Source organism: Aquarana catesbeiana, linkage group LG08, assembly GCF_042186555.1.
Source record: "Aquarana catesbeiana isolate 2022-GZ linkage group LG08, ASM4218655v1, whole genome shotgun sequence".
NCBI lineage: Eukaryota > Metazoa > Chordata > Amphibia > Anura > Ranidae > Aquarana > Aquarana catesbeiana.
In genome coordinates this window covers 70,229,376-70,517,733 of record NC_133331.1, presented here as the reverse complement: position 1 = coordinate 70,517,733, position 288,358 = coordinate 70,229,376, and the positions used below count along the sequence as shown (strand labels likewise).

At 45.8% G+C, this 288,358-nt stretch overlaps 1 protein-coding gene and 1 long non-coding RNA gene across 2 annotated transcripts; both read left to right on the top strand.

The window, feature by feature from the left end:
• The first annotated feature begins 75,431 nt into the window (after positions 1 to 75,431).
• On the top strand, positions 75,432 to 241,318 carry LOC141106673 (rap1 GTPase-activating protein 1-like). Its single transcript, XM_073597613.1, has 14 exons — positions 75,432 to 75,757; positions 79,014 to 79,101; positions 95,106 to 95,141; positions 95,678 to 95,725; positions 97,743 to 97,781; positions 101,813 to 101,995; positions 109,285 to 109,382; positions 178,629 to 178,707; positions 184,050 to 184,103; positions 187,772 to 187,855; positions 190,143 to 190,243; positions 231,695 to 231,824; positions 235,819 to 235,974; positions 241,151 to 241,318. Exons 1-14 carry the CDS (start codon positions 75,699 to 75,701, stop codon positions 241,316 to 241,318), a joined length of 1,323 nt encoding a protein of 440 aa, XP_073453714.1. The 5' UTR covers positions 75,432 to 75,698.
• A 1,534-nt stretch (positions 241,319 to 242,852) lies between these two features.
• LOC141105809 (uncharacterized) lies at positions 242,853 to 287,751 on the top strand. The gene is made up of 4 exons (XR_012235655.1): positions 242,853 to 242,941; positions 265,463 to 265,600; positions 281,934 to 282,054; positions 287,456 to 287,751. It is a non-coding gene; the product is annotated as an uncharacterized lncRNA (long non-coding RNA).
• The last annotated feature ends 607 nt before the right edge of the window (positions 287,752 to 288,358 follow it).

Below are 288,358 nucleotides of genomic sequence, written 5' to 3'. Positions count from 1 at the left end.
GATCTTAGGTGGTTAAATCGTTTATCTTGGCCAAGCTGGCTCAGCACAAGTTTTCCTTAATGATTACCCGATTTGCAGTATATCAGCCGCCAATTTCATTGCGAAAAAGTTACCGTTGTTTATTAACTTCCGGATTTCTTCATTCAGCTATGCAAATTCCAAGTCACCGAATTTATAACACAACACATACTATTTAAATTACACATGATGTCAGCAAACATAGATTCTTTCCTGACAAATATATGAGGATAGGAGAGGAACGGGAAGGGGGAGGAGAGAAGAGGGGATGGAGATGATGATGAGAGTAAGAGGAGAGGAGAAGAGAGCAGAGGAGTACAGAGGAAGGGAAAAGGAGAGGAGGACAGAAGGGAGGAAAGTAGTACAGAGGAGGATAAGAGGAGCGGAGGACAGAAGGGAGGAGAGGGGTAGAGAAGAGGAGAGCAGAAGGGAGGAGAGGAGCACAGAGGAGAGGAAGAGGAGAACAGAAGGAGGAGAGGTGTACAGATGAGGGGAAGAGAGGAGGCGGGCAGAAGGGAGAAAAGTAGTACAGAGGAGGGCAGAAGGGAGGAAGGGAGTACAGGGGAGGAGAGGAGTACAGAGGAAGGGGAGAGGAGGGCAGAATGGAGTACAGAGGAGGATAGGAGGAGAGGAGGGCAGAAGAAGGAAAGAGGTACAGAGGAGGAGATGAGGACAGAAGGGTGGAGAGGAGTAGAGAAGAGGAGAGCGGATGCAAGGAGAGGAGTACAGGAGGAGGGGAAGAGGAAAGGAGGACAGAGGGGAGGAGAGGAGGACAGAGGAGAGGAAGAGAAGGGGAGAGCAGAAGGACGAGATGTATACAGAGTAGAGGAGGGCAGAAAGGGGGAGAGGAGTAAAGGGGAGAGGGAAAGGAGAAGAGAGGAAGAGGAGAGCAGAAGAGAGGAAGAGGAGAGCAGAAGAGAGGAAGAGGAGAGCAGAAGGGAGGAGAGGAGGACAGTGGAGGGGAAGAGGAGGGGAGGGCAGAAAGGAGGAGAGGAAAAAGTGAAGAGAAGAGGAGAGAAGAAGGATATGATTAGATGAGGAAAGTAAAAAGGAGAGGAGTACACAGGAGGGGAAGAGGAGAGGAGTACAGAGGAGGGGAAGAGGAAAGTAGGGCAGAAGGGAGGAGAGGAGCACAGGGAAGGGGAAGAGGAGGGCAGAAGGGAGGAGGGGAGTAGAGAGGAGGGGAAGAGGAGAGGAGAGCAAAATGGAGAAGAGGTGTTCAAAGAAGGGAAAGAGGAGAGGAGGGCAGAGGAGAGGAGAGCAGAAGGGAGGAAAGGAAAAGGAGATCAGTGAGGAAAAAAGGGAAATGGGAGATGAGGAGAGGATATGGATGGGGAGGAGAGAAAGAGAAGGGGAGTAGAGAGAAGCGGTGAGGAGGAGAGAGAAGGGGATAGGAGATGTTAAGAGTAAGAGGAAAGGAGAGGAGTAGAGAGTATAGAAAGTGGAGAGGAGATGAAATGTGAGGAGACAAGATGAACGGGGAGGAGAAAAAAAGGAGAGGAGGAAGATGGGGAGGAGAGAAAATGGGATGGGAGATGTGGAGAGTAAGAGAAAAGGACAGCAGAAGGAGGAGGGAAAGTGGAGAGGAGATGAAAGGAGAGGAGTGAAGGGGAGAAGAAGAAAAGAGAAAAGGAAAGCAGGAAAGAGGAGAGAAAATGAATGGAGAAGAACAAGAAAATGGAAGGGAGGAAACGGGATGGAATATGAGGAGATTAAAAGGAGATGTAAGCACAAATGAAGAGAAGGGTAGAGAGGAGGAGAAGAGAAGAGGTGAAAAAACAGCAGAAGGGAAAGAAGAGAGGAGAGCGCAGGAGAGGAAAATGAAAGCAGAGAAGAGGAAAGGAGAGGAAGAGGAGAAAAGTATAGAGAAGGGGAAGATGAGAGGAGCAAAGGAGAGGAAAGCAGAGAGGAACTATAGTAGCAACTATATTTAATTTGTATTAGCACAATCAATCTGTACATAAAGTCAGGTAGATCCCGCCTAACTTTCTGGCTTGAGGACATCCAGCATCATCCAGCCCTTCCCCAATACTTATTTTTTCTGCCCCCCACCTTTTATTCATTGGATAACAGTTCTTTTACTCAAGGAGTGTTATCTAGGGCAGTCTGAATGCAAATACAGCTTAGGAACACCCACTTCTCCAGCATTTTGATATTTGCATAACTCCTCCCAAGAGCCAGCCCACTGCTTGCATCAGGGCTACAGGCTCTTGCTAGGAGTACTGAGTCAGGGGGCCGTGATGTTTTCAGGATGCTATGTAGAGCACCCTGGTGGCCCCTCACACCAGCCATGATCTGCCTGCATTGCATTGAGAAGTAGAGAGACCCAGTGATGACATCGACACGCTCCCAGTACAGAGACTGAGGTCTAACCCAGAGCTCTCCCGATTCTGGGTGACCTGATTGCTGTGACAGCCTATTGGTGGTCTAATGCCGTGTACACACGGTCGGACTTTTCGTCTACAAAAGTCCAACGGACGCTGACGGACTAAAGCTGGCTGGTAATCCAATCGTGTGTGGGCTTCTCCGGACTTTCAACGTACTTTTTTAGCCTCAAATCCGACGGACTTTAGATTTGAAACATGCATCAAATCTTTACGTCGTAACTACGACGGACCCCGAAGTCCGCTCGTCTGTATGCTAGTCCGACGGACAAAAAAACGACGCATGCTCATAAGCAAAAACTAAACGGAAGCACTCGGTCTAGTAAAACTAGTGTTCGTATTGTAGGTAGCACATTCATCACGCAGCAAAATCTGTGATCGTTGAATGCAGCGCATTTTATTTCTTCTTTACGAATGCTCTAAAGAACGAAGGTGTTTTGCTGTTCATAATCAGAGTTCTCCCAAACTGATTTCTGGATTCTTTTTCTCTTTGATCTCATGAATGATATAGTATGCATTTTAAAAACAATGTTTCCATACTAATAATACTTTTTCCCCTTTTTTTTTTTTTTTTTTTAGGTTTGTAAAGTTACCACAAAGAACCCATTATTCTTTTTTTTTTATAGTGATTATTTTTTAGTTTTTAGATAAAGTTAACCCAAAGCACCGTTTTTGGTTATGTAAATTTTTTTATTTTCAAGACTTACCACTTGAACATTATTAACATTAGTAATGTATTTTTGGTGTGTTTTTTCCAAACTCAATGAGATTGTTGTCCCTTGTTAATTTAACATTGTGTGTAAAATCAATGATTTAAAAGAAAACACATAAAGTCTTTTGCTAAACTCAAAAAAGATCCATTTATTCATGGTCAAAATAAAATAAAGAGGAAGTCAACGCTGGAAAAAGTCGGTGTACCAGAAAATTGGGATCTTGCGGAGTCCATATAAGAGGGAGCACAATCTGGTCCAAGAATCCCAGAGATCAACAGCACCAGCAGATGATCTAGATGTCCCCAGACTGTGGTCCTACAACAGCCTGCGTCTTCTGTCAGACCAGACTGAACCCAGGTCATCACTTTCTTCTCTTCCCTGCAGCCTTTCCTCCACGCTGCCCTGCAGCCTTCCCTGTAGCCTTCTTTTGAGGCTGTGGCTCTGGTGTTTCAGTTGTGGCAGGAGGAGGAGGAGGAGGAGGAGGAGGAGGAGGGGGGGGCTGCCTCATGTAGTTGGGTGTTTTGCGTTAGCGTGCCCTGCAGCCCCTTATGGATTGTTTCCCCAAATAGGCGCTCACAAATGAGGCGCTGCTCCCAATCCATCTGAAGAAGCCTGCTGGCTAAGTAGCAGCCATAGGATTCTTCCGCTTCGGGGGGGCTCCTTAAAAAACGGGTGGCCTCTTGCATGAGGCGCAGGGATGCGTCCTGTGTGACCATCCCCTTCCTGGCCCTTTTTTTGGGAAGGTGGAGGGGAGGCACTTGGGATTCGGTCAGGCTCCTACTGGGCCCAGCCACCTCACTTGGCCCAGCCACCTCACTGGGAGCAGCCACCTCACTGGGAGCAGCCACCTCCTGCCTGACACTGGGCCCAGCCTCCTCCAGGATGATGGTGAATCCGGCCTCCTCCAGGCTGTCCATGGGCCCGGTCTCCTCCTGCCTGCCACTTTCCCCACATTCCTCCTGGATGGACTCATCCTGTGTATAAAAAAAGGACAATAGTTTGAGTATATTTTTTTGGGTTCATCAATGACACACAGTTTGCTTCTCATGAATAGCAAATTCAATGTGAATACATCTCTTTAATAAAAGAGTCTAATCAGACACCCTAATTATTTCAAGCAGGTGCCAAACATATTTAGCCACTACTGTCAATTGATATGTATACACAATTTTGAGTGCAAAATTATTTTAGACAATTATAACATCCAGTTAACATCATTAATATTAGTACAGTAAATATTTGTTAAAATAATTTACCTGACTCCAGATGGTCATATCTGGTTCATCCAGGATGGAAGACCCAGCTTGCTCCTCATCAGCCTCTGCTGGGGTGGAGGGAAGGGTGGAGGGAAGGGTGGAGGGAAGGGTTGAAAGTGATGGCCTGGCTTCATTCTGGTCATCAAGAAAACGGAGTTGATTGTAGTACCACAGCCTGGGTACATAAACATCATCTGCTGATGCTCCTGATCTCCTTGATTCCTGGATCTTCTTATGCTCCCTCTTATACATGTTCCTCAAGACCCCAATTTTCTTGAGCAATGTCTCCATTGTTGCTTCCGGGATGGTCGCCTGGACAAAGGCCAGAAGTCTCTCCAGCGTTGACTTCCTCACATGCTTTGCATAATACTGAGGGTGTTTCACCTCCCACAAATTCCTCATCTCTCGATATTTCGAAATAAAAGCTGTAAGGAACTCTGGATCCTTAAATAGGGGATTCATTATATCTGGAAAAGATGAAGTCACAAGACAAAAAACACTTTTATTATAGGTTTCTGCTAACCCCTCATCATCTTCTCCCTATGTAGGCCACATCAATCTATCAAGCCATATAGGCCGCTTGCTACAAAGTCATGACCATAAAACCCAAATAATATATATCTAAAATTACCTTCGTTTTGTAACGTCCTGGTCCACTATCACCTACCACAGAACGTACGTACGACACGTGCGCAAGGGCCCTCTTTACACACTACGCATGTGTGAAACTCCGCCTGCGTCGCCCGCCCCTGACGTTCGAAATTAACTCATGTTCTCCGCCCCCTAATTCGACGCACAGAACGTACGTACGACACGTGCGCAAGGCCCCTCTTTATACACTACGCATGTGTGAAACTCCGCCTGCGTCGCCCGCCCCTGACGTTCGATTTTAACTCATGTTCTCCGCCCATTTTTTGTTACGGCGCGTAGTGGAGTTAAATAATGGCGGAGACACCTGAAATGTTGACGACCTCAGGTAGTGGAGACAGCCCGGAGGCTGGAACGTCAACTAAATCTATGAGGCCTAGATTTAAGGCCTCTAATATGAGTTTTAAAGAGATGGTGGAGATGGTGGCCATTCTTCACAAAGACGACTATGATGGGAATTATGGGCCGTACGCACGGCCAAATTTGCGCAAGGCCAAAATAATGGCGAAGGTCGTGGACACTTTGCAGGCATCTTTTGGGGTCCAGCGCTCAAAAGATCAACTGAGAAAAAGATGGTCTGACCTGAAACTCAGGGAGCCGGATCAATACCGACGTATCCGGAAAGTTCTTAAAAAAAGTAAGTACTTGTCGTGTTTTTCTCTTGTGTTTATTACCTTGTATACTGCTCCATGTGCTTTTCCTTCCTATACGATTTTTTGTTCATCGTTTTAAACGATCTTTTAATAAACCTCGTTACATATCTATAGATAGATCTATATATATAGATATATATATCTATATAGATCTATATATATCTATATATCTATATATCTATATATCTATATATCTATATAGATATATAGATATATAGATATATAGATATATATCTATATATCTAGATATATATCGATAGAGATAGAGATAGAGATAGAGATAGAGATAGAGATAGAGATAGAGATAGAGATAGAGATAGAGATAGAGATAGAGATAGATATAGAGAGAGAGAGAGAAATATATAGAGAGAGAGAAATATAGAGATAGGTAGATAGATAGATATAGAAATGTAAAACATTCTTTTTGAATATTTTAAGTTATCTTAATTTTTTTTCTTTACATTTAGTTAGATATTTAGAGATTTTGTTCCAGATATAGAGAGAGATCAAAAGATTATTAACTATATTTTGAGATATTGATATCTATCTATCCGATATGTCTTTATAATTTTAAATATTGAGGTAAAATAGGAACTCTACACAAACCACTTCACTACAAATGTTGGAAAATTACTATGTACTAAAATATCTGTGTGCTAAGTAGATTAATAATTTTTTGTTTCACATAGGGGAAAAATCACTCAGCCAACAAGAAGACAGTCCACCCCAAGCAAAACATGATTGGGAAATCAGCCCAAGTCCCAATGAGGATGTGGAGGAAGGAGAGGTGGGCGACATGGGCACCCCACCAGGTGAGTGTCTGACACACCAGCTTACGTTAATCTATGCATGGCTGCCTTTTGTTTAATGTAATTTGTCTACTCTATTTTAGGGGATCTGGTTGTGCTTCATTCAAGCAACAGTGCCACCCCCGAGGATGTGGAGGAATTAGGCTACATGGGCACCCCACCAGGTCAGTGTCTGAGACAACAGCTTTATTTATGGTAAGGTAAACTATGTATGTGTGCATATTTCTAAAGACATTTTTTGGTTTCATTCCACTTTAGGTACAACAAGAAGTGACTATTTCACCTCTGAAAGTGCCCAACGGCTAATTGGTCAAATAATGGCCTGGAATAAAGACATCGATGAAATGCGTAATCGGCTGGTTCGTATGCAGCAGGAAATGAAGGACATGATTGATGTTTTGGGTCGAATCTAAATGCCCTTTTTTAAACCCCAAAACATCAATCATGTCCTTCATTTCCTGTTTTGCTGACCCCATTCTGGGCCTTCTCTTTCTTTTTTTGGCAGAACATAAATGGCTGTTTAACCTAATTTAAAAAAGGAGGGCTGTTTCTCGTAAATACCTAAAAAATCCACAAAAAAATAAAACTTGATTTTCTCAAAAACCCAAAAAAAAACAAAAAACTTGATTTTAAAAAAACCAAAAAAATAACAAAACTTGATTTTCCAAAAAACAAAAAAAAAAAAAAAAAATTTGATTTTAAAAAACCAAAAAAAATAACAAAACTTGATTTTAAAAAAAAAAACAAAAAAAAAAAAATTGATTTTAAAAAACCAAAAAAAAAAAAAAAAAAAAAACTTGATTTTAAAAAAACCAAAAAAATAACAAAACTTGATTTTCCAAAAAACAAAAAAAAAAAAAAAAAAAACTTGATTTTAAAAAACCAAAAAATATAAAACTTGATTTTAAAAAAACAAAAAAAAAAAAAAACTTGATTTTCAAAAAAAAAAAAAAAAAGCCTGTTTGCGAAAATCAAAAAGCCAAAATATTTTTTTGTGGATTAGGTAGAAATATTTAAATATAATTATATTTTTCTACATTATTAAGATATCATTATATTTTTGTCTATGAACATTTTATACTAAATGCAGAACTGAATGCATAACAACCATTAATAAAAACATCTCCTTATAGGAATTAAATAAATGTGTGGTTTGTTATTTCAAGGCTCAGTATCAGTTTGGTTATAATTGTAAAAAAGTTGTTTACAGTGGCAATGGAGCTTATTTAGACATTTAAAATTAAAATACAGTTGGCACTACAACTGCTCGACCATAACCTAGGAGACAGCCCAAAAGAAAGGCAAGCAATAAATATAATGCAAGATTTCCTCAATATTTTTTTTATTGTAAAAAATTATATATCCTGGCCCATTGCAATGGCCCCCCTACCCATAAAATAATTAACATATTGCTGTCTAACTTGACGGGCACTTTGGGGGGCCAAGCCAGTACGGACAGTATCCAGGCCCGTAAGGTTGGCTTCTATTTGTCCGGCCTCAGGCCCAACTGTGCCTATATAATTGGGAGAATGTTTGTTTAAAAAGTTGTGCAGAATGCAGCACGATAAAATGATAAAATTAAGTTTGTATTCCGCCAAATTAATGGCTGTTTGAAACAGGCGGAACCGGCTGGCCAGAATTCCAAACGCATTCTCAACCACTCTTCTAGCTCTGGCCAGCCGGTAATTAAAAACCCTCCTCTCCGGGGTGAGGGTTCTTTGGGGGAATGGCCTCATGAGGTGCTTGCTGAGAGCGAAGGCTTCATCGGCAATGAAGACAAAGGGGAGTCCTTCCACGTTATCCTCATCAGGTGGCAATCCCAGGCCACCACTCTGGAGACGCTGGCAGAACTCCGTCTGGGCAAATACTCCTCCATCCGACATCCGGCCATTCTTCCCCACGTCCACATATAAAAAATCATAGTGTGCCGACACCACCGCCATTAAAACAATACTGTGGAACCCCTTATAATTAAAATAGTATGACCCCGAATGGGGTGGTGGCACAATGTGGACATGTTTCCCATCTATAGCCCCTCCACAATTGGGAAAGTCCCAACGGCTGGCAAAATGGGATGCCACAGTCTGCCATTCCTGTGGCGTTGAAGGAAACTGGGGAATCAAACAAGAAAACCAAAATCAATTAATTTGGAAGCTAACATTGCAAGAAAATTAGACAATTAAAAACATTATTCCCCAGCATCAGTATAACATTAAATAATTTAATTCTTCTGGAATAACTAATATGGAAAGGCACACTTATCAGATTGCTCACCCCCTCTGATGGAACATTGATTACATTTTAGGGGGTTGTGAAATCCCTAAAAAAGATTACTTTTAGGACACGCAGGAATTTAGGGACTAAAAATGCTACAAGACTGCAGTTGTCGCACTCTGCAGGTGCAGTTGCTAACCAGCTTACAGTAAATGAGGTAATGTAAAAAGGCATTCATGTTGCAAGGAGTACACAATCACAGGCAAGGGCAATTAATGAAAACACTTTGAGGCTTGCATATGATTTGATGATGGAAATCAGCAGAGCTTCTGCTCATTTACTAAAGCACTGGAACAAATGCACTTGTAGAGTGCACATGCATTTTGCAAAGTGCAACATATATTTGCTTTAGACAAATCAACACCACAGAACATTCAAGCAAATTTTAACGAGGGTGGGGGGGGGGTTGTGAAATCTAGATAATTGCTAATTAGCAGCACACTATTTGGAGTGAGTTTAGGTGGGGGTGGGTGGGGGAGTTGTGAAATCTAGATAATTGCTAATTAGCAGCACACTATTTGGAGTGAGTTTAGGTGGGGGTGGGTGGGGGAGTTGTGAAATCTAGATAATTGCTAATTAGCAGCACACTATTTGGAGTGAGTTTAGGTGGGGGTGGGTGGGGGAGTTGTGAAATCTAGATAATTGCTAATTAGCAGCACACTATTTGGAGTGAGTTTAGGTGGGGGTGGGTGGGGGAGTTGTGAAATCTAGATAATTGCTAATTAGCAGCACACTATTTGGAGTGAGTTTAGGTGGGGGTGGGTGGGGGAGTTGTGAAATCTAGATAATTGCTAATTAGCAGCACACTATTTGGAGTGAGTTTAGGTGGGGGTGGGTGGGGGAGTTGTGAAATCTAGATAATTGCTAATTAGCAGCACACTATTTGGAGTGAGTTTAGGTGGGGGTGGGTGGGGGAGTTGTGAAATCTAGATAATTGCTAATTAGCAGCACACTATTTGGAGTGAGTTTAGGTGGGGGTGGGTGGGGGAGTTGTGAAATCTAGATAATTGCTAATTATAAGCACACTAAATACACTCAAACAAAATACATTCAAAATGAGTAGACTAGGTGGATATGTTCCCATCACTTCATGCTGGGAAGGTTATTGAAGGAAAATATACATGCATGACAAAAAATAACAGGAAAAAATTCCAGCATGTGTGAGGATAAAAAGGGGACATTCACACTATATTGCAATGATGGTAAGTAGTGTTTGAAGCAAGAAATACATTACATTATCAAAGATTACATAAAAGAACATGTGATGCTAATAAAAGAAAAATATCTTACCTTAATATAGTCCTTCTGCAGGACCTGGATGATGGCAGAACAGGTCTCTGGGATAATGATCCCCAGAGCCTGGGGGGAGATGCCTGTCGAGAACTTAAGGTCCTGCAGGCTTCTCCCTGTGGCCAAATACCGCAAGGTAGCGACCAGCCTCTGCTCCGGAGTGATGGCTTGCCTCATGCAGGTATCCTGTCTGCTGATATAGGGGGTCAGCAAAGCCAACAAACGGTCAAAAACGGGGTCCGTCATCCGGAGAAAGTTCCTGAAATCCTCAGGATTATTCTCACGGATCTCACGGAGCAAAGGCATGTGACAGAACTGGTCACGCTGAAGCAACCAATTCTTGGTCCATGAACTCCTCCTCGCCCTGTTCATGGACTGGTCTTGGGCTGAAGAATAAACTACAGCACCAAGCACATACAATGCACGAGCTCTACGACGAGTACGTACAGGTAACATGGTTTCAAAACGGTCGGCTGGTCAGAACGCACTAAACAGAACGCACTGAAGAACAGCAAGGCCTGTGAAGAACGACCTGAAAATCAGGAACGAGCGGCCAATAAAACAAAGATTTCTCAATGCCAACTGACCAAACGCACTGAAAAGCAGATACAAACCTCACAAGCACAGACTGAACAACAGTTAAAACGAACTGAAAAATACGAGTCTCACAAGCGCGAATCGTCTCTCACCAAACTTCTACTAACACGAGATAAACACGAGATTAGCAGGAGCCCAAAGGGTGTCGTACGGGCTATTGAACTTCCGTTTTATAGTCTCGTCGGACTTGGTGTACGTCACCGCGTACTAGGCTGTCGTACTTTTGTGTGGTCGTGTGTAGGCAAGTCCGTTCGTAAGAAAGTCTGCCGCAAGTCCGCCGAAGGTACGTCGGAAGTATGTCGGACAGGCTGTCGGACTTTTGTAGACGAAAAGTCCGACCGTGTGTACGCGGCATAAGGGTTTTACCCTTAGGCGCAAAGGGGTTAAAGAAGACCAGGGGTAGGCAACCTTAAAGAGGTGGAGATCTGCCTGAACAACATGGGAGGAGTCAAAGATCACTGGGCACAGTGTCACCTCCTCACACCTGATTTAAACCTCTAATTGTCATACTACCGCGCATTGCACGACACTCATGGGTTTAAATCAGGTGGTATACAGCAGCCAATAGTGTACACATGCTGCAGCAGGAATTAAACCCCCGGTTGCTTTTGATGGGGGCTACCACCTGCCAATCACGACTCATTCAAGTAAATGGGGCCACTCTGCAAGTGCCCTGCAACTGCATGCTTCTACGGGGTCCAAGGGGTTAAAGCAGGTGGTGAGAAAGCAACTCAAGGCTGCCTGATTTAACCCCTTGTTTGCTGTACTGCACTAGGTTGCAGGGCACTTGCAGAGCAGCCTCTTTTACATGGGTCATGCTTGAGAGGTACTACACCCACCAACCATGGAACAGCTAAACGGGGTGTGGTTGGGGCAGGGGAGATAAAAACACATTTTAACTATGGGGTTTTACCACCCCCCAAACTGCAGATGTAAATGAACCCTTACTGTTCTGAGCCCTCTATAAGGCTGCTTTCACACTGATGTGCTGCGGCTTACCTGCACTACGGGTGCAGCGCAGTGCATCTGTGACTTTCCTGAGTTAGCTGCACTTTGCCATAGACTTCTATTATATCCTGCAGGTGTGGTGTACTTTCTAAAAGCACACCACAACTTCTGCATTGAGAAAGTGCACCAAACCCGCAGGATATAATAGAAGTCTATGGATCAGTGCAGCAAACCCGCAGAAAAGCTGCAGGTACACTGCACTGCACCCGCGGTGGGTAAACCGCAGCACATCAGTGTGAAATCAGTCCTATACTATTATGCCCGGTGTATTGCATCACACTGACCGGAAGATCTCGTCTTTCCTGCTGCTGGCACCGCTACCTGGGAGTGCAGTTGGTATCACTCCGCATGGGGCAGGAGTCGGCACTACAGAGGAGACATCGGCTTATGTGGCTCTTGCTCCCTACTACAGATCCAACTTTACAAGTAGTCCCTCTGCATTGCATTGCACTCTGTTAGATGCTCTGGAATGGCGGGTCAACAAACCCAGACTGCGATCCACCAGTCACCTGTCAGCAATCTACTGGTTGCTGACCCCTGAAGTAGACCTATCATTATACACCAAAGTAAACACACTTAACACCATAGCGCTAAGGGGTTATTGAGGGCTCAAACGGCTGTGAGAGATGACCATTCTAGTGTTGGCTCCCCATCTAGAACTGGTAAGCTGCACCAATGCCACCCTCTTCAGCCTGGGGAGTCTTAAAACAACAGAAAACGAAGGGCACAAAAGGCTTTAGTGCATTACCAACAACTTTTTGTTATGAAATGAAAACCAAACAAATGCATACTTACCATAGCCATAGGCTAAAATAGCATTGTACATAAACCCAAGTGGCAAGATGGTCCTTAACCATTTGCCGCCCGCCATATAGCAAAATGACAGCCGCAAAGTGGTTTCAATATCCTGACTGGGCATCATATGACGTTCTCATGATATTAAGCCGCTGCACGCTCCTGGGGGCGCGCATCGCGGCGATCGTTGTTGAGGTGTGTCAGTCTGACACACCGCAACTCCGATCTACGTAAAGAGTCTCTGACGGAGACTCTTTACCACGTGATCAGCCGTGTCCAATCACGGCTGATCACGATGTAAATAGGAAGAGCCTGTGATCGGCTTTTCCTCACTTGTGTCTGACAGATGCGAGTAGAGGAGAGCCGATCAACTGCTCTCCTGACAGTGGGGGTCTGTGCTGATTGATTATCAGCACAGCCTCCCACTCGGATCCCACCCAGGACCACCAGGGAAGCCGCCCAGGACCACCAGGATGGCCATCCACACTGGACCACCAGGTATGCCCCCTAGACCCCAGGCAGCTGCCAATCAGTGCCCACTTACAATGCCTACCACTGCCAGTGCCACCAGGGATGCCTATCAGTGCCACCCAGCAGTGCCACCTATCAGTGCCCATCAGTGCCGCATATCAGTGCCCATTGTCAGTGCCCCCTCATTGGTGCCGTCTTATCAGTGCCTGTCAGTGCCACCTTATCAGTGCCCATCAGTGGAAGGGAAAACTTACTTATTTACAAAATTTTTTAACAGAAACAAAAGCAAAACTTTTATTTTTTTTCAAAATTTTTTTTTATTTGTTTAGCAAAAAATAAAAACCGCAGAGGTGATCAAATACCACCAAAAGAAAGCTCTATTTGTGGGAACAAAATGATAAAAATTTAGTTTGGGTACAGTGTTGTATGACTGCGGAATTGTCATTCAAACTGCGACAGCACTGAAAGCTGAAAACTGGTCTGGGCAGGAAGGTGTATAAGTGCCCTGTATTGAAGTGGTTAATTAGAAATGGAATGCCTATGACCCTGACATCCAGTTGACACATTTCAAGGGACAATAGCAAAACCTTTGTATCCATCAGGATTGCCAGCTGATGCATTTCAAGGGACAAGCTTTACTCTGAAGAAGAGAGCTTGTCCCTTGAAACGCGTCAGATAGCAAGTCTGATGGATGTCAGATTCATACAAGTTTAATCTTTAATTAACCACTTGTCCACCGAGCACTTATACCCCGTCCTAACCAGTCCAATTTGCAGATTTCAGCGCTCACACGTCTCCCTGTATAGCTACGGATGTCATTGCACACCCTCATGGATAACACTGGCAACTAATATACACAGGTATGCATTGGTCTGCTATGTCTCTGCACATATTAGGATGGTTATACTGCTGCATTAGGTCACATCATTTATGATAGAGACTTAATGTTTTTGTTTTTATGTTCCTAGATGACAATCATCCTGTTGCCCTGCAGTGCTAGGATTACTCGGCAACTATATCAACCATATTAGATACTGGAAGGTTTAGAGGTGTGTGGCCTCCTGATTTCCTATTAATATACAGTTGTGCTCATAAGAGGCTTCTGGGTAATTACGGATGTCCCTTCCTATTCACGAACCAAACCGAAGCTTGGGACGCACGCCGGGTTAGAGAGACAGCTCGGTGTGACGGATCCCCACAAAACAAATAGCTGGACAAACTTGGTGCCGGTTCTACGGGACCCCAAAGTGTGAGTTTGCATTTTACTTATTGTCAACACTTTTTTAGCTATAATAAACAAATATTTTATGCATACAAGTTGCACTATGATGGCCTTTTAATTTTTATGGGACACCATTATTACTATGGAGAAATGAGGAATACCTAGCAGTAAACTAGCTGGAGCTTAGCCAGAACAGTGGAGTGGTTATCCCAGATGAACCAAAGGCAAATCTATGTATAGTCTCTGGTGAGTGCCCATTTTATAAGGTGGTGATGGCACATTAATTGGTGAAAAGATTCAGCACAAAGCACGCAGGAAAATTTCAGAACACATATGACAAATGGAAATGAACTTTGGAAAGATTATGTATTTATGTTGATAGAGGGTACAATATTGGCACGTTGCACTTTACAGTGGTCCTGAAATAATATTGGTGTTTAAATAATTTGCACATTTATTGACACATTTGCACTTTAAAGTAAAATTGGTGTATAAGGTACAGTGGGGACGGAAAGTATTCAGACCCCCTTAAATTTTTCACTCTTTGTTATATTGCAGCCATTTGCTAAAATCATTTAAGTTCGTTTTTTTTCCTCATTAATATACACACAGCACCCCATATTGACAGAAAAACACAGAATTGTTGACATTTCTTCTTTACCTCTCTCACCAAGGCTCTTCTCCCCGGATAGCTCAGTTTCGCCGGACGGCCATTTCTTGGAAGGGTTCTGGTCGTCCCAAACATCTTCCATTTTTTTTTTTTTTATTTCTTTTTATTGAACATTTTTATCAAGCATACAAGTCAACTATAACCTAGCACATATATCCCAACTCCCCCCCCCCCCACCTTGTCACAGCTCAAGGATGACAACCTGCCAAAATAAGCAAGTAAGCCTGATCAGCACTAAATACTTTGTTGTATTAATGTACTGATTTACTTAGTGCCCTCAATAACATCAGTCTGAGTGTCACCTTAATAGTAAAGATAGCGGATTCATCTTAAGGCATTCCCATCTGTTATTCAACCCCCGAGATCAGGAGTTATAAGGAATTCATCCCCTATCCAACCGTAAATGTCAGATTCACACCAGACCTTCCATATTTTATCAAACTTTTTCCCACACCCCCTCGCTCTATATGTGGATTTATAAAAAGGTAGCATAGTATTGACCAGCTTCATCCAAAAACTAATCTCTGGAGCATACTTATTCTTCCATTTAAGTAATATTGCTTTTTTGCCATAAAACAAAAGGATGGTGAGTAACGTTCTCAGAGCCCTCGTTGGAACCACCTCCTCCACCAGTCCCAACAAGCAAACCTTTATTGTCATTGGAATGGGCACTGACACAAGATCTGAAATACACTGTGTGATTTCCTTCCAAAAATCCTGAATGAGTGGGCACGACCAGAATATGTGCTCAGCGTTAGCTGGAGAGAACGAACATCTCCAGCATTTTGCCGAATCACTTCTATATATTTTTGCAAGCCTGGCCAGCGTGTAATAACTTCTATGCAAGAATTTAAATTGTATTATTCTATCCCTTGCTGATACTAGGTGACTAAAAGGTTGTGTCCATAGGTCATACCAATCTTCCCCCTGTATTTCTGGAACTTCAGTCCCCCATTTTATTCTACAGTTAGTTACTGCCTTAGGTGGTGTTTTGAAGAATTCTTTATATGTTACTGAGAGAGTTTTGGCCAATTCCTCCTCAGAGAGCATGGATTCAAGGGTTGAGGGCAGGGATTCCACTCTCAACTGTTTGAATTGCTTCTGGTAGGCGTGTCTGAGTTGGAGATACCGGAATAGGTAGGAATTAGGTAAGTCGTGTCTGGAAAACGTCATCCATTTAAGGATTATGGAGGCCACTATGCTCTTAGGAACCTTAAGTGCAGCAGAATTTTTTTTGTAACCTTGGCCAGATCTGTGCCTTGTCACAATTCTGTCTCTGAGCTTTTCAGGCAGCTCCTTTGACCTCATGATTCTCATTTTCTCTGACATGCACTGTGAGCTGTAAGGTCTTGTATAGACAGGTGTGTGGCTTTCCTAATCAAGTCCAATCAGTATAATCAAACACAGCTGGACTCAAATGAAGGTGTAGAACCATCTCAAGGATGATCAGAAGAAATGGACAGCACCTGAGCTAAATATATGAGTGTCACAGCAAAGGGTCTGAATACTTAGGACCATGTGAGATTTCAGTTTTTCTTTTTTAATAAATCTGCAAAAATGTCAACAATTCTGTGTTTTTCTGTCAATATGGGGTGCTGTGTGTACATTAATGAGGAAAAAAATGAAGCAAATGGCTGCAATATAACAAAGAGTGAAAAATTTAGGGGGTCTGAATACTTTCCATCCCCACTGTATATATATTGTGAAAGGGTGGTATAGGGTTTATATATTGTGGTAAGATATTATTGGTAAAGGTTTGAATCAGCGCAGTTACTTTCTCTTTTTTAAACAGATCTTTATCAGCTGCCTTTCTATTTTGGGCTTATTTACCTCTGGCCCTCTTTGGTCATCTTTTGCCTGCTTTTTCTGTGTCTCCTGGCCGCTGTCCATTGTTGGTGTCTGGGCAATGTAAGTACTGGGACTGTAAATGTATGCTTCCCCCTTTGTCAATTTTGCCACCATTTTATGTTTAATAGATGCATAATATGTGTTTCTATATTTTTTAGACCATAATCTTTACTTAATTGCATGACAGATTATCCCTGAAGGAGTAAAAGTCACTCCGAAACGTGTAGGAATAGTGTATGCTATCAGCATCACCTGCTGACATTGATTACGTACTTGTTGTTTACATAATCTGCTGCTGCTTATCCATATATGCTGGTTCAGTATTTTCGATGATATAGATATATATATATATATATATATCTCTGTATGTTTAAATTACTTTTTTTGATACCATTAAAAATCTCTTTTTTAACTAAATTGCTTCACAGTCTATGCCGTTAAAGTCCCACCCTAAGGGGAAATCTGTATTTTTGCGCTCTCACACTTTGAATGACAATTACTCAGTCTTGCAACACTGTACCCATATAAAATGTTTGTCCTTTTTTTTCACACAAATAGAGCTTTCTTTTGGTAGTATTTATTCACCACTAGGGTTTTGAATTTTATCTAAAATAAAAAAGACAGACAAATTTTGCAAATTAGTAATTTTCCTTCATAGATTTTGATCAAAATTTATACTGTTACATATCTTTGGTAAAAATAACCCAAATCAGTGTATATTATTTGGTCTGTGTGAAAGTTATAGAGTCTACAATCTATGGTGCCACTCAGTGAAAATTGATCACACCTGATGTACTGACGATCTCATTTCTTGAGACACTAATGCTGGCCATAAACTATATGAAAAATCGTCCAAAATTTGGTAATTTACACCATATTTTATGGTTTTGGTAAATCTAAAGAAAATTGTATAGTGTGCATCCAGTTCAAGGGTCCTTTCCCACGGGCGATCGGCGCCGCAGACTCCACTTGCTCAGCAGGGAATTGATCCCCTGATCCCCACTGAGCAGGCAGATGGCAGGTTTGTCTCCACTCACTGTGCAGAGACAAACCTTTCAGAGTCCAGCTCTCTTCTATGGGGAGATCGGATGAAAACAGACCGCTTGTCCGTTTTCATCCGATCCCATCCGATCCGCAAGACAGATGGAAAATAGAGTCACCATCCTTCTGGATTTCGCGGACAGGATCGGATCGGATAGCAGCGGGTGTCAGCGGACATGTCACTACTAGAGTTGCCAGCTCATCCCTTTAAACCCGAACACATATTAATTGCACAGGTTCTGTGGCTGATTAAGGTGTTAATTAAACTCATATGTTGCCTTATCAGCATTAAGACCCCATTCACACAGGGACGACTTGTCAGGCGACCTAGTCGCCTGACAAGTCGCCTCCCGTTCTGTACTATGGAGCCGTTCTAAGGGGAGCGACGCAAGTCGCTCCGACTTAGAAAAAGGTTCCTGTACGACTTCGGGGGCGACTTGGGGCGACTTGCATAGACTTCTATGCAGAAGTCGTTTTGCAAGTCGCCCGGCCATTCGTTTGCAGGTCGCCTCGCTGAGGCGACCGGCAAGTCGTGTTGCCCCTGTGTGAATGGGGTCTTAATTAGCCTCAGAACCTGTGTAATTCATATGTGTTTGGGTTTAAAGGGATGAGGAGGTAACCCTGGTCACCACTGACATCCGCCGCTTCATAAGACTTTCTGATCGGAACGCTCGTTTGAAAGGGGCCTTACAATTTGAAGTCCCTGGAGCACCAGTATTTGGAAAAATGTGGCAAGGAAATGAAAACACTTTTTTTTTTACGCATTTTTTACACATTTTTATGGCACTGACAGATGCTGATGAGGATCCACTGATAGGGTGGCACTGATCACTCACTGATGGTACTGATGTGCACTGTGGGGGCACTGATGGCACTGTGATGGCACAGTAGGTCACTGATGAGCACTTATAATCACTCACTGATGGCACTGATTAGCACTGTAGTGGTACTCGGGATCGTGCCAACTCACTCTGCTGTGGTGTTTCTCTCTCTCCTCTCCTCACACAATAAGTGATCGCTTTGTCATTGGATGGAGCGATCACATGGTAAAGGGCCGCTGTGATTTACCCCGATCTGTGATGTGCTGGGTCCTGAGGACCCAGCGGTCATGGACACTTCCGGGTGCGCGTCCAAGGGATCATGCAAGAAGCGCAAGCACGGAAGGCCGTCATATGACCATCAGCTACTTGGGTATATATACAACGCCATTTTAGCCTAGGGCTACTGTGTCTATGCATTTCTACGGTTTAATTTCATATTAAAAAGCTGTTGGTAATGCACTAGGCCTCTGCACTCTTTTATTTATTTTCTTTTTGTTTATAGACCTATCATCAGATATAATTTTCATAAGTGCATTCATGGTAGGTAATGTGTCAGTATAACACGTCCGGGTATTTATTACCTCTCACAGAGATCACAGTATCCCCCCCCAGTGCCTTCTTTTACGTTTCTCCCCAGAAGCAAGGTACCGTCTTTGTTCAGGCATCATCCATCATCTACTTCCTGGAATGATCTGCGGACACAGACATGTAACTGCTGCTTCAAGGAGTATGAGGCACTATCTCCTGAAATTAAATAGGTCGTGCCTGATTGGTTTGTTTAATGACTCCAGGTACAAGGCTCCTGAGGTACTGAACTTAAAAGAGAGGAAAAAAATCCAATTATAGGACAATAATGTTGCTGTAAACATTCTCATTAACTTTTGTATTGCTTTTTATAACGTCTTGCTGGCAATAAACTGTTGGCAATATTGTAAGTTAATTAATAATTTATCAGCATTGTGTACAAGTTAATTGATGGGTGGTGCACACGGGGTCACTGGTGAATAAGTGTCATTGGCTGTGAATCTGACATATTGATTAATGTTTTGCAAGTCATCATGCAGTGACAGAATATGTGATATATAGCCAATTCCAGTAAAAAAATATCGTCAGCTTGGGTGGGCTTCATTGGGTTGAATTACATCTATGTATCTATCTATCTATACTAATAAAACCAACTATCGAGCCTTTTCCCACAAAATCAAGTGTTTATGAAATAGGTGAAATCGCTAAAAAGAATATCTAAATGAGTTAAATGCGACCAATTAGGTCTGAAGCAGCTACCATACACACCTACCGATGGCAAGTTTAGAAGCATAAAAAAAAAAAACATACATACATACAGTACAGGCAGTGCTACAAAGAAACAGACAGTCCAATTATTTCAGGTGTGCAATCGTAAAATAGTGCAAACACATATAAAGTTCAAATAATCTGCAATCATGTGCTGTGTGTCAGCACCGTAATGAATATATGAAAAGTCCAAATGGTGTTTGATTCCCACACTGGGATAAAAAGCTGTCACCAACACCTCCACATGTGAAAAAGGACAGGGGGATATGTATGTCCCCCTCTAAATCAGACTCTTACCAGAAAAAACTGGATTAAAATAGTAAACACCAGATCTTTGCTTGGACACTCTCTTTGGATAATCTCTCCCCAGATCCTGTTGCAGCTGAGAGGGTGGATCAGATGCTAATGAGCTTCAAGTTTAGCACGACCCCCTTGGGGAATGCTTAGATTTACCTGCTCACAGTGGTGGCTGGAGCTCAAAATTTTTGGGGGGTGCAAATAAACTGAAAAAAAAAAACCCCATCAATTGCAGCCACTGTGCCATCAAACTCAGCCACTGTGCCCATCAATTGCCGCCACTGTGCCATGAAACACAGCCACTGTGCCATCAAACGCAGCCACTGTGCCATTAAACGCAGCCACTGTGCTCATCAATTGCCGCCACTGTGCCATGAAACACAGCCACTGTGCTCATCAAACGCAACCACTGTACCCATCAATTGCCACCACTGTACCATTAAATACAGCCACTGTGCGATCAATTGCCGCCACTGTGCCCATCAAACGCAGCCACTGTGCCCATCAAATGCAGCCACTGTGCCATATCAAACGCTCCCACTGTGCCATCAAATGCAGCCACTGTGCCATATCAAACGCTCCCACTGTGCCATCAAACGCAGCCACTGTGCCATATCAAACGCTCCCACTGTGCCATCAAATGCTGCCACTGTGCCCCATGAAATGCAGCCTCACTGTGCCCCGTCAAATGCTCCCACTGTGCCCCATTTACAGTAAAACGCAGCCACTGTGCCATATCAAATGCTGCCAGTGTGCCCCCCGCCCGCTGTCTGTACTTACCTTGTCTCGGTGGAGGTGGGACAGCTCCTCGATGTCTTCTCCCGTCCCCACTTCTCGTCCACAGTGCCTGTCGTTTCAGCCAATCAGGTGACAGGTAACAAATCCCAGCACCTGATTGGCGGGAAGGTGGTTTAGTGTTGGGAAAGCGAATATTCATTTGCTTTTCTAACACAACTGAGTGACCTTTTTTGACGCCTATTAGAGCGCCGCTGTAATTCAGGCGTTCGTCACCGAAAAAGGGCCAGGTGCCTAAATTGGGGATGGCAGCGGCTGCCATAGATAGATTCATGCATTGCATGAATCTATCTGTTAGTGCTAGAGGGGTGGTTAAGGCCCCTTTCACACTTATGCAACTTCAAAGTTGCGCGATTTTACCACGATTTTACCGTGGTTTTTCCGCGATTTGGGAGCAGTACTACTTTGTACGACTTTGCCACAACTTTGGCATTAACCATTCTCAGCTTGCGCTTACAAAGTCGTACTGAAATTGTGTTTATATTATTCAGGTACGATTCGCATGCTACTTGAGGATTTAACATTGAGGTCTATGGACATCAACTCGCATGGAAGTTGGACCAAAGTAGTGCAGGAACTACTTTGAAGTCGGTACGACTTAAAGTCGTGCCAATATGAATGGTAGTCATTGAAAATCATTGAGAATGACTTGTCATGATTTTGTAGTGCAAGGGCCCCTTTCACACTTTTTCATACGATTTTGTACTTAAGGCCCCTTTCACACTTATACGACTTGTCCCATGATTTTGCACTGCAAAATCGTATGACAAGTCATTCTCCATGATTTTCAATGACTACCATTCATATTGGCACGACTTTAAGTCGTACCGACTTCAAAGTAGTTCCTGCACTACTTTGGTCCAACTTCCATGCGAGTTGATGTCCATAGACCTCAATGTTAAATCCTCAAGTAGCATGCAAATCGTACCTAAATAATATAGACACAATTTCAGTACGACTTTGTAAGCACAAGCTGAGAATGGTTAATGCCAAAGTTGTGGCAAAGTCGTACAAAGTAATACTGCTCCCAAATCGCGGCAAAATCGTGGTAAAATCGCGCGACTTTGAAGTCGCACAAGTGTGAAAGGGGCCTAAAGTAATAAGTCAAAGTTTATATTCTATTGACGTATACTGGACAACTCAAGGGAGATCTTTGTTACACAGAGGAGGTAATAGATCAACTGAACTTTGGATAACAGTCCCTCAGTAGAGGAATTCCTCCACAATAATACAAGTTAAGACAATTAAGAGAACGAGAAAATATTGGAATTGAGTGGTGTGCTAGCCTGCCAACATCATACATTACATCATAGCAAGAACATGCAGCAAAGTGCATTTAGGCTCGATTCACACCTATGCATGTTGCTTTTGAGCGTTATTGGAGGTTTTTTTTTCATGCTTGCCACGTTTTTGAGCAGCGTTTTTGCCGCAATTTGCGTTTTGCGTTTTTTTTTTTTTGTTTCTTTTTTACAGTCTTAAAAAAAATAAAAAAAAACAAAAACCAAAAAAAAAAATGGCAAAAACGCATCAAAAACGCACCAAAAACGGTGCACTTGCGTTTTTGATGCTTGTCCATTGAATTCTATTACATGCAAAACGCTGCATTTTGCATGAAAAAAAGTCCCTGACCCTTTCCAAAAATGCAGAGAAACAAAAAGGCATTGATGTGAACATGTTCCATAGGAACCCATGTTAAAAAATTCCCGTGCATTTCTGCAAAATGCAAAATGCATCAAAAAACGCGCTAGTGTGAATGGAGCCTTAAGGGACGCCCCCTTGGACTTTGAAGGGCAGAGAAGAGTAATAAAAAGTAGAATATGTAAGAAAAAGGCACAGTAGTGCCAAATTTATTGATATACAAAAGTAGAAAATATATTGTGTGTGAACACAGTTTATTTAAAAAGTATAGACAATACACCAATGAATCATCATCAACAAGACATATATATATATATATATATATATATATATATATAAAAGCTAATAATCCAGGATACTGCTCAAAATAAATTGAGATCAGTCAAATAGATTTGTAGCATACATCCCGACATGTTTCGGAAATTCGCATTGGTACATGTTTTTTCATATCTGTAACATAGATATATATATAAAATAATATTTGCACAGTGATAGTGGTATAAAACTTTGGGCACCTTCTCCTGTGGGGGGGTGTCCATACTGCCAGTATATGGACAGACGCAAAGACATAGATTTACCTAATGGACATCATTTCCATGCTAAACACTATGTCAACTGCAAAACCCCCGGCATAGTATACTTACTCACATGCGAATATGGTTGCTATTATGTCAGGAAGACTATTAACGAGTTTTGGAAAAGATTATACCAACATATCACCACAATTCAAAAACGTGACCCCGATGTACCTATTGGCCGTCATATGGCTTTGGTGCACCCAGAGTCAATTCCCAAGGTTCATTTCTTGGGACTTGACCGTATATATTTCCATTCAAGAGGAGGTAATTTTAACAAACGCCTCCTCCAATGTGCCTCCGTGTCAGAGAGACGTCCTGAGTTCTGCAGCCAGCTGTTTGCCATACAGACAACAGACAATCTGATTGGCCCACACCACTCAGATTGGGTATGTAAGTGCTGACACTCGGTTGGCGTTTGTCAGTTCACTGGCTGCCACCCCGATGTCAGCAACGTCCATAGTCTCAATTTAAGGTAAATACAATAGTTACAACAGGCATATCAAGCCTTTGTTTCTTCGCCTGTTAATACCTCCATACTCTTTTATCTTTTTTTTAAAACCATGTACCCTGACAAGAGGAGGATTGATTTAATCGCCTTCCTGTCACAATTGCCCTCACAGTGCAAACTCTGCCGCTGTTGGTAAACCAGGCGTCTCTAGTGAATGCGCCCCTGCGACCGACTTTTGGATACACGAATAATTCATCTTGTCGTGTGTGTGTGGATTGATGCAGCCAGCATGTATCCCCCTCTGCTGTTTTTATTTTTATAATTTTGGGTAAATCTAATATATGTAAGTACTTTTGGCCTTGTTATTTTATTATGGAAAAAAATTTCAAAGAGAATATAATATTTTGATGCTTTTCATATACCACTGTGCAAATATTATTATACATATATATCTATGTTACAGATTTGAAAATCATTTACCCAACCATAAACCCTCCCTGATGAAGGAAAAAACATGTACCAATACGAATTTCCGAAACATGTCGGGATGTATGCTACAAATCTATATGACTGATCTCAATTTATTTTGAGCAGTATCCTGGATTATTAGCTTTGGGTATTCTCTCTCTCTCTCTCTATAGATAGATAGATAGATAGATAGATAGATAGATAGATAGATAGATAGATAGATAGATAGATAGATAGATAGATAGATAGATATCTTGTTGATGATGATTCATTGGTGTATTGTCTATACTTTTAAAATTAACTGTGTTCACACACAATATATTTTCTACTTTTGTATATCAATAAAGTTGGCACTCCCGTGCCTTTTTCTTATATATTTTACTTTTTATTACTCTTCTCTGCACTTTAAAGTCCAAGGGGGCGTCCCCCAAATGCACCTTGCTACATGTTCTTGCTATGAAGTTAAGACAATTTGGAAATAACAGTATATTATATACACATATGTACAATGAAGTACCCCTTGCACATGACCTTAAAGGATAAGTGAGAGTTAAGCATTAATCCTGGCAAGACTTCTAAAGGGGAAACCCAGGCCGGCCTATTCTATCTTAATGAGAGATCAATTAAACAAGAACGGTACAGGGGCCCTTTAAGTAGTAGTGACATTAATGTCCCAGTTGCAGGCCTGATGGTCTTCACCGACAGTTGGAGCTCGTTAACTATATCCAATAAGGTGCAGCAACAAGGCAATGGTATTACTTGGAAAAAGTTGAAGCAACAGGTGTATATGTACAATGTTCAAATAAAGATGCAGTAAAGTGTTTCCCCCAGGTAAAGCTGTCTGTACACAATGTCCCAGTGAAGCGACAAAGAAAGGTTTGCAAAGGTGGGCAATTGCCCTCTCACCAACGACCAGGCCGATTCAATGCCTTCTGAACAGGAGACGCGCCCTTGTAGCGGATCCGCTCTCGACGATCATCTGCTGTGAAGCCCAAAGCGCAGGTTGTCATACTAAAAGGGGGGGTGCTGGATAGATGTCTGCTGAACAGCAAGCAGTGAGGGGCCGGGTTGGAATGTCGTACACTGAGTGGTAGGCCGCGACCTCACCCTCTCTGAACAGAGAGGTTCATCACACACCAGGCCCAGGAGGAAGAGAGCATGGGGCGAGTCTCTGGCTTCTTTTGTAGCTCCTCCCAGCATTCTCTCTGACGGTAGCAAAGATCCCTGGGATATGTAGTCCGGGTGCATAGTCATACGAAGCAATTGCCATTCTGAGGAACTACTAATCCCATAACCCTTACGGGATCAGTTAGTGACATCATAGCACAGATGGGGTGGCAGGCGCGTGCCCCCTACCCAGAAATGCCGGAACACGTACATGTATGTGATCCGGTATACAAAGCGGCCCCCCCGTTGCTGTATATGTACGTGCGGCAGTCCGCAGGAGGTTAATAAGGAGTGGGGAAATTTCACATTACAGATGCAGGAAGCAGATCCATCAACCCAACATGTGAGGGGCACTGTAACACCTGGTTGTGGTGCTTTACAACAACCTAAATTAGCATGAACTGAGAGAAGTTTCTGTTGGTACAACACTTGCAGTATGTGCTGGACAGCACTAGCTGTTCATTGACTGCTTCTCTTGTTGCCTGAAACGTCCCTCTAACTAAAATTCCCCCGTCCGATCAAGTCAAATAAATACAAATTTTTACAATGTTTGGCTTGTTTTATTAGCTTTTATTACAAGTATATTGGGTTGTTGTACCTGACATATCTATTTTATGTCTTATCCTTAAATAACCTCAGTGTCCTAACTCCAGCACACAGGGCAGGGAACTCGTGTCCCACGGAATCTCTCAATTCTCAGCGACAGCAAGACTTTCAGTGTGCCTGTTATTCCTGATACTGTCTGACAATATATTGATCCGGACAGTGTGAACAAGATATCCCCGAGGTTCAGGTAAAGAAAGCTTCTTAAAGAGAATGCATAGTGCTGTACACATATTTTCCTGCTTTCCTGAATTTGACCTGCCATTAGCCTATCCCTGTACAGAAATGCTCAGACTGGAAGATGGAGAAGAAGCACAAGGACCAAGTCAGTTATGCTGCAGTGTAAGGAACATACTGATAGGAGGAGAGAGCAGAGTGACAGAAAGCAGACTTAAGGCTCGTACACACGATCGGATTGTTGGCCAACAAAAACGTGGATTTTTGTCGAAGGGCATTGGCCCAAACTTGTCTTGCATACACACGGCACACAATTGTTGGCCAACAATCATGAACGTAGTGACATACTACATGGTTTTTCAGCTCTTTAGCGCCACCCTTTGAGCTCCTTCTGCTAATTTCGTGTTAGTAGAAGTTTGGTGAGTGTTGATTCGCGCTTTTCATTTTGCACTTTTCAGTTCGTTTCTGAACGGCCTTTCGTCAACCAGCCATGTTGCGGAATCAGAGGAGATAACGCGTTATCTATTATTGGCCTTGGAGTTGTTGCTTTGACATTTTTTTTTGGTTGAATAATGATTTGATTTGGTATATTTTCTATATTTTTGGATGCATAGAATGTACTTTTTGGTAAAGTTCTATTGGCAGATAGCATATCTAATTGTATTTGTTTTCTTTTATTAATGCACAATAAAAAAATTCTGTAGAATAATACTTGGCTATGTGTTTTACTTCTAATGACAGTTTGGGAGTAGGCAGTTACATTTAAAAAAATACAATGTAAAATTGACAAGGGACACCAACATAGTTGTATCTTTGATCTTAAAAACTACGGGATAATGGTGTTGTGGTAACTTGCCCAAAAAAAGAAAAAAAAAAAAGCATAATAATATTATTCTTGATATCAGTAGAAAAAAAAGCCTTTGAAAATTAGTTTGCAATAACTCCAGGCAACTCTAGGCAAAGCAGCTTCATTATTATCCCATTAAAGAAGAAGAGAATTGTGCGCTGCATATCGAGATTTCATAATTTGCCGCGTCACAAATGTTAATTCTCCATTACAAACGCTAGTTTACAAGACCGGCGGCTTCTGACTCATCCTTGCTTCCGAGCATGCGTGTTTGTACTTTGGTACAGACATTTGTCCACAGGAAATATTAAAACCTGCGATCCAACATTTGTCTGCGGAAAATCCGACAACAATTGTCCAAAGGAGTGAACACACGGTCGGATTTTCCGCCAACAGCCTGTCATCACACTATTCCTGTCGGAAAATCCGATCGTGTGTACGGGGCTTTAGTGTTACTGAACCATAGAAGAGTAAAGTCAGGTCTCCAGCCCTGCCAGACAGGGCTGTGCTGTATAGCAGAGCTATGTAAATCTCAGGATGGGCTGGACAGAAAAACAAATCCTTTGGCAGGTAAAAAAAGCTTTTACTGACTGGAGTTCAGCTTGAAAAAATAAAATAAAATGGACCCAAAGCCCTCTATATTAAAGTGCATGTTTCATCCTATCACTCTGTTGCTCCTTTTAAAGCTATAGGCACATGTTTTAAAGAAATCTGATTGGCCAAAGTGACAGAATCTCTGGTAAGAACCAAACCCCACCCACTGATAATCACCTCTTCACCACGCCATTCCCATGTTGGAACTGGGAGTCCTAAACTTATGTAAGCTCTTGTGGGTTGTCAGAGCTCTTACAAAGTTACAAAATTAACTTTAAGCAAATATAAAAGACACACCATAATCCTGATCTCATAAACACTAAATATACACTCACCGACCACTTTATTAGATATACCTTGCTAGTACCGGGTTTGATACCCTTTTGCCTTCAGAAATGCCTTCATTCTTCGTGGCATAGATTCAACAAGGTGCTGGAAACATTCCTCAGAGATTTTGGTCCATTATGACATGATAGCATCATACAGTTGCTGCAGATTTGTCAGCTGCACATCCATGATGCCAATTTCCCTTTCCACCACATTCCAAAAGTCCTTTATTAGATTGAAATCTGGTGAGTGTAGATGACATTGGAGTCCAGTGACCTCATTGTCATGTTCAAGAAACCAGTGGTGAGATGATTGGAGCTGGAAGGAGCCATCAGAAGATGGGTACACTGTAGTCATAAAGGGATGGACATGGTCAGCAACAATACTCAGGTAGGTCATGGTGTTTAAACGATGCTCATTTGGTACTAAGGGGCCCAAAGTGTGCCAAGAAAATATTCCCTCACACCATTACACCACCACCAGCCTGAACCGTTGATACAAGGCAGGATGGATCCATGCTTTCATGTTGTTTACGCCAAATTCTGACCCTACCATCTGAATGTCGCAGCTGAAATCGAGACTCATCAGATCAGGCAACATTTTTCCAATCTTCTATTATCCAATTTTGATGATCCTGTGTGAATTGTAGCCTCAGTTTCCTGTTCTTAGCTGACAGGAGTGGCACCCGGTGTGGTCTTCTGCTTCAAGGTTGGATGTGTTGTGTATTCAGAGATGGTATTCTGCATACCTTGGTTGTAATGAGTGTTTATTTGAGCTACTGTTGCCTTTCTATCATCTGGAACCAGTCTGCCCATTATCCTCTGACCTCTGACATGAACAAGGCATTTTCCTCCACACAACTGCCACTCACTGGATATTTTCTCTTTTTCAGACCATTCTCTGTAAACCCGAGAGATGGTTGTGTGTGAAAATCCCAGTAGATCAGCAGTTTTTGAAATACTCAGAGCAGTCGGCTGGCACCAACAACCATGCCACGTTCAAAGTCACTTAAATACCCTTTATTCCCCATTCTGATGCTCGATTTCAGCAAATCTGATTCACAAAGTCTAGATGCCTAAATGCATTGAGTTGCTGCCATGTGATTGGCAATTTGTGTTTCCAAGAAAGTGAACAGGTGTACCTAATAAAGCGGCCATTGAGCATATAACTTTTTGAATACAAGCATTGTAAGCTCCTGAATGTTACCTGGTATCGGCCTCTTGCAGTTCTTGTACAGCAGGGCTGGAATGTCAGAGGAAGAAGCAGCACAAGGAGCCAATCAATTTTTTGTGCTGACAAGAAGCATGCTGATAGGAGGAAAGAGCTGAGTGACAGAGAAATTAGCTTTTCATTGTGCTGCTTCTCCTTTCACTGTCTAGTCACAAGCCTGGGGCAGGTCCAGGAAGACCTGTGCTCAGAGGAAGTGGGTTGAATGATACTGGCCATCAGACTGAGGACATCTAATGGTTGAAAAAAGTAATGCAGAGGAAGGGAAATCTCAGAATTAAACTGAATATTGCAGTGGGTTTTGTGATTTTATCTTTTAATGGGCTATTCATTTTTGTCTTGCTATTTTTTCAGTAGTTCTGCCTTAAATTCTTCCTTCTCCTCCTCAAATGACAGTGTTAATGTCTGGTAAATGGCCCTAGCATTGCATCCTTGGAGAGGGTCATGCACGACTACTCCATATCAGAAGGACCAGTTATTTTCCAAGTGACAGAGTGGCCGGGGAGCACAGCAAAGGTGAGAATCTGCGGGTGGAAAGTTGCTATTACAGGAGGGAAAAAAACTGCTTTAGATGTAATACTTACCTCTGCCACAAGATGTCATCAATCTTGCAGGTTGAATGATGCCCAGCCTTATTCATCCTAGAAAAATGAGGACTTACTGTGAGTGCAGGGTGTCATGGATTCACCCCCTGAGGTGGTAGCACCATGATGCCCTACACTCACAATACAATGATTAATGATCAATTCAGTGCCGCTGTCTGTATCATTGAGGACCTCCCACCACTGGTGAGATTACAAAAAAGGGGTCCCTGCATGTCATGCGACTGGCTTGAAGATATCTGTAAAACTAAAAGAAAGCTTAAAAAATAAAGGCGTCTAGTTATAAAAATAAACCTGTGGTGCAAATACCTAATTTTAATCCCTGAAATGTGTCTGATATGTGTATTTCCTATAAAATAGTTTGGGGGGTCTAAATGCCTCAGCATTTGCAAAACCATAGTGAATAATGTGTTTTCCTAGGATTGTCAGCTCCATCTAGGGGCCATCATGCAGTATCTTCCTGAAATACGGCAATCAGGAAAATACTACATGATGGCCACTAGATGGAGCTGACAATAATAAGAAAGCACAGGGGGGATTATTCACTATGGTTGTGCAAATGTTGAGGCATTTAGACCCCATTAAATAGACCCCAAACTGTAAGGGACACTGGAGTGGGACCAGAGCCTGGAGTTGGGCAGTAAGACTCATGGTCCTGGAAGTTCATTCTTATGGTCACTCATTTTTTCAGGCCAGTGACTTAGAAAATACTTCCAATAAAGGGTTATTCTTTATGACGTATTATTGATTTGATAACAGGTTTCTCTGCTTAACCTTTCAAATAGTTGGGTGTGGTGAAATAATTTCACAATTTACACAAAACATAATAATAACCAAAAATTAACATATAAATACAGCATCATTCCAGCCCCAGGAAGTTCAGGTTTCCATCATTACTTCCTGGAACAAGATCCTTGCCTTCCAGGAACTTCTGATCATACATTGAGGACTCCTCCTGGAAAATAAGAATCTACTAGGGAATGTATACTTTTTTATTATTATATTTTTGTGTGATTTGTTGGATTAAGCAGACTAACCTCTCATTAAACAAATAAGTAATACAGATTAACCCTTTATTAGGTCCGATCACACTTGGCAACTTGAAATCTCCAGCAGAAACGCAGTGATTCTGCCACGATTCCAAATTTTGGTAAAATTGTGGTAAAACGCGTGACACACATTTGGATGCCATTGATTCTTAATAGCACCCCAACACGGTGTGATTTTGCCGTGACTGTTGCTCAAAAAGTCCAAACGCAATATGACGCAAAAAAAACCCCACGAAAATTGTTGTGAAACGTCGGTTAAAAAAGGTACCTGGCCCAGTGCCAAAATTTGGTACATGAGCTTCTTGGACATGTTTTTGGAGCTGCCCCAATAATGCACTCCAAAAACATGCAAAAAAAAAGCATGAAATACACGACACGGCATTGTCGCTTATAGTATTGAAGCCACACCATCCTTTAGCATCTTCACCTCTTCCCATCCACGCTATAGCCAAATGACGGCTACAGCACGGACCTACATTGCCGGGAGGCCGTCAATAGATGACCTCCCCTTTACATGCTCCCCGCTCGCCCCCTGCGGGACACGCGTGACGCGCTCTGTGATCACCGATCACGGCCCTTTACCATGTGATCAGCTGTGAACCAATGACAGCTGATCACGTGATGTAAACAGAAGCTCGGTAATCTTTTTTTTTTTTTTCTCCTCACGTTAACAGCGTGAGGAGAAAAAAAAGCCGATCACCAGCTTCTGTTGATGGGACATTGGCCCCCGAAGAGGAAAGAAGAAGAGGCACAGCCGCCTCATCTCTGCCAACCAGTACCGCCTGCCAGTGCCACCTGCCAGGGACCACAATCGGTGCCCACCAGTGAATATCAGTGCCACCTATCAATGTCCAAGAGTGCCACCTATCAATGCCCACCAGTGATGCCAATCAATGCCTTCTAGCAGTGCTGCCTATCAGTGTCACCTACCAGTGCTCATTACTACCACCCATCAGTGCCCATTACTGCCGCCCATCAGTGCCACCTATCAATGCCCTTCAGTGCCGCCCATCAGTGCTCACCAGTGCCACCTCATCAGTTCCCACCAGTGCCGTCTTATCAGTGCCGCCTTATCAGTACCCATCAGTGTCGCTTATCAGCGTACATCAATGAAGGAGAAAAAAATTACCTGATTGCAAAATTTTATAACAAAATATAAAACCGTTTTGTTTTTGTTTTCAAAAAACCCGGAGGTGATCAAACACCACCAAAAGAAAGCTCTATTTGTGGGGGGGAAATGATAAAAATGTAATTTGGGTACAGTGTTAGATGATCGCGCAATTGTCATTCAATTGGTCTGGGCAGGAGGGCAGTTTAAGTGCCCAGTAAGCAAGTGGTTAAGAAGGAGGTCATCAATCCATCCTTATCCACCTAGATTCACCAAGGTGCTGGAAACATTCCTCAGAGATTTTGGTCCATATTGACTTGATAGCATCACGTAGTTGCTGCAGATTTGTCATCGAATCAAGAGGTATACCGAGCTAAAGTAAAACATTATGAAATACCATTGCTGAAATACCAGCAGCAACTATCTATGTGATATCATCATAATAAACTATATAATACTTTAAAAAAGTCATGCTGTATATTATAAATCGAAAAAAAATTAAATAAAAATTATGAGTGTGAGTCAATATTTATGAAAGTGCATGCCAATAAATAAACACAGCAGAAAACTATATTGTATTCAAGTGTCCATAAGCAAGAATAAAATTCTGAAAGAAGTGAAAATTCTTCTATGTAATAAGTGAGCAAGAAGAAGTATTTCACTAATGGTCAAAGTAGATTTTTTGTGATGCCCTTCACCTTATAAATGGGGACGCTTACCAGAAAGAATGGACCACATATCTCTAGAATGTTCAAGCGCTTGCAGATAACCTTTGCCGGGTACAGTATATTGAGTGATGGAACCTTCTCTGGGTCACTGGAGTTGGCTGTTGATAGAGGAATAGGTCCAGTAATATCAGACCCCCAAAGGGATATCCAAACTGGTATCATTCACATATGATGGATTAGTAGAAAAACAAAGCTCAAATAGTGTAGTACAGTACAAACTATTTATTATAAAAAAGCCAAGAAACTACTTACAAAGGTAAAATCAATATGAGCCTGTGTTAAAAATATTTTTGCCGGCAAACAATACCACCCGCACTTCCAAGATCATGTAGGACACGATAGCCTCAGTGTGTAGCTCCGCCCGACATGTTTTGTCATACGTGACATTTTCCTGGGGCACGGGTAACACGCTGAGCCATCGCACTATATAGTGTTTCAACTAAACCAAGCATCGTCTTCAAACGGCAGGGATATTAGGCAAAATCCAAGCATCTTTGTCATTCAGTATTCAAGAACCAAGCCTCGTTTACAATCCACAGCCATCTTAGATGTTTACCAGCCGCATATGGTAATACCATGGTATAAGTAAACTGTATAATATTTAAATATTTCAATTAATATAGAGGACCAAACCTCAATCCATTACGGATTAAAGGATCTATCAACGTTGCCAAATGTTGCCAAACCGCATGTAGTACAATAAAATTGGTACAATACAACATTCTATATTGTAAAAGGAAAGATTATAAAAAATAATTCTGTTACTAATCCTATAATACTTGTTTATCAGCTGCAGATTTGTCGGCTGTACATTCATGATGCGAATCTCCCATTCCACCACATCCCAAAGGTGCTCTATTGGATTGAGATCTGGTGACTGTGGAGGCCATTGGAGTACAGTGACCTCATAGTCATGTTCAAGAAACCAGTGGTGAGATGATTTGAGCTTTGTGACATGGTGCATTATCCTGCTGGAAGGAGCCATCAGAAGTGAGAGTTGTCGTAGATTGCTCTTGGTTTCTCGTTATGATCAGGAGCTGGCAGGACTAGCTACCGATCATGTGACCGCTCTTCCAGCCAAATATAATGGTCACTTGATCAAGACGTCTGTCCACTTAAACGAATGCCAGTGCTGGCTGGGAAGGGTTAAACTGTGTAGCCCAGTCCGCAGCTCTGGGGGAGGAAGACAACTGTGTCTGTGCTGCAGAGGGGTCTTTTGCACAGGCATGGTTGCAGGAGAGACTCCTATTGCAGAACATAGAACAGCCAGTGTTAAGCCACCCTCTATTCAGGGAGTAAGTGCAGTGAGGATGTGAACTGCTAAAGAGACTCTGAGGACTGAGAAGTATGGTGGTCGATGTCCTTTCCAGAAAACAGCCCTGAAAGAAAATAGATACTGTGTGGGACTACAAGTCCCAGGAGGAAGGGCTGCTGCAAGAGCAGAAGCCCAGGCTATAAATATAGAGTCTTACGTGGAAACAGACAGAGGGAAGCTGCTGGTGTACTGAGGCTGATAACACTGCTAAGTGCCAGTGCTCCCTGTGTCCCTAGATAGGGACTGAACTGTTCTACCTGACAGAGACAACTGTGTCAGAAGAGTGGCATTTTGCAAGGAGGTTGAGGCTGGGAGCAGACCTTCTGCACCTGGGTGAGAGAGAGAGAGAGAAGGCGTAAGCCATCCCAGATTATTGGAGGACACCCTGAACACTAACAATTCCAGAGTATCAGAGGACGCCTGGAATGCTGGTTGAGCCAGCTGCCTGATACAGATGCTGACTAGAGACAATGTGCCAGTGAGCAGAATAAGAGCCCTGCTAACACAGAGTGGTGAGAGGCCGCTGGCTAACCCTGCATTACACTTTTCTAGAGTGGGAGAGAGTTGTTTGCAGGAACTACAGTGACAGTGTTTGCATCAGTTCGTAAAGGGGACACTAGCATGAGCGCTCCACCATAAAAGTTAGGACCCAACAAGCTGGCCAGCAGAAGACAAAGGATAGCATACATATTATTGACTGCTGCACTCCTACTGTGATACATTTACATACCCAACCCCCCCCCCTTGTTAGGGCTGCCCAGGGCAGGTCTCAGATGGGGTGGGGTTGTGTTCTATGACAATTATTGTTTCTGCAGCATATTACTCCTTTTGGTTCAGCTTAGTACATTTCCTTGTGTATGTGCATCTTGAGTTTTTAGGGTGTATGTACTGTACATACTGTATAAATATTTGTTATTATTATTGAAAAATAAAAATAGGAGGAAGACAGTGCTTCCTCTAAAAGAATGGGATCTTAAATGGAGACATCAACGTCTGTTACCAAGGTAAACACGCAATTAATGAAATTTTGTTTAAGAAAGTATTACATTTATTAACGCATATTAGCATAAAAAAATCACATAATCAACATTAAACATAAACCGTAGGTGATACCGGATACAAGAAATAGCAAGATGCTTGGATATGCAGAAGGGCCGACATGTTTCGCAGATTCCTGCTTCTTCAAAGGCACCGCATGCATCTACAATTTCATCTGGATTACATAAAACATATCATTAATAACTTAGTTTAAGAATCATAGATAATGATCACTCGGTTGCTTAAATGTGCGTGCTTACCCAATTTGAGACTACAGATGCTTGTACGGACAATCGCGGTACAATACCATGGTCAGGACCCTGCCGCAAAAGGCCAGCCAACTACAGCAGCTACCCGGTTGAAGCCAGATCCGCCAGGGTTGGATAGTGGGGGTATCGAATCGCGTAATTGCCAGGATATCGGATAATACCAATAATCTGAGGATTTAAGTTTATAGGATATTGCCTTTAAATGATTTACATAAACTAGTAAGTAGTTAACATAAGCAAAAAGATAAGGGAACAACATATGATAAGATATGTGCTCCACGCTCAGATACTTATGAAATGGAACATGTTGATCAATATTTAAAAAGAATTCCATAAATAGTCCACAACTAGCGAAACTAGTTAGAAAGACCTGGCAAGTCTATACATAATATAATATGGAAGAAAGAAAGAAAAGGGACTGAGAGGTCTGTTTTAGTTGGGTGTGTCTTACATATACATACCATAATAGTCGTCAACATAGTAATTAGGTAGGAGCTGCAGCCGGGATAATTAGGAAAGGAAGAAGGGGTAGATAGTGTTGCATAACTGCAGTCACATGTGAAACAGCAAAGATGTCAGGTATTCAATGCAAATATTGCCCATATTAATCAATTAACTGCAAATATACAGCTCCCTCATGCCCAATAACTAAGGTACTATAGTCTTAGCCAGGGGGGAGGGAGGAAGGAGGGGAAAACGGAGACAAGCTGAACAATGTGTTCACTATGGTTTGTTCGCTATGACTGCAAGTCATATCAAGCTGACAACAAACAGTATAAAAAGATGAAAGGGGGGAGGGTTTTAATAACCTGTTAAACGCCATCAAAATTCACGAGTCCCGGTGGGAGTGTGATTATCCACCATGCAGTACACTAGGTAACAACCTATGGCATGTGACGGCAGGAACGCGGTCACCGTCATCTTAAATATGCGTGACCCGACCGGAAGCAAAGAGTCAAAACATGACCCCTGACTTCACTTCTGGTACGGGGGCCCCTGAGTATACACCTGCACCGCGTAGGACCGAGGGTACGGCCACTAATGCGTAGGCGCCCATGATTGCATGCAATAAGCGTGCGAGGGGAGTGAGGGAGGGAGAAAGCGGATGTCCCTACCCTCCACCAGGGGCACCCGAATACTGCCACTAAATACCAACAGTCATAGGAGGCTGATAAACCGGAGCACGGAACGCCGCACCGTCCAGCACAGCATCCAATGTCCCAAATATAGATGGGCAATTAATATGCTGTAAACATTAATTTTGTCATATAAAGATATACAAAAAGCGTCTTAAAAGCACAAGAACATACATGTATAAGTAAACACGTGCTTCTTTGTGTGCAAAATACAAAGTGTCAAACCAGAAAGACAGCAATTAACACAGAGGGGGAAGAGGCGGGGGGGGGTAGAGTCTGGGGAAGGTAGGGGAGGATAATAGGGGAATTGGTAAACAATAATGAAATAATTAAAGGATGATAATAGTCAAAATTAACTAATCAGATACAGTACATATAACAATGAGCTATAAGAGAAGTGGAAACATCAATAATCAAATTAGATCAGGATCAGAGTACAGGTATTGGTTATGTATCAGTTGTTATGTGGTACAGTGTGTGTTTCCCATACTTGGTCTCATGTTATATTTAATTCATATTGTTGAAACCTTTAATACCAGGGGAAACATGACCATACAGGGTAATAATATATTTTGATTGATTAGCGAAGCCATATATATCCTATTTACAGGTCTAAAGCTACAAAAAGGGTTTAAACTAAGGTTGTATTAAGCCCAGGTGGATAGGTGGCTCTCTGGTTAAAGATCCATCTAGCTTCTAGCTGGAGGATCTTTTTGTCAAAGTCTCCTCCCCTCTCCGATTCTTTTTTTTTAAATTGTATTTTTATTGAAAGATTTTTCAGAGAAAACAGGTACATATCCAACAGTATGAATACGCTATATCATTAAAATTGTACAAGTAGAGGTAGTAGTAAGTAAAAACAGAGGAATCCAAAATTATAAGGCCCCTTTCACACGATCGGACCGTTCAGGTCCGCCTGTCAGTTTTGACGGCGGACCTGAACGGGTGATCCATGTTAGCCTATGGAGCGTCGGATGTCAGCGGAGACATGTCCGCTGACATCCGACCCCGTTCGATCCGCTAAAAGCAGACGTATGGCTCTACGTCCAGATCCGTCGCTGGCGGATCGGATCGGGTGAGATCTGACGAAAACGGACACGCTGTCCGTTTTCGTCCGATCCCTCCATAGGCGGCAGCAGCGCCTGACAAGCCCCTCCCCGCTCAGTGAGCAGAGAGGGACCTGTCATCCGCCGGCTCAGCGGAGATCAACGGACAGATCTCCCGCTGAGCCGGCGGACAGAGGCGGGCTCCGTAGAAACGGAGTCCGCCTCATGTGAAAGGGGCCTAACAAATAATAATCAAAATAAAATAAATAAATAAATAAAAAATAAACAGAAAACAAGGCAGTATCAAATAAATCATGTGGATATACATAGCAGATATTTAGAGTGTGTCCTTAATGGAATGGGAGCAATATATCATATGAGGGCAGATCTGTATGGGGAGCTTGGTGTTAATCGACATCCGGCCCTTAGGACCTTGTAAAAAATGAATGAGGTGAGTCAAAGGTCGAACCATCCCAAGGGGCCCATATCTTATCAAACCTATCTATCGTATCCTCTGCCATAGCCGTCAGATGCTCCATTCTGCGTATATCCTTAATACCTTGCAATAGCTGTTCTTGAGTTGGGGGAAGTGTAGACAACCAGTAAGCAGGTATGGCTCTTTTGGCTGCTAATAAGATAAAGGAGGTGAGCTTGTTCGGGACCTTCCCCAGGGCTGAAAATGGGAGGCCCAAAAGGAAGTGTACTGGGTCCATAGGGAGTTGGACATCAAATATCTGCTGGAGCACTGATAGCACCATGGACCAAAAAGGAGCAATCAGTTCACATTGCCAGAAGATGTGGTATTGATTCTCCCTAACTTTCCCACATCTCCAGCAGAGAGGGGAGAGAGAGGAATCATAACGGTGGATAACTTCCGGGGTTCTATACCAAAAATATAAGACTTTATATGCTGTCTCTTTCTGTGCCACACATCGAAAAACCTTAGAGGTTGAGGACCAGTTTTTAGCCCACTGTATATCAGAAATTTGTTGTTGGGTGTATTGCACCCATTTGTTCATGTAGGAGTGGGGGACTTTCGAGAGTGGGGCATTTTCTTGGAGAATTTGGTATATACTGGAAATGAGTTGTGTTTGGTATGGTCCCTCAGAGCACAAAAGTTCAAAGGATGTTGGCTTGGCGAGGGTGAGTGAGGGGGAAAGTTTCTAAAGAAAGTGAGTAATTTGGATGTATGAATATAACAAGTGGTTTGGGATTTGGCTATTAGATTGAAGGTCTTTAAAAGTTCAGAGTTTGTGGGTGACCGGATTAACAAAGTGTCGGAGTTGAAACATACCCACTCTGGCCCAGGGGAACATTCGGGGATGGGAAAGGCTATCGGGGATTAAGGGGTTAAACAGTACATTAGAGAGGGGGGGACACCTGGAAGAGAGAGAAAATTTGGGGAGGCAAGAGCGCCAAATCTTGAGTGAAAATAGCATGGGACCCAGACAGAGATTCCGTAGCCTGAGGTCCGAGACTAACTCAGGGGACCAGGCAAGGGAGCATGGATGGGTCGGAAACAGAGATCCCATTTCAATCTCCGTCCAATGGGGGTCTCAGACTAGACCAGGCCACAACTGCCCGGAGATGGGAGGCTAAGTAATACTTATAAACGTCCGGGGCCCCCATACCTCCCTGACTTCTAGGGGAGAAGACCACTGAGCTGGCCAATCTATGGGCTCCTCCTTTCCATATAAAGTTAAGAAACCACCTTTTAAGTACCTTCAACTGTGCCATTGGCATCAGGAGTGTTTCGAAGAAATATAGCAATTTTGGCATAATGGACATCTTCAGCACGTTAATTCTACCTATCCATGATATCAGAAGAAGGTTCCAGCAAGTCAGCATTGCATTTATATTTCTGAATGGATATAAAAAATACTGCGCTAAAGAGTAAGAATAAGGTGAGCTGCAACTAAAAAGTGTTATACGACACTGTACAAATATACAAAGATAAAAAGTCGCGCTAAATGGTGGGAAAATCAATAATATATGTTGCCCAAATTAAGTGCAAAAAATTAATATGTGAGTGACACAATTATCAAGATGAAAATGCAAAATTAAATGCATCAACTAAAAAATTACATATTGAAGTGCATAAAAATCAATACAATCGAGTGTTATCAAAAAAAGAAAAAAGAAAAAAAAAATTTTTTTTTTTTGCAAAATAAAACTAAAAATATCCACTGACAGAGGTGAAAATACAAAAAAAGAGATTGAAAAAAAACCCAAAGTTAATCAATAATAATAATAAAGAATTAATCCATATAGTGAAAACAAAAAAAGTCCAGTAAACATGTTGATTCAAAAAGTGATGTTTTGGTGAAATTCCACACTCAAGTAACTAAGTGAATAGGTATATCCTCTACCACAGAAACAGCTGCCGCTTACCAGAAGGCGGTGGTCCCTTATTATAGGGGACCACACTGAGCGAGTGGCTGTAACCCCAGCTCAGGATCCCAATGGCAGGCACCAAACTCCTCAGCATCAGCAGGGATGGTCAGCGGAGGTCAGTGGAGGGGTCAGTGGAAGAATCGATGGATAGGCAGTATTGTCACCAAAAAAATATAAGGCTTCACATAGTGTAAATCCTTTACATTTATTGTAATATAAAAAGACAAATGAACACTTACAGCATTCGAGATGTAAATAGGCAGATAAAGACTAAGCCGGCCGGCTTCCAAACAGCCTGTAGCTTCCGGGACTGGACATGCAGCGGTGACGTCAGGACGTGGCTCCTCCTCCCTTCTTTAGTTGATTTAATTTTAATTTTGCATTTTCATTGATTATTGTGTCACTCACATATTAATTTTTTGCACTTAATTTGGGCAACATATATTATTGATTTTCCCACCATTTAGCGCGACTTTTTATCTTTGTATATTTATATTCCTGAACAGGGGGAGATAGTTGGTCGAATAAAGGGAGGAGTAAGCAGCTGTGAGATATTTAAGAGACGCTGTGCACCAGCGACATGGGTATGAATTTTTAAGCAAAAGGAGATCGTCAGGAGGTATGTGAAGAGGTAGGGCTTCAGTTTTAGATGTATTAACCTTGCAGCCAGAGAGGGAGCTAAATTGGGAAAGTAAGGCCTGGAGTGATGGTAGGGAGATATGAGGGTTAGTTAGGGTAAGGAGTACATCATCGGCAAATAAAGATAGTTTGTACTACCTCTGACGCATGGGAACCCCTCTTGTATCAGGATGAGATCTGATAGGATCCGTCAAAGGTTCTAGACACATGATGAAGAGAAGGGGGGATAGGGGACAGCCGTGTCTAGTTCCATTGGACATGGGGAATGAACGTGAAGTGAAAGAAGCCAGCTGGACCAGAGAAGTGGGGTTGGAATAGAGGGCTTTTAGGGCTTGGAGAAAGGGGCCTCAGATGCCAAATCTAGTGAGAGCAGTGGCGGAATTATAGGGGTCGCTGAGGTTGCCATGGTGACCGGGCCCCTTGCTGCAGGGGGCCCTTGAGGGCCCCCTGTATACACTACTTTGATAGGGGAGCGGAGACAAGCTCCCCGATTCTAAGCCGAACTGTATTCGGCACTGTGCAGGGAGCTGCTCACATTGATTACAAAGTGAAAGCAGTGTGTGCTGTGCTCTTTGTCTCCCCCTACAGTGCAGTACCCGACAGGAAGAGCTAAGGTAAAGTTCTGCCGTTTTTTATCTACTGTATGTGTGTGTGTATGTGCATGTGTGTGTGTGTGTGTATGTGCATGTGTGTGTGTGTGTGTATGTGCATGTGTGTGTGTATGTGCATGTGTGTGTGCATGTATGTGTGTGAGTGTGTGTGCATCTATGTATATGTGCATGTGTGTGTGTATGTGCATGTGTGTGTGTATGTGCATGTGTGTGTGTATGTGCATGTGTGTGTGTATGTGCATGTGTGTGTGCATCTATGTATATGTGCATGTGTGTGTATGTATGTAGTAGCGGTGTGTCCATAGGGGCGCATGGGCGCCGCCCCCTCCCTCCAGGCACCCCTCTATCACAAATAGATAGATTCATGCATAGTGTGAATCTATCTATGGCTGCCACTGCCCCCCCTATTCAGACGCCTGGCCCCTTTTTGGACGCCGGGCACCTGAATTACACCGGCAGGGGTGTTTTTAAAGCACTAATAGGCTTCAAAATAGGTGAACTGTGAGTGCCATGCTTGGCACTCACAGTCCACCCAGGTGTGTTAGAAAAGCGAATAAATATTCGCTTTCCTAACACTGAACCGCCTCTCCACCAATCAGGTGCTCAGGTCTGTTACACGTCACCTGATTGGCTGAAACGACAGGCGCCGCTATTGGATGCCTATCAGGAGGAGAGGATGGGAGGAGACGCATGGAGGACCCCGCTCGTCGACGTCACCCGCTGCCCCACCGAGACAGGGTAAGTGCCGGGCAGACTGCGAACGGGCAGGGGGGTCACAGTGGCTGCGTTTGATGGGCACAGTGGCTGCGTTTCATAGGCACAGTGGTGGCAATTGATAGGCACAGTGGCTGCGTTTGATGGGCACAGTGACTGCGTTTGATGGGCACAGTGACTGCGTTTGATGGGCACAGTGACTGCGTTTGATGGGCACAGTGGCTGCATATGAGGGGCACAGTGGCTGCATATGAGGGGCACAGTGGCTGCATATGAGGGGCACAGTGGTGGCAATTGATGTGCACAGTGGCTGCGTTTGATAGGCACAGTGACTGCGTTTCATGGGCACAGTGGCTGCATATGAGGGGCACAGTGGCTGCATATGATGGGCACAGTGGTGGCAATTGATGTGCACAGTGGCTGCGTTTGATGAGCACAGTGTGGCTACAATTGATGCGTTTTTTAAAGAATTTTTCAGTTTGCTTGCGCCCCCAAAAAATTTTGAGCACCATCTGCCACTGGTTTATATGTGTGTGTATTTATGTATGTGTGTATGTATGTGTGTTTACATGTATATATGCACATTTTATGTATGCGCTTTTAATCCTGACCCCCTATATGTGTCCCATTGGAACCAATTTTTTTTTTTTTGCCTGTTCATAGTACCAGCAAAAAAAAAAATGCTGTTCCTCTGAAAAGTGATCCATGCTCAGATCGCTTTTCAGAGGCATTTGACAGCCGGTAAAGAGGCAATATGTTGCCTCCTGACCGCCTGTTTTAACCCCTTAAATGCATCATCACTATGCTGCAACTGCATGCAATGCACACAGTTGCAGGGTGGTTGCAGTGCAGCCACTTCAAGGGTGCCCTGACTGGAAAAAGATTGAGAAACACCGATGGGTTCCTCATAGAGGAACCCATCTCTCCATTTTCCTTGCAGCCGCTGAATGCATGTGGGAGGGAGAGGAGGAGAAGCGGGGGGGGGGGGGGGGGAGAAATCTATTCCTTTACATGCAGCCACCCACTTGCGACCGGACCCTGGTGTTCCGCCATCGGGCTCGGAGAAAAGAGCCCTGTCCGGGGGTCAGGGGGGCCCTCCATGGTTTCTTGCATCGGGGCCCTGAAGATTCTAGTTACGCCTCTGGGGTCCCCTCTTATCACCCCCCTGCAGTCCTCCTAGCTGGGGGTCTTCTTTATCTGGAGGGGGGGGAGGGGAATTCCTGGGTGGAGGTTCCCTTCTGATCACCCCCCTGCAGTCATATTATCCAGGGATCCATTTAATAAGAGGGAGGGGGGTTCCTGTATACCTGGATTGGAAACCCATTTCATCACCACCCTGGGGGACTGACCTGGGGGGATTACACTGGGGGACGGACTGACCTGGGGGGATTACACTGGGGGACAGACTGACCTTTTGGCCATACCCACTGTTCATCACAGCTCTTATAGCTCTTCTTGGGGCACCCAAAGGTGTCCCAATTATTTTACAAACCTATAGGATATACTGCAAAAAAAATAATTGCAGTGTGCCACTAAAGTGTTCAGCTTAATGAAAAGGTGGCGACCCTAAGCTCAGGGAACAGACCACCCCCATCACCGGGACCTTCATACCCCCCAATATCATCACCGGAGACCCCTCCCCCCATATCTCTACCGACATCACCGAAACCCGGATAATACACCAAATACCCCCCTTCCCCCATCACCACCAAATACCTCCCCTCCCCCCATCACCACCAAATACCCCCCCTCCCCCCATCACCACCAAATACCCCCTCCCCCCATCACCACCAAATACCCCCCTCCCCCCATCACCACCAAATACCCCCCTCCCCCCATCTCCTCCAAATACCCCCCTCCCCCCATCACCACCAAATACCCCCCTCCCCCCATCACCTCCAAATACCCCCCTCCCCCATCTCCTCCAAATACCCCCCTCCCCCATCACCTCCAAATACCCCCCATCACCACCAAATACCTCCCCTCCCCCCATCACCTCCAAATACCCCCCTCCCCCCATTACCTCCAATCACCTCCAAATACCCCCCTCCCCCCATCACCACCAAATACCACCCTCCCCCCCATCACCTCCAAATACCCCCATCACCATCAAATACCTCCCCTACCCCCCATCACCTCCAAATACCCCCCTCCCCCATCACCACCAAATACCCCCCTCCCCCATCACCACCAAATACCCCCCCTCCCCCATCACCACCAAATACCCCCCCCATCACCACCAAATACCCCCCTCCCCCCATCACCTCCAAATACCCCCCTTCCCCCATCACCACCAAATACCACCCTCCCCCCCATCACCTCCAAATACCCCCATCACCATCAAATACCTCCCCTACCCCCCATCACCTCCAAATACCCCCCTCCCCCATCACCACCAAATACCCCCCCTCCCCCATCACCACCAAATACCCCCCTCCCCCCATCACCTCCAAATACCCCCCTCCCCCATCACCACCCAATATTCCGCTCCCCCCATCACCACCAAATACCCCCCTCCCCCATATCACTGACACCTGTATGAATAGGATGATCCATTATATGGGGGAGGGGAATCAATAACCAATCTATATCACATCATCCCACCACTAATCGGTTCCTCGATCAATAACCGGCCCATACTGTATGTTTTTATATTCACCAATTGATCGTTCCCCTTTACTGATTTGTAACCAATCAATATCATGAATAATAATCAATCAATATCTCATCATTCCCAATACTTGGTCATCACTGTCTGATTATTCATTATTATTGATCTATGATATACTGATATCCAATCACTCCCAGCACTTATCACTGATCAATAACCAGCCTGTATCTCATGATTTTCACCTCCCCCTCCCCCCCGATCAATGATCAATAACCAGCCTGTATGTATCTCATGATTTTCACCTCCCCCTCCCCCCCCCCCCGATCAGTGATCAATAACCAGCCTGTATGTATCTCATGATTTTCACCTCCCCCTCCCCCCGATCAGTGATCAATACGCAGCAATTTCCTCTGCTTTCTACAATACTTCTTTGTCTTCCATTATAACCTCCTCATTTACTTATCAATACTCTGTATTGCTGATTATCAGTAATCAGCAATTTTCATTCTTTTATCAATAACCACCCATTGATATTCATTCATTTCTTATAGATCTCATCTATCACCGATCAATATATTTACCTATAAACTGAATAATCTTTTCCTGTCTGTCAGTAATCATCCACCTATCAGTGATCAGTATGTGGTCACCTGATCACGTGCCACCCAACGATCAACAATCAATCATTTCTCTAATCATACCTCTGTTAGGCCGATCAATAATTATTATCCACAATCACTACCCGTATACTGTATACTCATTGTTCACTCACTGTATAGAGGGAGGAGAGATACAATCTATATGTGTAAACATTGTTTATAAACATTGATCAGACAGAGATACAAAGTAACGTTGTTTATAAACATTGATCAGACAGAGATACAAAGTAACATTGTTTATAAACATTGATCAGACACGAGATAGAGAGATTATCACCCTCATGCTGTACTGTGGGAATGGTGTTATTTCCATAGAGCCGTGGATCTCTGCCCCTCCTCCAGAGTTACCATGGACCTCTTGGCTCTTCTCTGATGAATGCTCTCCTTGCCGGGCCGGTCAGTTTAGATGGACGGCCATGTCTTGGTAGATTTGCAGTCAGGGGAGGGCTGGCAGCCTTAGGCCTGGGGGGCAAGTCCAGTCAAGTGGCCCACTGAACCACCGAATCAGCTCATCATCACCAGTGCAGGGGCGGATCCAGGGGGGGGGGGGGGCAACGGGGCAATTGCCCCCTCCAAGAAATTAGTGCAATGAACAGGCCAGTCAGGGCCCAGGGACCAGTCAGCAGGAGTTGGCAGGTGAGTGAGCTCCTAGCGTGGGGGGGGCCGTGGCCCCGGGCGTGACATTTAGGGGGCGCCAGTATTCCTCCTCCTCCTCCTCCTCCTCCTCCTCCTCCTCCTCCTGACATCTTTGCTGTTTCACATATTATATTATATTCCTAATTATCCCAGTTGCAGCTCCTACCTAATTACTATGTTGACGACTATTATGGTATGTATATGTAAGACACACCCAACTAAAAGAGACCTCTCAGTCCCTTTTCTTTCTTTCTTCTATATTTACACGCCTTATTTTATATATAGACTTGCCAGGTCTTTCTAACTAGTTGTGGACTATTTATGGAATTCTTTTTAAATATTGACCAACATGTTCCATTTCATAAGTATCTGAGCGTGGAGCACATATCTTATCGTATGTTGTTCCCTTATCTTTTTGCTTATGTTAACTACTTACTAGTTTTATGTGAATCGTTTAAAAGGCAATATCCTATAAACTTAAATTCTCAGATTATTGGTATTATCCGATATCCTGGCAATTACGCAATTCGATACCCCCACTATCCAACCCTGGCAGATCTGGCTTCCACCGGGTAGCTGCTGTAGTTGGCTGGCCTTTTGCGGCAGGGTCCTGGCCATGATATTATACCGCGATTATCCGTACAAGCATCTGTAGTCTCAAATTGGGTAAGCACGCACATTTAAGCAACCAAGTGATCATTATCTATGATTCTTAAACTAAGTTATTAATGATATGTTTTATGTAATCCAGATGAAATTGTAGATGCATGCGGTGCCTTTGAAGAAGCAGGAATCTGCGAAACATGTCGGCCCTTCTGCATATCCAAGCATCTTGCTATTTCTTGTATCCGGTATCACCTATGGTTTATGTTTAATGTTGATTATGTGATTTTTTTATGCTAATATGTGATAATAAATGTAATACTTTCTTAAACAAAATTTCATCAATTGCGTGTTTACCTTGGTAACAGGCGTTGATGTCTCCATTTAAGATCCCATTCTTTTAGAGGAAGCACTGTCTTCCTCCTATTTTTATTTTTATTTATCACCAGGGATTTGGAGACATTCATCTGTTTCTGGAAACGGTCCAATAAAACTTTCTCCCATATATTGTTATTATTATTGCTAGTAGGATGTGAAGGAAGGTGTAGGGTGTGAGTGTGGGAACGTGCAATTATTGGACGGGGATCAGTTGGTATGAGGAAATAGAAAGAGAAGAATGTGGAACTTTGGAGCTTGTATCTTTTAATTATAACTCTACAGGTAGATAAAGAAGGTACTTATAGATGTGAGATGATAGAGTTGCCTGGGATGAGAGCTGAATAGGCAGCAGCCTTTCAAATTATATTATATAATGATATAATATTACAAAATGGCTACATCATAATAAATTACAGTAATTGGATCGCAAAAGGTTATCAGATGATATATAGTGACCTATTTACTGTGCTGAAAGAGGAATTGCACTTCATATCAACAATGCAACACCAACCAGCCAAAAAAAATAAATAAAAATCAGCTCAGGCTGTGGTACTCACTTTCAGTCCAGATTTCTGTCCTGCAGTACTTCTTTTCTGCCACATGAGGTCCTCAGTATTCAGCCCAACTTCACTCAGCTTGGAAGACTAGGGACATACTACCCTGTTTCCCCGAAAATAAGACCTCGCATGATTGACTGCAATATAAACCCTACCCCCCAAATAAGCCCTACCCTGTTTCAGCGAAAATAAGCCCTACCCTGAAAATAAGACCTACAAGGACTTTAACTAGGGCTTATTTGGGGGATAGGGCTTATATTGCAGCCATCACCGACAATCACGTTAGGTCTTATTTTCGGGTAAACATCGTATGAGTGCAGGGTGTCATGGGCACCACGGCACCCTGCACTCACAGTGTAATGTTGCACATTAGAACTGTCCCCTACATCTAGAACTGTCCCCTACATCAGGGAGGGCCACCCAATGCTGGAAAAGAGGCAACATGGAAAAAGATAATTGTGTGTCACAGGAAGACAGGTGAGTATATTACAAAAAGGATAATATACTGCTGGGGGCCCTTGGGGGCGTTCAATCCACTCTTTGCTTTGCTGCTTTCTGTACCTCCAGACACTCTCCTGTGTTCCCAGCACTCCTGTGCCCCCCATGCCTCTCAACTGTCTTCTTGTGACCCCTGCACCCCTGTGCTCCCAGACACTCTCCAATGTTCTTGTGATCCCAGCACCTCAGTGCTCCCAGAGACTCTCCTGTGTTTCTTTGATCCCAGCACCCCAGTGCTCCCAGAGACATACCTCCCAACTTTTTGAGATGGGAATGAGGGACACCTATCAGTAAAAGTATACAGACATATGACACACCTCTTGCCACGCCCCCTTATAGGGGAATTGTACAAAAAACAAGATTGGTTAAACCCACAAGTGTTTTTTTTACCACTATTATTCATTTATATTGGCTTTTGGAATTTACAAATGCAGCAATTTAGAAATCAGATGAAAGGTTTAGCGCCGGAAAACCCTTTTTGATAGATAAAAAGTACATTTTATATACATCTATATAGATCAGACTAAAATGAGGGACAAATGAGGAGGAATGAGGGACAGAGGGACATTGCTCCAAATCAGGGACATTCCCTCGAAATCAGGGACAGTTGGGAGCTATGCCAGAGATTCTCCTGTGTTTCTTTGATCCCAGCACCCCAGTACTTCTGAAGGCTCATCTGAGTTCCTGTGATGCTTGTACTATAGTGCTTCTCAAGACTCTGTTCCTGTGAACCCAGCACCCCAGTGCTCCCAGAGACTCTCCTGTGTTTCTTTGGTCCCAGTACTTCTGGAGACTCTCCTGTGTTCCTGTGATCCTTGCATTATAGTGCTTCTCAAGACTTTTCCATGTTGCTGTGATCCCACCACCCCAGTGCTCCTAGAGACTCTCCTGTATTCCTGTGATCTTTGCACTATAGCACTTCTCAAGACTCTTCCATTTTCCTGTGATCCCAGCAACCCAGTACTTCTGGAGACTCTCCTGTGTTCCTGTGATCCCAGTGCCCCCCCCCCCCCCCCCCCCCCGAGATTCCTTTGTGTTCCAGTGATTCCAGCACCCCAGTGCCCCCAGAGACTCTAGGGCTTTAAACTGATCTTAGCATATTACTAGCTCTCTAACTGTCAATTACCTGGCTGACATTCTGATTTAATTACTTCAGTACTTTGTGAGTCGTTGACCCAAAACAAGCACACAGATTAGAAAAGTCAAAGTTAAGTTAGAACTTCTGATACGTATACTGGTTTGGGGTAATTGGTTAATCAAGTGCAAAAGCCATGAGAGGGAGGGAACTTGCATATTCAGAAGAGGAGGATGCCAATGGATGCCATGTGCTTCCCCATTGCGAAACTCCTACTGCATACTGTACATACTACAGATCTAATTCCTATTATCATCTGTAGATTGGCGCGATGCCCAGTTTGGTATGATACTCTTTAGCACTGGGATTGGCACTGTTCTCCATGTGCTGTATTTAGCTCCAAAATCAAATGAAAATAAAATTAGTCTCCAATTTCCTTTTTTTATGTGTTTATATTTTCAACATTTCACAAAGTTCCTTGCAAAGCCCTACCTGGTCTGGTTTTATTCTATAGTATACAGCAGTACTAGTGCACACCTCTGTACATACACATCAGCCGTCCATAGCCCCACCAATTCCCTATGTAGCTCCCATGCCGAGTGGCAATGAGACCTCATCATGGCACGGTGGAATATAGGCTGGAAATCAGTTTTATGAAAGCAGATCTGGACCCAAATTCTAAAAGCTTCAAAATGTAAATGCCATTCCAAAATTGTTATTTTTTTAAATCTGCAATTTTATTAAAATATTTAGTGTTTAGATCTACTTTAAAGCAGTTTAAGTTATTGGTGATCGGGCAGACCTTCTGGAGGCATGGTATAGTATCTCACAAAAGTGAGTACACCCCTCACCCCATTTTTGTAAATATTTTATTATATCTTTTCATGTGACAACACGTAATGGAATCACATAAAGAAGGGTAGAATGAAATGATAGGTGGAGAGGTATAAAAATTAAATAGTAGAGTGAGTAGAGTGAGATTATATTGAATTAAAACACTAAATAGGACACAAAAATAGTAATTCGAAATTATACACTTTTTTTTTTATTGTATTGTTGGTTGTTTGACGCACATAATAGGGCGCTTTAAAGCCCCCTTCTTAATTATACTTTGAATAATGTTTTGCACAAATTGAGTTTTGGTTATTGGTAGGTAAGAGGGTGTTTTTTTTTCTCTCTTTCTTTCTCTCTTTTGAAGAGGACATCGGTGTGTTTTCTTGAGTAGGGGGGTTAGTGTGGTGTATGTTAATGAAAAGATTTATATAGATATTGTGCAATGTGTATTTTTATGTATTTTTATGTTGTATGTTGGAATTTGTCCTAATAAAGAAAAAGTGATTATAAAAAAAAACCCTGAAGAAATGACACTTTGCTACAATGTACAGTAGTGAGTGTACAGCTTGTATAACATTATAAATTTGCTGTCCCCTCAAAATAACTCAACACACAGCCATTAATGTCTAAACCGCTGGCAAAAAAATCGAGTACACTCCTAAGTGAAAATGTCCAAATTGGGCCCAAAGTGTCAATATTTTGTGTGGCCACCATTATTTTCCAGCACTGCCTTAACCCTCTTGGGCATGGAGTTCACCAGAGCTTCACAGGTTGCCACTGGAGTCCTCTTCCACTCCTCCATGACGGCATCACGGAGCTAGTGGATGTTAGAGACCTTGCGCTCCTCCACCTTCCATTTGAGGATGCCCCACAGATGTTCAATATGGTTTAGTAGGAATGAGCCCGCGGTTCGAGTCGAACGTAAGTTCGAGTCGAACACCAGGTGTTAGTTTGTTCTAGAACGAACCAAACATATGGGGCGTTTGCGGAAAATTTGAGGGGCGCGGAACGCCCCATAATGCATTGTGAGATCGCAGTGCATTGCTGTATAATGATTGGCCAAAGTATGCACCTGACCTGCATGCTTTGGCCAATCACAGCGCGCTCTGCTGAGAGAGCCATAAATGGCCAAAGTCAGGGTGCCTTTGGCCAATCATGGCTCAGGGGGACTAAGAACACGCACCACACTATATAAGGCTGCTTACAGAGTGGCCGTGTGTGTAGTGTTGTTGGCGTGCACAGAGAGATAGCTTGAGTTAGATTAAGCAGGCAGGTTATTCAGTTAGTGGCAGTGTATTTGAGATATATACAGTATCTCACAAAGGTGAGTACACCCCTCACATTTTTGTGAATATTTTATTATATCTTTTCATGTGACAACACTGAAGAAATTACACTTTGCTACAATGTAAAGTAGTGAGTGTACAGCTTGTATTACAGTGTAAATTTGCTGTCCCCCTCAAAATAACTCAACACACAGCCATTAATGTCTAAACCGCTGGCAACAAAAGTGAGTACACCCCTAAGTGAAAATGTCCAAATTGGGCCCAAAGTGTCAATATTTTGTGTGGCCACCGTTATTTTCCAGCATACTACCTTAACCCTCCTGGGCGTGGAATTCACCAGAGCTTCACAGATTGCCACTGGAGTTTTCTTCCACTCCTCCATGATGACATCACGGAGCTGGTGGATGTTAAAGACCTTGCAGTCCTCCACCTTCCGTTTGAGGATGCCCCACAGTTGCTCAATAGTGTTTAGGTTTGGAGACATGCTTGGCCAATCCACCACCGTTACCCTTAGCTTTTTTAGCAAGGCAGTGGTCGTCTTGAGAGGTGTGTTTGGAGTCGTTACATGTTGGAATATTACCCTGCCCAGTCTCTGAAGGGAGGGGATCATGCTCTGCTTCAGTATGTCACAGTACATGTTGGCATTCATGGTTCCCTCAATGAACTGTAGCTCCCCAGTGCTGGCAGCACTCATGCAGCCCCAGACCATGACACTCCCACCACCATGCTTGACTGTAGGCAAGAAACACTTGTTTTTGTACTCCCTACCTGGTTGCCACCACTCAAGCTTGACACCATCTGAACCAAATAAGTTTATCTTGGTCTCATCAGACCACAGGTTCTAGTAATCCATCTCCTTAGTCTGCTTGTCTTCAGCAAACTGTTTGTAGGCTTTTTTGTGCATCATCTTTAGAAGAGACTTGCAGACCAATTTGATGCAGTGTGCAGTGTGGTTTAGACATTAATGGCTGTGTGTTGAGTTATTTTGAGGGGACAGCTAATGTATACTGTTATACAAGCTGTAAGCTGACTACTTTACATTGTAGCAAAGTGTAATTTCTTCAGTGTTGTCACATGAAAAGATATAATAAAATATTTACAAAAATGGGAGGGGTGTACTCACTTTTGTGAGATACTGTGTATATATATATATATATATATATATATATATATATATATATATATCCTGCATTCAGTGTAGCCTATATCTACAGTGCATTCCGTGGTGTACAGTTGCTAATACAGTGCAGGCGGTGTACACAGTATCTAATTCAGTGTATACAGTTTCTAATACACTTCTGGTGGTGTACACAGTATGTAATACAGTGCAGCCATTGTACAGTTGCTAATACAGTGCAGGCGGTGTACACAGTATCTAATACAATGTGTACAGTTTCTACTACACCTCTGGTGGTGTACACAGTATACAATACAGTGCAGCCATTGCCAATGCTGTATCCTGGCCTAGGCCGACAAGGCCCAGGCCTAGGGCAGCACTTTGCAGGGGGACAGCACGGAAAGAGTCCCCGCCAGATTGCGCTAGAGGCAAATTAGTCTAGAGCCCCCATAAAGCGGCTGCACTGCTTCCGGTATGCGGGCGGCCGGCATTCCGCAATTGTGTGTGGGGGGGGGGGGGAATCCCACTTCTAATTTTGACTGTCCTCTCATCCTGGACCACAAACCTTCCTCACTGTGCTATATGTTTTCTGCTGCACCATTGGCATAGTTATATCTTCTTGGTCCTCTCCATAAAATGACCAGAAATTAGTGCTTAAAGTAGAACTATAGGCAACACTTTTTTTTTTCATTTTGGATAGAATAAGGGAGGGTTATAGCCCCTGTCAGTTTATTTTTTACCATCCCCATCCCATTGCAGAGATTTCCCTTCACTTTCTGCCCCATAGCCAAACAGGAAGTGAGAGGAAATCTATGCGAATTAAGGGAATCCATTGCTTCCCCCCCCCCCCCCAGGCCCTCAGAAATAGTGTCCCCACTCAAAAATTTCAGGGTGGGTCTTAAACAGCAAGGGGTGTGGCCTTGACAAGAAGGGGTGGGTCATATTTAAATTAGTAGGTGCACGAGTTTAGTCAGGCCTAGGGCAGCACAAAACCTAAATACACTACTGGCCATTGCACACAGTATATAATTCAGTGTGTACAGTTTCTAATAGACGTCAGGCAGTGTATTAATAAATATACAGTGGGGACAGAAAGTATTCAGACCCCCTTACATTTTTCACTCTTTGTTATATTGCAGTCATTTGCTAAAATCATTTAAGTTTTTTTTTCCTCATTAATGTACACACAGCACCCCACATTGACAGAAAAACACAGAATTGTTGACATTTTTTCAGATTTATTAAAAAAGAAAAACTGAAATATCACATGGTCCTAAGTATTCAGACCCTTTGCTGTGACACTCTTATATTTAACTCAGGTGCTGTCCATTTCTTCTGATCATCCTTGAGATGGTTCTACACCTTCATTTGAGTCCAGCTGTGTTTGATTATACTGATTGGACTTGATTAGGAAAGCCACACACCTGTCTATATAAGACCTTACAGCTCACAGTGCATGTCAGAGCAAATGAGAATCATGAGGTCAAAGGACCTGCCTAAAGAGCTCAGAGACAGAATTGTGGTAAGGCACAGCTCTGGCCAAGGTTATAAAAAAATTCTGCTGCACTTAAGGTTCCTAAGAGCAGAGTGGCCTCCATAATCCTTAAATGGAAGACATTTGGGATGACCAGAACCCTTCCTAGAGCTGGCCGTCTGGCCAAACTGAGCTAGAGCTAGAGAAGAGCCTTGGTGAGAGAGGTAAAAAAGAACCCAAAGATCACTGTGGCTGAGCTCCAGAGATGCAGTCGGGAGATGGGAGAAAGTTGTAGAAAGTCAACCATCACTGCAGCCCTCTACCAGTTGGGGCTTTATGGCAGAGTGGCCCAATAGAAGCCTCTCCTCAGTGCAAGACACATGAAAGCCCGCATGGAGTTTGCTAAAAAAACACCTGAAGGACTCCACAATGGTGAGAAATAAGATTCTCTGGTCTGATGAGACCAAGATAGAACTTTTTGGCCTTAATTCTAAGCGGTATGTGTGGAGAAAACCAGGCACTACTCATCACCTGTCCAATACAGTCCCAACAGTGAAGCATGGTGGTGACAGCATCATGTTGTGGGGGTGTTTTTCAGCTGCAGGGACAGGACGACTGGTTGCAATCGAGGGAAAAATGAATGCGGCCAAGTACAGGGATATCCTGCACGAAAACCTTCTCCAGAGTGCTCAGGACCTCAGACTGGGCCAAAGGTTTACCTTCCAACAAGACAATGACCCTAAGCACACAGCTAAAATAATGAAGGAGTGGTTTTACAACAACTCTGTGACTGTTCTTGAATGGCCCAGCCAGAGCCCTGACTTAAACCCAATTGAGCATCTCTGGAGAGACCTAAAAATGGCCGTCCACCAACGTTTACCATCCAACCTGACAGAGCTGGAGAGGATCTGCAAGGAGGAATGGCAGAGGATCCCCAAATCCAAGTGTGAAAAACTTGTTGCATCTTTCCCAAAAAGGCTGTATTAGATCAAAAGGGTGCTTCTACTAAATACTGAGCAAAGGGTCTGAATACTTAGGACCATGTGATATTTCAGTTTTTCTTTTTTAATAAATCTGCAAAAATGTCAACAATTCTGTGTTTTTCTGTCAATATGGGGTGCTGTGTGTACATTAATGAGGAAAAAAAATTAACTTAAATGATTTTAGCAAATGGCTGCAATATAACAAAGAGTGAAAAATGTAAGGGGCTCTGAATACTTTCCGTCCCCACTATATTAGCTCGTGGGGATCACCTTTTCTCAGAATGAAGGTCAGCGTACAGGCAGTTTCTTTAAAATCTGGCTGGTTGCCAGCTTTATTTACAGGTGGTTTGCAAAGTCATAAAAATAAACAAAACAGTAAAACAAATCCTTGCCGTCTGGCGCTAAAGAGTACACTGCTCTCTATTCGGTGTGGGGCTGGTCCCCGACACCCACAAAACATGAGGTAAAGCAAACCTTCGTTTTCAGGCCAAACAAACAGGGCACCTCTCTTAGATTCGCTTCTGAGTCTCAGGCCAGAGCACTGCTGTGGTCTCTTCCTGGTCATTTAAAGTCCACCTGAGCATGGACTCAAGTGGACCACAAAACTCGGACCAGAACCAAGCCTGCCACAGAGGCTGGAAAAATCCGGGCTGGACTCCGGTCCAGTCTCTGACAATAGAAAAAAGGTGCGAGGTGAAATATATGGATTATCGATTACCTCACCTCGCATACCGTCACAATATATATACTCTGCATTCAGTGTAGCCTATATCTACAGCGTATTCCGTGGTGTACTGTTTCTAATATACTTCAGGCAGTGTACACAGTATCTAATTCAGTGTGTACAGTTTCTACTACACTTCTGGTGGTCTACACAGTATACAATACAGTGCAGCCATTGTACACTTTCTAATATACTTCAGGCGGTGTACACAGTATCTAATACAGTGTAGTGAGGTGTTGCAAAACAAAAAATATATCATGTCCGGAAGGCCACCAAAGAGAGGCAGATGCTCACAGGCCACTAAAATAGGGCAAACAGCCTCTGTATCTACAGTCAACAGTGCTGGTCATGGACATGGTACTTCCTCTGCAGGTGGCAGTGGGGCATCCTTGTCCTTTTTTGCTGCTGCTGGCCGTGTTATTGATCCTCAACATGCAGAAGAGTTGGCGGAGTGGATAATGAAGCCGTCCTCATCCTCTGTCACCCAGGCTCAGAGTAGTCTGTCTTTCAACGCAGCTGCCAAAGCGGCCTATTCCACCGGCTCCTTGTTCACAGTCACTCCCTCCATAGCCCCACCATCACGCACATAGGAGTCCCCAGAATTATTTGACCACAGTGTCAGTTATATGCTGCTGGAGGATGCGCAGCGATTTGAAGGCTCCAATTTTGGTTCCCAGGTTGAGGAAGGGAGTAACGTGAGCCTAGAGAGAGGGGGTGCCACAGAAGGACAAGAAACTGGCAGTCATGTTTCACAGCAGGGCCCATTCCTGCACCCAAAAAGAGTATCTGTGAGGGGTTACAGTGTTATGGTACCACCACCACCCAAGACCCAATTTTTCTGCCCCTGTTTAACAGGGGTATGTAATTACAACTTTTGATATAATATTTCACAGCAGGGCCCGTTCCTGCGCCCAACACGAGAATCTGTGAGGGGTTACAGTGTTGTGGCGGCACCACCATCACCACCCAAGGCCCAATTTTTCTACCCCTGTTTAACAGGGGCATGTAATTACAATTCTTGATATAATATTTCACAGCAGGGTCCGTTCCTGCACCCAACAAGAGTAACTATGAGGGCTTACAGTGTTCTGAAGGGGGGAGATCCACACCATTTTTTTTTGGTATTTTTGGTATTTTTATCTATATTTTATCTATATTGTTGGTATCCGACAATACATTACAGCCGCAAGCAGTTTTGAAATACATTTTTTCCATTTTTTAGAAATGTCATTTTGTTATGGCACTGTTATAAACATGGGAAAGATGCTCTACTTTACAGGCAAACTAAGGACACCCCCAGGCACGATATTTAAAGGAATATTTCATTTTTATTGTTTCAAGCATTATTAAAATTACTGCTCCCCAAAAAAACTTTTTTTTTTACTTTTTTTGCATTGATACATGTCCCCTGGGGCAGGACCCGGGTCCCCGAACACTTTTTATGGCAGTAACTTGCATATAAGCCCTTAAAATTAGCACTTTTGATTTTTCATGTTTGCGTGGCCCAGTCTCCGAAGGGAGGGGATCATGCTCTGCTCCAGGGAAACACCTGGGGCAGCATCTCAAAGTAAATTCAACCTGGTTGAGAAACCCTTTGCATTGAACTGAATTGCCCCCAAATCGCTGGGGAAGCGGAGCGGAACCAGATATACCTCTTTTAGAGGTAATACTCGAGGCAGGTGCCTGCACAGAGACTGGCGCAGCAGCAGGGATGGCCTACAACTCAGGTTATACCGGAGCAGCCACAGTGGGGGACTCCAGGTGAGCCGTGCGACACAGGAGCGTTTGTAACGCTATGGCAAACTGATCCATGCGGTGATCTTGCTCATCCAATCTGGAGAAAATATTACTAACAAGTAGATTGACTGTATCTTCTGAACTCATGGCCTTCGCCTACTATCAGGGACCATGAATCAGACTGAGACAGAAGTATAGTTAAATCACACTTGTTTATTAATAATAATAATAATAATAATAATAAGGTAAACAGAGTAAGCGTAGTCAAAACAAGCCAGAGTTCAGTAACCGGATCAGGTAGTCAGCCAAGCAAATGTCAGAGAGCCAGAGATAAACGTAGTAGTACAGCAAGCAGGATCTGGAGCCAGAAGGAACGTCAGCCAAGCAAGTCTTTAACAGTTACGCAGGAGAAAGTCTCTGTGATGTTGACAAAGGCGAAGGCAGAGATCAAGTGAGCTGGACGACTTTAAGTAGGCAGGACTGACGAGCCAGAATCAACAACAGCTGGGTAACTGTGAAGAGAGATGGGAGCTGGCAATTAGTCAACAGCTGAGCGGCCAGCTCAGAGATGGAAGGGCTGAGCCCAGCCCTGACACATCTGAACCAAATAAATGTATCTTGGTCTCATCAGACCACAAGACTTGGTTCCAGTAATCCATGTCCTTAGTCTGCTTGACTTCAGCAAACTGTTTGCGGGCTTTCTTGTGCATCATCTTTAGAAGAGGCTTCCTTCTAGGACAACAGCCATATGGACCAATTTGATGCAGCGTGCAGCGTATGGTCTGAGCACTGACAGGCTAACCCGTTCAACCTCTGCAGCAATGCTGGCAGCACTCATACGTCTATTTTCCAAACACAACCTCTGGATATGACACTGAGCATGAGCACTCAACTTCTTTGGTCGACCATGGAGAAGCCTGTTCTGAGTGGAACCTGTCCTGGTAAACCACTGTATGGTCTTGGCCACCGTGCTGCAGCTCAGTTTCGGGGTCTTGGCAATCTTCTTAAAGCCTAGGCCATCTTTATGTAGAGCAACAATTCTTTTTTCAGATCCTCAGGGAGTTCTTTGTCATGAGGTGCCATGTTGAACTTCCAGTGACCAGTATGAGAGAGTGAGAGCAATAACACCAAATTTAATACACCTGCACCCCATTCACACCTGAGACCTTGTAACACTAACAAGTCACATGACATCAAGGAGGGAAAATGGCTAATTTGGCCCAATTTGGCTTATTTTCACTTAGGGGTGTACTCACTTTTGTTGCCAGCGGTTTAGACATTAATGGCTGTGTGTTGAGTTATTTTTAGGGGACAGCAAATTGACACTGTTATACAAGCTGTACAGTCACTACTTAATCACTACTTTACATTGTAGCAAAGTGTCATTTCTTAAGTGTTGTCACATGAAAGGATATAATAAAATATGTACAAAAATGTAAAGGGTGTACTCACTTTTGTGAGATTCTGTACGCACCAGGAAAGGTTTGTACTGACCTGTGTTCTATACTTTACCAATATCTTTTTTTTTGCCACCTCATAGTACTGTTCATGCTTTGATATATCTGGGCTTTTCATTATAAATCAAATTTAGAGATAACACTGGAATCCATCAATATGTTGGTTTTCTGAAGACTCAAAGTTTAGGAAAGTATTATTGATGTATCTCCCCTATAACTAGCAGAGAATCTGCATGCAATGCAACACATCAGCCAATCAAACAGTAACAAGGGTCACACAGGCAGTGTTGCCAACCTCCAGCAGCATTTTCAGCATTTGGCTCCTGCTGCTGTGTTGATCCAATGAGGAGTGAAAGACTCGGGACAGCGGCTGTTCTCATACACATTGCTAAATCGAGATGGGGCTCAGGTAAGTATACGAGTTTAGGGGGGCTTGAGGGGGAGGAGGAGCTGCACCCAGAAGGTTTTTTACCTTAAAAGAGAAGTATGCTTTTTTTCTCAGAATCATACTTACCTAGGTGGATGGATCTGTCCCCCGTCAGCTCTAAGACTGAGAACGGAGCAATCAAACACCGCCGATCACTCAGCTTTTAGGGCTTCCTGAGCAGAGAGCTTTGCCCCCCCCTCCCCTCGCTCACTGGAGTGCTGGTCTGTGGAGGGGGCAGGAGCAGCCAGCTCAGGCTCTCGGTAGAACGCTGAGAGCCTGAGGCGGGTGCCAGTACAGGCATGTGGGTGGATCCTGACTTCATTGTCAGGATGTTGCCTGAGCCTGGACTGTCTGTCTGCTGAAAACAGCCCGTTGTCTGCTGAAAACAGGTCACAGGAGTGCAGAACGAACTGCACTTCTGTGTTTCACAAAAGTACAGCCAAATGAGCTTTGGCTCTACTTCTCCTTTAATGCATAGAATGCATTAAGGTTAAATACATTGAGCCTCTAGAACCACTTTAACCACTCCAGGAACGTTTATCCCCCTTCATGACCAGGCCATTTTTTGCAATACAGCACTGCATTACTTTAACTGACAATGGCGCGTGTACCCAAATAAAATTGATGTATTTTTTTTCCAACAACAAGAGTTTTCTTTTGGTGGTATTTGATCACCTCCGCGGTTTTTCTTTTTTGCGCTATAAACAAAAAAAGATGTACAATTTTGAAAAAAAAACTATTTTTTACTTTCTGCTATAAATTTCTTCATTAATTTAGGCCAATATGTATTCTGCCACATCTTTTTGGTAAAAAAAAAATCTCAATAAGCGTATATTGATTGGTTTGCGTAAAAGTAATGGCCCGGAGCAGAAAGTGCAACTGGGAGGAGGGCCAGCATGACTGGGGTGGGCAATGAGGCGGAGTAAGAGTTGGGGGTAGGGGGAAGTATCATGCATTTACCAGGATTGGTGGGTCCCGAGGTGGGGGACGTTGTTAAGGAAATAGAGGGGCGTTCATCTTGTCAGTGGTCAGTCGGAGCTTGGTGGCCACAGAAGAAGTAGGTTTTTTCTTTCCCGGCATCTGAAAAGACATTGGAGCATAGTTTAGCATGGGGGATCTTGAGGCCTTGCCGTCCCAGCTCCGAGAGGAGGCGGTGGCCAGAGGCGCTGGCTGGCTACAGGCCACAGTTTCTGGTTTGATCCAGGGGCCCAGCCAGGTCTCCTCTGTTGCACCTGCAGGCCCCCCTCCTCATGGTCGCCCACGTGCTAGGAGGTCCAGACCTCCTGAGCGTTTCAGCCCGGAGGTGACAAATGGCTTCCGAGACCATTTTGGGAGCCCTGCGCAGGACCCTTCGACGCCACTGGCCAAGCGGAAGCCTGCTTCGCCCAGCTTGGTGGTCGGGAGGAATCCCAGCCCACAGCAGACCGGGGGTGGGGGCGATGTATCTAGGCCTGCTCTCACCCCCCCAGGCCCGGATTTACTCCCTTTGCCGCCCCAAGGCCGGGTCCTTCAATACCGCCCCCCCACACACACACACACACACACACCACCACCATTCTTGTCCTTTATCGATGACTGCTACAATAGATCAATTAAAAACATATCTCCACACACGAGAATACTGAAAATAACTAGCTTTAATTGTACAGACTAAAAATACTTCAGGGTAAGCGCGCGAGGGGTAAGGATTTTTTACGGGCAATTTTTCAGGGCAATGGCTGGTGTTAGTGCTTCAATCATCCCCGACACCATGGTTGTTATGGTGTCAGGATGATTGAAACACATTACTTCTATCATTACATTGTAATGTAAAATGAAATAGTTCAACTCACCATAATGCAGAATCATTGGGAGCCCTGAGCATGTCACTTGCCACTATGCCTGCCACCAGATGGAGATGTCACTTGCCACACTGCCTGCCTGCCACCAGATGGAGATGTCACTTGCCACACTGCCTGGCTGCCCCCAGATGGAGATGTCACTTGCCACGCTGCCACCAGATGGAGATGTCACTTGCCACGCTGCCACCAGATGGAGATGTCACTTGCCACGCTGCCACCAGATGGAGATGTCACGGCGCAGCACAATCACGCTACTGCGCATGCGCCGCCCAGCCGAGCATGTACGAGCTTTCCCGAGCCCGGCCGGCTTCGGAACGGCGCATGCGCAGTAGTGGGCGGCTCGTGGCCATCTTTTCTAAGGGCACCGGTGCCCTTAATCGACTTTAACGGGCAGCCTGCAAGGGGGGGTGGCCGCGAAGTCACTGCAGGAGTGGCGCCGCCCCTGCACCGCTGCCACCCCGAGGCCTGGCCTCGGTGGCCTTGTGGCAAATCTGGCCCTGACCCCCCCTCTACTCACCATGTATCCGTCGCGGCCACCTCTGTGGGCTTCCCGCCCACTCGGAGGGCGGCCCGGCGGGGGAGAGATGAGTGGTGAGTGGCTCCTGATGCCTGGAGTGGCTGGGACCCCTAGTTTTGGAAGGTGTGGGTGGAGAGGAGCGTCGCTGGCGGCCTATCAGCTTGGTGGGGGCCTTGTGGAGGAGCACACCCTGTCGGCGGCTAGGCAGGCTTCCCCGGTCCGGCCCAGAGCCCAGCATGGAGGCCACGGTGCGGTGATGACGTTACCGGAGGGCACCTGGAAATTCCTAGGAACACATCGTTGCGGCCTACTCGACCAGAGCGCAGGGAGACTGAGGAGAGTTTTTTTAGACTGACTGTCTGATACAGATATCTTCATTTAATTATATACATGTTTACTTTTCTTAGATATCCATTCGGGTCTGCGCTTAAGTGCAGTATCCCTTTGGATGGGCTCTGCTATCTGGTGTCTTTTTTTGGGGTGGATCAGTGTGGACAGAGCGGGGCCAGCCACACACCCCGACTCCTTTCACTTTTCTGGATCCGTGGGTGGTTTTTGACATTGTCGCCGCCGTGATTCTGGCGATGGGTATTCCAACACTGATATGCTTGGGTAGGCTGTTTCTTCTGTTTGTGATTACAGGACTTGATGTTCTTTATGTAATACTAAGCAAATGTCATTTTGTATAAAATTTTGTACTTATATTCTTTCCTAATTTGTATTCTACTACACAGTAGGATTTTGTCCCATGAGTTTTCCCTGATGAAGGGACAGTCTGTTCAGTCCCGAAACGCGTAAGGCCTTCGTGGAAGACTATACAACACAGCTCCATCTCCATCTCTCCATCAGTACAGCTTTTTTAGCTTTTCATTTGTGATTTTCTTGTTATGTATATGTGATAATGCTTATGTTTTGTATATTTTTTTCTACTTAATAAAATTATTTTTATACTACGTGGTTGCCGGTAAAGTCCCACAAATCCTTCTTTGGGGTAATTTTTATCTATTTGATCTTGGGATGTTGGAAAAATACATGATCTAGCTGGATGGTAATCTCTTTTAGAGGAGAGTTCGAAGGATGGCATGTCAGAAGGGGAGATTGCTGATTTGGAGGAGGGCGAGACCCAGGAGGCTGCAGGTGGAGCGGGATTTGTGGCTGGACGTCCTGAGGGGCAGCGTCAGCCAGGTAAGAACCTGTCTTCTGTCCTTTCCTTGTCTTCTCCTGTCCTTAGCTTGGGGGGCTCAGTGAGCAGTGTGGGGGGTTCTGGGGGCCTGTGGTACAGAGGGGCTTTCCGGATGGTTTGGATAGTGGTATAGGTTCCCCTCCCATGGTTTTAGCAGCGGCGCAGGAGGTGGGGGTGGTGCGCACCTTGTTGGCTGGCCTGCGGGAGGTGCTGGCGCGTTGCGAGGACGGTGCACGGCTGTGGCGGACGCTTCCCCGGCGGTGGCGTGGGTGGCGGCCCACACTTCCACTGCTCAGGGCACAACTCAGTCAGTGCCCGTCCAGGTCCCGCCTGCTGGGGTTTCGGGGCGGTGGGCGGCCCGAGTACCGGTGGGCCAGGGGCGAGCGATTCCCTTGTTCCTCTTACGACAATGGTGGTGGTGGCCAGCACAGCGGCGGCGGTATCGGATACCGCTGTGGCTGGAAAAAGTACACTTGGGACAGACAGGGTGCGTTTGGTGGATGCTGCAAAACGCAAAGTCTATGTCTGAGGGTCCTTTGGGCGCTAATTTAAAGTCGGAAGTGAAGGAGCGCATCTGGAAGGGGGAATACATTGAAATTTTCTCTTTGTTGCCCTTGGAGAAGTTTAACAAAGTTAAGCCAGACGAGAGCAAGAAAGAAGAGGAAGAAAAGCACCGCTACCGGCTGATTCCCTGCATGTTTGCAGGCGTTTGCGATTTTGGCGAGCGTTATTGGGGAAAAGGGCCCGTAAATATGTCACCTCTTTTTTGCTATCTAGATTCCATTGGCGAGGCGCAGCGTGTGTACAGGGGGATTGCTTGGCTGCACTATGATGAGCAATTCCGCCAACGGAAGGCGATCCGACCTTCTTTGCGGTGGGACCATAAGGACATCAGCCTCTGGATGAAGCTGATGTCCTCTCCAAGAAGTACGTTGGCTCCCTTTCAGGATGAGCCTCCGCTGCGCAAACAGCCAGTAGTCGCATGGGTTTCTGCTGGCATTTTAATGCCGGTACTTGCAAATTCGGGGCCAAGTGTCGTTTCTGGCACGAGTGTTCCATCTGTGGGGGATTTCACCCACAGTCTCTGTGTTTTAAACAGGGACACGGAAAAGGGGGCAGTTCTGGAAAAAGGGAAGACGCCGGTGAGGGTAAGAAGGATGGATCCCTTTCTAAGGTGTTATCCTAATCGGGAAGCGGCTGAGTTACTGGAGTTGGGTTTTTACAGAGGGTTTCAAGTTAAACAGTCATTTACAGGTGGTCCCGCCTATGGCCGACAACTTGAGGTCGGCTAGAGCGCATCCGGAGGTCGTTACAGAAATTTTTAAAATTTCGTTGGGTCGTATGGCTGGCCCCTTTGAGTTGCTGCCAGTGCCCAATCTGGTTGTCTCTCCGTTAGGTGTTATCGCCAAAAAGGAGCCAAACAAGTTTCGGCTCATTCATCATTTGTCCCATCCACGAGGGGGGGTCCGTCAACGATTCCATTGACCTGGATCTTTGTACGGTGTCATACACATCTTTTGATACGGCGGTGGCTTGGGTGCAACGGTATGGTTAGGGGGCGCTGTTGGCTAAGACTGACATCGAGGCTGCTTTTCGTCTTTACGCCGGTGCATCCAGGTTTGTTGGGCTGTCAATGAGACATCTATCCAGCACCACCCTGATAGTCCGACAACCCGCACTTTGTGCTTTGCATCGGATGATCGTCACGAGTGGAACCACTGAAAGGACACCTCTTCAGGAACCACTGTTCAGAAGGCATTGAATCGGTCTGGTCATTGGTGAGAGGGTAATTGCCTACCTTTGCAAACTTTTCTTTGTTACTTCACTGGGACACTGTGCACAGACAGCTTTACACTGGGGAAATACTTTACTGCATCTCGATTTGAACATTGTACATAAACACCTGTCGCTTCAACCTTTTCAAGTAATATCATTGTCTTGTTGCTGCACCTTATTGGATATACCGTATATACTCAAGTATTTTACCTTAGTTTTTCAGCACTTTTTTGTGCTGAAAGTGCCCCCCTTGGCTTATACTCGAGTTACTGCCATCTGCCTACCTGATCAGCCCGTGTGTAATGCTCAGACCAGTGTACAAAAGCCGCGCCTCTTCCTCGTCCTCGTCCGTGATAGGGGAACACTCAGTTTCCCAGCAGTGAGTCAGTGTTCCGCCTATCATGGACGTCCTCTCGTCCTCATCCCACAGACGAGGATGAGAGGATAGGCGGAACACTGAACAATGACTGCTGGGAAATTGAATGTTCAGCCTATCATGGACGAGGACGAGGAGGAGGCGCGGCTTTTGTACACTGGAATGGCTACTGTCTGACTGCATGACACAGGCTGATCAGGTAGGCAGATCAGCACACTGAGGCTGCAATGGACACAGGGAGGCTGCAATTGACACGGGGAAGGTATGCAATGGACGTAGGGAAGGTATGCATTGGACACAGGGAAGGTATGCAATGGGCACAGGGAGGCTGCAATGGACACAGGAAAGGTATGCAATGGACACAGGGAGGTATGCAATGGACACAGGGAGGTATGCAGCTGCAGATGGGCATTGTTGACCCTCTTTTACATTTACAGTAGCTGCTGCATTTCTCACCCTCGGCTTATACTCGAGTCAATAAGTTTTCCCAGTTTTTTGTGGTAAATTAGGTGCCTCGGCTTATATTTGGGACGGCTTATACTCGAGTATATACGGTAGTTAATGAGCTCCAACTGCCGGCGAAGACCATCAGGCCTGCAACTGGGACATTACTGTTATTACTACTTAAAGGGCCCTCATATCGTTCTTGTTTAATCTCTCATTAGGATTAAAAGTTGAATAGGCCGGCCTGGGATTCCCCTTTAGAAGTCTTGCCAGAATTAATGCTTAACTTTCACTTATCCTTTCAGGTCATGTGCAAGTGGTACTCTGTTGTACATACGTGTGTATATAATATACTGTTATTCCCAGATTGTCTTAACTAGTATCATCATGGCGGAATTATTCTGCTGAACCAGGACTGTTATCCGAAGTTCAGTTGATCTATTACCTCCTTTGTGCAACAAAATCTTCTTTGAGTCCTCCAGTAAAGGTTAATAGAATATAAACTCATTGAGTTTGACTTATTACTTTAACCACTTGCCGCCCGCCATATAGCAAAATGACGGCGGCAAAGTGGTTTTTATAACCTGACGGGATGTCATATGACGTCTTCAGGATATTAAGCCGCTTCGCGCCCCCGGGGGCACACATCGCGACGATCGTTGCTGCAGTGTGTCAGTCTGACACACCGCAACTCCGATCTAGGTAAAGAGTCTTTGACGGAGACTCTTTACCACGTGATCAGCTATGTCCAATCATGGCTGATCAGGATATAAACAGGAAGAGCTTGTGATCGGCTTTTCCTCATTAGTGTCTGTCAGACGTAAGTAGAGGAGAGCCGATTGGCTGCTCCTCTGACAGGGGGGGTCTGCCCACACTTGATTGGCCCACACTGGACCACCAGGGATGCCACCAGACCACCAGGGATGCCCACCACCAGGTATGCCACCCTAGACCACCAGGGATGCCAATCAGTACCCACAATGGATGCCAATCAGTGCCCACAATGGATGCCAATCAGTGTCCACAATGGGTATCACTGATTGGCAGGCATTATTGTTTGGCACTGATTGGCATCCATCAGTACCATATGTTACAGTACATCAGTGCCACCTATCAGTGCCAATCCATGCCACCTATCAGTGCCCATCCATGCCACCTATCAGTGCCCATCCATGCCCATCCATGCTGCCCATCAGTGCCCATCCGTGCTGCCTATCAGTGCTGCATATCAGTGCCACCTATCAGTGCCGCCCATCAGTGCCCCATCAGTGCCGCATATTAGTGCCCATCATAAGTGCCCACCAATGCCACCTCATCAGTGGCACCTCATTGGTGCCCATCAGTTCCGCCTTATCAGTGCCCGTCGGTGCAGCCCCATCAGTGCTCATCAGTGAAGGAAAAAACATACTTATTTACAAAGTTTTGTAACTGAAACAGAAAAAAACATTTTTTTTCAAAATTTTCGGTCTTTTTTTTTATTTGTTTAGCAGAAAATAAAAATACCAGAGGTGTTCAAATACCACCAAAAGAAATCTCTATTTGTGGGAACAAAATGATAAAAATGTAGTTTGGGTACAGTGTAGCATGACCGGGCAATTGTCATTCAAAGTGCGACAGCGCTGAAAGCTGAAAATTGGTCTGGGCAGGAAGGTGTATAAGTGCCCAGTATTGAAGTGGTTAAGGTGGTGCAAAGATGTCTGAACCCAGAGTGTCAGGTGAATTGGAATGTTCCAATGGTCATGGTGGTGCAGATGAGCAGGTAAATCCAAGCAGTCCCCAAGGGGGCAGTGCTACAGAGTTAATGGTGGACAGTGCAGTCTCCAATCAGTCTTTTAGCTTGGAGAAGGCATGGGGAGGAAGAAGGGGGAGCAAAGGGGTGCGTTGCCATCCTAGGCTATGGGCTGTGTGTTTCTTTTGATGCACACAGTTTAGGGAGACAGCCCTTACATATAAGGGTTGCTCCAATGGATGCTGCAAGAGAAAGGGACCATCCTGAAACTTAAGGCAGTGGTCATGGCACCAGCTTAAACTGGGCAAGCAAGAAAGATAAAGAAGCTGCATATTTAGTAAGTGAATAAGATTCAGTGAAAGTGCTTAAAAAACTGGGGGTACAATATCACTTTAAGCCCGAAAAATGTAAAATAAGGTATGTAAAAAAAATGCACAGTTTTTGTTAAAAATTTAATTAACATGTTGATGAGAGGGACAGGGAGACAGGGAGAAACCAGGGTAGGCAAAAATAAAAGTAGATTACAGCCAGCAAATAAGCATGAGAGCCAGGCAGCTGGAATTTTCACAAAGAATGCAGCCTTTATATTCCCCTCATGGCGGGCTTCTTATTTTAAAAAAGAGTACAGATGACTCATAAAATTGTAAATTAAAAAAAAAATGTCCATGGATAGCTTATTTAATTGTCAACCCGGTATATTCCATTTTTTGTAATTAACCGTAATTAAACTCAGCTCCTTGCACAGATGGAAAGGGCTGCAAGGGCTGGGACAGTTGTTAATAATGGGGGATTTTAACTACTTGAAAATTAACTGGAGTAATGGCACTGCTGGGACCGTTAAAGGGCAAAAATGTATAAACCTATTACACCTACACCTAAACATATTACAAGACAATTTTATGGTCCAGTTTATTGAGGCCCTGACTAGGAATGAAGCTCTGCTGGACCTGGTAATCGCAAACCATGCAGAGCTTATTACCAATATTCGTATAAAAGAACATCTTGGTAGCAGTGATCATAACATGATTTCATTTAATGTTAGCTGTATGCAACAAACACATACGGGAAAGATAAAAACACAACTTTAATAGAGCAAATTTTCCAAGGATGAGGGCTGCTCTCCAAGACTTATGCCCCGTACACACGGTCGGACTTTGTTCGGACATTCCGACAACAAAATCCTAGGATTTTTTCCGACAGATGTTGGCTCAAACTTGTCTTGCATACACACGGTCACACAAAGTTGTCGGAAAATCCGATCGTTCTAAACGCGGTGACGTAAAACACGTACGTCGGGACTATAAACGGGGCAGTGGCCAATAGCTTTCATCTCTTTATTTATTCTGAGCATGCGTGGCACTTTGTGCGTCGGATTTGTGTACACACGATCGGAATTTCCGACAACGGATTTTGTTGTCGGAAAATTTTATCTCCTGCTCTCCAACTTTGTGTGTCGGAAAATCCGATGGAAAATGTCCGATGGAGCCCACACACGGTCGGAATTTCCGACAACACGCTCCGATCGGACATTTTCCATCGGAAAATCCGACCGTGTGTACGGGGCATTAGACTGGGAGGGATTATTGGCATCAATGGACACAGAACAGAAATGGGAATTCTTCAAAAAGACTGTATGTGAACTCACTGCAAAGTATATTTCCATGGGCAATAAGTTTAAAAGGCTAAAAAAAAAAACAAAAAAAACCTATGTGGCTCACGGCCACATAGAATGGCTATAAATAATAAGAAAATAACTTTTTAAAAAGTATTAAAATGAAGGAACACTATCATCGTTTAAATGCTACAAAGAATATAACAGAATATGAAAAAAAGGAAATCATGGATGCAAAAATTCCAAACGAACGACAAAAGATAGTAGGACAAACCTCAAAAACATTAAAATATATTAATAGTAAAAAGGTCAGGTCTTAGATAGGCCCTTTACAAAATAATCTAGAGTGGGTGACTGGGAACAAAGAGAAGGCAAATTTATTATTATTTACTTTCTTCAGCTCTGTGTATACAAAGGAGCATGGGGGAGCTCATGTCCATAATGGGGATGGTATTGACACAGCCCCAAATGATCCACAATAGCTCAAAAGTGATATGATACAGAAATATTTAGGCAAAATAAAGATGAATAAAGCACCTGGACCAGATGCCATCCACCCACAGATCCTAAAGAATTGAGCTCTGTCATTTCAAAGCCATTGTTTCTATTTTTGTGGGACTCATTAATGACTGGAATGGTGAGTCCAGGTGACAGATACACTCCGTAGGAGTCAAGAGTGCACCGCTAAGGATAGTGGACCCTAGGACTGACTGCTGCGGATTGAACTCTGGGAGGTTCAGGAAGCAGGTCTACTGAAGCATCAACACAGATCCCACTGGGAGCTAGAGCATAGATTCCCCAGGGCACGGAGTCTAAGAGACAGCAGGTGTTCACCAGAGCCACTAGTGGTGAGGATGGACTGCGCTGCAGTCTGGCTCCAGGTTGCGGCCCCCAGGGTCTCACAGCTCACGCTCACGGTAGACTACAGGAGAAAGAGGAAGGAAGCAGCAGGCTGGAAAAACAAGGATAGTAAAGGGATAAGCCAAGGTCGGGGCGACTAACAGACAAGGATAAACATAGAACACGCCAAAGGTCAGGGTCACAAGCAGACAGGGATAGTCGAGAACAGGCCAAGATCGGTAACTGGAATCAGACGTAGGAGACACAGCAAGTAGCACACGAAAGCTAAACACACAATGGTTGATCAGCAAGGTTGGCTTGCAATGCACAGGTTAATATAGTGTTCCTAATTAGACGCTGAGGTGGAGCTACGCGGAGGGAAGATTATATAAGCAGTCAGGTGAGGGTGGCTGGCTTCTAAAGGTGAACACATGGAGGAGAGGTAAACTGACAGAGAAAGATTACTGTATAACCATGACAAATGGTACCACTGGATTGGCGAAGGGCAAATGTGGTGCCCATATTTAAAAAGAGATCTAAGTCTTTAACAAGTAACTATAGACCTGTTAGTTTAACTTCTATAGTCAGGAAGATACTGGAGAGTTTAATAAAAGACCACATAGAGGAGTTCTTGCTGGAAAAAAATATTTTAAGCAACAGACAGCATGGATTCATGAAAGACAGAAGTTGTCAAACAAACCTGATTTCTTTTTATGTGGCTGTGGATGTGGTATACTTGCATTTTGCAAAAGCATTTTACACAGTTCCTCACACACGGCTAATGTGTAAGGTAAAGTCTACAGGCTTGGAAATATCAATTTGTAAATAGATAGAAAACTGGCTAATAAACTGAATTCAGAGAGTAATGGTTAATGATTTTTACTCTGAATGGTCTTAGGTTATCAGTAGTGTACCCCAAGGTTCGGTGTTGGGACCCTTACTTTTTAACATCTTTATTAATGATATAAGGTCTTAAATTAAAAGTACCATTTCTGTCTTTGCAGATGACACCAAGCTATGCAGTGAAATGACGTCCTTACAGGATGACTCCAATTTACAAGCCGACCTCAATGTACTGTCTAATTGGGCAACTAAGTGGCAAATGAGGTTTAATGTTGATAAATGTAAAGTTATGCACTTGGGGGCTAAGAAGATGCATAACTAGGGGGAGTACAACTGGCAGAATCCATAGTAGAGAAGAATCTGCGGGTTTTGGTAGATCATAAGCTTAATAATAGCATGCAATTCCAATTGCGGTTTCCAAAGCGAGCAAAGTTCTTTCTTGTATTAAGAGAGGTGTGGAAGAGAGAGAGAGAGAGAGAGAGAGAGAGAGAGAGAGAGAGAGAGAGAGAGAGAGAGAGAGAGAGAGAGAGAGAGAGAGAGAGAGAGAGAGAGAGAGAGAGAGAGAGAGAGAGAGAGAGAGAGAGAGAGAGAGAGAGAGAGAGAGAGAGAGAGAGAGAGAGAGAGAGAGAGAGAGAGAGAGAGAGAGAGAGAGAGAGAGAGAGATCATTTTGCCCCTGTACAAATCATTAGTAAGACCTCATGTGGAATATGCAGATCAGTTTTGGGCACCAGTTCTCAAAAAGAATATCGGGGAATTGGAGAAAGTGCAGAGAAGGGCAACCAAACAGATAAGAGGCATGGAAGAGTTCAGTTATGAGGAAAGATTAGAGGAACTGAATTGTTTCTCTCTTGAGAAGAGGAGATTAAGAGGGGATATGATCAACATGTACACATACATAAGTGGTCCATATAGTGAACTTGGTGTTGAGTTATTCACTTCAAGGTCATCACAGAGGACAAGGGGACACTCTTTACATCTAGAGGAAAAAAGATTTCATCTCCAAATAAGGAAAGTTTTCTTCACAGTAAGAACTGTGAAAACGTGGAACAGACTCCCTCCAGAGGTGGTTCTGGCAAGTAAATTGCTTTAAAAAGGGCCTGAATTCTTTCCTAAATGTACATAATATACCTGGGTACTGACATTTATAGATAAAGTTGATCCAGGGAAAATCCGATTGCTTCTCTGGGGATCAGGAAGGAATCTTTTCCCCTGCTGTAGCAAATTGGATCATGCTTTACTGGAGTTTTTCACATTCCTCTGGATCAACTGTGGGTATAGAATTGTGTATATGGAATTATATGGTTTTTTTTTTTGAACTAGATGGACTTGTGTCTTTTTTCAACCTGACTGTAGCAAATTGGATCATGATTTGCTGGGGTTTTTCGCCTTCCTCTTGATCAACTGTGGGTATAGGATTGTGTATATGGGATTGTATGTTTTTTTGTTTTTCTTTGGTTGAACTAGATGGACTTGTGTCTTTTTTGAACCTGACTATGTAAACTTCTGCTGCTGTCATAGGATTGCTATGTAAAGATTTAATAGCTTATTGCATACACGATAAACATTTATAATTTTCTACGGAATGTGAATTATATTAATTCTATTTTTGTCTCGTTTATTACTGACAACACTTTTATCCTGTGCTTTGTTTGGCCGTGTTGTACACAGACTGGTGAATGGACAGTCAGGGGGATTCCCCTCCAGGCTTTCTGATATAATTCAATGTAAACGGATCACTGATTTGGCAGAGTTCAGAGATACACCCAGTATAATTGATTAAAAACATTCACTCACCATGACAGATTAAACCATTGGAACCAGATGGAATGTTCTTTGTTTGGCCTCAAACTGCTCTGATAATATTTTGCATAATTACTGTCTTCTTTTGTCACTACGTATGTCAATCCAGATTTTTTTTTTTAACATGGTGTCTAATATTTTTTTCTTTAACTTTAGGTATTTATATAGTGCCAACAATTTACACAGTACATTACATACAGTATGTTGTACTGTACATTCACATCAGTCTCCAGTAGTGTGAACTATACCTGTTTTCTAATGACCAGGAGTCTCCAAACTTTGGCCTGTGACCACATTCTGCTCCATACAAAATCGTATCCAGTCGATGACTAGGGTCAGTTGCATATCCTCAGACTCAGTGCACAAAGTAGATTCAGAGATGTTTCACATCCTGCTTCTGATGGGGGCCCTGATGAGGACACTGATGTAAGGGAGGACATTGATAGGGACCCTAATGTAAGGGGGATTGTTGGTATGCAAGGGGGTGCTAAAGTTAAGAGGGACTCTAATATGAAGGCAGGTCTTTTTGATGAGATGAGGGGGACTTCTGATGTGAAGGGAGGGCTTCTGATGTGATGGAGAGGCTTCTGATGTGTAGGGAGGCCCTTTGGATGTGATGGGGGGCTTCTCATGTGAAAGGAGGGCTTCTGATGTGATGGAGAGGCTTCTGATGTGACATGAGGACTTCTGATGATATGGGGGGCTTCTCATTTAAAGGGAGCACTTCTGATGTAATGAGGGGCTTCTAATGTGATGGGGAACTTCTGATGTGAAGGGAAGACTTCTGATGTGAAGGAAGAACATCTGATATGATGGGGGTCTTCTGATGTGAAGGGAAGCCTTCTGATGAGCTAGGGGGCGTCTCAAGTGAAGGGAGTGCTTCTGATGTGATGGGGGGCTTATGGTGTGAATGGAGGACTTCTGATGTAATGGGGGATGTTTATTGTAATGGGGAACATCTGATGTGATGGAAGACTTCTGATGTGATGGGAGGACATCTGATATGACGGAGGGCTTCTGATGTGAAGGGAACACTTCTGAAGTGAAGGGAATACTTCTGAAGTGAAGGGAGATTTTCTGATGTGATGGAGGCTTCTGATAGGGGCGGGCTTCTAATGTGAATGGAGGACTTCTGTTGGGATGGGGAACTTCTGATGTGATGGGGAGCATCTGATATAATGGGGGACATCTGATGTTATGGGAGGACTTCTGATGTAATGAGAGGTTTCTGATGTAATGGGGGACTCCTGATGTAATGGGGGACTTCTGATGTAATGGAGGACTTCTGATATGATGGGATGCTCCTGATGTAATGGGGGACTTCTGTTGTGAAGGAAGGACTTGTGATGGGGGTTTCTGATGTGAAGGGAAGACTTCTGATATGATGTGAGGACTTCTGGTGTGATAGGGGAACATCTGATGTGAAGGGAGGACTTCTGATATGATGGGAGGACTTCTGATGTGAAGGGAGGGACTTCTGATATGATGGGGGGACTTCTGATGTGAAGGGAGGACTTTTGATATGACGGGGGGACTTCTGATATGAAGTTATTTCTTGGATGTGTTTATAATCTTTTTTTTTAATTTCATTCATTAATGTTTTTTGGCCCACAAATATTTGTAAAATATACAATGAGACCCTCATAGTGAAACGTTTGGAGATTCCTGATTATAGATCCCTGGCTTGACACACAAGGCTGCTCTGCAAGCATCACCTCCGCTGGTTGGGTCCCTGACTTGATCACCGCCTGAAGTTTCCAGCTTCTCCACTGTGCCCGTTCGTGAGAATACTGCTCCGGTACTTGCTTCAGTTATTCACTGTGATCCCTGGTAAAGGTGGTTGGTCCTTTAGTGGTGACTACCTCTGACCACGACAGGTTCTCCGACTGGCAGAACCATCACTTTTGGTTGGATTGCAAGCCGCATTCCCAACCCTGCCCTCTTACTTCTGGATAGGCTCTTACACAGCCTGGCAGCCAGATGCCCCGGGATAGGCCCAATCTTCAGACTAGCAGCCCGGGGCGTATGACACACGTCCACCCAGACAGTTGTCCACGTAGCACAGAACACAGATCACCTGACCCCACCTAAATATATAGGTGCTCCCAGCAGGCCAAAGGATTCAAGAAAACCCCTGCCCATTGGCTGAGATACCCCATATACCCATAACCTTGCCTTGTGTTGTCCTTCTCATATTTAGTACCACCAAGTACCCAGTCACCTAGTGATAGAAGAGAAGAGTGCAACAAGGGCAAACTTAGGGAGGAATCAATAGATCTCTATCAATCAACCAGGATAACTACTCCTGGCATGTAAATTTGTGAGGAGCTCCCTGCCTAAGCTACAGGGTGCTACACCTGTTTTAATTTAAACATTTTGTATTTGTGAAATAGAAGAAGACAGAACCCTAACTGAATGTGAGCATTTTTGCAGGCAGAAGAACATTGAAAAAGTATATTAACCGCTTCCGACTGCCTCACGCAGATATACTGTGGCAGAAGGGCACGTACAGGCAAATTAACGTACCTGTGCGTTGCCCTTTAAGAGGCGGCTTGTGGGTGCGCCCGCCGGGAGCTCCGTGAGCATGATCGCGGGTCCCGCGGACTCGATGTCCGTGGGTATATCCACAATCGTCTCACGGAGAGGAAGAACGGGGAAACACTAATGTAAACAAGCATTTCCCCGTTCTGCCTAATGACACTGACACTGATCACCGCTCCCTGTAATCGGGAGCGGTGATCAGTGTCATGTCACACACAGCCCCTCCCCCCACAGTTAGAATCACTCCCTAGGACACACTAAACCACTACAGCGCCACCTAGTGGTTAACCCCTTCACTGCCAGTCACATTTACACAGTAATCAATGCATTTTTAATTGCAGTGATCGCTGTATAAATGTGAATGGTCCCAAAATAGCACCAAAAGTGTCCGATCTGTCCGCCATAATGTCGCAGTCACGATAAAGATCGCCGCCATTACTAGTAAAAAAAAAAATTATTAATAAAAATGCCATAAAACTATCCCCTATTTTGTAGACGCTATAACTTTTGCGCAAACCAATCAAAAGACGCTTATTGCGATTTTTTTTAATCAAAAATATGTAGAAGAATATGTATCAGCCTAAACTGAGGAAAAACAATTTTTTTTTTATATATTTTTGGGGGATATTTATTATAGCAAAAAGTAAAAAAATATATCTTTTTTTTCAAAATTGTCGCTCTTTTTTTGTTTATAGCGCAAAAAAATAAAAAATGCAGAGGTGATCAAATACCACCAAAAGAAAGCTCTATTTGTGGGAAAAAAAGGACAACAATTTTGTTTGGGAGCCACGTCGCACGACCACGCAATTGTCAGTTAAAGCGACGCAGTCCAGAATCGCAAAAAGTGCTCTGGTCTTTGGCCAGTCAAATGGTCCGGGGCTTAAGTGGTTAAACACTCAAAATAATGTAAACTGTTATTTTCTTCATTTTTATATTATTTTATGCAGCATTTTAGTGTAACATTTACTGGAAGGTTCAATTAGACTTTAAATATAACATAAGTGGTAAAAAAATTATTTGATAGCAAATTGTAGAAAAATAACCCCCTCAGCGAGTATAATACCTGCTTGTCTGTATTGACGTGTTTAAATAAGCAAACCCATTCCCACGTCTACTGCCAGAGCTCCATGCTGTTCTCACTAGTTAATGTCACCGTCCCCACAGGAGGAATCGGCAGCGGGGGTCCCATAACGTTTGACAGTTTAGAGGACAGAAAGAGACAATGAAGAGGAGAGAGATGAAGAGATTGACAGGAGCGCAGAGGAGAAGGCCCATAAGACAGAACCTTGTCTGTCTCTGTGAGGGGGGCCTGCACTCTCCATAGGGGACACTCACTGATTGTCTCGATGACATTTTAATGTCCCTTTCATGTGTTGTCTTTGACATTCATTAGACTGGCTGAGAATCTCACAGCCTCTGCCATGCTGGTGGCCTCTCGATCACTCCATTTCCCCCTTCCTGCTCAGATCCTTGAGAACTTCAGAGCTTCCAGGACAGGGGATAGACGGTCCATATGGAACGATTCCAGAAGTTCTCTCGCAAGCGAAGCTTCACATTCGGTGCGTATGGAGGGTGAGTACCTACCAGTCATTGTACACAAATGTCTAGGGATTTTGTTCTCAACCACAATGCTGATTTTGATTTTTTTGTAATCATCCTGGCCCATCTACTGGACCTTGGAGGAGACATAAACCCCCTGTTGACAAATTTGGTATTAATGAGTATTAATTTCCATAAAGCCTATTTTGGTATTTGATATCATTCTGTTTGGGCATTTGGTTGCATGAACAGCACTGTCATGATATGGTTTGGAAAAAGTGCTGTGCTACAAGAAAACCTTAATGCTCTGTACACACAACAAAACCCTGGATTTTTTTCCGAAGGTTGTTGGCTCAAACTTGTCTTGCATACACATGGTCACACAAATGTCGGAAATTCTGAACGTCAAGAACGCGGTGACATACAACACGTACGACGAGCCGAGAAAAATGAAGTTCAATAGCCAGTGCAGCTCTTCTGCTTGATTCCAAGTATGCGTGGACTTTTGTGCATCGGAATTGTGTACACACGCTCAGAATTTCCGACAAGTTTTGTTGACGGAAAATTTGAGAACCTGGTCTCAAAAATTTGTTGGCGGAAATTCCGACAACAAATGTTCTATGGAGCATACACATGGACGGACTTTCCGACAACAAGCTCACATCCAACATTTGTTAACGGAAAATCCCATTATGTGTACAGAGCATAACGGTCCAAGAGATGTTTCTTAAATTTTAGCTACTCCTTTTCTAAACCACATCTTTTTTTCAAAGTTCCTTTATCTTTTGAAAAATTTGTTAACTGACCAAATCAAACTAGTTATATCCTTCTTTCTCCTCACTATTTCATACCTTCCACTTTCCATTTCCTTTTGCCTCTCCTCTTTTTTTCCCTTGTTCTTCATTACTTTTATCCTTCTCCATCTCTTTTTACATTTTCTTCTCCTCTCTTGCCTTTTTTTCTTTTCTTTGTGAACTCTTCTCTCTCTCCTCTCTTTTCCTCATCTCACCCTTCTTGTTCGCTTCCTTCCTTCTTCTCTCTACTCCTACCTTCCCCCAGGGCTGGACTGGGACAAAAATTTGGCCCTGGACTTCATCATGACCGGTCCACTTTAATTTTGAGTGTCCCCAACAGCGTCCCCCTTACATCAGAGTCCCCATCAGAAGCCCCCTTCACATCAGAGAGTCCCTATCAGAAGCCCCATTCACATCAGAGAGTCCCCATCAGAAGCCCCCTTCACATCAGAGAGTCCCCATCAGAAGCCCCCTTCACATCAGAGAGTTCCCATCAGTAGCCCCCTTCACATCAGAGTCCCCACCAGCAGTCCCCTTCACATCAGAGTCCCCATCAGAAGCCCCCTTCACATCAGAGAGTCCCCATCAGAAGCCCCCTTCACATCAGAGAGTCCCCATCAGAAGCCCCCTTCACATCAGAGAGTCCCCATCAGAAGCCCCCTTCACATCAGAGAGTCCCCATCAGAAGCCCCCTTCACATCAGAGAGTCCACATCAGAAGCCCCCTTCACATCAGAGTCCCCATCAGAAGCCCCCTTCACATCAGAGAGTCCCCATCAGAAGCCCCCTTCACATCAGAGAGTCCCCATCAGTAGCCCCCTTCACATCAGAGTCCCCACCAGCAGTCCCCTTCACATCAGTGTGTCCTCCCTCTCCTCTCCATCCCACATGTACTCACAGTTTTGAAGGTAGCTTCTCATTCCTCTCTCCAGTCATGTGATAACAAGTGATAGGGGAGAGAGGAAGGAAAGTCTTCCGGCTGTCTATCTCCCCCTGCAGGCTGGAGGGAGAAGAAAGCCTAATGCTCTCTCCAGCAAGTGACGGAAGCTGCTCCTCCTGACAGGAGTAAAATTGCGATCAATCACTGTCAGAGAGGAGCGGCTCCAGGACTGCACCTGACCGGCCCACTGAGCCAGTAGTCCCGATGGCCAGTACATGCTTGCCTTCCCCTGTCCTCTTCTCTTCCGCTTTTCTCTCTGCCTTTCCTCTTCTCCCCTCCCTCTTCTTTCCATCCTCCATTCTTCTTCTCTCCTTTTTCCCCTTTCTCCTCTCTTCCCCTTTACACTCCTTTTTTCCCCCTCCCTCTTACCCATTTCTCATTGTATCTACTACTATCTCCTCTTCCTTTCCCTCCCCTTTTCTTCTCTTCTATCCCTTCTCACTTATCTTCCCATTGCCTCCCCTTCCCCCCTCCATTACTCTTCTTCTCATATCCCCTCCCCACCTCTATCTTCATCTACTCTCCTCTCCACTACCATTCTCTCCTTTCCTTTTTTCGATTCCTGTGTTTTTCTCCTCTTCTCCATGGCAACCTGTCCCCCTTCTCTCCTTTTCTTTCCCTTGTTTGCCATCTTTTTGCCCTTTCCCCTCTCCTCCTCTCTTCCCATTTGCTCTCCTTTCCTCCTCCCCACTCTTCTTTTCCCTACCCCCTTTTTTATCCTCTTTCCCCTTTTCCCACCTTTTCCCTCCCCTCCTCCTCTCCATTCAATATTTCTCTTTTCCTACACCCCCCCCCCCCCCCTTTTGCACTAACCTTCTCTTCTTTGCTTTTTTTTTGCTTTTCTTTCCTTCCTCTTCTCTCCCTTTTTTTTTGCCTATCCCCTCCCCTCATCTCTTCCCCTTTACTCTCCTCTCCACCTTCTTCCCTGTTTTTCCTTCTATCTCCTACTTTATTCCCTTCCTTCCTCTTCCCTAACTTTTTCTCTTAACCCCTCCTCTTCTCCCCCTCCCAACTCTTCTTTTCCCTGTTTTGCCCTGCCCCCTTTTCTCATCTTATTTTCCCTTTTTCATATTGTTATCACCTCTTCCCTCCCCCCCTCCTCTCCATTCACGTTTTCTCTTCTCCTACCCCCCCCCCCTCTCTTTTTTCTTTTCTTTCCTTCATCCTCTCTCTCTTCTTTTTCCCTTTCCCCTCTCCACTTGCCTTCCCTTTCACTCTCCTCCCCTCTCCCCCCCCCCTCCTTCTGTCCCTCGGTCTTCTCTTCTTCATAGACCATTCAATAAATATACAGTATCTCACAAAAGTGAGTACACCCCTCACATTTTTGTAAATATTTTCTTCTATCTTTTCATGTGACAACACTGAAGAAATGACACTTTGCTACAATGTAAAGTAGTGAGTGTACAGCTTGTATAACAGTGTAAATTTGCTGTCCCCTCAAAATAACTCAACACACAGCCATTAATGTCTAAATCACTGGCAACAAAAGTGAGTACACCCCTAAGATACTGAGATTCTGTAAGCTTTAATTTCTTGCACTTTTTTCCTGCTTGCAGAAAACCAGAAGAGACAGAGCCGTATATTGTGGACCCACCTATCAAACCAGCAGAGGACATGTCTAATCCTCCAGCCTCACACAGCAAGGTCAGAGAATTTCCTATCACAGTTACACAGTTATTCTCTAAACCAGGGGTGTCCAACCTGCAGCTCAAGTCCCTGAGTATGTCCAGCATAATGATCTGAAGGTATAGATTTGTAAAGTCCTACAACCGTCCTTCATCAGGGTCCTGGGTTAATGCAAAGGAAAGCCTTGTTGGTGATATGTCCTGCTTATCCAATGATTTCAATACTTTCTGAGTCCCTGGCTTGGAACAAGTGTTGATATAAGAAACTTTGACTTTTCTCCAAATTTTCTACAAGCTTCTATTGGAAATAAATTCACATGTACTGAAACCAGACACAGTATCAGTGTTGCCAACCTACCAGATTGAAATTTACTGACACAACACCCAAAATTTACTGGCACAGACAAGTTTTTACTGGCATTTCTAAAAGTTACAAAATTACATTTTTAAGTGCAAATTTCAATTTTTAACCACTTCAGCCCCCTTCATGACCAGGCCATTTTTTGCGATATGGCACTGTGTTACTTTAAGTGATTGCACGCTGTACCTAAATACAGTTTCTGTTGTTTTTTTCCCACAAATAGAGCATTTCTTTGGTGATATTTGATCACTGTGTTTTTTGGGGGTTTTTTTGCGCTATAAACAAAATAAGACCGACAATATTTTTTTACTTCCTGCTATAAAACATATCCAATAATAAAAATGTAAAAAATCTAATGTATTCATCAATTTAGGCCAATATGTATTCTGCTACATATTTTTGGTAAAAAAAATTCCAATAAGCATATATTGATTGGTTTGCGCAGAAGTTATAGCGTCTACAAACTATGGGATAGATTTTTTTCTTTTAGTAGAAATGGCGGCGATCAGCGATTTTTATCAGGACTGCGACATTGTGGCAGACAAATCGGACACCTAACTGACACTTTTTGGGGACCAGTGACACTAATACAGTTATCAGTGCTTAAAAATGCACTCTTACTGTGCTAACGGCAGGGAAGGGGTTCACATCAGGGGCGATCAAAGGGTTAAGTGTGCCTAGGGAGTGGTTTCTAACTGTGTGGAGGATGACTTAACTGAACAAAGACAGAGATCTGTGTTTTTGCTTAGCAGAAACACAAGCTCTCCATTTTCCTCTCTGACAGAACGGCGATCTGCCTTGTTTACATAGGCAGACCGCCATTCTGCCTCACCTGCAACGATCGGTGGGTCCCGGCAGACATCGAGTACGCCGGATCTGCTGATTGGCTTCCGCTGTGTCCAATCACAGCGGAAGTGGGTCACCGGCGGCTCACGCGTGCTCCCCAGACCCTGTGCACGAAATCACGTAGTATATCTGCGTGGGGCGGCCTTTAGTGGTTAAGCTATAAACAAGTACAATATGCAATCAGCAATGTGATCTAAGGTTTATATTAAGGCAAAAAACATATTTCTTATTTTATTTTCGAATTAGTAAGTAAATAGTTTAGGGACATGACTCAGAAGGGAAAGAAATTAGAATGGATGGGACACACACATGAAATTGACTCTCACAGTGACACTGACAGCAGTGTACAGCAGTACAGATAATGATGACACCTCACCGACATGCCACATCCCCTCCTGGGTCACAGTGACAGTCTCTTTCCATGCCAGGTGGTCCCTCCAGTCCACTCCAGTCCAAACAGCACTGACAGCTCCTCTCCCAGCTTGCCTTGCTCCCATCTCCGCTTGGCTCCCTTGCACCATGACATCACGCGACACGCTCAGGCACCGCCTCTACCAGACCCGCCCCCTGCCGGCACCACCCGAACACACAGTAGCAGGCTCTCGGATGGTCTCGGCTGGCTCCAGACCGGAACTGTGCATGTGCAATTCTGAGCCAAGCGTCACAGTCATATTTTTTACTGGCAACCTTTTCTTGTCACTGGCATTTACTGTCAGGGGAAAGTGCCCTTTTTTTACTGGCTGCCAGTAAAAATACTGACGATTGGCCCCCTTTTGCCCTATGATTACTTAAATCAATCTAAATTACAAATAGCCCAGTCATTTAGATACCTAGGCATTCAAATTCACAATGACATCTCTAAATATGAGGCCTTAAATGTCACTCCTATAGTTAAGCAGATGGTTGCTAAGCTCCATACTTGGTCAATCTTACCATTGAACTTAAGTGGCTGCATTAATATTTTTAAGATTATTTTTTTACCAAAATGTTTGTATTTTTTTTAGAGCAGCCCCAGTCTTTATACCCAAAAAGGTATTTCAATCTATTAAGTCCACCTTGTCCTCTTTCCTCTCGAATTGGGCTCATCTGCGAATTGCTAGGTCCTCCCTACAGGCTCCTAAATCGGATGGAGGCCTTGCCTATCCATATTTGAGGAACTATTTTATTGCATCTCAGCTCACTTATGTGTATGACTGGTTACATTCAGTTCCCCTGACTCCCTCCACCTCTCTCCTATCTGCATTTTTTGACCTTTCCATTTCTTTAAAGGTGAGTTGCATAGGTCTGTGAGATCTAGATGTTCTCGCTCTTCCCCTGTCGAAGTAGGCTTTCTGGCCTGACGAGAAGGGGGGAAGATACTTATAGTATAGTCTACTGGCATCGTCTACCGTATACAGGCACAAGATAGATGTATTAAAGGTTTGATATACTGTGGATGTAGGAATAATTTGGAATAAGTGTGGTGTAGACTGCAGTATTGATTGGTACACTTGGTGTCCTGCTGTTACATACCTGGTCAGAGGGCTGACAGGGCTCCCCTTGCAGCTGAGTGCAGAGCACCCTTGAAAGTGATACAGGAGATGCAGTGCCCAAAGAAGCACGGGTTGCCAGCAGTGTTGCCAACCGCCCGTAGGTTTACGGGCAGCCCGTAAAAACAACCCGTTTTTCGGGGCGCCCGTGAATGCCCGTTACGGGCACCGGTGCCCGTAAAAATGATGGCCGCGAGCCGGCCACGCAACTGCGCATGCGCCGTTCCGAAGCCGGCCGGGCTCGGGAAAGCTCGTACGCGCTCGGCCGGGCGGCGCATGCGCAGTAACGTAATACCGCCGCCCGGCGCCATTTTCGAATCGATCGAGCGCGGCGGCAAGGCAAGCTGACAGCTGAGCTGAGCCAGGCCCAGGCGACGAGGCGACTCTGTCCTGTCATGCAGTGCATGACTTGGCTGGCTGCACAGTGCACACACAGGAGGTACGGAGAGTAAAGCTGTGGGGGGATGGGATTGGGATCTAAAGGAGGACATTACTGGGACTCACTGGAGCCGGGAGAAGTAATATGATGGTGAATAGAGCACATCAGTCTCTGTCCCTGGGCCCTGGCTGCATGGCATATGCAGGGGACAGAGACTGATGTGCTCTATTCACCATCATATTACTTCTCCAGTCCACATCAGATTCATCAGTGTGCTGTGTCCTCCTCCTGTACCCCTTTCACCTCTCCACAGGTCAAGGCAGAGGTGAAAGGGGTACAGGAGAAGGACACAGCACACTGATGAATCTGATGTGGACTGGAGAAGTAATATGATGGTGGACAGGGGAGGAGGCTGCTGTGAGGATGTGTCCTGACCGCAGTCTTTGTCCACCTCCTGTAGTATGTCGGCAGCCTCTGTCCCCCTCCTGTAGTATGTCCGCAGCCTCTGTCCCCCTCCTGTAGTATGTCCGCAGCCTCTGTCCCCCTCCTGCAGTATGTCCGCAGCCTCTGTCCCCCTCCTGTAGTATGTCCGCAACCTCTGTCCCCCTCCTGTAGTATGTCCGCAACCTCTGTCCCCCTCCTGTAGTATGTCCGCAGCCTCTGTCCCCCTCCTGTAGTATGTCCGCAACCTCTGTCCCCCTCCTGTAGTATGTCCGCAGCCTCTGTCCCCCTCCTGCAGTATGTCCGCAGCCTCTGTCCCCCTCCTGTAGTATGTCCGCAACCTCTGTCCCCCTCCTGTAGTATGTCCGCAGCCTCTGTCCCCCTCCTGTAGTATGTCCGCAACCTCTGTCCCCCTCCTGTAGTATGTCCGCAGCCTCTGTCCCCCTCCTGCAGTATGTCCGCAGCCTCTGTCCCCCTCCTGTAGTATGTCCGCAACCTCTGTCCCCCTCCTGTAGTATGTCCGCAGCCTCTGTCCCCCTCCTGTAGTATGTCCGCAGCCTCTGTCCCCCTCCTGCAGTATGTCCGCAGCCTCTGTCCCCCTCCTGTAGTATGTCCGCAGTCTTTGTCCACCTCCTGTAGTATGTCCGCAACCTCTGTCCCCCTCCTGTAGTATGTCCGCAACCTCTGTCCCCCTCCTGCAGTATGTCCGCAGCCTCTGTCCCCCTCCTGTAGTATGTCCGCAACCTCTGTCCCCCTCCTGTAGTATGTCCGCAACCTCTGTCCCCCTCCTGCAGTATGTCCGCAGCCTCTGTCCCCCTCCTGTAGTATGTCCGCAACCTCTGTCCCCCTCCTGTAGTATGTCCGCAGCCTCTGTCCCCCTCCTGTAGTATGTCCGCAGCCTCTGTCCCCCTCCTGTAGTATGTCCGCAACCTCTGTCCCCCTCCTGTAGTATGTCCCCAGCCTCTGTCCCCCTCCTGTAGTATGTCCGCAACCTCTGTCCCCCTCCTGTAGTATGTCCGCAGCCTCTGTCCCCCTCCTGTAGTATGTCCGCAACCTCTGTCCCCCTCCTGTAGTATGTCCGCAGCCTCTGTCCCCCTCCTGTAGCATGTCCGCAGCCTCTGTCCCCCTCCTGTAGCATGTCCGCAGCCTCTGTCCCCCTCCTGCAGTATGTCCGCAGCCTCTGTCCCCCTCCTGTAGTATGTCTGCAGTCTTTGTCCACCTCCTGTAGTATGTCCGCAACCTCTGTCCCAATCCTGTAGTATGTCCGCAGCCTCTGTCCACCTCTTGTAGTATGCCCGCAGCCTCTGTCCCCCTCCTGTAGTATGTCCGCAGCCTCTGTCCCCCTCCTGCAGTATGTCCGCAGCCTCTGTCCCCCTCCTGTAGTATGTCCGCAGCCTCTGTCCCCCTCCTGTAGTATGTCCGCAGCCTCTGTCCCCCTCCTGTAGTATGTCCGCAGCCTCTGTCCACCTCTTGTAGTATGTCCGCAGCCTCTGTCCACCTCCTGTAGTATGTCCGCAGCCTCTGTCCACCTCCTGTAGTATGTCTGCAGCCTCTGTCCACCTCCTGTAGTATGTCCGCAGCCTCTGTCCACCTCCTGTAGTATGTCCGCAGCCTCTGTCCACCTCCTGTAGTATGTCCGCAGCCTCTGTCCACCTCCTGTAGTATGTCCGCAGCCTCTGTCCTTCTCCTGTAGTATGTCCGCAGTCTCTGACCATCTCTTGTCTCTTATCATGTCTGCAGTCTTTGAGGGGATCCTAGAAAGGATTCAAGAGTGGGAGTGCTGCCAGGATGGAGGGTTACGGGAAGAGACAGACACGTGTGGACTGTGGAGAGGAGACTATAGAATAGCCACCAAGCTGAGCCATCTGACTGAGCCCTGCTGGGTGCACCTGAGAGGAGGTCAGTGACAGTGCCGCCAGGCCAGTCTGGGGGGGGTCACTGATGTAAGGCGGGAGTGAATACAATAATGTAAGGGGGCACTGATATAAAGGTTTCCCCCCCTATATTAGTAATCCCCCCTTACCTTAGTGTATTCACACTGCGGAAGGTGGTCTCTGGTCACCATCCTGCAGACTCTGATGTAAGGGAGAACTCTCTGCTGGCCGGGTTATAGTAACCTGACCTTCATGTAAATTGAGAAATATATTTTTTTGACTTTTGTTTAACTTAAACACATTGCTAATAGCACTAGCTATGTGTTTATAGTTCAAATATTAATATTTGCAATGTTTAGCACTAAAAACAGTAATTTTAGGTACTTTTTTTGCAGTGTCAGTAAAAAATGTGGATCTGCCAGTAAATTTCATGGGTTTTTTTTTGCCAGTAAAAAATGGGCACTGTTTGTAAATTTTGACGTTCTGCCAGTAAATTTCACTTCGGAGGGTTGGCAACACTGGTTGCCAGCTGTGGTAACCTGAAGAGCTGAGGAGCTGATCACCGGATAATAGCAGGAACAAGCAGGATGCACTGCAGGGCAGGTGTCCCTCAGAAGTACCAGGCGTACTTTGCAGCAGCATGAGACAGGAAACAGGATCAGGAGCCAGGCCAGGGGTCATGCATGGTTAATCAGTCAGGAGCAGAGGCAGATAGCAGGAACAGGAACAAGCCAGGGTCATACACACGTAATCATTTAGCTCACCCCCCTGCAGGTCAGAGGAGAATGGTGCAGCATAACATCAGTAGCTCAGTAGAGAGAGAAAAAAATTAAAGGTAATGTCTACTTTTCTCTATTGCTGTATCCCAGCACCTGGCTACAAAACATTATTGTGCTTGTGCAAATGGTAAAGACATCCACAAGGTTAATGTTTTATACATGGACTCCTTAATCTGTCAGGGTGTCAGGAAACATAAAGCTGCTAATTTGCATATTACCAGTTCTCCTGGGACAGGAAAAAAGAATTGCTACATATTAACATATTGAAATCTTACAGGAAACACCCTTGCAGTTTAAATGCCACTTATGGTTTAGATGGGGATATCTAATGAAAGATCTATAGGACGATGTTGTATCTAGGTATGTTCCTCAAAGGTAAATTTCCCTCCTCTGGTATGTGTTTACTCACTTTCCTCATCTTTTTAAAATTCCCCTTTTGTATTTGCGTGTAAATTATCCCTCAAGCTGTAGATAACAAAGGTGTGTGATATATATTACCCAAGCGTCTTCCTTGTTTCAGAATTGGCACGCAATGCCGTATTGTCTCTGGATTTACAATGATACTGAGAGGAATGTGAGAGAGCCTGGAAATAACTGCAAAAAATGATAAAAAATACCTTTAGGGCTGGTTCACATGAATCCTGTGCGATTCCCATGTGATCCAGGTGCAGTGCAATTTCAGTCAATTCATTTCAATAGGCTGAAATGGCACCGGAACATAGACAAAGTAGTGTATGCACCACTTAATAAAACACACAGCAACCGGATCACAAGGTGACCTGGTGACACTGAAGGGCAGACCTGATTGTACTAGACTAGAGGGTGGACCTGGCAGTGCTGGAGGGCAGGCCTGGCAGCATTGGATGGCAGACCTGATTATATTAGACTAAAGGGTGGACCTGGCAGTGCTGGGGGGCAGGCCTGGCGGCATTGGATGGCAGACCTGATTGTACTAGACTAAAGGGTGGACCTGGCAGTGCTGGAGGGCAGGCCTGGAGGCCTTGGAGGGTAGACCTGATTGTACTAGACTAAAGGGTGGACCTGGCAGTGCTGGAGGGTAGACCTGGCGGCATTGGATGGCAGACCTGATTGTACTAGACTAAAGGGTGGACCTGGCAGTGCTGGAGGGCAGGCCTGGCGGCCTTGGAGGGCAGACCTGATTGTACTAGAGGGTGGACCTGGTGGCACTGAAGGGCAGACCTGGCAGCCTTGGAAGGCAGACCTGATTGTAATAGAGAGTGGACTTGGCATTGCTGGAGGGCAGGCCTGGCAGCATTTGAGAGCAGACCTGATTGTACTAGAGGGTGGACCTGGTGGCACTGGAGGGTGGACCTGGAGGTGCTGGAGGGCAGACATGACGGAATTGGAGGGCGGACCCAGCAGTTCTGGAAGGCAGAAATTATGGCACTGGAGGGTGGACTTGGTGGCACATCATCGTGGGGTCAACTGCTTAAACTAGGAAGAGACAGCCAGAAGGCATCACAGAGAAAGATGGTGGCATGAGACCCAGGGTGCAGCATCTGATACCTAAAACTGAACAAGATAAGGACCGTCGCACTGATTCGGATGTTGCAATAGTCAGCGATTTGACATGTCAAATCGCATTTCAAAACGGCCTGATGTGAACGTGGGGTGTTTGTCCAATCTTAATTGAACAGTCTGAAGTTAGAAGCTGATTGGTCACTATGCACAGCTGCACCAGATTCTGAGTGCACCAGGTTTAGTAAATCTCCCCCAAAGTATTAAAAAAAAGGGGGGTCAGTATGACAGCCAGGTAACTAGCAATGTCAGAAGAGGACCGCCATGGCAGTTTTCCATGTTTCTCAATTGACATGTTTGCTTTAAGAGCAAAAGTGCAGCATAAGATCTGATTTACCTTTATCTAATACAGACTGCAGATTATTTTGTGAATTGCCCCATCTTGTGGCCAGAGGTAGCATTGCAACAGTTTTAAACAATTCCCAGTAAGATCTAAAGCTGTTCTGTTCCAGAGAAAAAAAAATCCACCTTGAGTTGATAGTTCATCAAGACAATGAACAAACTTGAAATGTTTGTTTGATCTTGCATCAGAGAAACAAACTTTTAGTGAGATAACATAGAAGTCTATCGGGCCAAGTCCAACTGGATTCCCAGAAATACTGTATAGTGCAGCAACAGGTTTTTTTTTTTTTTTTTTTTTTAGCAGAGATCCAAGTTGCTGCAATTAAGATGGAACCCATTAAATCAATGTGTTTTCACCTGTCTTGCAACTTTCTGTATCACCCAAAAGTCGCAAGTTGCAGCGAAATCGCTGTAGTGTGAACCAGGACTTACGTGACCATGTGACAATCATAAGACAATCAAAAGATTGTTTAACCCTTACGCTGTCACATATGTTTTTTTTGCACATGTGTATAAAAATTCATTTTAGGCCTGAAGATTAGTTTAGATCATTTTGGGCCTGGTCTTCTATGTCTATATGGGCTATGTCACTCTAACGATCCTGTCACTGGTCTTGCGATTAGGTCATGTTGAGGCCTGGTTTTCTATGTCTGTATGGACCACGTCACATCAGCAGTCCTGTCACCGGTCTTGTGATCAGGTCATAAAAGGACTTGATCTACTATATCTGTAAGGGCCATGTAATTCTAGCGATCCTGTCACTGGTCTTTCATTTGGGTAATGTTGGGGCCTGGTCTTCTATGTCTATATGGGCCATGTCACATCAGTGGTCCGGTCACTGGTCTTGTGATTAGGTAATGTTGGGCCCTGCTCTTCTATGTCTGTATGGACCATGTCACATCGGCAGTCATGTCACTGCTTTTCCAATCAGGTCACTTAGAGGTCTGTCAAAGAGTAAGGCTATGTGCCATGCCAGCGCATAGTGTGCCCCCGTCTCTGTAGTCTGTAGGAGCGTAGCACACACAGACCGGGAACTTACCTCCCTGCTGTGTGATTTAATGCTCTCCCCACTCCCTTGCTATAGCCCCTCCTGCCAAATATGGCTTTAAAACTATGTAAGTCAGGGGTCCTCAAACTTTTTAGACAGGGGGCCAGTTCACGGTCCCTCAGACTGTTGGGGGGCCGCACTATAGTTTAAAAAAAATATGAACTAATTCCTATGCACACATCTTATTTGTAGTGCAAAAAAAAATAAAGAACAATTGTAATCAATATAAACTTATCAGTATTTCACAGACTCCCCTCATTACAGAACCACTCCCAATCACATACTTCCCCCATCACAGATCCCCCCATATCAGTCCCCCACCATAGCACAGAGTCCCCCACATCAGTCCCCCACCATAGCACAGAGTCCCCCACATCACAGAGTCCCCCACATCACAGAGTCCCCCACCATAGCACAGAGTCCCCCACCATAGCACAGAGTCCCCCACATCACAGATCCCCACCATAGCACAGAGTCCCCCACATCACAGATCCCCACCATAGCACAGAGTCCCCCACATCAGTCCCCCACCATAGCACAGAGTCCCCCACCATAGCACAGAGTCCCCCACATCAGTCCCCCACCATAGCACAGAGTCCCCCACATCAGTCCCCCACCATAGCACAGAGTCCCCCACATCAGTCCCCCACCATAGCACAGAGTCCCCCACATCAGTCCCCCACCATAGCACAGAGTCCCCCACATCACAGATCCCCACCATAGCACAGAGTCCCCCACAGAGTCCCCCACATCACAGATCCCCACCATAGCATAGAGTCCCCCACCATAGCACAGAGTCCCCCACATCACAGATCCCCACCATAGCACAGAGTCCCCCACATCAGTCCCCCACCATAGCACAGAGTCCCCCACATCAGTCCCCCACCATAGCACAGAGTCCCCTACCATAGCACAGAGTCCCCCACATCAGTCCCCCACCATAGCACAGAGTCCCCCACCATAGCACAGAGTCCCCCACATCAGTCCCCCACATCACAGATCCCCACCATAGCACAGAGTCCCCCACATCAGTCCCCCACCATAGCACAGAGTCCCCCACATCACAGATCCCCACCATAGCACAGAGTCCCCCACATCACAGATCCCCACCATAGCACAGAGTCCCCCACATCACAGATCCCCACCATAGCACAGAGTCCCCCCCGTGTGTCACAGATCCCCACCATAGCACAGATCCCCACCATAGCACAGACTCCCCCCTGTGTGTCACAGATCCCCACCATAGCACAGATCCCCACCATAGCACAGACTCCCCCCTGTGTGTCACAGATCCCCACCATAGCACAGATCCCCACCATAGCACAGACTCCCCCCTGTGTGTCACAGATCCCCACCATAGCACAGATCCCCACCATAGCACAGACTCCCCCCGCCGCCCTTACACTTACCTGTATCACGCAGGACACGAGGCATGGTAGGTCCGGACGGAGGGCGGGACTTTGGAAGTGAGGGGCAGGTGATTGGTTCCTGGGACCGCTCTGATGCCTAGTAACCAATCACCTGCTTCTTAGCACAGAAGGTCCTTTGCCCGGCCTGTCATGTTCCCCGTCCTGTGTGATGGAGGGAGCAGAGGGCAGGGGCAGTGCTGCAATTTTAAAGGGGCAGTCCGCGGGCCGGATCAAAAACGCTGGAGGGCCGGATTCGGCCCGCGGGCCGTAGTTTGAGGACCCCTGGTTTAAACCGTCGAACTATATATTTTTTGAATGCAGAGACCCTGGAGAATAAAATAGTGGCAGTACCAATTGTTTTATGTTGCACAATATTTGCATGGCTGATCAAGTGCAAATTTTCAGTAAAAAATACACAAATGTTCATTTTAGGGCACACAAATGCAATATATTACCCAGTTTTTAGTAAATTGTAAAAGATGATGTTGTGTTGCGTAAATAGATACTCAACATGTCAAGCTTTAAAATTGTGTGTGCCCGTAAAATGATGATGTACTACAGTACCCTATGTTTACCAGTGTGAAAAGCCCCTTAAGGTTATCAGTTTAGGGTTAACCATGAATAATGACCCTCAAATTATTGATCTCACTCTGGAGTTTTTAAAATATACTGTAAATAAAGACTCTACCATTTGTAGCACTGTCCCCGTTGCTGAGTGTTGACTTCTTAAGTCTCTCTCTGATTACCTGCAGCAGGTTCCTAAGGGTTTCCACTTGGTTGCTAGGGGTTTCCACTTTGTCCCACCCGTACCCCCGCTTGCTCGTTACTCAATGACCAGTCCAGGGTATTTGGGTTTTTGTATTTTTTTTTAGAACTTGGATGGGAGAAGGGATTTGTGGGATACTCAAACTGGAACTATTCACAATGGATAAGAACAACTCTTACTTGGCCTCACCAAATTATTTGTGGAAGCAGACTCACTGCTTTAACCACACAGCCACATGTATGGAGGAATTAAGTCTTCTTGCTCTCACTGGCAGCAGACTTGATGCAATACCTGTCCACTGACTCTTCTAGCTGAAGAGGTGGCCCTCGCTCGACAGGCCCCAAAGACACAGATCTCCCTTCCAGTCAGCTTTGCAGGACCTCTGGGTTCAGCTTCTCTCTCTCTCTCTCTCTAAGCCCCTGGGTCGACCCCCCAGGGCCGCACAACCGCATCCGCGGAGGAGAGGGAAGCCACCCCTCTCCCTCCTGGACTCTGCTCCCCAACTCAACTAACTCTGAGCACATATGCGGAGGGCTTTAATACAGTATCCCAGCATGCAATGCAGCACTTCACCTCTGCCAATTGTCAGGACTGTAACAAAGCCTGTGCACTCACTTGTCAGGCCCCCTCCCACTGTCCAATATGCCTCCCTATTAGACCAGTGGGGGACAGTCAAACAAGCTTAGCTGCACCTGAGCACAATGAGCAGACGTAACCAATAGATCCTGCTCCCTGGTAGGCAGAGAGCACTCTAAGTATTACCTGACCATCTTCCTTGTAAGCAGAACGATCAAAAAACAATACTATCTTCTAGCACCTACCTAGGAGGGTGCTACAAATTAAAATACAAATGTAGCACGGCCCCCTAGGGGACTGCTGAGAATTACCTGCTCATCTGCACGGCCATGACCAAGTGAACTTTTCAACCCACCTGACATTCTAGGTTCAGACATCCTTGTAGCCTTGGGTGGCAATAATCAAACAACTCAGTATAATTAGGTTCTGAAATATTTTACTTGAACCAAATAAGGGAAAGTTATTTCAAAGAGAGAGGTAATAAATCTGCTGAGCCGAGATAACAGCGCCATCTCAGCAAACAAATTCCTCCCAAAGACACAAGACAATGGTTCAGCAACAACAATATTATGTACATATATGTGCACTCCCTTTTTTATCAGAGATCACCTCCTAGTGTATGTTTCAGTTAACTACTTATGCTGCCACACTAATAAAGCTGTAATCTGGCCAGCCTATGCTATCCTAATGGAGGGAGTGGGTCTACATAAAGTAATATGTAAGTAATATAAATATAAAGTATTTAATATAATTTACTTTATATAATATAAAGTAATATAAGTAATGGCAAAAGAGTTCCACGTTGCAGATCTGATGTTCTTCTCTGGCTAGTTGGAGTTTGTTAACTGTAATCCGTTTGGGTATAATGAAAGCAATGGATTCCTAGTGTGAAGATCTAAAGGTGTCTGAGCACAGTGTTCAAGCGATGCAGTAAAGTGTTCTTGGGGTAAAGATGTCTGTGAAATATGTCTCTGTAAAAGAGGCAATGAATAAATAAAGGTCGAGAAGTTTGCCCTCTCACCAATGACTAAATCGCTCTGACGTCTTCTGGACAGGAACTCGTGTAGCAGCACTCGTGCAGCGGATCTCAGTCTTCCGAAGTGAAGCTTGCCACACGCACCCACACTGACAGGCAGGCAATCTGAGTGATGTTGGTGACAGGATGTCCGACAGCGAATGCCAGAGCTAGGCCCCTTGGGCCTCGGGTTAGAAGTCAGACTCCGTGTGGTAGGCCAAGACCTCTCTCCCTGTTGCACAGAGAGGTCTTGCGTCAGGCCCAGAAGGAAGAGAACTCTGCGCGGGCTTCTTGCTCCTTTTATAGCTACTCCCAGCAATCCTTATATTACAGCAAAGATCCCTGGGATGTGTAGTCTTAAGGTACATGGGTGCAAAGCAACTCCATGAAGGAGAACTATACGTCTAATAATTCACCTTGTTGGGCACACAAATATGAGGTCACTGGTTACACTGATTATCAAAAGGCCAAGCGATGTCTAGGAACACTGAAAGGGATGGTGCTTTCTGCTGGTAGTCCATATCGCTACACCAAGAAGAAAGTAAATTATAATGAAAGCAAATGGCACAATATATTCAAGCTTTTCTGCTCCTCCCCTAATATAAGCTCAATTTGTGGGTGTTACTAATGTTAAGCTTAGTTGCTACTGCCCCCTGTTCCTTTGGTGCACCTGAGGGAAGGTGTGTGTGAGCAAGAGGGCTCCCACCCAGTACCGCTGTCCCACCCCCTATGTAGGGCTAGGCTGCACAGGATTATTGGTTCCTAGGATGCAGACAGCTGGGCCACCTGCATCCTAGAGACCAAGGATTCTGTGCATCTCCACTGTAAATGACAATATGCTTTGTAGGATTGGGACACACAGTGTCATTGGTTGCTACAGTGCAGATAGCCTGCCAGGGGCGGACTGATAACTCATGGGGCCCCCGGGCAATAGGAGATTATGGGGCCCCCAGGCAATCAGAGATTATGGGGCCACACAGTATACACACACACAGTATACAATCACACAGTATACACATACATGTACACACAGTATACACAGACAGATGTAAAAAAAAACACAGATTTATACATACTGTCCCTGATTTTACTGAGGCTGGCAACCCTGATGGGGCCCCCTAGTGGCCCAGAGCCCTCGGGCAGTGCCCGAGTGGCTCAATGGTCAGTCCACCCCTGTAGCCTGCCTACCTTCTAGCAACCAAAGTCACTGTGCAGCTTCGTAAGTAGGTACAGTAGTCATTTATTTCAACCTGCAGCTATCACACTCACCTGTGCCTTTTCCCAGCACCACTCCCTAGTCTTTGTGTGAAGGCACTGGCATGCAGCCAATCAAAAGTAAGTACACCCCTAAGTGAAAATTTCAAATTGGACCCAAAGTGTCAATATTTTGTGTGGCCACCATTATTTTCCAGCACTGCCTTAACCCTCTTGGGTGTGGAGTTCACCAGAGCTTCACAGGTTGCCACTGGAGTCCTCTTCCACTCCTCCATGATGACATCACATAGCTGGTGGATGTTAGAGACCTTGCGCAACTCCACCTTCCGTTTGAGGATGCCCCACAGATGCTCAATAGGGTTTAGATCTGGAGACATGCTTGGCCAGTCCATCACCTTTACCCTCAGCTTCTTTAGCAAGGCATTGGTTGTCTTGGAAGTATGTTTGGGGTCCTTATCATGTTGGAATACTGCCCTGTGGCCCAGTCTCCGAAGGGAGGGGATCATGCTCTGCTTCAGTATGTCACAGTACATGTTGGCATTCATGGTTCCCTCAATGAACTGTAGCTCCCCAGTGCCGGCAGCACTCATGCAGCCCCAGACCATGACACTCCCACCACCATGCTTGACTGTAGGCAGGACACACTTGTCTTTGTACTCCTCACCTGGTTGCTGCCACACACGCTTGACACCATCTGAACCAAATACATTTATCTTGGTCTCATCAGACCACAGGACATGGTTCCAGAAATCCATGTCCTTAGTCTGCTTGTCTTCAGCAAACTGTTTGCAGGCTTTCTTGTGCATCATCTTCAGAAGAGGCTTCCTTCTGGGACGACAGCTATGCAGACCAATTTCATGCAGTGTGCGGCGTATGGTCTGAGCACTGACAGGCTGACCCCCCACCTCTTCAACCTCTGCAGCAATGCTGGCAGCACTCATATGTGTATTTTCCAAAGACAACCTCTGGATATGATGCACGTGCACTCAACTTCTTTGGTCGACCATGGCGAGGCCTGTTCTGAGTGGAACCTGTCTTGTTAAACCGCTGTATGGTCTTGGCCACCGTGCTGCAGCTCAGTTTCAGGGTCTTGGCAATCTTATAGCCTAGGCCATCTTTATGTAGAGCAACCATTATTTTTTTTTCACTTTTACTTAGAGGCGCTCCTCTCTCTCTCTTTTTTTCCCTTGATGATTCCAAGCCGGCTTCATTCCTGAGATGAGCTGCCCTTTGCTGACGGTGCTACAATTATTTCTTCTACTAGCAAATCACTCATCACCAGTATTTATTGGTTTTATATTTGAGGACCTACTTATGGACCTAATTGTTCTTTACATAGTTCTAGATTTTTGTATAGTTTTTATTGCCTGTTTGTTGTTTTCCTATCAGCAATTCTGAGCGCCAGTTCTACATGTTTAATTCTTTTTTTTCAGATCCTCAGAGAGTTCTTTGTTATGAGGTGCCATGTTGAACTTCCAGTGAACAGTATAAGAGAGTGAGAGCGATAACAACAAATTTAACACACCTGCTCCCCATTCACACCTAAAACTTTGTAACACTGATGAGTCACATGACATTGAGGAGGAAAAATGGCTAATTGGGCCCAATTTGGACATTTTCACATAGGGGTGTACTCACTTTTGTTGCTAGCGGTTTAGACATTAATGACTGCATGTTGAGTTATTTTGAGGGGTCAGCAAATTTACACTGTTATACAAGCTGTACACTCACTACTTTACACTGTAGCAAAGTATCATTTCTTCAGTGTTGTCACATGAAAATATATAATAAAATATTTACAAAAATGTGAGGGGTGTACTCACTTTTGTGAGATACTGTATGTTCTTATAAATTTACCCAGCTGTACATCTGTCCATACTCACCCCTTCTCTGCTCTCTTCCAGCCTGCTGACCTGTTTGAAATGATCGAGAAAATGCAAGTAAGTGACTATATTATACATATTAATAGGAAGAAGCACAGATTAGTTCCAGCCAGGTTTATGAGATCACTGTTCGGTGGATTACTTATCCCATGTGTGTGGGGAGGGTGGAGGCAGATGACCCTTCCATTGGTGGTCAGTGGGAAGAATGCTTCTTACATTGGTAGTCAGTGGGAATAATGACCTTACATTAGTGGTCAGTGGGAACCACGCTCCTTATATTGATGGTCATTGCGAAGAATGCCCCTACATTGGTTGTCAGTAGGAAGAATTCCCCTTATATTAGCGATCAGTGAGAAAAATGCTCCTTAACATTGGTGGTCAGTGGGAGGAATGCCTCCTTACAGATAGTTGAAAACATCACTGGGATCCATGGTTACTTATCTGAGAGGCAGAAATGACTAATTGTTCAAAGAACCCCTAGCAACCACTGGAACCCTAGTTGGGAAAGGCTGGTGTAAACCTTAAATAGATTTTCTTTGGTATGTTGCTATCTGCTTTGCATGTTAACATTATTATGTGTTGCTTTGTTTCAGTGCACCCGCTTAGAAGACCAGCGCTGTGTCCTTCCCTCCCCTATGAAGGTTGGTTACAACTACTTACACCATTCCTGTTAGCTACTTTGACATATAAAGTGTATCTAAAGCCACATTTTTTAAATTGTGTTTTGGGTAGGGTGTGGCAGGTATAGAAGTCCTGTTAGGTCTTATTACTCTCTGTGTCCCTGCAAGGGAGATTCACTCTCTATACTTGTCCTGAAGACCATTATTACCATGACTTAATGTGAGTGAAAATTTAAAATGTTGAGGCACTGGAACAGAAATAGAGGAATATCTTCCAATCGAGGCCCTTATTCCAGTGACATCTTCACTTTGGAGAGATTTCTTCTCACATTCTTTATCTGGAGACAGGTAGTGAAGAAGAATCTCCCCAATGAGATACAGAAAAAAACTTGACAGGGGATTAAACCCTTTCCTATTCTATCAAAAACTAAGAAAATACTATTAAACCACTTGAATCTTCATGTACTTCTTTAAACAGTACAGGGATATCATGAATATTCATCCCAGAGCTGTCCCAGTGCTGCTTTAAATTTCTGGTGGTCTCAGTGGTTCCTGTGGGTCCAGGCAGCTTTAGCATTGGAACCGCTGGTTGTGTGTCAAATACATAAGTGAATGCAATCTCAATTGTGCATACGTTCATTTTGAGCTTTACCGTTTTGCTACAATATTTAAATGTCACACTAATGTGACATTATTTTAATCAGCAGATTGTGCTGATTATATTTTGGGGTAAATAAAAATATGTCTATGTGTGTTACATTGGGAAAAATTACAGGATAATGCATTTTTTTAAAAATACATTTTCCTGAATATGTCCAAAAAAAACCAAGGACATAAAATATATGGATCTAGATTTGCTACCAAATTAAAACCCTATCTCTCCCGAAAAAGCAATGTATAATACCTTAGGATAGGGTACAAAGGCTAAAATGTATAATGTGCAGAACCAAGACATTGCCAAAACTCTGGAAGGATCTGGTGGTTTCTCCAGGAGGCAGGGGGGTTTACAGGGGCAATGTGGGAGGCTGGGGGGCACTGTGGGGGCTGAGGGGTACTGTGGGGCATTGTTGGAGGTTCTATAGGGGGCTGAAGCAAGCTAGACCACACTGTGGGAGGTTGAAGGGCATTGTGGTGACTGAGGTCTCTTTGGGGGCCAAGGGCTTGGGGGCACTGTGAGAAGTTGAGGGGCCCTGTGGACCTCTATGGGACATTGGATGTCAGTGATTTGGGAGGCACAGTGAGATGTCAGGGGATCTCTAGCTAGCTGGAGGGCTGGGAGAATGGAGGCTGCAGCCCAGCAATGGAACATGGCCAGATCTTTGAAAACCACTGGTCTCCAGTATGTGCTGAACAAAGATGATTTCTAGTGGCCCCCGAAATAAAATATTCTCAATACTGAAGCACACAGCCTCTAGCAGATGACTGACATTACTGACATCATGGCCCCAATTCATCGAGCTGCATATTAATACAGGCTCTTAAGCAATACTGTCACACATGTACATGTCAAGTGTCCTGGATTTGCCGGGACAGTCCAACATTTTGGTCCCCTATCCCACCAATGCTGTGTCCCGCGCCATCTCCCATAGAATCAATCTTATTTAAGTTACTGCACATGCACAGTAACTCAAAAAAGATGTTAATTGCATAGATCAGGTGCTGCAGGTGCCACGGATGGGCATTCCCCATATTTAGACATGGGGTCTGGGCAGGACTAACTTGTATTGTTGGTGTGATGGGTGGTTCAGTATTAAGAACATTTTATTTCAGGGGCCACAGTAACATCAGCATTGTATTGAAACAAAATAACAATTGTTTATGGTACACAGGTTATTAGCAAACTAAATGACGATATGTAAGGGTTCATATATATATTATATATACGGTATATTCATATTTATTTGTAAAACAAAGATATATTATAAAGATATATAAAAAGCTGAAAAAAATGGATATAGAACATGTTTTTAAAGATTTAAACCAAAAACAAAAAAAATTCATGTTTTTTTTTTTTTTCTTTACATTTTTGTTTTTCCAGAGAAAGGGAGGAGAAAAGCTGCACCCCGGCCTCCAGGAAGTGAGTAGTAAGCAGTTTTACTGAGGTTTTACTGTCCCTCAACTGCCCACTTAAAAGATAACATACAGCTTGGGGTTGGGGGCTCTGTACACATGCCTGCGCTGCAGGGAATTTAACTTTGCTTGCCAAGATTAACAGGCATCAGTGCCTGTCAAACTCATTCATTAAAGTGAATGGGATCTCACCGCAACCAACAATCAAATGCTCGGCTTGTGATTGTGGTGCAGTAATCCCATTGAAAAATCGCCATTGTCAATTAAAAATATTTTAAAAAAGGCATTCTTGTGGGCAGCATCATCACCTCTTGAACATATCCAAGACACTCTTCTACCAACCTTTGAAAAGCAATCCAATGTGGATGGATCATTTTTCAGAGGGCTGTAGATGGAAAATTTAACTCAGTTTGACAGACTGATGCCATTGAATCAATGAGATCGGTCCATTACTGCAAGGCAAACTCTTGGCTCCTGGTTGCTGCTTAGTAATCCCATTGAAAACCACTGATTGCCCCAAAAAATAGCCAAAAAAACAGGCATTAAGGGGGCAGTAGAATTGCATCCTTAATGCCTGCAGGCTGCTTCTCTACTGTCCAAAGCAGATTGCTTTTCAGAGGGCAGTAGAAACTTAGCTGTAGGGCTCATTCCAATTGGTATACTGTGCATCAAGAGAAATCTGACCCAAAATAGTAAAAAAAACAAAAAACACTTTTAAAATATGTGCGGTAATCTTTTATGCCATTACTATGACCCACCACCAAAAATAAAATAAAATAAATTCTATTACCCTGATGTGCATGAGGATACCACATACATATGTGTGCGATATTTTTTTTTTCACCCATAGTAAGACCCAGAAACAGTAGGGCACATTTTGCATTTTTTTTTTATCCTACCTAAACACGGTGACACTTAGGCTTCGTATACAGGGGACGTTTCTAGCAGCGTTTGCGTTCAGAAGCTTTTACTAAAGATAACCACAGGAAACCCTCAAAAATGATTAGAAAGCACTAAAAACAAGTATTTATTACCTATTTCAGCCATTCTGTGAGAGAACAGTGTGAGTAGCAGCTGAGAAAGCAGTGTGCTTGTAGCTAGCTGTTATTTTTTGGTTGGTTTGTTAATATGGATCCCATGATGAGCATGTGTGAGGAAATGCTCCTGATGTTGCTTTTGCTGGGGCTCCAAAGATGTAGAAAATTGCGTGAGAGGACCAGAGTTCATCGTACTGGACACATCCATTGATGGCTCAACGCATGTCCACAGGATACTTTCTAATATCTATGTTCAGATGCGTAATTACCCAGAGATTTTTTTTTTAATTTTACACGCATGTCAATTGCCACCCTTGACGTTCTATTGGAAAAGGTTAGACCAGAAGAACATCTGTTGGTGACTCTCAACTTCAGCGTCAAGTAATGCAAGTCGTGTATTGTACAGCATAATTGGCTGATGAGTGGAATATCACATGGTATATCAAGCTTGCAGGCAGTGATAATTGACTTTTTGGTGTGTTTTTAGCATTTTCCAGGCTCAAAAGTAATAAATAAAATGTTTCCCTTTAAAAATGTTTCTAGACGAAAACGCGCCTAACGCGGGTAGCCGCATTTAGCTGTGTTTAGCCGTGTTTGGAGCTTGAAATGCCTCTAAACACAGAGCTTCTGAATGCATTTTTTTTGGGTTCCAAAAAAAGACTCTAAACTCAACTGCCTAGAAACGACTATAAACGACCCTGTGTACATGTACTGATAAGATACCATAGAGCAGAGTTCAGAAGCAGCTGAAAGAAACACCAAACTGCTCCTAAACGTCCATTTACCAGAGGCAGTCCACATGAGGCCTAAGGGATCCAATTATAAAAAAAAATTAGTTGGACAGATGTGACAAGCATTCGCCCATCCTTGATGAATTCTAATGCCCTGTACACACGACCAGTTTTCCCGTCGGAATAAACTCTGGAGATTTTTCCGACGGAGTTCCAACGGAATTCCGCTCAAGCTGTCTTGCATACACACGATCAAAATAAATTCCGACCGTCCAGAACGCGGTGACGTACAACACTTACGACGGGACTAGAAAACGGAAGTTCGATAGCCAGTAGCCAATAGCTTCCGTCTCGTACTTTGTTTCAGAGCATGCGTCGTTCTTGGTACGTTGGAACAGCATACAGACGAGCGGTTTTGGTTCCGTCGTAAAAATTTAGAACATGTTCTCTTTCTAGGTCCGTCAGAATTTTCGACGTAAAAAGTCTGATGGGGCATACACACGATCGGAATATACGATGAAAAGCTTCCGTCGGACTTTTCTGTCGGACATTCCGCTCGTTTGTACACGGCATAACAGTATATTTTCTTAATAGGCTCATCAGTGCCATCTAATGGCCATAATGTGGTATTTTTCTTCTGAAATCTCTCAATCAGAAAAAAATGCTGCATCATGGCCACTAGATAGAGTGGAGGATCATTGGAAATCACTGTACAGTACTAGGAAAAATATGATCAAAATCCATCAAGGATGGGCAAATGGAAAATTACATTTACACACAGACCCAGATATATATATATATATATATATATATATATATATATATATATACAGTACCTGCATTTACAGTATATTTAATAGATGATTAATGTAGAGCAGGGCCCTCCAGTTCTTTAAATGTTTTTAGGAATGGTGTATTTAAGGAATAAAAAAGCTTTGTATGTTTTTGCTACAATGTTCAGTATATTTATTGAACGTGGATGAGAGATGTGTTTTATTGGTGGAGGCCTTATAATACTTTGATTGTTTCATTATGTGGTACACATCCCACAGGAAGGATCTACTGATATTTAGGTTTGTACAAGTTATCTGTAGACACTCTGAGTACCAGTGATTGGTCTGCAATAATGAATTACATCAATTGATGTTGACTATGAAAGGAAACTAGTTTTTTTTTAATTTTTTTTAGAAGGTCATTTACCATGTTCTATAGTCACCCTTCTTAACCTAAAATGATTACTTGGAGTAAATCTCTACTCAGACTATGCATACTAAAATATTTAGAGATACTGAACAAGCCCTGACTTACCTCTGTGGCTATAGGTATAGTGGAGAAATTCATCTTCAACATTTACATCAGAAGCATCATAATCTTAGCTTTTTCCCTATTGCCAATCATCTGCACTCCTGCCTACTAAACAGAGGAGCTTGGCAGCGCAGCACAGGCACCATTCAGAGAATGTTTTGTATTTTCTGAATGAATGCAAAGCATTCTCTGGCTGGATGGGGTGGAAAAATGGAGCATTGACATCATGCTCTCCACCTCGTCCAAGCAGAGATAGCTTTGTATTCAATGCAGAAAATACAAAGCATTCTCTGAATGGCACCTATGCTGGCCTCCTGTATTTAGAATGCAGCAGGGCAGCCTCTCAATGTGGGACCTGAAAGCTAGTGGAGATAAATAAATAAGGGGTGTCTACTATGGTGATTTCCAGATTATAGGAGCATTGGACATGTATGGTATATACATAGTTACATTGGTCCAAACTATGTATAATACAATATAATATAGCCATACCTTGAATTCTTCTTTAATGTTCAAGATGTTTGATGATGTTTGAGGTTGAATCACTTCACAGTACAAGCAGTTAGAGAGGTGAATGAGGGTTTGTGCTCTTTTCTTACTTGTTAGGAATATGTAATTACTTTAAGCTCTTACTGACCACGTAAAGCATATGCGTGGTGGTAAGGAGGGTGCCGCACATATGTATCCATGACAGCTGAGGTCTGTGCTGAGAGTGTGCTCACTGCTCACTTCCAGCACAGTGACCGAGCTGTCACCAACAGTTATAATCGGAAGCTGGCGGGATCGGCTTCCAGTCATGTGACCATTGTGACGGCCCCCTTCCTTAAAACCTAAAGGGCCACAATGGGTGGCAAGGAGTTAATGTTCATAATCTGTTGACAGGTGCGCTCTGATTTTTCAAAGTTAGTGATTCTCTTTTTATCATTTATTATTTCTTATTAAACTTATGCAAATGTTTTCTGCAGGTGCTAAGAAAAGGTCGTCCTTTCCCACTTCTTATAGTGCCCCCCAGTGGTGGATACTGGATAGAGGGCACCAACCACTCCTTGTCTTCTCCTGAGTCTGACCTCACTCCTCCATATGACAGACTGCGAATCCTTCAATCCGATCCTATGGCTCGATTCTACAGAAAGCACTTCATGGGGAAGGTACAATCATTTCATCCTTTGACTTTATTTATTGCAAAACAAATATATACTGTATATTGTGCTGAGTTCAAGATGTGATCAGATGAACCATTCCAGTCTTATTTAGTAATAATCCACCAAATATAAAAGTCATCCTAAAGAGATTGTCAGTGGGAAAAAAAATCAGTCTCAGATATAAAGTTTCGGAATCTAGAGATACCTCCACATACCTCCCAAACAGGACTGGATTTATATCTGTAGACAGTGGCGGCTGGTGCTCAAATTTTTTTTTGGGGGGGGGGGCGCAAACAAAAATTCAGAAAAATACTGAAAAAACATCAATTGCAGCCACTGTGCTCATCAAATGCAGTCACTGTGCCCTTTAAATGCAGCCTCTGTGCCCATAAAATGCGGCCCCTGCATCTTCCATGGTTCCCATGCGTCAACTCTTCCGTTCCGCTAGGCGTCCAATAGGGATGCCTATGCCTTCAGCCAATTAGGTAACCGGTATTAGATCCACGCTTCCTGATTGGCGCAGAGGCGGTTCAGTGTTAGAAAAGCAAATGTTCTCTCTCCCATTAGGGTTCTAGAAACCTCTAGAGGAAAGGTGGAAGTAACAGAGCAGCAGCCTGTGAGACACTGAACAGCCCTAAATAATAAACCCCCTGCTTCTCTGATTACATTGGCACCAGCTAAGTTTACCCAGAAGCCTCCTCTACACTGGGAGGGTGCTACACCGCATAGGAGACCATAGGCACAGAACATCTGGCACATTTAGCCCCACCCTTAGGGGAAATGGCGGTGCCAGCACTCGATAGCCGATGGGGGAACGTGGGGGAATGCAATTCTGGCACTGAATATATGCAATGGCAAGGGGTGCTTGGGTGTGCTGGAGGGTCTATTGTTGCTGGGGGATCCAATATCTCTTGAGGGGACTATTGTTGCTGGGAGGGATCTACTATTGAGGGAGCAGTCTATTGATGCTGGCTGCTGGGAGATCTATTGTTGCTGGGGTGGGTCTTTTGTTGCTGGTGGGAGGTATTATTTTTTGGGGGGTCTTTTGTTGCTGGGAGATTTATTGTTGCTTGCTGGGGTGGGTCTATTATTGCTGGTGGAAGGTATTATTTTTGGGGGGTCTATTGTTGCTGGAAGATATATTGTTGCTTGCTGGGGTGGGTCTGTTGTTGCTGGTGGGAGGTATTTTTTTGGGGGGGGAGGGGGGTCTATTGTTGCTAAAAGAGAGCTATTGTTGCTGGGGGGGGGGGGGGGCATTGTTTGTGGGGGTCTATTGCTGCTGGCTGTAGGGTATTTTACTGCTTTCTTTGTTATAATTAATAAATTCCATACAAATTATATAGCACCACAAAATGGTACTTGGTTCTGTATTTTCCACAAGGGGTGATAATGAGAGGTGGGTAGGGGGTGGACTAAGGGATGGTGCTCAGAGGTGGGTAGGGGGCGGAGAAAAGGGATGACTCAGAAGGGGGGGGGGGGTACCTGCACCTACCTGAAAAAAAGCCTTGCATATAGGGATAGTGTTTTATAGCACACGTTTTACCAAATAAGACTAACCCCCTTCATCCAGGACTAACAAGAGGACTGCCTGCACAATTTGCTGAATGAGAGATTAAGACCCCTTTAACACAAGAGGTTCAATTGGGTCCATCTTTCAGGCGGTCCAGATGGGACCCTCCATTCTCCTCTATGGGTAGTTGAATATAAATGGACTTGTGTCTGTTGCTCCCTCCAGGTCCGATCCAAACTGGTAAAAAAAAATGGAAGAGAATCCGTTCCCCTCCGTCTGGCCAGATTGGATCGGAGGGCAGTCCATTTACATCCAGCTGCCCATAGAGGAGATCGGGCTGTTTCTTTGTCCACTCTGTATAACAGAGCAGGCACGGACCTGTCATATGGACAGATACCCTAAGAAAAAAAATGGATCCTGCCCGTGTGAGAGGGGCCTGAGAGAGAAGGTTGAGAGCAGGAGTTCTCTTTCTGAAATTAAGTATATTTAAAGAGTAACTCCACTTTTGTTGAAAAAAAAACATTTCCCCTTGGGTGATCTATGTACATTGTGGGGATTTTAACAAACTATGTTACAGATTCCTACCTTTTGTTATTCTGAAGAAATCACTGTGTTTGTCTGTGCCTCTGTGTGTGAATCGAATGGGAGTGGTTTCATAATTATCAACCTGCTGCTGCACTTGAAGGGCTCTAATCAGAAAAGTGGCAGGGTCTGCATCCCTTTAGATGTGATTTCCTATTGGAAGTATCTCACCAAAAATTACATTTTTGTTACAGGGGATGCCTGAAATCTGACTTGTATCTTAGTGCAGACTTCTGGGAAAATCAGTGAGCCAATCACAGAAGAAGGAAATTACATTTCTGGGGGGAGTTCTGTACACAGTCTGTGTAAAGAACTCCTCCAGGTAGCCATATTGCATTTTAGAGAAAATTACAGCTGCTGCAGATTGAAAAAGAAAGGTAATTTTTAATGACATTGAGTCACAATTGTATTCCTTTTTTTTAATTTTATTTTTTTGCTATTTTTTTTCCCCACGAAAGTGGAGTTACCCTTTAAAGCCAAAACTTTTTTCAATTTGGATAGAGAAAGGAAATAAAAGTTTAGGTATGGCAGTTTTTTACATAGTTACACTGTAGCTTTGTATATATACTATACAATACCTGTTGGATCCTCTCTAGAACAGTGATGGCGAAGTGCTCTCTGAATGGTGCCTGTGCCGATCGGGTGACCTCCTGTGTTCAGTAAGCAGCAGGGCAGCCATCAGTACTGAAATCCTTGCTTTGCATAGAACTTACCCAGCAAAGTTAGGCCTTATGCTCACTGGACATTTTTACAGCTGCTGTTTTTGGCTTCAGGCATTTTTTTTTTGCAGCCAGTAAACTCCCCAGCATGTTATCCTATGTGCCAATGCACACAAGACTTTTATCAGCATTTTTTGGCAGGGGCGTTTTCTAGCTGGAAAAAAAACAGAACTAGTGGGTTTTAACTACTTCAGCCCCAGAAGATTTGGCTGCTCAATGACCAGACCACTTTTCGTGATACCGCACTGCGTTGGTTTAACTGACAATTGCGCAGTCGTGCAACACTATACCCAAACAAAATTGACGTCCTTTTTGTCCCACAAATAGAGCTTTCTTTTGGTGGTATATGATCATCTCTGCGGTTTTTATTTTTTGCGCTATAAACAAAAAAAGAGCGACAATTTTGAAAAAAACACAATATTTTGTACTTTTTGCTATAATAAATATCCCTAATTTTTTTTTTCTCAGTTTAGGCCAATATGTATTCTTCTACATATTTTTGGTAAAAAAATCACAATAAGCGTTTATTGATTGGTTTGTGAAAAAGTAGGGGATAGATTTATGGAATTGGTATTATTATTTATTTTTTTACTAGTAATGGCGCGATCTGCGATTTTTATCGTGACTGCAACATTATGGCAGACACATTTTTGGGATGATTGACAATTATACAGCGATCGGTGCTATAAAAATGCACTGATTACTGTATAAATGTCACTGGCAGGGAAGGGGTTAACACTAGGGGGCGATCAAGGGGTTAACTGTGTTCTCTGACTGTGTGTTCTAACTGTAGGGGGAGGGGACTGACTATAGGAGATGACAGATCGTGGTTCCTAGCTATTAGGAACTCACGATCTGCATCTCCTCTCCTCACAGAACAGGGATTTGTGTGTTTACACACACACGTCCCTGTTCTGCATCTCATGCCTGCGATAGCTAGTGGCCGTCGTAGCTATACATCGGTTCCTTTAAGCGGAATAGCAGGCGCGCACGCGCCCGCTGCACTCAGAGGGTGCCGATGCTCGTGACCGGCGGTCACAATGACCGCCGGTCACGAGCATCGGCACCCTCTGAGTGCAGCGGGCGCGTGCGCGCCTGCTATCCCGCTTAAAGGAGCCAATGTATAGCTACGACGGCTCGCGGGATCGTGCCAACCTGCCGCAGTATAATGATGGCGGCTGGTCGGCAAGTGGTTAAGAGGAGTTTTTTTATCTGTAAATACGCTCTAACGCTAATAAAAGCTGAAAAACGCAGCTATTCTGCATGTATCAGCGTTTGAGCCATAGGCTTTTGTGGGAGTATAATTTTGCTAAAAAACGCTGATAAACGCTACTGCAAAACTAATTTTACAGCTACAGCTTTCTACAGCTAACGCTACTGGCGTTTTTATAACGTTCAATGTGCATGAGGCCTATACCATGAACTGTGTTCATCTCTGGAATTCTAAAACTGCCCAATTGTTATAAAATCTGCATCTGGCGCGAGCAAAACCTATTAATATTGACTTTGTATGAGAACGACATGTACCTGTGCTGGAGTATCTATCTGGGGTGAATAAGCCCTAAACCTCATTCAGACAAGAACAATTAGATAAGATGATGTACAATAAAAGTCATGAGACATTTAAACTTTTTCTAACACTTTAATAAAAACAGAGGTCTCAGTTGCATACATTTGCAAATATATCAGCATACAGAATCAGAACTCCGTGGAGTCCGTTCTCTAATCTCTGAGAGTTCTGGTATTGATGTATATAACAAACTTTCCTCCTGTTTCCCAATTTTGCACCAAACTCAGCAAAAAAAAAAGAAAATGTTGAACATCTAATGCCGCGTACACACGATCGGAATTTCGGCCCGCAAAAGACCGATGAGAGTTTCTCGTCGGAAAATGCGACCGTGTGTATGCTCCATCGGTCTTTTGCTGGCCGAATTCCAGCTAGCAAAAGATTGAGAGCATACTCTTAATTTTTGGGTTGGGAAAAGTTTCTATCCAAAAATGCGATCGTCTGTGGCAACTCTGACGCACAAAATCCCTACGCATGCTTGGAAACAGTTCGACGCATGCTCGGAAGCATTAAATTTCATTTTCTCGGCTCGTCGTAGTGTTGTACGTCACCGTGTTCTTGACGGTTGTAATTTCAGTGAACTTTTGCGTGACCGTGTGTAGGCAAGGCAAACTTGAGCGGAATCCCATCGGAAAAGCCATCACATATTTTTTCGACGAGAAAACCGATCGTGTGTATGCGACATTAGTCTGTAATTGGCTAGTAAGGTGGATGTGGTAGCAATTTGGCCTTACTAGCCAGAAAGTGGGGACTAACACGCCTCGTCTCCAAAGCTTGAATAAAACCAGAGCTCTCAGATGCACACATTTGCAAATATATGTGGAAGCCACACGCCACGCCAAGGCGCCTCTGTATTGTGCGGTCCTACTCTTATATAGAAAATCATTGCAAGGCAAATAAAACAAAAAAATTGAGGATTACAAGCTTACCTGAGGATTGTTGTATGATAATTATAGTTGTTTCGTAAGAAACAGTCTCTGTATAACCCCCTAAATTGGTGATGGAGGTGATTGAAGGTTTACATTGGGTGCTGAATGTCCAGATTGAATGTATTTAAAGCCAATCCTTTAAATAGGAACTAAACCTTCCTATCCTTTTCAGCCAAGGAAGCTGCCACCTTAGCTTCTGTTTGATCTAAAACTGCCATGGTGCTGCTCATGTGAACATTTATGGCACTAACCATTTCATGGTTTGACAGTTCAGGTTCAGCGCACAAGCACCTGTGACAGTTAGCATTCCCAGGATACCAGTTCAAGTGCTCCGGCCGTCTAATTGGCCAGACTGCAATGGCGTCACTCCCTCGCATGTGTGGGGGAATCACAGCCGTGGCAAGGAGCTCTGAAGAGATGACGTGGGTATGCTGGCCCTTCAGAGCGCATGTGCTGGTAACGTCACCAGCTGCATGTGGTGTGAATATCTCCTAAACGGTTCATGTTTAGGAGATATTCACTGTACCTACAATCAAGCCTTATTATAGACTTACCTGTAGGTACAAGTAAAAAAAAAAAAAAAAAGACTTTACTACCACTTTAAGAGGTTCTTTACACCCTGGGGTGGCAAGAACTGAGAAATCATGCGACCACTGTGATTGGTGCTCGCCGTGGTCACATAATTGTTAGCTGGTTCCGATGGCTCCCAATCATTACTAGAGCGTCACTGAGCTGAATTGAACGCACTTTCAGCACAGAAATCTCTGCCACCCATAGACACATATGTGTGGTGTATGGGCATAAAAGCCCAAACTCTTTGCTACTGCACATATGCGTTACATGGACAGCAAGTGGTTAACCAAATACATGAATAACCAGCAATGGGGTTGATTTACTAAACCTGGAACACTCAGAATCTGGTTCAGCTGTGCATGGTAGCCAATCTGCTTCCAACTTCAGCTTGTTCTAATAAAGTTTTGCAATAAAACCTGGAATCTGGAACCTGGAACAAACACCAATATGTACTGTTAGGGATGTGCAATCTCAAGTTTAATATGATTTGAAAGCTTTTATTTATTTATTTTTTTATTTAATAAATGTTATACTTACTTGCTCTGTGCAGTGGTTTTGCGCAGAGCAGCCCGATCCTCCTCTTCTGAGGTCCCCTGTCCTGGCTCCTCCTCCTTGGTCGAGTGCCCCCATAGGAAGCCGGTTCTTATGGGGGCACTTGTACCAGCTTGCTTCTGAGCATCCATAGACACAGACAGTGGGGCTCAGCCCCGCCCACTGCTCCCTCATTATATGATTTGATTGACAGCAGAAGGAGCCAATGGCTAGCAATGCTGCCTCTCTGTCCTGTGAGGATAGAGAGAGCAGAGAGTCGCTGCTCTTGCGCACAGCGCTGGATTGATATCAGGCTCAGGTAAGTATTGGGGGGGGGGATCCTGGACACAGAAGGTTTGTTACCTTAATGCAGAGAATGCATTAAGGTAAAAAAACTTGAGGCTTTTGAACCAGGGATACATTTGTATCCTTTAATCCCACACCCCAGTACCCCCCAAAAAGTCTTATACTCACCTGTCCACCCTCCTGGGAGATCCAGGCTATCCCACATGGCTCCCCTGGCTGGCCCTTTACTTCTTTTGTCCCATACATTCCAATCAACAGGCTGTTTATCGAGTGGACAAATGACAGACAGATTGTAAAGCTACAAAAGGGGGACAAAAGTAAAAATTGTTCATAGGTTAGACTGCACAATCACAATAAATAAAACAATTTGATTGAGATATATCAAGAACTTACTGCATTATAGCCACTAGATGGAGCAGATGATCATAGGAAATACATATTAGACACAATACGGTAGTTATTCGTGATGACTGTGTGAATGTATTAGGCATTTGCATAGCAATTTTTTTTTTTATAAATAGACCCCTAAGGGTAATGTCAGAAATATAACTGGTGTCTAATTTCTGACCGTTCTCTAGGAACACTACAACTTCTGCGCCCAGGACCCCCGACTCGGAGCCATCATCCTGTCTGCAAAACTGGAGCAGAAAGCGGAGAGGCTGCGACTAATACTGAGGTGAGAGGTTCAGAATAGGAAATGTCTTAAGGTGTCAATGTACCCATCTCTGATATTTCAGTCATGTTGGATCCTCGCATCCTGAATCATCCTCTAGCTGAATAAAATTTAATTTTTTTATGTTTTTTGTTTAACATTTGGGTACCGAGATAGTCCATTGTTTCTCTACTAGGGTTTCAGCAGGGGTTGTCCCTAGTTTCTCTCCATTTACCATTATCAGGATGATGGTTTATCCATATTTTCTAAGCTATCTATATAGATAGAGGCTTACACTTCACTCTAGTTCACGAGTCGGCAATTAAAATAGAAAATAAAAAAAAAACAGTCAATTTAAAAGCATTAGACAACTGACATGCAAGCGAACAATATTGTGCCATTGTTGTGTAGTTTATTTTCAGTTTTGCAGTTATAGTTGTATTGCTAATGGGAAAGGTAAACTCATTAATTATAAGGGCACGATTGTCACAGCAATGCTTGCATCTCAGCAGTTTTTGCATCGCAGCAGCCTTTGCTTTTGTGCAAGCGCCATTGACCTGGTAGTAGACAGGTGCGATTTGTTATGAATCGAAATGCGGATGACATTTTTGTGACTCGGAGATTCGGATGTATCTCAATCCGAATCACAAATTTCAAGGAATCTGAGATTATGTTCATTCGGATGACACGATGCAATAATTTGGGCTTTTTGTTAATGTCTGAAGCATCTGAAATAAAACGACATAAAGAATGATCCAAATTGATTATTATTCTGGTGAGCGTAGTGTAAATATTCTAAATATACAGCTGATTTTTTTTACATGAAAAGAGAAGTATGGGAATTTTAATTTTTTTATCATACTTACCTACGGCGGATGCAGCATCGGTCCCCCACCAGCTCTAAGCCTGAGAACCAAGAGATCAAACACTGCCGATTTCTCGGTTCTCAGAGAGCTGGAGACTGTCAGTCATCACTGTCTGCTCTGCCCCCCCCCCCCCCCCACTCACTAAAGCACTGGGCTGTGGCAGGGGTGGGAGCAGCCGGATCAGTCTCTTAGCGGCTCGCTGAGAGGCTGAGCCGGGTGCTGGTCCAGGCATGTGGGCAAATCCCAACCATATGGCGCGATCTTTCTCAAGCCTGGACCGGCTCTGTGACGTCAGCCGACAGCGGGCTTCATCCTGCTGTCTGCTGAAAATGTGTCACGGGAGTGTAGAACGAACGACACCCCTGTGATCCACAGGAGAAGTACAGCCAGATGAGCTTTGTCTGTACATCTCCATTATTATTTTTCATTATTATAACAAATACACCACATATGAAGTGGAAAGATATTGCTATAAATAGAGTAAAGTAAAAAAGTGAAATAAGATTCCTACTTATTGGGGTTGATTTACTAAAGGCAAATAGACTGTGCACTTTGCAAAGTGCAGTTGCTCCAGAGATTAGTAAATGAGGTAAGGCTTCACTTTGCAAAGAGTACCCAATCACATGCAAGGAAAATAAAAAAAAATGCAAGTGCATTTGCAGAGTGCAACTACACTTTGCAAAGTGCACAGTCTTTTTGCCTTTAGTAAATCAACCCCATTGTGTTTGGGTTGGAAGGAGGTGGATCCATCAAAATCTCTGGAACATAACGTGACAAATGAATCCAAAATGTATTTAATTCCATTCGTTACTTTCGTATGCGCGCCACTCCAGTTGATATCATCCAATCAGGTTGTTCCATTTCTCTTTGTGGGTTGGACTAGCAGGAATAATCCCCTAACAATAACAAATGTTTTGACAAATATAGATAATCTTCTGAAATAACGAAAGAATAACAGAACTTCTGAAAATAGGAATCAATTTGAAACAACGAAGATATACTCTCCCGAAATAGCGAAAACATTCCGAAAACAAATCATTCTAACATTATGGTGTCCGTTTATGAAGCAGTGAAATCTATTCACTGCTTCGTTCTCCGGCATTCACAGTGAAGATCTTGACTATTGGATAACAGATGTCAATTCCCTATACTCCAAACCCTTATACTTTTATTCAAATAATACAACCACACCAGCTCTTTTTGGAGTATAAAAAAGGCCGTAGCAGCCTACTTTATTTTAACATATCTATAAAAATATATAAAATTCTGTCATCATAAAAAACCATAACCAAAAACATCTGTTATACAACTTATTAATTCCAAAGAGCGTTGGTCTGAGCAACCGGTTTAGCAAAAACAAAACTGATGGCCATACCAAATATAGCACTGCAGCCCTCGTCCAAAAAACTCCAATAGGCCTCAAGCCGACAAGCTGGCTCAGAGACTGCCGTGACCGCAGTGCCCCATTATCACTTCCCGGCTAACCTCCGTTAACCGGGAACCAAAAACCTCCGGACCCATATCAACGTTGGATCCCCACTCTTACTTTTTCCGCCATCTTCCTTCCCTTGCCCAGACCAACGCCCGCCGCTGCCACGACATCTTCTCTTCTTCACCTGTTAACAGAAGAAAACACCATACCATTCTACAATCCCCTTTACCTAGCTATTAGGGAGGGTGGGCGGGAACTTTCCTGCTCCTTCTGTTGTCCCTCCCAGAGCGGGAACCCCTTTTAAATAGCCCCTCCCCTGATCCTCCCTCCCCCTCGGCTCCACATTATAACTTTCTTTAACCCTTTCACTGCTACCACTGTCATGGGCGCCCTTTGCATACATCATTGCATTCTGTTGCTCCAGGCTTTTCTTGACTATTGGATAACAGATGTCAATTCCCTATACTCCAAACCCTTATACTTTTATTCAAATAATACAACCACACCAGCTCTTTTTGGAGTATAAAAAAGGCCGTAGCAGCCTACTTTATTTTAACATATCTATAAAAATATATAAAATTCTGTCATCATAAAAAACCATAACCAAAAACATCTGTTATACAACTTATTAATTCCAAAGAGCGTTGGTCTGAGCAACCGGTTTAGCAAAAACAAAACTGATGGCCATACCAAATATAGCACTGCAGCCCTCGTCCAAAAAACTCCAATAGGCCTCAAGCCGACAAGCTGGCTCAGAGACTGCCGTGACCGCAGTGCCCCATTATCACTTCCCGGCTAACCTCCGTTAACCGGGAACCAAAAACCTCCGGACCCATATCAACGTTGGATCCCCACTCTTACTTTTTCCGCCATCTTCCTTCCCTTGCCCAGACCAACGCCCGCCACAGCAACCCAATAGTAACACCTTACTCTTGGGTGCCCCTCCACACCCGAAGCGCTCGCTGTATACCATCTTGTAGGCCTAGAGCCCATAAATCTGTACCTACATCATTGAGATGTACCCCATCACGTCTCAAATACCTCCATGTCTCAAATTCTAATTCTGTATGCCGAATTGCCAATCCCCCAATACTGCCCACAAATTTACTAATTTCCCTGTTGATCTTCTTCCTTGCTCTGTTCACACCCTCCACAGACCTGGCCATTCTCCAAGACAGCCTGGCAACCATGTCCGACCAGATAATGATCATCTGCGGAAATTCCGTCGACAGACGCCAAATGTCAAATTTAATATCTCGTATGATGTCTACCATCGAGCGAATGCCCAAATCGTTTCCGCCTACATGTATCACCAGGACGTCCGGAGGTCCCTCCCTATTGGCATACCTCTGTACCTCCTGAACCAGCCTACCCCACAACATCCCTGGTATACCGAACCACTTTATGCATACCTCCCTCGTATTAAAACTTAGCTGCCTACCCTCAGGCCGAGCGTCTCCCCTCCGAGCCCCCCAACATACATAAGAATGGCCCATAATCCAAACCATTCTTGTCTCTGCACCTGAAAATAGAAGAAAACAAAACACTATCCTCAACATTGACTATGCAAAAAATCGTACTTGCCGTAACATCCACCTCTAACACCTCCCCTATAGCAACCCCGTAATCCCCCCGTCATCTACAACTTTAAAGCCAATTGAGGCCGCACATAAGACTGGAACCTGTTAGATTCCCATCTCCCAATCCTTTTTATTACTTCAACATCCATCCCTAACCTGGCCGCCTCAGTCGCAGCTCCAATCCTAAATGAGTGGGATGAAAATTCTTTCTCCACCAGTCCCAGCCCCTGTAAACATTTTCTAAACACAGCCCCAAACTGAAAACGTGACAACATACTACCATTCAAATGTATTAGAAATGGGCCCTGAACATTTGGTCTAACCTTCAAGAATTCCTTAACCGTGCTCACTGGGCACTGGGGGGAACCGTGAATTGGATAAACCCGCACCATCCTGCCTCTTCCCCCTTGATCCGTCTTAGATTTCCTCAAAAAGATCGCTACCCCTTCCTCTTCCCATTGTACCTCCTGAAACCCAATTCCCCCTTGCACCTTTTTGGAAGGGCTAACAAGCTCACTTATCCGAAATGCGCCAAAAAATGCTAACACGAAAGCTACCTTAAACAAGGTGACTTCGTACGCAGACACACAAACCTCCCCTAGTTGCTCCACAATCCCCCTCAATATTTCAAAAGTTACCGGTCTCCTTGAATCACGCTTGACTACTGCCCTCCTATAACCCTTTAAAGCTTGTTTTACCCAAAAATCCTTGGTGACGTCAGGCTGCCCTTGTAGCTTGAACAGGAAAGCCAAACCAGCCAACTGTGCATTCATCACTGACACCGACACCCCCTCGTCCAATTTTTTTGCCACATAGTACAGCAACAAAGAACGTAGCCCATGTCCTATGGGCTCCTCCCCTAAAGCTTGTCCAAACGCCAGCCACTCCTGCCATACCTTGCTGTATGCTGCCCATGTATGCCCACTTACCGACCGCTTAATCCATCCCTCGATTATGCCAGCGCAATCTCCCACAGCCAGTCTGGACAAGGTATCCCCTGTTGTTCCGCTTCCGGCGCCAACACTCGGAACCTGTCCCACTGGAAGCGAGATAGTGCATCAGCAATGACGTTTTCTACCCCCGATAAGTGCACAGCATGGATGAAAACATTGAGTTGTAGACATCGCAAGACTAAGTGCTGCAGCAGCCTGATCACTGGCGGGGACGACGCCGTGACCCTATTTATCACTTGCACCACCCCCATGTTGTCCCCATGAAAACGCACCTTCAGATCCCTGAATGATGCACCCCATAGTTCCACAGCCAGAACTACTGGAAACAATTCCAGCAGAACCAAATTCTTCGTGAAGCCCTCTTTTACCCAAGATTGTGGCCATGGACCCGCGCTCCATTGTCCTTGGAAAAAAGCGCCAAAACCTGTTGATCCTGCGGCATCAGTAAACAATTCCAAATCAAAATTGCTGACTGGACCCGACATCCACATTGCCCTACCATTAAAGGATTCCAAGAAGGTGTGCCATACTTTCAGGTCCTCCCTATGTGTTTTCCCCAAGCGCACGAAATGTTTTGGCGACTTTATTCCGCTCGTGCTGGCCGCCAGCCGGCGACTAAACACTCTCCCCATTGGCAGTATGCGACAAGCAAAATTCAGCTTGCCCAACACCGATTGTAGCTTACGCAGCTGCACCTTTTTTAGACCTATCAACCCTGCCACCTCTTTTTTCAAGTCCTCCAATTTTTCATCAGGTAGTCTACATTCCATCGCCTCCGAATCTAGCACGATGCCCAAAAACGTGATGACCGCACAGGGTCCCTCCGTCTTTTCATCCGCCAATGGAATGCCAAACCTTCCTGCTATATGTTGCAAAGAAGCCAGCAACACAGCGCAGACTCTAGAAGCAGCCGGGCCTATGCATAAGAAATCATCCAGGTAGTGAATTATCGAATTCACCCCGGATATATCCCTTACCACCCATTCCACAAAGGAGCTGAATTGTTCGAATATCGCACATGACACTGAACAACCCATGGGTAGGCATTGATCGACATAAAAACCACCATTCCAATGGCACCCGAGCAACCGGAAACTATCCGGGTGTACTGGCAACAATCGAAAAGCTGATTCTATATCTGCCTTAGCCATCAAAGCACCTTTTCCATAATGTCTCACCCACCGCACCGCAGCATCAAATGACGTATAAGTCACCGAGCATGCTTCCTGTTCTATGGCATCGTTCACTGACCCCCCTTTGGGGAAGGATAAGTGGTGAATGAGCCTGAATTTGTTGGGCTCCTTTTTGGGCACCACCCCCAGCGGAGATACTACCAACTCCGCTATTGGTGCTGCTGGGAAAGGACCACTCATTCTCCCCAAGGCCACTTCCTTCTGTAGTTTCTCAGAAACCACTTCCGGATGTTGCAGGGCCGACTTTAAATTTTTGGGCACTGGGGGAGTCGCCGATAAATTACATGGAATCCGAAAACCCATTGCAAAGCCTTCTTCCAATAGTAACGCCGCCTTCCTGTCCGGGTACTTACCGAGGAACGGCCGCATCCTTTCCACTATCACCGGCGTCCTCCCTTTTGTTCCCAGCCTCTCCTTGTCGACCCTTTCCTTGTTTAAAACATCTGGATGAGGGATGTGTACCCCCACAGCCTGAGCACTCATGTTTATATTTACATGTTCCTCCGAACTTACAGGACCCCGAGTTGTACTGCCAACACACCCCTTTTTTGTTTCCTGCCGAATGTCCCTGGGCTGACGGTCCACCGGCTCCCCCCTGAAAAAACTGGTTCGTTGTCCGCGCCGTCGTCATCAAACGCATCCACAGGCTAATGTCCTTGTGGTCCCAACGTAACTCCTGGCGAACTGCTCTCCTTTGCCTAAACTGTTCATCGTAACGCAACCATGCATTACCTCCATACACTCTATACGCTTCTCCTATCGCATCTTGATAGCAGAAAAGCGCCGAACAGTGTTCCGGGTGCTTCTCCCCTATCACGCTTGCCATGATCGCAAATGCTTGCAACCAATTCGTGAATGTCCTGGGTATCAGCCTATATCTCCTCTTTTCCTCATCTTCTTTTTTGGAATCGTCCGGCTTGACTCTGTCAAGATTGAACTTTTCCAAGGGCAACAATGAAAATATTTCCACATACTCACCCTTCCATAATTTTTCCCGCACTTCCTGTTTCAAGTGTGCCCCTAACGGTCCTTCGTAGCACACATACACCTCACAGCGAGCCGCGTCCGCCAGCCTAATGATGTCCTTCCTCGGAACCGCCTCCCCTGACGGCGCTGCCTTATCCTTCCCCTGCGCAGCTCCATTCTCTGTGGTTCCTTGCGTCTGCAAAGCTACCCCCGCTGTAACTTCCCCTGCAACCACCGGTGGCAGGGCCCCCCCTGCACTTCCCACCTCTGTCCTTGACTGCTGAACCCAAGCTGCTCCCGGGTCCCCCACCGTCCTCGCTTCCGCCTCTAACCTCTGCACCAGTTCTTTGATTCCTATTAGAAAACCCAAGAAACCTGGAGACCCCACCATGCTGTGTACTGACCCCCCAGACCCCGTAGCTACACTTGCTGCAGTATTTACATCAGACCTTGCAATACCATGTGCTGGCTCACCTGGCTGCATAGGTGTTGTCCCATCAGCCGACCTTCTGCTCTCTTCTGGCCCCATCCTCTTGGACAGGGGGGCCGCATCCTCCTCCGATCCGGACTCCTCATCTCGTCCGCTCCGACCCGATTCTTCTTCTCCTTCCGCTGCAGGCCCGCCCGGGCTGAGGGCCGCGGCTGCCGTCTTGTTCACCATCCTCCCCCTCCTCCGAGCAGCGAAGCCACCCGTGGACTTCCGGACAGCCTTCCCAGGACCGGTGTGGGCTACCGCAGTCCTGTAGGCCTCCGTTCCTGTAGTTGCTAGGCCAGCTCTGCAGCTCTCTCCATCTTGCCTGTCCCCTGCCGAGGAAGCAGAAGGCCCAGGGATCCCTAAAGGCATTGCTGTGCTGGCGATGGCGGAGCGCACCGCCGCCATCCTGGGGGCGGGGCTTGCGCTCTCCGCGTGTCTCCGTCCCGTAGGCCGCACTCGCGCCGGTTCACTTGCCTGCCTCTGTTCTTGTCCCGCCGGGGCCGTCCTCCCGCTGATCCGCTCTCCTCCCGCCGCTCGTTTTGCCGGTGGGCCCCCCGGGAGTCTGTAAGACAGACCACCCGGGTGCCGCTGTGCTGACGTCACGCGGTCCGGCGAGAACCGCTCGGGCGGACGAGAACGGCGCGCTCTGTTGCCGCTTCTCTCTCCCCCACTTGCTGGTACCGTGGATGCTTGTAGCGCGGCTGCGATAGTCTCTTGCAGCCACTCAGCACCCCGAACCGCCGCTTCCGCCCGCAACTGGGCCATAAGCCCTTCAAGTTCAGCCATGGTGCAGCACTAACCTCTTGGTGACCTTCCTAACAACTTTCCTGCTCCTTCTGTTGTCCCTCCCAGAGCGGGAACCCCTTTTAAATAGCCCCTCCCCTGATCCTCCCTCCCCCTCGGCTCCACATTATAACTTTCTTTAACCCTTTCACTGCTACCACTGTCATGGGCGCCCTTTGCATACATCATTGCATTCTGTTGCTCCAGGCTTTTCTTTCTCCTCTGAGTGCCAGTTTATGAAGCTTTGTAGATCGCTTCACCTTTGGAGGAGTGAAGAGATCTACAAATGCTTCAAACAGTGGAGAACGGCTCCTGATACTGGAATCTCGTGAGACTTTACGAGCTTACAGTACCAGAATACCGAGATGTCAGTTTATTAAGCAGTGATAAATTATCACCGCTCAATACACGGACAAGACAGCGTGGATTAATGTTAATAAAATAATGAGTCCCCCCTAAATTATATACATATGTATACACACACACACATTATATATACATGTATATACACACACATTATATATATATATATACACATTATATGTATATATGTATATATATGTATACACATAAATATGACAGGGGGACATGCTTACAGTGTTGGGGGGTCTGAACGAGGCATAAGGAAGTTAAAAATCTTCCTCCTTCCCCCTCAGATCCCCCGAGATTCTCTCTTCACTCCCCGATTCACCACCTCTGAGCTGGTGAATCGGGGAGTGTGAATTCTGACTCAGATCGCCAGTGAAGCGGTGAGATCACCGCTTCATAAACTGGCCATTACTGTGTCATTCAATGAGGATTCTCCGTGTGTAGAGATAATCGGCGGGAGAACAAGTTCAAACATGTTCTCCCCCGATTATCGCTGTTTCATAAACTGTTCATAAACCTCGGGATCACTGTTGATCACTGCTTCATAAACGGACACCTATGAATATGATGAAACAAAAAGAAACTGAAACTAAACCAAAACATGTTTCCATTGTGCACATCTCTTCCTGGCAGCCCTCGTTGATGTGTGGGCACCAGTGTTACAGCAGTTTCTTTGTCCCCACAGTCCTTGCCGCTGTGCTGGCATCAAGGTAGCCCTTTCTGCTGTGGACATAGCTCCCAACTGTCCCTGATTTTCGAGGGACTGTCCCTGATTTGGAGCAATATCCCTCTGTCCCTCATTCCTCCTCATTTGTCCCTCATTTTGCTCTGATCTATATAAATGTATATAAAATGGACTATTTATCTATCAAAAAGTGTTTTCCAGCTCTAAACCTTTCATCTGGTTTCTAAATCACGGTGTTTGTAAATTCCAAAAGCCAATATAAAGGAATAGTAGTGGTAAAAAAAGCACTTGTGGGTTTAACCAATCTTGTTTTTTTGTACAATTCTCCTTTAAGGGGGTGTGGCAAGGGGTGTGTCCTATGCCTGCATACTTTTGTTGATAGGTGTCCCTCATTCCCAGTTGGGAGGTATGCTGTGCACCTCCACAGCCCATGCCACTGTGCTGGTGTTGAATCTCAGCAGCCCCTGCCAATGCACAGATGCCAACTTCCCTGTGGCCCTTGCCGCTCTGCAGACGATGGCAAAAGAATGGACCATTCAGGCCTGCAAAGTTAAAATTCCTAAATGGATATGATTACATTCTATGCTCTTGTATGCACTTTTGTACACTAGATGTTCAGAAGAGTGCACCAGCATAAAGTTTAGATATGTTTACAAAATTAGGAAAAAATTGCATTCACAGTACGTTCAGTATTGGTTTTGTGGACATGAATATAGGAGTGCCAGCATGCATGCCTCCCAACTTTTTGAAATGGGAATGAGGGACACCTATCAGTAAAAGTATGCAGGCATAGGACACACCCCTAGCAACGCCCCCTTAAAGGAGAATTGTACAAAAAACAAGACTGGTTAAACCCACAAGTGCTTTCTTTTACTACTATTATTCCTTTATGCTGATTTTATAAGTTCCGAAAGCCAGTAATTTAGAAATCAGATGAAAGGTTTGGCGCTGGAAAACACTTTTTGATAGACAAAAAGTGCATTTTATATACAACTCTATAGATCAGACCAAAATGAGGGACAAATGAGGAGGAATGAGGGACAGAGGGACATTGCTCCAAATCAGGGACAGTCCCTCGAAATCAGGGACAGTTGGGAACTATGCAGCATGCATGAGGTCTTCCCAACAGCAATTGCTCCTCCGTGGGTACCAGCATTCCCACAGTCCTTGGCACTGTGTGGGCATCAGCATCATGAGAGCCCTTGACTGTGGAGGAAGCACGCATTGGTATCCCCGCAGCCCTTACCCCTGTGCAGGTGATGGCGTCACAGCAGGCCTTGCAGCTCTATGGGCGCTGGCGTCACTCTACTTGGCTTTTTAAATCTTTGCAGTCTCTACTGTTCCTGTCTGCCTTGTCAGACTCTTAGTAATACATGGCATCAGGAGGCAACCCTATGTATAGACCAAAGAGCGTTGGCACTTACTTGTTATTGGTGTCCTCCTTGCAATCTGTGCACAACATTGAAATTACAATTGTAGTCAAGTTGCTGGTTGCTACCACTTCGGCTCAGTTCACATCTATGCAGGTGCAACAGTATGGTCACGTTTTTACATGCTTTGGTGCATCAAGTTTAGGGCCTCTTTATTTGTTTCAATGGGCTTCCCGACCTACAAAAATTGCAAAAAGAAGTGCAAGCACATTTGTGGTAAATCACACTGCAACAAAAAGCATGCCACTTGGTTACTACGTGTTTTGACGCACAATATTGTGCGGACGTTAGCGAGGTGTGTTTAGTGTCATTAGGAATTATTGGCACGGGTGTGCGCAAGGGAAAAGGATGCAGGTTTTTGTGTATGTGTTGAAACATGTGCAAAAAAAATTAAGCCTTTGTACGAAAGACAAGCAACTAACACTTTTAACTATTTGTATTCTCATTATAGACTTCCTATAAAACAGGACGGTGACAACCAATTATTCTAAGTATTTGTTTTAGGAGATCTGTTCTTTTATACATTACCACTCCACACTATGAAAGTGAGGCCCGGAACAATGAAAAGAAATGAAATGAGTGGAGGGCCGGGCATGACAGTGTGTCTAGTGGACACATAGGGTTAAGTTTTTTTGAAAGTTAGGGGGAGGAGAGAGAAGGAAAGTTGGGGGGAGTGGACAGATAAAAGGAGGGGGCGGTGACAGAACGGGCAGTGTGTAAGGGAAAAGACAAGAGGAGGCAGAATCTCTCTGCTCCTCAGCGATGGCTGGTATAGAGACCTTGTTAGCCCGTTTGAAACAGGCGGCGGAAGTTAGGGGGTCGGAGTGGCTCCAGAGACAGGTGGCAGAGATGCTCGGCGGGGAGCCCATTGGAGCGGTGAGAGCGGAGGAGCCGGCGGCGCGTGCGCGGAGATCGAGGCCTCCGGCGCGGTACTCACCAGGGCCTGCACGTAGGCTGGAAAGAGCCGTGAGGAGTCCGGGGGAAGAGAGATCGCTCCCGCCGGCAAAACGTGGATACAAGGAGGCAGCGGCGAGGTCTGGGCGCGGTCCACAGCGTGTGCAGAGCTCACCGGGCGGGGCCACGGGCCGCAATGGCGCCGCTTCCCTGCGCCCGGTTATCAGAGGGAGAAGACAGACTGTCACCCCAGCAGCTCTGAACGAGCGTGGGGGGAATGATGGCGGGAGCGTAGCGGCGGATGGAGATGGTGGAGTGGTGAGCAGAGGGTCGAGATACGCTGCGAGGGGGCGGAGCTCCCTCGGCAGCGCAGAGGTGTCGCAGGATGGTGAATGGATTAGTGCGCAGGCTGGCCCGGTGGCAGGGACGTCAGGGCAGCGTTCTCTATCAGCTCGCAACAGGGGACAAACTCCACAGCAGGAAGATAGCAGGGGCTCAAGACGGGACTCGCCTGTGGCGTCATTTCCAGCGCACAGGGCACAATCGGAGGAGGAAATGTCGGATGTCGCAGAGGAGCCAAGGCAGGAAGCACCGTTGAGGGAAGGCGGTACAGCGGCTGTTGGGAGGTCTCCTGGTCAGCCCGGTAAGACCAGTGACAACTTATCGTTCACAAATGCATTGCAGGGTTTGTTGGGGGTGGTGTAAACAAGTACAGCGGGGGTGGCGGCACTGTCAGCATGGGCAATTAGGCAGGCTCCGGACCGCCAAGTGGCGGGTACTGTATCCGCCAATTCGGGGTCCACAGGACAGCTACAAGAGTTATTGGAAGGCTTACGGGTGCTGGTGGGTCGTTTTGGCACTGCACAAGGAGACATGCAAGGGGGTGCCCAGGGTGTGGTACAGGCGGCGGGGAGTGTGCTTTCAGGGGGTGGGCCTGGACCTGTGGAACGGGCGGCCACAGTGGGACACGGAGAACAGACGCTGGAGTTGGTGACAGGTAAAGACACGACGAGTGAGAAGGGGATCCCAGAAACTAGTTGTAGGACAGATGTGGTTAGGTTAGCCGATGCAGCGAAATGTGAGATATATGTCTGTTTTGAGGGCCCGCTGGGAGCTCATTTGAAACAGGAAGTGAGGGAAAAAATCTATAAGGGAATACGTCGAAATATTCTCCTTGTTGCCATTGGAAAAGTTTAACCTGGATAGGGTTAAGCCCAACGATTCCAAGAAGGAGGATGAGGAGAAGAGGAGATATAGATTGATACCGCGGACGTTTGTAAATTGGTTACAGGCGTTTGCTATCATGGCCAGCGTCATTGGCGAAAAGAATCCGGAACATTGTTCCGGGTTGTTTTGTTATATGGATGCTATAGGAGAAGCGCACAGAGTTTATGGTGGTACGGCTTGGTTGAGGTATGACGAACAGTTTCGTCAACGCAGAGCGATGCGTCCAGAGCTGCGTTGGGACCATAAGGACATTAGCTTATGGATGAGACTGATGGCGTCAGCTAGGGCCCCGCCTCAGTTATTTCAGGGGGGGGCCGGGGGTACCCAATCCTCAGTACTACCGGCCGGCAGAAAATGGGGAGTGTGCTGGCAGTATAACGAGGGATCATGTAGGTTTGGAGGATCTTGCAAGTTTAAGCACGAGTGTTCATGGTGTGGGGGAACCCATGCCCTGGCTCGGTGTTTCAAAAAAGGAAAGCGTGCCGGGGACGTTGTTAACAAGAGGGACGACGCCGGTGATGGTGGAAAGGATGCGGCCTTTCCTAAGTAAGTATCCAGATGGGGAGGCAGCGCGGTTGTTGTTTAAGGGGTTTACTGAGGGGTTTAAGATACCGTGTTCATTGGAGGTGGTGCCTCCGGTGGCTCGGAATCTGCGATCCGCATTGCAACACCCGGGTGTGGTAGGGAAAAAATTGGCAAAAGAGGTAAATTTGGGACGAATGGGTGGACCTTTTGGGGACCAGCCGTTCAAGGCATTTGTGGTGTCTCCATTGGGCGTGGTACCAAAGAAGGAACCGAATAAGTTTCGGTTGATTCACCACCTATCATTCCCAAAAGGAGGTTCGGTTAACGATTTCATTGACCCTGAGGCATGTACGGTGTCGTACACTTCGTTTGACGCAGCAGTCCGATGGGTCTGGCGATATGGAAAAGGAGCATTGATGGCAAAATCAGATATAGAGGCGGCTTTTAGGCTACTTCCGGTTCACCCGGATAGTTTTTGGCTGCTGGGTTGCCACTGGCAAGAGCAATTTTACGTGGACAAGTGCCCATGAGTTGTTCGATTTCCTGCGCCATGTTTGAGGTCTTCAGTTCCTTCTTGGAGTGGGTGGTAAGGGACGTGTCGGGGCTGGAATCCGTGATCCATTATTTGGATGACTTCCTATGCATAGGCCCCCCTTCATCCAATGTGTGTGCGATATTATTGGCAACGTTGCAACACATTGCGGAATGATTTGGGGTGCCCCTGTCTGCTGAAAAAACGGAAGGCCCCAAGTCAGAGATTAGCTTCTTGGGGATTGTGATTGATTCCGAGGCAATGGAATGCAGGTTACCGCAGGATAAATTAGAGGATCTGCAAAAAGTAATCAGAGAAATACATGGGATGAAGAAAGTACAGCTGAGGGTACTGCAATCATAGCTAGGAAAATTGAATTTTGCTTGTAGGATAATACCAATGGGCAGAGTTTTTTTCCGCCGGCTGTCAGCGGCTACAGCGGGGGTAAAAGCACCGGCCCATTTCGTCAGGTTTAAAAAAGAGCATCGTGAGGACCTAAAGGTATGGTACCATTTTCTGATGGCGTACAATGGGAAATCGGTGTGGATGGAGGGCCCGGTAAGTAATTTCGACATGGAGTTGGTTACAGACGCGGCGGGCTCAACTGGCTATGGGGCATATTTTCAAGGGCAATGGAGTGCAAAGCCTTGGCCAAAATCCTGGGTGGAAGCAGGATTCATTCGCAACCTGGTATTACTGGAATTGTTTCCGGTAGTATTGGCTATAGAGTTGTGGGGACAGTCTTGTCAGAACCTAAAGTTGCGATTGAATTGCGATAATTTGGGAGTGGTGCAGGTAGTCAATCGCATGTCAGAGTCTTCCCAACCGGTCATAAGGCTCTTACGGCAGTTGGTGTTGCGATGCTTGCAATTGAATATTTTCATATATGCTGTCCACATACCGGGGATTGATAACACACTAGCTGATTTACTGTCTCGGTTTCAGTGGGACAAGTTCAGGGCTTTAGCTCCGGCTGCAGAGTTCGAAGGAATTCCTTGCCCGGATTGGATCTGGGAGCTGGCATTGGAGTCGTCGCGGGATGGATACAACGGTCTGTGAGTGAGTCCACTTGGGTGGCATATGTAAAGGTATGGAAAGAATGGTCTGAACTTATCCGGGATGCTGGGGTTGGTGAGACTGGCGGGGAGGTGAGATTCATGGTATTATATTTTGTTGCAAGGAATATGGAGAATGGGGTGGGTGTATCGTCTATTGGGAAAAAGTTGGCAGCATTGTCATTCCTATTTAAGCTACAAGGACAGGAGGATTGGACAAAAGATTTTTGGGTGAGGCAGGCCTTAAAAGGATACAGAAAGGGTCGCAATAGCAGGGATAACCGCAGGCCTGTCACTTTTCAAAACTTGGTATCAATCTGTGCGCAACTAAGGTTGGTGTGTGAATCACGTTATGAGTGTTTACTGTTTACGGCGGCTTTTTCGTTAGCCTTTTTTGGGGCTTTTCGGGTAGGGGAGTTGGTTAGTCCGTCCAGACGGGAAGCGGGAGGCATCTTGGTTCAGGATGTAAGCACTCTCGCTGATAGGGTGGGCTTACGGCTGAGGAGATCTAAAACCGATCAATCGGGAAGGGGCATAGATGTGTGGTTGTTCGCCCTGCCGGGATCAGCAGTATGTCCTGTAAAAACTGTTAGTGCTTTTCAAAAAGTTAGACCGTTGGGTGCGGGGCCATTTTTATGTCATGCAGACGGGTCGCATTTATCAAGATTTCAATTTGTGGCCGTTTTTAGGAAATGCTTGTATAAGGTAGGTTTGGAAGGAAAAGCTTATGCCTCACACTTCTTCCGCATTGGGGCGGCTACAGAAGTTGCCAGATGTGGGTTGGATGAGGCGGCGGTGAAAACAATAGGGAGATGGGAATCGAAGAGATTCCGTTCTTACATTCGTCCTAAACTGGCGGTAGAATTAAAAAAAAAAAAAAAAAAAAAAAAAAAATTAAAAAGGTTCTGATGTTGCACGCAGAAGGCGTGGTAGTATTAGGGTATTGGCGTCAATTTTCCTTGTTGTTTTTCGTTTCAGATGGAGTGTCTCCACGCCTCGTCTGGATACTGGGACACTCGTATGTCTGCTGGGGGGCAAGGAGAGGGGACGTGAGACCCGATGGGAGGCAGTTGGGCATATCCAGGAAGGTGGCTTTTATCAGGTGGCTGGGAAAACCAGGTATGATGTGGGGTAGAGTAGTGCCAGAGGTGGAGCGACATGCATGGCTCGATAGGCCTCCGGATGTGTTGGTTATTCACGCCAGGGGTAACGATTTTGGAGTAAGTACAGTCAGGGAACTGATAGCGGATGTGAAGGCAGATCTGTTACGCATCCGTTCTAGGTTTCCGCATACAATGCTGTTGTGGCGCGTACGGTGTGGCGCAATGCCAGGTCGGTTGAGCGAATAAACAAGGCACGTATAAGAGTGAATAAGGTAGTTGGAAGATTTTTAGTGCAACAAGGGGGCATGGTGATTCGGCACAGAGAGTTGGAGATAAACGTAGGCCTCTATTTGAAAAAAGATGGGGTTCACCTCACGGATGTGGGGACTGATCTTTGGTCCATGGGATTGCAGGAAAGAATTCAAAGGGCTTTGCGGGTGTGGAGGGGCCCTTAAGGATAAGGTTTCATCCTTTCGATCTGTGGCTGGTTTTTGAGGTTGGTCGGTGACGGTAGCGGTGAATAAAAGGTTAAAAAGGGGTGGGGGGTCATCAATAGTATGGCCCCTCCTGTGTATTCAGAAACGGAATACCGGTATGTTGCACTGCGGGCAGGGGTTGTCTCCGAGCGGTACAGCTGGAGGCCTTATCAGTTTAAATCATGGTGCTCGCAGTGTACTGTTGTTGATGGGTGGTAAAAAAAGGGGTGTAGCTCCGTCACTGACCAACAGATTGGTTTAAAATATGTTGAACTTTATCTAAGGTTATATATATATGTTATATATATATGTTATTTATATATATGTTATTTATATATTTAAATTTTGATATTGGAGTAATTTTATACGGTTGTTTTAATAAAGAGGCTGTCGTGGCCATTTTATACTCCAGAAATATGGTGTGGTCTCATTATTTAGGAAGGAAAGGGGTGGAGTATAGGTGGCTTTTAATAAGTTAAAATGGGGGGGTAAATCTGGACTACACTGGTCATGAATAAATCAAGAAAAAATAATGATCTGCTCATTATTTATTTTGCTGGAAATGTGAAAGCAGATCGAGGTTATGTAGGGAAAGCAAGCAAATGTGAAATCCAGCCTGTGCAGCCCTTGCCGCTGTAAGGGTACCGCCATCCCGAGAGTTAGCAGCTATCCGATCGACTCTCGTTGTCAGCCTCCACGCTGCTTCATCACTGCAAAGGAACAGCTATCTGATCAACTCTCGTTGTTGTGCTTGTCAGCATCCAGCGCCGCTTCGTCACTGCAAAAGAACAGCTATGCGATCGACTCTCGTTGTCGTGCTCGCCAGCCTCCACGCCGCTTCGTCACTGCAAAGGAACAGCTATGCGATCGACTCTCGTTGTCGTGCTCGCCAGCATCCACGCCGCTTCGTCACTGCAAAGGAACAGCTATGCGATCGACTCTCGTTGTCGCGCTCGTCAGCCTCCACGCTGCTTCATCACTGCGAAGGAGCAGCTATGCGATCGACTCTTGTTGTCGTGCTCACCAGCCTCCAAGGCGCTTCGTCACTGCGAGGGAGCAGCTATCCGATCGGCTCTCGTTGTCGTGCTCGTCAGCCTCCATGCCACTTCATCACTGCAAAGGAACAGCTATGCGATCGACTCTCGTTGTTGTGCTCGTCAGCCTCCATGCTGCTTCATCACTGTGAGGGAGCAGCTATCCGATCGACTCTTGTTGTTGTGCTCGTCAGCCTCCACGCCGCTTCGTCACTGCAAAGGAACAGCTATCCGATCGACTCTCCTTGTTGTGCTCATCAGCCTCCACGCCGCTTCGTCACTGCGAAGGAACAGCTATCTGATCAACTCTCGTTGTTGTGCTCGCCAGCCTCCAAGGCGCTTCATCACTGCGAAGAAGCAGCTATGCAATCGACTCTCGTTGTCGTGCTCGCTAGCCTCCAAGGCGCTTCGTCACTGCGAGGGAGCAGCTATCCGATCGGCTCTCGATGTCGTGCTCGTCAGCCTCCACGCCACTTCATCACTGCAAAGGAACAGCTATGCGATCGGCTCTCGTTGTTGTGCTCGTCAGCCTCCACGCTGCTTCATCACTGCGAGGGAGCAGCTATCCGATCGACTCTCGTTGTCGTGCTCGCCAGCCTCCAAGGCACTTCATCACTGCAAAGAAGCAGCTATGCGATCGACTCTCGTTGTCGTGCTCGTCAGCATCCACGTCACTTCGTCAGCTCATCAGCCTCCGTGCCTCTTCGTCACTGCAAGGGAGCAGCTATCCGATCGACTCTCGTTGTTGTGCTCGTCAGCCTCCACGCCGCTTCGTCACTGCGAAGGAGCAGCTATGCGATCGACTCTCGTTGTCGTGCTCGTCAGCCTCCACGCTGCTTCATCACTGCAAAGGAACAGCTATCTGATCAACTCTCGTTGTTGTGCTCGCCAGCCTCCAAGGCGCTTCATCACTGCGAAGAAGCAGCTATGCAATCGACTCTCGTTGTCGTGCTCGCTAGCCTCCAAGGCGCTTCGTCACTGCGAGGGAGCAGCTATCCGATCGGCTCTCGATGTCGTGCTCGTCAGCCTCCACGCCACTTCATCACTGCAAAGGAACAGCTATGCGATCGGCTCTCGTTGTTGTGCTCGTCAGCCTCCACGCTGCTTCATCACTGCGAGGGAGCAGCTATCCGATCGACTCTCGTTGTCGTGCTCGCCAGCCTCCAAGGCACTTCATCACTGCGAAGAAGCAGCTATGCGATCGACTCTCGTTGTCGTGCTCGTCAGCATCCACGTCACTTCGTCAGCTCATCAACCTCCGTGCCTCTTCGTCACTGCAAGGGAGCAGCTATCCGATCGACTCTCGTTGTTGTGCTCGTCAGCCTCCACGCCGCTTCGTCACTGCGAAGGAGCAGCTATGCGATCGACTCTCGTTGTCGTGCTCGTCAGCCTCCACGCTGCTTCATCACTGCAAAGGAACAGCTATCTGATCAACTCTCGTTGTTGTGCTCGCCAGCCTCCAAGGCGCTTCATCACTGCGAAGAAGCAGCTATGCAATCGACTCTCGTTGTCGTGCTCGCTAGCCTCCAAGGCGCTTCGTCACTGCGAGGGAGCAGCTATCCGATCGGCTCTCGTTGTCGTGCTCGTCGGCCTCCATGCCGCTTCGTCAGTGCGAAGGAGCAGCTATGCGATCGACTCTCGTTGTTGTGCTCGTCAGCCTCCACGCCACTTCATCACTGCAAAGGAACAGCTATGCGATCGACTCTCGTTGTTGTGCTCGTCAGCCTCCACGCCACTTCATCACTGCAAAGGAACAGCTATGCGATCGGCTCTCGTTGTTGTGCTCGTCAGCCTCCACGCTGCTTCATCACTGCGAGGGAGCAGCTATCCGATCGACTCTCGTTGTGCTCGCCAGCCTCCAAGGCGCTTCATCACTGCGAAGAAGCAGCTATGCGATCGACTCTCGTTGTTGTGCTCGTCAGCCTCCACGCCACTTCATCACTACAAAGGAACAGCTATGCGATCGACTCTTGTTGTTGTGCTCGTCAGCCTCCACGCTAGTTCATCACTGCGAGGGAGCAGCTATCTGATCGACTCTCGTTGTCGTGCTCGTCAGCATCCACGTCACTTCGTCAGCTCATCAGCCTCCATGCCTCTTCGTCACTGCAAGGGAGCAGCTATCCGATCGACTCTCGTTGTCGTGCTTGCCAGCCTCCAAGGCGCTTCGTCACTGCGAGGGAGCAGCTATCCGATCGGCTCTCGATGTCGTGCTCGTCAGCCTCCACGCCACTTCATCACTGCAAAGGAACAGCTATGCGATTGACTCTCGTTGTTGTGCTCGTCAGCCTCCACGCTGCTTCATCACTGCGAGGGAGCAGCTATCCGATCGACTCTCGTTGTTGTGCTCATCAACCTCCAAGTGGCTTCGTCACTGCAAAGGAGCAGCTATCCGATCGACTCTCGTTGTCGTGCTCATCAGCCTCCACGCCGCTTCGTCACTGCGAGGGAGCAGAAAAGTCCAGGACTGGAGGACACAGGAGAGGTAAGCTTGGGGGGGGGGGGGGGGGGTGTTAAGCAGCTGCTGAAACATTTTTACTACAGTGCGCTTTTAAAATTTAGAGTGGCTCAATTCGATTTCTTACAATCCAATGCCATAACTGTCTAATCCAAACTTGGATAGGTATTCTTATGGGAAGACAGATTTCTATTTTATGTATAGACCATAGAGCGTTGGCACTTACTTGTTATTGGTGTCCTCCTTGCAATCTGTGCACAACATTGAAATTACAATTGTAGTCAAGTTGCTGATTGCTACCACTTCGGCTCAGTTCATATCTATGCAGGTGCAACAGTATGGTCACGTTTTTACATGCTTTGGTGCATCAAGTTTAGGGCCTCTCGATTTCTTTCAATGGGCTTCCCGACCTACAAAAATTGCAAAAAGAAGTGCAAGCACATTTGTGGTAAATCACACTGCAACAAAACGCATGCCACTTGGTTACTACGTGTTTTGACGCACAATATTGTGCGGACGTTAGCGAGGTGTGTTTAGTGTCATTAGAAATTATTGGCACGGGTGTGCGCAAGGGAAAAGGATGCAGGTTTTTGTGTGTGTGTTGAAACATGTGCAAAAAAAATGAAGCCTTTGTACGAAAGACAGGCAACTAACACTTTTAACTATTTGTATTCTCATTATAGATTTCCTATAAAACAGGACGGTGACAACCAATTATTCTAAGTATTTGTTTTAGGAGATCTGTTCATTCATACATTACCACTCCACACTATGAATGAATAAATCAAGAAAAAATAATGATTTGCTCATTATTTATTTTGCTGGAAATGTGAAAGCAGATCGAGGTTATGTAGGGAAAGCAAGCAAATGTTAAATGCGGCCTGTGCAGGCCTTGCCGCTGTAAGGGCACCGCCATCCCGAGAGTTAGCAGCTATCCGATCGCTCGCGTTGTCGTGCGTGTGAGCCTCCGAGGCGCTTCGTCACTGTGAGGGAGCAGCTATGCGATCGACTCACGTTGTCGTGCTTGTCAGCCTTCGAGGCGCTTTGTCGCTGTGCGGGAGCAGCTATGCGATCGGCTCTTGTTGTCGTGCGCGTCAGCCTCCGAGGCGCTTTGTCGCTGTGAGGGAGCAGCTATGCGATCGGCTCGCGTTGTTGTGCGCGTCAGCCTCCACACCGCTTTGTCACTGCGAGGGAGCAGCTATCCGATCGGCTCGCGTTGTCGTGCGCGTCAGCCTCCAAGCCGCTGCCTCACTGCGAGGGTGCATCTATCCGATCGGCTCGCGTTGTGCGCGTCAGCCTCCGAGGCGCTCCGTCACTGCGAGGGAGCAGCTATCTGATCGGCTCGCGTTGTCGTGCACGTCAGCCTCTGAGTCGCTTCGTCACAGCGAGGGAGCAGCTATGCGATCGGCTCGCGTCGTCGTGCGCGTCAGCCTCCGAGGTAATTCGTCACTGCGAGGGAGCAGCTATGCGATCGACTCTCGTTGTCGTGCTCATCAGCCTCCAAGTCACTTCGTCACTGCGAGGGAGCAGAAAAGTCCAGGACTGGAGGACACAGGAGAGGTAAGCTTGGGGGGGGGGGCGGGGGTGTGTGTGTGTGTGTGTGGGGGGGAGTGTTAAGCAGCTGCTGAAACATTTTTACTACAGTGCCCTTTTAAAATTTAGAGTGGCTCAATTCGATTTCTTACAATCCAATGCCATAACCGTCTAATCCAAACTTGGATAGGTATTCTTATGGGAAGACAGATTTCTATTCTATGTATAGACCATAGAGCGTTGGCACTTACTTGTTATTGGTGTCCTTCTTGCAATCTGTGCACAACATTGAAATTACAGTTGTAGTCAAGTTGCTGATTGCTACCACTTCGGCTCAGTTCACATCTATGCAGGTGCAACAGTATGGTCACGTTTTTACATGCTTTGGTGCATCAAGTTTAGGGCCTCTCGATTTCTTTCAATGGGCTTCCCGACCTACAAAAATTGCAAAATGAAGTGCAAGCACATTTTTGGTAAATACACTGCAACAAAACGCATGCCACTTGGTTACTACGTGTTTTGACGCACAATATTGTGCGGACGTTAGCGAGGTGTGTTTAGTGTCATTAGGAATTATTGGCATGGGTGTGCGCAAGGGAAAAGGATGCAGGTTTTTGTGTGTGTGTTGAAACATGTGCAAAAAAAATGAAGCCTTTGTACGAAAGACAAGCAACTAACACTTTTAACTATTTGTATTCTCATTATAGACTTCCTATAAAACAGGACGGTGACAACCAATTATTCTAAGTATTTGTTTTAGGAGATCTGTTCATTCATACATTACCACTCCACACTATGAATGAATAAATCAAGAAAAAATAATGATTTGCTCATTATTTATTTTGCTGGAAATGTGAAAGCAGATCGAGGTTAGGTAGGGAAAGCAAGCAAATGTGAAATCCGGCCTGTGCAGGCCTTGCCGCTGTAAGGGCACCGCCATCCCGAGAGTTTGCAGCTATCGCTTGCGTTGTCGTCCGCGTCAGCCTCCAAGCCGCTGCCTCACTGCGAGGGTGCAGCTATCCGATCGGCTCGCGTTGTCGTGCGCGTCAGCCTCCGAGGCGCTTCGTCACTGCGAGGGAGCAGCTATCCAATCGGCTCGCATTGTCGTGCGCGTCAGCCTCCGAGGCGCTTCGTCACTGCGAGGGAGCAGCTATGCGATCGGCTCGCGTTGTCGTGCGCGTCAGCCTCCGAGGCGCTTCGTCATTGCGAGTGAGCAGCTATCCGATCGGCTCGCGTTGTCGTGCGCGTCAGCCTCCGAGGCGCTTCGTCACTGCGAGGGAGCAGCTATGCGATCGGCTCGTGTTGTCGTGCGCGCCAGCCTCCGAGTCGCTTCATCACTGCGAGGGAGCAGCTATGTGATAGGCTCGCGTCGTTGTGCGCGTCAGCCTCCGAGGTGATTTGTCACTGCGAGGAAGCAGCTATGTGTTCGGCTCGCGTCGTCGTGCGCGTCAGCCTCCAAGGCGCTTCGTCGCTGCGAGGGAGCAGCTATGCGATCGGCTCGCGTTCTCGTGCGCGTCAGCCTTCGAGGTGATTCGTCCCTGCGAGGGAGCAGCTATGCGATTGGCTCGCGTCGTCGTGCGCGTCAGCCTCCGAGGCACTTCGTCGCTGCGAGGGAGCAGCTATCCGACCGTTCGCGTTGTCGTGCGCGTCAGCCTCCAAGCCGCTGCCTCACTGCGAGGGTGCAGCTATCCGATCGGCTCGCGTTGTCGTGCGCGTCAGCCTCCGAGGTGATTCGTCCCTGCGAGGGAGCAGCTATGCGATCGGCTTGCGTCGTCGTGCGCGTCAGCCTCCGAGGCACTTCGTCGCTGCGAGGGAGCAGCTATGCGATCGGCTCTCGTTGTGCTCGTAAGCCTCCACGCCGCTTCATCACTGCGAAGGAGCAGCTATGCGATCGACTCTCGTTGTCGTGCTCGTCAGCCTCCAAGACGCTTTGTCACTGCGAGGGAGCAGAAAAGTCCAGGACCGGAGGACACAGGAGAGGTAAGCTGGGGGTGGTTGGGGGGGTGGGGGGGTGTTAAGCAGCTGCTGAAACATTTTTACTACAGTGCCCTTTTAAAATTTAGAGTATCTCAATTCGATTTCTTACAATCCAATGCCATAACCGTCTAATCCAAACTTGGATAGGTATTCTTATGGGAAGACAGATTTCTAATTTAAAAATGGGAATTCCCATAAATTTTACCAGGACACCAGAAGGCTCCGGACTAATAGAAAAGTAATTGCGTGTGAAATTGTATATACCTTCCATCCTAGAAAAAGAAAAAAAAGAGAGAGATAAGTATTACACAATGGGCTCAATTCATGAAGAGTTATTTTACCGCTTTAAAATCTGAGATAAGATATCTCAATATGTGTTCTAATACATCCTCATTTTATACAAAACTAAAAAAAAACCTTAAGTTATACTTTGAGACACACTGGTTGCAGAATTGGCATTGGTATGAACTAAAATGCCTGGGACCAAGGAATATATGTACTTTTTTTAGGGTTTTGAATTCTGTTCTCATCAATCAGTCACCAATTTTGATGGAATGCTTGCAGAGGAACATATTGGAGTTCTGAAATCCCAGGAAAACAACTGAACAAAAATTGTGCCAATAATTTTTAATCACTTGTCTTCTGGTTAAGCCCAGCTTCACACTGACAGCGGGATTGAAATCGTGTGAGTTCAGCTGAAATCGCACGATTTCATTCCCGCATATCAGTCCCGACTTCGGGGGCGATTTCAGAGACATCTATGCGGGTTTCTGCACAGATGACAATGGAAATCGCACCCCAAAATCGCCAAAAGTAATACAGAAACACTTCTGGGAATTAGTACGGCGCCGCAAATGCGGTGTCACACCGATCCAGACACTGTCATTGCCGGCAATTGCCGCCAGGCTTAATCTTATTTCTGTGCTCAGAATCCTGCTTAACCTGAAAAACTGGCTCCTAACAACAGAAATACGTATTAAGGTAAAAAAAACTTCAAAGTGCAGCTCCCTCCCCCCCTATACTTACTTAACTGAGCCCTATCTCCAGCCAACGATGTGCATGAGAGCAGAGGCTCTATCGTTTATCATTATCATTTTACTTTCAATGATAATGATAAACAGGACAAATATAGAGGTTGAATCTCCCTAAAGGAGGCACAGACAGCAATAAAAACTGACAGGTGTTCTAACCCCTCTCCACTCTTATCTAAAAAAAAAAAAAAAAGTTTTGCCTTTAGTTATCCTTTAAAGTGGTTGTAAACTGCTGGTGCTGCACATCATCAACGGCTACTGCGACATCGGTGCCGTACGACCAGACTAGAATAAGGAAATTCATAGCCAGTAGCCAATAGCTGCCCTAGTGTCGGCTTTTGTCTGTCGGACTAGCATACAGACAAACGGATTTTTCGATCAGGCTTGAGTTCGTCAGAAAGATTTGAAACATGTTCTATTTCTAAAGTCCGTCAGATTTTTCGGCACAAAAGGTCAGATGAAGCTGTCGGACATTTGCTGTTGAAAAATCCGGTCGTGTGTACACGGCATGAAGACATTCATTTATCACTAATCACCATAACATCAGAAACTGAGACAATATTTTTAGAGAAATACAACTCTCAAAGTTTGTACCAGCTAAACATATAGACAAATGATAATAATTATAATACCGGTAATTCAAATTGTCACAACAACCCTCTCTTAATACATCTCCAATATTTACAATTGTGCATCTACAGTTTGATTTTACAATGTTTCTGTTTCAACTCTAATTCTATCCTAGAACTATATGGTTAGGATTTGAATGCTTCTCTTACCTTGCTTCTCTTACCTTGCTTCTGCCTCGACTACAACCTCACACCTGTGATTGCTTTATTATACCAAACCCAACCACCAATCAGAGAGGAGAACGTGTCCCATGAACTGATAATTGCATAATCTGGTGGTGGATTTCCAAGGGTTCTCGAATCTTCTCTGGGCACCTGTCCAGTAACCACCCTGAAAGGGGAGGAGGGAGAAGGGTCTTTTTAATTTTCTCGGAAATGTAAAAGAATGGTTTCATTTCTTGATTGTTTCGTCTTGTGTGTGCGTGTTTTTTTTTTTTTTCGTACAGTGTTTAACCACTTCAGCCCCGGAAGGATTTACCCCCTTCCTGACCAGAGCACTTTTCACAATCTGGCACTGCATCGCTTTAACTGCTAATTGCGCGGTCATGCAATGCTGTACCCAAACTAAATTTGCGTCCTTTTCTTCCCACAAATAGAGCTTTCTTTTGATGGTATTTGATCACCTCTGCGGTTTTTATTTTTTGCGCTATAAACGGAAAAAGACTGAAAATTTTGAAAAAAAATGATATTTCTATTTTTTGTTATAAAAAAAATCCAATAAACTCAATTTTAGTCATACATTTAGGCCAAAATGTATTTGGCCACATGTCTTTGGTAAAAAAGATGTCAATAAGTGTATATTTATTGGTTTGCGCAAAAGTTAAAGCGCCTACAAACTAGGGTACATTTTCTGGAATTTACACAGCCTTTAATTTATGACTGCCTATGTCATTTCTTGAGGTGCTAAAATGGCAGGGCAGTACAAAACCCCCCCAAATGACCCCATTTTGGAAAGTAGACACCCCAAGGAAATTGCTGAGAGGCATGTTGAGCCCATTGAATATTAATTTTTTTTGTCCCAAGTGATTGAATAATGACAAAAAAAAAAAAAAAACAATTTACTAAAAGTTGTCACTAAATGATATATTGTTCACACAGTCCATGGGCATATGTGGAATTGCACCCCAAAATACATTCAGCTGCTTTTCCTGAGTATGGGGATACCACATGTGTGTGACTTTTTGGGAGCCTAGCCGCGTACGGGGCTCCGAAAACCAATCACCGCCTTCAGGATTTCTAAAGGAGTAAATTTTTTATTTCACTCTTCACTGCCTATCACAGTTTCGGAGGCCATGGAATGCCCAGATGGCACAAACCCCCCCAAAATGACCCCATTCTGGAAAGTAGACACCCCAAGCTATTTGCTGAGAAGCATGGTGAGTATTTTGCAGCTCTTGTTTGTTTTTGAAAATGAAGAAAGACAAGAACATTTTTTTTTTTTTTTTTTCAATTTTCAAAACTTTGTGACAAAAAGTGAGGTCTGCAAAATACTCACTATACCTCTCAGCAAATAGCTTAGGGTGTCTACTTTCCAAAATGGGGTCATTTGGGGGGGTTTTGTGCCACCTGGGCATTCCATGGCCTCTGAAACTGTGATAGGCAGTGAAGAGTGAAATAAAAAATTTACGCCCTTAGAAAGCCTGAAGGCGGTGCTTGGTTTTCGGGGTCCCGTACGCGGCTAGGCTCCCAAAAAGTCTCACACATGTGGTATCCCCGTACTCAGGAGAAGCAACAGAATGTATTTTGGGGTGCAATTTCATATATTCCCATGGCATGTTTGAGCAATATATCATTTAGTGACAACTTTGTGCAAAAAAAATAAATAAAAAAAAATGTGTCTTTTTCCCGCAACTTGTGTCACAATATAAAATATTCCATGGACTCGACATGCCTCTCAGCAAATAGCTTGGGGTGTCTACTTTCCAAAATGAGGTCATTTGGGGGGGTTTTGAACTGTCCTGGCATTTTATGCACAACATTTAGAAGCTTATGTCACACATCACCCACTCTTCTAACCACTTGAAGACAAAGCCCTTTCTGACACTTTTTGTTTACATGAAAAAATTATTTTTTTTTTTTGCAAGAAAATTACTTTGAACTCCCAAACATTATATATTTTTTTAAAGCAAATGCCCTACAGAATAAAATGGTGGGTGTTTAATTTTTTTTTTTCACACAGTATTGGCGCAGCGATTTTTCAAACGCATTTTTTTGGGAAAAAACACACTTTTTAAAATTTTAATGCACTAAAACACACTATATTGCCCAAATGTTTGATGAAATAAAAAAGATGATCTTAGGCCGAGTACATGGATACCAAACATGACATGCTTTAAAATTGCGCACAAACGCGCAGTGGCGACAAACTAAATAAATTTTTAAAAGCCTTTAAAAGCCTTTACAGATTACCACTTTAGATTTACAGAGGAGGTCTACTGATAAAATTACTGCCCTCGATCTGACCTTTGCGGTGATACTTCACATGCATGGTGCAATTGCTGTTTACATTTGACGCCAGACCGACGCTTGCGTTCGCCTTTGCGCGAGAGCAGGGGGGTACAGGGGTGCTTTTTTTTTTTTCTTTTTTATCTTATTTTTAAACTGTTCCTTTCATTGTTTTTTTTTATCATTTTTATTGTTATCTCAGGGAATGTAAATATCCCCTATGATAGCAATAGGTAGTGACAGGTACTCTTTTTTGAAAAAATTGGGGTCTATTAGACCCTAGATCTCTCCTCTGCCCTCAAAGCATCTGACCACACCAAGATAGGTGTGATAAAATGCCTTCCCAATTTCCCAATAGCGCTGTTTACATCCGGCGAAATCTAAGTCATGAAATGCTCGTAGCTTCCGGTTTCTTAGGCCATAGAGATGTTTGGAGCCACTCTGGTCTCTGATCAGCTCTATGGTCAGCTGGTCGAATCACCGGCTGCATTCTCAGGTTCCCTGTTGGGACAGGAGAGCCAGAGAAAAACATGGAAGACGGTGGGGGGGGGGCATTCCCTCCCACTGCTTGTAAAAGCAGTCTAGAGGCTAATTAGCCGCTAGGATTGCTTTTACATGAAAGCCGACCACTGGCTGAAAAGAAAGATACCAAGATGATACCTAAACCTGCAGGCATCATTCTGGTATAATCACTCAAAGTCCTTGTTGGGCATATATTGTAATCTTTTTTTTTCATGCAGCCTGTGGGCTGAACGAAAAAAAAGAGATTGATTGGTGGGTATGCCCACCATTAGAATACCTCCCTTCATCCACCCACTTCTAATGATGGGCATACATGCACCATTTATATAGGGCATCTTTCCGCAAAAGGTAGGAGCAAATCGCTCCTCTGCCCCTGCTGCCCCCATGCTTCGGCATATATCACCTCCGCTGGAGTCACGGCTTTATATATCGTGGGAGCAAACGCTGTTGCTGTCAAGATAAATAAATCCACGCTGCAGCTGAATGGCGTACCTGAAGACAAAAAAATGGTTAACAATAAAACACAGTAAACGGTAAAGTATAAAAAATTGCATACCTGAAAAGCAAACGTGATAAAACATAATAACAATAAAACATTGCAGAATAGAATACAGTAAAAAAGAGCAGAACAATAGAGAGAGAATAGAGAGAGAGAGAACAATAAAACGACAACTATTTTTGTTTTTATTTTATATTTTTTTTGTGTTTTTTTTTTTTTTTTTTTACACTTTTTTTTGTAACTGTAACTTTTATAACTGTAACCGGTTCCAGGTTCGGGTCTCTCAAAATGCGATGGCATCTTGGGAGACCCTGTGAAAGTGTGCCTAGTCTGTGCAATGCTGTACCCTACGCTAATACTCAACTAGTGTATGGTAGCGTTCAAAACAAATGCAAAGACCAGGATTGTCAGGACAGGAGGGACAATAATAGTGGGTGTCACGCCTATATCCGCGCTTGCTGCAGACACAACATCTTTTTTGGGGGGTTAGTTGGGTAGGGGTACTCGGGAGGACATAAAGAAAATGCCTCTCATGCAGCCGACTGCATTTGGTTGGGGATGTGAATGGGGGAAGTACGGGCGCTGCAGAAGTGGTGGGTTCCCAATTAGGATTGGCGAATGCAGCAGGAAGGGCACTATGGGCACGACGGGCCTGTGTTTGTCTTCTTCTTGGTGGCAGCGGAACACTACTTGTGCTTGCCACCTCACCAGCTTGAACTGCACTTATGGGACTCGCCACGTCACCAAGTGTTACTGCAGTGCTGGTTTGACTACAACCGGGGTGTACTAGGCCGCTGGTGCTTGCCAGTTCACCAAAACGCTACCAAAAAAACTGTTAGCGATCTCAGGGATCAGGCCTGACTCTGCGAACCCTGCAGTTATGCGTTTAGTGTTTTGTAAGTGACAGTGATCGATCGATACTGCACTTGGGTGGGCTGGGCAGAGGGTCAAAACGCAGGTGCTAGCAGGTATCTGTGCTGATCCCGCTAACACTGCGTTTTTGGGAACCCTAAACTGCTGGGGACGCTAGTATAGATCTGATCGGATCAGATATTGATCCGTTCAGATACTATACCACTAAGGGAGGTGTATGGTGCGTGCGTGGGTGTTAGCAGTACTGGCGCTAACCTGACGCTGCCTGGGGCGACGCAGACCCTATCTGACCCTAAAACCTAACTTATATCACTGACGGGTGATCGGGGGGGGCTAAACCTTTATTCGGTAATAAACGGCGGGTGCCCTGACACTATAAAAAATAAACGAACTAACCAGCGTCACCCGTAACAGTTATACGGTGATCACTGGTGAAAGGGTTAACTAGGGGGCAATCAAGGGGTTAAAACCTTTATTAGGTAGTATATGGGGGTCCCTGATACAGCGATCAGAAAAATGATCGCTTAGTGACACTGGCGACGGGGGGGTGATCAAGGGGTTAAAACTTTATTAGGGGGGTTAGGGGGGTACCCTAGACCTAAAGGGGGCTACCACTAACTTCCCTACCACACTAACTGACACAAACTGACACCAATGCAGTAATCAGAAAAAAAAAAAAAAAACTGCTTGGTGTCAGTGTGACGGTGGGGGGGGGGGGGTGATCAGGGGGTGATGGGGGGTGTAATGTGTGCCTGGCGTGTTCTACTGTGTGTGTTGTGTTGTGCAACTCACTCAGATGTCTTCTCTCCTCAGGGCCGGAACGGAAAATACCGAGCCGAGGAGAGATGACATCACTTCCTCTGCTGCTGTTTACTATACAGCAGCAGAGGAAGGATTTCATTGGCTGGGAGCGATCGCGAGGGGGGGGGGCCAGGAATGGATGGCCTCTCCCTCACCTCTCATCGCTCCCGGACAGAAGCCGACCGCCTCGGGCACCGGGGGGGTCCGATCGGACCCCCCGCCCGCGGGAGGCAGATCACGTACAGGTATGTGATTTTGCCTGCTCGTGCCATTCTGCCGACGTATATCGTCGTGAGGCGGTCTGCGACTGGTTAAAGGTCTCATGCACTGCCGAGCATAGATGAAAAACAATAAGATATAACAGTAGCTGTTGCCAACACCTCCAATGTGTCTCCACACCAAAAGGTTAAGTGAAAAAATAGTGTAGCGCTGCTACCATCCAAAGATGGATTCTTATAAAGACACCTCTAAATAACTCATTTAGTCCATCAATTTAATAGTGTCATCCATACTCAGAATCCTGCTTAACCACTTGCCGACCACCTGCCCCATTTGTACTGCGGCAAAATGACACAGCTGGGCAAAACAACGTTATGTTACATCGCTTCGCCCTGTGGCCACTAGGTGCGTGTGCACGCCCGCTGCTCGCCCCCCAAGCCGATGCGATTGCCCAGTGGTCGTGATGTCTGCCGGGCTCCTGTGATCGCTCATGACACAGCGAGAACCGGAAACTGTAAACACACAGATCCCGGTTCTCTGAGGGGAGAAGAGACAGAATGTCTGTTCATACAAAGTGAACCAGGGCTTAATCTTATTTCTGCACTCAGAATCCTGTTTAACCACTCGCCGACCAGCCGCCGCAGTTGTACTGCGACAGAATGGCACCAACCCCAACCACCAATCACAGAGCAGAACGTGTCTCATGAACTGATAATTGCATAATCTGGGGGTGGATTTCCAAGGGTTCTCGAATCTTCTCTGGGCACCTGTCCAGTAACCACCCTGAAAGGGGAGGAGGGTCTTTTTGGTTTTCTCGGAAATGTAAAAGAAGGGTTTCATTTCTTGATTGTTTCGTCTTGTGTGTGCGTGTTTTTTGTTTTCGTACAGTGTTTAAAGTTCTCATGCACTGCGGAGCATAGATGAAAAACAATGAGATATAACAGTAGCTGCTGCCAACACCAAAATCTGACGCACTTTAGATTTGAAACATGTTTCAAATCTTTCCGACGTACTCAAATCCGGTCGAAAAATCCGCTCGTCTGTATGCTAGTGCGACTGACAAAAGCCGACACTAGGGCAGCTATTGGCTACTGGCTATGAACTTCCTTATTCTAGTCCGGTCGTATGTCATCATGTTCTAATCCGTCGGACTTTGGTGTGATCGTGTGTAGGCAAGTCCGATTCGTCGGAACTCCGTCGAAAGTCAGTCGGAAAGTCCTTCAGGGTTCAGTCCGTCGAAAGTCCGGCCGTGTGTACACGGCATAAGGCCCCTTTAACACGTGGCGGATCTGCTCAGCGGGCTCCGCTAGCTCAGCAGAGGATCGCTCCGTTGATCTCCGCTGAGCCGGCGGATGACAGGTCCATCTCCGCTCCCTGTGCAGGGACGGACCTGTCAGAGCCCCGCTGTTCTCTATGGGGAGATCGGATGAAAATGGACAGCATGTCCATTTTCATCCAATCCCATCCGATCTGCTGGATAGATGGCGAACGGATCGCCATCCATCTGTTTTTAGCGGATCTTGTCGGATCAGATGGCAGGCAGATGTCAGCTGACACATCTCCACTGATATCCGCCTGTCCATACAAGTCAATAAGTGGCCTGCTCAGATCCGCCTGAAAAACATACAGGCGGATCTTTGCGGGACGATCGCTTGAAAGTGGCCTAAGACGCTGCATACAGGGATGAGCTGTGGATGCCACGTACAGGGGAGAGCTGTGGACACGGCGTACAGGGGGAGTCTGTGGATGCAGCACACAGGGGCGAGCTGTGGATGCGGCGTACAGGGGCAAGCTGTCAATGTGGTGTACAGGGGCGATGTGTGGACACCGCATACAGAGGCAAGCTATGGACACAGCGTACAGGGGCGGGCGTACAGGGGCGAGATGTGGATACGGCGTACAGGGGCAAGCCTACAGGAGCGAACTGGGGACATAGCATACAGGGGCGAGCTGTGGACGCAGCCTACAGGGGCGATCTGTGGAAGCGGCGCACAGGGGCAAGCTGTGGACACGGCATACAGGCGCGAGCGTACAGGGGCGATCTGTGGACGCGGGGTACAGGGACGAGCCGTGGACATGGCGTACAGGGGCGATATGTGGACACCACATACAGGGGCGATCTGTGGACGCGGCGTACAGGGGCGATCTGTGGACGCGGCGTACAGGGGCGATCTGTGGACGCGGCGTACAGGGGTGATCTGTGGACGCGGCGCACAGGGGCGAGCTATGGACGCGGCGTACAGGGGCGAGCGTAGAGGGGTGAGCTGTGGACGCAGCATATTAGAGCGATCTGTGGACGCGGCGTACAGGGGCAATCTGTGGATGCAGCGTAAATGGGCGAGCTGTGGACACGGCATACAAGGGGGATCTGTGGATGCAGCGTACAGGGGCGAGCTGTGGATGTGGCGCACAGGGGCAAGCGTACAGGGGCGATCTGTGGACGCGGTGTACAGGGGCAATCTGTGGACGCGGCGTACAGGGGCGATATGTGGACGCAGCGTACAGGGGCGATCTGTGGACGTAGCATACAGGGGCGAGCTGTGGACGCGGCATACAGGGGCGAGCGTACAAAGGCGATCTGTGGACGCGGTGTACAGGGGCGATCTGTGGATGCCACTTACAGGGGCGAGCTGTGGACGCGGCGTACAGGGGCGAGCTATGGACGCGGCGTACAGGGGCGATCTGTGGACGCCATGTACAGGGGCGAGCGTACAGGGGCGAGCTGTGGAAGCGGCATACAGGGGCAATCTGTGGACACCGCGTACATGGGTGAGTTGTGGACGTGGCATACAGGGGCGAGCTGTGGACGCGGCGTACAAAGGCGAGCTGTGGACGCCGCGTACAGGGGCTGTACAGGAAATGTAGATTGTCTAGTGATGGGCTGTAGGGATGTTCTAAAAGCAAGTGAACCCTCGTATGATATCCTGCCTAGAGTGTTCCTTCAAACCCATTCAGATCTGGAGACCATTCTGATGAAAGTTACGACACGCATACAAGTCATGCAGTTCTCAGAATGATCTGCCCAATTTATTTCCGTGTTTCCACTTATATAACCAAAATGACATCACAACAAAAGTCCAACCCTTTCATTAATATATGGTAAAGATACAGACATACAGAATGTTTTAAAACAAGCAAAAATAGAATATTAATAACATATAGAAACTAACAACAGGAAAAGGCTAACAGGAAAGGACTTCGTACATCATTTCGGGGAGATCAAACCATTTATAAGAAATTGAAACTTAACTTCTCATAGACGTCACATATACATATTATTCTAAAATGGATACAGTCTTTTAAAATGGTGGACAGCAAGCTAAAATATCCTTACAATAATCCCCTCTTAGATCATATTTGTATGATCTCACTTCCTTGTCACGATGGTTCAATCAGTCTGTTTCTGATAATACATACTACAAGTGTGAGCATTTCTAGTGGAATTTCCTAAGTTAAAACACCAAGTAGGATTATGGCTTCTACTAATAATGTGAAAGGTAATGGTATTATTTGTTCTTCTACTGATATTTATGAGATCAAAGGGAGTCTTTCCTTTGAAAAGTGGGGTGATATTCATAGCTATGGCCATTAATGGTATCCTAACAGTGCTAGGGTGCAATTTGCTACAAATCCAACATTTCTGAAATCCTGATTTCTGAGCATAAGCATATTTAAATTTTAGCAAAAGCATTTTATCAGCAAAATTATCCTCAATGTCTCTCTTGTTTCTAACTTGTATCACTGTAATGTTCTCCTGTGTATGTGTGTTCCCACAAATACTTTTAATGGCACCCAAATCTTCAGGGTGGTAAATATAGTTAGTGATGATCCAAGTGGGCGGGAACACTATCAGGGTGATCAGGAACAGGAGGCAAAATGCTTTGCCTGTGGTGAAATAAGCGAGGTCATCTTCTCTGGCCGGACCTGCTTTTCCAGGAACTCCTCCTTCATCTGCTTGGACTTCTGCTTGAGGGCCTCCTGTGTTTAGGATCTCCTTCCTGCTCTTGGGGCTTTGGGCAACCTTTTTCACTCGGCTGACATGGATCCAGGACTGGCAGGTTTCCACCAAAATAGCTGTTCTGGTCACTGCAACCGCTGTGGTAGGAGGTCCAAAGGGATACTCTCGCTTCTTATTTCTGTTCGGCTGTTGGACCACCACGGTGTCTCCCTCCTTGAAGAGGTGAGTAGCTTTCTGTGAAGAAAAAGGAGAGGTGCGAGCAACATTTCTTTAACTGCATCCAATATTTCAACCAGTTTTCTTACATATTCTTCCTGTATTAAGCCTAAATCTCCCTTTTCTACCATTAAAGGTGCTCTGGCCTATGGGGTGGGGAAAGGTCTACCCATAAAAACTTAAAAAAACGTATTTCTGCCAGGACTGCTGGGAGGACCTTTCTCCAGTTGACAAAGGTTCTTCCTTTGGCCTTTCTTATCTTGTCTTTTATTGTTATATTCATTCTTTCTACTATTCCTGAACTTGGAGGGTGGTAGGGAATGTGAAACTTTTATTCTATCTTGAGAGTTTTTACCAAGTCCTGGCAGACCCTGGCTATAAAAGCAGGACCATTTGAGAACATGTCCACAATTATCAAAAGATATTCCTGTCTTTTGCCTAGTTTGGGCATGTGTGTGAGATCAGCCGTGACTTGTATACCTGCGTGGCCTATTCCGTGGTACTGTGAATGCACTTGCCGTTGGTATACATGGTTTCCCTCTTTGCAGAGAAGTCCAACCCTTGGATCTCTCCGCACACCCTTTCCATTCCAGTCCCTTAACTCATAATTTGATGCATAATCCTGGAGATCTGCAAGGGACTGTTCAAATGGTGATAGGTCAGGTATCAGCATAGCAATTTGGATGTCTGCTGTCTGTGAGATAGCAGCTTATTTAGCAGCAAGGTCAGCCAGACCTGCTTATTTCCCCTGGCTATCTCTGTCTGCTGGCCTGTGCGTGTTCTGCAGTGTACTATAGCCTAGAGCAAGAACCATCCACAAAAACATTCTGTGTGTCTGGTAGTGCTGTGGAAGATAAATCAGACCTGGGTGATGTGTCTTGGTGAATGAGGTTTATGCAGTCATGTTGTGGCACAACCTCATCCTGTTCTCCTTTTAATCCTAAAAGGGCGTTTAAAATTGGTGCTGGGCCTGCAGTGGGAGAAGCATATTTGATGTGCAATTTTGGATTGGACAGCAAAATCACCTCATATCCGCTCAACATCTGAGCAGACATGTGCTGTGCATGTACATTTTTCAACAAGATTGACACATTGTTGGTGGTGTGAAGTGTGGCGTCGTGTCCCAGAGTGAAAGAAGTGGCCACCAACCACCACAGGACGCTAGAGCTCTGAGTCACGCGGGCATGCCCTGAACCTGCACCGGGACCATCTTTGAGAAAAAAACTACAGGGGGCAGTCTCCCACCATGTTCCTGGGCCAGTACTCCCGCCATGGTTCTGCAATTTTCCCTGGCAAACAAGTGAAACATTTTGCCATAGTCAAGGAGGCCGAGGCTCGGGCTGGTAACCATTGCACATTTCAACATGGCAAAAGCATTTAACATTTCGTCAGGCCATTTTACAGTATCAGACATTTCAGAGAGGGTTGCTTGTCTCAATATATTGTCATTGAAAGAGCAGTCAGGTATCCATTGGAGGCAGTAACCAATCATACCTAGAAAGTTGAGCATGTCCTTCCTGTTAAGTGGGCGGGGCAGACCCATCAGAGCCGCAGCTCTTTTGTGACTGACTCTTCTTTCTCCTTTTGTGAGCACAAAACCCTAAATATTAAACTGTTTTCTGACCCCATTGTAACTTTTTCTTAGACATTTTGTGACCACTTACATGCAACCATTTCAATAAAGATAGGCTATCAGCTCGACAGTCCTCCTCTGAAGAACTACAAATCAAAAAATCATCAACATACTGCAACAGTACAGAACCATGAGGAGCAGTCCAGGGCCCAAGGGTGGCTTGGAGTACAGTGGCCGTGTCTCCTCGTCTACAGGGACAGGAAAAAAAACATTCTTTAAATCAATCACAGTAAAATACTCTGCATCGTATGGTATGGCAGTAAGTATTGATGGCACATCAGGCACTATTGGGACAATCGGTACCACTAGGCTATTGATGGCCCTTAGGTCTTGTACAAACCTATAGTCACCATTTGCCTTCTTTACCGGGTTAATGGCAGTATTGTAAGGCGAGACAATTTCCCTTAAGATTCCTTTCTTTAAGAAATCCTCTTTTTCTCTGTATGTAACTCCCTCTTTGTCCTTGCCCCCTCCCTCTTTTTTATAAAAGTTTCCCCTTTAATTTCCTGAGAAATCATTTTGATAATGTGTTGGTACTGGTGTTTGTTTTGGGATGTCAAAACATCCCGCTGCGTCTTTTTCAGTCAACTTTTTTTTTTTTGTTTGTTTTTTTTTGCTTTTTTTTTTTAAAGTCAGTCATATTCTTTGTAGCCCAGTCTGATATCTGCTGTCTCACAGTGAATGCACATTTAGGGACAAGGTTACTGAGATAAGTCAGTATTAAAAGACTGTGCATTTCTCATCTTGAGTGTTAAGTCCGGCGTCTTGTGTCCAGACTTCTTGGAATCTCTTCCAAAATTCCAACACTGACTCTGATGATTTTTGTTTGCAAGCTACTGCAGTGGGGAGTGATGATTTGTTAGTGAAAGCTCTTTTCATTTCCTTCTCTAACTCTTCTCACATAGTATTCCTTCCATCAACAGTGTTTAGTGAATAAGCCTCTGCCCTGATGGTGGGTACCTCCAAGACATTTATGGCAGGCACTTTAGTCCAATCCCAAGGGGAGGTAGTTCCCACCCAACTATCTGTAATGAGCCTTATGTCTTCTTGCGTGTAATTTCTACCCTTACAAGCTTTCTTTAACTAAGCTATAGCTCCCAAAGCTGACGTTGTGGGTTTGGGGCAGTGTTTAATTATACGATTTATGTCATCAATATCAATAGGTTTCATTACCATGGCGTCACCCACAGTCATGAAAGGAAAACTTTGCATAACTAACTGCGTAGTCACTTCCTCTTTTTCCTCTGTGTATGCTGCCTGTTTTAAAACTGCGTGTTTTGTACTCTGACCCTCTACAGCGTGTGCAGCCTCTAGGCACATGGTACAGGCATAGAGAAGGTTGATTTAACCCTTAATTTACCATCCCATGACTCTGCTAAACTCATCATGAACAATGTATGGGCTAGGATACTATAGGGAGCCTCGGTCCAGCCGATCTCCACAACATACATATTTTTTTTTCTTTCTAAACATTCTAAATAGATACTGAGTCTCTTTTTTTTCTGTTTATGTCTTTCTTGGCAAAATGCAAATAAACACTCCTTATGGCCAGAGGTTCCCCTAATCATAAGCAAGCTTTGTTCATTATTACTTTTCTTATATTTATAACCCAAAAATTTTTTTTTCCATTTCAAAATTTTCTTTCTTTCTTTTTTGCCGTGTGCCAACAGGTTCAAACAGTGCCTTCAATTGCGGTAGTACTAATGCCACAAACAATTTCCCACTATCTATTACGGTCAGTGAGATATTAGTACTTGAACCCTGTTGGCAAAAAGCCAAATGTCCAAATTTTGCACCTGACTTCCCCTTCGCAAGAGATGTCAGTAGCAAAAAGAAATATTCAAATAGCATGTTTTAATCAAAAGTTAGCACCAATTTATGTATTACCTTAAGAAAGTGTTATTAACGCTCTACCCATATTTTAATTGGTAAAAACGTCCCTTAATGTCACAATACTTGTACCTGGGACAGACTTGATAAGTCTCCCCTGCTCTTCGAATAAGTGATATTGCTTCCTGCACTGTCAATCCTTCTTGAAACACAAATTTGTTATATAAATTAAACCTTAAAACTTAAACCCATGGTTTGCCTTCTCTAAATAACGGTCCCTTTCCTAGTTTAAAATGATAACCTCCGGGAAAACTGGCTACAAGATATGTCTGAGGACCAGTATAACAGAATAACAAACCAGTAATACAATCAAGACACTTTTGAGACATTTATTTTAGTACTTTCCCTAAGATGACACTGAACGTCTGATTACAGCAAGGAAAAGAAAATATTTTTACTCACTGCATCAATGCCAGAATCATCCTGCCGACTACAATACGATACAGGTTATATCTTATACTTTAGAGTCAAAGCATTCATATGTAAGCATCAATACATTCAAAGTAAGCATCAATACATCACCAAATATTGTAGCATCACTCTACGTTTCATTATAATACAATGCAATGGAAAGGTGTCATCTTACCTTATGACACCTTACAAATTCCACACAGACAAACAGATTACCTTATTTTATCTCCTTATTTACTTCTAAGTGACAGAAAGGCAAGAAAAGAGTTTTGGGTTTTTCTGGCACACTCTATCAGATATCTTTATTAAACTTCTTACAGTATTGTATTATATTACTTTGGGCTTCTCAGAACCCCTTGGAACTATCTCAGAGTTCCTTTGGAACTATCTCAGAGTTCCTTACACTGCCGTCACCCGAACGGATTTCTACCGAGGTTCATACATTTACATATATGTTTTTAACACTACACCTTCTGTTAATCCCATGTAGGGAAACAGTCTTTTAAACTAAAAGTCATGGTAGGAGAAATAATAATAATTAAATCAGACTTACTGGACTTAGACGGACTTAGATAATGATGACCGCCCCACTTTCTGACACCAACTGATGGGGTGTAGGGATGTTCTAAAAGCAAGTGAACCCGCGTATGATATCCTGCCTAGAGTGTTCCTTCAAACCCATTCAGATCTGGAGACCATTCTGATGAAAGTTATGACACGCATACAAGACATGCCGTTCTCAGAATGATCTGCCCGATTTATTTCCGTGTTTCCACTTATATAACCAAAATGACATCACAACAAAACTCCAACCCTTTCATTAATATATGTTAAAGATACATACATACAGAATGTTTTAAAACAAGCAAAAATAGAATATTAATAACTCATATAGAAACTAACAACAGGAAAAGGCTAACAGGAAATGACTTCATACATCATTTCGGGGAGATCAAACCATTTATAAGAAATTGAAACTTAAATTCTCATAGACGTCACATATACATATTATTCTAAAATGGATATAGTCTTTTAAAATGGTGGACAGCAAGCTAAAATATCCTTACATCTAGGGATATTTTTAGACCCTCGATAACTCTGCATAAGGTGTACCTTACAATCCCCACAGGCCTGTGAGAATAGCCCATTGAGACAATGATAAAAAAAACAAACAATGGCAAAGTCTCGCCGAGCAAATCTAGAAGTCTTTATTCTGTCTCAATTAATATAAAGGGGTTTTTCAGAGGGTACAGCCCTTTTTACATAATTACAGATTGTCCAAAGAAATAAGAAGACATTTTATGACAAACCGAAACTCAACAGAAATATTCATTACAACGCCATTTCTGAGGAATCACGTGCTTTACGAGAAATGGAAAGTAAGGAAAGATAACAAGAACAATGAACAGTAACACAGCTGTTTGTAAAATAGAGTACAGGATAAAACACAAAATGGAAATTGATTATTGTAAAATGGATGTGGTTAAGCTAAATATCCCTTCAGGGGCGATCTGTGGACGCGGCGTACAGGGGCGATCTGTGGATGCTGCGTACAGGGGCGATCTGTTGATGCGGCGTACAGGGGCGAGCTGTGGACACCGTGTACAGGGGCGAGCTGTGGACGCTGGGTACAAAGGCGAGCTGTGGACCCCGCATACATGGGCGATCTGTGGATGCGGCGTACAGGGGTGATCTGTGGATGCGGCATACAGGGGCGATCTGTGGATGCGGCGTACAGGGGCGATCTGTGGACGCCGCGTATGGGGCAAGCTGTGGATGCCGCGTACAGGGGCGAGCTGTGGAAGCAGCGTACAAGGGTGAGCTGTGGACGGGGCATACAGAGGCGAATGTACAGGGGCGAGCTGTGGACGCAGTGTACAGGGGCGAGCTGTGGACGCGGCGTACAGGGGCGATCTGTTGATGCGGCGTACAGGGGCGATCTGTGGACGCGGCGTACAGGGGCGAGCTGTGGACACCGTGTACAGGGGCAATCTGTTGATGCAGGGCACAGGGGCGAGCTGTGGACACCGTGTACAGGGGCGATTTGTGGATGCCGCATACAGGGGCGATCTGTGGACGCCGCGTACAGGGGCGATCTGTGTACGCCACGTACAGGGGTGATCTGTGGACGCCGCATACAGGGGTGATCTGTGGACGCCGCATACAGGGGCGAGCTGTGGACACGGCGTACAAAGGCTAGCTGTGGACCCGGTGTACAGGGGCGATCTGTGGACACCGCGTACAGGGGTGATCTGTGGACACTGCGTACAGGGGCGAGCTGTGGACACCACATACAGGGGCGAGCTGTGGACGAGGCGTACAAAGGCTAGCTGTGGACCCGATGTACAGGGGCGATCTGTGGACGCCGCGTACAGGGGCGAGCTGTGGATGCTGCATACAGGGGCGAGCTGTGGACACCACGTACAAAGTCGAGCTATGGACGCGGCGTACAGGGGCAAGCTGTGGACGCGGCATACAGGAGCGATCTGTGGACGCTGCGTATAGGGGCGATCTGTGCATGCCGCGTACAGGGGCGAGCTGTGGACACCGCGTACAGGGGTGAGCTGTGGACGCTGCGTACAAAGGCAAGCTGTGGACGCGGCGTACAGGGGCAAGCTGTGGACGCGGCGTACAGGGGCAAGCATACAGGGGCGAGCTGTGGACGTGGCGTACAGGGGCGAGCTGTGGATGCGGCGTACAGGGGCGAGCGTACAGGGGTGAGCTGTGGACGTGGCGTACAGGGGCGAGCTGTGGACGCAGCGTACAGGGGCGAGCTGTGGACGCAGCGTACAGGGGCGAGCTGTGGACGCTGCGTACAGGGGCGATCTGTGAACGCACGTACAGGGGTGAGCTGTGGACACGGCGTACAGGGGCGATCTGTGAACGCTGCGTACAGGGGCGAGTTGTGTACGCCGCGTACAGGGGCAATCTGTGGACGCCGTGTACAGGGGCGATCTGTGGACGCCGTGTACAGGGGCGATATGTGGACGCTGCGTACAGGGGCAATCTGTGGACGGCGCTTACAGGGGCGATCTGTGGACGCGGCATACACGGGCGAGCTGTGGACGCGGCATACAGGGGCGAGCTGTGGACGTAGTGAACAGTGGCGAGCGTACTGGGGCGAGCTGTGGATGCCGCGTACAGGGGCGAGCTGTGGACGCCGCATACAGGGGCGATCTGTGGACGCGGTGTACAGAGGCGATCTATGGACGCGGCATACAGAGGCGATCTGTGGACGCGGTGTACAGGGGCGATCTGTGGATGCTGCGTACAGGGGAGAGCTGTGGACGCGGCGTACAGGGGCGAGCGTACAGGGGTGAGCTGTGGACGTGGCGTACAGGGGCGATCTGTGGACGCGGCGTACAGGGGCGATCTGTGGACGCCACGTACAGGGGCGATCTGTAGACGCGGAGTACAGGGGTGAGCGTACATACCAGAGAATCGATAGTGGAAACTCCGGAGATTGCCATCTCCAAAGCTGAAGTGCTGACAACAGGGCAAAGCTCTGCTAGCTTCTGCCCAGCACCAACAGCAGCTTCAGCAGTTGGCCTTTCTCCCACAATACTGACATGGGATTTTCTGCCAGCAGCATCAGTGGAGTTACCAGAAACGTATGCAGCTGAAGCGCTGACACCTGGACAGAGGGTCCAAGACCTCTGCCCCATACCTGCGGCAGTTCCGGAGGCCCAGGGTGAGAAGGAGATGGTCACTTCCCAGCAGCAGATTAAGATCCAGGGGGAGAAGGGAGAGGTGGTGTTCGCCCCCCCTTCCAGACAGTTGGCCAGGGTGGAGGAAGCAATCTTTCCTCCCCAGCAAAGATCCATGCACCTGGGAGACAGTACCAGAGGCATGTCGTCCCAGCAGCCAGATGAGAATAAGGGAGATGGAGCAGCCGGCCCCCCTTCCCAGCAGCAGATGGCACCCCAGAATGAAGCCACCAACACAGCAGGACAGCTGGCATCAGGGCCAGACATCACTGAGCTCTGCCGAGCACCAGTAACCTCTTCTTCGTTCTAAGGACAGGAGATGGTCAATCTCTATCCCTTAGACACCAGTTATAGAGATTGTGGATTTCATACACTGTTCTGCTGAAGAAGAACAACCTGGTGAGCCTCCAGCAGAAGAGCTGGTATTAGGACCAAACTTCACTGAGCTCTGTTCAGCACCAACAGTCGCATCTGTGGAGTTACCAGAGACTTCCCCAGCTGTATCGCTTGCAACAGGGCAGAGTGCCGCTGGCCTCTGCCTAGCACCCACAGTGGCTTTGGCCTTCTTGAGAGAAGAGGTAGTCGGCCTTTCTCCCAGAACACTGACAGGGACATGGGATTTTCTGCCAGCAGCATCTGTGGAGTTACAACAAACTTCTCCAGCTGAAGCACTGGCAACCGAACAGAGGATCCAAGACCTCTGCCCCACACCTGCAGAAGTTCTGGAGGCCCAGGGGGAGAAGGAGATGGTCACTCCCCAGTGACAGAGAAATCTCATCCCAGCAGCCAGATGAGGGAACGGCTGAGGAAGCAGCCGGCTCACCTCCCCAATGGCAGCTACACAGTTTGGGAGAGACGGAGGTCATCCTTCCACCCCAGCAGCAAATCCACAGTCTGGGAGTGGAGGAAGCCAGCCTCTTGCCCCAGTGGTTAGCCAGAATGGATGATGTGAGGTCCTCAGCTGAAGTGCTAACAGGGCAGAATGCTACTGCCCTCTACACACAACTGCAGCTTGAGCTGATATGGATGGGACTGCGGTCTCCACTAACAGCAACCAAGCAGAAGGGCTGGCAACAAGGCAGAGTGCTGCTGGCCTATGCCCTCAACTAACAGAAGAGGGCGTTCATGTGAAAGTGGAGGGGACTTCGATCTCCACCGCATAACAGTAGTGGCCAGCTGTAATCTCTAGGAACCAATAGGTGAGCAATAATGATGTGCAGTAGCTTCTTGCAACCAGTGAGTGGTAATGACATGTTGCAACCAGTCAGTGAGCGGTAATGAAGAGCAGTAACTTCTAGCAACCAATCAGTGATTGTTAATGATGTGCAATAACCTCTAGCAACCAATCAGTGAGCCTGGACCAATTAGGGAGTGTGGACCAGTTCTTTATGTTTACATTAGTAGTTTTTTAGATAAGACAAAGTGTTTCTTTATTTTTTGGGGATGTTGGAGTGAAGAGTGAAATTGCATGGGAGTAGGAGGGCCCAAAAAAAGTTTGCCCAGGGTCCAATCAATATTAAAGACTGAAATACCCGGTGGCGCTGTGACAAAGTCCCACCTCCTAGATCGGGCTTCTGTAATAGATGAAACACTGATCCAATGGAGTGAAATTGAATCAGTGTGACGTGCATCATAGGGGCCTAGGGGATAGAATTTTGTTACAGCGGCCGCCCGGGTGATTCAAATCCAAGCTTCGTGACAGCAGGAGATCGCCGCCGCTCTGTGTGATCCAGGGGCACTGGTAGGTTGCATTTGGTGGGCACTGGTAGGTTGCATTTGGTGGGCACTGATAAGGCTGCAATTGGTGGGCACTGGTAGACTGCATTTGGTGGGAACTGGTAGACTGCATTTGGTGGGCACTGGTAGGCTGCATTTGGTGGGCACTGGTAGGCTGCATTTGGTGGGCACTGGTAGGCTGCATTTGATGGGAACTGATGAGCTGCATTTGATGGGTGCTAGTAGGCTGCATTTGATGGGTGCTGGTAGGCTGCATTTGGTGGGCTCTGGTAGGCTGCATTTGGTGGGCACTGGTAGGCTGCATTGATCTCTTGTATCATGTCTGCAGTCTCTGACCATCTCCTGCATAGTGTCTGCAGTCTCTGACCGTCTACTGTAGTATGTCTGTAGTATGTCTGGGGGCTCTTTCTAACAGAGGCCCTTTCTGTGTCCATTAGAGCAGTGGTCATCAACCCTGTCCTCAGGGCCCACTAACAGGCCAGGTTTTATGTATTACCTTGGGAAGATGCAGACTAGAATACAGCAATCACTGAACAGCAAATGATATCACCTGTGATGTAGTTTAGTTATCTTGCAAACCTGGCCTGTTAGTGGGCCCTGAGGACCAGGGGCGGATCCAGAGCCTAGTCTCGGGAGGGGCACTGCCAGAAAATACTTTTTTTGGGGTAAATTTATCAGGGAAATGGCTGGTGTTGGCGCTTCAATCATCACGGCACCATGGTTGTTATGGTGTCAGGATGATTGAAGCGCATTATTACTATTATTACATTGTTATAAAAAAAGAAATAGTTCAACTCACCATAATGCAGAATCAGTGGGAGCCCCGAGCGTGTCACTTGCCACTGTCACCTGCCACACGTTGCGGATTGCCACTTTCCTTGTCACTTGTCACTAGATGCAGATTGTCACTTGCCACGTCCCATGCCACACGTTGCAGATTGTCACTTGCCACACGTTGCAGATTGTCACTTGCCACGTCCCATGCCACACGTTGCAGATTGTCACTTGCCACGTCCCATGCCACACGTTGCAGATTGTCACTTGCCACGTCCCATGCCACACGTTGCAGATTGTCACTTGCCACACGTTGCAGATTGTCACTTGCCACGTCCAATGCCACGCGTTGCAGATTGTCAGTGGCCACGTCCCATGCCACACGTTGCAGATTGCCACTTGCCACGTCCCATGCCACACGTTGCAGATTGTCACTTGCCACGTCCCATGCCACACGTTGCGGATTGTTACTTGCCACGTCCCATGCCACACGTTGCGGATTGTTACTTGCCACACGTTGCGCATTGTCACTTGCCACGTCCCATGCCACACGTTGCGGATTGTTACTTGCCACGTCCCATGCCACACGTTGCGGATGGTTACTTGCCACGTCCCATGCCACACATTGCGGATTGTTACTTGCCACGTCCCATGCCACACGTTGCAGATTGTTACTTGCCACGTCCCATGCCACACGTTGCGGATTGTTACTTGCTTGCTATAATCATCTCTTGCTGTGTCCCAGTCAAGCAGCAGAGAGATGATGTAATCTCTCTGCTGCCGCGGCTGCCTGCACACTGCACACACAGTGAGAGCGGAACTGCAGGGATGCAGGGCGGGCGCTGGGCGGTGAGAGATGATGTTATCTCTCTGCTCCTCCGCCCGCCGGCTCCCTGATTGGCCAGCAGCCGCTCACGCTGCCTGTCACCGAGCCGCACAGCTGTCTCTCCCCAGTCCCCACCGGAGCCGCCCGAGACCCGCTGTCTCTCCCCACCGCTGTCTTTCAGCCGCGGAGCCGCCCGCTGGCTCTCTTACCCACAGAGACGCCTGCCAGTGCCAGCACATTTACTGACCCACATTCTCGGAGGGGGCAATTGTCAATTGTAAAAGGACACTCTGATGTAAGGTGGCCCCTCCCATTACATCAGAGTCTACAGTGTTCCCCTTTGCATCATGGTTCGCAGCATTCCCCTTTACATCACAGTTCCCCTTTACACCAGGGTCCGCAGAGTTCTCCCTTGCACTGGGGGGAATCCTTCAGACTTTAATGTAAAGGGTATGATGTGGAGGGGGGACTCTGGTGACCAAAGTGACCCCCTGTTAGGTGCAGTTTTCAATTTAACTGCTTCTAGTTTATATTGCTTTGCCAAATTTAGCTCTATTAGAAGTAAAACACAGATTCAGAAAGTTTCTGTATATCAGCTCCGAGCCTTAAAGGTCCCGTACTGTCAACTGACCTGTCGGCTCTTTATTGGGGCTTTTTATAGACTGGTTACAGGATCGCATATTTCAGCAAATTTCCATATAAGGTAACAAGCAGTATAATTTCAACATACATGACGCTGGTCTTACACATCTGGAAAGACTTAAGCTACGTCTTACAACATATACTGACACGTACACATTTATGCAGAGAAATGAAAAACTATTTTAAGTAGAACTCTAACCCATTATTTCCAACCTTATCAATTTCCCCCTTTGACATCATCCCCTCCACGATTCTGGGTCCTTGCAAACAAGTGAACAGCCGATACTTCAAAGAGTACTATCCCTGACCGCGGGTTGTCAGAGGAGGATAAGTCTTCTTTATTTACCCTCATCCCTCAAATCCATACCTGCATCTTATAAGCAAAGAGAATAGAAAAGGGGTGATGTCAAGTTACCCTTTTTGTCATTAGAGTTCCTAATACCTTTCTCTTTCCATTCTATCTGTTCGTGCCTTAATCTTCCTATATAAGCAACAGTTTATCACGGTAAGCAGTACAAAAACTAAAATTAGAATAAGTATCGGATTGAGCATCCAATTAAAAATTGCCGTAGCAGTGGGTGACCATCCAGCAAATACATCATACCAATGATGTGTTGTTTCATCTCTTATTTGTGAGGATAAATGTATTAATTTCTCTTTATCTATAACCGCAGATATTAGATTATTTTGAAGGGTATGTTCTTGTGTCTCTATGTGTTTTCTAAGTATTTCGGACTCATTTAAGATTTGCCGTAAGGGCTCTAATGATATTATAAAAGGAGTAGTATCAGTAAGATTATCTACCGTCCATTCTAGATTAAATATTCTATGTGCATCTGGTTCAAAAAGGAAAGTGTCATTTTGCCATTTAAGCATTTTAACATTCTTTACGCATCCTGAAAAAGGGGCCGTTTTATTTAAACTTTCCATAGTTTCCTGATCATTTGTGACTAAACAAATATGTTGTGGTCCTATCTCCATAAATCTGTTTCCTACACCTGCTGGTAATCTCTGAAACTTACATATGTTAGATTGATGTTTCAATAAGCAAGGTTCATAGACTGGAGAACTTCTTCCACAGACTATTCCCTTATTAGTTTTAACACATAAACTTAGATCATGAGTCATGTTTTGTGTATCTACATAGTGTCCATAAATCTCAGGATACCAAAATTCAGTTAGATCCTTTCCTATCAGGAGTGGCATCACTATTAACTTACACATTACCCGGACCTCCTCCACTTTGTATACATCAAACCTTCCAGCACACCATCTTTCCTCACATTCAACTTCTTTTCCTGGTACTTCAAACCATGTACTTTCTAAATTTAAACCCTTGAAATAGTTCATCCAAGTGCGATAATTCTCTAATCGTAGCTCATCTCGAGCTCTATTAATTTGAATGTGATAAGATAGTGTAGAAAAAGCACATTGAGTAATGTTTATGAACTCCTGATTTTCTTTCCACAACTCCAGACTGGCTAGTGCTGTGTGATTAACCATAATATTGAGATATTTAGTTAATTGTACCTGGCTAATTTGTGTTTCGAATGTTGTAGGTAACCATTTGCTTGTAATTATTAAACTATCAGCTATGTGACTTCCTGCACGGTTCCACTTATTTTGTATCATTTCCATCTGTATCCCATTCATTATTCCCATTCCAGTTCCTGCAGCTCCCAGAACTGTATCATACCATTCTCGGTGATACCTACATTCTGGTAGCTGGGGAAAAGTTACATTAAATTTGATTTTTGTTTTCTGTTGTGATACCGAAACATTTATGCAAGATCTAGGAATAGGAGTTAATACAGAGGATTCAAAGATGGTGGGTAGAGCGTCCTCTATCTTTATATTGAAACCATAATGTTGCCATTGTATATATCCTCCTGTTGTGTTTTCCCATTTCCTTACTGGTACAAAATACCATGCTGTACAAATATAAGTTACAGATTGATTGGTACTAAGAGGACCTATTAGATTGAATTGCCCACTTCCCCTTGCTGGTCTAGGACCTTTTCCCTTCTGTGCTATCTCGTATTCTTTTGAATTCGGAGTTCTAAGTAACTGTAGTAATTTGTCTTTTACTTCTCTCCATGTTTCAGATGGACCTAACTTATGACATTTATGTGGTGTGTTATTAAAGGGCCATGTTAAATTGTCCCTCCAATGGAAAGTTATGTTTACTTGTGCTTGTGATTTAGCTTTTATCCACACTACTGGTGATTCCATATTCTGCATCATGTAAAAAGGACCCTCCTGTCCTGACACCGTGAAATTTCCTACCGTATACCATTCGTAGTAAGGATATTGTGTTATACTCTTATCCTGATTTACCCATCTAAGATCAGTACTATTTTCATGAACTGTTACATTGATACCCGGAGTCCATGTATAAACAAACATTTGAAAACATTCAAGCACTATTATCATAGTTAGAAGGATCTTCATTCTGTTTCTCTCGGTTCAAGACTCTTTTTGCAGTGTGATGCGTGGATCCAGGCTGCTTTTCCTTTCAATTTCACTGAAGTGGCTGTGGTCAAAAGCACTTGATAAGGACCTTCAAATCTAGGTTCCAATGTCTTTCTGGTGTGTTTCTTAACATATACATAATCTCCTGGTAGCAGTGTATGTGTACCTGCTATTGAGTTAGGGTCTGGAAAAGAAGAATACACACTTTTGTGGATCTTAGTTAGACGTTGTTGTAATTGTATCACATATGCAGTCAAACTATCACATTGCAATTGCATACTCTGTGGAAAGTATAGACCTAATCTAGGTGTATTCCCAAAAAGTATTTCATATGGGGACAATCCTGTTTTCCCTGTTGGAGTGTATCTTATAGAGAACAAAGCCAAAGGCAGGCATTCTGGCCATGGCTTGTTTAACTCTTGCATGGCTTTTTGTATTTTCAACTTTATTGTCCCATTTACTCTTTCCACTGATCCTGAACTCTGTGGATGATAAGGGGTGTGGAAACTTTGTTGAACCCCTAACATGGTCATCACATTCTGCATGATTTCTCCTGTAAAGTGTGTCCCCCTATCTGATTCTATAGTTTCAGGAAGACCAAACCTAGGTATTAACTCAGTGATCAGTTTCTTGGCTGTAGCTTTTGCTGTGGCTGATTTTACTGGATAGCTTTCGGGCCAACCTGAAAATAAATCGATACACACGAGGACAAATTCAAAGGGGCCGCTCTTAGGCATTTGTATGTAGTCAATTTGCAGTCTCTGGAAGGGGTATTGGGCCCGAACCTGGTGTTTTCGTGGGGTTTTTACTCTCTGTCCTGGGTTATTCAGGAGACAGATTTGGCAGGCTGCACAGTAGTTTCTCGCAGTACTACTGAATCCAGGGGCGAGCCATCCTTGGTTCACAATCCTATACATGGAATTGGAACTGACGTGTGTGGGTAGGTGAACTGCCGCTGCCATTGCTGGGTACAGAGAGGCAGGTAGGCATACTTTGCCTCCTTCCCTCCATACATTGTCAAGGTCTGGTGCTGCTCCCATCCTGATCCACTTATCTTTCTCGCTCTCCCCTGCTTGCTCCTGTAATTTACTCAGCTGCTGCCATGTTGGTTCTGGGATACTCACCTCTACCGCTGCTAAGGTCTCAGGACTTCCTTCCCCTAGAGCTGCCTGTTGTGCAGTCAAATCTGCAAATGCATTTCCTTTTGCCTCAATTGTTTTTGCGCTCGTGTGTGCCGCTATCTTCATAATGGCCACTCGTTTAACCTTTTGAAGATTGTTCAGGACTCTCTTAATCCCTTCTCCATGTTTTACAGGTGTACCTGCTGCTGTCAGATAACCTCTAGCCCTCCATATGTGGCCATAATCATGCGCTACACCATAAGAGTAGGCAGAGTCAGTGTAAATATTCCCTTCTCGTCCTCTTAAGTATTCTAGGGCTTGTTCTAAAGCTTTTAATTCTGCTTCTTGTGCTGACATGTGGGCTGGTAAGGGCTGTGCTTCAATCACCTGTGTATCAGTCACTACAGCATACCCTGTGTGATATTTACCCTTGTCATCAGCAAACCTACTACCATCTATGTACAAAGTGTGCTCAGCGTTTAAGATTGGTGTATCTGTAACATGTGGGAATCCCATTGTCTCCTGTTCCATGAGCTGAAAACAATCGTGCTCATCTATCCCTTTAAACATAAGGGTGTCAGTTTCCTCATCTCCTTCCTTATTAGCACTATTATTCCCCCTTGCCAAATCTGGTGACTGAAGAGGCAAAAAGGTGGCCAAATTTAAGGTTGTACAGAGCTGAAAAGTGACATTTGGAGGTAAAAGTAAAGTACACTGTAACCTCAATTGCCTAGCCATTGAAATGTGTTTGGGCTGTACTTGAGACAAGATTGCATGTATGTCATGTGTAGTGTGCACTACAACTGGATTGTCTAGAACAATCTCTGATGACTTATCTAGGATTATCGACACCGCTGCTACCGCCCGTACACAGGACGGTGAACCTCTGGACACTGGATCTAATGCTGCTGAAAAGTAAGCAACGGGTCTTTGTTTTACATGTGCCTGTGCCAAAACACCTGTAGCGTGTCCAGTGATTTCAGCAATGTACAAATGAAATGTCTTGGTGTAATCTGGAAGACCAATAGCCGGGGCAGAAATCAATAACCTTTTCAAAGTGACAAACGACTCATAAGCTACTTCTGTAAGCATATACGGTACAATTTTCAAACAATCGTATAATGGCTGCATCAAAGCGCTAGCGTGTGGTATCCATTGTCTACAATATGACACAATACCTAAAAACATACGCAATTGTTTGAAATTCCGTGGGGGTAACATTTCCTTTATCACTTGAACCCTCTCCTCAGTGAGATGTCTTGTACCCTGTGATATACAATGTCCCAAAAAGATAATTTTTTTCTGACACACTTGCAACTTTTTCTTATTAACCTTGCAACCTTTTTCTGCCAAAAATCGCAACAAATTAAGGGTGGTAGCCAAACAAGTTTCCTTGTCCGGGCAGCATAACAATAAATCATCCACATATTGTAACAACACACAGGAATCTGGTGGTACCCATTCTCCCAACACCGTTTGCAATGCTTGCGAATACAAGGTAGGTGAATGCGCCATACCCTGAGGTAGGCGTGTCCAGGTTAGTTGTCGATTTTTGAGGGAAAATGCGAACCACGGTTGGCATTCTTCCGCAAGCGGGACGGAAAAGAAAGCGTTGGCCAAATCTATAACCGTAAAGTACATACTGGTTGATGGTATTTGTGACAATAACGTATGTGGATTGGGTACTAAAGGTGTCATCGGGGCTAGTATTTTGTTGACTGCTCTGAGGTCTTGGACCATTCTGTACTTAACCGGACTACCGGCTACTGCTTTCTTTTTAACCGGATACAAAGGAGTATTCGCCGGTGATTTTACCTCTTTTAGAGCTTCACTTTTTAACAAGGATTGGACCTGCATTTCTATGGCCGCCTCTTGGGGTGCACTGAGTGGATACTGTTTTTGTTGGGGAAGCACTGCTCCTGGAATCAGCTGTAGGGTAACCGGAGGTATGGGCAAAAGTCCAACATCAGCTGGATGTTTCTCCCATAGTTCTTCCGGAAGGGATGACAAGATCTGATCCAAATCTGGAGAAGATGGACCGGACAGTTCCGATTCCTCCTCCAGGTATTGTATCAGGTTACACATCTCCATGTGTTCTTGATTATCCCCTATAGCTAAGGTGACAGTACCATCTGGGTGATAGGTAATGTTAGCTCCTATTTTCTGCAAAATGTCAGCTCCTAGCAAATTAGTGGGGGCTCCTCTAGATACCAGAAAATGTGAAAGGAACATGTGGTTCCCTATTTTAACTTTTAGAGGTTTTGTCAGCGGGGCGTCGGCTAAAATGCCATCATATCCAGTTATCAATATAGTGTCAGGTGATTCTTGCTCAGGGAGTAGTTCAGAATCAGAAAGTAACGAGCGTGAAGCTCCTGTGTCAACTAAACAAGAAATTTTCTTATTACCAACCGTTATAGTGGTCTTAAGCATCTTTGTTTTGGATCTTTCTAAAACCGGGGCGAGTCATGCCCGTGGATCATCTCCCTGTCGCCTTATGTCATCATTATTGTTATTGCCCCTGGGCTGGTTTCTTCTCTGATTAACTGGAGAATCAACACCTTCATCTCCTTCATCGCTTATTCTTTTCCTGCAATGGTGTCTGATGTGACCAATCTTGTTACAGTAGTAACAGGTAAGGGGTTTGCGAGAGGAACCTCTACCTTGCTCTTGGGGACCCACAATCGCATTGATTGCATGATGTTTCCTCCCTTTGGTTTCTGCTAAGTCCGCCTCTATGCCTTGTGCCTTCTGTAACAACGACCCTCTATCTCTAATTGCCCTCCACTCTGGTGTGCAGGCTTTCAGTCTTTCACTTATCTGTGGATTTAATCCTTCCATAAACTGTCTATTGAAGGCTCGGATCGTGACTGGCAGAGCCAAATCCAATCCCTCATCTGCCATCATACTTTCCATAGATAAGTAAAATTCCGATACAGTCTGTCCTGGCATTTGTTTCATGGGTGATATTGACCCCCTCTCCTGTTGTTTTGCCTGACAGAAAGCTTCTTATCTAACAATAAAAGGGGCCCTTGAGTCTATGTGTCTGACGTGTCCTGCCTCTAGATTGCCATCCCCGTCAGCTCGGTCCGCAGGTCGGTGCGGACCTATTTCAGTCATAAACTGGTTAAACAGGGTCAGAGTCATTTTATGTCTGCATAAATCCTCCCCATCCTGCCAGGTTGCTTCATGTGTATTCATTAACTGTGTCACAAATCTACAGAAAGCAGCTGGCTTTGCTACCGGGTCTGGGGCGCTCTGTATTAATGCCATAAGGGTGTCTGCTGACCATGGTGCCCAAGTCCTTATTTGCATCCTACGAGTAATAGTAGGTGGGGCGTGTGGATGGGCTACTTGTCCAAATTCTGGATTATTTACCTGTACAATGCGTGTATCAGTGCGTACGGGGGCTACAGTTTCTGAATGAGGTTTTTGTGCCCCACAATGCACACATTCTATTGCCCATTCTGGATTCTGTGTTCCACAAACCTGACAAACCCATCCTCTCCCCTCAAGTACAGGATATAACCCTGGCTTATGCGAATTTTGCTCTATGTCAGTGTATGGGGGTGGGATGGTTGAACTAAGATTATTTAAAATTTCAACATTTTTTGTTCTTCTATCTTTCATATCCCAACCATCACAATCTGGATTATATTTCCACCCCTCTTCTTTCGCTCTATTTGAGACCTTAATTAAGCATTGAACCTGACGCATCCATTGCTTCTCTAACACCTCTCCTTGTCTGTCCCTTTTTATTTCACTCCATACATCCGGGTTTAAACCCGCTGCTCCTTTCACCTTAAATTTACGAAGGACATCCTTTAAGTCCCACGCTTCATCTTTCCCATAGATGTTTTTAATTATCTGTGGGACCGTATAATGCGCCACAATTCCCTGACGGGGTTTCGTGTTCTGCTGGCCCATTCTGACAGTCCGTGCCTAGGTAGCGTGTGGGACACTTAGTGTACAATACAAAATACTAAAAAAGCTACACTAGTTCCTCGTTGCCTTCCTCCTAGGGTGCCAGAATACTAAAAACCTCTCCAGGATGAGATTTATGAAATCGAATTACTTTATATGCTAGCCAACTGACAAATATTATGACCAGACTGACAGCTACAACATATACAAGCATTCCTTTAAGTGACCAGGTATCCGACTAGATCTCCGGGCTTTATGGAGACCTTATTCCCCCCCCGTATCTGGGATCCCTCTCATACACTCTTATCCCTGCTTTATGGAGCAGACAGGGCTTATACTTTCAACCCGTCTATGGTTTATGAGTTAGATGTGAGGTTAAGCATAAGCGTCAGACCCCCAAGCTCATCATGTGAGGTAAAGGCGCATTCCGTTGCTTAGTTCGGCAATCCCCTTCTAACTCATACCATCCTTGACAAGGCTCATTCACTTTCTCAACAAGACAGACAGACAACAAACAACAAATAATTCCAGCAATATAAACCAAAATATGCAGTAATTCTAGACTCACCACTACAGAGGCTGGTGTTTTAAAACCAGGAGAACCGTAACTGACAGAACGGATAGGCACAAATCAGGGGAGCACAGAATATAAGAAAAATAACGCTTTTTCTTACCTGGCCAGGTTTTCAATCTGTGGTTCCCGGAATGCCTGTTCTTTTGTTCCGTCAGTCCAATTCATCCACCTCTTGTAGTATCATCGGTGTGTCCCTACTTCCGGGCGCTAGAATTGTTAGGTGCAGTTTTCAACTTAACTGCTTCTAGTTTATATTGCTTTGCCAAATTTAGCTCTATTAGAAGTAAAACACAGATTCAGAAAGTTTCTGTATATCAGCTCCGAGCCTTAAAGGTCCCGTACTGTCAACTGACCTGTCGGCTCTTTATTGGGGCTTTTTATAGACAGGATCGCATATTTCAGCAAATTTCCATATAAGGTAACAAGCAGTATAATTTCAACATACATGATGCTGGTCTTACACATCTGGAAAGACTTAAGCTACGTCTTACAACATATACTGACACGTACACATTTATGCAGAGAAATGAAAAACTATTTTAAGTAGAACTCTAACCCATTATTTCCAACCTTATCACCCCCCCCCATAGACTCTGTGTGGCCTGGCTGAAGCTGTCAAACTGACCTCACCTCCTCCATTGCTCTGGTGCAGGACAGGCTCAGGCAGACCTTGGCTTTGATCCTCTTCTCTTCTCCTCCCGGCTCTCCCACTCCTCCTCTTCATATCACCCGCCCGTTCAGTGTGGTTTATCTCATTCTCAAATAACATTTGTCACATAGTTGTGGGTTTTGGGCACCATTTTGTTGAAGACCAACTCCACTCTGTGTATATGGGCAAACTTCAACAAAATGGCACCGGCCATGAAGTCATTAGCTTGGCAGGGGGGGCGGGCTCCAGCTGATGGAGAGCTGAGGGGGAGATGTCCCATCCAGGCCAGCCGGAGTGCGACTCTGCAGACGTTCTGCAGGATTGGTGTGTGCTGACCTATCCTCTGCTTCCTTGAAACGTCACCACATGGCTGTCCTGCCCCTGAATCTGTCCAAACCCAAGCACTATTTGGCCATCCTGGGGCCCCCCACAGTGCTGGAACAGCAGAGCCCATTTACGGGGGGCCTGATAGTTCCGCCACTGCTCCGTTTACATCTAGGCATTTTTAGGCGATTTTCTGCCCTAAGCCTCGGCTCTAAAAACACCCAAGACAAATCCCATTAATTTCAATGGCCCATGTTCACTTCTGAGCGTTCTGTCGCCTTAGGCAAAACGCCCATCGCTCAAAAAAGTACACAAGCTTCTTTTTTGGCAAATTACAGCCGTTTTACTGCTTTTCTTTCGTGACTTGTCAACTTCAAAACCTCTACAAAAACGCTGCAAAAACGCACAAAAAAAGCCTAAAAAATCACCCGCAAAAACTTCTATAAAATAGCAACACCTAGATGTAAATGGAGCTTTATTAAAACTGGTGAACTCAGAATCTGGTGCAGCTGTACATTGTAACTAATCAGCTTCTAATTTCAGCTTATTCAATTAAGCTTTGACAAAAAAAAAAAAACCTGGAAGCTGATTTGGTTTGTATGCAGAGCTGCACCTTTATTATGACCTTAGCAGGTACAGTGGGGTGGATTTACTAAAGGCAAAAAGACAATATGCAAAGTGCAGTTGCTCCAGGACTTAGTAAATGAGGCAAGGCTTCACTTTGCAAAGAATACCCAATCACATGCAAGGGGGAAAAAAACAAAAAAAACAGCATTTTTGCTTGCACATGATTGGATGATGGAAGTCAGCAGAGTTTCTGCTTATTTACTAAGCTCTGGAGCAACTGCTCTTTGCAAAGTGCACAATATTTTTCCCTTTAGTAAATCATCCCCATTATGTCTTCAGTTGCATAAAATAAACCTACATCTTGGGGTTGATTTACTAGTGCTGGAGAGTGCAAAATCTGGTGCAGCTCTGCATAGAAACCAAACAGCTTCCAGATTTTATTGTCAAAGTTTAATTGAACAAGCTGAAGTTAGAAGCTGATTGGCTACCAAGCACAGTGGCACCACTCTCCAGTTTTAGTAAATCCCCCCAGTTCCTTCTAAGATGTAACAGAATAATCACTGCCTTACTTCAGCAGCAAAATGTCTGAATATTGAGACTTAAAGCATACAGCTTTTCTTGGACACAGAAGAATGGTGTGCTTCTTCTACCATTGTTTTAAGGGGTTTTTTTTTTTGTTTTTTGTTTTTTAATTCTTGTTTGAGTATAGACTTCCTTGTAGTTTGAAGTTGTGTTTCCATGTACTTATTATTATGCAAGTATGAACACCGAACAGTACAATTTTTGTCCTGTATGACTGGTGTATTTCTCAGTATTTCTACTTTTTTGTACATATTTAATGGTTTAATTAGAGAATGCATCACTGATGAAAACGTGCAAGAAAACAATTTTTTGCCTGGGTTTTACAATTATTTATGTATTGTGCATGTATGTATTGTCTGAATATTGAGATTAAGGCGGGATCCCCGCATCCAATTCGCAAAAGCAGGAGAATGTGAATGGCCAATGCGGCTCCGGTGCGAATTTGCACAGGAGCCCTGTGCGTCTTTTGGTCCGTTTCAGGTCCGAATTCGGCCCAAAATTCGGGCTGAATTCGGACCTGAAACGGTGAACCAGGACGCACAGGACCCCTGCTATGAGCCTCATCAGCATTAGGTGTGAACCGAGCCTGAAAGTAAACGTCTTTTCTCAGAAACGTAGGGGAACGGTTTTGTTTCTGATTATTTTGTGTTTCATCTTACAGGTGTGTGTGTGTGTGTGAGTATAGACCTCCTGTTAGTTTTAAGTCATGTTCTTTGTGCTTATTATTCTGTAATCATGAATACCAAACAGGATGACTTCCGTAATATATGCTGGATGTAATTTTTAGTATACATCCTTATCTTGTACATATTCAGTGATTTGATTTTTTTCTCAAATTTCAAATTGCATTGAAGACAATGGTGGACCATTTTTATTGGTCACCTTTGGTGTTTGGAGGGATCTAATGTTATCCAAATGGAATTGGAGGCCCCTACAGTCCCCCAATGAGCATTCTTTTCTTTTGTAATTTTAACATTTACTGTATATGATGTTTCTTAACAAATACGTAACTGTACAATACATAAAAAAATAAGGTAAAGATAATGGTGTTGTGGTAACCCCCCCCCCAAAAAAAAAAAAAGCATAATATTATTCTTGAAATCACTAATAAAAAAAGTCTTTGAAAATGAATTTGCAATAACTCCATCAGTATCACCAGCAAAGCAGCTTCATTATTATCCCATTAAAGAAGAAGAGAATTGTGCGCTGCATTTCGACATTTCATAATTTGCCACGTCACAAATGTTAATTCTCCATTACGAACGCTAGTTTACAAGACCGACCGCTTCTGGCTCGTCCTTGCTTCCGAGCATGCGTGTTTGTACTTTGGATTTGTGTACACACGCTTGGTATATCCGACAACAGACATTTGTCCACGGAAAATTTTAAAGCCTGCTATCCAACATTTTTCCACAGAAAATACGACAACAATTGTCCGATGGAGCATACACACGGTCGGATTTTCCGCCAACAGCCTGTCATCACACAATTCCCGTCGGAAAATCCGATTGTGTGTACGAGGCTTAACTGACACTTTTTTGGGACCAGTGACAGTGCTAAAAATATGCACTGTCACTGTACTAATGACACTGGCTGGGAAGACATAGATCCATGTCACTGCTTTGCAGGAAAACAGGATCCATGCCTTTCTTACTGACAGAATGGAAATCTGCCTTGTTTACACAGGCAGACTGGCGTTCTGACTGTGTACCGGGTGACCTGCGGGTGCTGGCGGACATCGAGTCCGCGGTACCTACCCATCAGCTCCCGCTGTGAATAATCATAGCAGGAGCAAGCCACCTGCAGTGCGCACTACCCGGAAGTGCAGGATCAGGAATATACAGTGCTGCCCCGATTCCCAAAAGTAGTTTCTGTACTACTTTTGGCAACTTTGGGGTGCGATTTGTATAGACATCTGTGCAGGAACCCGCACAGATGTCTCTGAAATTGTCCCTGAAATCGGACTGACATGCGGGAATGAAATTGTGCGAGTTCAACTGAACTCGCATAAATTCATTCCTGCTGTCAGTGTGAACCTGGGTTAAAATCCATATCAGACCCAAAGGTTCTGGTATAGATTTACTGGGGTTCTTATACATTCTTCTGTTTTTTTTTTTTTTCTGCATGTACAGTAGTGCCCTCTTAAAATTGACACCACTATCAACAAAGGGAAGGGGTGGGGGGGACTCTAACCAAGAAGATGCCAATGACATGTCATCTGACAGCTGAATGTAAAAAAAAGAAATTGCCTGCTAAAAAAATTCACAAAAAAAACGGCCTGGTATGGATTTGGAGGGGACACCCTGAGCATGCAGCCCCGCAGGTCAGGAAAGAAAGGGGATGAGCGAGAGCCCCCCCCCAAACCATACCAGACCGTATGCCCCCAACATGGGGGGGCGGGTACTCTGGGGCAGGGGGGCCTTGTCCCCATGTTAATGGACAAGGGCCTCTTCCCGACAACCCTGGTCAGTGGTTTCAGGGGCTGCGGGCAGGGGGCTTATTGGAATCTGGAAGCCCCCTTGTTAACTCCCGTCCCCCTTCCATGTGAATGGGTAGGGGGTACATCGTACCCCCTACCCATTTGCCAAAAAAGCTGTGAAATGTAAAAAAAACAAGAGCCGGTTTTTGACAAGCCCTTTATTAAAAAAAATAGCTTTGTCTTCTCCCTGAGCCGTCTTCTCTCGCCGCGGTCTCTCCTGGAGTCGTCTTCTCCAGCACCACTATCTTCTTCCTCACTGCCGCTATCTTCTTCCTCGCCACCGGTTACCCGCTAAAAACAAAAAAGTCCGCTCTTGTCCTGATGCTGTCTTCCTCCGTTGTGACGTACTCTGCTGTCTGACATCTCTTATGTAGCCATGGGGCGTGGCCATCCGATGACATCACCCGGAGAGCCCGCCCTCTTGTGACATCACTGGGGACCCCACGCCGTTTTTTTCGTGAATTCTTTTAGCCAGCAATTTTTTTTTTTTTACATTCAGGGAAGCCTGCTGATAGCTGATGACTCATCTGTTGCTAAGGACGCAACTGCCGGCTTCCCGAAACGCTCCTTAGCAACCAGCTATATACAGTGAATGTAAAGAAGAAAAAAAAAGACACACATCGCAAAATGCAAATTGTGGTAAAAATGCAGTACCTGCGTTTTGGATGCGGGTCCATTGAAGTCTATTACATGCAAAACGCTGCATTTTGTGGGAAAAAAGTCCCCAACCTTTTCCAAAAAACGCAGAGGCACACAAATGCTTTGATGTGAATGTGTTCCATAGGAACCCATGTTAAAAAAAATTCACTGCATTTCTGCAAAATGCAGAAAGCATCAAAAAACGCATGACTGATGGATAACATATGTTGTACAGTTATATTAATCCCTTCTTACCATTCTACTCCCAATAAATCAAAACACACCAATTTGGAGTAAAAAAGGCCGTAGCAGCCTACTTTATTAAAATAATATATATTTTTAACTTTCTTATAAAAAACTCTTTTATCAAAAACAATCTACAATAAAACATCTGTTCTTCCCTGAAAACATTTTTAAACTAAAGAGCGTTGGTCTGCGCTATCACTTAAAATCATTCTGCTGTTCATCACCCACTCAGCACTGCGGTACTTATCAAAACTATCTCAACTATGCCTCAAGCCGACAAGCTGGCTCAGAGACTAACAATTCCCGCAGTGCCCCATTATCACTTCCCGGTTAACCTCCGTTAACCGGGAACCAAAATACCTCCGGATCTATAACACCGTTAGATCCACCCACTTACTTTTTCCATCTTCCTTCCTTTTTTACAGACCAACGCCCGCCACTGCATCCAACGAGTAATACCTTACTCTTGGATGCCCCTCCACACCCTTATGGCTCGCTGTATTCCATCCTGCAAACCTAACATCCACAACTCTATCCCCACATCATTAAGATGTACCCCATCAACTCTCAGATATCTCCACGTTTCAAATTCTAGTTCGGGATGTCTGATTGCTAAACACCCATTGCGTACCATAAATTTGCTTATTTCCCTATTTATCTTTTTTCTGGCCCGATTTACACCTTCCACTGACCTGGCCATTCTCCATGATGTCCTAGCCACTATATCCGACCATATAAATATAGTTTTGGGGAATAATTCCATCAATCGCCACATTTCTCCTTTTATATCGCGCGAGATGTCCACCATGGATCTGATACTTAAATCGTTACCTCCTACGTGTAAAATTAACACATCCGGTGGTCCCTCCCGCAGGGCATGTTTTTTAACTTCGGGAAGCAATCTACTCCACAACATCCCAGGTACCCCCAACCACTTAATATAAACCTCCCGTTTGTCAAAACCTAACTGCCTACCATCCCTACGAGCATCCCCTCTTCTTGCCCCCCAACACACATAAGAATGGCCCATAATCCAGACCATTCCTGGCGCCTTACCTGTAATTAGAAGAAGACAAGAAAACTATACTAAAAACACTATCCTGCAAGAACAACTTCCATTACTAATACTTAATTATCCTCCTATACCCATAGCTTCCTTCCCATTATACCACCAAATGAGGCCTAATGTAAGACCGGAACCTTTGCGATTCCCACCTTCCAATGCGTTTCACCGCCTCCACGTCCAAACCCAATTTAGCTGCTTCAGTAGCCGCCCCAATCCTAAAAGAGTGTGATGAAAATTCTTTTCCTTGTAAGCCCACCTCTTCCAGGCATCTTCTAAAAATTGTGATGAACTGAAACTTAGATAAAAAACTACCGTCCAGGTGAATTAATAAAGGACCTTGTACACATGGACGTACTTGTAAGTACTGCCCAACCGTGCTCACCGGGCACAGGTAAGATCCCTGAATCGGGTAAACCCTCACTACCCTGCCTTTTCCTATTTGATCAGTTTTGGATCGTTTGACCACCACCGTCAAACCTCCCCGCTCAACCTGAACCTCCTGCCAACCCAAACCACCCTGAACCTTTTTAGCCGGACTAACCAGCTCGCTAATCCTGAATGCCCCAAAAAAAGCCATTACCAATGCCGCCTTAAACAACCCTACCTCATACTCTGAAGAGCATACCTCCCTCAACTTTGTCACAATTCTCCCCAGAATATCAAACGTCACAGGTCTTCTCGCATCCTTTACGATTCTATTTTTTCTATACCCTTTAAGCGCTTGACGCACCCAAAACTCTTTCGTGACATCCCGCTGACCCTGTAACTTAAACAGGAACGCTAACCCCGCTAACTGCATATTTAACACCGCCACTGATGACCCTTCCTCCATTTTTCGTGCCACGTAATATAGCAGTAACAAACCCAAATTTTTTCCTGACGGCTCCTCCCCTATGGCCTGAAGAAATCCCGTCCACTCTTTCCACACTTTTGAGTACGCCGCCCAAGTGGACCCACTTACCGACTGTTTGATCCATCCTGCGATGACACCAACGGAATCTCCCACAGCCAATCGGGACAAGGTACCCCTTGTTGCTCCGCTTCCGGCGCCAACTCTCGGAACCTGTCCCACTGGAAGCGAGATAACGCATCAGCGACCACATTCTCCACCCCCGGCAAATGTACGGCATGAATGTACACATTCAATTGCAAACATCTTAACACTAAGTGTTGCAACAATTTGATTACTGGTGGAGACGATGCTGTCACCCTATTGATAACCTGCACCACCCCCAAATTGTCCCCGTGAAAACGCACCTTCAGATCCCTGAAGGATGTGCCCCATAGCTCCACTGCCAGTACTACTGGAAACAATTCCAATAGTACCAAATTTTTGGTAAAACCCTCCTCTATCCATGATTGAGGCCAAGGACCTGCACTCCACCGTCCCTGAAAAAATGCCCCAAAACCCGTGGACCCTGCCGCATCGGTGAATAATTCCATATCAAAATTACTTACCGGACCCGCCATCCACATCGCCCTTCCGTTGAAAGATTCCAAAAACGTATGCCATACCCTTAAATCTTCTCTGTGCGACTTTACCAATCGCACAAAATGTCTCGGTGATTTCACCCCACCTGTGCTAGCCGCCAGCCTGCGGCTGAACACTCTCCCCATAGGCAGTATGCGGCAGGCAAAATTTAGCTTACCAAGAACCGATTGTAGTGCCCTCAGCTGCACTTTCTTTAAGCCAAGTAACCCCGCAATCTCTTTCTTTAAGTCCTCCAATTTGTCTTCCGGCAACCTACATTCCATGGCCTCAGAATCAAGAACAATGCCTAGGAACGTGATGACCGTGCAAGGTCCCTCCGTCTTTTCATTGGCCAATGGAATGCCGAATCTGTCAGCGATATGTTGCAGTGTCGCCAATAAAACCGAACAGATTCTAGATGATGCCGGCCCTATGCATAAAAAATCATCTAGGTAGTGAATGATTGAATTCACACCCGATACGTCCCGCACCACCCATTCCAAGAAAGAGCTGAATTGTTCAAATAACGCACACGATATTGAACAACCCATTGGCAAGCATTTGTCCACATAAAATTCCCCTTTCCAATGACACCCCAGCAATCTAAAACTATCCGGGTGTACCGGCAATAACCTAAAAGCCGATTCGACATCGGCTTTTGCCATCAACGCTCCTTTGCCATAACGTCGCACCCAACCCACAGCGGCATCAAATGACGTATAAGTCACCGAGCATGCCTCCTGATCAATGGCATCATTCACCGATCCACCCTTTGGGAAAGACAGGTGGTGAATGAGCCGGAATTTGTTGTTTTCCTTCTTGGGCACCACACCAAGCGGTGACACCACTAAGTCAGCTATTGGTGCCCAACGAAAAGGACCTCCCATTCTCCCCATTGCAACCTCCTTTGACAGCTTTTCAGAAACTACCTCCGGATGTTGCAATGCGGACCGTAAATTATTTGGCACTTGGGGAACTACAGTCATCCTGCATGGTATCCTAAAACCCCCCGTGAAACCCTCGTCCAACAATCTCGCAGCTTGTCTATCCGGATACTTACCGAGAAACGGTCGCATCCTTTCCACTTTCACCGGAGTCCTCCCTTTTATTCCCAACGTCCCCAATTCTGCCTTTTCCATGTTTAAAGCATCTAGATGCTGGATGCGTTCCCCCGCAGCCTGAGCACTCGTGCTTATACTTACATGTCGCACCAAATTTACAGGCTCCGGAATTGTATTGCCAACAAACCCCCTTTTTGTTTCCAGCCGAGTGTCCCAGGGCAGAAGGTCCACCGGCTCCTCCCTGAAAAAACTGGTTCGGAGCCCGCGTAGTCGTCATCAAGCGCATCCACAAGCTAATGTCCTTGTGGTCCCAACGCAGCTCTGGCCGTATTGCTCTCCGCTGCCTGAACTGCTCGTCGTATCTCAGCCAGCCCGTACCGCCATATACTCTGTAGGCCTCCCCTATGGCATCTTGATAGCAAAATAATGCTGAACAGTGCTCCGGATGCTTCTCCCCAATTACGCTCGCCATGATTGCAAACGCTTGCAACCAGTTTGCAAACGTCCTCGGTATCAGCCGATACCTCCTCTTCTCCTCATCGTCCTTCTTGGAACTGTCTGGCTTGACCCTATCCAAGTTAAATTTTTCCAAAGGTAATAGTGAAAATATTTCCACATACTCACCTTTCCATAATTTTTCCCGTACATCCTGTTTTAAGTGCGCTCCCAAAGGCCCTTCGTAACACACATACACTTCGCAGCGCGCTGCATCCGCCAGCCTGGTTATATCCTGCCTTTCTGTCGTCTCTGTAGCTTTTTCATTCCCCTGCGCAACTACACTCCCTGCGGACTCTAGGGCGGTAACCGCAACCGTTGCTGCGGGCGTCCCCACTCCTGCCGTATTACTGCTACCCCCTACTGGCGGGACCCACGCCGCTGCCGGGCCTCCTGCCATGCGCTCTCCAACCTCAAACTTTTTCACCAAATCTTTAATACCCTCCAAAAATCCCAATAAGCCTGAGCCCCCTGCTGGTGAGGCCACCCCCCTTATGTTGCTCTCAGGCCTGTTTGTGTCTTGTCCTACCCTGCTTCTCCCATCTAACCCCAGATGTGGTGACTTACCGGGCTGCACAGGTGTTGCCCCATCAGCCGACCGTCTGCTCTCCTCCTCGTCAGTTCTCCTGGAAGGGGGGGCCGCCTCCTCTTCCGATTCCGACACTTCTTCCCGATCTCCCGGATCTCTCTCTGCTTCTTCCACTTCTGAAAGCCCGCCTGGCCTGGTAACCGTGGCTGCCGCCGTCATCTCCCCACTTTCTCCCCTGTTGTAGTCATCTGCTCTGGATGCCTTGTGGACAGCATTAGCAGGGCCGGTGCAGGATACCGCAGCCCTGTATGCCTCCGCTCTTCCATCCCTCCTTCCTCCTCTGCTTCTGTCTTTATTACTCCTGCTGTCCCCTGCCGGATTAGACAGCCCAGGGACAGCAGCATCTCTCCTCGCAATATCTGAGCCTTCCGCCGTTATCCGGGGGGCGGGGCTCGCGCTCCCCGCTCGTCTCCTACTGCCAGTCCCGCCGTGCTGTCTCTCCCCGCCATGTGACGCCGGGGATGTGACAGCTCCTCCGCTCCTTCTGCCTGACTTCTTCTTCGCCGGAGGGCATCCCTGTTCTCCATCGCCGCTCCTGCTCACTCTTCTGCACACCGCCCGCTCTGGAGAGAAACGCTCGGGCGGACGGGACCTCCTAGCTCTGACGCCGCTCCCCTCTCCTAATGACAGCTGTGGTCCGGTTCTCTCCATGGCTGCCCCGATCGCAGCCTGCAGCCATGCCATGCCCCTCACCTCAGCCTCCGCTCTCAATTGGGACATGATCCTCTCTACCTCTGCCATGCTCGCTTGAAACTTTCCTCCAGCCTTCTGTTAACCCCTCCCAGGTCAACCCTCTTAAATAGTACCCCACCCTTCCTGTCCCTCCCCCTCGGCTCCATTTTAAACCTACCTTCCCCCCACTGTTCCCACCGTCATGTATGCCCTCCATTTTAGGCATTCCATGCTGCATTTTGGGCCTTTCTTTAGTATAAATCAAGCCTAAGGCAATTCAGTAAAGCCACTGGCTTACTTTTGCAGCACAAAGTTCATAAAGGGAATGAAAGTCCAAACATTGAGAGCATTCTCTCCAATCCATGCTAAAACTAGGGAAGCCTGCACACACACACCAGAGACCCCCCAGCATTGCCTCCTAAAGAACTGATTTAAAAAAAATAAGGGTATATATACAGTATCTACCAGCCAGGATATATCCATTCTGACTGTAACAAATAATAAAACACCAGGTTGGGTACCGTATGATCAGGAGTGCTGGACCAATGCGTTGGCCAGCACTAATAGGTATGCCGACTCACCGATTTAGGTGGCACCTATCCCGTCAACTCCTGAACACAAAGTATTATGAAGACACAAATTGGGGAAGATACCCCAAGGAGTTCAAAAGAAGGAGGGGAATAAGGCGAACAGACTTACCTATAATTATGAACTTTATTATATATCAAAATTGAACAGATACAGTAATGCGGACTGTGCAATACAGGTTAAAACATAGGACGATGTTGCCGTAAAAAGCACACACCTGGGTTCACATGCAGACCACAATCGTGAATTATAATGAAGTGCAGGCAAAACTGTAAATAAATATAGATAAGTGTGTGGGCAGAGGCGTAGCTTGAAGCTCTTGGGCAAAAGTTGACCTGGGCCTCCCCCTACTTCCAACGTGCGTGCAGATACATCCACCGCACGCACAAGATACTCAAAGTGGCTTAAGAGTTTTGAGTTCCCAGAGTTCCTCTTTACATCAGAGGATAGGGATTACCGCTGGAGAATCAGAGGACAGGGACCACCTCTGGAGAATCAGAGGACAGGGACCCCTGGCAAGTCACTTGGCAGAGCTCCGTTCCCATCCCAGCACTGTACACAGCCCCCCCCCCCCAACACTACACAGGGCTGAAATCACATTCCTTTACACACAGTCTGTCAGTCTTCACAGGGTGTATCTGGCTTTTATGTTGCCCTTCTGACCTGTGAAGTTCTCTGGTCAGAACGCCAGTGTAGTTGCAGTAGGCAGATACACCCTGAGCAGATCATGGCTAACTGGCTGTGTTGTAAAGGAATGTGATTTCTGCCCTGCGGAGGAGGAACAGTATAGAGTGCTGTAATGGGAAAGAAGCTCAGCAGCCAGGCATAGCATGCAGGGTGGAGGGGGTGGTCAGGGGGCTTTGGGGGGGGACAACTTAGATCTGGGGGGTAAAGCCATGTGACACAAAATCTGGAGCCTGCAGCCCTTCAGGGGCCCCCCGCGAGGAGGTGTTAAGGGATTTGTTTTAGCAATTTCTGAAGGTTTCTCTGTCAGTGTTGGCAGGTATTGGGGGAAGGTCACCTCCCGGAGGTGTGTGCCTTTTCCCCTGTTGTCAGGGAAGTGGGCAGTGGCGGCTGGTGAAGTTTTAGGATGGGGGGGCGCTGGACCCCGCCCTTCCTTTTTGACCCCTCCCACTTGGTGAAAATGGGCGTGGTTTCAGCGAAGTAGTGGGCGTGGCTCTAAGGTGGTGTAGTTAGTGTCTGAGATGAACGAGGGATGGAGGGAGTGGGAGAGAGGGATGGAGGGACAGCAGGCCTAGATCCTACACAACAATAGAAATGTGTATTCTAGAAAGTTTAACAATCAGCAGATAAAGATACTCCAAACACCTGGTGTTAGCACTTCAATCATCCCGGCACCATGGTTGTTATTGTGTGAGGATGATTGAAGCGCATTATTACTATTATTACATTGTAATATAAAATGAAATCATTCAACTCACCAAAATGCAGAATCAGTGGGAGCCCCGAGCGTGTCGCCTGCCACCAGATGCCATCAGGTGTCCCCAGCGGAGTCGCTTCTTACATGCAGCCTGTGTCACACAAAAAGCAACCAGCTGTGTGTAGAACATCTTATGTAGGACATGCCATGAATTACATGTTGTACATAGCATATTCTTCTACACATAACATGACATACACATAACATGTCCTCCACATAACATGTCCTCCACATAACATGTCCTCCACATGTCCTCCACATAACATGACATACACATAACATGTCCTCCACATACACATAACATGACATACACATAACATACACATAACATGACATACACATAACATGACATACACATACACATAACATACACATAACATGACATACACATAACATGTCCTCCACATGACATACACATAACATGTCCTCCACATGACATACACATGACATACACATAACATGTCCTCCACATGACATACACATAACATGTCCTCCACATAACATGTCCTCCACATGACATACACATGACATACACATAACATGTCCTCCACATGACATACACATAACATGTCCTCCACATGACATACACATAAAGCAGCCCAAACATATGTGTAGTCATGTGTAGGACATCATGCTGCAGACACCCACTCCTGGCCAGAGACAACACTTTGGATTGTAAGCACTTGTTGCTGTCATTATGGGATGGGATGGATTCTCACTAGGTGATCAGTCACTGAATGGAGGCTTTAATTTGAGTGGGGTGGGTGGGGGAGGGAAGGAGGTCATTAGAGCAGCTGAAAAAAACTTCTTACCTTCCCCGGCCGGCCATCCTCATCATTCCCTGTGTCCTCTCCTCTGTCATGCTGTTGGTGTGGATGGAGGGATCACCAGCCAGATTCCAGTGTCCGGAGAGTCAGTCTGCAGTCCTCATACTTCCTGTTTCCTCTGTCTCTTGGGCGCAATGAGACAGAGAAAACAGGAAGTGACATCAAACAGAGATGTCAATCAAACCGCCCGGCCGTAGTACAAGCGCCGGGCGGATGCTACTTGGCGATTCGGGAAGCGCCCCAAGGCGGGCTAAACGTCCGCAAATGCAGCGCCACGTCTGCAATCTCGTGATTGCACAGACGTGGCGCTTCCCATAAGTGCACTGTGTCCGGCGTCGCACTGTATCCGGCGTCCGAACACAGTGCACTTAAGGACTTTTTCTTTGTCATTTTTTTATATTTAAAGGGCCAGTATTAAAATTTTTTTTTTTTTTTTAACTTTTTTTTTTTTTTGACTGCCTGGAGGGGGGGGGGGGGGCGGCGCCCAGGCGCCCCCTATGGACGGGCCGCCACTGGAAGTGGGGTAAGTAGACATCCCTGGGTGGGGGGGTACAGAAAATCCCAGCTGGTGACTAGGAGACACTGGGCAGTGTCACACCTCACCAGTGACATCGGTCCCATCGTGGCTACAGGATGGCACAGGATGGCTGTTCTCACCTCAAGCTCCTCTCCATTCAGGAAATGGCTCACAGATTCTCCCCAGCCAATGGGAACAGAGGGGTGTGGACTGTGGAAGACAAAGTAAAAGCCCTGTACTGGAGCATGGCGGTGGGGCCCTAGGGCAGATTGGAGCTGGATTTTGTGGAGGATATGATAATATGACAGGGAGGCTGCAGGGGCCCCCTGGAGCTAGGGACAGGGTTGCGATTGTGACCCCTGCAACCCCTTATGCTTAGTTTTCATTTTATCAAATAATCAATAATTTCTTAGCGTCAGAAAACAAAACAAAATTATACAGTTATATTTAAACATGTTACAGCTCCTTCATACTCCTACTATAAATCATTTATTTTAGACCTTTGATTGCTATTCAAAAATACTATAAAGTCTTCAATAAAAAACTATAAGGTGAAAGGATATACAAAATATATAAGTAATGATAACAAATGTGTCTTATATTTTTATTTTAGAACCAAATCTGGAACCAAACACCAGGTAATTGAAACGTCCAGCTTCCAGCATTTCCCCAGTGCAGTGCAGATGGCGCAGGTAAGAGGCTGAGACTGCAAAATGGATAATATTTGATCAAAAAAGTAGTTTTTTCCTTTAATTTGTTCATGTTTGCTCTCCCTGCATTGTGTTCAGGTTCGAGTTCAGGTTTGCTGCTACCATGGGTTTATGGAGAATACTTTGGGTTCAAGATTTGCAGTCCTGTAAATTTTTTGAGCAGATTTGCCCAGGAGAATTTTTTTAAAAAGCGAATGCACTACATGGCCTTCAAACTACGGACAGCAGGCTGAGAAGGGCCAAAAACAGGCTTAATGTTAAAGGAGAAGTCCAGCCTGAGCTTTTTAGGCAGGGCCTCTCCTCTGGGTCACAAGTGTGCAATTAGTTTTGCACTCCTGTGACCCGGTCGGAAGTCTGCTCTCCGCTGACGCCACTGCAATCAGCTGAGGCAGCACATGATCCCAACTTCTAAAGTCCTGGATCTGCCAGCTGCCTTGACTGATGGCAGCCTCAGCGAGCTGCTGAGACGGCCGCTCCCCGCCCCTCCACAGCTCAACGCTTCAATGAGTGTGGAGGAGCAGAGCAGGAGAGATGCTGACTGACAGGCAGCATCTCTCTCCGCTCGGGGAGGGGAGAGAACCCAGCCATCGGCGGTGTTCAGTGGCTTGGTTCTCAGTGCAGAGACGGCGGGGGACAGCTGCAGCATCGGTTTGATGCTGCATCCACCTAGGTAAGTATGAATATAAAAGAAAAACAAAAAAAACACTTAACCACTTCCGGACCGGCTCACAACAATATACGTCGGCACTTTGAACAGGAGTATCGTCATTATATCAACAGCTAGCTGCCATAGCCCCAGTATCCTCTTCTTCAGTGAGCGGTCCAGTTTAACATTTTTTAAAGCGCCCCGTCCCACCGAGCCCGCGCGCAGAAGCGGACTCATACGTGAGCAGCACCCGCATATGAAAACAGTGTTCAAACCAGACATGTGAGATATTGCCGTGATTGTTAGTGATCGTTAGAGCAAGTGCAATAATTCTAGCCCTGGACCTCCTCTGCAACTCAAAACTGGTAATATGTAGAAATTTTTAAATATTGCCTATGCAGATTTTTAAGGGGAAAAGTTTGTCGCCATTCCACGAGTGGGTGCAATTTTGAAGCATGACATGATGGGTATCAATTTACTTGGCGTAAAATCATATTTCACAATATAAAAAAAAATTGGGCTAACTTTACTGTTGTCTTATTTTTTAATTAAAAAAAAGTGTATTTTTTCCAAAAAAAAGTGCTCTTGTAGGACCGCTGCACAAATACGGTGTGACAGAAAGTATTGCAACGACCGCCATTTTATTCTCTAGGGTGTTAGAAAAAAACAGTATATAATGTTTGGGGGTTATAAGTAATTTTCTAGCAAAAAAAATGATTGAAAAAAATGATTTTAACTTGTAAACAACAAATCTCGAAAAGAGGCTCTTCCCGCCCACACTATAGCCGAATGACGGCTACAGCACGGACTTACATTGCCAGGAGGCCGTCAATAGACGCCCTCCCCTTTGCACACTCCCCATGTGCCCCCTGCAGGTCGTGCTCGCCACGCTCTGTGATCATCGAGTCAATGAGATCCCCGATCAGCCAATGACAGCTGATCATGTGATGTAAACAGAAGCTACGTAAACATTTTTTTTTTCCTCACGCTGACAGCTGATCACCGGCTTCTGTTGAAGGGACATCGGTCCCGAAGAGGAAGAGGCACAGCCGCCTCATCTGTGCCAACCAGTACCTCCTGCCAGTGCCCACAGTGCCATCAATCGGTGCCCACCAGTGCCACCGATCAAAGCCCAAGAGTGCCACCTATCAATGCCCACCAGTAATGCCAATCAGTGTCTCATCCATGCCATCTAGCAGTGCTGCCTATCAGTGTCACCTACCAGTGCCCATTACTGCCACCCATCAATGCCCATCAGTGCCACCCATCAGTGCCCTTCAATGCCACCTATCAATGCCCTTCAGTGCCGCCCATCAGTGCCACCTCCCAGTGCCCATCAGTGCCACCTCTCAGTGCCAACCAGTGGCCACCATTGCCGCCTATCAGTGCCCACCAGTGCCGCCTATTAGTGCCGCCTTATCAGTGCCCATCAGTGCCACCTTATCAGTGCCCATCAGTGCCGCCTTATCAGTACCCATCAGTGCCGCATATTAGTGCCCATCAGTGCAGCCTCATCAGCATACATCAATGAAGGAGAAAAATTACCGGTTTGCAAAATTTTATAACAAAATATGAAACCATTTTGTTTTTGTTTTTAAAGCTTTCGGTCTTTTTTCTTTTTCTTAACAAAAAATAAAAAACCCAGAGGTGATCAAATACCAACAAAAGAAAGCTCTATTTGTGGGTAAAAAAATGATAAAAATGTCATTTTCTTACAGTGTTACATGACCACGCAATTGTCATTCAAAATGTGACAGCACTGAAAGCTGAAAATTGGTCTGGGCAGAAGGGGGGTTTAAGTGCCCAGTAACCAAGTGGTTAAAGCAGGGTTCCACTGTCTCCAACATTTTTATTTTTTTTTTTGGCAAAATGACAGATTATGTTGTTATTTAAATATATAACTCGCTTGTTCCGTTTTTAGTGATTTCTACTGTCCGTTTTCTCACAATAAATAAACTTATAAATTTTTATATTGCTGGTTGTCATCTTGCCTGTGGGCATGTGAAGCCCACAGGCATCCTCTTCCGGGAAACTGTGCTGCTGATCGACCAGCATGCACCGCCCGTTCTATCCCCCATCTCGCGCATGCGCAGTAACCTCAAATTGGAGCGCCGTTAACAGCTCAGGTTGCCCTCACAACGGACAGCGTCGTATGAAGTCCCGCCCCGTTGTGATGGCAACGGAGATAAGCACTGACTCCTGGGAACAATGACACAAGCTCCCAGGAGCCAGTGCGGATTAAAGGAAATTACGAAATAGCCGCACTTTACACGCCCATATCAGCAAACTCCACATACAGGAAATACAGATGAAGTTCTGCAAAACTAAGGTACAGTAGTAAAAAAAAAATGTTCCGTTTTTAAATTAAAACAGTGAGGGAATCGGCTTGAGCTAATGTTATAAAATCGGGTGGAGCTCCGCTTTAAGTGGTTAAGCCAGCCCCCTCACTAAACTGGGGGGATGCACAGAACAGCCATAATGTGAATGAATTGGAAAGCTGACAAACTGCAGCGAGATTAGGGTCAGTTAGGAAACTGTGCTTTAATTCTGATTGCTAGCTCTTAGGGATATCATTCCATTTTTAGCTGCTGCTCTGATCATAGGAAACTTTCTTTTTGCTACAAGGCTTCCTTTAAAAAGAAATGGGCTTTTGTTTCTGGGGTTGGTATTTTGGGTCTTTAATTTTTTTTTTGTAATGTTGATAGTGTGTTTTTTAATTTTGGGGTGCTCAAGGTGGAGCAGTCACTTGTTGCTGACCATCTGTTGGAGCTGCCTTTTGGTTGCAGCATAGCGCCTCATTTTTTGAGAGAATAAAATTGAAGTGCAAGAACAGGGTCGACCTAAGCCACTCACATTATATCACTCACATTTACTGCAACCTCTTTTCCCCATAGATAAAATAAAAGTTAAGCGTACACTGGTAAGGCCTATTATCCCTCATTAAAACTATCCTGCTGCTTGCCAACTTTAAACTCCTGTATCCTCTACAGCACTGGTCTCCAAACTGCGGTCCGGGGGCCAGACGTGGCCCTTTGCTTGCCTTTATCCGGCCTTTGGAGCATTATTTTCCCTACTGTCAGCAACGGTGACTCAAAGTTTCTGCCACTGACCCAAACGATGGTATCTTTCTCTGATTCAAACATCCCTCACATGCTCTTTCTCTCCCCTGATGTAGTAGGTCTGAGCTCAGCATTTGAGAGCTCACTCCTATGATGGTGGAGGTGAGCATTGATGACTAGGTCTCACTTAGCAATGTCCTGGGAGTACTTAGCAACGTCCTGGGAGTATTCCAGTCAGGCTTCATGTGGTATGTAAATGGCCTACACCTATAGCAAGGGCTTTATTCAACTTGAGTCAGCGCTGCACAGTTTGTTTTTATCTACAGATGCCCCTTATCTGCATAGGCTGTTTTGTGATAAGGGTGACCTATCCTTGTAAACTGTCCTGCTACTGACCAGCTGTACACTGCTGTACCCTCTGAAGTAATTTAATTCTTTTAGAAAAGTCCCAGTCTGTGTTTTGTGTCTCCAGAAAATTTGAGCCTAGCCTTACTATTTAAAAGTGTCCTGCTGCTGGCCAATTTCACACTGCTGGGTCATCTGTAGTCTCTTTGTGAATGAATGACGCGGCCGTGTGGGCAATTTTAAAAAGTGATGACTAGTATAGGGAAGTTCACCCCGTACTGCTGCAGCATTGGAAACATGTTACATGTTCCACCCTAAAATCGGGTGAACTTATTCTTTAATGAGCGCTTAACTACTGTCCAATTTTTATCTTCTGGTCATGATGAAGAAAAAGCATGTGTCACTGCTAAATTTACTTGAAAAATTAACTTTTTTTTTTCAAACAGAAATTAATCAGATTGGGGTGCTGCTGCTTTTTTGTAAACAAAGATAGATGTAAAAAAACGCAATTCCTCAGCCAAATATGCACTGCCTGTGTATGCTAGGTTAAGGCTCCATTCACAACTGGGCATTCCGGAATCGCGGGCAGAATCGCGGCAAAACGTGGGATGTGTTTTCAATGCCATTACTTCTTACTGGCACCCCAATCCTGGTGCGATTTTGCTGTGATTGTCGCTCCTTTTTGAGTGACAAGCTTCGCTCCTTGCGATTTTGCCGCAATTGCAGCGCGGTTTGTTGCGGCAAAATCGCACGGCGATTGGGGTGCCATTAACAAGTAATGACATTGCAAACACATCCCGCGTTTTGCCACAATTCTGGAATAGTCAAAACACTCAGGTATAAACGGAGCCTTAAGGATTTGTGTATTTTAAATTCTCACATGAAGGGAGATTAGGGAAACCCACCTATAAATTTACTAACAAGTAAGTATGCAGTCGTAAAAGTCAAAGATCACTGGCCACCCAAAACACACCAGGGTCGGGAGCTGAGGAGGCACATCCTCCAAGGAGAAGGAAATGGAAGCCAGAGCCGTCGCTTGTGGAGACTGGAGAGCAGGGGAAGGGAGAGCTGCGCCGCCACCGCCGAGAGCCCGGGAGAAGCGCTGATGAGGTAAGTGCACCAGGCCCACCCGCCCACTGGCCCACCAACTGGGGGGACGACTGTTTGCCGCTCCCCCCAAAGAAAATTACCACCAGCCGCCACTGCTCCTTAGGAATGTCCTGCATGTATATCTGCTCAGGTTAAGTTATAAGTCTCAGATTTCTCTTCTTCAGGTCTTATGTGAAGAATTGTCTGTGGAGAGGTTCTTCCCAGTCCTTTACATGAAGGTGAGGTCCTAAAATGGCACTTTCTGATTGGTCAGCAATTACAGTTTATACCATGTGCCAGAAAAAAATCTCCAGCAAATACGAAACCTATTTTTAGTCTATGTGTGTCTCAATGGAAAATGTTCCCGATATACACCCTGTTCCAAATTATTATGCCAATTATATTTTTCTTATTTACCTAAATAATTGATGTAAACAACAGTCAGCATAACTCTCAGGCTCGGTTCACACTGGGGCGACTTGTCAGGCGACCTAGTCGCCTGACAAGTCGCCTCCCGTTCTGTGCTATGGAACCGTTCTAATTGGAGCGACGCAAGTCGCTCCGACTTAGAAAAAGGTTCCTGTATTACTTTGGGGGCGACTTGGGGCGACTTGCATAGACTTCTATGCAGAAGTCGTCTCGCAAGTCGCCCCGGCAGTCGTTTGCAGGTCGCCTCGCTGAGGCGACCTGCAAGTCGTGCCGCCCATGTGTGAACCGAGCCACATGCTATCAACTATTAAAAGTACAATTCAAATTTTATTGAACAAACCTCCTAATGATAACAGTTTTGTTTTCTAAATAAAAAATTACAATGCACTGGTAAGTTTCAAAACACTTTATAGGTTGTAAAGAACTGAAAATTGTCATTTGTTGTGTTGTGTATAACATAGGACCCCTTATTTGATAGCAGCTTCACAAGTCTTGCATCCATTGAACTTGTGAGTTTTTGGACAGTTTCTGCTTGACTTTGTTTGCAAGATGTCAGAATAGCCTCCCAGAGCTTTTGCTTGAGGATGCTCCAAAGGTTCTCAATAGGATTGAGGTCAGGGGAGGATGGAGGCCACACCAAGACTTTCTCTCCTTTTATCCCCATAGCAGCCATTGATGCAGAGTTATTCTTTGCAGCATGAGATGGTGCATTGTCATGCATGAAGATGATTTTATTACGGAAAGCATAGTTCTTCCTTCTGTACCAGGGAAGGAAGTGGTCAGTCAGGAACTCCACATACTTTGCAGAGGTCATCTTTACACCTTCAGGGACCCTAAAGGGGCCGACCAGCTCTCTTCCCATGATTCCGACCCAAAACATGACTCCACCACAGCCTTGCTGACGTTGCAGCCTTGTTGGAACAGGGTGGCCGTCCACCAACCATCCACTACTCCATCCATCAGGATCATCCAGGGTTGCACGACACTCATCAGTGAACAGGACTGTTTGAAAATTAGTCTTCATGTATTTTTCTGCCCAATGCAGCCGTTTCTGCTTGTGAGCATTGGTTAGTGGTGGCCGAATGGAAGGTTTATGCCCAGTTGCAAGACTCTGGAGGACTCTATACCTTGATGTCCGTGGGACTCCAGAGGCACAGCAGCTTCAAATATCTGTTTGCTGCTATATAATGGTGTTTTAGCAGCTGCTCTCTTGATCCGATGCATGGATCTGGCAGAAATCTTCCTCAATGTGCCTTTATCTGCACGAGACCCATCAAAATCTGAGTCAGCCACAAATCTCTTAATAGTGCGATGATCACGCTTAAGTTTTCGTGAAATATCTAATGTTTTCATACCTCGTCCAAGGCATTGAACTATTTCACTGTTTTCAGCAGCAGAAAGATCCTTTTTCTTCCCCACATTGCTTGAAAGTGGTGCTCTGCTTAATAATGTGGGACACCCTCCTTTAGTAGTTTTTCCTTTAATTGGGCTCACCTGGCAATCTAATTATCACAGGTGTCCGAGACTGTTTTCATTGATCAAAAGAGCCCTGAGACACAAAGTCATCCATGAGTTAAACTGAAAAACAAAATATTTATTCTTTGTGACACTGAAATAGAATTTGCATAATAATTTGGAACAGGGTGTATTTCTAAAGTGTGCTATGCTTAAAAGATAAGTTCAGTATGGGTAAGCCGAAGCTCCCTGACAGGAAGACTCAATGAACTACCACAGTGCTCCACAGCGCTGCGGTAGTTCGTTGAGAACTAAAAGCCGACAGCCTAAGCTAATGCTGTCAGGACTGGTAGTTCATTCAGACACAGAGCTGTGTGCAGTTGGTTTTGCACAGAGCAGCCCGGATCCTCCTCTTCACTGGTCCCACGCCAGTGCTCCTGGCCCCTCCCTCCTGTCGAGTGTCCCCCAGAGCAAGCAGTTTGCAATGGGGGCACCCAAATAGTCTGAGCCGCTCCTCTACGCTTCCATTCAGACACAGAGCCATGGCTTGGACCTAAATAATAAGGTGATTCTGCGCAAATATTGAAATAGTGCCAAAATAATGAATTAAAATATTTTAGGAGAGTATCTAAATTCTTTCCATATTGTATAAAACCACGTGATATTTAAGGAAAATTATATAAAATATATACAAAAATATTATATCTCAAATGGGAATTATTCAATCAATAATTTATATAGCAATAATAATGTCCGTAGGTGAATTCTCAGTGCTTGGCAGGCAGTAGTGTCAATTATAAACAAATAAATATATATCCAAACAAATGGAATTATATAGATGAAATAAGTATAGTCTGGACTCGATAAATTTCACTTTAAATGTCTTTATGACAATGGTAAGGGGCAATCTATAGGAAGTCCAACCAGTATTATAGTGGGTAGAGGATAATAAAGTTCTATGAATATAAGATGAGGTAAGGATGATTGTTCCAAATGTTTCTACTGCAGCTCCTTTATGTATCTGGTCTCCCAGAACCTACGGACATTATTATTGCTATAGAAATTATTGATTGAATATTTCCCATTTGAGATATAATATTTTTGTATACATTTTATATAATTTTCCTTAAATATCACGTGGTTTTATACAATATGGAAAGAATTTAGATACTCTCCTAAAATATTTTAATTTATTATTTTGGCACTATTTCAATATTTGCGCAGAATCACCTTATTTTTTATTTCATTTGATCAGTGTTTTGTGTCACACTAATAGATTTTGCTGCATTTATTTATTTATGCACTTTCACGTTTAAATTGTTTATGAATATTTTGCACTCATCCAGAGTAGCGCGAAGGCACTTTGCTCACTTATCATGGCTTGGACCTGCCCCCTCTCCCCCTGGTTCCTGCTGCTGTCTCAGCCAATGAGGAGGGTGAGTCCCCGTGCACATCTCTGGATTGAGAGGGATCTCAGGTAAGTATAAGAGAGGCTGCTGCACAGAGAAGGTTTTTTTACCTACATGTAAAGAATGCATGAAGGTAAAAAAACCTTCAGCCTTTAGAACCACTTTAACTCTCTGTAATGCCAATTTGTATTAAATTCCCATTATCTCCTTCTTAGTGCTGACCAAATAAAATAAAATTTTATTCAAATTAAATTAAAATTAAATAAAATAGAAGTTCCTGCCTGGATGCTGAAATGAAAGAGGAAGTATAGAGCGAGAGTGACCTAACTCTTGTCTGAAGTCTCTCCTACCTTTACCTCTTATAGGGATATGGAGGTCCTCTTTAAAGGACATGGTATCGAGCTGCAATGGCTCACAATATCCCATGCCAGTGACTAATTACAACTTATGGGCCCCAGGAAGAGTGATAAAAGCTAAATTCTGATAGGCCGAGATAGGTTATAGCTTTGTTCTTTGCATATTGCATTTGATAAGTTCACATGTGCTGACCTTATTGGATATGGATATTTTTCTCAAAAGTCTCTGATCTCCTCTACCAAAAATTGTTTCTCTAGGCCTCTCAGCTCCTGGTGACATTTGATGAACACGTCATGACCAATAACTTCAAATTTGGGGTCATTTATCAAAAACCAGGACAGGTAAGGAAAAAAAAATCAAAACCTCAAATTGGTATTATTTTTGAATAACATATTTAATACACAAGGATGTAGTAACTGCCTTGCAGTAAATGAGGTGTCCTGACCTTGTTTTAAAGTATGTGTATAGCCAAAACGTTTGCATCGCTACCCCTGTAGCAGCCGCTGGATAGGATGGATCCTCTGTTCTTTGCCTAGATCTTCTCAAGAACCTCAGACACACCGGGTTTAGTGTAAAAACATACAATATCACAGGAAATCGCTGAAAGTAATACTTAGTATCCAATAGTAGTGCTATATCAAATAAAACAGGCCCCAAACCAGGGAGTAAAGGCAAGCTTAATACATTGCACCCATTGCATACATTAATATTGGTAATAACACAATTTAGCATACAGAGTGATTAGTAATAAGGACTAGGCATTAGATGGCATTTGGCATCCAGGTCAGCATAAACAGTAGCACGGCCACCTAAAGTGCAGCAGTGGGCAACAGTAAAGCTGGAGACTACAGTACTGAAGTGTATTAATGGAGACTATGCTAGGCCTAGATCGACTGGGTGTGCACTATCTGTAGAAATGAAAGAAAGGGGAGAAGGGAACAAAGGAAATTTGCAGGATGGTATTGCTTGAAAGGCAGCATGGTGTTCTTCATTGGGGCATTTTAAGCAGTGGTGCACTTAACAACAGTTTTAGTAAGCCAGCATGCAGTTGTTGTGGTAAAGATGCAGTAAAAGTCTGGTAGAAATGTGGTAAGGTGCAGTACAGGTGCAATATGCTAAATGCCCTGCCTCCAGTAACTAAGTCCCTGCTAGCAGTGTGGACAATGGGCAGTGTAGTCTTACCAGCCCCTGTGGTGCAGCTGTGATCTCTTGCTGTATAAAAGTGGGCTTCCTCAGTCCCTCCGTGGGAAGCAGAGGATGAGAGGATGCTCTGATATCCGCTCTGAGATCTCAGCCTCACTCCCCGCTGGTCTGGCCTCTGAGCAGTCTGGTCAGCATGCAGCAGGTGTGCTCTCCTCGGTTACCTCGTTGTCAAGAGGAAGAAGTTTCCCGAGCAGTTCGATAAAAGCCATCTCCTCACTCCCCCTCCTGCCCAGTGCCTCTTGGGAATTACAGTTCAAAAAGTCCATAAACTCCATTATATGGCTACCATCTCACAGCTCCCATGATTCTCAGCGCTCTGTATCGAAGTCCATGGGCTGACTCGGCTATGGTACTCTCCCTGAAGGCTGGAGGGGATAGTGCAGCATAACATCAGCATCATGGTAGAGAGTGAAAAAAACAAAAAGAAATGTCTCTTTCCCATGTTAATGTAGCCCAGTGCATGGCTACACTTTGAGTTTTGAATAAAGTAGAGAAGGGTCAAACCCTCCCCTTTTATTTTTCGCTCCAAATATGCAGAATAAAGTAAGAACCCTACACTGGTGGTAATAGAGTCCAGAAAGATAGTTAATTGGATGACTAACAATAAATAGAAAAAGGCCAACACATTTTGAGGGCTCGCACACTTCCCGTTCTTCGGGACTTAGGAAAGATATCAATTCAGCAGGACCTGGACTGCTAGATCTTTCTGGACTCTATTACCACTGGTGTGGCACCCTTGCTTCTTTATGCATATTTGGATCTTCCACAAGACCCCTTCCCCTGTTCGAGGTTACTCATGGGAGCAGTCTCACTGAAGCAATCCAGCCAAATAATAAAAGAGACAGCCCTTCATAGTTTTAAAGCATTAATGATATGAGATCTACCACCTCTTATACATGTAGTCACATTTCTTTTTTGCTGACTGTGTACCACTGGAAAAATATCCTTTCACTTCCTGTTCCAAAGATGCAACAGGAAGTTAGGAAAATTTCCCAAAGTGAAGGGAATTCCCCTCCTGCACAGCTGTCCTCAAAACAGGAGTCCCCATTGGAAGATTTGCCCTGCCCTCTTGTTCTGGGGACAGCTCTAAAATTCTGGATTTCCACAAACATTTTTTTTCTCCATGACAATGGTCCCCAGCAGAAATGACATCTCCAGTGGTGACACAGACAGCAATTACAACTTGGTAGAGGGTATAACATTTCTTCACCCAAGACCTAAAAAGATTTTGCATAGAAATTAATTTTGGAAGAATCAAGAAGATGCTCACTCATACTATTGAGGTTATTATTGAGGTCTTGTGATTTTTATTCAACTTGACCACTGTAGGAGGTGCATTAAATGATAGATAGATTGACTGATCATACCAATTGTGTGTGGCCAACATTAGAGTTCTCCTACCCTTGTTGCCTCTCCTTGTTTCAGGTCACAGAGTCTGAGCTGTTCAATAACACAGAGGAGAGTTTGGGCTTCACTGAATTTATCGACTTTCTAGGGGAAAAGATCCAACTACAAAATTTTAAAGGGTGAGAAAAACCCCCAAAGGGGTCAAAATAGTTTTTTTTAATAAGAATGATTGATGCTGACAATGTACAGTTCCTCCTCTTTCGCCATGTATTCCTTGTTTGCCAGAAATACATTTGCTGATCACTGATACCTCCTTAACAGTTCATCTTAATGGAATTTCTAGCAAGACGTTTCCTTTTCCCATTCAAATGCATGCTGCTGCATTCTAATGTAGCACCCTGATGTTTAGGCAGGGTTGCTATCAAATTTAGTTGCCAAGCGATAGTTGCCTTGGCCAATTGTTAGTAGATCAATTGATTCCTCTCTAAATCTGGACTTGTTGCACCCTTTCTCTTCTGTCACCAGGTGGTGCTATGCTGGTGACACTAGATAAGACAGGGGCTTTGTAAGCTCAGACATGAATGGATGGGTGTCTCAGCTAATGGGCAGGGATATTCTTTGGTCCCTTGGCCTGCTGGGAGCGCCTGTTTATTTGGGTGGAGTCAGGTGATCAGGTTTCTGTGCCACCTGGACGGCTGTCTGGGTGGACGTGTGTTATGCTGCCCCGGGCTGCTAGACCATAAGCCTGAGGCCTATTCGGGGGACATCTGGCTGCTAGGCTATCTGAGAGCCTATCCAGAAGCAGGAAAAGCAGCGCAGGGTTGGGGCTGCGGGCTTGTAGTCCAACCAGGAGTAATGGTTCAGCTGGATGGGGAACCAGCTGTGGTTGGAGGTAGAAGGGGATGCTGTTGCCACTAAGGGACCATCCACCTTTTTACCCGAGATCACTGTAAGCTGAGGACACAACCAGAGCAGACTTAACCAGCCGATGAACGGTTGAAGAAGTGGGAAAACTTCAGCAAGTGACAAGTCAGGGACCCAGCGAGACAGAGGAGGTGACGCTTGCGGAGCATCAGTGCATTCCATGCCAGGGACTTAGCGTGTCAGCAGGGGTGACGCTTGAAGAGTATCTGTGAGTGCCAAGCCAGGGACCCAGCAGGGAAGTAGGGGTGACGCTTGAGGAAGATACTGAGTTCTAGAAGTGGAAGAGCTCAGGGGATCCAGTGGCTATTGGATCTGAAGCCTTGTGAAAGACTGGGAGTACGTTGAGTGAAAGCCCACAGTGAGTGACTGTGGAACAAGTGGAGAACTGTTTAACCGGTTCCCAACCATGTCACGCAGATATACTACGGCACAATGGCTCTCCTGGGCGAAAGCCCGTAAGGATACGTCCTACCCGTTTTCGGCCACCAGAGGGCGCGCGTGCGCTCCGCTGCCAGCGGGGGACCCAATGCTCGTGGCCGGCGGGCATGATCGCCGCCGCCCAGGCACGATCGCGTGCATGAGCGCCAGCACTGGGATTTGTGTGTGTCTTCTACAAATCCCTGTGCTGTCAAAGGAGAGGAGCCATATCATTCGTTCCTACTATGTAAGAAAAACGATATGGCTCCTCTCCTAGTCAATCCTATCCCCACACAGTTAGAACACACTGAGGGAACACACAATTAACCCCTTGATCGCCCCCCAGTGTTAACACCTTCCCTGCCAGTGACATTTACACAGTAATCAGTGCATTTTTATGGTACTGATCACTGTAAAAAATGCCAATGGTCCCAAAAATGTGTCAGAATTCTCTGATCTGTCCCTCGCAAGGTCGCAGTACCGCTAAAAATCGCAGATCATCGCCATTACTAGTAAAAAAAAATAAATAAAAATGCCATAAATCTTTCCCATAGTTTGCAGACGCAATAACTTTTGCGCAAACCAATCAATATACGCTTATTGTAATTTTTTTTTACCAAAAATATGTAGAATACATATCGGCCTAAACTGAGGAAGAAATCTGTTTTTTAAAAAAAAATTTGGGGATATTTATTATCGCAAAAAGTAAAAAATATAGTTTTTTTTTTTTCAAAATAGTTGCTCTTTTTTTGATTATAGCGCAAAAGATAAAAAACGCAGAAGTGATCAAATACCCCCAAAAGAAAGCTCTATTTGTGGGAAAAAAAGAACGTCAATTTTGTGTTTCAACTCTTTTTTTATTGTTTTTAAGAAAAAATAAAGGCAACACTTAACAAAGAAGAGTATCAGCTTTAAAAAGAAAGTTCCAAAACTCATCTTATAAAAATACAGTCATATACATTACATATTTCCATTACACATTACCTTTAACACTTAAAAATTGACATTATACATTTAACATTAACATTTAAAATTCCTGAAATGTAAACTTCTACTCTGTATTTTCCATTCCCTAAACCCAACTCCTTTCAACCTATACCATTCCTACCTAAAAGAACGAGATGAGATAAAGAAGCAAAACAGTAGGGGGGGGTTAAGAAGGGGGAAGAGGGGGCAGAGGAGGGGGTGATGGGAAACTAAAATAAATAAATAAATACATTTTGTTTCGGTACAGCGTCAAACGACCACGCAGTTGTCAGTTAAAGCGACGCAGCGCTGTATCGCAAAAAATAGCCTGGTCATTAGGGGGGGAAATCTTCCAGTACTTAAGTGGTTAAGGTTAGCTGTGTATAGTAAAGGATATGCAATAGAACAGTTTTATTTTATTAAAATTATCCCCTCCCACTGTTGATGCAATCTGACTACACCCACAGTTTTGGCGTGGTGCTGCTATATTGGCGCATACAGTTTATCTTGGTGGGGGGGGGGGTGCAAAAAAATGTCCAGCCCTGGGTGCCAGATGTGCTAGCTACGCCACTGACTGTGGTCCTACATATACAGAAGCGGTGTTCGGCTGTATAGCTGTCTACCTATTATAGCACCTTGGAGTTTAGGCAGGGTTGAGGGTAGTTAGGGTAGTTATCCTGGTTGATTGTTAGAGATCTATTGATTTCTCATTTCTCCCTAAGTTTGGCCTTGTTGCACTTTTCTCTTCTACCACTAGGTCGCTGGGTACTTGGTAGTACTAGATATGAGAAGGGCAACACAAGGTCAGGTGGAGTCAGGTGTTCTGTGTTCTGTGCCACCTGGACGGCTATCTGGGTGGACGTGTGTTGTACTGCCCGGGCTGCTAGGCCGGAGATTTGGCCTATCCCGGGCACATCTGGCTGCTAGGGCCTATCCAGAAGCAAGAGAGTAGCGCAGAGTTGGGACTGCGGCTTGCAGTCCAACCAAAAGTGAGGGGTCGGAGGTAGAGAGGAAGCTGTCACCACTAAGGGACCAACCACCTTATTACCAGGGACCACAGTGAGTAACTGAAGCAAGTAACAGAGCAGCATTCTCACCAACCGGGGACGGTGAAGAATCAGGAAACTTCAGTGGGTATCAAGCCAGGGACCCAGCCAGCAGAGGTGACCCTTGCAGAGCAGCCTTGTGTGTCAAGCCAGGAACCGAGCAGGCCAGTGGGGTGAAGCTTGAGAGGTATATTGAGTGCCAAGCTAGGAACCCAGCAGAGAGGCGGGGGTGACGCTTGAGGAAGATACCATCGTGAAGATTGGAGGAGCTCAAGGGATTCAGTGGCAGTGAATCAGCGGGTCTAGTGAGAGACCAGGAGCTCAGTGGGCTGAAGAACTACAAGGAGTGATTGTGGTGGAAGTGAAAGGAATTGTTGCGTTTTGTGTTAGGAACTGTTAAAGACTGTTGCCATAGAAGACAGCATTCCTGCACATGCAGATGTGGCATTTTGCTGGATGCCTTTCCCTGCATTTCCCGGCTTTTCTCCTATTGAAGTCTCGGAGTCAGCCAATTTAACTTGCAACTACTTAAGGGTGTCCTGGCCCTAACCCTCTTTCCCCCAAAAGTTTGTTAAGAGAAATAAAATCTCTTTTACTCTCAAGAAGTGTCTGGCGCCCAATGACTTTAATCACCTTGCACCCACCATGCCTCACAACCCACTATATACAGAAGGATGTCAGCTATCTTTGGCCCTGGAGATTCACATTAGACCAAAGGAGGCCTGGGACCTTGCTACATAGAAGTCTCGGAGTCTGCCAATTATCTTTGCATCTACTTAAGGGTGTCCTGGCCCTAACCCTCTCTCCCACAGTTCTGTTTAAGAGACAATAAATCTCTCTGCATTTAAAAAGTATCTGGCACGCACCATTTTATCTTGCAGTACACCCACCATGTCTTGTAACCCATTCTACACAGAAGGATGTCAGCTGTCCCTAACTCTGGAGGTCACCATTAGGCCTGAAGGGACCTGGGATTTTGCTACATTTGGCGCCCAACGTGGGGCAAAGGCGTTATTTCTACAGCAGTCGCCCATAGCAACCAGCTACAGCTACATCGGGATTTCATCTGGCTCCGTGGGAAAGTGGCAAGTAACATCTTTACTTCGTATAGACTGTGTTATTGTGCACTCCAGCAATATGGGGAAGAACCAGCATGTCTCATTGCTCATGGGAGAGTATTAGCCCGGTCTTTTGACACTTTACACCAGGCTGCAAGTGTTAAAATGGACTCCATTAAAGTTTTGGCACGCCACAAGAGAAAAGAGATGGGGCTGAAGTTTCCAGAAAGTATCTGCACCAATCCTTAGGCAGGGGGAGGAGCTTCCACTCTCTATAAGAGGATAAGGAAGTGCTGCCATGTGTGCCTGGTTGTGGGATGGAGACGAAGGCGCAGTTTGAAAGTATTATGGCGGATTGGAAAATGTATGCTCCGGGTGTTGGCCTTGGTCTGAGCGAGTTCAAGAACACTCTGACTCACACGGGAGTGCAGTATACACCAAATGGTAGTCTTGCCCTGTACACGGCTGGAGGCTATGAGGCCTTGGGACTGATCTGCGGGAAGTGTTCGGGCTTGGCCACGCACTGAGGCCTTGGATCATCTGCGGACACTGCGGGGAACCTCTGCTTGAGGTAGTCTCACCAGCCCAACCTCTGCAGACACTGCAAGTTCATTGGAATAAGAATGTCGCCGTCTCGGCTGGAAGCGGCATTGAGAGTCCACCTGCTATCACCCGGCTAGTGAGAGAAGCTGCTCCTCTTGTTTCTGTGGCTGCTCCAGGACCCAGTGCTCTGGTTGGCCCTCGAAGCCAGGGTCGGGCCCACCTGCTCTCCTTGATGGCGGAACCACCGGGGAAAAGGATGCCGGAGTCGGGTAAGCCTGTAAAGGGTGAAAGAGGCATTCCAGTGGGGGAAGTGATACCTGTGGCCATTAAGGGAGACAATGTGGTTGTGCCACACAAAGTCAGCTCCATACGCAACTATCTCCCGGTGGAAGAGTGCTTCACTATCTCTAATTTGGATATCTCATCCGATCGACTTTTTGAACTGTTTTCAGACGATTTATCCTGGACTGGGAAGTGTACTGATAGTGATGAGGAGCAACTGTGTGAGTTAGAGGAAGATGAAATTCCCTCTGTGCCAGCGGCTAGTGTCAAATTTGAATTGTCTGCCATTGCAGCTCCCTTCTTATGCATTACTAAGTCCTTTGAGGAGGATCGTTGGGCAAGATGGGTTCCTAAAGTGCCATTGAACAAATCAATTCAATTGAATAAGTCTGATTGCAAGCTGGATATTGTTGCCGGATATCTGGTTCAACATGCGCCTGATGCACGGGTCCTAGACAGGTATGGAGACCCTAAAACACTGCTCAGGCTGTCCAATACACAGCGCATAATTATCAAGAAAGTGGCTGAAGAGTATGGTTATCTGTATCCCTATATACGGGCCCATCTAGAGGATGAGATCCAGGACAAGGAAACACAATGGGTAGCTGTGCAGGGTTTTCTATGGATCCCTTTGCGGGTGGATTTCCAAAAGTTATCACCCAAGATAGCTGAGAGGTACACTTCAGTCCTGCATACCTGGGGTTATGGTCGCGAAATTAACCCAGAAAGTGTGATTATCCGCTGGCCAAACAAGAAGGACATTCAACACTACATTACTTCGGTAAATAACAAAGGAGAAACCCTGTAGTTACCAGATCCCAGATATTACTGGTAAATGCTATTGAAGTGTGTTTCACTGACACCATACGGATTACAAATGTGTGGAGTTAAGAGGCTATGCTGAAAGCCACTCCACCTCTTGTACAGAAAGCGTTGCTAGTGGGGAACATTCCTGTTGGCTGTATTGCTGGGACTGTGTTGGACTATGTGCTGCTGGCAGATGAAGGGAGTGCCCACTTGAGTCATGTTGGCTGGTGCTCTGGAATTGGCAGTGTGCTCCCTTGAAAAAGTAAAATATTCATCTGACATTCAGTATGTTTGTTTCTTCAACCAATGAGGAAATTCATTCTCAGTCCCCGGCTGTTGTCCCTGAGAAGAAGGGAAACTGCTGGGAAATGTTGTTCTACCCCGAGTGAAAAAAAAAATGTGATGGACTTTGAGGCTTCAAGGACACTGGGGTGTTTAGTTCGTTAGGTAGAATAAGCTGTGGCAAAAAGGGACAAATTCTCACCTTACAAATTGAATGATGGACTGTCAAGTGTACCAGGATTGTTTTTCATATGCTGGCCACCAGGTGGCGTGGGCCGTGCCTGCCTGAGTGAGCCTTATTCACATTATGCATTTAGCTGATAGGAAATGCTAAGAAAGTTTTTCTGTAAGATAGCTCTGGGAAGGGGTGGCATCCTCGGATGAGGATGGGGCCCATTTTCACTTGTTTTTGTGTTGAGATATACAGTGCCTTGCAAAAATATTCACCCCACTTGGCATTTTTCATGTTTTGTTGTTGCTGTTAATTCCAGGTTGTGAGGCATTTGCGGAATTGCATCATTTAATTTACAGAGATGCCCACAACTTTGAAGATGTTTTTTTTTTTATTGTGAAGCAAACAACAAATAGGACAAAATAACATAAAATAACATAAAAGTCAATGTGCATAACTATTCACTCCCCTAAAGTCAATACTTTGTAGAGCCACCTTTTGCGGCAGATCACAGCTCCAAGTCGCTTTGGATAAGTCTCTATGAACTTGCCACATCTTACCACTGGGAATGTCTGCCCATTCCTCCTTGCAAAACTGCTCCAGCTCCTTCAAGTTGGATGGTTTGCGTTTGTGAACAGCAATCTTTAAGTCTGACCACAGATTTTCTATTGGATTGAGGTCTGGGCTTTGACTAGGCCATTCCAACACATTTACATGTTTCCTCTTAACCACCTCAATACAGTGCACTTACACCCCCTTCCTGCCCAGACCAATTTTCAGCTTTCAGCACTCTCAAAGTTTGAATAAAAATTACTCAGTCACGCTGTACCCATATGAAACTTGCGTCCTTTTTTCACACAAATAGAGCTTTCTTTTGGTGGTATTTAATCACTAGTGGGTTTTTTATTTTTTGTGCTATAAATTAAAAAAAGACCGTAAATTTTGTGAAAAAAATGCCTTTTTCTTTGTTTCTGTCATAAAATTTTGCTAATTAGTAATTTTTCTTCATAAATTTTGGCCAAAATTTATACTGCTACATATCTTTGGTAAAAAGAACCCAAATTAGTGTATATTATTTGGTCTTTGTGAAAGGTATAGAGTCTACAAACTATGGTGCCAATCAATGAAAATTGATCACATCTGATCAGGCCTTCAGTACATCAGGTGTATCTCATTTCTTGAGACACTAACAAGTCAGGATAGTACAAATACCCCCCAAATGACCCCTTTTTAGAAAGTAGACATTCCAAGGTATTAAGTAAGTAGCAAGGTGAGTTTTTTTAAGTTGTAATTTTTTCCCACAATTCTTTGCTCAATGAAGATTTTTTTTTACAAAATTGTCATATTATCAGGTTATTTCTCACACACAGCATATGCATACAACAAATTACATCCCAAAATACATTCTGCTACTCTTCCCGAGTATGGCGATACCACATGTGTGGTATTTTACACAGCCTAGCCACATACAGAGGACCAACATTGAAGTAGCACATTCAGGCGTTCTACGAGCATAAATGACACATCTCATTTCTCAACCACCTATTACACTTTTGAAGGCCCTGGAGCACCAGGACAATGGAATTGCCCACAAAATGACCCCATTTTGGAAAGCAAACACCCCAACGTATAATCTATGAGGCATAATGAGTCTTTTAACGGTTCATTTTTTCCAGAAGTTTTGGGAAAATGTGAAAAAAAATGAAAACGCATTTTTTTTTACACAAAGTTGTGAATTTATAAGATATTTCTAACACATAGCATGTATATAGCAAAAATTACACCCCAAAATACATTCTGCTACTCTTCCTGAGTATGGCGATACCACATGTGTGAGACTTTTACACAGCCTGGCCATATACAGAGGCCCAACATTGAAGTAGTACCTTCAGGCGTTCTAGGAGCATAAATTACACATCTCACTTCATTCCTACCTATCACACTTTTGAAGGTCCTGGAGCAGCAGGGCAGTGGATTTACCCACAAAATGACCCCATTTTGGAAAGCAAACACCCCAACATATATTCTATGAGGCATTGGCTTCAGATAGGTACTCGGGTACTCTGATGGGCTGGTGACAGGTACTCGGTTATTCTGATGGGCTGGTGACAGGTACTCGGTTATTCTGATGGGCTGGTGACAGGTACTCGGTTGCTCTGATGGGCTGGCGACAGGTTCTCGGTACTCTGATGGGCTGGTGACAGGTACTTGGGTACTCTGATGGCCTGGTGACAGGTACTCGGATACTCTGATGGGCTACAGATAGGTACTCGGGTACTCTGATGGGCTAGTGACTGGTATTCGGGTATTCTGAAGGGCGGTGACCGGTACTCAGGTATTCGGTACTCATATGGACTGTGACAGGTACTCAGGTACTCATATGGACTGTGACAGGTACTCAGATGAACTGTGACAGGTACTCAGGTACTCATATGGACTGTGACAGGTACTCAGGTACTCAGGTACTCAGATGAACTGTGACAGGTACTCAGGTACTCATATGGACTGTGACAGGTACTCAGGTACTCGGGTACTCAGATGAACTGTGACAGGTACTCGGGTACTCTGATGGATTGTGACAGGTACTCGGGTACTCTGATGGACTGTGACAGGTACTCGGGTACTCTGATGGACTGTGACAGGTACTCGGGTACTCTGATGGACTGTGACAGGTACTCATATAGACTAACAGGTACTTAGATGAACTGTGACAATAAGTGTGTGTTGGTGTACACTGCGAGTGGTAACGAGATGTTACCGCAATCTCCTTCTCAGACACAATCGGTGTGTGAGGAGGAGAACCCGGTAACATCTCGTTACCACAGTTTGTTCACATTTAGTGATCGACGGTGAAAGGATCACAGCTGATCACGTGGTAAATAGCCACCGGCCAATGGCTGTTTACCAGCGTCTGTGACAAGCAGTGTTCCCGGGAACATGCCGCCACCGACGTGCACGCGCAGCGTGCTCGAGAACGCGCGTATGCGCCGTGCAAAGTGGGGCGGTACCACCTGTGATCGTCCGTGACTTCATCACGGCCTGATCACGTGGTAAACAGCCATGCCCAATGGCTGTTCACCCCCCTTGGAAGGAACAGGGATGCGTGCACACAATCGCGCGCATTCCCTGTTTAACTGGAGGGACATCATATGACGCCCTCCCAGAACGAGAGCCATGCCGCCTGGCCGTCATATGACAGCCGTCGGGCAGCAAGCGGTAAAACCAGTGGTCATCAACCCTGTCCTCAGGGCCCACTAACAGGCCGGGTTTTATGTATTACCTTGGGGAGATGCAGACTAGAATACTGCAATCACTGAGCAGCAAATGATATCACCTGTGATGTATTTCAGTTATCTTGCAAACCTGGCCCGTTAATGGGCCCTGGGGACAGGGTTGATGACCACTGCCTTAAACCACTCAAGTGTTGCTTTAGCAGTGTGTTTGGGGTCATTGCCCTGCTGGAAGGTGAACCTCCGTCCTAGCCTCAAATCACACACAGAGTGGTACAGGTTTGCTCAAGAATATCCCTGTATTTAGCACCATCCATCTTTCCCTCAACCCTGACCAGTTTCCCAGTCCCGACTGCTGAAAAACATCCCCACAGCATGATGCTGCCACGGCCATGTTTCACTATGGGGAGGGTTTTCCTTGGGTGATGTGATGTGTTGGGTTTGCGCCAGACATAGCGTTTTCTTTGATGGCCAAAAAGTTCAATTTTAGTCTCATCAGACCAGAGCACCTTCCTCCATACATTTTGGGAGTCTCCCACATGCCTTTTCAAAACGTGCCATGTTTTTTTTTGCTGAAAGTAATGGCTTTCTTCTGGCTACTCTGCCATAAAGCCCAACTCTATGGAGCGTACGGCTTATTGTCGTCCCATGTACAGATACTTCAGTCTCTGCTGTTGAACTCTGCAGCTCCTCCAGGGTTACCTTAGGTCTCTGTGCTGCCTCTCTGATTAATGCCCTCCTTACCCGGTCTGTGAGTTTTGATGTGCAGCCGTCTCTTGGCAGGTTTGCTGTTGTGCCATGCTCTTTCCATTTGGTTAAGATAGATTTGATGGTGCTTCTAGGGATCATCAAAGATTTGGATAATTTTTTATACCCTAACCCTGACTTGTACCTAACAACATTGTCCCTTACTTGTTTGGAGAGTTCCTTGGTCTTCATGGCAGTGTTTGGTTAATGGTGCCTCTTGCTTAGGTGTTGGAACTTCTGGGGCCTTTCAAAAAGGTGTGTATATCTAATGACAGATCATGTGACACTTATGCTATGTACACACAATAGGATTTTCCGACACCAAAACCGTGGATTCATTTCCGACGGATGTTGGCTGAAACTTGTCTTGCATACACACGGTCGCACAAATGTTGTCGGAAATTACGAATGTCAAGAACACGGTGACGTACAACACGTACGACGAGCCGAGAAAAATGAAGTTCAATAGCCAGTGTGGCTCTTCTGCTTGATTCCGAGCATGCGTGGAACTTTGTGCGTCGGAATTGTGTACACACAGACAGATCTTCCGACAGCGGATTTTGTTGTCGGAAAATTTGAGAACCAGCTCTCAAATTTTTGTTGTTGGAAATTCCGACAACAAATGTCCGATGGAGCCTACACGCGGTCGGAATTTCCGACAACAAGCTCACATCGAACATTTGTTGTTGGAAAATCCTATCGTGTGTACATAGCATTAGATTACACACAGGTGGACATCATTTTACAAATTATGTGACTTCTGATGGTAATTGGTTGCACCAGAGCTTTTTATGGGCTTCATAACAAAGGGGGTGAATACATACGCACATGCTAATTATCAGTTTTTTATGTCTGAAAAATAGTTTTATGTAGATATTTTTCTGATTTTGCTTCACCAACTTAGACTATTGTGTTCTGATCCATCACATATAATTCAGATTAAAAAAACATTGAACTAAAGGCTGCAATGTAACAAAATAGGTAAAAAGCCAAGGGGGTGAATACTTTTGCAAGGCACTGTAGAGATCATTGTAGTTTAGGCATATTATAGGGTGTATTTACACTGCTTTGCTGCTCTTGGCTGAGGGTAATTAACATTTACTCAAGCTTCACTTATGTATATATATATTGCACTGTGTTATCGTAGGGATAGGATGCATTTTTTTTGCTGTCTATTTTCTCTCTTTCAGGTGTTTCTGCACCAATTGTGTCTTCCTTGGACAAGGAGAGACAGCGATTCAATGTGGATAGCAATGCCAACCTGTTATGTCTCTCATTACTGTATATAATAGATAGATAGTTAGGATATAAGACTACTGTTTGTTTTTTCCACTTAACTGTTTGGGTGGTACGCCACACGTAAATATGTATATATTGTCTGCTATTTATCTGCCATCATGTGAACTGCCACTTGTTCATGTACATATATATGTTATGCATATCTACTTCATGTGGTACACCACATGTATTATTATTGTTGTTATTATTGCTCCTTTCCTGTTTCCCCACCCATCCCAGTTTTTACCAGTACATTCAGTCTCAGGCTTGAGAATTCAAATTATTTTTCTGCAAATTCAGAGACATAGTTTTCCAGACAGGGGGAGGACGTAGCACCATGATGTTTAGGCAGGATTGCTAGCAAATGTAGTTGCCAAGCGATAGTTGCCTTGGCCGATTGTTAGGAGATCAATTGATTCCTCTCTAAATCTGTACTTGCTGGACCCTTTCTCTTCTGTCACCAGGTGGTACTATGCTGGTGAGTGACACTAGATAAAACACGGGCTTTGCAAGCTCAGACATGAATGGATGGGTGCCTCAGCCAACGGGCAGGGATTTTCTTTGGTCCCTTGGCCTGCTGGGAGCTCCTATTTATTTGGGTGGAGTCTGTGCCACCTGGTCGGCTGTCTGGGTGGATGTGTGTTTTGCTGCCCCGGGCTGCCAGGCTGTAAGCCTGAGGCCTATCCCGGGGACATCTGGCTGCTAGGCTGTCTGAGGGCCTATCCAGAAGCAGGAGAAGCAGCGCAGGGTTGGGACTGTGGTCTTGTAGTCCAACCAGGAGTAGTGGTTCAGCCAGATGGGGAACCAGCTGTGGTTAGAGGTGCAAGGGGAAGCTGTCGCCACTAAGGGACCATCCACCTTGTTACTTGAGATCACTGTGAGTAAGCTGAGGACAGTACCAGAGCAGACTTCTCACCAATCAGGGATGGTGAAAAAGTGGGAAAACTTCAGCAAGTGCCAAGTCAGGGACCCAGCAGGACAACAGAGGTGACGCTTGAAGAGTATCTGAGTGAGTGCCAAGCCAGGCACCCAGCAGGGAAGTGGGGGTGATGCTTGAGGAAGATACTGAGTACTAGAAGTGGAAGAGCTCAGGGGATCCAGTGGCTATTGGATCTGAAGCCTAGTGAAAGACTGGGAGATCGTTGAATAAAAAGTCCACAGTGAGTGACTGTGGAACAAGTGGAGAACTGTTTAAGTTGCCAGTAGTTGAATACTATTATCGTTAGTAACTGCTACAAGATTGTTACCATAGGAGACAGCGGTCCTACCTATACAGAAGCGGTGTATAGAAGCAGTCCTTCACCTGTATAGCTGTCTACCTATAGAAGTCTCAGAGTCTGCCAATTATCATTGCATCTACTTAAGGGTGTCCTGGCCCTAACCCTCTCTCCCACAGTTCTGTTTAAGGGACAATAAATCTCTTTGCATTCAAAAAGTGTCTGGCGCCCACCATTTCATCTTGCAGTACACCCACCATGCCTTGTGACCCACTCTACACAGAAGGATGTCAGCTGTCCCTAACTCTGGAGGTCACCATTAAGCCTCAAGGGACCCGGGACTTTGCTACACTAATATAAAACACACCATTTGGCATGTAAAAAACAAGGCCAGGGATGAATCCAAGGAAAAAACCAAGCTTAACATACCGACCAGCCCGCAGACAACCAAGTAAACCTGTCTAACAGTATGCATTAAAAGCAGGGGTTTAGACTGCATGTGTCCTGCTTTGCTGCAGTTCAACACACCTTATTAGAAAATTGTGCATCAAAAACATTTTTTCTCGACTAGGGTTACTCCAGAGGTTGCCAGGAGTTCCTTGAGCTGTGCTTGATTGACTTCCTATCTGATGGTGCCCGAAAAGTTCCCAGGCCAATGCTACTTGGCAAACCCAGCATCATGACAACCATGACACCAATTATCTTTTTAGGTTATCTGTAGGGCTAGGTTGGCATGGGTGGCCAAAGAGTAGCAAAAAGGCAGATGGCTGATATGCCTTTTTATTGCCCCTCAGCCTTAAAGCTACAATGTGAAATGGTGGCTGCTTGGGTCTATTTACATTGCTGCTTCGTGATGTGGAAAGTTTAACTCAGCACATTGAGTTTCCACCTGTTAAGCCTCTCCTATTGAAGTCAGGGGGATTGAGCTGCAGTCGGGTGCCAAATGCAGCCCTTGCAGTTGCGGCATGGTAGTAAAATCCCCATTGACATAGAAAAAAAATCCCCCTTGGGAACCAAAAACCAAACATGCAGAAGGCAGCGGTATCACCCTGGATGCCTATAAATTGGTTCTAGATCACCTCTTAAAAAGCAATGTACCACGGATCGCTTTTTAGTGGGTTGTAGAAGTTGTTGTCCATGTCAATGAGCCCTTTGGGTGGCATTCTGACCACCACTGTAAAGGGGAATTCTTCCCAATGATTCCTAATGTAAAAAGCATTTTTGCCATTGATCCCCAATTCATTGGTTTTAGTTAGGATTCCCTAAAACTTGAAAAGTGTTTTAGGGGCTCCCCTGAGGTTAAAAGGTTTAGAAAGACCGGTCTATAGAAATGCAGCTCAAATCAAACATATAAATACAACCTCTGAATTTCTCTGTATATTACTAAATGAAAGTCATTAGGATTTTGCTGACCTACGTTTAACATGCATTCCAAGTGTATGTCAAACACAGGGAAAAAAACACCCATTGAAATGAGCTGTAAATCTGAAATATTGGATGGAACATTCTTAAAATTGCAATCAATGTTTTATCTTGTGCACTTTTTACTAGTTGCTTCCCTCTTCTTTTTCAATCTACACTATATTGCCAAAAGTATTGGGACGCCTGCCTTTACACGCACATGAACTTTAATGGCATCTTAGTCCGTAGGGTTCAATATTGAGTTGGCAATTTTTTTATTTGAGTATCTTGCAAATAAGAAACTCATTCCAACTTTTTTTTTATACAAAAATACAAAAAAATAAATATTATACATATATATACATACATACATACATATATACACACATACATATATTTCCTTTTTTTTTTTTTTTTTTTTTAAATATGCATAACATATTGTATATACGACTAAACATAATAATAAAGGCTTACTTCAACCTATAATATATGAACAAAAGGTTTGTTTTTTTTAAACCAAGAGGAATATCACTGTATTATATTATACTATATACATATATCACTAAATAGCACAGACATCTTCAACAATTCTACACATTACTCAACTTAATTAACATTCAGACCAAGAAACATACATTATCATGTGTATGTAGCCTTTCTTCAAAATTATGTTTATCCTTGAAAATCTAAAGGAGTGTCCAGAGAGAAAACAGGGAAAGAACCCAACACCCAGAGATCAACAAACAGCAGCTACAGGCCTGATATTCCTCCACGCCTTTATCCAGACCCTTTGCCGCCATCTGTCTTTCTCGAGACCCCGAATTTTCCCTACCTCACCAAGAATCTCACACACCACCACCGGAACAGGAAGGACTTTCTGCCGAAGGGATACCTGACACCGTGCATTCCAGGTGTAATATCGGACTACTAAGCTGACTAGAAAAAGAGTGTCCAAATCAAATCCCTTGCGATTCTGCAATGCTCCATACACCCACTCAGCATAAGACATGCAAGGCAGGAAAGGAATATTCAGAGCCCTCCCCACCTTTTTATAGACTTCTATATTGAAAGGGCACTGAAGCAAGAAGTGGTCCATGGTTTCCACTTCACCCTGACACTCCACTCTTGGACAACCACGATTGTCCAAAGAGCGGCACTTCACGTTCCCCCTCACATAGAGCCTACTGTGGAAAGTGAGCCAGGCCTGGTCCCTAAATTTCAAGGGAATCCGCTCAGAATTTATTAAATGTAAACCCTCCCTCATAATATGACCTGGGCAATCCCTTAAGGCCAGTGGCGCATGAAAGACAGTACCCATGATCTTCTCCCCCAGGAGTCTCCTAGGAAGGGACCTGATATCCTCTGCTGTCACATGCCACCGTTTAAGAATTTTCAGGCACAGGGCAACATAAGCCGGGAGCTTACCATGCTTGATCCTTAGGCTTTTCACTGGCCCGCCACTCTCCCAACAGCCCAGAAAAGGTCTAAACCAGATCTGGAAAATACCTACCCATCCAGGCGGTCTCTCTGCTAGCATGTTACCAAAATTGTGTTTCAAAAACATCAGAGAGAAGAACACAACTGGGTTGACCATCCATAGGCCACCCTTCCACCTAGATAGGTAAGTCACATTCCGCTTCACAAGATTCAGCCTGTTCCCCCATAATAATTGGAAGAAACAACTATAAATCCTGGTATAGCAAGACTCTGGCAAGATGCAAACAAAGCTGACATACAAAAAGGTAGGAATCAGGTAGGTCTTAATCAAGTCCACCCTTTCCCTCAAGGAGAGCCGCCACCCTTTCCAGCATTTCACCTTGACATCAGCATCATTCAGCCTGGCTTCCCAATTTGACTTACTGTAATCATCAGGGCCAAACTCGATGCCTAATACTTTGACTTTCTGCTGAGGACTCGGAAAGGTGTCCGGAAGTGCAAAGCTCTCACCTCCCTCGCTCATCCAAAAAACTTCACTTTTATCACGGTTGACCTTGGAGCCTGATGCCTCGGAATACTGCTCTATAACTGAAACCACCTCCTGCGCCTCCTCTGTCCCAGAGATAAAGACAGAAACGTCATCAGCATAGGCTACAACCCTCAAGGGCGGCTCACCAGAAATGCCCACCGGCACCCCGCACAACAGTCCGCTCTCTAGCCTTCTGATGAAGGGGTCGATTGCGAACACGTATAGCAAAGGGCTCAGCGGACACCCCTGGCGCACCCCCGATCCAACCCCGAAGGGCCGTCCAACCCAACCGTTAACAAGCATGAAGCTCTCTGCCTCTCTGTATAAAGTCTTAAGCCATCCAATAAACCCACCCTCCAGGCCATACTTGTCAAGGAGAAGCCAGAGGTACTCATGATTGACACGATCAAAAGTCTTCGCCTGATCCAGTGCCAGCAAATACTTTCCCCAGACTTCAGCCCTGCAACATTCCAGAGCCTCTCGGACAGCTAACACCGCTGAAAAAGTGCTTCTGCCCTGGACCGAACAGTGCAGCTTTGTCTGCTACTGATGACAAGCACCAGAAAATGATGACAAGCACCAGAAAATTATCTTCGCCAGAATCTTTCTATCGACATTGAGAAGGCTAATGGGGCGCCAATTCTCAATCATCGAGGGATCCTTGCCTTTTGACAACAGAATCACAGCAGATTGTCTCATGGAGGGAGGGAGCGAACCCTCCTGCAGACAGCCGTTAAATACCTCCACAAGATAAGGTACCAAGCTGGATTTGAAAATCTTATAAATATCAGCCGTCAATCCGTCTGGCCCAGGGGTTTTCTTAATAGCCAGACCATCTATAGCTTTGACTACCTCTTCTGCTGTGATTCCCCCTGTCAAACTTGCAAGTGGAATGTTATTTCCCAGACCTGGTGTAGAATCCAGAAAACTTGACATCTTTGCCCGATCGAGGTACTTCTCCCCCAGAAGATCCACATAAAAAGACCTTGAGACCTCCAGGATCCCTGACCTGGATTTCGTCAAAGAGTCCGTACTATCCCTTAGCCCAACAACCGTCTTAACTGCTGCGCTTTGTTTGCAGTTCTGATAAGGGTCGGGCGAGTGATATTTCCCGTAGTCCCTTTCCAGAACCAAAGAAGCGTGCCGGTCATACTGATACTTCCTAAGGAGAAGTTTCATCTCAGAGATTGCCCCAGAATCTCCACCACTCGAGACAAGGCGATCAAGTTTTCTCCGCAGCTGCTGGTAGGCAATGTACTTACCAAGCTGTTTCCTTTTTCCTATGGCCTTGAAAAACCCACTAATCCGGCTTTTGGCAAGCTCCCACCACTCCGACTTACTGCTGCAGAAATCCAGGATGGTTACCTGAGACTGAAAAAAATCCTCAAAAGATTGTCTTACCTCCTCGTCATCCAGCAGAGCCGAATTCATCCTCCAAATACCCTTTCCTTTAGGTGGTATATCTGAAGCATTGAGAATAACAGACAGCAAAAGGTGATCAGAAAACTCCACCATACGACACTCAGAAGCCGAAAAGGCAGAGTCCCCTTTTAAAAAAAACCTATCTATCCTGCTCTCACAACTGCCTCGCCTAAATGTGTACCCCGTGCTGTCTGGGCAACACTTAATATGCGCATCTTCCAGACCTGCTTCCCTGGCTATCGTATTAAGAAAAACGCTATCATATCTCAGGCTGTCAGTGGAGCCTTTCCTGTCTTTGGGCCTAGTAACGGTGTTAAAATCACCTCCAAAGACAACTTGCCGAGATGTAAAAAGGAAAGGCTTAATCTTTGTAAAGAGGCATTTCCTCTCCCATCTAGTCTGTGATCCATAAATATTTATTAAACGCAGATCATGCCCCTTCACAGAGACGTCCAGGACCATACACCTTCCAATCTCTACCTGGATAACCCGCCGACACATTACCATGCCAGTAAAAAGTACTGCAACTCCGCTGTAAGGCTCAGCCGCAAGAGACCAGAAGGAGGGCCCACGCCTCCACTCCCTCTTTGCCAGGTGGACATCGGCAAGCCTATTTAGCCGGGTCTCTTGCAAAAATAAAATATCAGCATCCATCTCGCTGAGCAAAAATAAGGCCATATTACGAGCCCTTACAGATTTTATGCTGGCAACATTAATCGTTGCCAACTTTATCGGAGTGGGAACTGCCATCAGGATGATTGAGGTAGGCGTTTCTTAGCCTGAGCTCCCCCCCCCCTTACTGGAGACCTTGACCTCTTTAGAGAACACTCTACCTCATCCTCCTCCATCTGAGACACAGAATTAGAAGACTCCTCCTCCCCCTCAGATAAGGACCCAAACTTGTTTCCCAGCGGTAGATCATCTACCTCTAAGGATGAAACCGAGGAGGCAGAGGTCAGGACTACCTTATTCCTCCTTCTCCCCACCTTGGTCCACTCTCCCTCCTCCCCTGAAACATTACCCTGAAAGACCTCATCTACATTATTAGCAGTGGCAACTTTCCTCTTCTTCACCTTAGACCCTCCACTAGAGGTTTTACGCTGCCTTAGGGAAGGCCCTGATGAAGCTGCCACCTCAGATCTGCACAAATCTGCCCCTTTGGCAGCCTCAGCCAATCTGGATGACTTATTTACTTTTGGAACACTGGGCACTTGAAACACTGGGGAAGAACACACAACAGAAGTAGACACAGACACAGTAGGGAGCACAGACTGGGGAGCAGACACAGTAGGGATCACACCTTCAGGCTGGGAAACTGACACCTGGGGGGGGCCCTCAGGACTAGCTGAAACAGCTCCACCAACCCCTTGCTGCCCCCCACGTTCCTCCTCCTCCATCCTCAGAAGTTCTTCCACCACCTCTGGCTGATTATGGAGGGCTTCAGGGCAAAGACTATAGGAGTGACCTAACTTGTTACAAAGATTGCAACGAATACTATTGCAGTCTTTTGCAACATGCCCTGAGCCCTGACAGAGGGAACATTTCTGCACAGAACATGAGCTTGAAAAATGTCCCTTTTCACCACAGCGATGACACAACTTTGGTTGCCCTGCATAAAAAGTAATAATCCTGTAAAGGCAGACGAAGGGATGTGCTTAACAACATTACCCGTGACATGCAGTTTTACCAACACCGTCCATATCCCCCTATCATCTACAACTTTCCTCAAGGGAGCTTGGACATCAGCATATCTCCCCAACCACACCACCAGATCTGCAGCAGGAATGGACTCATTGCGTACTAGAATGGTGACGTTCTTATATAATGGCTGGCGAGAGATTACTTTGGGTGACAAACCTGCCCATTTTGGGGACTCCTTCCACCTCTGCTCATACCTCTCCCAAAAGACATCTAATCCTTCCGCCTTGACAAAGGAGAGGTCATACTCATATGACCAGTGGTGTATTTAGGTTTTGTGCTGCCCTAGGCCTGACTAAACGCATGCACCCCCCTAATTTAAATACGACCCACCCCATCCTGCCGAGGCCACACCCCTTCCTGTTTAAGACCCACCCTATCATCTGTAAACAACACCCCTTCCTCTTTAGGCTCATTTGGCACCTTTCAGGGGGGAACGGGTACCTGTTTCTGACAGGTACCCTTCCCCACTTCCGGGAGACTGCGCTGTCCCCTCTGAAGTTTGCCCCCCTCCTCCTTCCTCCGCTGGGCCATTCACAAAGTGCAACGCGCTTCGCACATGTGCAGTAGGGAACCGGTCGGTTTCCCTTACCATGAATGATAGTGGCAAAACCCGAGAGCCAATCTGAAAATCGGCTGAGGTGTCGACATCGCTGGATCCTTGGACAGGTAAGTGTCCTAATATTAAAAGTCAGCAGCTACAGTATTTTTAGCTGCTGAGTTTTAATGCTATCACGGGGGGGGGGGGGTCTCACTGTGCCCCATCAAACGCAGTCACTGTGCCCATCAAACGCAGTCACTGTGCCCATCAAACGCAGCCACTGTGCCCATCAAATGCAGCCACTGTGCCTTCAAACGCAGCCACTGTGCCCCATCAAATGCAGCCACTGTGCCCATCAAATGCAGCCACTGTGCCCATCAAATGCAGCCACTGTGCCCATCAAATGCAGCCACTGTGCCCATCAAATGCAGCCACTGTGCCCATCAAATGCAGTCACTGTGCCCATCAAATGCAGCCACTGTGCCCCATCAAACGCAGCCACTGTGCCCCATCAAACGCAGCCACTGTGCCCCATCAAACGTAGCCATTGTGCCATCAAACATAGCCATTGTGCCCTCAAACGCAGCCACTGTGCCCTCAAACGCAGCCACTGTGCCCATCAATTGCAGCTACTGTGCCCATCAATTGCAGCTACTGTGCCCATCAATTGCAGCCACTGTGCCCCATCAAACGCAGCCACTGTGCCCCATCAAACGCAGCCACTGTGCCCCATCAAACGCAGCCACTGTGCCATCAAACGCAGCCACTGTGCCATCAAACGTAGCCACTGTGCCATCAAACGCAGCCACTGTGCCCTCAAACACAGCCACTGTGCCCATCGAACGCAGCCACTGTGCCCTCAAACGCAGCCACTGTGCCCATCGAACGCTGCCACTTTGCCCTCAAACGCAGCCACTGTGCCCATCGAACGCTGCCACTGTGCCCATCAAATTCTGCCAGTGCCCATAATACTGATATACTTTATTAAATCACTGTACCTGCTGTCCTGGGGGTTTCCCTCGTGCTCCTCTCTCTCCTCCTGACATCACAGCCCCAGGGCCGAGGAGAAGATTCACTGCAGGAAAGCAGTGCAGGGGAGGGTAGGTGGAGCTTAAGGCTCCACCTGTCACCTGTTGCATATGGGGGGCGCGAGTGACACGAGGTGTATGGGCGTGCTTGTCAGAGAGTAGGGGGCGTGAGATACACGCCCCCACCCTCTGCCAAGCACGCCCATACACAGCGCCGCCGCTACAGAAAGCCGGCCGCCGTGGGCTGCAAGTGTGCGGGAGGCGGCAGCGGGAGCCGGGAATCAGTCAGACAGGTGGGGGGGCTTTCTCTCATGCGGGGGGGCGGCCTATTTTGCCGCCCCCCGCAAAGTGCCGCCCTAGGCCTAGGCCTTGTCGGCCTAGGCCAAAACACAGCCCTGCATATGACCCAACTGGGCTGATAAGGGCAAAAATCTCCTCCACTTTAAAACCCATCCCCAGAATACGGTCCACCACATATCTCCTATTTGGGGGGGGCCTTCTCCAGTCCACCTCAATTGGACCACATTGCAGCGTTTAAAGGAGCTACCAGATGGTGTCAGATTGGCCTGACCTTCGTTCACATCAGTCCTAGTGACCTCAGAATAACTGGCCCTACTCACCCTTGGGACAGGTGCAGCCACCGCTGCAGCATAGGAAATAACTGCACTCCTTGCAACATCCCGCACATCACTTTTAGTTACAGAACCCTCTTTAGATAAGTTAGAAACAACATTATCATCAACAGATGGAACAGAGACTTCTGACACAGAAATATCATCTACATTATCCTTGGTAATTCTTACTTCATTACCAGTAACTAAAGGGTTACTAACAGCGGAGATGTCTTTATCAGCACTCTTCACAGCAGAGTCTGCACACCCTTCACTGGCTCTCTGTACACAGGTGGGAGTCTCAGCCAGGAGATGAGCTTGCTCTCCACTGCCCTCTACAGCACCATCTATAGGAACTACATCTCCATTATGTTGTATAGGCAAATCTTTAACAAAAACAGCTTTTTCAGCCAACCGATGTTTCAAAGGTTTTGTGCTGACATCACTATCCTCTTCTTCGTCCTCAGATGATCCTGACACTGCAAACTTGCGACCATGCAAAGGGGATTCCATTTCTGTGATAAACTTAAGCATTCCTGCTCCCTTCACAGACTCAGATGGATCATCTTGCTCCATAGCCTCCTGCTGTGGTGACAAGGGCACAGAACTTGCTTGACCCAGTGACATACTGGCAGTCAAAACACCTGACTGCTGATCACCCGCAGCCTGTGTGCCAGAGCTTTCTCCACTTTCTGCAGGCATACTGATACTTGGCTCAGAATGTAAAGATTTTCCAGCGTGCTGGCCAGAAACACAGTCCAAGCCCAAAGAAACTTTTTTGCTTTGCACTGACCTTTCTTTCTCACACTCTGGTGATGCTTCTCCTCCACTGGACTCTATGGCCCCTCTGCGCATTGTACGGAAGCGATCCTCATTGCCATATTTCTCCTTGAAAGCTCCGCTGGTTTCTTTCAATGCAGCCACCAGCAGACTCTGCTTTTCCACTTTAGCCTCCAAAGCCATTAACTCAGGCCGCATCTGTCTTCTCTTAGAACTGTGAAGCCGGTCATTTGCAATTTTTTTATGTTTGAAGTCAAACTTCAACTTCGCCAGTACTTCCTCCTCTTTGGCAATTCTCGCAATCCTAGCACAAACCTTCTTTCTGTAGGCTGACAGGCTTTCATCTTTAGCTGGGCCATTTCCCAGGTCCTCAAACACTGGTATGGTACCGGTACTCTGGCCATCCGGGGGATCCTCCCCGGGGTCCACCCCAGATTCCTGCATCCACTCTGGGTATAGGGAGTAATCAAGCTCCCTGGATCAGTAGGCCTCTCTGGAGCTCAGGAGATCAGCAGTAGTGCAGCCACACCCTTTGCAGCTATAGCAGCTTCAACTCTTCTGGGAAGGCTGTCCACAAGGTTTAGGAGTGTGTCTATGGGAATGTTTGACCATTCTTCCAGAAGCGCATTTGTAAGGTCAGGCACTGATGTTGGATGAGAAGGCCTGGCTCGCAGTCTACGCTTTAATTCAACCCAAAGGTGTTCTATCGGGTTGAGATTAGGACTCTATGCAGGCCAGTCAAGTTCCTCCACTTCAAACTTGCCCATCAATGGACATGTGGAGGGGGGGGGGTTGGGGTTTTTACAAAAGGCAAATCCACTGTGCACTACAAGTGCATTGCAAGTGCACGTGGAAGTGCCGTTGCTATAAATATGAGCGGGACATGCAAGAAAAATTAAAAACAGCATTTTTGTTTACACATAATTGGATGCTAGAAGTCAGCAGAGCTTACCCTCATTTCAGATCTTCCCCTCAGATCTACAGCGACTGCACTTTCAAGTGCACTTCCAAGGACACATGCAGTGCACTCGTAGTGCACAGTGGATTTGCCTTTAATAAATCTTTTATGGAGTTGAGTTTAGGAGCTTTGGCAAAAAGACGCCAAAAGCTCCTAAACTCAGGTTTAGGCGCTTTAGTGTACATAAAGCCTAAGCATGAGTGCACATCAATCCCAGTGTTGTCGGCACAGTCATTCACTGGGAAGATCAGTGTGCTGTTCTTTGTCTACCTCATGCTGACACACCCCCATAAGATGAGGGTTCCCATATACTTGAATGCCATAACAAGTGTAATCGCTGGTCAATGTTTTGGCTTTCCAAGGTCTGACAATGATTTCTGTAGCGATGCTGCTGTTTCCATATCTCCTGAGATTAGGTGTAAAATAGTAGAAGGGAATGTATTTCTTTTTTGCATGACCAGTCCCTGCTGCCCACTCTTTATGATCAGGAGATTAGTCGCAGAACAGCCCTAATGTAGTCATGCTTGCAGCTATCATGCTGCTACGTAATCTGGGCTTGGGGTGGTGGAACCGGTCTCTACCAGTGACTACTCGTTTCCCAGCCTCCAGTTTTAGATTGATTGTCTATTCTAATTACTCATCAATGGGGACAAGCACAGGTGATGGGAAAAAAACTATGCATTAAGATAAAAAGCCTTCTGAGGGCAGCAGCCCCCTAATACTTACCTGAGCCCCATCTAGATCCAGCAATGAGACTTGGCTGTCTGGGACTCTCCCTCCTCATTGGCTGGCGCCTGCTGCTGTCAATAAAAGTCAGTGGACCAATGAGGAGAGGGGGAAGGGCCGCGGCGCCATGTCTGAATGGACACAGAGAGCTGCGGCTTGGCTCCGGTGCCCCCATAGAAGCTGCTTGCTGTGGGGGCACTTAACAGGAGGGAGGGGCCAGGAGCACCGTCGGGGGACACGACAAAAGGAGGTTCAGGGCTGCTTTGTGCAAAACCAACTGCACAGAGCAGGTAAGTATAACATGTTTGTTATTTTTAACAAAAAAAACCTTAGACTTACCTGTGACAGTATTTCTACGAGCCTTTCAGGACAGCACCTTGGAGAGAGCATAGCTCTGCCTCTGAACAAGAAACACTGTGTGACAACGCCCCTTTAAAATCAGCTGCTTCCACCATGCCATCAGTTGTTAACGAGAATTCCTCCAACATGCTGGAAGATATAAACAGACAATTACGGAGCCCAACAGTTATAAACTATACATAATAACCTAGGGAGGGAAGTAGGCTGCTGTCCGGAAAGGCTCGTAGAAATACCGTCACCGATAAGTCTAACTAAGGTTTTCTCCCTTCGCTTTTCAGGACAGCACCTTGGAGATAACCGAGAACTTACTTCAGAGTGGGACCACTGCTTGTAAAACCTTCCTGCTAAAACACTGGTCTGAGGCTGACAGCAGATCCAACCTGTAGTGCCTTATGAAGGTTGAAAAACTGGACCACATGGCAGCTTTGCATATCTGCTCTGGTGATGCCCTAGCCCTCTCTGCCCATGAAGCCGCCACTGCCCGTGTAGAGTGAGGCAAAATACCCTCTGGAGGTTCTAAGCCTAAGGACAGGTACGCTTCTTTAATGTTTTAACCGCCTTCCTAGGGTACTTTTGGAAGCTTTATCCCCTTTGTGACTTCCTTCCATTAGGACAAAAAGAGAAGATGTCTTTCTGAGATTCTTTGTTACTTCCAAATACTTTAGGAGGCACCTTCTGACGTCCAGAGTATGGAAGGCTTCTTCTCCTGGCCCAGAGGGCACGGGACAGAAATTAGGAAGTATGATCTCCTGTGTGCAATGAAAAACCGAAGACACCATAGGTAGGAAGGCTGGATCTGTTCTCAGCACTATCCTGTCCGGGAGACATCTCATAAGGGGCTCCTTGATTGATAATGCCTGTATTTCACTGATTCTACTTGCAGACGTTATTGCAACCAGGAGAATTGTTTTAAGGGTCAGGAATCTTAAAGATATCTCTTCTAGTGGTTCAAAAGGTGAATTAGTATGTCCCCGAAGAACCAAAGATAAATCCCACTTGGGAAAACTAATAAGAGGCATAGGCCTAATTTTTGCCATAGCCTTAAAAAACCTGACTATCAAGGGTTCCCTCGACATGGTTTTTTCCAATAAAAACTGATAATGCAGCTACCTGCGTCTTGAGAGTACTTGCTGCTAAACCTTTCTCCATTCCTTCCTGTAGAAATTCTAAAACAGAAATAGTGCTAACGAAATTAAAGTTCTTGCTGGAACACCAGGAATTGTAACACTTCCAGACTTTGAAGTAAATGGCCTTCTTCCTACTTGCTAGAAGGGTGTTGATAAGTTTTTCTGATAGCAGGGGGCGTGGCCTGACCTAGCATGGAGACAGTCGCCTAATCCCTGAGCTCCGTCCGCCACAGGAGAAAGCCGCTGAAATTTTGAGGTAATTTTGCACTGCACCCACAACCGACTATGGGGACAGCTTCCCGGACCTCCTCAGCATCCCGCTCGAGATCCCGGAGAGACCTGGTCAGGACACAGGGACAGAATATCCCGGAGATGTTCCGGACGGGTAGAGGCAACATGGCGCCTTCCCGCCACACACAGGGGCACTCCTCACAACCATCCTCTCTGCCGCAACATTTGCCCCTTATACCACCTCAAACACTGCCTCCGGTAGCTGGGGATGAGGGGATAGAACTCAGGCCGCATCCACCCCTAAACATCCTGGACCTCCGCTCCGTAGCGGATGACATTAAAGAGACACTGGCAGCAGCCATTTCGGAACTCAGACTGGACCTCAAGTCGTTGAATGAAAGGGTCCAGGTGGTAGAGAACGTGACAGAACACCAAGAAATTATCCTACAGTCAGTCACGGAAGACGTTGACTCACACACCCGACAGCTACGTGACATGCAGAGGCACCTTGAAGACCTCGACAACAGAGGCAGAAGGCATAATCTGCGTATCAGAGGCCTACCGGAGTCATTTGAAGGAGACCAGATCTCTCCGGCTATAATATCCATCTTTAACTCTCTGCTCAACCATCCTGCCCAAACCCCTATTGAAATGGAACGTATACATCACGCACTGCGCCCCAAAGGCAGGGAAACAGACCCACCAAGGGACATTATCTGCTGCATCGTGGATTTCAGACTTAAAGAAGAAATCCTCAAAATGGCGCGGGGCAGACCACAGATATTACACGAAGGTGCACAGGTACAAATCTACCAGGATCTCTCCGGTATTACACTCCAGCACAGGCGAGACCTGAAACCCCTGTTAGAGACCTTGGGGGATAGACAGATAATGTACAAGTGGAAGTTTCCCTTCTGTCTCTCCGCCTCCACACATGGACGCACAGCAATCCTCAAGGTCCCTGAAGATCTTCCACATTTCTGTGCCACCCTCGGCATCCCCTTGATACCAGTACCCAACTGGTACGCAGCCTTTCGCCCCCGCAATCACGCAAGCAGGATGGCTAGAGAAGACCCCATGGAGACGCAAGCACCTCTGCCCAGCCGGAGACGTTCTCCCTCCATTCGCAGAAGTTACACGGCACACCGTTTACACTACCGTGCCACCAGCCACGACGTCTCCCCTAGATCCCGGGGCCCGCGCAGGGGCCGTAACAGGCATGTCTAAGTAGCCTTGTCCTCTTGGATGATGGAATGCACTGACTACAATACCCGAGGCAATTGACATGGCTCACAAGTTTGGTTCCAATTAACTTTTATTGTTAATTTTCTATTTTTTACACCTTTTTCTTTTATGTGGGAACTATCTTGGAAGGTCAAACTGGAACGTGAGCAGGACATATCAGCCGGTTCTCCTGGCTGGTGGGCTCCTTTATCTTCAACTCAGCGCCAATGATGTGTCACTGCTCGACCGCCTTCAGACCTTGCCCAATCAACGCCCACATAACTCAAGCCTTAGTTCGGATGTCAGTTGTTCCTGCCTACTATCGCCTGACTTCAGCTGGAAGTCCATGCCCACAACTACAACACCCACACTGCACTGCGTCGCCGCACTCCGCCCATACCCCAACGTGCTCACACGCAACCAGACACCGCACGCTCAAACACCGATATGACAAGCCGCAATCACCGAACGAGCACATCACTTCGACCCTGGATACTGCATACTTATCCACTGGCAAGCACAGCTGTTACCCGACTGGCGACTCCAACATCACCACGGTCAAAACTCCGGCACCCTCCTACCAGCTGCCCCAGAGGCGTCGCACAATGAAAAACTCTGCCCTTCACCTGCACGTCAACGGACTGCTGACCCTGCCAGGATGCCGTGATCAACACCATCACATACAGGAATATGAACTGGCCGGTGTACCCATCTCATGGTTTTATTGTTTATTGTTTAATGGTCCTTTTACCTTTTCGTTTTTGATTATAAGAGACTTCATATTGCGGTGCTCTCACTACCGCCAATGTTCACCTGCTCCGGTTCCAGATTCCCTCTTCTACTTAGTTTATGCACCTAACAGAGGCATAAGGTTACAGATCAGTTTCTTCTTGGTTCAGATTGTGCCAGCCCCTGGGGGGGGGTCATTTCCAGTAGCTACCCTTGGCCCCACCCCCCTCGTCACCGCCTCACTCCCTTACAGGAGTGGTCTGGTGCACTGCACGATTGGACCCGGACGCCAGCCGTCTCTCCTCTGCTGTGCTTGAACCCCAATGCCCCTACCACCTAGCACTGGAAGTTACCTTACCTAAGGGCCTCTCTCTGTCATATAGTTGTATTGTTTTCTTGTTTAGATAAGCCGCCTAATTCTAACCACATTAGGCTCCAATGTAGACTGCTGAACCTGCAATACCACCCCATAGTATGCACCTTGCAACCTTGACCAGCACATTTATTACTTGCACCTCAGTAATCAGCTACAGGTTATCCTGTGGCGGAGGGCTTTGCTCTTACTCTTATCACTTATCCTCCTCACCCTCTCAATCGCCCGGTTTTGGTCAACCCCCACTCAGGCTTGCGTCGGGTCGACGTCTCCCTCAAAGGATACGACGCCCCACACAAGACCTGTACCCAACCGATCTATAATTTGGGAGGCAAGTGGACGCACAGCTCCACACCTCTTCGGTACTCCCCTCACCTAACCCGCGTTTGCCAAACAAACTAGCTCTACTCCTCAGACGTACCCCACTGCACACCTACCCCTTCTTCCTCCTCCCCCCACCCTACGACGGCGGCCATAACAGACTTTAATTCCACCCAGGGAGTCACGCCACAGATATCACAATCACTCAAACTATACTCGATCAACATAAGAGGTCTAAATACCCCTGAAAAAAGGTCCCAATTACTAACATCCCTCAAACAATCCAAAGCACACATAGTGCTAATCCAGGAAACACACTTCCGCACAGATTCCATTCCTAAATTGCATAGCCGTTACTTTCCCACGATAATTCACGCCTCCAACATAGAGGCGAAATCTAAAGGGGTCACAACCCTTATTTCCAATCAGTGTCCATTCCTGATCACAGACACGTTAAAAGACCCACATGGAAGATACCTATTTTTAAAAGGCACTCTCCATCAGCTGCCCTACACCATTGCTAACATTTACGCTCCCAACACGGGCCAAGTCTCCTTTTACAAAACGACTCTGCAATTGCTGGCTAGCTTCCAAGTTGGTACCCTTGTCGTCGGCGGTGATTTCAATGTCCCACTGACCCCATCGATAGACACCTCAAACGGGTCTTCCTTTATCACCTACAGGGCCTTAAGGGCCATTAAACTACAATTCAGTAACCTACTCCTCCATGATACGTGGCGCACCATGCACCCCAAGTAAAGGGACTACACGTATTTCTCACCGCCGCACGACAAGTATTCCAGATTGGACCACTTCTTCCTCTCTCAGAATGACTTGACCAATCTCATGAAAGCTACCATAGAACCGTCCCTACTATCAGATCACAACCCTATCTCTATGACCTTACAATTACCGACCAAGAACACAAACATGCGTATTTGGCGTCTCGATAGTTCCCTACTGACGGATGAACTTAACATAAATAGACTGTCCAAATGCCTAACTGACTTCTTTGCCAACAATGACACTCCTGACGTCACACCGCTGACCGCATGGAATGCGCATAAATGTGTCATTAGGGGCGAGCTCCTTTCTATCGCCGCTAACCGCAACAAACTTAACCGCGCACGCATAGCCGAACTAACCGCGCGTATACACGCGCTCGAACAGGCACACAAAGCCTCCGTCACTTCTGCTTTACTAACCGAGTTGACACGGGCGAGAGAGGAGCTTTTAGATGTACTTAACAAATCGTTGAAACGCAAATTCATGCTGACACAAAAACTATTTTATGAATTCGGGAACAAATCCAGCAAATTATTAGCGAGGGCACTACAATCCAAAAAGGCTTCACATACTATTCATAAAATCTCCAACTCAGCTGGTGAATCGTTTTCTAAAAATGAGGATATCTCAACGCAATTTGTTCAATATTTCACCAAATTGTACAATTTGACCCCGTCCCATCACGCCGACGATTTGATTAACCGGAAAACCACTCTCCTAAATTTTCTTAAACAATACGGACCACAACCTCTCTCCACAGAAGACGCTCAATCACTAGACACCCCACTTTCAACAGATGAACTCCTTGTAGCACTACGACAAATGAAAACAGGTAAAAGCCCTGTCCCTGATGGCCTTTCGACCTGCTACTATAAATCCTTCCCTTCCACCCTCCTTCCACACCTAGCGAAAGCTCTCAATGCTCTATCCCCCTCAACACACTCGCACAATGAAATGCTCACAGCCCACATTACACTCATCCCCAAAAAAGATAAGGATCCCACTCAAGTGACAAACTACCGCCCCATCTCTCTGCTTAACGTGGACCTCAAGCTATATGCGAAAGCATTAGCTAACCGAATCCTACCCTTCATACCATCTTTAATTTCACTAGAACAGGTTGGCTTTGTCCCCGGCCGTGAGGCTAGGGACAACACCACTAAGGCGCTGAACATACACCACTGGCTCACAAAAACGTCCACCAAAGGGTTCTTTCTTTCGCTGGATTCAGAGAAGGCGTTTGACAGGGTAGCCTGGGACTACATGGAGGCCACCCTTCAGGCAATAGGCTTGCCTCCGCGCATGCTCACAATGATCTTGGCCCTCTATGCCTCCCCAACAGCCAGGTTAAGAATTAACGGCACGCTGTCGGACGCCTTCTCTGTCTCCAATGGAACCCGTCAAGGGTGCCCCCTGTCCCCGCTTATATTTATACTAACCTTTGAACCCATGCTCCGCAAATTGAGGGATAACCCCACTACCAAAGGTGTTGACATGCACCACAAATCATACAAATTAGCCGCATAGGCGGACGATATACTACTGTTCCTGACTGACCACATCACAACCATCCCCAACCTTCTAAAAGAATTCGAATTCTTCAAAACCCTCTCTAACTTGAGAATCAACTTCGACAAATCCAAAGCCCTCAATATTACCCTATCCTCTGACATGGTAAATCTCTGTAAACTTAACTTCCCCTTCGACTGGGAGCCGTTGGCCATTTCTTACCTCGGAATCAAAATCACCTCAGACCTGAAAAACCTATACGCCAGTAACTTCGCACCCATGATCTTGTCCATCCAAGGAGATCTTCAGAAATGGCATCTGGGATCCTTCTCTTGGCTGGGTAGGATCGCTATACTGAAGATGAACGTTTTGCCCAGAATCCTTTACCTTCTTCAAGCCATACCAATAAGGTTACCTCCCACATTCTTCTCATCATACAAACGCATTTGCAGGTCCTTCATATGGGCATCGAAACAACCGAGACTTAGTTGGGACAGATTAGTCCTTCCCAAACGAATAGGAGGCCTGGGACTTCCAGATCTCAAAAAATACCATTGGGCCTGCCACTTAACTAGAATGGTAGACTGGCACAAACACCGTCAGGCCAAAGACTGGTTAGAATTAGAATACTCATTTGCGAGTCTTCCGATCGTTAACTCCCCATGGGTCGATAGTAGACACATCCCAGAAACTTTCTTGTCCCACCCTTCCATTGGCGCCACCCTTGCAATCTTCAAAAGGGTTTGCAAAACACTTCACATGCTTCCAGCACCGGGTCCTATGACTCCACTAAATAACAACCCAGAATTCCCCCCAGGTCTAGTGCATAAAGACCCTACCCAAGACACGGCCACCACCCTGGTAAGGGCCCACAGCTGTTTTCGCAATGGCTCACTACTCTCTCATGCGGAACTTGACTCGACACTTTCTAACCTCCACTTACCTTTCTTTAAATACCTGCAATTGAGACATTTTCTTCAAACACATAGCAGGGATTCCCCTTACAGCAGAGACCACACCCCATTGGAACTAATTTGCCAAGACACTGAACCCCAGGGCCATCTCATATCCGCCACCTACTCTCTCTTGTTCTCACAGCACATAGTCAAAAATGACAAACTAGTAAAGCAATGGGAATCGCAGGAATGGGATTCCATCTTCACCCTCATGCATAAGGGCTCTATAAATGTCTCAACACAAGAAAACAGATATAAAGTGTTCTCTAAGTGGTACAGAACACCCGACAGAGTTCACCACTTTCACCCCTCCATCCCCCCAACCTGTTGGAGGTGTGGTTCTGCCAAGGGCACTCTACTGCACATTTGGTGGAATTGCAGCCTCATTCAGCCATTCTGGCAGGCAATCCACCGGTTAATTACCCAAATATCCACTTATTCACCGGCATTCACACCCGAAAGATACCTACTTCATCACACTCCTGTCTCCCCAGGAACTTACAAAAAATCGATTACCATACATCTAATCAATGCAGCTAATCTATGCATCCCCGCCCTTTGGAGGAATACGTCACCCCCCAGGGTTCAAGACTGGATCCGGAGGGTAGATAAAATAGCAGAGATGGAGAATCTTATCTGCCAGGCCAACGACAACCCTACCAAATTTAACACTACCTGGGCAAGCTGGCTACATTTCCGTCAATCACCCACGCAAACCACCCAACCTGCCCCTTCCCCACACACTACTCACTGAGCGCATATGTATTACAATCCTAACTCCCTGACTCCGCAGAGCCGCCTACCCCCTGGTCCTTCCTACTCCCCTCTCCCCGTCTCAGTTAGGTCCCTACCCTCTCCCTTCTCACAGACAGAATGGACACTTATTCTCTTGAGCATACTCTCTCATCTTACACACATGTGACACAGGCGTATAATTACCCCAGACAAACTGTCTTTCCCAACACTCGTCTGCAACGAACCAGGTCACTCAGTGGAACCGATTCAGAACCCACATTACTCATTAGTCAATGGTACCACTTATCTAACAACTTTCGTTCCCGACCCATTCACAGAGATGATCCCTTTAGGGGTGAATGGACTCGGGGTCTCTTCACGTACCATTTCCTGATGTGACCGTGGACTCCCTGCAGACCTCCCCTTCTAGAAGCAACATCTCAGCACAATTCTACTGCTCTAGGTTCGGGAATTCTAATTATTAATTATTGAACTACATTTTCTCGCATTACAGTTACTTGACTAATGCCGCGTACACACGGTCGGACTTTCTGTCCTACTTGGTCCGGCACACTTTTTGACGGACTTTGTCCGCCAGGTGCGCCGGACTTTAAAACGTCGGACTTGCCCACACACGCCCGGACTATTGCGGCGGGCTAAGTCCGCCCGTCTTTCCAACGGACTTTCGTCGGAGTTCCGGCGGACTTTCAGAATGAACGGACTTGCCCACACACGGACAAGTCCGTTCATTTTGAACGTGACTCAGGTACGACGGGACTGGAAGAGGATGTCAATCTTGCCGCTTTTATCGGCGAGATTGACACCTTGCGAGCCCCGTCGCGGGTCATACCAGGCGCTTAGGTCTGGTATGGATTATAAAGGTTCAAAAATTAAAAGAAAAACTGCGCTGCAGAGCAAAAAAGGTCAAAGGTAAAAGCTGCACACAAAATACACCAATATCTGTGTATACCATGAAAAATAAAAAATAAATAAAGTGCGCTAATTATATGAAAATACACACATAGATGTGAATACATGTGGGTGGTAGTAAAAACCCCAATCTACTGAGAGCAAGTAAATGACTCCATGAGTGGTAGAAATATATAAGTGCAAAACATAAAAACTCAAAGAAGAAACAAAAAATGTGTACATGTGAAGAACAATGATATTAATAGCGTGAAAATCTGAAAATCAAACAAACTCAGTCCATGGGTTCAAACATAAAAAGTTCATCAGTGAAAAAAAGCTTCCATCCACTATACAGCTCAGCAGCAACTAATCCCCCTATGAGTGGATTGACAAAGGAGAGAGATGTGCAGGATGGTGCAAATCCACTGATGGTGACTCCAATAAGTGAGAAAGTGATAAAGGTGGACTCTTACCCTCCGTGTTGGACCCCCTCCTTGGCAGGGTCTATCAGGCATGCAGATTTTTGCCCTCTGCAGGGACCGTGTAATGAGAAGATCTCCCCAGCAGCTGTCAGATATGTTTTCTCCGATCCGGGCTGGTCCAAGTGAAACGCCTGGAGAGGGGGGAAGGAAAGCTCTCTTGCTCCCAGTGTGGCAAAGGAAAAAGCAAAAGAGCGGAGCTCCAATAGTGTAAAAAGTTTCGGAATTTATTCAATAAAAGTACAGACTGCAACGGAGAGTGCACGCTCCGTGAGGTAAAAATACAATTAAAAACAAGCCGGCATATAAGAATCGTAATAACCCATGCATAACATGGGGCAATCGTGACGGCTTACAACGTAGCCATGCCCTACATGTTTCGTCATTAGTAGACGTCTTCAAAGGGGCCCCTTTGAAGACGTCTACTAATGACGAAACATGTAGGGCGTGGCCCAGGGACTGTGACATCATAAGGGGGCGGGGTCTCCTATATAAGTCACAACGCAGCCCTCAGAGAGCAGTCCAGCCGGAGAGAGCGTCGTGTCAACATCTGGGGAAGAGAAGAGAAGAGAAGAGAAGACAAGACAAGAAGCCTAGAAGTCCGGACCTCTGCTGGCAAGAGAGCTACCTGAAGACAGCGGAGGAGCCGGCCGAAGAACTGGAACACCGGGAGAAGAGAGCGGAGAAGAACCAACCGGACGCCGGGAGAAGATGAACCGGAGGGCCCCCCGAAGCCGAAAGAGACCCCCGAAGCCGGACGAATATCCCCCCCCCGGAGCTGTTTAATAAAATATTTAAAAAACCTGTGTAGTGTTTTATTATTTACACTTTTTCCCTAGGTGAATGGGTAGGGGTACCATGTACCCCATACTCATTCACATAGGGTGGGGGGCCGGGATCTGGGGGCCCCGTTATTATAGGGGGCTCCCGGATTCCGATAAGCCCCCCGCCTGCAGACCCCGACAACCAACGGCCAGGGTTGTCGGGAAGAGGCCCTTGTCCTTATCAACATGGGGACAAGGTGCTTTGGGGGGGGGGGGCCCGCAGGGCCCCCCCTCCCCCAAAGCACCCACCCCCCCATGTTGAGGGCATGCGGCCTGGTACGGTTCAGGAGGGGGGGGGCGCTCGCTCGTCCCCACCCCCTTTCCTGACCGGCCAGGCTGCGTGCTCGGATCGGGGTCTGGTATGAATTTTAGGGGGGAACCCATGCCGTTTTTTCGGCGTAGGGGGTTCCCTTTATAATCCATACCAGACCTAAGGGCCTGGTATGCCCCGCGCTCGCCGCAATAGGAAAATTTGTTTTTCCTATTGAAGCGAGCGCGAGATGCAATACCCTGCCCTCGCGTCGTATCTGGTCCGTTGGACCAGCATACACACGAGCGGGCTTTCCGTTGGACCAGCACACAGACGAGCGGACTTTCCGCCTAAAACTGAGTCTGATGGAAAGATTTAAAACTTGTTTCAAATCTAGGTCCGGCGGGCTTTTGGGAAAAAGTCCGCCGGAAAAGTCCGCCGGAGCCTACACACGGGCGGATTGTCCGGCACACTCTGATCTGCCGGACCAAGTATGCCGGAAAGTCCGACTGTGTGTACGGGGCATAACGTCCGTCTGTGAACGTACTATTTTGAACACTGCATATATGCTATAAGTTTGTAAACTCACGGATTGAGATGTATGTTACATATACTTTGTAAAGCTGTAAAACTCAATAAAAACCTTGAAAAAAAAAAGTTTTTCTGATAGCTCCCTTTACTTTAAATTTCTTCTTCAGAAACCAGGCAGTTAGATTGAGGTACGCTGGATCTGGATGGAGCATCTGACCCTGACCCAGAAGGTCCTCCCTGATTGGTAATCTGCAGGGAGGTTTTGTTGAGAGATTCAATAGGGTTGAGAACCAGGGTCTCTTTGGCCAATATGAAGCAATTAGGATCAGATCTGTGGACTCTGTTCTGAATTTTGCCAACGCTCTTGGTATTAGCTGAAACGGGGGGAAAGCGCAAGATGGGGCAAGTCCCATTTGTGAGCTAATGCGTCTACTCCCAATGCTCAATCCTGTCTCTGGAGAGAGAAGAAGGCTGATGTTTTTGCATTTATTTGGTTTGCAAAGAGGTCCACCTGAGGAAGGCCCCCAACTCTCTGTGACCGTCTTGAATAACTCTTGGTTTAACGACCATTCTGCCTCCCTTACTTCCCTTCTGCCAAAAAGGTCTGCTAGGGTGTTTTCCATGCCTTTCAGGTAGACTGCGGACAGTGAGGCCAAAGTGTTCTCTGCCCAACTCAGTATTTGATGAGCTAGTTCCATCAGGATCTTGCTCCTTGTGCCCCCCTGCTTTGTTAGGTATAATACTGCCGTCATGTTGTCCGACAACACTTGGACATGCTGTTCTTTTAGGGCCTGCTGGAAGAATAGGAGGCTTAGATGGACAGCCTTTAATTCCCTCCAATTTGAGGACCTTCCTGCCTCTGGCTTGGACCAAACTCCCTGTATTGTCTGCTCTTCGAGGTGAGCTCCCCACCCCCATGTGCTCGCATCTGTCGTTACTCTTCGTGTTACTGGAAAAGTCCATGGGAGTCCTTTTGAGATGTTCCTTTGGTCTCTCCACCACCAAAGTGACCTTTTCCCATTTTGAACTTCTTTTCCAGTGGTTCCTGGTGTGTCCAATTCAGTAGAATGACTGCCTGCAGATGTCGAGCATGTAGCCTAGCCCACTGCACTGAAGGGATTGCTGCGGTTAACAGACCTAAAACTGACATGGCTTCCCTTACTGAAACCTCCGTGTTGGTTTGAAGTGTTCTTAGAGCCAACTGCATTTTTTCTACCTTCTCCCGTGGGAGGAAGATTCTTTGTTCTACTGAATATATTTTGTATCCCAGAAACCTCACTCGATGATGGTATCAGATTTGATTTCTGGAGATTCAGAAGCCAACCTAGGCTGTTTAGATGTCCCTAGGTTACTTGCAGATTGATCACTACCTGATCATTTGCTTCTGTGAACAGAAGTAGATCGTCCAGATATGGTACTATGGAGATCCCCCTCAGTCTCAGGGACTCCAGAGCCTCCGCCATCACTTTCGTGAACACTCTGGGAGAGGAGGAAAGGCCGAAGGGCAGCACCCTGAACTGAACCTGCCCACCCCCACCCCCCTCAAATTAACTGCTTGTCGCAGGAACTTCTGCAATGTAGCTGCAATTGGTGTATGGAGATAAGCATCCCTCAGGTCGATGGATGCCATGTAACAGTTGGGGATGAGTAAATTTTTCACAGAGAAAATCGCATCCATCTGGAACCTTTTGTACTTTATAGATTGGTTCAGAATCTTCAGGTTGAAAATCAGGCGAAATTTCCCAGATGGTTTTTCGATCAAGAAAATGTGGGAGTAAAAACCCCTCCTTTCTTGGTCCTTTGGGGCTTGGGAAATAACACCCTGTTGCATCAGTTCTCTCAGAAGAGACGTTATCCCCGGGCTTTTTCCTGATCCCTTGGATAGTTTGTAACGTAAAACCGACTTGGGAGTGTCTGTGAGAATTCTAGCTGATATCCTTGACTGATTAGATTCAGAACACACAGGCTTTTTGTTGCTTTTTCCCAACCTGGCAGGAAAGCCTGCAACCTCCTGCCTACAGGTAGATGGTCGTCATTGCTTTTTTGAGGTTTGCTCGGGGGGTCTAAAAGGGTCTCCTATGCCTCTTCCCTTTTGAGGATTCCAGGGTCTTTTCTGGGTCTGATCTTTTTCTTTATGGGCTTGCTGAAAAGGACGAAAATTCTTCCTTTGCTGCACCACTTTCTTTTTCTGCGGAAAGGCTTTCTTCTTGTCGGCCGTTCTATCAAGGACAGTTTCTAATTCTGGTCCAAACATCAGATCTCCTATAAAGGGAATTCCGCACAACTTTACCTTTAAGGCGGAGTCCCCTGATCAGGTCTTAAGCCAAAGAGCCCTCCTAGCTGAATTAACTAGGGCTGAAGACCAGGCCGACATTGTAATGGATTCCGCCGAGGCGTCTGCCATGTATTTGACCACTCTAAAAAGGGTAGGGAAGGACTCTAGCAAATCTTTCCTAAAGGTCGGCGAAAAGTATCCCAAACAGGTGGGGAAAAAAAAAGAAAAGCAGGGCTAAATGGAGAAGCAGTGACCAGGTTTGAATAGAAAAATTTAACAATTTATTGACGTGAACACATATTAGCAGGTAGCAGGGTAATGACCCAATACAGTACTGTTATAATAAAAATGACGCCGACCACCTGTGAAGGTAGATCTGCCGCGTCCACAGACAGGGGGAACAAACTGACAAAATACAGAAAACATAAAACAAAACAAAAACCAGCGTCCGGACGCAAAATAAGTTGATGTCAGTCCTGTGGTGCAATGGGACATGAGGGAGCAAATGCTCTGTGGGTTACAGGGCTGACATCAATCCCAGAGGTGGAGGGGCACGGGGAGGAGGGAAGGGGAGGGGAAGGAGGAGGGGGGGCTGACTAGAGGCTGTAAAAAGATGTTAGGAAAGTCCAGCAAGCATCTGAAAGTTGATGATGGTGTCAAAGCTGGTTAACCTACTGATGTACATCAGACAGTATGTCCATATATTCTATCACCACGGGACATATAGTACCTGGGTGTCCTGCTGTGTGGAAAATACATCACATTCGTTGCAGCAAGTTTGTAGGAAACAGATATCAGCTGGTGAACAGTTCAATACTCCAGGCTATGTGGACAAGGCATTAGAAAGACCAGGTTACTTTACCCTCTCATACGGATATCATCGTGCGTGTAAGGGAACTGGCGTCCTCCGCGTGGAATCACTACATCACTGTATGATATTTGGGGTCGTTGCGCTGAGTGCCAAATGCACGAAGTCCGGTATTTCGGAGAGGCTCAGCAAGTCAGCTGGTCGTTGTAGTATGTAGTCTCAGCGTTCCCCTGCTCTATTCCTCCTCAGTGACCGATGGTCACATGATCCGAGTCCTCCTCCTACAAACTTGCTGCAACGAATGTGATGTATTTTCCACACAGCAGGACACCCAGGTACTATATGTCCCGTGGTGATAGAATATATGGACATACTGTCTGATGTACATCAGTAGGTTAACCAGCTTTGATACTATCATCAACTTTCAGATGCTTGCTGGACTTTCCTAACATCTTTTTACAGCCTCTAGTCAGCCCCCCCTCCTCCTTCCCCTCCCCTTCCCTCCTCCCCGTGCCCCTCCACCTCTGGGATTGATGTCAGCCCTGTAACCCACAGAGCATTTGCTCCCTCATGTCCCATTGCACCACAGGACTGACATCAACTTATTTTGCGTCCGGACGCTGGTTTTTGTTTTGTTTTATGTTTTCTGTATTTTGTCAGTTTGTTCCCCCTGTCTGTGGACGCGGCAGATCTACCTTCACAGGTGGTCGGCGTCATTTTTATTATAACAGTACTGTATTGGGTCATTACCCTGCTACCTGCTAATATGTGTTCATGTCAATAAATTGTTAAATTTTTCTATTCAAACCTGGTCACTGCTTCTCCATTTAGCCCTGCTTTTCTTTTTTTTCCCCACCTGTTTGGGATACTTTTCGCTGTTTACTTATGGGGTTGGAGTGCAGTCACCTTTAACCTATGGTTTACAACCTATAGGCATTGAACATTACTATATGAGTCAAGTCTCTTCATCCATATTTATTTTTATCTTTCCTAAAGGTGCCTGCTACCACATGGCCTTTAAGTTGTTCCAACCAGCATTCCATATTTCTGGCTACTACTGTAGCGGCCATCACCAGTTTAAGGTTAGATAAGGACGAGTCCCAGGCTTTCTTTAAAAGTGCATCTGCTCTTTTGTCCATGGCGTCTTTAAGTACGCCCATGTCCTCAAATGCTAGATCAGTCCGTCTAGACACTTGGGAGAAGGCGGCATCAATTTTAGGTCTTTTATTCCATACCAACGCTTCATCCTCCTCAAAAGGAAACCTCCTTTTGAGGGCTCTAGAAAAAACTGTCCTTTTTCTGGATCCTTCCATTCCTTCCTAATTGTATCGGTCAGAACTTTATGGAGAGGAAAAACTCTATGTTTTGTCTCCTCTAGCCCCTGGTACATTTTTGTCATATAATGACAGCTGGGCTTTCTCTTCTTGAATTTCCAAAGTGGTATAGACCGCTTTTAGTAAATCATTCACTTCTTCTAGCGTTAGTTTGTATCTAGACGTTCTCGTCTCCTCTTCCCCCTCATCTTCCTCAGAGTCAATTGTTGAGGGGGGAATACTCTCTTTCTCTTCCTCTGATTCACTTTCAATTAGTCTTGAAGTGGTAGGAGGAAGACTGGACTGGGAACTCTGTTCCTGGCTGGAACTCTGGCCCTGTTTTTTCATAAGGGACCGTACTGTCCCTAGGGTCTCTGCTAATTCCTTTCTCACTGAGGAAAAGAGCTCCTTACACTCCTGTGTGGACTCTTCCCTTACTAAACCAGAAATGAAAGATCTGCAAAGCGGCTTGGGCCATGAGTCCCTTAATGGGTTTTTGCATGAAGGGCATTTTCTTCTTGCGGTTCTCTGTGTTTTGGCGGTGGCTTTGTGTAAGACAGAAACAACCCCTATTCTATTAGGGGGAGATACTACTGCAACAGAGAGACAAGAAAAACAGTGCCCAAAGCATACTTCCCACTATGCCCCAGAGTCTCCCTTCATGCTGAACTGCTAACGGAAAATGTCATCCTAGCAGACAGCTGCAGGCTCTACCATCACATCAAACAAAACAACCACCCAGTGAAGAAAGGAAAGAGGTGCCTCTGCACCTCTCCTACCTGGGCCTGGCCGGGAACCTGGGCGCCTGCATCCGTCATCGCTGCAGACGACTCTGTCTCCTCCATTCCGAGCAGCAGCCGCCTGTGTGTTCCTTAAATGTAGCTCCTCTGTCGTCCATCGCTCAGGAGCAGAAGGAAGTCCCAACCAGATGACCCGCCCCTTCCTCCTGCATTCCAGCAGCCGGAACCACGTGCTGCTATGCCCCGCCGGAAGTCTCCACCCCCTGCAATGACGTCACCCGCCATCCGGGACTTGGCGCAAATATACAGAGACTTGGCATAGACGCTCCATCTGAGCACACCTGTGGCCCCCCGAGCACCCGAGGAGGACAACCACCAGCGGACCCTTACTCCTGTGAGCCAGCGAAGGAACGGGCACAGTAGCAACCCCCCCCTCTCGTGCGGGAGGGAGCTGGGCTGGTCTGATACAGAAACAACAAAGGTACTGCCAAAAACCCCTTCCTTGGAGAGAGCGCAGCCCCTCTGGTTCCCCAGCAGTGCTTCCACCATGGCAGAGGAAACACTAAAACTGATGGCTTGGTGGAAGCAGCTGATTTTAAAGCGGAGGTCCACACAAAAATGGAACTTCCGCTTTTCGGAACCCTCCCCCCCTCCCGTGTCACATTTGGCACCTTTCAGGGGGTAGCAGATACCTGTATAAGACAGGTATTTGCACCACCTTCCGGGCATAGATCACCGCGGTAATCGCGGTGACCTACGCCACTTCCTGTCCCCCCCCCCTCCTGTCTGCCGGGTGACGCACGGGTCCCAGAGACAGCAGGGACCATTCGGATTGCGCAGCGCGACTTGCGCATGCACAGTAGGGAACCACGAAGTGAAGCCGCAAGGCTTCAAGGCTTCACACTCTCTCCAACGTGCTGTCCTGAAAGGCGAAGGGAGAAAACAAAACAAGACTTAAGTATCACTTTAAGTATCTAAACTCTCCAGCATGAACCAAAAATGTATCACCTCTGTGTGCGCTGACCTTTTAATCGTCTTCATCTTGTGCAGGTTCCGTGGGGGTCTGGACGTGTCCCAAGGTCAGACGGGAACAGAGTCTGTGTACACCATGTTCCGGGGTCATGAGATCATGTTCCACGTGTCAACAAAACTTCCGTATACCCCGGGGGACACTCAGCAGGTCAGTATAGTTTGTAACATTGTTTCTTAGTTTTTTGAATGCCACATAATACAGTGAGTATTGTCCCTTAGTAGTGTTGTAGGTAAAGGTCTAGCAGAAGCCACTACAAGGCCAATGGCAGGTTTCACAAGAAGCAAGAAGGCCAATTTTTGTAGATCCACTAGGACAGGGAGCCATTAGGAAATTAATATTTTTGCCAAAATAATCCAGCTACATTTGTTGCAGATATATAAAGCCTGGGCTGTTTTTTTTTTTTTTTTTTTCTTCAGGGAATAGCAGAGATTAAAGAGGAACTGCAGTCTGCTCACATAATTTGTAATAAAAACATCTTTGCCATTCTGAAGCTTCCCTCCAACCACTTTGCATGTTATTTTATATATACTGTAATTCTGCGCTTGCCAAATATGCTGCAGAAATCTCCCTCTACTAAGTCTGGCTGCAGCCATTTTAACTGTGGGCAACTGAAGCTGCTGACTCTTCACTTCCTGCATTTACACAGACACACAGAGGCACACCTCAAACTTTGCAGCCCTGCAGCTTTCATTGGCCCTCTTATGACTCATCCCCCCCTCCCTTTCTGGCAAACTCTCACAGGAGTGAGAGAGCTGTGCATGATGTCATAAGCCTAGGCTAATGACAAGACAAGAAACAGGAAGTGGGCTGTATAAGGTATTTACTGGCAGAAAAAAAAATGTTTTACTATCTAAAGTTAAAACAACAAGGACAAAAGATTTAATAGATAGAAAGTTGAAAAAATGACTGAAGAGACGCTTTTACAACACTAATTATTTTTTGTTAAGTCCAGGTTTTTGAGTCACGGAATGGAATTACATCAATGCTGTTATTTGCCACTGTAGCGCTACCCCCCGCATCAGCCACTAGATTTTGGGTCCCCCAATTTCTGCATGGCCAGGCAACACACATTTTTGACTCTCATTCAGAGACAAGGAAACAGTCCAAGAACTTGTTTTTGTTGTTTTATTGGGGAAAACAACTTGGATAGGGTATGGAATTTATGGAATGCCCAATTTGACTTGATGAGCAATGATGAGGACAACTGTCACAGGCTTGGGGCTGCAGGAGAACCATTGCTCTGGGAACTCTGTGTTTTCAAGTTATCCAGAAGGGCTGGTCACTAATTTACTTTTGGCTTCCTTCCCATGAATAAAGGGAGGCCTGGAGCAGGTGGAATGAAATGAAGCTAGCAGAAGGCCGGCATGACAGGGGGATAAGGGTACAGCAGGGGTTAAATGGAAGTTGTTTTAGAATTATTGTGAGGGGATTGGGTAAAGGTAATGTTGAAGGGGGAGGGGTTTAGGTTATTTAGGGGTCAGGAGGGGTGTCCCGGGCAGCATTGCAGGGAGAATTACAGAGAAGAGGAAGTTTCCCACCCACCCTCCCTAAATACGTGGTTATGTATCTTGGGTTAATGTTTTATTTACAGGTGGTATGATGGATTACGTCGTGGCAGCAGATGAATGGCGGTGGTGATGGTCTTTGATGGTGGTAACTAACCCAGGAGATGGAAGTGTGGGGGGACTGAACGGTTATGGGCCCCTATTGTGTGTGTACAGTTAACACTAATTAGCTGAAGATGGTAATGGTGACACTGCAGGTAACGAGTTGTCTTTGGGCTGATGTTATCACGGCCGTAGGCCTATTATGATAGAAGGCCCGCAGTGTAGATGTGAAACAGAATTTACGTTGGGAAGTGCCGTCATTGACCACCAGGAGGAGAAACTGAGAGTTGATTTTGTTACGTTGAAAATGTTACAGATATATATATATATTTTATATAGATTTATATTGGTTAATAAAAGGCTGCTATGGCCAGTTTTACTCCAACAAGGTGTGGTGTCGTCACTATAGTTAAGGATAATGGGGACTTAAAGTTGGGGTATGATAGATGGCGGCAGCCATTAAAGGGAAAAGGTGTGCATCTTATGTACACTGGTCATGTATTCCTATGGGGGAGCCAGACTGTCTAAGATGGCCATTGTCTGTGATAATGGGAGTAGGGCCTATCTGATTGTTTTCTGTATAAATTCAGTGTGTTTCTCTAATAAAGGGAGTCCCGGAGCAAAAGAAAAGAAGGAAAATTAGCGCAGGGACAGCATGACAGGGTGGATAGTAGGACAGCTGGGTAAGGGTAAAAAATTGGTAGGGCAGTTAGGTCTCTTTAAGGCAGGGGGTTGTGGCTGGGGCTGGGAGGGGTCCCGGGACATTTAGGGGGAGTGGTGAACCGCGAGGTGCCAGTCAGGTGCTATACCAAGAAGAAGAAGCTTCCCACCCGCCCTCCCTATGGTTTTGGTTATCCAACACGGCTGTCGTGGCAGCCTGACGGTGGTTGGTCTTTGGAGGAGGAAGAAAAATTCTGAATTATAGAATGGTCGGGACCCATCAGTGGTATGGGGTTCTTGGGTTAACGAGGGGTTTAACTTTGAATAGCTAAATGGAGGCCACTGCGGATGATGAGGATTGATGAGGATTGTCTCCGAGCCGCTGTGTTGCGGCTGGAGGCCTAAGTTTAAGAAAAGGTTGTCGCAGTGACCAGGTTGTTTGTTGTTGCCCACAAAGATCACCAAGCGTTATTTTCTCAATTTTTGTCTGATTGTTATTTTAATTATGTTATTTATGGAAGTTATGTATTTTTGTTAAATAAAAGGCTGTGATGGCCATTTTACTCCAAAAAACCTTCTCACGTCTTTTATCGTATAGTTGGAGGGTTGTAGGAAACGGTCTAGTAGGTTTGGGCAAGGCTGGAGGTTATCTATCCTACACATGTCTAGTATTTTTTCTTCTGGTTTGCCTAGTTCTTTGGAGTAACTATAGCTATATTTACTGGCATCGTGTTTCCGTGCTTCTTGGCAGAGATATCCAGCTGGGGTGTCCAGAGTATGTCACAACCACTTCCTTCTCTATGTAATCCAAAAAAGGAACATATACTTGACTATATTCCCTCCGGAACAGCAACAGTTTCTGTGAACTTGACAAGGAAATCCCCCTTTAGCAAAGTTCCCACTTTCAGGAGCTCTATGTTCCCTTTCTTGAAAATACCAGCCCACCTGGCTGCTTAGAGAGATGTCCCAGGACAAGGGATTGGGCCACAGCTCACTAGCACAGTTCCAGAAAAGCTTGCTCGATATTACATCCGGCAACTTTAATCCTTCAGCCCTGGGGATGTAGAAGCACTCACACTGTCCCTGGAAATCCTGTTGCTCAGAAAAGACAACTGTTCAGGCTTCCTGCTGTAAGAAGTAGAGAAAAGAAGGGTAAAAAGAATTGTGGTGGTCAGCTCTCTGCTCACTGGACAGACATAATAATGAATTACTTAAAGTAAGAGGGATTAGAACCCCTGTCAGATTTGTAATGCTATCTGTGCCCCCGTTAGGGAGATTCAAAGAAAATTCAAAATGTTGGGTTGTCCCTAGAAAAGTAATAGAGGGGAAATCTTCCAATGGGGATACTAATTCTGGTGACCTGGGGGTCCCCATGGAATTCCCTAAATTTGCAGATATTCCTCTCACTTCCTGTTTGACTATGGGACAGGAAGTGAAGGGAAATCTCCCCAATGGGACACAGATGGCAACAAAAAAACTGACACAGGTCATAACCCTCCTTTTCTCTATCCAAAATTAAAAGAAAAACGTTTTCCCTATAGTTCTACTTTAAAGTATATCTAAAGCCAAAATGAGTGTTCCTGTTTCAGACAGAGTAGGGAATGGTTAAAGCCCTGTCAGTTATTTTTATTGTGATCTATTGGAGAGTTTTCTGCCCTACACACAAAACAGGAAGTGAGTGAAAATCTTTCCAAAGCCTGGAAAGTACCCCCTTGCCTGGAGTTTTGCACTTGTTTTAAATGTAACATTGCCACCAGTAGGTGGCCCCACATGTGAACATCTTCTGTCTTGGTAACATCTCAGAATTGTGGGCAGGGGAGGGTCAGAAAGGTATTATTAGATTCTGCTCCTCTCAATTACAATTTTCCTTCCAGTTGCAGAGAAAACGTCATATTGGGAATGATATTGTCTCATTGGTGTACCAGGATGATGGCTCAGTTTTCTCATCGGATATGATAACGTCCCATTTCCTCCATTGCTTCATTGTCGTCCAGTCCTGCAGAAGTCACATCGGTAATACTCTGTACAAGGTGAGACCTTTTTCTTTAACTTTAAGAGGATGAAGCCATCTACAGTTTTCTGCATTTTTTAGGCTAATTTGCAATTTTGTAAATAAATAAATTAAAAAAAGAGCAATGGTTGACATGCAAGGCTGCTGTTTGAAATCGTGGGGCCCTCTACAGTCTACCTAACAGACCCCACTCTGAAAATAGCAAAAAAAAATTGCTAAAAATACACTAAAATCATTATTAGCAGACACAAACACAACATAGGTTACAAAATTACTGTGAAATCTAAAATATTAAACTGTATTGAGTGGGGATGCAGCAACATATCCGTAAAAAGCAATTAAAAAAAATAATGAAAAAAAATATTGAAATGATTAACCACTTCAGACCCGGAATATTTGGCTGCTCAATGACCAGGCCATTTTTTGCGATACAGCACTGGGTCGCTTTAACTGACAATTGCGTGGTCATGCAACGCTGTACCCAAACAAAATTGACGTCCTTTTTTTCCCACAAATAGAGCATTCTTTTGGTGGTATTTGATCGCCTCTGCGGTTTTTATTTTTTGCACTATAAACAAAAGAAGAGCGACAATTTAAAAAAAAACGCTATCTTTTACTTTTTGCTATAATAAATATCCCACATTTTTTTATCAAAAAAACTATTTTTTTCCTCAGTTTAGGCTGATATGTATTCTTCTACATATTTTTGGTACAAAAAATGGCAAGCGTCTACAAAATAGGGGATAGATTTATGGCATTTTTATTATTTTTTTTTTTTACTAGTAATGGCGGCGATCTGCAATTTTTATCGGGACTGCGATATTGCGGAGGACAAATTGGACACTTTTGACACATTTTTGGGACCATTGACAATTATACAGCGCGCGCTTGCCCCTAGTGGCCAAAAGGTGAAGCGACACACACAGATCCCGGTTCTCGCTCTGTCACGAGCGATCGCAGGAGCCCGGCGCTCAATGCGCCCGTCAGGCACTCGCATCGGCTCCAAGCACACGCTGCGGCTGCTGGCGCACACGCCTCCGGCTGAGGACGCGCGCCCCCTAGTGGCCAAAAGGTGAAGCGACGTAAGGTAACGCCATTTCGCCCAGCCGTGCCATTCTGCCGCAGTAAAACACCGGCGGCTGGTCGGCAAGCGGTTAAGGGCTGCTTCACAACATTAAGGTGCAGAGTGTAACTGTTTTTTGTGCATTTCCGTGTGGCGAGTTTTGCACAGCCCATCAATTTCAATGGGCTGCCAAAAATGCAGGAATGCACAGAAAGTACTGGATTTTTTTAAAGTGTGATGCAACAAACTGCTTGGTACTGCGGTACCATGTGTTTTGGTGGCTGTAAACGCAACTGCGATTTCTAGATGTGTGTGAGTGCCACTAAGTATTAATGGCACCTGTGCGCGTCTGCAGAGGTAAGGGAAAGGGACTGAGGGAATGGGACTGGAGCTGTGGATGCAACTGGACCAGCGATGAGATTCAATTAGGAATCTTATAATGATGAATGCTAAATCTAAGCTATAGGTCAGTAATCTCAAACTGCGACCCCGGATGCCGGATGTGGCCCTTTGCTTGCTTTTATCAGGCCCTTAGGGCACTATTCCTCTGACTGACACCAATGATGAGGCATTCTTTACTCCCATTGATACCAGGGCAATTTCTGTTTCCATTGGCCACAATCTAGGCCCCTCAAAGTTTGAAGGACAGTAAACTGGCCCTTTGTTCAGAAAGTTTGGAGACTCCTGCTATAGGTGATAGAAAATGTTGCACATTACCCAGATCAGTTAGCATGGATCATCTGCAGAGGGAACTGAGTCTGTAGGGTGACGACAGCATAGGAAAAGAAGAGGCATAGTTGCCGGCCCTTTCTTCCATCCTGCCGTAACACCGCTGAAGCCTGCTGTGACACAGCCTTGGAGTCCCTTGAGTGACCACAGCTTGCTGGAGTTACATGCTTGTTATTATCCTATATTATGTGAGTAGCCATTTGGCTGAATATTCTTAATAGATTCCCATTTACTTGATCTGCTACACTTAGTCTGGCGCACCTTGCTGCTTTTTCATTTGTCTTCCAGAGAACTGCTTCACTCTTAAGGGAGCTGCCACTAGTGTTCCTACAGCACTCCATTGGACTCCATGGACTTTGTTGTGTTCTTTTAATTTGATGTAGCACCCTAGAGTTCAGGCAAGGATGCCCCTCACAAATTTACTTGCCAGGAATAGTCACCCTGGTTGACTTTTAGATATCTATTGATTTCTCCCTAAGTTTGGCCTTGTTGCACTTTTCTCTTCTACCACTAGGTGGCCGGGTACTTGGTGGTACTAGATATGAGAAGGGCAATGCAAGGTCAGGTTATGGGTATATGGGGTATCTCAGCCAATGGGCTGGGGTTTTCTTGAATCCCTTGGCCTGCTGGGAGAGCCTATATATTCGGGTGGAGTCAGGTGATCTGTGTTCTGTGCCACCTGGACGGCTGTCTGGGTGGATGTATGTTGTATTGCCCGGGCTGCTAGGCCAGAGATGGGGCCTAACCCGGGCACATCTGGCTGCTAGGCTGTCTGAGGGCCTATCCAAGAGCAGCGCAGGGTTGGGACTGCGGCCCGCAGTCCAACCAAAAGTGATGGTTCTGCCGGCCGGAGAACCTGTCGTAGTCGGAGGTAGAGGGGAAGCTGTCGCCAGTAAGGGACTATCCGCCTTATTACCAGGGACCACAGTGAGTAACCGATGCAAGTACCGGAGCGGTATTCTCACCAAGCGGGGACGGTAAAGAATCTGGAAAACTTCAGTGGAAATCAAGTCATGGACCCACCCAGCAGAGGTGACGCTTGCAGAGCAGCCTTGTGTGTCAAGCCAGGGACAAAGCAGGCCAGCGGGGGTGAAGCTTGAGAGGTATCTGGAGTGCCAAGCTAGGGACCCAGCAGAGAGGCAGGGGTGACACTTGAGGAAGATACCACCGTGAAGATTGGAGGAGCTCAAGGGATTCAGTGGCAGTGAATCAGCGGGTCTAGTGAGGGACCAGGAGCTCAGTGGGCTGAAGAACTACAAGGAATGATTGTAGTGAAAGTGAAAGAACTGTTACACTTTGTGTTAGGAACGGTTAAAGACTGTTGCCATAGGAGACAGCATTCCTGCACATGCAGATGTGGTGTCTTGCTGGATGCCTTTCCCTGCATGGCTGTCCTCCTATTGAAGTCTCGGAGTCTGCCAATTAATCTTGCAACTACCTAAGGGTGTCCTGGCCCTAAACCTCTCTCCCCCAAAAAGTTGGTTAAGAGAAATAAACTGTCTTTTGCATTCAAGAAGTGTCTGGCGCCCAATAACTTTAACTACTTTGCACCCACCAGGTCCTCACAACCCACAACATATAGAAGGATGTCAGCTATCCCTGGCCCTTGAGGTTCTCATTAGATCAAAGGAGGCCTGATACCTTGCTACATTGATAATCCAGGACTTTTATTGCATATATATTTTACACTATTTTAATTCTACTTCTCCTTGTCCTTCCAAGGTTTGTCTTTGTTCATACTTTGCGCCATCTCCCCCTTCTTGTTTGCAGTGAACTGAAGGCTTCCAGCCTGGAGGAATGGAGTGGGAAGCCCAACTACATAAAGAACACTAATGCTGGCCATAGATGGATTGACTTGGGTAGAATCAGCCTTGCCCATACATGGGTCGAATCTCAGCCGGTCTCTGCTGAACTGGCCAAGATTTGATCCATGTATGGACAGGCTGATTCTACCCAAGTCGATCCATCAATCCACTTGGGTACAACCAGCATGTCAGATTTCCAGCATGCAATTATTGCCAGCGGCTATAGCCCCTAGCCACTATAGCCCCTAGCAATAATCATTTTGTTCTCCCAGCGGCGATGTCTCCCCCCAGCTGAGAGAACACAATAGTTCAGCAGGAGGGATTCCCCTGTCAACATTGGCTGTTTTGATGGGGGAATCAAGTGATTTTCATTCCTGCAACCCATGGTTGTAGGAAAGAAAATCACATCATCTATGGCCTGCCTAAGTCACATTGGTGGAAGATAAAATGCAGCTACAGGAACGGAATGTGGCTGATCGGATGTGATTGTATTAGGGAAGTAGAGAAAGGGGGAGGGAGCAGATAAGAATATATAGACTGGGCAGTTGGAACGTGGGGATCGGCAGAGAATCAGGAAGGAACTGAATGTAGCTAAGCAGCTGCAAATGTGCTTATCAGCTGCCCCCCCCCCCTGAGCTCATGGGGTCTGGGGCCTGGGCCCTGTACAAGGAGGGCTGATGGTTCCACGCGTATCAGTGGCTCTGGGGACATGTACCAATGCAAAAAGTTTTATAAATACTGTTCAGCACAGCGGAGAGAGGGTCTTTTAATGTGACTTAAATGGCAACTTGAAAAATACCCACACAATAGATTGGGGAATCTCAGAGGTGTGGGAATCACTAGGCCGCAAGATTTTTATCTACCTGTGTGTATCCAGCTAGCTAAATTTGAGTGGTTCTCCCTCCAGTGGTAGCTAGCAGTATTGCAGGCTGTGACAATTGTATCACAGCTGGCTATACCTTCCCAAAGGCTCTCTCCTCATTCCTTCTCCACCAAACAAGGTTCTCACCCCCAGCTAGTAAGTGAACATGCATCCTTGGCAATGGACTAGTCTGTGCGGCATTTAGATTTAGAACTCCGTGGAACACTACAGGCATCAGGCTGAGGCCTGAATTTTTAATATGCAGGCTGAGGTCTGGACCTACAGTGTCCTATGTAGAGGAAATGATATCTGCTCTCCACTAAAAATAGGTCTGCCAGTCTCTGAAACTTCTGGGGACATAGGGGGTAGAGGTTACTGCTCTGACTCATTCACTTGTGTGTGTTAGCCATTGAGCTCTATGAACCGCATAGGAATACATAGGAAAAGAAGCCAAACATTCCACCTACTGGTCGTATTTTAAATAAAAAATAATCCAATGCTATATTTTATATTTATCTGACATATACTGTATGTCAGGCAAGTATAAAGTATATATATGTGAAATATAAAATATATATACCCGGAATAGGAAAACAATTCTGATATTAAATAAAGAAAGAAGATAAGGAAACATTCTTTTAACCATTTTGGATGACTCTTCTCTTTTATAACTAATTTTTATCAGAACATCTTTAGTTTACAGAAATCTCCTAAATAATATATATTGTCTTCCCAGGTCTCAGTTACAGCTCGGGATGATGTGCCAGGATTCGGACCAGCTCTGTCAATTCCTGCCGTGTTTCAAAAGGTAATCAAGATGCCAATCTTCCCTCTTACGGGGGAGGATACCTATATATTTACAGAAGACATATGCTTTGATGATTTGCTGATCACATTTAGATAATTCCCAAATACTATAAATCTGAGGTCCATCCATGTCTTCTCTTACATGGCTTCTTCTCCTATATTTGTAGACCCCCCCCCCCCAACAACTACCACCACCAGTATGATATTTTTTGGGAGGTTATTCATCTTGTTTTCTGGCTTGAGCACTGCATTCTGAACAGCAGTGGATTGTGGTAACTGCTGTCTAGCTCAGTGGCTCTGAACAGCCAGGTCACAACCTCCCTCTTGCTGGGCCATGGCTTCTATCCTCCATGAATTCTGTGTTCAAACACCAGCCAGTTAGGATCTTGAGAGCATTCCAGAGCCACACCACTTCGAACCCTTAAAGGGTTCATACCCAGCACTGTAGCAGAGTGGAGATAGTGTTCGCAGGATACACCTAGATTCTTCCCCATTACTTGCGCAGCTCAGTAGCCATTCTAAAGGTGTGTGCTCTGGTAACAAAGGAAAACCTGACAATCTAGATGGCATGTCACTAATAGCAATGAGTTCCAAGAGAACAGAAACCCAAAGAGCTCTCCTTCTTCCCAATCCTCCTCCTCTTCCAGGCAGCACATTGCTGCCTCGTGAGCCTTATGCTTGGGCATGTTAGGTGACATATTGACTGTGCTTCCACATACAAGCTCATACAGGGAAGCAAAGCCATCAGCAGCTATGGTCAGATACTGTCAGCTCACTGCTGGACCTTCTGAGAATCAGGAATGGTTTTACACAAACCATTAGTTGCTCATTACTAAAAAAAAACAATGTGTGTATTAGGGGATTTAAAAATTTTCTCAGACTCCCAAGCTGGTTTCTGTCCAATGATCAGTACCAGCACTAACACCAGTGATATTCTGAAGTATTTTCCCTCTGGCACACTATTCCATCAACACCATTGATTTGAGGGGATATTCTCCACTTGGAGCCACTATTGCACTGACATCAATGATTTGATGGGAGTGTTTTTTTTTCCCGGGGGGGTTATTATTTCTATGACACCAATAATTTGAGCTGTTGTTCTTCACTGGTAAACAAACCCTACTGACACTGATGACTTGAAGGGGACTTTTTCCTGGTGGTCGCTATCCCACTCCGACCATTGATTTTGGGAATTATTCTTCACTGGTGACTACTACTCCACTGACACCAATAGTTAGAAGTACTGTTTTTTCTTTGGGTTACTATCTCAATGATACAATTGATTTGAGGAGTTGTTATTTACTGGTGGCCACATCCCCACTGACACCAATGAATTGAAGGGGACTTTTTCCTGTTGATCACTATCCCACTGACACCAATGATTTGGGGAATTATTCTTCACTGGTGGCCATTACCCTACTGACATCAATGATTTTGAGGGCATTTTTCTGGTGCCCACTATTCTATTGACACCAAATATTTGAGAGATTATTTTCCCCAGGGCTCCATATTAATGCCCATCATTTTTGAATGCGGAGCGCAGCAAGCTTAAATATTGTAGGTGTAGATTTGCCCGTGTTTAGAAATTTTTTTGTCTAATTAACCATAATAACAAGTCTTTCTTCCCTTCTAGAACCAGCAGTTTCGAGAATTCCTTCTCACCAAATTGATCAATGCTGAGGTCAGCTGCTACAAAGCAGAGAGGTTCTCCAAGCTTCAGGTGAGGGTCATATGTTGGGGCATCTGATGTCTTCTGAGTGGTATCTAGATCTGCACTTGACATGAAGGGTAAGGAACCCACTAGATGGAATAATCATGAAGACTTAGCCAATATTGTAGAGGCCAGGGAATAAGTAGAGGGTTCTTCTAGGTCATACCATTTTCCTATATGATGCCACTATTCCAAATTTTAGGTGGTGGTACATAGTCTGTAGTCAATAGAAGTTTTTGTAATATTCTGCAGTCTACTGAGTGAAATGGGTTGCTCTCAGTGCTATTGTAGATTCAAGTTCAGAAGTTTCAGACTAAGGATAAGTTATGCAGACAACTGCAGATGTTAATTCAGTGTTAGGGATCAGGTTCAATATTAAGCTACTGTCAGGGCTTAGGGGCTTAAAGTATTACTAAACTCAAGACACTGCATTCACTATATATGGTTTCCCACAAGACACAGAACATGGAAATGCAATTATTTTAGTAAATATAAACTGCTAAATACTTTTCTCATCAGCAGTGTATAGCAGTCTTGTGACTTCTATCAGTGTCTGGTTAAAGCTTGTAGGAGGAGTTTTCTCAATGTCCAATGAGACTGCAAGACCTGTGTCTGAAGAAAAATAAACCTTTCCAGCAATACACACCAAACTGAGCATGTGCAGCCTGACTCCAAAGGCTCTGTCTTATCTGGACTTGTCCAGGGGGATAGTGCAGGAAGGGGAGGTTCTGTGCATACAAGATCAAGCAGCCTTTTTCACAATGCAGAGGATTAACCCCTTAGGTTCCACAGTGAGTATAACAAGCATGCTTTACTGCATATACAGACTGACTTTACTCTTGTGGGTTTAGTAACACTTTAAGTGATACATTGTATCTATGTCAACAAGCATTCTAGTAGAATGCTGTATTCTCTATTCGGATGCATGGAGCATTTGGCATGAAAAGGCTGTTTTTGACCTTATTTTCCTGCATTTCAAATGCACCTCAATAAGACACTGGAGTGTACAAAATCTGGTGCAGCTCTGCATAGAAACCAATCATCGAATCTTAAAAGAACAAGCTGAAGTTAGAAGCTTATTGGCTACCATGCACAGCTGCACCAGATTCTGAGCACTCCCATTTTAATAAATCAACCCCACTGCACCCAAAGTAAAGCAATGCAATGCAGGTCAACCGCAGTCTCTGAACTGCTTTGTGTTCTGCTCAGCAAGGGTTTGATTTACTAAAGGCAAATAGATTGTGCACTTTGCAAAGTGCAATAGCTCCAGAGCTTAGTAAATGAGCAGAAGCTCTGCTGACTTCCATCTTCCAATCATGTGCAAGCAAAAATGCTGTTTTTTTTTATTTTCCTTGCACGTGATTGAGTAAACTTTGCAAAGTGAAGCTTTACCTCATTTATTTAAGTTCTGGAGCTAATGCACTTGCAGAGGGCAACTGCACTTTGCAAAGTGCACAGTCTATTTGCCTTTAGTAAATCAACCCCTTAGCCAATAGGGTTTTGTTGACCTGCATTCTTCCAAATGCAGGTCAACACAGCAATACAGTTCCCATCAAACAGAGCCATAAAGCAGCAGCCAAGCACTGAAATATCAGCTTAGACTGATTCTATGAAGTATTTATAGAGTCTGAGCCCCTTGGAGTGGGAGCCTAGACTATAGTGATGGTTCCACCAGGCTAAGGTCAAGTAGATAGAAGCTGGAAAGGTTGCTGCTTCTAAGTTTTAAAGGGAGAAACACATGTGGGAGAGATGTATGCGCTGCACACCCCAAAGCAATAAATTGACAAGAAATGGACAGTTTCTCCGGTGGGGCTTTAGACAGCAATATCTTAAAGTCAGGAATAATCTAGAATATATAACCAGTAAGTGCATTTATTTGAACAATAAGCAAATGTCATGTTGTAATTCAATTTGCATTATAACATATAAAAACTAGCCAAGTGGTACAATACATATTCCACAATATAGAATTGACACATTTTCACAAATTTGTATACAATAATACATATCCGGACTGTTGATGGTATAAATCTCCGACGCGTTTCGACCTATGGACGGTCATCATCAGGGAGATAATTGGTTCTATAAAACACATTAAAACAGCTTCAGAATGTAAGAACATATCATCATAAATCTCATTGTAGAGTTAAAATGGCGATATATTTACCGCTGGAGAGTAGAGGGAATAATCCCTTGGCCAGAACTGTTAAAAGCCGTAAATGGATCCGGAGGGCCCCATAGTCGTCCCTGCCTCCCCAGAGCGCATGAGCCCAGCCCAAGGGGCTTACAAGGAACCACATTGACGCCCTCCAGGGGAAGGGGAGAGTCCGCACCTGCGACAAACACCCAATAAGTCATAATGAATTAATTAGGTTATAAGCATAGAGTGTATGGGCTAACTGCAATCATAATGATCAATGTATATTCATCGGGTATCCTAAAGTCTCATAGTCGTAATTGATTCAAAATAATGTGGCAAAGCCATAATAGGGTAAAAGGAATTGTAGTATAATTATAAGATTGTTTGGATAGTGTGGTGTGTGGTAGTAAGTGGAGGAGAAGTGGTATGGGGTACTGGGAATATAAAAAACCTTTAATTGATAAAGTAAAATGGAATGGATGGCCAGCATAGTGCTGGCTGAAGTGCCATGTCAAAGTGAATGAATATGTGTATAGTGTCAGCCAACGCATGATGGAATAAAAGTGAAAACAAATCAGAAAAAGATGAATGAATAAATAATTGAATATAATCAAACAATCAGAAACATGTGTAAGGGACCTAGACCAATTTTAGGAGTAGGAGTATAAATATAATATTGTAATTTACCTTGTGCCACAATGTGGCTGGTGTAGTATGGGAAGCTTTACTTGTATAAACCAAACTGCAATGAAGCAAAAGAGGTAAAAAGTGGGAGCCAAGAAGAATATATGCAGTGCCATCCATTGAGGTCTGCGTGGAGTCATGGTAAGACTTACAGGCAGCCGGTCATGGATATATGCCTAAAATAGGCAATTTAGGTGAGTGGGCACAGGTGCTGATCTCCTCCCCCCAGAGTGGTGGCGTCCGGGCCGCTATTGAGCAGCCCACGTGTGGCTCCCTCGGTGTCCCAGGAGGCCGATGCCCCAGCAGATGCCGTCATCTCCGCCGCAAGCCGCGAGATGTCGCAGCACCGTGCACACGCTGAGAGAGATCGCACATGCGCACCTCGCCGCGGCTCATCCAGAGGTGATCAAGGGATGCCACCGGCAGGGTGAAACTCACGTCTGCGGATGAGGGAAACACTCGTCTGTCAACCAGAGCAAGGGGGGGGGAGAGCGTGCATCCTGTATCTCCCCCACACTTACCCTGCCGGGAAGCCTTCAATTGGACCAGAACTCACCCCCATGAGGCCAACAGGGGCGGCAGAAGCCCACCATGATCCACAACGGCCATAGTCTATAATGTATATATGATGCTGTTGGATACATTAAGACACAGTAAATGCAATAAATGCTAATTGTAAGGTAATAAAGTTATCATCAAATTTATGCAGGAGCTAAGTGATAGCTCAATGACCCCAAATCCTAGCATGTATATTTACAGAACAGATATTAGGTAAACATCTGATCTACTGCAATACAGCAATCTATAGTAGATATGTCCTGATGCATGAGGTGGGGAAAGATATGGTTGCGATCTACTCCCCCATTTTGAGGGACGTTTCCTCAACAAGAGGTAAACAAAGTGTCACCCCCCAAAATGTTTATCGTATTAAGAAAGTTTTAAACATGCAAGGGTTAAAGGGGCCATATGAACCACACAAAGCTCCTGCCATATCTCTCATGTGTCATGGGGAGAGGGGGTGTTTAACCACCCAAAATTCTAAGTTTGCTTCATATTCCATCTTTCAATAGAACTTTATTGTTCAGGACAGGCTCAAAAAAGCCCTGCCTAGGACCTTCCCACTCTGACAGTGGTGTGCAGCTGATCTTTTGCAGTTAAGGTTAAGAAGATATCTTTGCCACCATGTCTGTATATCAACAGTTTTAGTTGCATATTACTGTTCTTTGCTATTTTAAATTAAGTGCATGTCCAGTCAAAAAATAGGATTTTTTAAACAGCTTACATGTAAAATCCTTTTCTTGGAGTACATCATAGGACACAGAGCCTCAAGTAATTACTTGGTGGGTTATGGGCCTACCTTCAGGTGTTGACACTGGTATAACCAATACAGGAAGTTGACTCCCCTATATTGTTTTAGACCGAACCAGAATCGTTCGGTACTTTTGTTTCTGTCCCCCTGGCCAAATTAACCTTCAATGTAAAAGTGTGCACACTCGACACAAATCACTGACACATACAACGTTCAGTAAATTGGTACTTCTGCTTTTATTACTTCCTGGACCCCGGCTGATATACCATGAGCCGGATATTTTGTTATCAAATCAAATATCAAATAAGACAAGCGTATGCAGACCACAAGATATACATATTCATTATTGTGACAAAGTATAAGCTTTTAGCTGGGTTATATCTATATAAGGGAATAGCAGACTATCATAGCTAAATAGGGTGTCTTGTTTCCAGTTCTTGAAAACAGGCGCAATCTTCTTTTAACTTGCTCTTAACACTTGCAATTCTGTTCCACAAAAAGGGGGAAGCTGGCAGACATCTAACTGAATATGGTTAAGGCTGATAGCTGAGAGAGAGAGATAAGCACTTATATCTATGCGATTATATTAGAAATAGGCATTTCATCATGGCACTCATAATCACATCCACTACATCCACCACAACCCCTCCTCCTTCCAGGAGCCCTCAGTTTTTGTAGCCAAGCAATATAAGCAATATACTCTCACCCCATAAAACAGGGGGGCGGGAGCTCTGTGTTCTATGATGTACTCCAAGAAAAGGATTTTACAGGTAAGCTGTTTTAAAAATCCTATTTTCTTTATCGTACATCATAGGACACAGAGCCTCAAGTAATTACTTGGTGGGATGTCCCATAGCAATGCTACTTGAGGGGAGGGAGACACAACCCGTAGGGCACTCCCAGACCTTGAGGAATTATACTGCTGCTTGCAGCACACTGCGCCCGAAGGCGATATCCTCATTCCATCTTACATCTACTTGATAATATTTTTTTTTGAAAAATATTTATTGGGTTTTATGGCATACAAAAGTATAAAAACTTAGTGTCACAAAAGTTACAGAGTATTAATCGTTACAATCTATAAAGTTCAATGACTTCTCATAGTAGTTGAAATACAATCTTGTCATATCAGTTAGATCAAGAGAGAAGTAACAGAAAACATAAAAATAAAAATAAAAATTAGGGGAAAGGGAAGACGGGGGAGTTGATAATATTTTTTAAATGTATGCACTGATGACAAAGTCGCAGCCTTGCAGATCTGAGACATGGAGGCCTGGTGACGCACTGCCCAAGAAGCACCAACCGCTCTGGTAGAGTGCGCCTTAACTTGAAAAGGGGGAATCTTTCCCTTTAAATCATAAGTTTGAATTATAACTTGCCGAATCCACTTAGCCACAGTGGATTTTGACGCTGCCTGTCCTTTTTCAGGACCCTCTGGCAGAATAAATAAGACATCAGTCTTACGAATCTGAGCAGTTTTCTTTAAAGCGGAGTTCCACACAAAAATGGAACTTCCACTTTTCGGAACCCTCCCCCCCTCCGGTGTCACATTTGACACCTTTCAGGGGGGAGGGGGGTGCAGATACCTGTCAAAGACAGGTATTTGCACCTACTTCCGGCATAGACTCCCATGGGAGTCTATGCTTCTTCCTGTCCCGACCGCGCTGTCTGCTGGGAACACACAGCTCCCAGCAGAGAGCGGGGACCACTAGGGACGCGCAGCGCGACTCGCGCATGTGCAGTAGGGAACCGGGAAGTGAAGCCGCAACGCTTCACTTCCTGATTCCCTCACCTAGGATGGCAGCGGCAGCTGCCGAGAACCGAGTGGGTTCTCGGCGTCCCCTGCCGACATCGCTGGACACCGGGACAGGTAAGTGGCAATGTATTAAAAGTCAGCAGCTGCAGTATTTGTAGCTGCTGGCTTTTAATATTTTTTTTTTTTTTGGCGGTGTGGGTGAACCCCCGCTTTAAATAGATTTTCACTGCTCTCACCACATCAAGACAATGTAGTGACTTTTCTTCTTTGGAACATGGTTTTGGAAAAACGATGGCAGGACAATATCTTCATTCAGATGAAAGCCTGAAACCACTTTTGGCAAAAAGCCTGGACGAGGGCGTAACACCACTCTGTCCTCATGAATAATCAAATATGGCTCTTTACAGGAAAGAGCAGCCAATTCTGAAACTCTCCTTGCTGAGGATATAGCAACCAAAAATATCAGCTTCCTAGTCAGAAGGACTAAAGGAATATGCTGTAATGGTTCATATGGCGGTTTTTGTAACACCGACAAAACTAAATTCAAGTCCCAAGGGCTTAAGGGTGATTTAACTGGCGGATTAATCCGCATCACTCCTTGCATGAAACCCCGGACTAAAGAATGCGTAGCAAGTGGTCTTTGAAATAAAATTGATAAGGCTGAGACTTGGCCCTTAATAGTACTCAGGGCCAACCTTATCTCTATGCCTAATTGTAGGAAGGCAAGAATTCTGCCTATAATATATCTTCGAGGGTGCCAACCTTTGGATTCACACCAGGAAACATAAGTTTTCCAGACTCTATAATATATAGCTCTAGAAGCTGGCTTCCTAGCATTAATTAAAGTAGAAATAACTGCCCTGGAAAGCCCACACTTCTTCGGAATGTGGGTCTCAATAGCCAGGCCGTTAAACTTATGCCGCGTACACACGGTCGGACTTTTCACCTGCAAAAGTCCGACGGACCCCGCCGGACCAAGTCCGGCGGACAATCCGACCGTGTGTGGTCTCCATCGGACTTCCGACGGACCGTTTCGGGTGGAAATCCGACGTACTTTAGATTTGAAGCCTGCTTCAAATCTTTACGTCGTACCTCCGCCGGACTCAGTTCCTGACGGAAAGCCCGTTCGTCTGTATGCTAGTCCGAAGGACCAGATACGACGGAGGAGCAGGTTACTGCATCTCGCGCTCGCTGCAATAGGAAAAACTAATTTTCCCATTGCGGCGAGCGCGGGGGGCATCCCAGGCCCTTAGATCTGGTATGGAACTTTAAGGAGAACCCCCTACGCCGAAAAACCGGCGTGGGGGTCCCCCCAAAATCCATACCAGACCCCGATCCGAGCACGCAGCCCGGCCGGTCAGGAAAGGGGGTGGGGACGAGCGAGCGCCCCCCCCCCTCCTGAACCGTACCAGGCCGCATGCCCTCAACATGGGGGGGTGCTTTGGGGGAGGGGGCGCCTTGCGGTGCCCCCCCCACCACAAAGCACCTTGTCCCCACGTTGATGAGGACAAGGGCCTCTTCCCGACAACCCTGGCTGTTGGTTGTCGGGGTCTGCGGGCGGGGGGCTTATCGGAATCCGGGAGCCCCCTATAATAAGAGGGCCCCCAGATCCCGGCCCCCCCACCCTATGTGAATGAGTATGGGGTACATGGTACCCCTACCCATTCACCTAGGTAAAAAGTGTCAATAATAAAACACAACACAGGTTTTTAAAATAATTTATTAAACAGCTCCGGGGGGGGTCTTCTTCCGTCTTCGGGGGTCCCTCTGGTTCATCTTCTCCCGGCGTCCGGTTGGTTCTTCTCCGCTCTCCGGCCTCTTCTCCCGGTGTCCCAGGTCTTCGGCCGGCCCCTCCGCTGTCTTCAGGTAGCTCTATTGCCAGCGGAGGTCCGGACTTCTTGGCTTCTTGGCTTCTTGTGTTCTCTTCTCTTCTCTTCCCCCAGATGTTGACACGACGCTCTCTCCGGCTGGACTGGCCTCTGAGGGCTGCGTTGTGACTTATATAGGGGGAGACCCCGCCCCCATATGATGTCACAGTCCCTGGGCATGCTGGGACTGTGACGTTTTAGGGGGCGTGGTCGACCACGCCCCCTAAAACGTCACAGTCCCAGCATGCCCAGGGACTGTGACATATGGGGGCGGGGTCTCCGCCTATATAAGTCACAACGCAGCCCTCAGAGGCCAGTCCAGCCGGAGAGAGCGTCGTGTCAACATCTGGGGGAAGAGAAGAGAAGAGAACACAAGAAGCCAAGAAGCCAAGAAGTCCGGACCTCCGCTGGCAATAGAGCTACCTGAAGACAGCGGAGGGGCCGGCCGAAGACCTGGGACACCGGGAGAAGAGGCCGGAGAGCGGAGAAGAACCAACCGGACACCGGGAGAAGATGAACCAGAGGGACCCCCGAAGACGGAAGAAGACCCCCCCCGGAGCTGTTTAATAAATTATTTTAAAAACCTGTGTTGTGTTTTATTATTGACACTTTTTACCTAGGTGAATGGGTAGGGGTACCATGTACCCCATACTCATTCACATAGGGTGGGGGGGCCGGGATCTGGGGGCCCTCTTATTATAGGGGGCTCCCGGATTCCGATAAGCCCCCCGCCCGCAGACCCCGACAACCAACGGCCAGGGTTGTCGGGAAGAGGCCCTTGTCCTCATCAACATGGGGACAAGGTGCTTTGTGGTGGGGGGGGCACCGCAAGGCGCCCCCTCCCCCAAAGCACCCCCCCATGTTGAGGGCATGCGGCCTGGTACGGTTCAGGAGGGGGGGGGGCGCTCGCTCGTCCCCACCCCCTTTCCTGACCGGCCGGGCTGCGTGCTCGGATCGGGGTCTGGTATGGATTTTGGGGGGACCCCCACGCCGGTTTTTCGGCGTAGGGGGTTCCCCTTAAAGTTCCATACCAGACCTAAGGGCCTGCGACGGGGCTCGCAAGGTTTCAATCTCGCCAAAAAAAGCGGCGAGATTGAATTCCTTTTCTAGTCCCGTCGTACCCAAGTCACGTTCAAAAGGAACGGACTTGTCCGTGTGTAGGAAAGTCCGTTCATTCTGAAAGTCCGTCGGGAAGACCGGATTCCGGAAAGTCCGGCCGTGTGTAGGCAAGTCCGGCCGTTCAGAAAGTCCGGCGGTAGTCCGCCGGAAGTCTGGCGGCAAGTACGTCGGACCTAGCTTTCTAGAAAGTCCGACCGTGTGTATGCGGCATTAGTGTTCGTAAAGTAGGATGGAATATCGGCCCCTGTGCTAGCAGGTCTGGCCTTAGTGGGAGGAGCCATGGACCCTCCGCTGCCATCTTTACTATCTCTGCATACCATGACCTTCTGGGCCATGCTGGTGCTACCAGTATTACCGACTTTTCTTCCAGTCTGATCCTGCAAAGAAGTCGAGGTAGCAACTGAATCGGGGGAAATGCATAGATCAGTGAAAACTGATCCCATGGGGTCACCAACGCATCTGTTCCGTACGCGAGTGGGTCCCTTGTTCTGGACACAAAATTGACCAGCTTTGTGTTGAACCTGGATGCTAGAAGGTCTACATCTGGAGTCCCCCATCTTTCGCAAATCGCATGAAAAATCTCGGGATGAAGAGACCATTCCCCCGGGAATAATTGCTGGCGACTTAAGTAGTCCGCCTGCCAATTCTCTACCCCCGGAATGAAAACTGCCGATAGGCATGGGACATTCTTTTCTGCCCAAGTTATAATCTGGTTCACCTCTCTCTGAGCTGAGAAACTCTTGGTGCCCCCTTGATGATTGATATATGCCACGGCCGTGGCATTGTCCGATTGGATCCTGACAGGACAATTCTTTAACCTGAAGGTCCAGGTTCTCAGAGCCAGATACACTGCCCGAATCTCCAGGATGTTTATGGGCAAGGCTCTTTCGGTTCTTGACCACTGTCCCTGGACAGTCATCTTCTCTAGTACTGCTCCCCAGCCTGAAAGGCTGGCATCTGTCGTGACTACTTTCCAAACAATTGGTCTGAAGGACTTTCCCTTCAGCAGGTTCCGACTTAGTAACCACCAAGTGAGGCTTTGAGACACTCTTGGGGACAGCCTCATTGGTAAATCTAAAGCTTGAATCGTCTTGTTTCAAGCAGACAGGATACTGTTTTGAGACAGTCTCGAATGGAATTGGGCATAGGGAACTGCTTCGAATGAAGCCACCATCTTTCCTAATAACCTCATGCAAAGACGTATTGAGGGATTTCTCTTTGACCTGACCATCCGCACCAGCTCCTGTATGGAGCGGATCTTTGCGGGAGGCAAAAAACACCCTTTTCTGGGCTGTGTCTATGATCAGGCCCAGATACTCCAGCCTTTTTAATGGCTTTAAGGAGGATTTCCTCAGGTTGAGAATCCAACCCAGATTCTCCAGGTAACTGCTTGTAATGGCTACATCCTGCTTCAAGCGGGCCACCGACTGGTCTATTAACAATAGATCGTCTAGGTAAGCCAAGACAGTTATGCCCTGTGCCCTTAACCTTGCTAGAGGTGGGGCTAGTACCTTTGTGAATACCCGACGTGCTGTAGCTAGCCTGAAGGGCAAGGCTACAAACTTAAAATGCCTTTGTTCTACTTCGAATCGCAGAAACTTCTGGTGAGGAGGAAATATAGGGATATGCAGATATGTATCTCTGATGTCTATGGATGCCAAAAGTTCTCCCCCTTGTAGGATGGAGACAACTGATCTGATCGACTCCATGCGAAAGGAGCGGATCCTCAGGAACCGATTTAGATTCCGTAGATCTAGAATTGGTCTGATATTCCCATTTGGTTTTAGTACCGTAAACAGGTTTGAGTAGAACCCCAAACCCTGCTCTTGTTTGGGAATCTGTATGATTACCCCTTGAGCCAATAATCGGTCTAATGCTTGCAATAGGGATTGCTTTTTCCCTGGATCTCTGGGAACGTTTGATCTCTGAAAACGAGATGGTGGAAACTCTCGAAACTCTTGCTTCTATCCTAGAGAGACTGTGGAGAGAGTCTATTTGTCCTGAAATTCCCTTTGCCAGACTTCTGAGTACCCCAGAAGTCTTCCCCCCACCTTGGTGAGGGGAGATGCCTCTTCATTATGAGGCCTTGGTATTCTGCTTTGCAGGCTTGCGGCCCCAGGTCTTCCTTTGTGCCTGGGTTTGACCCTGAGGTCTTCCTCTAGAGTCTGACGGTGGAGGCCGTCGCCCCTGCCTAGAGGCGGATGTACCTGGCGCAGGGGAAAAGGTGCGCTTAAATGAAGGACGTCTATATCTTCTTTTAACTGGCAAAAGAGTACTCTTTCCGCTAAAGATTGTCTGGATATACTTATCCAAACTTTCGCCAAATAGTCGTTCTCCCTTAAAAGGAAAACTGGTTAAAAGATTCTTGCAAGGCGCTTCAGCTGACCAACTCTTTAACCAAAGGGTTCTTCGCATGTAAACTAGCACGAGCGCAAGGCGAGAAGCTTGATGAATAGAATCCTTCATAGCATCTATGGCAAAGCATAATGCTCTAGGTAGTTCTGCCAACTCCTGGGCCTGTTGTGCAGGGAGCTCGTTAAGAGCATCTGTGAACTGGTCCTTTAAGGACTGACAGATGCCTATAGCTGCAATTGCAGGTTGAGTCACGCTCCCTGCTAAGGAAAAAGAGGTTTTTAACAGGCCTTCCAACTTCTTATCTGTTGGATCTTTAAGCATAAGCGCATTGTCCACTGGACAAGTTAAACTCCTATTCACATTGGAAATCGCAGCGTCAACTGCAGGAACTTTTCATCTTTTTGTGAACTTCTCCTCCATAGGATAGAGAACCTCTTTGGAGCGGGAAAATGCTTATCTGGATGATCCCATTCGGTATAAATAAGCTTTTCTAGTAAAGCGTGGACGGGAAATGCATGCAATGGTTGCAAAGGTTTGAGGGAACCCAGGGAGGAAACCGGACCTTCAGCTAGCTCTGTTAGGGGTAACATGAAAGCAGAGCGAACCATTTCGGTAAGGTTCTGAACTTCAGCTTGTGAAACTGACACATCAAGAATTGTTTCCTCAGCAGAGGAATAACCGACTTGTCTTTCCTCCAAATTATCTGAGGGAGATACCTCATCTTGTTCCCACAATTCCCTTGGACCCTCCACTGTTAAAGAATTTAAGGTGGGGGAGGGGGATCTAGGACGCTTCCTATCCACCTGGATGGAGGATGCGATTAGAGCCGCTAATCTTCCTTCTAGGCCCTGCAGGGCTGAGGAAAATGCATCTTCAGTCACGTATACAGGGGCTGAAGTGTGTAAAGCAGTTGCACCACCGCTGGCTTCCAATGACTCACCCTGGCTTGCCATGTCAGGTATCTCCGGAGAGGGTGACAGCATGGCGGCATGACTGGGTTTCCCAGCGCCTGGGGGTGGCACCTTAGGTACCTTCAAAGTAGCTTTGAAAGTCATAATACAAGGTACAAAAAAACAGAGGTAACAAATTATCTCTTATTTGCCTTAATAAAAATTTACAAGACAAGTGTCATCATATAATCAGTATTTAACTGCTGATAACAATCATATTTCCTGTGCTGGAAATGCCTGTGATACACCTCTTACGTGCCCAGCGATGCTGTGTTGTTAGTGTGATGTGGCCGTGGCTGCAACAGACTCTTTATGAGCTACTTCGTTACAGACATCAGGTGAGAATCTTGATTGACGCCCTTAGAGTTCCGCCCCTAGCACCATCTATCTGTGAAACAGATCAGCTGTGTGGATGTCTCTAAGACTTACACATGGCACCGCCCTGAAAAAAACACACCCCCTTCGCGACCCGCCCCCTCAACCCTTTACAAAGATCAGGTGAAACTCCTGATTCAGCTGTGTGGATGTTTTAAAGTAACCTGTCTGTGCGCGCGCTGTTATTTATCACAGTCAGTGAGGAGGAGGCGGCATCGCCAAGGCGAACGCACGCTGTGAGTTACAAAATAAATGCTGCCTGATCACAGGCTTGTATGTTAAAACCGCAACACAATAAGTGTCTATAAGGGCCGGTGCTGGCGATAATCTTTCTAGACTAGAGGAACTTGTCAGCATGCCTCTCAGTGGAGGGAGGGGGAGGGATATAGCATCTTAAAAGACAATAGCTGTATCTACCTGCAAGTCCTTTAGATTAAGTGGTTTTAGTGAAAACAACATATACACTTCATGCTGCTGCATCTACTGACAGCCAGAAACTCTGTATCCCTTTGATCCCTCTAAGAAATCCCCTTTGTTCACTACGAACCCCCCTCTGCTGCTGGGCCCACATGGCTGTTTCAAGCCTGACACAGAGCTGTTTAAGGCAACAAGTAAGGTATGTGTAACTTTACTCCATATAGAAGAGACTTTCTTAAAGGCATATCTTTTAAAAAGATGGAAGGAAAGCATAGGCACCTTTTGCAGTACCCAGCCTCTTCCCTTACCTTATCCTCGCTGCAGGATACTGCTGATTCAACAGAAGATCCAACCTTCACCCATCACGGCGGACAGCGTAGTTAAACCTTCAAAGACTGGGGCCCTTTTTAAAGGGGTTCCGCTCCTTTGGACCATGTATAGCACCCCTCAGGAACAACTTTAGGTAATATGAAAAAACAAAAAGAGTCCTGGTTCCGAGGGTCCAGCTCTCAAAGAGAAGCTTACAGGCAAAACCTCGTTCTTCAATGCGAGGCCCGGGTACCATCCTATGGCCTCAGTGGCGAGGATGGATCCAGTTGTGGAGGTTTTTTAAATCCAGCATGGATCCTTCCCTGGAGCTCCTCAGAGCACATCTTCACTCGTGACCAACACCTTAGACACTGGCGAAAAAACTGAGGACTCCTGGAAGGAGGAGGGGTTGTATAGGGGAGTTAACTTCCTGTATTGGTTATACCAGTTTCAACACCTGAAGGTAGGCCCATAACCCACCAAGTAATTACTTGAGGCTCTGTGTCCTATGATGTACGATAAAGAAATGTTGTCTTAGTTTTGCATGGAGTAGGGAATAATTAGAATCCCTGTCAGGTTTTTCCTGCAATCTGGGGCTCCAGTCTAAAGATTTCTCCTCACTTCCTGTTATAATGACAACGATTTACCAGACAGAAAGTGAGTGGAACTCTCAAACAGCAACATAGGCATGCTAATGATGCGCAATAGCGTGAAACACATTGGGCTGCATTTTGGGTGCTGACGTCTATGCGGCGGCCATCTTTGTAAGTGCTGGCTGACTTTTCACATTTTATTTTTGTATATGTACTTACTGGTTGTTTTTAATAAATACTACACCATGAGACATATGTTTGGCTCCGGTTTGTGAGCATTCACTCCACCCAGTTGAACTGCTTGTCTGTGTCTTGTGGAGAGTGATGTGATACACATAGTCACTACTACAGTCATTAGTGTGCCACCTTAAATGGACTGTGACCAGAGTGGAGTGCTGCCTTAAATAAAGTGCAGTAGCTAATATTATTTATGCAGCCATTCTATCTGGTGAGTGCGGAGTGTTGGTGATGGTGGAGATCATGGTGGAGATCACAAAGTTATCTACGAATTCACTGATTTTCAGTGAAACATTGGTGCACTTTATTTTTTGAATTTATTTGATTTTTACACTTATTTACAGTGGGGACGGAAAGTATTCAGACCCCCTTAAATTTTTCACGCTTTGTTATATTGCAGCCATTTGCTAAAATCATTTAAGTTCATTTTTTTTCTTCATTAATGTACACACAGCACCCCATATTGACAGAAAAACACATGACTATTGTATAACATATGTGTCCCATAATACCCTTTACCTTCATAACCCACCAAGCCAGAAACTGCTACGACCCCTACACCTTCTTTTCCCCCCCAGAAAATGAGACCACACCAATCTGGAGTAAATAATTGGCCGTAGCAGCCAATTCCTATTATTAATAACAATAATAATCAAATAAATAGAATTCTCATAAAATAACATAACTGTATGGAAACAACACACCTGAAATACACCACCCCCATCTGTTAGATACTCCCGTTGGCCTTTGCAGGGAAAACCCACCAATCTTGCAACTTGATCCAATCCGGCACTGCGGTACCTTAACTAAAAAATAGGCCTCCAGCTGACATGCTAGCTCAGAGACAACAAACAGTTGACCGCAGTGCACCAATAACTAAAATTCCAGCTAAAACTCCTGTTAACTGGAATATCAACAAACGGGCCTCATACTACTGATGGGTCCCAAACTGGTATCTGGAGTTTAATTCTTCACCTGCAAAGTCCAACACCACGCCACAGCACACACCAGGGAAAAACCTTACCCTTGTGTGCCCTGCCAAACCCTCAAAGCTCGCTGGATCCCATCCTGTAAACCCAAGGCCCACAGATCGATCCCTACATCATTCAGGTGTACACCATCCCTCCTCAAGTACCTCCACGTATCCACTTCCAATTCAAGGTGTCTGACTGCAATCCCACCATTCCTGACCACAAAACCACTCACATCCTTGTTCACCTTCTTCTTGGCCCGGTTGATCTTATCTACAGACCTCGCTAACCTCCAGGTGGTCCGAGCTACAATGTCCGACCATACAATAATCGCGTGGAAAGGCCATTCTGAGTTGCCAAAAATCGAATTTGATGTCTCGCACCAAATCCAACATTGACTTAGATCCTAAGTCATTTCCACCCACGTTAGAACCAACACGTCCGGAGGACAATCCAACCGTGCAAATTTTCGCACTTCTGACACTGTTCTACCCCACAGCATACCTGGGACCCCCAACCACCGAAGGCAGGCTTCCTGTCTGGAAAAACCTAATTGTCTCCCATCCGGCCTTGCGTCTCCTCTCCTTGACCCCCAACACATATATGAGTGGCCCACTATCCATACCCGGCACTGTGGTCTACCTGAAAAAGAAAAAACAAAATCCCCAGCAAATCAATGAAGCACACATATACACAATTGTCATCAACCAATCTTAAGAAAACCTTAATCAAATAAAACCCATGCCTTCGAACCCCTCACCGTTTTTTTTGTTTTGTTTATACATTCAGTGAATGGGGGCGAACATAAGATTGAAACCTTCTAGATTCCCATCTCCCAATCCTTTTTACCGCCTCCTCGTCTAATCCCCAGCGAACTGCTTCCGTAGCCACCCCGATCCGAAAGGAATGGGATGAAAACTTTTGCTCCCCTAGACCCAATGCCCCCAAACATTTCTTAAAAATTGCAATAAATTGAAAACGAGATAGCGACAGCCCATCCCGATGCACCAAAAAGGAACCTGGGCGTACCGCGAGGAAATCCCCCACCAATTTTACTGGGCACAAGGGAGACCCCGGCAGCGAAAACACCTGCATCATCTTTCCCTTGCCCCGCTGATCAGTTTTTGATTTTTTAACCAGTATGTATAGCTTGTCTTCCCCACATCTGACATCCTGCACCCCTATCCCCCCGTTACCTTTTTAGAGGGGCTAACTAGTTCGCTAATCCTAAACGCCCTGAAAAATGCCAATACGAATGCCGCCTTAAACAGAACCACCTCATACTCCGAGGAACAGGCCAGTCCCAACTGTACCAGCAACTTACCTAACAGCTCAAACGACATAGGCCGCCTAAAATCCTTTTTTGGCATGGCACGCCGGTAGCCCTTTAGCACCCGTCTAACCCAGAAATCCTTAGTGAAGTCGGGTAAACCATGAAATTTAAACCAAAACGCCAACCCTGCCAGTTTTTGCTCTAACCCCGACACTGAAACCCCGTCCACCAATTTCCGAGAGACAAAATACAAAACCAACAACCTGAGATTCCGGTCCTCCTGTCCATCCGCTACCTGTTGTACCATGGACACCCATTCCTGCCATACCCTGTGGTAAGCTGACCACGTCGTGTCGCTCACCGATCGCCTGATCCAGCCGGCTACTCTTCCAAGGTAATCCCCCACAGCCACTCGGGACAAGGGACCCCGCTCTGTTCCGCCCCTGGTGCCAATTCCCGAAACCTGTCCCACTGAAAGCAAGATAACGCATCAGCAATGACATTTTCAACCCCAGGGAGGTGAACAGCAAAAATAAACACGTTCAACTGTAGGCAACGTAGCACCAGGTGCCTGAGAAACCTGATTACTGGCGGCGATGCCGCAGACATTTTGTTAATCACCTGTACTATTCCCAAATTGTCCCCGTAAAACCTCACTTTCAAATTTCGGAAAGATTCCCCCCCACAATTCCATTGCTAAAACAACTCCAACAGTAACATATTTTTTACAAGCCCAGCATCCTTCCACGACTGCGGCCAAGGCCCCGCACTCCACTTACCTTGGAAAAAAGCTCCAAAGCCCGCAGAGCCCGCCGCATCCGTGTACAGCTCCAGATCGAAGTTGCTAACTGGACCTGACATCCATAGTGCCCTGCCGTTAAAATTAGCCAGGAACGTGTGCCATACTGTCAGGTCCTCTCTATGGGCCTTCACCAAGCGCACATAGTGCTTGGGAGACGTAACCCCCGCAGTACTTGCAGACAGCCGCCTGCAGTATACCCGCCCCATGGGCAATATGTGACACGCGAAATTCAGCTTGCCTAATAATGATTGTAAGGTTCGCAGCTGTACTTTGCGAAGTCCCAAGATCCCCCGAATCTCTGCCTTCAATGCCTCCAACTTGTCCTCCGGCAGCCTGCCATCCATGGCATCTGAGTCTAAAACGATGCCCAGAAAACTCAACACTTTTCTAGGACCTTCTGTCTTTTCCGGTGCCAAAGGAATGCCAAACCTATCAGCAATATGCTCCAGCGTGGCCAACAGGACCGCGCAAACTTCGGATGCAGGTGGGCCCACGCAGAGAAAATCATCCAGATAATGGATGATGGAATTTACTCCCGCGACGTCACGTACCACCTACTCAATAAAAGAACTAAACTGTTCAAACAGTGCGCAGGATATAGAACACCCCATGGGCAGGCAGCGATCCACATAATATTCTTCCTGCCAAAAGCAACCCAACAAACGAAAACTGTCCGGGTGAACCGGGAGCAATCGAAAAGCCGACTCAATGTCAGCTTTTGCCATCAGCGCCCCCTGCCCATACTTCCTAACCCAAAATACCGTGGCATCAAAAGACGTATATGAAACCGCGCATACCTCCGGGTCAATAGCATAATTCACCGAACCCTCTTTTGGGAATGACAAATGGTGAATGAGCCTGAACTTGTTGGGCTCTTTTTTCGGCACCACCCCCAACGGTGACACCACCAGATCCTGTATTGGCACAAAAGGAAAAGGACCGCCCATGCGGCCCAACACAACCTCCTTCCGCAGTTTCTCCGAAACCACGTCCGCATGTTGTAAGGCTGACCGCAAATTGCGTGACAAGGGGGGAGTATTGACCAGACGTGACGGAATTCTAAACCCTTCCAAAAAACCTAGTCCCAGCAACCGCACTGCCTCCCTATCAGGGTACCTATCGAGGAAAGGTTGCATCTTTCCCACCATCACCGGCGTTGTCCCCCTTACTAACAGACTCCCCGGTACGGCTTTTGCCTTGTTTAAAACAACGGGACCCGGGATGTCCTCCCCCCACAACCTGAACATTCGTGCTTGTACTTGCACGACCCCCCAAATCTGCAGACACCTCGTTGAATTGCCAACAAACCCCTTTTTTTCTTGTGGCCGATTGTCCGGGGTTGGATGAGCCACCGCCCCCCCCCCCCTAAAAAAAAAACGACTCGTGGGCCTTGCCGACGTCATAAGGCGCATCCATAAACTGATGTCCTTATGATCCCACCTCAAGGACGGGCGGATAGCCCTCCGCTGCCTAAACTGCTCGTCGTACCGGAACCACGCTGTTCCCCCGTAGACTCTGTAGGCCTCTCCCACGGCGTCCAAATAACAGAACAGTGCCGAGCAGTGTTCCGGGTTCTTTTCCCCAAGGCCTGCAGCCAATTCGCGAAAGTCCTAGGGATGAGCCTATATCTCCTCTTTTCTTCATCCTCTTTTTTCTTGTCCGCCGGCTTCATCCTATCCAGATTGAACTTTTCCAGCTGTAGGAGCGCAAAAATCTCTACGTAATCTCCCTTCCAAATTTTTTCCCTTACCTCAAGTTTTAGATGTGCTTACCTCAGGGGGCCCCTCGAAACACACATAAACTTCGCATTTGGCAGCATCCGCCAACCTTACTAAGTCCTGTTTTTTAGTCCCCTCCCCCGATGATCCCTCCGGCGTCGTAGATGCTACCTGCTTATCAGCCACCACACCGACCTCTGTCGCGGGTGCCGCTGACTCCGCAACAGGCCCTTGTGAAGTCCCCATGACCGTTGCCGCCCCCTTTGTTGCCCCCCCGACCCCAGGAGCCACCCATGCCTCCGCAGGTGACTGTGTACTACCCAACCCCGGTTTAAACGTATGCACTAACTCCTTCAAACCCGCTAAAAATGCCTGTAACCCAGCATCCGCCGTAACGCGGTCTGCGAGCAGTGCGGCCGGGGCGAGAGGCACGGTCGCAGCCGACCGCCCCGCTAAAACCTGTCCCCCACAATTGCTCACCCCACTCACTCCCACATTAATATCCCTGACACATGCATTGCTACATCTTGACTCACCGGGATTCCTGGAAGGGGTCCCTCCAGCCGACCGTCCCGTCTCCACCACCGTCGAAAATCTGCGCTGCCCATCGTCGTCCGACTGCGACAGCTCTCCTTCAGACCGGTCCACCGCCATCTCTTCGTCACTTGCCGACAGCCCTCCAGCGGAAGCGTCACTGGATGCCGGAGATCCGTGATTCTCTAAGCTCCTCCTCCCAGCTCCGGATCCGCCCACCGACTTGTGTGTTGCTTTTCTGTGCCCACTGTCTTTTGGTTCGCAGTGCCGCACAAGGCCACTGCCAGCTACTGTCTTTCTCACCTCCGACAAAGGGGGCCCACCTGCTGCTGATCTGGGGTGCCTGGCTGCCGTCTCTGATCCCGTCCCCCGCCGAGGCCCCACCCCCACCTCAGCCGAGCCAGCGGCCGAGCACACTGTCTTCTCTTTTGTAGGCCCAGCATCCGCCCTGGAACTGCTGGCGCTATCTCCTCTCACTCCTGGGCCTGTCAGCGACTGCCGCCCCTTCCCCCGCACTACATGTGCTGCCGCGCGCTTTGCGGGTGGCCCTGATAACGGCCGACCCGCATGGACATGCTGCCTAACTGCTCTGGGAGGGAGGGGAAGAGGGGGGTCTGGGGAGAAGCGAGCTGGCGGCCGAGACCGCCGGCCTCGCACCGCATCACGTCCCACTGAAGTGGCCGCAGGGGAAGCCTCACCCAGCGCTGCTGTCAGTCTCTCCTCCAGCCATCCCTGTCCCCTTGGATGCCGCCTCGGCCTTCAGCTTAGCAAATAACTGCTCCACCGCTGCCATGCTTCCAGCTAAGCTCGTTCCTCCTCGCAAACTGAGCTGGGGAGGGATCCCTCCCCCTGCAAACTAACTCTGCTCCACCTCTTCCTTCCATCCCAACCAATACCAGCCTCTTTTACAAAATCTCTCCTTATTATGCTATCTCTGTTAACACTGTCATGCCCGCCCTGCGCCCATTGCATTTTATTACTTTTGCTCCGGGCTTTCTGAATTGTTGACATTTTTGCAGATTTAATAAAAAAGAAAAACTGAAATATCACATGGTCCTAAGTATTCAGACCCTTTGCTGTGACACTCATATCTTTAACTCAGGTGCTGTCCATTTCTTCTGATCATCCTTGAGATGGTTCTACACCTTAATTTGAGTCCATCTGTGTTTGAATATATTGATTTGACTTGATTAGGAAAGCCACACACCTGTCTATATAAGACCTTACAGCTCACAGTGCATGTCAGAGCAAATGAGAATCATGAGGTCAAAGGAACTGCCTGAAGAGCTCAGAGACAGAATTGTGGCAAGGCACAGATCTGGCCAAGGTTGCAAAAAAAATCTGCTGTACTCAAGGTTCCTAAGAGCACAGTGGCCTCCTTAATCCTTAAATGGAAGACGTTTGGGATGACCAGAACCCTTCCTAGAGCTGGCCGTCCGGCCAAACTGAGCTATCGGGGGAGAAGAGCCTTGGTGAGAGAGGTAAAGAAGAACCCAAAGATCACTGTGGCTGAGCTCCAGAGATGCAGTCGGGAGATGGGAGAAAGTTGTAGAAAGTCAACCATCACTGCAGCCCTCCACCAGTCGGGGCTTTATGGCAGAGTGGCCCGATGGAAGCCTCTCCTCAGTGCAAGACACATGAAAGCCTGCATGGAGTTTGCTAAAAAAACACCTGAAGGACTCCAAGATGGTGAGAAATAAGATTCTTTGGTCTGATGAGACCAAGATAGAACTCTTTGGCCTTAATTCTAAGCGGTATGTGTGGAGAAAACCAGGCACTGCTCATCACCTGTCCAATACAGTCCCAAGAGTGAAGCATGGTGGTGGCAGCATCATGCTGTGGGGGTGTTTTTCAGCTGCAGGGACAGGACGACTGGTTGTAATCGAGGGAAAGATGAATGCGGCCAAGTACAGGAATATCCTGGACGAAAACCTTCTCCAGAGTGCTCAGGACCTCAGACTGGGCTGAAGGTTTACCTTCCAACAAGACAATAACCCTAAGCACACAGCTAAAATAACGAAGGAGTGGCTTCACAACAACCCTGTGACTGTTCTTGAATGGCCCATCCAGAGCCCCAACTTAAACCCAATTGAGCATCTCTGGAGAGACCTAAAAATGGCTGTCCACCAACGTTTACCATCCAACCTGACAGAACTGGAGAGGATCTGCAAGGAGGAATGGCAGAGGGTCCCCAAATCCAGGTGTGAAAAACTTGTTGCATCTTTCCCAAAAAGATTCATGGCTGTATTAGATCAAAAGGGTGCTTCTACTAAATACTGAGCAAAGGATCTGAATACTTAGGACCATGTGATATTTCAGTTTTTATTTTGTAATAAATCTGCAAAAATGTGTGTACATTAATGAGGAAAAAAAATGAACTTAAATGATTTTAGCAAATGGCTGCAATATAACAAAGAGTAAAAAATTTAAGGGGGTCTGAATACTTTCCGTCCCCACTGTATATATAGATACAGTATATGTTTTGTGATTAGCAATTTTGATTAATTGTATACATTTTATCATATTTAATTATTTTGCTGTAGTTTTTGATAATTTTATATTGTTATAGGTGTTGTACTTTATTCATTCCATATATAAAAATGTTTTTCTTTGGTAGAGTAGGGGAAGGCAAGAACGCACTCGCTGTCTGATAAAAAAACATTGTCAGCAGGACAGGAAGCGAGGGTAAATCTCTCTAAACAAACCTGGAAAAACCATAAAAAGAGCTCTAATCCTTCCCCACTATATCTGAAACTAGAAAACAGATTTTTGGCTTGACATACACTTGAAGGGGCATATGTACAAAGGATTGAATCTGACTTTCACCCCAACATTGACTGCTGGTCAGTCTTCCAGGTATAGTACATGTGTGTTGTTAATAACATTGATTCACCGCCAGTAAATGTGTGGTGAAAGTTACATCTACTGCTTTATAAATATGCCTCTAAGTATTGATATCCAGTTGACTGTAGAGTCATAACTGAAACCTTCATTGTAAGAAGTAGTGAATAAGCTAAGGTGGCCTAGCATATATTCAAGTTTAGACAATGGTTGGAAGCAAGTGATGGTGGAAACTGGCCTTGAGCTACCAACAAATGCCCAAATGCCTTGATTCCTTAGGAGCGAACACGCAGCTGCCTCATGGACACTCTGTATGAAGAACTTTTTCTGCACAGTCAGACAGTCCTGGGGACGATGGAGGAGAATCCTGGGGACAAGATGGAAAACCCCTCAAGTGGTTTTTTGGAGAACTTTAAAGTAAGTGTGTATTGGAGGGTATCATTCAATGTGAATTTTATGAATTTCCATTTGTGATCTCCTCTCTGGGTTTTGTATACATCATGGTAGTGGTAGACAATACATTTCCTCCTCCTTGTCCATCAATTTTGTGACAACATGGTCTTCTACCCTATTTGAAAGTTATAAAAGGTAAAAGAAGATATACTTACTACTGCTGCAGAGTCCCATGGCAGCTAGTCTTATATAGATCCCGTGTAGCATGATCACTAGATCACTATCTTTGATGTGCCTTTTCCATACTTACTTCACATGAGTCCCCATTTGTCAGACCTTCTAATAATGGTTTTTACTCTTATGCCCTGTACACACGGTCGGACATTGATCGGACATTCCGACAACAAAATCCATGGATTTTTTCAGACGGATGTTGGCTCAAACTTGTTTTGCATACACACGGTCACACAAAGTTGTTGGAAAATCTGAACGTCAAGAACACGGTGACGTACAACACGTACAACGGGACTATAAACAGGGCAGTAGCCAATAGCTTTCGTCTCTTAATTTATTCTGAGCATGCGTGGCACTTTGTGCGTCGGATTATACACACGATCGGAATTTCTGACAGCGGATTTTGTTGTCGGAAAAATTTTATAGCAAGCTCTCAAACTTTGTGTGTCGGAAATTCCGATGGAAAATGGGTGATGGAGCCCACACACGGTCGGAATTTCCGACAACAGGGTCCTATCACACATTTTCCGTCGGGAAATCTGACCGTGTGTGCAGGGCATAACACTTAGAGGTGCCTCTCTCCTTTCTGTCCTAAATGCAATATACTACCTATTTATTTTTTGAGAAAAAAATATAAAAGATGAGGTTGTGCCGAGTAAATAGATACCCAACATGTCAAGCCCTAAAATTGCATGCACCTGTAAAATTAACTTAAAGTGGGGTTCCACCCAAAAAACAAAAATACCTGGAAAAATTCTAGAAAAAAAAAAAAAAACATTTGGATATTTTTTTTTTTTCACTTACCTCTAAATGCCTGTTGCTAGGTGGTCCCTCGTAGTCTGCCTGTTCCTTTGCCTGGGCTGGTGACATCACTTCCCCCTCGGCACAGGAAGGGCTCCGCTATCTCCCTCCCTCCTGTCAATCATCTGGGACCCATTACAGGTCCCAGGTGATTGAGCGGCCAATCACAGCGCTCGGCGCAGCTCGCACATGTGCAGTGGGTGCCAGGCTGTGAAGCCACAGTCCGGCGCCCACAGTTGAAATGCCGGCGCTGACGAGCGGAGTGGGGGGGACGAGCGGGGCTTCGATCCCCTGCATCGCTGGACCCAGGGACAGGTGAGTGTCCAATTAAAAGTCAGCAGCTGCAGTATTTGTAGCTGCTGACTTTTAATTTTTTTTTTGACGGCCCCCCTGGGTGGAACTCCTCTTTAAGTACCCAAAATTTTCCATAGGTCATGCTTTGAATGCTTCTACAGGTTATTAGTTTATAGTTAACCATCAATAATGGGCCTAGAATTATTGATCTCTGATCTCACTCCAGCATGAGAGGCAATCTATAGCACAATCAACATTTTTGTACCTAGGTGTTTATCCACGTGTGCATTTATGTGTGTGTATGTGCATAGGAACGAAGGGCTCAGATTTTTTTTTTTTTGGGGGGGGGTTAAGTGCTAGTGTGTAGCTTATTTTTTTTACACTTTTTTCACCAATCTTTATTGCTATTACCAGTTGCCCCTATGTGGTAGCATACTTATAGTGACAGGCCCTCTTTATTTGAGACATCAGAGGTCCGCAGAAGAGATCTGGTGGCTGTTCATCTGCCGGATGGCCTCCATCTGAAAGCCGACATAAAGGCTGCACTCACACATGATTGCAGGCAAAATTGCAGCAATTCTGCCCTGCGATTTCAAATGGCTACAAAATGCAGGATGCATTTGCGAAACTATTACTTCTAATGGTACCCCAATCACGCTGCAATTGTCACGTGGTAAATCGCGCTGCAATTGCGGCAAATTGCAATACGTAACGCTGTCACCCAAAAGAAACTCATGTTCCTTTTAGAGTCGACGAACGTTGTGCAATCGCAATGATTGCAGCGTGATTTACCACGCGACAACCATGGCAAAATCATGGCACAATTGGGGTGCCATTAGAAGTAATGGTATCGCAAATGCGTCCCACATTTTGCAGCCATTTGAAATCGCAGGGTGGAATTGCAGCGATTTCCCCCCTGTGATCATGTGTAAATGCAGCATTACTCTCTGTGTTCTAACTCTCCCCTCCAGCTGCTAGTAAGGATGGGCTTGGGCGTGTTCGCACACTCCACGTGCAGAGCCCACCAGGAAGTCGGCACGGCGCTGCGCTAATCACAGGCAGTGAGACATTTCCCGATCTCTGCAGCCGCACATCGAGAAAATGTCTCACTGCCTGTGATTAGCGCAGCGCCGTGCCGACTTCCTGGCTCTGCACGTGGAGTGTGCGAACACGCCTGAGCCCATCCTTAGCTGCCAGTAAAAGGTACTATGAGGCCAAAAATGTGCAATTCTGCTCTTGTACTATAAGTCGCATATAAAAATGCATGAAAAACATGCTTTTTCTGACAGCTCCATGGCAGCACAGCTGGGTATAGGCTCCGCCCCCACCCATGCCTCCAGGACTTAACTCATATAAATTTGAGCCTATCTACAGCCTCTGCGTTCTTCTTTTTTCCTCCTATGCGCAGGACCTAGGTGTGCTCCTCTACCTGGCTGGTCTAAAGGGCTGGCCCTCCGTCCATGTGTGTGGATTAGGCTGGACGCAGTGCCTGGTGTCTCGAGCTAAATGACCCATAATCCAGGGAGCCCCGCTGCTGGTCCTGAGGGTGGCTTTTATCATGGCTAACAGCCTTGTCTGGGGTTAGCTGGGTCCACGTAAAGTGGGTAGTGGTGTTGGCAGAGTTCTCCCTATGCACGTGCACCCTCGCTGTGCCGGTGTTTACGATCGGATAACAAAGGTTGGGTGCGCTTAATTTGAAAAATGCTTTGCCACATAAATGCTGCATTGCTGGATATTGTTGTGCCTTTCTCCCTGCAGCCACTATGCATAGCCTGAGTTCCTCCACAGGGAGTACTCTGCATAACAGGTGCACAAAGTAATAATTTGTTCACACATGACAGTAACCTGTTGGTGGCTTCTCATGTTTGCTTTACTATTGTGGTGACCCCCTCAAAAGAACAGCATTTCCAGAGAAGATAGAGGAGTCACCTGTGGATGACTACTGGAGCCAGCTATGGCCTGTTGAGATATGGTATATCCTTTTATATTTCTATGTGGTCTCCAGTTTTTCACCCAAAAAAAGGTGTGGGGGGGGGAGCATGTTTATGATGTCTACAATTCCCTTGGTTTGTGTACATTGCAGAATATTAGTGTAATTCTTTTGCAAATCCCTACCTTTTTTGTTGCTGTTCTGAACAAACATTTTCTCTATGTCCTGATTCCTGGTGGGGCAAGGTTTAGCTCATTAACCACCAAGGCTGTAGATGGAGGCTTCAGTCTCCCTCTAGCAGTGGTTAACCCTTTAGGGTTTGTTACTAAGCAAACTATTTTACTGCATTTAATTATTTTTATGGGCTGGTTTGTTAAATGGCACGCAAAACCCCGTGAAGAGTTTATCTATTGGTAATTACCAGTCTCAGAGCAAAACAGCCCTCTTCGGGCTCTTTAATAAAGAATATGTGGATGAACATGGCTGCATGAGTCTTGCTTTTATATGGTTATATGTTCTGGCAATGACCAGTCTAATAGCCTTCCCAGGCAAATCAGTCTCTTCAGACTCTCCAAAGGGGAAGATGTGGAGGAACATGACTGTGTGAATCTTGCTTTGATTAAGCAACCAGAGATGAGGATGATGATACCTAACAGGTTGTCATATTGGCCAATACACTCAAAGGAGTTATTCCCACTTACCCTGTGAAGGGGTTACATTCTCTGGCAAGGAGCAGTCTCATAGCTTTCCCAAGCAAAACATCCCTCTTCAGACTCTATAAGAGGAATACACGGATGGGCATGACAGTATGTATCCCACTGGCTCAAGCAGCCAGGGATAAGGATGACACCTAATAGGATGTCACATTCAATAAACTTATTGTCAATACACTCTAAAGTAGTGGTTTCTGCTCACCCTTTGAAAGGGTTATCTGCTCTGGCAATAAGAAGCTGCCTAGCCATACCAGATGAAACGGCCCTTTTTCCGAATTTCCGGATGGACATGACTGCATATATACTGCTTTGTTCAAGCAACCATGGATAAGACATCTAACAGATTGTTACATGAGGCTAGTATGCTCTAAAGAAGTGTTTCCACTCACCCTGTGAAAGGGCTATCCTTTCTATCAGTGAGAAGTCTCCTAGCCTTCCAGGCAAACCATCTTATCTGGGCTCTTCCAAAAAGAAAAGACAGATGAGCATGACATTATGAGCCCTGCTGGTTCAAGCAGCCAGGGATAAAGATGTCCACACCTGCCAGGTTGTCACATACATTGAACACATTCTAAAGGAGTTCCTTCCACTCACTCTGTGAAGGGGTCATATATGGTGCCAATGAGTAGTCTCGGAACCTCCTCAGGCAAATTAACCCTTGTCAGCTTCTTCCCAAGAAGAGGTGAATGAACATGTGATTCCTACTTTGTTCAGGCAGGCTGTGATTAAGATAAAAGTTGTCACGAGTAAGCATATGGTCAAGACACTCTAAAGGAATTGCTAAATTCATCTTCTGCAAGGGCCATCTATTCTGGCAATGTTGAGTCTTCTATTCAGGGCCTTCTCAAGCCAATCAATCCTCTTCTGTCTCTTCTGAACAGGAAGATGAAGACGACCTTTGTCCAGATTGGTAAGGTTGGTGAAATGCCTTTAAATAGAAGTGAAGCTTTGAAAGTATTTTAAATACCTCCAGAGGACAGCTTGACAATTCCCTTATGTTGGATGAATCAAGTGCTCGTTCTACAAGATTGGAGTATGTTGTCACAGCAGGATGTCAAAGTTATGCCCTTTTTAACTTAAAGATGTCCAGGGGTTGGGATCGCCCCTCTGGTCAGTGTGTGTCCCTTGTGGGATTGGCCATATACATGACCTTACCATGTTGTGACCTTCAAGGACAAACGCTATCTCTGCATTTTTCTTTATCTCAGCTGGTCAAGCCTAAATTTATTAGTGGTCAGTTTGGCTTCCTGCCTCAAGATGAATGTCTGCTGAGTTAAAGGAGACCAAAAAACTCAAGAGTCAGCTTCCACGCTCACTCTTACTCCAGAGAGTTTAGCTTCTGCATTTCTGGCTGGGAGTCCAGGAAAAACTGGGAAGCCAACGCATAAACCATGAAGTCAGTAAAGAGTTCCATGTCAGGATGCTTTCTAGTATTTTGGGATTGTGCCACCCATACATGCCTTAGGGGCACTTTGTGGCTCCTCTATGAACATAGGTACGGCTTTGGTGATTGACATGTGGTCCCTTAAGGCAACATTTTAGGTCATATTTGGAGATCTTTTGTCCTTCACGTCTTAGATTGAGTCATAGAAATCGCCTTGCTCCAGCAGCTCAGGTAGGCTCAGTTTAACTCTCGCTCCCATTCAAGTCGGGTTTCTGGACCAGTGGCCTAAACGTGTGGTTGAAGAAACTAAATCGTCTGCAATGTCATTCTCTTCTGATGACCTAGTGGCTGGTGGTGCAGTCAGACACCAACAAAGTAGTAGGGGAGCCCTACTTCAAGAGCAATGGGCTCAGGGCCAATGGTCTTTTTCAAGGGCCCAAGATGGTGTCTAATCTCCTGGAGTTGGGACCAGCATTTCAGGCTATAAGCCTTCAGTCACCTCATCCGGGGTAAGCCTGTCCTGGTAAAGTTGGACAGCGCAACAACTGTGGCCTACATCTGGAAACAAGGCTCAGTCTCTCCCTTCTGAAGGAGGTTTCTCTAATTCTAGAATCTGTCCAAGTCAATATTCTGCAACTAACTGTGGCCTATGCACCTGGTCAGAAGAATCTTCAGGCAAACTATTTGTCCAGGACAAGTCTGGACGACAATGAATGGTCCAGACTACTGCGAGTCTTTCGAGAACTAACAGAGCTTGGTAGTTTTCTTCCAGAGGTAGACCCGCTCAGATCTCCAGAGTCAACACGAAGTTGCTGAAGTTCCAGGGCCCAGAATTCGCAAGCAAATAGGGTGGAGGTGCTGACCGCAGAGTGGATCTCCAAGACAGCTTATGCCTTTCTCTTGGTCCCTCTGATTCTCAGCTTCCAGCTGAGGCTGTGGCGGGGAAAGGTGACAGTTCTGGTGATAATCCCAGATTGGCCGAAGAGGCCTTGGTACCCTCTGCTCATCCTTATGAGTGTCAAGGATTGACTCCCTCTGCCTGTAAGATCAAATCTTCTCCAAAGTCCCATTCATCCAGCATCCGACAGGCTCAGGCTGATGGCCTTGGTCTGGAGAGGCAGAGGCTAATGGATTTTGAATGCTCTGTGAAGATTGTGAATACTCTTGCGAAAACAAAGGACAGCGCTAACCATGCCTATAGTAGAATATGGCATAAATTCCCAGCATTATTGCTGATCAAGATTTTACGCTGGACTCTGCAGAAGTCTGTTCTGAAATGTCTGCAGGCATAGCTTGATTTAGGTCTATGCGTAAGTGTGCTAAAGGCACACATTTCGGCTATCTCTGCCTTCAACAGCATACAGTGGGCATCCAACACTTAATTTACTGTTTTTCAAGATGCAATTTGGTTGAAACCTCGAATTGTTCCTGAAATGGGATCTCCGATTGCTGTTGGACATTATTGCATCAGATGCCTTCAATCACCCTGTGGTACCTCTCACTGAAAACTGCTTTACTGGTGGCAACAACACCAGCCAGAAGAGAGTCAGCATTGGTGGCCTTGGGGTTTAAAGAACCCATACTCGCGTACTTCCCAGACAGGGTGGTACTCATGCCAATGCTCGAATTTTGTGCCTGAACTGACCTTCAGAGTCCATATCACACAAGAGGTTGTCCTCCTACATTGATTTTGGGGAGTACTCAAGTCCATCAGATGTGGGCCAAGATTTAAAATGTTTAATCAAGGCGACTTCTGCCATCAGGAAGTCGGAACATCTGTTTGTCATTTCAGGTGGAACACGCAATGATTTTATGGCTTCCAGCAAGATTATTGCCTCTTGGTTGGTAAAGCTCATCTCCTTGGCCTATAAGTTGAAAGGGTTGGCTGTGCCAGGAGAATCACGGCACTTCACTAGAAGGGTCTCGACCTTGAGAGTGGCAGCAGGCCGAGTGTCTGAAACTATTTGCAAGGCAGCTACGTGGGCACCAAAATATTCATATTCGTGGCTTAATGACAGTTGAGTTTGGCAGAGGCATCCTGGCTTCTGTTTTTTTAGTCAGAATTGAGTGTGTAGAATTATCCCTCCCCTGTTTTGGTTAGTTAGTTCCCAGCTGTGCTGACATGGAGCCATCAGGAAAACTGAAAATTGAATTCAAATACTTACCGTAATTTTCCTTTCCTGACGATCTCCATGGCAGCACAGATCCCACCCAGCTTTGTAGGACTAGTTACAGAATGCATAGGCTGTAGGTGGGCTCAAATTTATATGAGTTAAGTCCTGGAGGCTTGGGGGCGGAGCCTATACCCAGCTGTGCTGCCACGGAGCTTGTCAGGAAAAGAAAATTACGGTATGTATTTGAATAAAATTTTTCATTACCAATGCATAAAAAAAGTCTGTGCTCATGCTAATTGTGAATGAGGGCTCAGTATTCTACATATGTATCTGTCCCTATATTGACAGGTTCCCCTAAAATGGAATGGCATTGCTGGTAATGACTAGTTTCCTGAATGGAACCACATGTTATAGCCTTATGCCGCGTACACACTGAGGGGACTTTCCGGCATACTTGGTCCGGCATACCGGAGTCCGTCGGACAATTCGATCATGTGTGGGCTCCAGCTGACTTTTTTTTCTCAAAAGTTTGACGGACTTATGCCGCGTACACACGGTCGGACTTTCCGGCATACTTGGTCCGGCGGACCAGAGTGTGCCGGACAATCCGCCCGTGTGTGGGCGGCGGCGGACTTTTCCGGCGGACTTCTTCCCAAAAGCCCGCCGGACCTAGATTTGAAACAAGTTTTAAATCTTTCCGTAGGACTCAGTTTCGGGCGGAAAGTCCGCTCGTGTGTGTGCTGGTCCGACGGAAAGCCCGCTCGTGTGTGTGCTGGTCCGACGGACCAGATACGACGCGAGGGCAGGGTATTGCATCTCGCGCTCTCTGCAATAGGAAAAACAAATTTTCCTATTGCGGTGAGCGCGGTGCATGCCAGGCCCTTAGGTCTGGTATGGATTATAAAGGGAACCCCCTACGCCGAAAAAACGGCGTGGGGTCCCCCCTAAAATCCATACCAGACCCCGATCCGAGCACGCAGCCTGGCCGGTCAGGAAAGGGGGTGGGGACGAGCGAGCGCCCCCCCCCCTCCTGAACCGTACCAGGCCGCATGCCCTCAACATGGGGGGTGGGTGCTTTGGGGGAGGGGGGCGCCCTGCGGGGCCCCCCCCCCAAAGCACCTTGTCCCCATGTTGATGAGGACAAGGGCCTCTTCCCGACAACCCTGGCCGTTGGTTGTCGGGGTCTGCGGGCGGGGGCTTATCGGAATCTGGGAGCCCCCTTTAATAAGGGGGCCCCCAGATCCCGGCCCCCCACCCTATGTGAATGAGTATGGGGTACATGGTACCCCTACCCATTCACCTAGGGAAAAAGTGTAAGTAATAAAACACACTACGCAGGTTTTTAAAATATTTTATTAAACAGCTCCGGGGGGGGGGGATCTTCCTCCGGCTTCGGGGGTCTTCTTCCGGCTTCGGGGGTCCCTCCGCTTCATCTTCTCCCGGCGTCCGGTTGGTTCTTCTCCGCTCTCTTCTCCCGGTGTTCCTGTTCTTCGGCCGGCTCCTCTGCTGTCTTCAAGTAGCTCTCTTGCCAGCAGAGGTCCGGACTTCTGGGCTTCTGGGCTTCTCTTCCCCAGATGTTGACACGATGATCTCTCCTGCTGGACTGCTCTCCGAGGGCTGCGTTGTGACTTATATAGGCGGAGACCCCGCCCCCTTTTGATGTCACAGTCCCTGGGCATGCTGGGACTGTGACGTTTTAGGGGGCGTGGTCAACATCACCCAGTGACCACGCCCCCTAAAACGTCACAGTCCCAGCATGCCCAGGGACTGTGACATCAAAAGGGGGCGGGGTCTCCGCCTATATAAGTCACAACGCAGCCCTCGGAGAGCAGTCCAGCAGGAGAGAGCGTCGTGTCAACATCTGGGGAAGAGAAGCCCAGAAGCCCAGAAGTCCGGACCTCTGCTGGCAAGAGAGCTACTTGAAGACAGCAGAGGAGCCGGCCGAAGAACAGGAAAACCGGGAGAAGAGAGCGGAGAAGAACCAACCGGACGCCGGGAGAAGATGAAGCGGAGGGACCCCCGAAGCCGGAAGAAGACCCCCGAAGCCGGAGGAAGATCCCCCCCCCCGGAGCTGTTTAATAAAATATTTTAAAAACCTGTGTAGTGTGTTTTATTACTTACACTTTTTCCCTAGGTGAATGGGTAGGGGTACCATGTACCCCATACTCATTCACATAGGGTGGGGGGCCGGGATCTGGGGGCCCCCTTATTAAAGGGGGCTCCCAGATTCCGATAAGCCCCCGCCCGCAGACCCCGACAACCAACGGCCAGGGTTGTCGGGAAGAGGCCCTTGTCCTCATCAACATGGGGACAAGGTGCTTTGGGGTGGGGGGGCCCCGCAGGGCGCCCCCCTCCCCCAAAGCACCCACCCCCCATGTTGAGGGCATGCGGCCTGGTACGGTTCAGGAGGGGGGGGGGGGGCGCTCGCTCGTCCCCACCCCCTTTCCTGACCGGCCAGGCTGCGTGCTCGGATCGGGGTCTGGTATGGATTTTAGGGGGGACCCCACGCCGTTTTTTCGGCGTAGGGGGTTCCCTTTATAATCCATACCAGACCTAAGGGCCTGGCATGCCCCGCGACGGGGCTCGCAAGGTGTCAATCTCGCCGATAAAAGCGGCAAGATTGACATCCTTTTCTAGTCCCGTCGCACCTGAGTCACGTTCAAAATGAACGGACTTGTCCGTGTGTGGGCAAGTCCGTTCATTCTCAAAGTCCGCCGGAACTCCGGCGAAAGTCCGTCGGAAAGACGGGCGGACTTAGCCCGCCGGAAAGTCCGGGCAAGTCCGTCCGTTTTAAAGTCCGGCGCACCTGGCGGACAAAGTCCGTCGGAAAGTGTGCCGGACCAAGTAGGATAGAAAGTCCGACCGTGTGTACGCGGCATTAGATTTAAAACATGTTTCAAATCTGTCCGACGGACTCGAGTCCGGTCGAAAAGTCCGCTCGTCTGTATGCTAGTCCGACGGACAAAAACTGAGGCTAGGGCAGCTATTGGCAACTGGCTATGAACTTCCTTGTTATAGTCCAGTCGTACGTCATCACGTACAAATCCGTCGGACTTTGGTTGATCGTGTGTAGGCAAGTCCGTTCATTCAGAAAGTCCGTCAAAGTCCGCCGGACAAAGTCTGCCGTAAAGTCCAGTCGTGTGTACGCGGCATAAGACATGCTTCATTTCAACATATAGGCTAAAAAAAATTGTATAGATTTTTTCTTTCATTAGGTAAATACAAAAGGAAGAAGGTGATGCAACCATTTCATTTGGTGATAGTTGGACTCAGCCTGTTATTTTTTAATTTTTTATTTTTATTTTATAATGATAAAATTATAGAAAGTGTCCTTTATTTTGGTTGAATTGCAGGAGTGCAAAATAGAAGACTTCAGAGGACAAAATTATTACATTTTGTATTTTTTCCTTACTTAAAGTGGTTGTAAACTCTTACATATACCCAGTGAGGTGACTGGCCTCAGGTGATACACAGAGATGAAACAAATCCTTCTACATAAGTTGTACCTGTTTATGTACAGTCATCTTTCCTCTACATCCACTCAAAGTGCAGAATTTACATAGGATTTCTCAGCTCTGAAAAGCAGGGGGCGGGGAGCTGAAGTTACATAAATGCGGAGAGCTGTCAGAGCTGACTGGAAGGGAAGGGACACACTCCCATCACACAGCTCACAGGAACATAGCTGAGGCTGTCAGAAGTGACTCATGCTGATAGCAGAGGAATGAAGCAGCAGGTAAAAATGATACTTAGTGCTCTGAATTGAGACAAGTACGCGCTACAGAGGGATATGCTTTGTTCATATTTCATGTCTGAGGTTTACAACTACTTTAAATCTTCAAGATAAACTGTGCCACTGCACGTTAGGGGTCCTAGAGTGCACCTCACTTCTTCAGGGCATCCAAGTCATCCATTAGGGCAAACACCTAATACAACTAAGCGTGAGCACATGTTCATCAATAAAAGTGAAAGTGTCATTCGCACTACTTCTGAGTAAATGCAGTAAATGTCCACAAAGTGAAAAATGTGTGATGATATCTATAAACATAGCAGCAAAATCTAAAAGTGTTCACACTACACCAATAGGTAATAATAAATAAGAGTGATCTCGCGCAATCAAATCTATTCACACATGGTAAAGTTGCTTAAACGTGTATGAAGTGCATACCAATAAATTGCATCACAATAAAGTATATATATTCAAATCAAACACAAGTGATAAATTGTAGATAGATGTAAGGGTACTCTCTCTATCCGTGCAAATGAGAATTAAAAAAAAAACAGGAATTGAATTAATGAAGAGCACAGTTCAAGTAGTGAAAACTGCATAAAGTGTCTAAGTGAAAAAATAAATAAGCTGGCACAAGTTCATAGATGTCCTCATAGAAGATCTCTTAATAACATCGGTCTCTCAGAACTCCCACCTTAATAGGTGTTAAAACAAGCATCGCTAGTTGGCATCGTATTGTGAATCTGTGTACAGCGTCAGAATAAAGCCCAGATAGTCCTCATCCATTCACCACGGCTTTAGCAATCTCCTCTCTGCTCCCAATATAGCTCACCTGCCTGTTAAAGTGTGCTCCACCGGGGCACAAATGACTCAGTGGTAAAGAGAGGAAAAAAGAAAACCTCCAATGGTGTAGTATATTAAGGTGAAATAATAATACATTTATTGAGGGCTTCAGGGTGGACTCTTACATAAAAACAATTAAATATAGGCAAAATACAGATGGAACAGCGTCTAGAGCGCCTTCTCACGTGACTTCCGGTTTACGTCTGCTCTCGGCCACTCCCTACACGTTACGACTCGTGACTTCATCTGGGGAGCCAACTAGCGATGCTTGTTTTAACACCTATTAAGGTGAGAGTTCTGAGAGACCGATGTTATTAAGAGATCTTCTATGAGGACATATTTTCACTACTGGAACTGTGCTCTTCATTAATTCAATTCCTGTTTTTTTTATTCTCATTTGCATGGATAGAGAGTACCCTTACATCTATCTACAATTTATCACTTGTGTTTGATTTGAATATATATACTTTATTGTGATGCAATTTATTGGTATGCACTTCATACATGTTCATCAATAAGCTGCCTAGAATGCAGTCCTGCTGGTTGGTGTGCTGTATGACAAAAAATTTATTTTACAGTGATCCCAAAAACCTTCTCCTCCACTCAAAATATTAGCACTTTATAATTTTTCTTTCTTTCAGACCTTCTCTATGTCTTTGAGGAGCCCTCAGCGTTCTCGTGACGCGCTCTCACGGGGATGTAGAATTAGCAGCATTGCTATAGAAAGTGTCTCGGAGGAGAAAAGGTGCATCTTGGCATCGGAGGAGGGTACCATGTTTTTAGGGGCGACTGTGACCTTAAAATAAAATTGAAGTTGAACTCTGGGAAAATTTGAATGTTACTGGTATTCAGAAGAAGATGAAATCTAAATCTACGAGTGTCAGGTCACCTGAGTCCAGGTGACAGATGCACACCGTTGGAGTCAGGAGTGCACCGCTAAGGTAGTGGATCCTACGGCTGACTGCTGCGGATGAAACTCTGGGTGTTTCAGGAAGGCAGGTCCACTGAAGCACCAACACAGATCCCACAGGGAGCTGGAGCATACGATTCCCCAGGGTGCAGAGTCTAGGAGCCAGCGGGTGTTCACCAGAGCCTCTAGTTGTGAGGATGGACTGAGCTGCAACTGGCTCTAGGTCGCGGCCCCCAGGGTCTCCCATCTCATGCTCACAGTAGGCTACAGGAGAATAGAGAGGAAGCAGCAGCCCAGGACAACAAGGGATAGTCAGGAGATGAGCCAAAGGTTGGGAAAACTAGCAGGCAAGGATAGAAAGAGAACACGCCAAAGGTCAGGGTAACAAGCAGGCAGGGATAGTCAAAGAACAAGCCAAGATTGGTAACAGAGACAGACATAGAGCACACAGCAAGCAGAAAACAGGAAACCAAACACACAATATTTCTCGGCAAGGCAGGCTTGGAGAACACGGAGTTAGATAGTGGATCCAGTTGAGGCTAGGGTGGAGTCACACTGAGGGAAGATCACTTAACCATGCAGGTGTGAGAGTGCAAGCCCTAAGGCAGATACACAGACCAGGTAAGAGACAGACAGGGCATGAAAGTATTACTGCAGAGTCATGACAACGAGTTTCGGAAATTCAGAGATTTCCTCCTTCAGGGCCCAAATACTGTATGTGGTTAGAAGGACTCAAAAAACAGCATAGTCACCAAAATGAATACACATGCAGCTGCTACGCTGACCCTGGACAAATTCAAATAATTAATCTTGGTGATTGTTCCATTTTTTGAGTCCTGTTACCCACATTCAATATTTGAGCCCTGAAGAAGGGGAGTTTTGATCTCCAAAACGTGTTGGCTGTTTTATGTCTCCTTGTTATGAATTCACACCAATATTAAGATTTTTGGACTCTTAGTCCCTTGGTCTGGTGCTCTCATTAGATTTTCTATTCGAGTATCAGAGAGAAGAAAAAGAAAAACCGCTCTCAAAGCACAGGTTCCAAATGATACACACCATTGATAGGCACTCTGGTGCAGGCTCTGCTGGGATCAGAGAACAAACGAATAAGCCTGGAAGGCAAGTGTGAAACATGTAAGCTGCTTGCATCCCCCTTTTTTGTACCGTATGGATTGACTGCTGTACGTTGGATTTTAATCGAATAAAGGTGTTGTACCTGAATTCTGCCGTCCAGGCTTATTCGTTTGTTCTTAGATTTTCTATTCCTGGATTCCAAACTCTTGGTCCCCTAGCTAAGGAGTACCCCAATTTGTGCTGGAAGCAACCTTGCCAGAACCATAGTGCCCTGCCTAAATGTGACATTTAATTGCAAGATGAAGATGTCAGCCATCATATATGGGTCTGATTTTCAGACTGATCTTTGACAAGTACATTCCTTCCTCATTAATACAGACAGGACAAACATTTGAAATCTTGGGGCCCCATACAGCCTGTCTGACAAGGCTGCTCCCATCCCCAAAGGTATTTAAGGAGGCTCTTCTCTGCCTCCAGGCCCCATGCTAAATTGATGGGGCCCGGGCATGGTACAGGTGGGTCGGTTCTACCTCCTATCAGCGACCCTGATTACAACAGAAATGATTACAAATTTACCCTGCTTTCCATATACTCCTCTTATAGAGGATTTGTGCAGCTGTGCAGCACTGGGGTTGTGATCTCAGTTCCTACCAGGGACACTATCTGTATGAAGATTACATGTCCTCCTTGTGTTTACTTCTTTAGGTCTTATAGTCTCCTTTCAGAGCCCAAATAAATACTAGTAAGATTAACTGGGTTCCAAATTGGCCTTTTTTATAAATATGATTGTATTAATGAATAAAGGAACCTTAGATTGTAACTTCCTCTGGGGTAGGCAGTGATGTGAATGGTTTGTGATTGGTTTATTAGTCCACTCAAAACCGATGTTGGTGGGTGCCCAATAATTGAACCCCCTCTACGCTCTTCTACCTCCCAGGGATGCTATCAGTGAGATCTGTGTGCTGAGTTCCTGGGTTTGTACACATGCTGTGCCCATCATGAGGGGCTCCCACAATCCCTTTGTTCCCAGGTACGCACACCTGTTGTGCATATTATGGGTGGCTTTGACCATACCTGCACTGAATTCTAGGATCTACAGTATATGTAAGCAGGTTGAAATAGCCAAATAGGTGCTGTCCCGACTGGGAGGGTATGAGTTAATTCCTTTCCCGGTTCTTTGACGGGTTCTTCTCTGGGTCAGGTGCACTAATCCGGTGATATATAAATATGGGACAGTGGTCTGGTATGAGAGTTTAGCCCCCGAGAGAGACCCCCCCCCCCCCATAGTGGTAGTTGGGGAGGGTTTGTTTTTTTCCTGTGGAGAATCCAAGAGAGATAGACACGGAATGATACCCGCGAGGAGCAGAAGGAGGTCATCTATCACTATTGGGATGTAAGGGCATCAAAACCTGGGGTTAACCTCAAAGACACCAGCATTGGAGTATGCCTTTGAAGGACTTAAATCTGCATAAGAGTGTCTCTAAAGGACTTTGTTGGACTTAACCTTTGCAGGTATGCCAGGGTAGCACAAACCTGTGGTTGTGAGTAGGGAGGTAGGGAAAATCCTGTTCTTGTATGTTATACTTTGGAATGTTCATTTTGCTCTTTTCTTAAGTAAAGTATTGAAACGTTGTCCTTGCCTGGTCTGAACTTACTGAAATGCTGAGGGATGTAATGCAAGTAACCGTTTATCAAGTGTGTCTTATCACACTGGGGTACAAAGACATTGGTGTTAAGTGGAGTAGTGAGAAGACACAAGTGGTTATCTAGGGTAACAGACGTTTTACTTGAGCCTGTCGATAGTGTGTACCTGTTATAGGTGCAATGGCCTCTAGTAGCGAGGGAGATCCCTGGCGCAGCCCAGAAGAACTCACCCTGGGGTAGGCCTCTCATGTGACCCACACTTGGCACCCAACGAGGAAGGGCACATGGAGAGAGCATCTACCACCTACACTACATGTACAGCTGCTGTGTTCATTTTGAGGGGTTCCCACCATCCTTACCCAGTTCTTGGGTCTTCTGACCTGTTGTACCCTTTATAAGGGGTTTCCACCTAGCCTGCTTTATTTTATTTATATCATGGGTAATGTAACAGCAGGAGCACCGAAAATTCTCAGGTAGACGTGTGCAAATCTAGGAATTATGGCCAGGAGATCTTACTGTTGAAGTATCCCTAACCTAGAAGAAGCCAGGGACTGACTTAGCCCACCAGGCTCCACCTGTAACTAAAACATCAATTTGGAGTGACCCTGTTATTATATAATGTATGTAAGCAACACAAACAAGCGGGAAATTATTAATCCTTGATTCATTTGTTTCTCTCCATATGTAAGAAATTTGTCAAGCCAGACTTTGGAGTTCTGCCGAAAGCCAATGCCTTCCTGCTCCTCATCCAATAGCAGCAGCTTCTGCAGCGCACAAGGCAGTGAGAGCTCCCCGGAAGACAAGATAACGGTGACTCCCCCAGTATATGACATGCATGTCTGCTCTGAGAATTGTTTAATCTCTGTGTCTTATGTATTCATGTCTGATTCCATCACATATCCCAAAAATGAAATGAATATTTCTCATTTCAAGGTTGCAGGTATGCAGTTTGGGATAAATGGCTCTTTAACCTCCCTGGCGGTATGATTATTTCGGATTTTAGGTGCTGAAAGCGGTACAATTATTTTGCATGGAAATTTGGCGTTTTATATTGTAGGTCTGTAATTCTTAACAATAACACACTTAAATCTGTCCAAACAAGAGTCTAGTAGATATCCCGGGTATGATAAAGTTTGAAACACAAAAACATAAATTATAATATAATAAATAAAAATAAATAATAATAAAAAAAAAATAATAATAATAAAATAAATTTCCCCACGATTCACTATCGCTCAATCCTGCAAGTGTTCTAATTTACTATCGCTGTTTTCTAGCTGCTCTAAAGCCACTTTTGATGTAAAGGGACACTTTTTGGTTGCTATGGACAATCTCCAGTTTCCAGGCAGAAAGAACAGTATATATAACATAAAACTGCATGCAGGGCATAGGACAAAGCACTGGGGACAAAAGGGATGTGAAATAATTTCATACAGTACTGTAATCTGTAAGATTACAGTACTGTATGTGTTATGTTTTTACAATTTTTTGAATTTGCCGCCAGGCTCCGCCCCCGTGCGTCGCGCCACTCGCAGGGAACGGAGCCTGGCACGGAGAGGCTTCGGAGGAGGACGGAGCCCGCAGACACAGCGGGAGACATTGCAGGATCCCGGGGACAAGGTAAGTAAAGCCACACCAGGATCCTGCGATGTAATCCCGAGTGTGGCTCGGGGTTACCGCTAATGGTCCTGAATTTTAACCTCGAGCCACACTCGGGAAAACCGCCAGGGAGGCTACTATCAGGCTATATTTGCACTATACAATTCTGGATGTGGATCTGGCCTATAGGGCATCAAGGAATGATTTGTATGGCTCCTGAAATGAGGAATTAGCCTCTTATTTTGGGGATATGTTATGGAATGATACATGTGAATAACCTCTTTTAATGAGGCTTTATTGTGCTATGTCAGTGAAAAATGACTGCTAGCATACTGTCGTCTGCTGGTGGATTTATTGTACTGCACTCCAGAGTACCTATAGTTCTGGAAATTGCACTTTTATAGTTAAAGTGGGGTTCCACCCAAAAAAAAAAAAACTACATGAAAAATTCTAAAAAAAATACAAAAAAAATTTGGATATTTTTTTTTTTACTCACCTCTAAATGCCTGTTGCTAGGGGGTCCCTCGTAGTCTGCCTCTTTCAGTGCCTAGGCTGGTGACATCACTTCCGTCTTGGCACAGGAAGGGCTCAGCTCTGCTCCCTCCCTCCTGTCAATCATCTGGGACCCATAACAGGTCTCAGGTGACTGAGCGGCCAATCACGGCGTGCGGCGGCGCTTGCGCATGCGCAGTGGGTGCCAGGCTGTGAAGCCACAGCCCGACGCCCACAGTTGCAATGCCGGCGCCGCTGAACCGAGGGGGAGACGAGCGGGGGTTCGATCCCCCGCATCGCTGGACCCTGGGACAGGTATGTGTCCAATTAAAAGTCATCAGCTGCAGTATTTGTAGCTGACTTTTAATTTTTTTTTTTTTTTGACTGGCCCTCCTCTTTAAATTAAAGAAATTTGTCATAGGAGAAACCATTGGATGACCTTTCATTCTGGAAATTATGGTTGCCTGGCTTTCATGCTGATCCCCTACCTTTATTACTTTGAGTTTCTGCCCTGGAGCAAGTATGCAAATGACGACTCCTAACTTCACTCCAAAATTTCAGACCTTCATGTTCATTCTAGGTTTTGGGATTAGAAAGAATTAATGCCAGTTGGCATACTGCCAGGCAATTAGCATTTTCAGAAATAGGTCAACAATTACATTTTTCTGCAATAACATATTTACTTTCAAGCCCAAGTGCGTCCCCACTGGAGGGATTTCTCTTCACTTCCTGTCTAACACTTTTCCAAGAGGCATGAAGTGGAGGGATTTTCATTTCCTGTTCTTTCCAATCTTTGTGAGATAGACAGGAAGTAGGAAAAATTATCAGAAGTGGGTACAAAGAATACAATAAAAACCTGGCAGAGGTTCTAACCCTTCCCTACTCTTAACTTAAAAAAAAAAAGTTTTGGATGGAGCTGGAAATTAAGTATCAATTTTGGCGTCTGGTTCCTCTACATACACAAAGGATTAGCAGTGGGGGCCCTTTAACCAAGACCCCCTATTGTAGATAATTTGGGAAAAGAAATGGCGCTGCCCTATTTCACATTAATTAATTAATTGTGGGTATAAAATCCATATAGCACAAACTGTGTTCAGTGAGGTATATAAATAAAGACTAAAAAACTAAAAACAACTGTGCAACTGATTGTGATCTAAAAAGAAAAAATAGCCATATGTGTAAAAAATCCCAAAGGATAGGTGAAACTCCTTAAGGTTAAACAATCTTAGTGTATTAAACCAGTGAAATAAAGTGCCTAGTGTGTTCACAATTATATAAATACATGTGTAAAAGTTGAGAGTAAATTTGTAAAAATATATAAAAGATATTAACCCCAGAGTTCTAACGGTTTGTGACAGTATGGCGCCCCCTAAGGGACCAATGTCATTTTCAGTGAGACAAATATATTAGATATTAAGTGTCGGTACCAGAGCAAGTATATGGCTCCCAGGGATATTAATTAATATGTCAGTATTTTAACCTCTGTGCTACTATATAGTGAGATTGCAGTAAATTACAAATACCATAAAATCAGACATAAAATTATCCAGCCTTGTATATGTATCAGCAGATATTGGTAAGGCTCTTAAAACATAATGATCTGAATAAAGAACCAAAGAGTTTCTCTAGCCAAACAGTATGAGGAGCAAAGTTCAATAAATGTGCAGTTCTTCAATCTCAGGAACATTAAGCAGTGACTTCTGTGTTCATTTCAAATGGTGACTCGAAGTGCTCGCCCCCCGTGCTCCCCCACTCACCAGAGACAATCACCCCCACAGGGGTACCGAGCGACAGAGTGGATGGCTTGGGGTGGTTATTTTCGATCAGATCCTGCTGTCGTTCCTCTGCTCTGTGCGATCCCTCCAGTGGTTTAGAATATCAGCTGTGCGTTCCAAAGAAACCGGGCTCCTCCACTACTTCCCACCATTTATCTGTTTAACTCTCCATCGTGACCAAAAGAAAGAAAACAGGGGCTTCCGTCGTGAAGTATGTCCAGTTTATTAATAGATCACAAATATAAGAATCCGCAGGTATAAAATAATAGTAGGTTAAATGCAGGCACCGCTGCAAGCAAGGATGGGACCAGGAACGAGATACGAGTTCGTTCCTGGTCCAGCTCACAGCTCACCATCTGATCCCACACATTGATTAGTCCACTCTCTGCTCTGCACCCAGGTAACTCTGGCTGTCAGCACACCTGATCTCAAAACTCCTGATTCTACTCAGGCCTGCAATATGCAGCAGCAATAGTGCACCCCGGACAGCAATATTCACTCTCCAAATTCCCTCATGGCAATAGAAAGCTGTGTCCTGTTCAGCTTGAGAAAATGCAGCTCTTTTCCCTCCTCCTGGCAATCTTCCTGTGGGAAATGCAGTTCAAAGCTCTTGATTACAGTAGAGTATCTCTACTCTGGACTACAGTTCCTACAATGCAGTGCTGCCTGACTAGGGCTATTGAACTCTTCCTGCTTAGCAGCTCTCTCCCCTTGCTGATATAGCTGTTAACCAGTTCAGCACCACAGAGCAGCAGCTACAGAGAGCAGCTGCAGCCAATGTTTCACTCTCCATTCTCATCCAGGCAACTGGGCTACATTATATTGACAATGGAGATCCTGATAGTATAGATCTGGGCCACCAGGATAATATAGGAGGCTTCTCCTCTATTAACAAGTCCCGATTCAACTGCTATTATCCACTCTGCTATATATATGACATGCCAAGCATTTACCGTGCTTTCCCCCTCAACTGTCCCCTATCCCTAACCTTCAATACAAAAATATATTGTGCCTAAAGTCACATTGCGTTAAGGTAGCCCAAACATTTTGGAAGGGATAAAGTGAAGTTTTATCTGCTTATATTTTTTATTAATACAAATTTCACTCAATCCAGTCCTGGCCACTCCACTTTCTGTGAGCCCAGGTTGTCAATGACACACCCAGCTAGGCATCATCCACCCTCTACCTATAATCTCAGGCTGTCGACTGCAAACCTCCTGGGTTCAACATCATTCAAAACCTTCTGGTAAACAAAAGCAGTCAGTGACACACTCTGTGGTTTCAACATCATCCAAACCCTTCCTGAGATCCAAGGCTGTCAATGACACAATCCATAGGCTCAACATCATCCAACCTTTTCCTGTTATCTCAGGCTGTCAGTGATACACACGGAGATCAACATCATCCAACCCCTCTCTGTAAACCCAGGCTGCCAATGCCACACCTTGTGGGCTCAACATCATCCAACCCCTTCCTGTGATCCCAGGCTGTCATTGGCGCACCCCCTGAGATCAACTTTATCCACTCCCTTTCTGTGATCCCAGGCTCTCAATGGCATCCCTGTGGGCTTAACATCATTAACCCTCCTTCCTGTGATCCCAGGCCACCAGCTCACTCAGGTGGGCTCAACATTATTTAATTCCTTCCTGTGAAAGCAGACTGTAAACGGCACACCACTTGGTATCAACCTCCTTCTCCAATCCCAAGTTCTCAATGGCACCCCTGTGGGCTAAACATCATCAAACTCCTTCCTGTGATCCCAGGCCTTGAACGCACACCCGTGGGCTCAACATCATATAATCTCTTCCAAACAATGGCACCCCCCACCCCACCCTCCGGGCTCCAAATCATCCAAACCATTCTTGTGATCCAAGGGTTGTTAGCGGCGCACCTGTGGGCTCACCATCATCACATAGCTTAGGCACACAGCGTAATGATGCCAAAAACATTGCTAATATTTCACAACCTATGGACATAGAAATAAAATGACTGAATAGACCCAAAAACATTTGATAAAATCACATTTATATTTAAGGAATGCCAAGGCTTAGGTGGTGTGTGTTAAGACACTGGTGTGTACACATCTCCCTTGTTAGTAAATTCAATGTATATATGCTAGATGTATGCTTGTTCATGTACCTTTTTGAGTGCATAATACATTCATGTGCAGTGGCGGCCTGTAATGCAGGGCGCAGAGACACCACCACCCTAATCCATGTGTCCGGCCCCCTAATCTACATGCGGAGTGCCATGAGCATGAATTCCAATCCAAAATAAATGATAAATGCTACATTTATAAGGCTCTAATCCATTTCTTGACGTTCACCTTTTCTTCTTTTTGACAGGACACCTTGAAATAAAAGCCGATGATGTCACCCCAAGAGACCTGGGGACTCTCTGTGTAACACAATTCCTGATCCTCTCCGTCAAATCGAAATTGTCATCAATGCTCCCTATTTCATGGCTGGGGACTTTGAGGGTTTGTCCCAGAATCTCTTGTCCTTTAGAAATGTCACTTTGGTTTTAGAATGAATCTAGAGGAATATCAAATATCTATTTTTCTGCATGTACGAATTCAAATTTCCTTAGTGTTCGTAATATTCACATGAAATATTTATTGACAAAAATCTGTATTTAATGATGAAAGAGTATTTCTTTTCCTGTAGTAAAATATATAATATTTGAGAAGGAAAAAGAGATTGGTGGTGTGTGTGTCTCTGAATAGATAAGGCACCTCATCCCAGCAATGATATTAAACAAAAATGAAGGGGTGAGTGTAAGGGATTATAACGGTGCCAGAAATACAACAATACAGTATCATAAAAATGATTAATTTATTACAAAAAGTTAAAATTACAGTTTACAGCAATTAAACACAGCAGCGTCCCGGTAAGTCTGTATGAACGGATAACTAGCTATCCTATTTAAAGTCCCCCACCTGATTGGCCACTAACAATTTGCCAATCAGGTGCGGACAGAGAGCGGCCCGTGTGCCTGCGCACTGACAACCGCATACAGCCTGCAATTCCCATAAGGCCTGGCACCTGATAGACGCATCAGAGGGCGGTGGTCTCCAACGCGAACGAGTAGGGGCGTGGCTGGGCTGTGAGTCAACCCGAGGGGCGGGAAGAGCCCATACCAGGGGGGGAGAGATCGTAAGGAGGCAGATGAAGAAGGCGGAGGGTAAGGGGCGGAGACAGGCCAAGGAGTGGGCTGACTATCAATGTAAACCAGCCCTTGGGTGTCCA

What these genes read in the sequence shown, in the direction of transcription:
- LOC141106673 (XM_073597613.1), top strand. Translation starts at nt 75,699, where the DNA reads ATGGAACGATTCCAGAAGTTCTCTCGCAAGCGAAGCTTCACATTCGGT. An exon ending in GTGCAGTGCAGATGGCGCAG is followed by an intron (nt 178,708 to 184,049) that starts GTAAGAGGCTGA and finishes TCTCTTCTTCAG; the next exon opens with GTCTTATGTGAAGAATTGTC. An exon ending in TTTATCAAAAACCAGGACAG is followed by an intron (nt 187,856 to 190,142) that starts GTAAGGAAAAAA and finishes TCCTTGTTTCAG; the next exon opens with GTCACAGAGTCTGAGCTGTT.